At 38.1% G+C, this 288,358-nt stretch overlaps 10 protein-coding genes across 17 annotated transcripts in view; 7 read left to right on the forward strand and 3 right to left on the reverse strand.

Annotated features, from left to right (window-relative positions):
* Positions 1–2,013: 2,013 nt before the first annotated feature.
* Positions 2,014–70,451, reverse strand: LOC144667102 (protein polybromo-1-like). Its single transcript, XM_078528480.1, is given in 53 exon segments — positions 2,014–2,825; positions 4,042–4,117; positions 4,119–4,302; positions 4,822–4,950; positions 5,645–5,877; positions 6,407–6,499; positions 7,763–7,820; positions 8,651–8,795; positions 9,370–9,447; positions 9,749–9,871; positions 10,086–10,187; positions 10,642–10,713; positions 10,936–11,030; positions 11,571–11,743; positions 11,958–12,033; positions 13,965–14,052; positions 15,401–15,559; positions 15,751–15,825; positions 20,176–20,277; positions 20,728–20,799; positions 24,484–24,550; positions 25,382–25,470; positions 27,590–27,808; positions 28,512–28,598; positions 29,351–29,390; positions 30,047–30,111; positions 31,324–31,406; positions 31,553–31,604; positions 31,770–31,937; positions 33,596–33,649; positions 33,907–34,009; positions 38,948–39,032; positions 39,988–40,051; positions 41,007–41,096; positions 42,027–42,104; positions 43,052–43,105; positions 43,739–43,930; positions 44,192–44,242; positions 46,411–46,506; positions 46,933–47,031; positions 48,211–48,280; positions 48,569–48,701; positions 54,333–54,463; positions 54,927–55,015; positions 55,961–56,059; positions 57,250–57,318; positions 58,061–58,224; positions 59,494–59,638; positions 61,937–61,968; positions 64,346–64,523; positions 65,914–65,971; positions 66,089–66,186; positions 70,168–70,451. Coding segments are annotated over 53 exon segments (5,658 nt in total). The 5' UTR covers positions 70,300–70,451; the 3' UTR covers positions 2,014–2,534.
* Positions 70,452–70,526: 75 nt separating this feature from the next.
* LOC144667408 (peroxisome assembly protein 26-like) lies at positions 70,527–78,832 on the forward strand. 2 transcript variants are annotated; one of them, XR_013573312.1, is made up of 8 exons: positions 70,527–70,768; positions 72,027–72,179; positions 72,808–73,018; positions 75,182–75,220; positions 76,333–76,402; positions 77,091–77,249; positions 77,647–78,236; positions 78,272–78,832. XR_013573312.1 is itself a non-coding variant. In XM_078528804.1 (7 exons), the coding sequence occupies exons 1-7, from the start codon at positions 70,608–70,610 to the stop codon at positions 77,739–77,741; spliced, it is 888 nt and encodes a 295-aa protein (XP_078384930.1). In that variant the 5' UTR covers positions 70,527–70,607; the 3' UTR covers positions 77,742–78,832. The 2 variants fall into 2 exon arrangements, 1 of the variants encoding a protein (XP_078384930.1); XM_078528804.1 differs by having other exon boundaries at positions 77,647–78,832.
* Positions 78,833–84,065: 5,233 nt separating this feature from the next.
* Positions 84,066–113,425, reverse strand: LOC144628036 (F-actin-capping protein subunit alpha-2-like). Its single transcript, XM_078486090.1, has 11 exons — positions 113,301–113,425; positions 113,161–113,224; positions 113,011–113,062; positions 111,032–111,095; positions 110,429–110,518; positions 102,845–102,961; positions 95,572–95,651; positions 87,217–87,301; positions 86,497–86,568; positions 85,314–85,376; positions 84,066–85,072 (listed from the first exon to the last, which is right to left on the reverse strand). The coding sequence occupies exons 1-11, from the start codon at positions 113,337–113,339 to the stop codon at positions 84,932–84,934; spliced, it is 867 nt and encodes a 288-aa protein (XP_078342216.1). The 5' UTR covers positions 113,340–113,425; the 3' UTR covers positions 84,066–84,931.
* Positions 113,426–113,571: 146 nt separating this feature from the next.
* Positions 113,572–121,123, forward strand: LOC144667106 (TBC1 domain family member 25-like). Of its 2 annotated transcripts, XM_078528486.1 has the most exons (4): positions 113,572–113,676; positions 113,819–113,934; positions 117,499–117,656; positions 118,195–121,123. In XM_078528486.1, the coding sequence occupies exons 1-4, from the start codon at positions 113,617–113,619 to the stop codon at positions 119,613–119,615; spliced, it is 1,755 nt and encodes a 584-aa protein (XP_078384612.1). In that variant the 5' UTR covers positions 113,572–113,616; the 3' UTR covers positions 119,616–121,123. The 2 variants fall into 2 exon arrangements, with proteins under 2 accessions (XP_078384612.1, XP_078384613.1); XM_078528487.1 differs by lacking the exons at positions 113,572–113,676; positions 113,819–113,934 and adding an exon at positions 113,952–114,213.
* Positions 121,124–124,979: 3,856 nt separating this feature from the next.
* LOC144667110 (uncharacterized) lies at positions 124,980–126,680 on the forward strand. Its single transcript, XM_078528493.1, has one exon. It carries the CDS (start codon positions 125,023–125,025, stop codon positions 126,076–126,078), a length of 1,056 nt encoding a protein of 351 aa, XP_078384619.1. The 5' UTR covers positions 124,980–125,022; the 3' UTR covers positions 126,079–126,680.
* Positions 126,681–129,860: 3,180 nt separating this feature from the next.
* LOC144628044 (uncharacterized) lies at positions 129,861–139,156 on the forward strand. Of its 2 annotated transcripts, none has more exons than XM_078486094.1 (7): positions 129,861–129,973; positions 131,416–131,661; positions 133,416–133,655; positions 134,548–134,842; positions 136,909–137,182; positions 138,085–138,295; positions 138,804–139,156. In XM_078486094.1, the coding sequence occupies exons 1-6, from the start codon at positions 129,892–129,894 to the stop codon at positions 138,289–138,291; spliced, it is 1,344 nt and encodes a 447-aa protein (XP_078342220.1). In that variant the 5' UTR covers positions 129,861–129,891; the 3' UTR covers positions 138,292–138,295; positions 138,804–139,156. The 2 variants fall into 2 exon arrangements, with proteins under 2 accessions (XP_078342220.1, XP_078342221.1); XM_078486095.1 differs by having other exon boundaries at positions 133,419–133,655.
* A 76,120-nt stretch (positions 139,157–215,276) lies between these two features.
* LOC144667117 (piercer of microtubule wall 1 protein-like) lies at positions 215,277–229,969 on the forward strand. Of its 4 annotated transcripts, XM_078528503.1 has the most exons (6): positions 215,299–215,435; positions 223,949–224,042; positions 225,779–225,851; positions 225,935–226,021; positions 227,647–227,713; positions 229,688–229,969. In XM_078528503.1, exons 2-6 carry the CDS (start codon positions 223,974–223,976, stop codon positions 229,821–229,823), a joined length of 432 nt encoding a protein of 143 aa, XP_078384629.1. In that variant the 5' UTR covers positions 215,299–215,435; positions 223,949–223,973; the 3' UTR covers positions 229,824–229,969. The 4 variants fall into 4 exon arrangements, with proteins under 4 accessions (XP_078384631.1, XP_078384632.1, XP_078384629.1 ...); XM_078528505.1 differs by lacking the exon at positions 223,949–224,042 and having other exon boundaries at positions 215,277–215,435; XM_078528504.1 differs by lacking the exon at positions 225,935–226,021 and having other exon boundaries at positions 215,308–215,435; positions 225,779–225,911.
* Positions 229,970–236,251: 6,282 nt separating this feature from the next.
* Positions 236,252–251,660, forward strand: LOC144667108 (uncharacterized). The gene is made up of 11 exons (XM_078528490.1): positions 236,252–236,399; positions 237,150–237,283; positions 239,398–239,497; positions 240,600–240,692; positions 244,846–245,100; positions 245,816–246,001; positions 246,339–246,544; positions 246,906–247,008; positions 248,351–248,529; positions 249,106–249,331; positions 250,774–251,660. Coding segments are annotated over exons 1-11 (1,551 nt in total). The 5' UTR covers positions 236,252–236,398; the 3' UTR covers positions 250,842–251,660.
* A 114-nt stretch (positions 251,661–251,774) lies between these two features.
* LOC144667104 (protein NEDD1-like) overlaps positions 251,775–288,358 on the reverse strand; it is a 44,941-nt gene continuing 8,357 nt past the window's right edge. The window contains exons 6-15 of one of the 2 annotated variants that reach the window (XM_078528485.1): positions 285,636–285,724; positions 281,336–281,439; positions 276,738–276,945; positions 269,474–269,572; positions 263,821–264,305; positions 262,494–262,596; positions 260,592–260,781; positions 259,997–260,063; positions 257,650–257,758; positions 251,775–254,145 (exon numbers count right to left, since the gene is read on the reverse strand). In XM_078528485.1, the coding sequence (XP_078384611.1) occupies positions 257,654–257,758; positions 259,997–260,063; positions 260,592–260,781; positions 262,494–262,596; positions 263,821–264,305; positions 269,474–269,572; positions 276,738–276,945; positions 281,336–281,439; positions 285,636–285,724 (1,450 nt within the window). In that variant the 3' untranslated portion in view covers positions 251,775–254,145; positions 257,650–257,653. Of the gene's footprint in view, positions 254,269–257,649; positions 257,759–259,996; positions 260,064–260,591; positions 260,782–262,493; positions 262,597–263,820; positions 264,306–269,473; positions 269,573–276,737; positions 276,946–281,335; positions 281,440–285,635; positions 285,725–288,358 lie in introns of both variants that reach the window. The other variant, XM_078528484.1, reaches the window with a different exon arrangement.
* On the forward strand, positions 270,130–271,519 carry LOC144667111 (uncharacterized). The gene has a single exon (XM_078528494.1). It carries the CDS (start codon positions 270,281–270,283, stop codon positions 271,322–271,324), a length of 1,044 nt encoding a protein of 347 aa, XP_078384620.1. The 5' UTR covers positions 270,130–270,280; the 3' UTR covers positions 271,325–271,519.

The raw sequence follows: 288,358 nt of genomic DNA on the forward strand, positions 1-288,358 counted from the left end.
GGGATTATTAAACATAACAATTAAGAAATAGAAAACATGTTCCGTGTTTCTATCGAGGTATAGAAACACGAGTGGAAGTTTGGGAGAACGAGAAATGCTGTGGGAACACGAGTCGATAGACGAGTGTTTCCACAGCTTTTTCGAGTTCTCCCAAACTTTCACGAGTGTTTCTATAACTCGATAGAAACACGGAAAACATGTTTTCTATTTCTTTTAGAAAACAGCACAAAGAAAATAACGCACATCAAAGTAATATTTAGCGCTTTATTTAACATCAAAACGTAGATTCTCTTCACCTCGCGGTTTTACGTCATGAACAGTAATCAACCAATCATAGTACGGGAGTCGATGAACAGAAATAAATCAACTGTTCAACATTTGCTTCAAGGCTAAAATTCACCGTTGTTTGGCCAAACAAACAAAGAAAACAGGCCCCAAAGTTAACGTAATTATGAGAAATAACTAAGTCGATGGTTTAACTGAAGTCCAGCACTGGAAGGAGTCAAGAATTGTGGTTTTATTTCGCTTCATCGAACTAACCGAATGGTTTGACGACCGACGATCGAGCGACTCGAACCTTGGAGGTGAAAGTGAATTATTTTTCTGTTAAAAGAAGTTTGACTCGGCATTCTGGACGAATATCTTGTCCAGTTGAGGAGCTGTGAATAGTTCTGAAGTGCTGCAAAGCCTAGAATGGAGTGAAGTTGCGCCAATTCATATACTTCTTTGAAAGGTCAGCCGCTTCGATAATTTCTTTCACAGACTATTTTTGAATGTGTGGCTCTGTAAACATCTTACTCGCTTGTTTTAAAATGTGCAAATATTTGTTTAGTCTTAACCTGGTTTTTGTCAGCTGTGACATTAAAATTTGGCACAATTATTAGTTGTTATTTTTGCATTGCTTATTTTAGCGCCGTGAATATTGATTGCCGTGTCTACGACAACTGTCTGTGTCTCCATCGAGTTATAGAAACACAATTTTTAACCAATCAGCGCACGTATTTACTTTGTGCTATTTTCTAATTAACAATTAGACTACGAGCCCAAGTTTTCTATGAGCAAATAGTCAACGAGGCGCAGCCGAGTTGACTATCGCTCATAGAAAACGAGGGCGAGTAGACTAATTGTTTTAGTAGAAACTCTAAAGGATTGCAGTCCAAAACCTACAATATTGTGCACTTTGAAGACAAAAATCAAGAAAATTTACCGCTTAAAGAGCTACGCGAGCGCGCGACTGTTTTCTATCGGCGAATAGAAATCAGTGTGAGAACCAATCAGATTCGCGGATTTCCATTAGAACACAGCTGAGTTTCTACTAATAACCAATAGTATGATGTCACACAAAATCGAGTTTTTTAGTGCAAGGTGAGTATGACACGTAACGGTGCTTTAAACGCGTTGCACACGAAGAAACAGCAAAGTAGCAAGGCTGCGATGCCATGGACAGCAATTGATTTGCTTTGCTGTGTGCAGTAGGTAAATCCACTTTAACTGACACCTGGATAAACACGTCATATTGAAACAGGGACGATACCTTACATCATTAATATGTATAAATAAATACTTGCGGTTCCTTGTAAAAAAATGAGCTCATGTTTGGGCTAAAAATTTCTTTGAGAATTAGACCTATTGTATTACTATTAAGTCAGTGCAGTACAATAACCTGTTGGAAGGAGGTTGTTGAGAGGCTTTTACTGCTAAGGTCGTACAATTTGAGGTTGTCCGGCAAAGTAAAAACTGGTGCAGAGAAAACGTTATTGACATCTCAGTCTAAGTTCATTGCTAATCTTGCTTCGAATAACCACCTCATGATTAAGATTCAATCGAAAACCATTCCAAACAAACGCGTCTTAGAGAAATGTTTTAGTAATGTATGTTTTAGTGCCACGCAGTAACTTTGGAACCTTTGCGTCTTAGAGTATCCAGGTTTCTAAAGTTACAGGCTTTATAAAATCACTCTAATACTCAGGGAATTTGAAAAACAAATTAAAGGAAATAAAAACAGACAACATACAAATGTAAATAAGTCCGAACTCTTTCTCAATATAAAGAAAACGTTCTACATCTTTATCAGCCTGTCCTATCACTTTATAACTACATCCATTCGCTTATAACAACCACATGATGGCAAACTAAAGAACGCGATTACAATCAAGACAGCAAAACTAAAACTGGCAAAGTAAAAAATTGTTCCTTTAAAACCAATATAAAGACACAATAGTACAAACGAAATTATCTTAAATATAACATAACACTTTTTGATACTCAACAATTCGTTAAAATCCTTTTTCAAAATAATAACTGCCAACTCAGCTTCCACTTGGATCAAATGAAATACAATCTTGACTCATGAAACACAAACAACCATACTAATGATGCACGAAATCAACACTCACATAGCCCTGTCAATGTATACGGTATATCAGTTTAACAGAGAATATGCAATAAACCAAAGCAACATTGTGCACCCTCCAACGAACTCAATTTATCCACATGAGAAGCATCTTTGTTAGCGAAGGGTCTATGGCACTAATCTAACGTTCCGTCATTCTGGACAGCGACAGAGCATCCCTGAGCATGTGATCTCTTAAATTCCATAACGCATCCACAGCGTTTTCATAGTCACCATAGCCACAGCCGAGCCAGTGGACTGGTAACTGGGCCAGTTGTTGCGGGGTCATAGTGGTGGCATCAGGTTTGCGAGCCTGGTTCCAGTTGCTCATATGTGGGCTTCCATCACGAAGTCCTTCAATGTACCTCAGGTAGGCATCGGAGTGATGCAGTCTTTGTGGCTTGGGAGGTGGAGCAAGGAATATGGGTGCAGGCTGTGAATGACATCACAAAATGAAATAAGAACAATACGTAGCCATTCAGCGTGCTTTTATCCCCGTTACAGGGACGGAGGCACTAGATACGATGTCAGTAAAGTAAAAATCAAATAAATTCTATTGTCGTTTTTTGCACATTCAGTCTCATATCTGGAAATTTTGATTAGACATTTTGCATTGAGAGGTCTGATTAAGACTATCTTTGTTCAATGTGGGTTTATACATCAATTTTTAATACCACTTTAAAAACCGACTTCACAAGTCAACATTCAAGACGAGTCTCGCCTTGTCAGGTATAATGTGAGGCAGTATACTTGAGAATGAAAAAAAAAAATACAACATAAATTTAAAAAAGTTGCCTGTAATAAGACAAATGTCTGTTTTTTCTATTGTTCCATGGACTGGAAAACTATCTGTTGATCTCATTATCTCCTTGCTCTCTACGTACTAGACGTTATAAATCGGTGATCAGTGAACTGCTCATTGATTATTGTCGATGTAATCGATGTGACAAGTAATCGATGTCAAAAAGTAGGGCCATCCATCGGTCGAGTTTTCTGTCTCACTCTCATAAAGGAGAGGAAAATACACATGTAAACTAAAGACAGAGCTTTATTTACAACATTACACACGTTTTCCGTCTAAGAAGTTTTATTATTATTTATTAAGAAATATTTTATTCCGTGCTCTCCACAAATGCATGTCATGTCGATTCAAAAGTTTCTTTCCAATCAAAATAGGCGAACAATATGTCGATTATATCGATGGGTAATCAGCTCAATCTATGACTAATCAATGACTAAAAATTTAGTGACCTATCCATTAGTCATCGATTACTCACTGATCATTGAAAATAATAAATGACTAATAACTGATTCCCCCATTGATTACTCAGTGATGTCATTGATTTATTTCAAAAGCAATCGCGCGAGCAAACACATGACGGTGCTTAGCAACTTAATTCTGGGGCGTACATCGCGGGCTAAGTCCCGTCTTGGAGGCAGGATTTCGTCATCAACTGTTACTAGTACTATTCCCCCCGACTGCATTACGTCTGGTGCGTAAAATCTAGACATTGTAACAGCAACCTGATAATTTGGCAAAACGGGAGTTTATTGTGACCAAAACTAAACACAGAACACTCCCGCCAAAAACCAACCGCGAGAATTAAAAAAATTATTCCTGTGATAAGCTGCATATGTATATATCTTACCGCTTCCTTAGGAGGTGGTAGAGGTGTGACATGTACTGACGGCATGACTTGCTGTTGTTGTTGTTGCGGCTGCTGTGTTTTGTTGTATCTGCTGGGGGTAGTGTTGTTGCATGCTGTTGATCTGATTTATCTGTTGTTGGAAGTTAAACTGTTGCTGCTGTGGTGCAGGACTGTACTGTTGTTTGACTTGCTGCTGCTGCTGCTGCTGCTGCTGCTGCTGCTGCGGTTGCTGTTGTTGTTGGGGAAAGCTTCCAATTTGACCTGAACAGGGTGAAGCGCAAGTCATGTTCAATCTCTGTCACTGTCTCTGTTTCATACTAAATGCAAGCTTCGGGTGGGTGTGTGTGTGTGTGGGGGAGGGGGGGGAGGGAGGGGGGGAATCTTATATGAAAGGAACGGGGATACTTGTCGTCTCACTTAGGGTGTTCGGCACCGAACGCCAATGTTTTTAGACGTCAAGGACTCGCACATGAAGAAGATTGGTCTCCTTCAGGGTCTCCTTAGAGATTTGTTTTCCATAAGCACGCCTGTATATAAACCTATATGGGAGTTCCTCCGGGCTTTGGGCTAGTTAACCTTGCTAACAGTTTGCCCAAGGAACAAGATCAAAATCTCAATGTTTTCTCAACTTGAAATATACTATCAATTTTTCTAATTTCTTACTAATGTCAATAATATTGGTGGGAGCAGTAATGCTCGACACTGCTTACAGGAACAGAATTTGAAGCAGATATCCAGAATAAAACCTAATGTTGAGGCGGACGGGGAGTAACATGATACCTGTAGCAGGTGCTTGTTGTACTGGCTGCTGTGTCATTCCATTCATACCCATGTTCATATGCATCATGCCTGGTGTTGGTGGATTACTCTGTGTCATGCCACTAACTCCAGTATTACCTTGATAAAGTGCTGCAAACACCACACACATTAGTCTTAGGTGAAGTCCACATCAGGCCAGGTGGCCTATACCACCAGAGCTTATCCCAGTCTCTGTAGCATGAAGCGAAGGAGTTTCTTGTCCTAGACTATTGCAGGGTTGCTCCCCCAGCATTCAATTAATCGAAATGCAATAATTATAACACACTTTGGTGGATTGAGGCACTGTGAGAGCAGTGTCTTGCCTAAGAACACAACACAGTGACCCTGGCCAGAACCTGGACTGTTTGACCGGGGTACTAACAATTAGACCACTGCGCCTCCCATTACTAATGTAGTAGTTAAGCACCAAATATATGCAGTGTTAACCTCCTTCTTTATAATCTGATGCATGCAGTTACAGTTCACACGAAAAAAAAAAGAAACGCTGCTAAGGAAACTCTGTAAAGACGAGTGTTTACTATGTCAACTTTTATAATAATGCGAATTTCACAATAAGGACATTATTTATGCAACTCTCTGCGAGAGGTCTCGTTTCTAAAATTAGACAATTAGAAACCTTCCTTAGCAGCAAATTAGTTGTTAAGTAGTACCCCCTTAAAAACGCTAAACCTTGTTCCCAGGAATTCTCTTTTGGTAAGAAGGGCCGAGAAAATTATACCCTTGCAAATTCCCAAGGCAAAAGCACTGGGAACGAGGTTGCTTAAAGCTGTATTAAAGAACCAACCTTGTTGCATGGCTTGTGGCGTAAGACGTCCTCCCATATAAGGACTGCTTTGAATTTGATTGGCTGTTTGAGCAAACTGATTTGCCCCAGCAGGCATCATGCCCATCATGTGAGCTGAAGCACCACTGGAGCTCACTGAAGGAACATTTACAGGAGTGCCACTCGTGCGTTGAACAGACGTTGGCTCTGGACTGGCTACAATCAGAGCGGCCTGGTGTTTTGGAAAATAGTTCCTACAGAAATACAATTATATCAAACAAATTTGTCAACTAATTTGGTTCATTTAGTTAGGGCGCAATGCCGTTATATTAAAATAGAACAGATGTTGCTTTCCCACGATCAGCAACTTTAAGTACAGATGATTTTGTGTGAAAATCGACCCTAAGTGAAATAGAGTAGTGCAACATTAACTCGATTTCCACATGACAGATGAGTCAAGTGCAATTCACTCTGGCTCTGCTTTTTATAATCAAATTGTAATCAATATAATAAGGTATAACTTATAATCTAGGAAAGGGGCAAATGCAATTGTTGTTTATAGTTGTCAATCAAGCTACTTCTCAGGCAGGCCACTCAAACTGAAACGTAAATATTCAAATAAACAAAGAACTGAAAAGTCCCAACTGGCAGAAGGAAGATCAGTTGGGACTTGAAGAACTGACCTCTTAATAAGGGGCGACTGAATAATATAGGTTGGCTTGATTATACACGTTTGACTGTATCAAGGAGAGCGAATGTAACAGCCTCACTACATAAACTCACTTGCTTCTTTGTTGCTGGGTAATTTGTTTTGGTTGTCCTGCTAAATGTACCTCTTTGCAATGCCTGAACAGCTTAGAGCTGGCATTAAACGGCCTACAGGGAAACAAAGCAAAATTAACACAAAGGCACAAGTTCGCAGCTATTATACTTGGCGAGGGGTGTTGAGACAATTACTGTAAAATTCTAAAAGTGGCCAGAAAATTTCACTGTTAGCAAATCCTGAAAGTAGCCCAAACGTAATTTGACTTGTTATGAGAAGCGATGGAAATGACAGATACGAGCTGCGTTTGTCATAGACGTCTCTTGTTACCAAGCTTATATACTACCCCCTATTGATGTTATACCAATTCCTTTCCACGAAATTTATCCCTCCCCTCTTTTTATAAATTATATTGAGAATACTTTATTGTAATATTATAGGTCACCCGGAAGTAGCGACTTCCCGAAATTCTCGAACCTCCGAAAAAAGCGATTCGAAAAGGCTGTTACACTGACCGGTAAAAAAACGAGAGCCTTTCATGCGAGGCTTAATTAAACGGGGCTTTGTCATGGAATTTTAACGGATTTTTGAAGAGCCAAAATATATATCTGCACAGTAAGTAATCTAAAAATAGTGGTCCATTTTTATTGCTATATTAGAGCACTGAAAATGTTAACAAGCATCTTTGGCTGTGGATGGATCACAAAAAAAACCAAAAAATTGAGCTAAACTTTGTTTCCGCATGTCTCCAAAAAAAAATCGATATTTGTAGCCGTGGTTTGATTTCTCTGCGCAAATTAAGGTTATATATTTCTTTAGATGTTTACAGATAATGTTTTCATAGGTTGAGTTAGCTATTACTAATTTCAGAACAGTTTAGACCAAAAATCCGCGAAATCTCTGTGACGCAGCTCCTTTGATTTCGCTAAGTAAGGAAAACAACAGCGCTTGACAAAAAAGAGATGGGATTGACAAGAAATATGGAAGCATGAGACGCCGAATAAGAGAAAGAAAGTAATCGGAATGAAGACATTAATATTGACATGATGGAAAAATTGTAATAAAGGCACTTGATGACTGCGTAAATAGAACGCCAGTTATAATGAAGCATCCCAAGCAGTCGTTCTTGAGGTCGATGGTGGGGAGGAGTGTACGGAACGACTGCATGGGAGGCTAGTTATGATGCTGCATGTATTTTATCATTTTATTTTGTTTGTAAAGATGTGCATGCCAAACACTGAAATAGTTGATGTGTGTATTTACAACGACAAGCAAGGACAGAACTATTCCTGGTAAAATACACAAAAACAGACACTGGGGACCAGTGACCATGGTAAGTTGATAAGCGTGTAAAGCAGCACCAATAGTAGTATCACCTCAGTCCACGCCTCGCTCTCGTGCATGTGCTCCACAGGCAATGGAACAATCCATCCTCTACAATACAGAAACAGTATTGAAGTATCAGTTCTGTTCTTTCTTAATTTTTTGGTACAGTGCATATATTTAAGGGGTGAAAGCTCTGTTCCTAAATCTTTGCACTCTGATAAAGAAATAGCCGAGAGTACCCTTGCTTAGGTTCTCTGTACATCTCCTGATTAACATGACCTGGCTGTGATCATGACCAGAGTACAAAGATATAGTAATGGAGGTTTTTTCATATTTCGGGGTGTTTTATTCAATGTATGTTCTCCTTAATGACTGTTGAAATAAATTCCATTTAGCCCCCCATACCCTCTAGAAATAGAGTTACACGTCCTCAGCACACTGATTAAGGATGCTCGACAGTCTTGAATAAAGCTAAACAAACAAGTTTAACGTGTTAGTTAAGGGCAAAGTAGGAAGCAAATTAAAGGGCGTGGCAAGCAAGATTATTAATTAAACCATTCAGTGAATGCAAAACCAAGTTTGAGCTCCAATATGGGGTCTTATACTACCAATTGACGCAAGTGCCGAAAACAAGATTAATTATAGAACCAAACATAAAAGATGTTTGGAAATGCGTTGCTCTATTAAAATATGATTAGCTATGAGTCTTTGCTAATGTGAGTGCAATAATTACTGTAGTTATTTGGTTTGAGTTATAGGCACTTTTTACAGCTAAACCTCGTAAATACGAACAGGAAAGACACAGGGAAAAGTGTCCACATTACAGCTGAAGTAGAGTTGATATGAATTTTGGTCTATTTCAGACCAAGTGAACTGTCGTAATAAGCAGGTGTCCGTATGGAGAGGTTCAACTTTACTCAATAATTATACAAATCTACCTGATTTGCGGAGATGGCATGTGCTGTCTAACACATGTATTTTCAAGTCTTGTAGATCCTCGTACTGGTAATCACATCCTCTCCACAAACACTCATAAACAAGAACTGGACCAGTAGGTAACACCTGACTGCTGTCTGCAACAGCCTACAGAACAAAGCCATTAATATCACACAGTCAGCGGTCAGAACAATCAATGGTTAGTTATGATACGTTGGGGATAATATATACCATATTTTCTTGATTGAACACCCCCGGCGTTAATTTCAAACTTGGTCTGATGGACCCGACGTTTATTTGATTCATACTGAATGTAGTCCATCTGAGCTAAGAAAACTAAGGCTACCTCCGATCATTCAAAATGAGCAAAACTCAAGTGCTCAATAATGTTGATCACAGTCTGATCTATCACAACTGATTATTTGGATTTCATATCTTGGCAGTGTAGACTTGAATGGAATCCTAAAAAAAACTTCCAATACTGGACTTGCGGGATTTCATGTTTCTGGATTCGTGCGAAAAAAAGTTACAATGCTCAAGTTATGTTGCTCAAATGTTAATTTCCATGTGTTATGGGCAAGCTCCTTTCAATCTGCAGTTTGTAACAGTTCCCGTTAATTTAACAATTGGTCAATAAGATTAGGGATACAGCACCTTAACTTGACACAGATTTGACAACTGTTATTTTGTGAAAATCAATTTCTTCTATTTGTATTCATACCTCAGAATCACTTTGTGAAAGCTGCATTTGAGCCCTAGCTTCATAATCTGCTTTCTTCTGTGCACTGATGTTACGCCACTAAACAGGAACCAATAGATACAAAGTAAGATGAGACACATGCAGCAACAAAACATGAAAATTAAAATAAATAAATAAACATGTAATTTAAGAATGGAAAAAGGTATGTGGGTTTTTATGGTTTTTTTTTTTTTTTGGGGGGGGAAAAAAAAGGGAAAAGGAAAAAAAAAAAAAGAAAACCTGGCCACATGTGATCTCAAACCAGTGCCATCCCTGCATCCCCTATTAAATTCCTATCTCAATCGATATTACCGGTAATCATGTTTCAGTTGATGTAACACATTACATAGTAAGTAATTACCTCAACACCTATGATGCGACTTATTTCCCCAAATGCATACTCTGGATGATCCTTTCTGATGGATGCTCTCATCTCATGAGAAAACAATAGGTACCCTGACTGACCTCTCTGCTTTTTAGGCTTCTAAAGATGGAACAAACAGGTATATCATCTATGGCTATTAAGAAGGGGTTGTATGGGTTTATGTAGATAAAATATGTGCCAAATCTTTCTCTGGACTTCCTCTTTGTAACTGTAAGTTAGGTATTTCACAACAATGGATGTTTTGCAGTGTTCACCTACACTTCACCAACATATTTATTTTGTTAAAGCAGCCACCATTTAAGACTGTTCTTACCTTGCCTCCATCGCCTGATGAATCAGCTGCACTCAAAGCATATGAATGACTACATTCCTCTTCTAACAGATCCAAGTCTTCAATCAGAAGAGGAGAGGGGACCTAGAAACAGTGCAACAGATTACAATGTGGTTTTGTTGAAATACAACAAGGAACAAAACGATTAATTTCAACTCTTAATGTAACCATTCTGTTGGATAATGGAAATTCAGAGGATTTTTCAGTGCAGAACACCGTTCAAGCATCAAAACTAGTCATTCAACACTGCCTTATCAATGTTAGACTGAGACGCATCATTCCACAACCACCTTTGTGGTTGACTGGTGTGCGGAAGCAGATTCGTCTCCTGTTGGGACAAGGTAGAATTATTTTTTTCCCAAAAGCTTGTATGACCAACTGACTGATATCTTTGTTATTCACGACCAAGCATAACACATCCCATCATTTCTTTCCATTCGACTACAGAAAAATGCATCCGTTTCAACAGCCACTTATACGCTGTACAGAAATGTAAAGGTTGAGTCACATGCATGCACTGTTCATCAATATCACAAACCTTTCCTGGGACAATTGGTTTTTCAAAGAAATAGTATTCATCTTCTTGGACGCTGACAGTCAAAGTATAGCGCTGTGAAACAAAGCAGTCAAGTTAGAAACCTAAACCAATGAATATAATTAGAAGTACACTAAGCATTTTTTTTTCCCTAATCCAATTAGAATCTGCGAATCCGATTGGTTTTCTCATCCCTTAGTGCCTCCTTAACAATGATCACTTTGACTGCACTCTGTTAATTATTCGCTCATTGAAAACTCAGGCTCAGAAAACACAAAAATCACTCTAGCAATGTACCTTGAGTCCTTTCAGCTTTCTGAACTGTCCCTCCTCATCATCATATCGAGCCTCATTCAGGTAAATGTCTTTCTCTGGTATTTCGGTAGGCCGGCCTGCAGCAAGAACATCAAATGTAAATGTCAAAACAACAACCTTTACTTTTGGGCTCTTGCCCTTGCAAACAGTAACAAATAATAACAAAAGCTAATCAAACAAAGGAGAGCACTGGCGCCTGGAATAGCCAGAGCTAAAACAAAAAATGTGTAACTAATTCACATCTAAATGAGCAACATATACAATTACTAGTAACAGGTGTTTGTGGTTAGGGTTGTTGTTGGTTTTCATCTCACCTCAGAGGGTTTTCTCCAGAATAAAAACCAACGTGTCTAAATTTAAATATAATCAGAAATCCGAGGACTAACTCAGTGACAGTCCCAGGACTGTTAAGTCCTACTCTTGTCAAACAAAGTGGATTTGCTTATATATATTTTATATTAGGGTGACAGGCAAAAGCCAAAAATCAGTTAATTAATTACACCATTGTGAAGGCAAAGCAGGTACATGTAAATGCGCTTAATTTTTCTGAGAGTCGTTTTAATGAGGACACAGACATGGGTATTAATTTTACTTTAAAAAATGCAATATTTTCTTACATCTATTATATTCCCTGAATGGCAGTACACAACATTTTCCTGCAATGTGTTCAGCTAGGCTGGTTTCTTCTAAAGAGCTTAGGAACACTTCTTTTTCATAAAACATCCTTGTTGGTAGATGCTGAGTACATCCAGGACTAATAAACCACGGACCGTGAAACCATGTGTGTCCGCTGAAACAAATACAACAATATGTTGAGCACTGGTTTTTGTCAAATACCACATTCAACATGCTTAAATTAAAACAATTAGTCTGTATTTGTCACACATTTTATTGGTTTCACTTTGTGTCGCACATTTTTATGCATTGGTGCCAAAGACATACCACAACAGCTCAAGGTTGTGCACTCAAATGCTGCACTCAGAGCGTGTTCAAGAGCTGCTTACCTTCTGTCTGTCCACATTTTATCAATCCTGGCCATGCACAAGTATCCCTCATCAGACTTCACATAGACACAGTCACCTTAACAAATTGGTACAGGATTGAAAAAAACATGGGTTAACATTTACTAGCATAAAAAATATTTGTCTGCATATAGTTCATGATTAGCTTCAAGCTGATGAGAAGCTGTCAGAATCATTTTCAGTATCATTATTTTATTGAAGAAAACAATAGTTTCTGTTACAGTGTAATAACACAAGAAAATAGGATCAAAAGATTTTCCTGTATGCATTTAATCAACATAAAAAAGATATTTGCAGAAACCCTTAATAAAAAAAAATAATATCTGCAACAGAGAGAATCTCAGGCCCGGGCCAAAAGGCAAACTTCACATGAGTCAAAACTAATGCAAATGAGCCAAACCTATTGTTTTTGATCATTTGCATTAGGTTCGACTCATGTGAAGTTCGACGTTTGACCCGGGCCTTAATGACCACAAGTTTGTAAATTAATGTAACAGTACTTACAAAACTTTTGAAAATACCATAATTGTAGTCAGGGGATGACATAGTTTGTTAAAGGTTTGTAGCTGACTGTCCGAGACGTTTTGGCTATTGCTTGAGCCTTCATCAGTTAAAAATCAAAGCTTTCACATGCGGCAACACGTTAGCGCACGCTTTAAAAATAATGTGTAAAAGTTTGAAACAAAAGAACGTGGCGCGAAACTCATGCGCGTGACAAGGACTTGTAAACCTCTGGGATAACAGCATGGTCGTTCCCAAAGTGCGGATCCTTAATGGACAACCAGGCTTCCAAAAATAGTCGCTTGTGGTAATTATTTTCATGTACATGACAGGAGATCTTTGAGTCATGGTCGAACATGGCAACTGCCCGTTTGTGTTCTGCAATCCGGGTCTTTAATGGTCGCTCCGTTTGACCGTAGTATACAAAATTACAGTTGGTGCAATTGATTTTGTAAACTATGCCAGATCTTGGCCGGTCAACATCATTTTGAGCCTTTGGGCGTGGAAACAAACTGTTCACAGTTTTTAGCGGTTTGTAGGCGACTTTGATCTCTTGTTGTCTTAAAATGCGGCCAATTTTTTGGGAAATGCCTTGAACATAAGGGAGTACCACGAAGCCATTAGTTGGTAAATCTGCTGGTGGTTTTGACAGTGATCTCTCGCACTTGTTAATAAAAGATAGTGGATAGTTTGTTCTCGCGCAACACCGACTTCACTTGTTTTGTCTCTTTTCGTTTCCCTTTTTGTGTTAAAGGAATGTTCTTTGCCCTTCGTAGCAGCGTGCAAACTACAGATCTCTTGTGACACACAGGGTGATGAGAATTGAAGTTAAGGTATAGGCCTGTATGTGTTGACTTCCTGTAGACATTCACTTCAATTCGTGTGCCACTCCTTGTTGTGATAGTATCCACAAAGGGTAGTCCCTGCTCCGTGGTGTCCTGGGATTCATGGAGTTTAGATGTTGATGGAACTTGTTTACAATGTTCCTTTCTGAGGCATGCATGACTATCATCCACATAGCAGAACCACCACTTAGGAGGGTGACGAGCTGTGGTGAATGCAACTTCTTCAATCTCCTTCATTACAAGGTCAGCTATAACCATGACTCAAAGATCTCCTGTCATGTACATGAAAATAATCACTACATGGATTTTAATGCCGCCAATGTAGTTGGACATGAGCCAAATTACCACAAGCGACTCTTTTTGGAAGCCTGGTTGTCCATTAAGGATCCGCACTCTGGGAACGACCATGCTGTTATCCCAGAGGTTTACAAGTCCTTGTCACGCGCATGAGTTTCGCCCTACGCTCTTTTGTTTCAAACTTTTACACGTTATTTTTAAAACGCACACTAACGTGTTGCCTTTTTTAAAATCGCATGTGAAAGCTTTGATTTTAAACTGATGAAGTCTTAAGCAATAGCCGAAACGTCTTGGAAAAATAACATCAAAAACACAGTCAGCGACAAACCTTTAACAAACTACTTACCAAGCTTATAAGGGGCATCTCTGACACAAAACTGTTCGTAATATACACATCCCTCCTCAGCATTTTGGGGAGACTCCAAAACCACATTCTAAGAAAGAAAACAGATTACATACCGGTATTTCTATCAAGCTATTAAAAAGGCATTGTCTTCAATGACAATACATAAAGGTTCCACTGAAGAATAAAACACAAGAAGGACGGTGTTTAGAATGAACAGTGTGAACTGTGAAGAAATTATTCTACATGACACGAGCGTGGGACAAAGAAAAAAATCTGAGTCCCCGACGGGAATCGAACCCATGGCCTCCCAGATACCGGTTGGGCGCTCACACCAACTGAGCTAAGTGAGACTCTCTGTGAGCTAGGCCATTTACTAGGTTGATAAGTGACACGCGTCCTGCATACTGCTAGGATCAGCAATGTCGAAATCATCAAATTTTGTAGTAAATAATTATTTACAACAGTGTGAACTGTACCACATGACATGTATTGGTTCCAGGGAAGAGACTCTAAGTTCTTTCTTTTCTCTTCTGCAGCCACATGTTTACAAATGACAACTTACATGTCAGGTCGATTTACACAGTTCAACTCTGCCATACACAGTACAACAAATATACAACATGGATCAGGGTTGTAAATTTTTTTTTCACTTAGAAGGACATATATCCTACTGAGACATCTTGGTAGGACAAAACAAAAATGTCGTCGGACAGATTTTTATTCATTGTTGCCGTAAAAATTAATGATTTATGATCAAAAAATTGTTTGAACATTACACTGTATTTCCAACCAACCACACTGGGGATTTCGTCGGACATGAGCAAATTTTGGTCGGCCAATGTCTGATGAGCGACTGTTATTTGCAGCCCTGTGGATTGTTTTATTTGAATCGGACATAAAGCTTAGTTAGGGTTTACATAACAAACAATGCAGCAAGGCTGATAGTGCGTGACAATAGGCTTTGTGAGACAACAACACGACTAGAACCGATAAAGTAGGGTTGTAACTGTGATGTTAGCTCAAGAGTTGACACAGATGTGTTGGTGTCTCGCACAGTCTACTTTCACATAGTATCAGCTTTGCTGTATCATTAGGTTGCCAAGATTCATCCAAAAACAAAGAAAGCGCTGCATAACCACAGTAAAATATTTTGTTGTTATTGAAATGTTGGCCAACTATCAGGCGATATTCCGTGCAAGGATATATAATTGCAGGCCAAAGACTGATTAAATCAATAAAGTTCTGATCAAAACATCTATAATTATTTATTACAGTGAATTGGTCCACATATGGCACACATTTTAATTACCAAAAGTAGTGACCTACCCAATGCCATACCCTTCTGCAAATAGCAAAAGGAAAGGCTCCTAAATCCAAATGTAAAAGGGGTCATTACTTTTGGAACATAACAGTATTACAGGATATGATTTTCTTGCCTTCTTTACTTCTTCATGAACTGAACCTTGCACTTCACTAATCTGCATTGGTTGAGCCCTGTTGTCTGTATTGTTAATAAAAACAGATGGAACACGTCTGGGCTGGAACAGTTCCTCTCTTGTCACATGACTGACATTTGATGGAGGTACAGACCACACCTTAGACATAAAAATGTAATTTATTATCTTCCTTACTTCTATAGTCAAACATGACACTTATGAATGTACAAAATCTAAGAGAAAGGTGAAAAAAGCTACACCCAAACATAGGAAGGATGTTGTTGTTTTCTAAAGGAAAGCTTTATTACTGATTCATTCTAACGAAACACTACCGTGACAGAAAAATTTACCTTTATCTTCTTGAATGACTTTGTTTTGACATTGTACCTCGATTCACATACAAACACATCTTCATCTTTAAAGTTCTGGATAGGATACAACAAAGATAAGAATAAAACAATTCACAGTCACCTTACAGTTGAAACTCTCTAGCTAGGACAAGCAGAAGAGGCAGACCAGAATGCTCATATCAGAGAAGTGCCGGCTATATTAGACACTTGCAGGCATGGTGTCATTTCAAAGGGATTCAGTGACTGTAATATATAGGCTTGTTCATGCAGCAAATTTAAGTTCCCACACATAAATTCTGGTATATATTAATCATTGAAGCAATGTCAATACAATATCTGTTTAGCAGTTGGTTAATGCTTTAGTGTGCACTACCATAACTCGATAGTGCACAGCAAAAGCATGAAACAATTGTTTTATAACATTGTTAGTGAACATTAAACACTCACAGAGAAAAGAATTTCTGGGCAGAGCGATTTGCTCACACTACCAACCTGCACTATTGGATTATGGCGCATGCATGCATGCTTACATTTTCTGAATTTGAATGCGCGACTCTACATTACCGGTATTTAAATATAATCACAGTATTTAAAAATAGGGCCCCAATGGGTCCATGTGTTTTGCTGCTAGAGCAAAGTCTTAGGGAACATGTTGATGAAAGACAAGTGAGTCGAGATTGAAATCCAACGTCTTTTATTGTCTGTCACTTGTGTGCAGGTTAATAATTGCACTATATTGTAGTCACTTTGTGTTAATTCAATCCTGATAATTTTACTGATCAAAATTCAGAAATTATAAATAATCGCACGCGCACCGGCGTACAACAACAGAAAGACGGCTTTGAACGTAACGCAAAGTTCATTTTGAAAGCGAAAGTTTACAAATAATTATTATCATTCGTCAGTCATCCCTTCACGCATGAACACTCGTCGAATTTCAGTGTCTTCACAACAAGATCGGAAGATCGATAAGGACCAATTTTTGATTCTGCGAAAGTTCGTTTTCTTAAAGTTTTAGAAATTTGTGAAGTTGGAGGATTCACTGAGGACTGCGTAGCCGAAGATGCAGTGGCTCGCTGGACATCAAATTCTATTTTTCACGGCGTTTAATTAATCTTCACAAAATAAACATGTGGCGCCAGCGCGTCTGGCAGTCAAAAATTCATTTTTCAAAAAACTTTCCCTTTCCAGCTATTTTAGCGGGGCTTATACTATAGTACCTACCTGTCAGTCGTAGAAAAGCTGAAATTTAAGGATGAACTGTTTATTAAATGAAGACCGTATTATTTTTTAATAACTAGTAAACAAACTGGTCGCCACGCATTTAAACACGAACTGACGAATGTTGCATCTGATGCAGTGAATCTGGTGAATGAGAACTTCCTTTAATATTTCTTTGTTTTCGACGGTGTGAACCACTGAATAAGTTTCTTTCCCATTGTGATGTTACTAGTATTAATTCGTTTCTAGCTGTCTTTTATATAGCTCGAATACAGCTACAATTAGCGGTGCAGCCTACCAGCATGGTATATTCCTTTCCAGCTGTCTTTGTGTGACAAGTTACACGTTCATACATTTTATTTTAAAATATGAAGTTCAGAGTTAATACAGTACTAGTATGCTGTAGACAGTGTAGACAAGGTGAGGGTAAGTTTATTTTCAAAGCGAAAGTTTACAAACTGTGCACTAACCGGTCCTTTGGAGAAAATATTTATGACCTTCGGCGAGGTTCCAAGTCTTCGCTCTTTTCGTAAATGATGAAAACTGCAGAATAATTTTCTCATAAAACTGGAGTGGTCGCGCCACAGTTTGTTTTCTTTCCCAATGCGATATACTTTTAAATCGGTTTTCTGTTTTCCAACGTGTCCAACGTGGTTTGCGTTCGAATACTTTGGCCCGTAACTTCGAATGCGATCAGCGCTACGGTTCATTGGTTTCGATTTTGTTTGTTCATGGATTTGATTGACATCGGTAGTTCAGATTTCTCCTCTGTTACGGCACTTACACCTTACGGCACTTACGGCACAAACTTCAGCTCTCAATGTGTTTTGCTTGCAGCCATTGCGGCTGCAGCAAAACACAAAAATTACAGATGCATGGTCTAGGTAGAGTAATTAATAGTATTCTTTGCCCATTTTGATGTCATTGAAGAAGAAAATGTGTGGATTTCGGTGGAAGTAGAGACCTGCCTGTAATAGGAATGTTCTTATTACAGAGAAGTTTGACTGTCTCTCAGTCCACTGCTAACTGCTTTAGACAAATGGAAAGCTGAAGTTAGGCTTCTCCACTGAGTGTCTTTATGTTGTGAAGTTGGCAATTACAAATACAGCCGCCCCTTTCATATGGGAGTCCCCCCAGGACTATTTGCTGTTGGCAATAATAGACTGATTTAGCAACAGAACGGGGACGTCATTTCACGACGGTGCGCGCATTAAAAAATGCCCGCGTGAAACTGGGTCGAGGACGCCGGCGCGTTGAGTTTCACACGTTTCGTGATCAATGTCGCAACTATTTTAGTTGTCAGAAATTTTTTTTCTCAAGTTATGGCTGGCCGTGGCTTAAGTGCGGTACGCAATGCTTTAGTGACGGCTAACGCATACGATATAACTGATGATGATGAATTTGTTCTTCTCTATGCGTCAAAGCCTATTTTTCCATACTGGAACTTCAGAAAATTTGACTTGGATTTATGGTCTGATGTCGAGTGCAGTGATGAGCTTTGTTTCGAAAAACAAGATTTGGAAGAGTTGCTTACATGTCTTGGCATACCCGAAAAAAAAAGTTTGTGAACAGTGAACAGTTTGTGGTGGCATGGAGGGACTGTGCATTTTGTTATAGAGATTGGCTTATCCTTGTCGCTATACGGACATGGTGCCCCGGTTTGGGAGAAATCCAACAGAGCTCTGTTTAATTTTTAACAGTGTTGTAGATCACATTTACAGCAATCATCATCAATGTTTACGTAGCTAGGATCAGTTTTTCTTGCAACCTGACCAGCTTCACAGATATGCAGTTGCTGTACACCAGCAGGGTGCTCCTTTAAATAACTGCTTCGGTTTTATTGACGGTACTGTGAGTGGCATTGCAAGGCCACAGGAAAACCAAAGGGTTATGTACAATGGACATAAGCGGATGCAAGGCATCAAATTTCAAAGTGTTGTCATTCCAAATGGTTTGATTGCCAATCTGCATGGCCCCTTTGAGGGGAAGCGACATGATAGCACAATGCTGCAGCAAACTGGAGTTCTCAATGAATTGCGTAGAGTTGCATTTTATAATGGTGAGCCTCTCTGCCTTTATGGGGATCCTGCGTATCCTCTTGGTGTCCACCTTTCAGGCCCCATTCAGGAACCTCCATCTCACCCCACAAATGGAACAATACAACCATGCCATGAGTGAAGTCAGAGTGGCAGTCAAGTGGTTGTTGGGTAACATTACTATTTATTTCAAGTTTATGGATTTTAAAAGCCAGCTTAAAGTAAATGCAAGTGCAGTTGGAAAATTTTACATTGTTTGTACCCTGCTAGAGAATGCCAAATCCTGCCTTTATGGCAATATTGCTTCTGAAAAGTTTGACATTCAGCCACCTTCTCTAGCGGATTACTTTAGGTAATTCTATAAGTTGGATTTTTTTTATGTTTGTAGCTATGTCACAGCATTTCTTTGTGTTGTTTTGAGCATGGATAAAAAGTATGACCTATTCCGCATGTGGCCAGCAAACAGAATTCATAACAATAATAATTATTGTTAATGGAAGTAATAGCGTGAACACATTTCAGGGCAAACATGAAGTGCTAGGATATTAACTTTTTGCATTGGTATGCCAATGACAAATCACTGTTTTAATTTTTATTTAGAATGACCAAGATTGAGTTGTAATTCCATAAAGAAACATTTGCCAGTTGTTATGGTATTAATTTTCAGGCATCATATTTTTAATGCATTGTGAAATACCAGATCTGTTTAAAATTTTGTTTGAAATGGCTACTAAATGTACATCAGGAATTGATAAAAGTTACTACTGCCATGTTTTTTTCCAGAATTCTTTAAGATTGTGCCTTTTTATAACATTCTCTTAATGGATGCAACGTGACATGTATATTAATTAATTTACCAAAGGCTAGCAACTACCAAGGGCCTGTTTTCATGGAGGGAGAGTGGCCAAGTTACCCAACCAACCGAGCTACCCTGCTGGGTGACCAACTTTTCATACATTCCCCGCGCTCTCCCGTCGTGAAAGGACGTCCCCGGTCTGTTGCTAAATCAGTCTTATAATTACCGGTACTTTCATTTGTGCAAGTATTGATTATGTCTTTTAAGTTTTTGAAGTGTTACTGGTGACACAAGTTGTTAGAAGAGACTACATTATGAGCATCACAAAGAGAATGTCTACACGTGACCTGAACAGCAAAGAAGATCTCATACCTCAGGTTTCTGCTTGAAGTAGTCCTTAACAAACATGACATAGCATTTTCCTAAAACTTGCTTCAGATTTGAAGAACAGCAGTAATCACTTTTAAACACTTCCTATAAGAAAGAAGTTACAGGTATACACTGGTTAACACACTGCACAGTGTTACCAAAGAATTTGGCCTGGGAATAAACATATATTTATCAGAAATCAAAATCAATTTGACATTAATTTTTTGTAAACACAATTGACAAATACCAAGTGTACAGAAGAATCCAAATTTTCTCAAACCTCTCCATTTTTTTTTCGAAGCAATTTTTGTTTCCCCTGGAGATGCCAGAAATCAAGATGGTACTGTACGTCTCCCAGAGCTGTACAAGCCAGCTTTGAAAATTAATACATGTTTCATGCAAATGTTATCTCCCACCGACTTAACAATTCTAAATTTCAAATAAGCATTTAAAATTCTGGCAAGGATTTACAGTATTTACATGTTTTCCAGTGTCCACATTTCAAATGACAATCATAGAAGTGTTGCCAAGACAGACACCAGGCAGTGTTATTACCTTTTCCAAGAACTTCCGTGTGGCGGTATGAAAAGTTTCCTCAGGCCGATAAAACCAACTCCCAAAGAGCCACTGACGACAAGAGAATAAATGTAAAATGTGAAGCAGCTGACTGCTTAGTAAGATTAAAACTAGTAATAACGATACGTTAAGTAGTGCGATCATGTGTATATGAAACTACAGGAATGTGAATTCTAGAAATGAGTTATGTTTTATGTGAATTATTGTTTTTCAATCCGGTCAGTGTAAAATGCAGACTGCAGACCAGGGGTAAAATACAGACAGATGGGTAAAGTAACGAAATATGAGTCACAACGCCATTTTTCCCTGCCGGCTAGCTGCTCCAAATTTCGAAGAAATGTACACCAGACAACGCTTCTCATGAGCTATCATGAAAATGAACTGGTGATAAATGTCATACAAAATAGATAATTTGATCAAAAGCTATCAAATTAACCTTTTTTGATACGTTTGAAAACCCGATTTAACTCATTTAAAAGGATAATTTAGAAAAATAATTCTCTTTTATACCATGCCGACACAGCAAGGTCACGTTCAGCGATCAAATTACTCCACCGCAACAGCTCTTTCTAGTGTTTTTAACTGGCGCAGATTAAACGCTTCCGCAGTAAAGTTATAAATAATGGCTTTGCTTCGCTAACCGTTGTAATAAAACACTATATATATAAACGGCATGCAGTGCATGCAGAAGCGATGACGTTTAACAAAGGGTCTAACATAATTTTGAATTTGTCAAAAACTCAACATCAATAAAAGTAGCCGACACCTTGTGCGTGATAGACTGTTATCAGTCTATCTATCTAATTGTAGTGTACATTTTTTAAACCTAAGAACCAATGTTGGTGATTGCCTAAATAGCATAGTTAGGATCTGATGGAATTCAAATAAATACAGTAGTTATGAATGCACAGGCCAAGGATGCAAAGTTAATAATACATTTTCTTCGCAGATTTGCTCAATTGAACAACAGTAGATTGCGTTATATTGTAGTGTGTCAAATGGTCTCTTGCTCACAGCGGCCCTGTATTTTATAGAATTAGAAATTTCTGTCTACTGAATCTTGTAGATGCCATCATATAAAATTTAGTCTCTTTCGTTTATACATTGTGGTGTTCCATTCTGACTGCATGGGAGTATTTTGCTTTTGAGTTCTACGCGGCAATTTGTTGTTTAGTTAACTTGTTTATTGTTTGATTGCGCGAAAAGGACAAAAAGACAAAAATATCCTGCCGGTCGGCTGCCTGCATAAAGCGATAATAATACATTTTCTTCGTAGATTTGCTCAATTGAACAACAGTAGATTGCATTATATTGTAGCGTGTGACTTCCGATAAATGACACACGATACGCGGGAGCTAGCTTTTCAGCTGCGAGAAAGGTCAAACGGTCTCTTGCTCACAGTGGCCCTGTATTTTATAAGAATTTGAAATTTCTGTCTACTAAATCTAATAGATGCCATCATATAAAATTTAGTCTCTTTCGTTTATACATTGTGGTGTTCCATTCTGACTGCACGGGAGTATTTTGATTTTCAGTTCTACGCGGCGATTTCTTGTTAAGTTAAACTTGATTTCTGTTCGGTCGCGCAAAAACGACAAAAAGACAAAAGGACAAAAAGATCCTGCTGGTCGGCTCCCTGCATAAAGCGATGATGTCATCAGCTACCCGTCTTCGCTTAAAAAATAAAAAGGTACAACACTTTTATGTTTATAGCGAGCGGTTAACTTGCTTGCTTGCATTGCGAATTGCAGACGATCGAGGATTTCTTGACACAAACGGCTGCAACACAAGGAGCGATAAACAAATGACTTGAGTTTCAATGAGTTCGTGTGCGTAAAAAAATAATTTCCGAAAGGGCACAGCCTGAAACAGCTGAAAGGACTGTTTACCGTTCAGTTTCATCCAGTTTACTGGTGACGAAGACTTGAAGTCTCACAAGGTCAAGTCCGTAATAAAAGTAAAAAATTGAACACATTTTGTGTTGGCATATAAACATTTTAATACTGCCAGTCCATTCACGTGTTCGCTCATGCGAAACGTAATCTGACATACATTTCTTCGAACTTTGGAGTCGGTGGAAGGCTTTGTGACTCGTATTTCGTTACTTTACCCTATGTCTGCATTTTTCTCCCGGTCTGCAGTCTTCATTTTACCCTCAATCTGCATTTTAGTCTTCGTTTCACACTAACCGCTCAGAAAATTCATGAGCGATGTGAAAACATGTTGACATTGTGAAAACACGGGCACGTACGAGCACGCCAAATAAGGAAAATGGAATTATTGAACGCATGTTTCGATGCACCAAATATGGATTAATTTAATTAAAACCATATGAGCAGGAACATTTGTTCATGTGCTAAATGCCAAATATAGCTCGAGAACAATACAAGCGCCCGCAAATTTTAGGAGTATATAATGGAATCGCTAGTCAGCGTCAAAGAAATCTTTCCTCACTAACATTAGAGTTGCTCCCAGCGAACTGCGCTGGTGCTTGTTTGCTGGTCACAACAATTTGCAAACTCAGTCCCAGTATTCTTTGAACTAAGAAAGGGTAAGGATCTTCTGTGTTGTCAAAATAATATAATTGGTATAGTGTCAACATACAGTGTAAGCTCCTAAAATCAGCATTTATGGCTGTCAATGCACAAGGATAAAATGAAGTGAAGTGGGCTAATACAAAATGTATACAAAATATAAACAATAATTATTTATATTTATATTATTGGTGATTTCTCCTGGTGTTAAAGAACAAAATATTGATGATGTTTGTAACATTTCTCACAACAACAGTCAATAAGCAAAAAAGCAGTTAGTCTATTTTATTTTAGCAAAAAGGCAGTCAAAGTTTAAGCTTTTCCGAGCTTCTGGTTTTAAATGGCAAGTAACATTCCTTTCTAGTTTGGGGCATAAATTTTAATACTGGAGAAAATTTTGACAAGAACTTTTCTGTCCTCGATGAAGCTCAAGGCTCATTGCCGGGGGGGTACTCCATATAACGGCCTATACGGGGAGGCTCCGCCCGAAAGGGGTACCTTTTTCAGGCTTCAGGTATATAAAAGGGTAGGTATTTCATGAGTTTAAGTATATGAAAGGGTATGGAAATCTGTCATTTGGCTATTTAAAAGGGCCTTAAATTAAAATATTTCGAACAGACGCAATTTATGGCTGTATTATTTTAATTTATTAAGCGTTACATAAAAATGACAAGAAAACATGCTATTTTAAGTCCACGCCATGTCTCTTAGGTATATGAAAGGGAAACCTTTTTTCAGTTAAAGGTATACAAAAGGGGTACAATTTCTGTCAAAAATGGTATATAAAAGGGTAAGGGGTTAGAACTTGGGGCGTAGCCTCCCCGTATAAAACTTTTGGAGTACCCCCCCCGGGGGGGGGGCTCATTCTTTCTAAAACCTTTTTTTCCCAACATTTAAGCTTCTACACTTGGAGGGCTAATCACAAAAAAAAATTTCTAAATCTCACATGAAACTATAAACACCCATTTTGTGTACATACCACTTCCTTAAATTAATTTGTTTGCTAGTCATGTGACAGGGCCATGCACGACACCTGTGAGAGGACTGAGGAGGCATAAGTGCCAGAGGTTGTTCCTGGGAAATTTCACTAACAGTATACACTTTGAAACAACATTTGCTCACACCATCCAGGTTTCTTTTTTCAGGTGCACACACTTCTAAATTTGGTTTGTTGTGCAAATGTCTTTTATTCATATCTCACCTGTTCTCCATTGCTATCCTTGTAAAGTTTTTCAACAGATACAATATGTGGCTGGAGTTTTTCTTCCCTTAAAGGTGAACAAAAAATTATATCATAAAATATAGTAACAGAAACCCATAAGGGTTGAAATGTGTAACACACGCGCACAGCGTTTGAATATTCATTTTGCTAAGTACCATATTTGGAAACATGAAGAATTGTACGCGAATGCTTTATACACGTGATGACACACGCAACATAATTTTTGGTTTTGCAGTAAGTTGTTGAATTTTGACCTAAACGTCGTAAATTTCTTACAGAGACTAAAGAAATTCATTAAGTGAATCTAAGCGAAGTTCTCCAGACTACTTCATGAAGATGAAACAGGAAAATTTAACTCAATTTAACTCTATTCAACCAAGCTTGTTCAAAAACAAGATTACGCCATCGAGCGCGAGCTAGCGCGCGCTGTGAATTTAATCCAAATATGGTACTTCGAGTAAACGAATGTGCAAACGCTTTGTACAATGCGAATCATAGGGAGTTACACGTTTCAACCCTTATGGGTTTCTGATAGTAATTAATTGTGTTACAGGTAAGAAGGTGTTGTGGCCTTGTGGTCAGTGTGCTGTGTTGTGTTCTTTAATTTAAAAAGATTGCATTCTGGATGTTTAAGATTTAATATACTTCTTACCCATTATCATAATTTGTTAAGGCAATAAGAAGTAAAGGACTTCTAATAAAATTTCAATAGACAGCATCACAAAATGCACCTTTGCAAACTAAACCAATGCAATTTGGAGCTACTTAACAAAACATACCACTCAACATATTCTTTTTTTTTTTACAATGTAAAAGTAAGCTGTTCATATGACATACAAATCAAACAGGACTTTTACATGCTTAGAAGTTAAATCACCTTGGTTCTATAAACACAAAATCTCCAACATGTATTTGAATATCTTTGTAAGACAGCTCTAGTTCACATGCGTCATCACTCACTGGCACCTATAACATGTAACAATGCAAAATTAATGTAATTTTTTTTTAGGCAGTATAACATGTATCTGAGCTTGTAAATCATCTGACTTGGTTTGTAATAATTGTACTGACAAGTTTTTAACAGTGCTACCAACTCTCCAAGTGGTTTACTGTGTTGATGAACAACTGAAGAAATAATGATGTTCAGTGTGCATAAAGCCACTTTAATAATTTACCCATAGTAAACTACAATCCTAGACAAAAATCCATGGGACACTTAAAAAAATAGTGCTCAGTGACCATTCCCTTTGCATTAAGAACTCATTGTTTAATTTTACGAGCCCCCCTTCCCCCCAAAACAATGTTGAGATATTGTCCCATGGTATGATGGATAGAAACCAACATTGAATTGGGGGTGAGGAGGGGGAGGTCAATACAATGTCAATTTTTCGTCAAATTGGTTGTGTCCCAAGACTTTTGTCTAGGATTGTAGTTCTTATTGCATTCGACGAAGGAGAACGAATACTAATCGTGTAGTTTTTCCGAACTCAGTCACGTGGGTATCGTTGAGTTTGAATGCCATCTTGGGTCAACTGGCTGGCTGGCTGACCATAGCCTCGATCCCATGCAGAACAATATGGCGTCGATTTTGGAATCGTGAACTTGTTTTGCTTCAAAAAATGGCGAAACATGAAGCCGAAGTAAAAATAATACGAAAAATAACATGGAAAGCACAACAGGGTTTAATCCAGGGCGGTAGAGTTTTAGTCCGCCACTGAACATCGATAAAAATAATGTTAATAGTGGCCGTTCATGGAAGTTCCCGAAAGCTTTATGATGAGTATTTTTGCTTCTCGCTAACGCAACAACAGCGGTGAGAAGATAACAGGCTCAGAGCTAATAATCCATCAATACTTTTGACTGTGCTTTAATTTCGTGTGTGCTTTCTTTGTTCCTTTGCCTTCGCTTATTTCAAATATTTTTTGCAGTTTTCTCCAAGGTAAGTGAAGTTGTAACTATTTACATTCGAAGAATCAGTATCAAAATATATGACTAAAGCTACTTATCAGAAAATTAGAAAGCTGAGTAGTGATTTGTTTTCTAGGAAACAGACACTGCAATTCGCCTCGGTGATGACACCAACTTGTGATGTATTCAAATTAATCAGCTGCTTTGCTTAACAGATTCAACTTCTCTCTGCATACAGACTTGTGAGACTCTATAATATACCAAAATTAATTCCCTTTGGCCACTAGGCATTGACAAGATGAATGCAGACTATTTCAAGTTGTCGAGTCATTTTAAATTAATGTGGAGTTACTTTACAACCCCCAAAATTTCTTTCAACACATCTATTGTATTTTATGATTGTAAGGAGATAAAAAGTTTTCCTAATGGACTGGTATCAAAATGTTTGAAACGGCTACATTTCAGTTTAAAAGTTGTTTGTTACTGTTAGTAAATGTTACAAATAACTATACAAACATTTTCCAGAGTATCTTCTTGATATACATTGTACTCTATTTGGATTCATTTAAGACCTTTAGCCACTTCGCTTGGAACAATCAAAAGGCTTTATTCTTATCATATGCTTTAGAAAGATGGGTTGATACAAGCAGATCAGGTTTCATCAGCTTGAGCAATGTCATACATTTTCTGCATGAACAGACCTCAAATATCAATAGAATATGAAAACATTACGGAAACATAATATCATACTTCCCACTCATGGCATCCCACTTTCCCTGCCCCCCCCCCCCCATATCACCCCACCCTACCGAACGCACTCCCCTAATTTCCAATTACTACTAGTTGTTATTCCTATTGGTCAATCAGGTAGGGGGGCAAGGGGGGTGATTATGGTGTGGTGATATGGTGTGGGCATGATTTCTTTCCAAACTGGCCACTGTACATGGCTGAATTTTTTTGCGACAACTGCCTTGTGCGTGAATTTTCTTCTCGCACACATGTGCTTGCAGGATATTTTTATTCAAAATCACCCAACTTCCACCCCACCCCCCTCAGAAGTAAAATGGTTGGCCCCTGAGTAGATTATCTTCAGTTACTGTATAAGTAAACAAAAATTAATACTGAGTACAATACAATATTATTGAAAGTGCTACGTACAAAACTCATTGCAACTTGCCTGAGCCTGTTGTTTTCCCTCTCTTCTTTCCAGTTCTTCCTGCTTTTCATCTTCCTTGCCCTCAGCTTCAGCTTTTGTTTTTCTCTCCTCGTCCAGCTCTTGTAAAAGGTGCCTTTTGATGACAACAAGGGCTGGAGAAACAAACCTCTCTCCATCCTTACACAGCTTGTCTCTTTGGCTGACAAAGTACTGCTGCAACTCTACTGCATCATCATACATCTGCCGCCAATCACACAAAAATCTTTATTATAACTTCATATTTTATGTATGGTAAAGTGAAGAAATGTTCCTCGCGCAGTGAATGAAAATTCAACCAATGTCAATCATAAAGTACTGAAATGCATGGGACTAAAATTAATGGGTATACTTTACCATATGTCATATAGTGTAGATAAGAGCAGTTTCACTTGAGTGTCAAAAAGTAATACATATTCTGCTCTCAATTGCTTTACGACCACTGCACTTTTTGATTGATTTAAAAGACTTGCACCTGACCATGTAACAGCTTTCTTAAACAATCACAATAAAAATCAAAACTAAACATGATTCGCTCACACACATATTACCATGCTTTGCACTGACTACACATGTTTGCTTTAAGATTTGACTGGTTTTACTGGATGGTCTGTGACGTCCTTTGTGATTGGCCAGAGTGATAACTTTGGGTGTTAGTTTTTACAACACTCAATTGAAAACCTCTATAAGACAGTGTGATTGATAAAAAATTCCAAATTGTGTACTACATCACAGTTGCATGCTGGTATTGTAGCCTTTGACAGCTGTCAGTTAATATGTTGAGGTTGGTGGCACAATGTAGTAGAATGCACATGGGGGCAATGACAATGTAGTAGAATGCACATGGGGGATCACATGGGGTATTTATTTCAACTCTATCATAGCTGCAATAGTTGTAATTGCTCACCTCTGAATCTGACCGGCTGATCTCTCTAGCCTTTTCCAAGACTGCAAAAACATCTTCTTGATATCTGTCCAATCTTTGGTATTGTCCCTTGAAAAAAATGCATCAGAATTAGTAAAGGACACTAATGCATCCTGACACATGTCAGTTTTGCTGGGCTGGATTGAAGGGGCGACCTGCACCATTTGCAAGATGACAAGAACAGAAAAAATGCCTGTAACCCTTATAACAATAGAGGTGCGAGTTTTAACGAGAATGAATGAAAACAGAGCTTTTAAAGTGGTGCAGGTTCACGGTGATTGAACCAGTTCTTCTTTCCCTTGAGTGAAATGGTCATCACACCAGCTTTTACTCTCAGTGAGTGACACATCCTGTTTACCTGTGCCTATGAGAAAAGTGTAACAGCACCTTGTGTGCATGCTACCAGCAGGCTCATAACAACCAGTTCACAACATGCTCTATACGCCATTTCCGATATATTAAAATTCTATCTTGGCTCCAAGGCTTGGGGGAATAAAACAAAAGATATCACGTCGGGGTTGATTGCTGAATAAATCGTTTCTTTTGTTTTATTCCCCCAAGCCTTGGAGCCAAGTTAGAATGTTAATATATCGGAAATGGCCTATTGGTTGACCTGTCATGTACTGATACAGTGAGCACAACTATTTTCTTGAAAGATGGCATTCATTAAAACAAGCAACAACTTAAATGCAACAGATAGAAGACATACATGAAAAGTTGTACCGGTAATTTAATTCATTTATTACTAGTTATTAAACTAAATTACTGTTACCTATCAGAGAATTAACTTAACAAGAGGATTACAAACAAAAAATGGTTACCTTTCTGAGGGCTTCTCCAATGCTTGACAAAGATAAACGTCTTGTGCAACAACAACAAAGAAGAAAACAGTTGCATATCATGGGGATTTTAGCAATGACAACAACAACTGCTTTTGTTATCTCAGTCACAAGCTTTGGTGTAATATTGCTCAACAGAAGCAAAAAATGTTTACTGTCTCAAAAGGGAAAATGCCATAAATAGAAACACTGGAAGTAATCCCTATCAAGAACATTATCTACCCTTGACCAGCCAGCCTTTATTCATTGCCTTGAATCAATCATTACAACAGTGCATTCTGCACTAAAAACATTGCAAAAATTCATACCAAATACACATTTTGTTAATTTTGTTGTGCAAAATTGTCAGTTAAAGGATTGAGATGGTAGTAGCATTTTTACATGGTAGTTCATTACAAACCTTCGCATATTAAAACATAGCATTATCATCATCATAATCATCTATATAAGGGATAATAGTTACAAATAGTTGTGGCTAGTCTGACGAGGCATTTCATCCCTGCCAAGGGACTGTTCAAAGAACCTTTTTGTTTTCAATTGGCAACTTGTTGTGCATCGCACTCAAAGTCCCTTGGAACTGTAATTTACTAAAACTGTCAACTTCTATTGTTAATTAATAATAATAATAATAATAATAATAATAATAATAATAATATTTATGAGTCATTAAAAAGTTACCTGTTGTCTGGTTGAAGTACAGAGAATTCAGCCAGTGAATCACTAAAACAACGCCCTTCCTCATCCTAAACAGAAGAAGGGATGTATATAATTTATGTCTGTATATGTGTCTGGTAACTTAGGCAAACTGGTGTGCTTTCATATATCTAAATTCATATTATTTCCCTAAGTTCACTTACAGTGTAATGCATCAAATGAGTATGGTCAAAGCATGATTGCATCTTCCCTCATTTTTATTGTTGTTCATTTTTGATTCATTGGGTAAAAAAGTGCTTTCCTTTCTATTTCAAAATGAGACGTTTCGGGAATAATCCCTTCATCAGTTGCGAATGGTGGTAACAACCTACAATTAGCAATTATTGGATGAGGCTGAGTATGATATGAAGAATTATGCAGATCTCCGAGATCTTATTTATACGAAAGCCAAATTCATTAATAATTGTTTATTATTCATTCAAAATATTTCCAGAGCTTCAAATGCACAAAATGAATTTAATAGGGTTTTGACAGTAGGCAAAGTACACAAATACACAACAACGTTTGCTTTTAAATTTGATTTAAACTTCAAAAACTCGGTTACCTTTATTAAAATTCTTGTCCTTTATAATGTCGATATTTAGCACTTGCTTAAAGTGTCTATTGAAGCTAAATCTGATGACACAAAGCAATATTTCGAGAACAGGTTTCCACCGTTCTTGCTTACTTTGACGTAGAATTTTCGTAAAACCGCTCTGAGTCCTCCGCTGTGGCTGGATCAGGGATCTTTTCCTCTTGAAGATACGCTTTCAAAATCCATCGACTCCCCTTTGTTGCTTTTTCTGTGTTTCAACTTTCCTTGTCTTCTAATAACTTTAAAATTTTACCTCTTCGTAATGCTGAAATCTAGCGGCCATTTTCGCGATTTCAACCTGCTCGGCAGCAAAGCTGTTCAGTCGCGTGACGTCAGCGGTTCTTGGGGACGAGGTTGCGATCGGATAATCATGCTTGGGAACAAGGTTGCGATCCAATAATTTTTGATATTGGACAACTGACGTCCAATAATTGGAATTTCTTCCAGATTTGACGAGCGCTAGCCGAATAGCTGGAATTAGCCGGGGATTGAAAGCCAATCAGAAACACAGAAATATTTTGAATGAATAATAATAATATTTATTATTTACACAGCAACAATTTGTTTATTTTTAAATGTAAAATAGATAAATGTACATGTAGTAGTTAACCTTTTCAGTGTGAAAAGAAGGCCTTTGTGTTAACTCTGCTGCACAACAGACACTTACCACATGACTCATAATGGATTGGTGCAGTGCATTAAGAAGCTTCCGAACTACTTCCTGCATGTTTGGTACTTTACTCTCATCACCTGGTAATACCAAAAGAGTACACATTAAATTATGACTATGCAAATCTATTTGATTGAATCAGAAATTCCATGCAAACAACTAAATAGTTACAGCTATCGGTCATACAATGCACATACATTGTACATGTATTGACTAAAATACTTACCAACCAGTTCAGCTTTCTTTCTCAGAAGTTCTCTTGCAAGGCTTAAAGCATCCTACCAAGAAGCAAACAAAAAAATTTTGTATTCCTAAATTAACTTTCTTGAAAATGTTTAGTGATGAATTACCACATTGGTAAAAGAGTCAATTGAGATTATTTTGGTTACTTTTAAAAATTTATTTATAAAAAAAGAAAGACAGGGAAGAAAAAGAAATTTTACCTTGTAAACCTGGGAGTCAGGCTCATTATAGCGGCAAGCATTGTCAAACATTAGCTGAAAGTCTGACATGAAGTCATCCAGAGTCTGATACTGATCTCCATAAAGTTTGGAGTTGATCTTAGCCATGTCTATCGGCTTTTTTATCAGTGTGTAATAATCTGGATATTCCTGTTACATAGAAAATAAAAGTTATTGACAGCAAAGATAATTCAATGGTACATAGCATCAACGGATGTGTCGATAACGAAGACCCTGAAAAACGAAGACCGAAGACTCACTGGTCTAAAACGAAGACCAACTGGTCTAAAACGAAGACCCAATAGTCTAAAATGAAGACCCACTGGTCTAAAACAAAGACCCACTGGCCTAAAACAAAGACCCACTGGTCTAAAACGAAGACCCACTGTTCTAAAACGAAGACCCACCGGTCTAAAACGAAAACAGAAGATCGCTGTGCTGTTCTTTGCACAAATAAAAATGTCATCTAAATGCGCGAGAAATTTGACAGTTGCTTTATCTCTGAACAGTATTATCCACGTGAAATCGTATCATGCATGTCATGCAACCTAGTTCCAAGATTATCAGTGTATAATGAAATATGAGTGACTGGCCTTTGCGACTTCCCAGTGTGTGCCACAGGTAGCAGTTTTCAAAGTGGCCCTACGATTATATCTTTGATTGACCGCCCTCTTTTGTAAGATATTAGAGGCCGGTCTTTGTAGATTTCCTTGAGCAATGGTTGTTGCTCTAATAAATGCCAGTTTTTCATGAGGAATTGGTATTACATTGTGTGGTGATTCTTTTGTTTTCTTGTGGTTGTTGTAGGAGTGCTAGCTTCCTGTTTTAAAACGGTACTTATGAGAGGACCGTTTGAACAAGGTTCTCTGAGCTGGGTGACCTCTCTCACGCAGGCGTAATAATTATTTGAAGTTTTGAATGTTCTCTTCAAATTTTTTTAGAAGAGTTTGCTCTGAGAAGCCTTAGAGCGTTGTGTTTTTTTTTGTTTTTTTCCCCGTATATTGGAATGTTTCAGTAGGTTTGAAGTGCGTACGGACATCTGGAACTGAATCGTTTTTTAATCTTTCGCCTTTATTAACACTGGTGTCAAGAAATGCTGTTTCTGTTTTACAAATTTCAGTCGTAAATTTAAGCGTGGAGTGGTTATTGTTAGCTTGTTCAATGAACTGTATTACTTCCTCTCTGTTTGAAGTCCAGAGGGAAAATATATCATCTATATTGTGTTTCCAAACGAGTGGTTTCAGTGCGCTTTGCTTTAGAATTCCTGTTTCTACATGTACCTTGGCCATAAAGATATTCGCTATTTCTCACGCATTCGGATAACATTTTAATTTATGCAAAGAGGAGCGCTATGCTTCAGTGTTGTTTTGCAGACGCTACTCTATCTTTTCTTTCCGTTTTAGACCAGGGGGTCTTCGTTTTAGACCAGGGGGTCTTCGTTTAAGACCAGTGGGTGTTCGTTTTAGACCAGTGGGTGTTCGTTTTAGACTAGTGGGTCTTCGTTTTAGACCAGTGGGTCTTCATTTTAGACTATTGGATCTTCGTTTTAGACCAGTGGGTCTTCGTTTTAGACTAGTGGGTCTTCGGTCTTGGGTCTTTGTTTTCGACACAAATGTTTGGTTAAATTTGTTCTTCTTTGCATTTGCAATTAACATGTTTGTAATTTATTGTCAGGGGATTTGAAACTAGGATGAAAATAATGAGGTCGCTCACAACCTGCATTCTAACGTTTTTACATTTACAGACAGCAATGACAAATTATTTGTAGCAAGAAGTTACAAATATTTATAAATGATACATTTACTTACTGCTCTTGATGGTAGCTTTTGGAAGATGAGACAAAGTTGTCTTCCATGGCTATCCTGAAGGAATCAACAGGGAAAAAAACAGATCACAACATGGTTGTATTTAAAGAAGCAACAAAGAAATGATAATGACAATTCCAAATATTAAGTTGTCCTATAAGCAGGTGGCAAGTAATCATCAACACATGAGTGCATGCTCAACACCTTGATTTGTCATTTTTATGCTAGTAGCCTATAAATTTATGAGAAGCGTTTGTGGCCTGACATTACTGTTATGCCTATGGAAAATGCAAATGACAACTAGCATCTCTTACAGTGCAGTCCTTGACAGCATTGAACAGTTCTCGACACAGCTCCTTTAATTCATTAGTAGCTGAAGGCACATGGCTGTACTTCTTGGCTGAGCCTGGTGAAGATCTGCAGAGAACATTGCAGTATTAGTGGACAGTGATAAATTGATTTAGTGACCGAGGGTTCTCATATAAGGACCCCAGTACTAGTACCACTTTACACCAGAGTCGGTACCTGACAGTGCCTACTTACAAATCAGACATAAAGAAATTCACATGATCAAGTGTTCTTTCCTGTCTGCCTACTCTCCCATGGCTGCTCTCCTGCATTTTTTCAAAACTTAATTTCAATGGACTGGCCAGGGCTCCTGGCTAAATTATTTCGTTTCTTTGTTTTTTGACATAAACATGGGAATGTGAAAAAGCACTTTTTTATTAGACAACTTGTAGTTAACAGATACTGCAACTCAAGAACCGTCAGTAACATTAGGGGTTGCTTAAGTCAACACTATTCAATTGTTTGATAGCGGAGCTCCCAGCGCGTGCATCTCGGAGCACCATGGGTAATGCGGGTACGTGAGAATTTTTGTAGGATGCCGAAAAAATTTGGTCGCGTACACCCAACTGTGCCTACAGACTCTCGGGGAGGCAGAGGGGAGTTCCAACACAACCCCACCCGGGAGAGGTGAATGCGATATTTTCTTGGCGGGAAATCGCGCGACGCTGCAGCAACCCGCGTTTACTTGGCGGGAAATTACAAGGCTATCGTCACTTTTCAACGAAAAGTTTCCTTGAAAGTTTTTTTCGGCTAATTTAGCGAACCGATTGTATTACAGAACTGCAATAGTTTTAAACTCGAGAAGATTGTTTTATTGTGCTATTGTCATGGCAACAAACAATAGCAAAGTGAATATAACGTGTACTATACAGGGTTCAAGTGAATAACAAAGGGAGAGTGAACGGCAGAGAGCAAGAATTAACTGGTGAAATGCAAGCCAAGAAGATCGTGAAAGAAAGTGAGCCAGGGATAGAGAAAGAAGACGAAATTTTAGCTAGCAACGCAGCGAGGCAGAACGAGCGAGGGATAGAGAAAGGAGACAAAATATGAGCGAGCAACGCCGCGAGGCAGAACGAGTGGGGGATAGAGAAAGGAGACGAAATAGTAGCGAGCAGTATGACGAAGCAGAACGAACCAGGGCGAGAGAGAACAGGCAAAAGAAATGGAGAGAAGAACGTGAAAAAGAGCTACAGAGGCAAAGAGAACGGCAGCAAAACAACAACATGATAACCGAAGGCAAGTGAGCTAATTAAGTTTCGTTTTATCAGCTAAGGGACTGGTCAATAAGTATCAGGGGGGGGGGGGGTGGGCCGGAGCAAAAAAGGGATACATATCATCATCCTCTCTTGATATCATATATAAAGAAAATAACATGAATAAAAAAATCAGTCTAAAAAATTATAAAGGGGAAATAAAGTGCATGACGGGCTGTGCCCCGACCTATCCGACTTCGCAATTTGTCAAAAGGCAACAAATATCAAGCAGAACCACAAGAAATTCACAACAACTGAATAATTATTCCCCTGTGCAAAACCTCTGCTGGCCAGACAGAATAGTAAAGCTATGGAACTCTTTAGACAAAGACTTAAAACTATGCAAGAGTCATACAATTTTTAAGAAAACTCTGAAGACAAAGCTTCTCAACGAGTTTTTAAATTAATTTTTTTTCTTATTTCTTTCATTTTCTTTCTATTTCTTTTTATTTTTTATAATATATAATTAGTGTATATATTTTAAATTTTATTCAACTTCATGTATTGTTCACTGAAAAACCTCTTTAGGAGTAAAGTGTTCAATAAAATTTTGTCTTATCTTATCTTATCTTATCTTATCTAATAACTGGGGAGCTCCGCTTTTAGGCTTGCCTAAATCTATGTATTATGTTTTATATTACATTCAGATGAGAAAGTAGCCTGCGTTGCGGGCGTTCAAAGAGGAAGGAGAAGGGGAGTTCAAGCTCCTCGCACCTTGCGCTTAGCGCTCTAACCCCCTTCTCCTTCCCCTTTGAACACCGGCCATGCAGGCTAATGAGAAAGCAGATTACATTTGAGCAGTTTACCTGTCTAATGAAACTACAGTAAATCTCTAGCCGGGGGGGGGGGGGGGGTCCTTAGAAAATGACATCCAAAGGGGAGAAGTCAAACAGGGTCTTTAAGGGAAACACGGGTCTAGAAAAATTTTACCTTAAATGAAAGTTCATACAATGAAATTACTGAAAATAGTAATAATTTGCTTTGACATCCAATTTGTTGTCAATAATCGGGACAGCAAAATAGTCATTTTGCTGCCGCGAGCGGCCATCTTTTTTCTCCCATCATGCAAGCGAGGCTATGACGTTGCGTTAGTCAAGGATTTAGTGGGGTTTAGTGAACAGCAAAAGTGAGTCGCGCTGTCCACAGAAATCAAGTCAGATGGAGCCATAAACCTGCCCACAATACGACATGTCCTTCGAGGAAGGATCGCTCATCAAGAAGCTTCAAGATCAACCTGTAATAGTGGAATGCGATGCTGACGGCCCTACACAATCGCATCTTGGTAATCGCGACCGGTGTAGCTGCAACAATTTCCAAGTTTAGCCCACAAAAACAGAAAGTATCAGTGCTCGAAATTAACTTTTAGGTCTGGTGTTCCACAGGACGAGTAGGCTTAGAATTTACTCGTCCCAGGAGCAAAGCTACTGGTCACTCTTTACATTTTTTTCCCACGTGTAATGGCAAATGCAATAAGTAATTTGCACCTGCAGGTAAATACATGCCAAATTATGATCAAATAATTTAACACAACCATATAATATGCATTTTTTTAGTAAGTATTACTACAATTTCTTCTCCGTTACACGTAAGAGCTGCAACGTACATATATGCATCACTGATTTGGCCTCGTGTGCCTTTAAGCAGTTTGAAAGTTATTCGATCCGATCGTCAGGAAATATTGCGTGTTTGTTCCATTTGGAAATTCCCTGCAAAACTTGCAAAAAGTTTTGTTTTCTTTTTCATCAAACTGGACTGTGGAGCCATTTGTACCTAGAGTATCCTACTTCCGCTTTACAAATGACTGGTTGTCTCTTCCAGAATTTTTAAGAAAGCCGATGCCATGCGAGATTTTTAAGAAAACCCTTACAAAGTTCTTACTGGATAAACATTTTAGACTATGAACAAATATTTTTAGTTGCACAATGTTATATAATGTTAATAGATAACTATTTGTAATTAGTTTTTTTAGGACAGTAGGTAGTTATTTTATATTTTAGATCTGTGACATTTGTACTTCCTTTTAGATTTTAATACTTTTTTATTTCCCATTTTTAACCTTAGTTAGTAGTATCTTAATTCTTGTCCTAGTTTTTAATCTTAGTTAGCATACAACATGGGTTTTGTCTTTTTATTGTATTTTAGATTTTAATGTATTTTAATGTTTAACATTTATTTTCTCAGAGGGCCCTCCTGAAAACCACCCCCTAGGTGATTGGAGGCCTCCTCTTAAAATATTATTTATTATTATTATTATTATTATTTCCACGATTCCCAAAACTTCCGTGTCCTTTTGGTCGGAGCTGCAGCAGGCATTGAAGGTGTTGCTTTCCTCCAAAGAAATAACTCAGTGAACTTTAAACTGATTTTCGTTTGGACATTTCGACAAATCAAGTTGTATTTTGGAAGAAAATATATCAAGTTGAGCAAACACGATACATTTCATTTCGAATAGAACCCAGACTTTTACCTGCCAAGAGTTCTAACGCCTGGCATTTTTTCTCGTTGTTTCGAAACATTCGTTTTCGAAAATTCTTTGTTTGCTTCGACACATTTAATTATCGGAGAGCTGTAACTTTACTCGTCCAGAGGACTAGTGGCAAAAAAATCTACTCGTTTTGGGCAATTTTCACTCGTTTTGGACGAGTGGACGACCGTTAAGTTCGAGCACTGAGTATTTGTTACCAGGAGATGGACATTCTGGGTTCAATACCGTTTGGTCCTCAAAGGTTTAAATTGAACCTTTCGAACTTTTTTGAACTTTTACTCAAAGGTAAACATTTTAATACAGAGATACCTTACGGAACCAGCATGTAAGCCACTTGTCAGTTTACAAATGCGACTTTAATGGTGAGTTGTTGTTTTTTATTTGTAGGAGACAACTCGAGAAAAAAGTAAAACATTGCAATTTTTCTTTCAGTGGTAACAGAAAAATACATCCGATTATAAGCCCCCCTCTTCCAGATGACAGTAATGAGTAGGGCTAAATGTTGCTTTATTATGCGTTTTTAACTAAAAAATGTATTTCGATCAACACTCCCGTGGCTTGTTTTGAAACGTTTTTTTTCATTCTGCTTATAAGCCCTCCCCTTACGAAGTTGTATAAGCCCAGGGCTTATAACGGGAATTCTACGGTCGTATTACTTTTGCACCGAAGATCTAGGTCATTGCAAAACCAGCTTTGACTAATGCTACGTCATAGCCTACGTCATTCAAGATGGCGGCCGTCGGTGTTCGAAAGCGGTGATTTCGAACAATTTCAAAGCCCTCTTGCTAAAATATAAGGCGGCGCTTCACCAAACGACAACTATTTTTGAAGTCCTGAACACTTGGGCTTTCATTTAAGGTAAAATTTTTTAGACCCTTGTTTCCCTTTAAAAACTTTACAAAGGATAGCGGTAGAGAATTGAGAGCAGGTAACAATAAATAACGACCCCCCAAATACATAATCAGAACATATATGTTAGACTAAACCAGAGTTTATTAGTACCTAGACTTCACTGGGCCATTTACATAGTGAGCTGGGAATAGTTTTCTATTTATTCATATCAAAATCAAATTTTGTACATATATACACTTAATTTTTACCTTTTTAATTTTTTTAATTTTTACTTTTTTATGTGTGTAATTTTTGAACCTTTTTATTTCACAAGAGCCTTTTAATGAACTATGGCTCCTGAGCTTTTCGTGGTTAAATAAACTATGTCTATGCCTAAAGAAAAATAATGGATTGTGAGGACAAAAGGACTTCACTTACGATATTCTTCCAGACTTAGTGGGTGTAGCCTGTTTAGCTGGTGTTACTTGAGATGTGCTGCCACTCTCGCCAGCCTGAGATGGAGCTGCTGAATAAAGATTATTTACCGGTAGCTAAACTTGGTGAGCCATAAATAAACCCTTTCACTCTTGAGGGTGTCATACTGTGAAATTCCAATAATATTTTCTACAGATTATTTGTGTGCTTTTTCTGTTTTGTTGGGTTTATTATAATTGTTTTTTTTTAGGAGTGGGAGGGCCTTTGGAAAAAAATTACTCATCAAAAGTTGTTGGACTTAGATATGGAAGCAAGTAAGAAGATCAATACTGGATTTTTCAACTCCCTTCCTAACCAGGAATAGTTGACAGCTTCCCTTCCTGTTAATGTGTTTTTGTTTGCCTCTTGACACCTTTTTGTTTAATTTCATCTTCTTTAGGATTAATGGTTGCAAAATTTATTTTCAGTGCTTCCTGTTTGACCTACTTTTGTAAAGGAACTCAAAAAAATAAATACCGTATTTACTCGAATAGCGCCGCGGCGCATTCGCGCCCAAGTGCGGCGCATCGGGGGGCGCAAAAAACGGAGCAACAAACAATCTAAAGACGAACGAACAGACTACGATGTAAGATTTGGAAGAAAAAAATAATGGGAGAGCGGGATATAATTGAGCTGCGGAACATTGCTGACGAAAAGGCATTCCAAGGCTGTTTTAGAGTTGCGTGTGTCAGTTACACGGAACCCGAAAAGCGCCGGACGCGGCCGGGGGCGCTATTAACTTCTGGTCCCAAATGCGGCGCACGAGGGCGGCGCGGGGGGCGATTCGAGTAAATACGGTACACATGTATTTGGTCTATGCTTACTGTGTGATAATTTTACCAATTTTTTATTACAGGAGGCCTTCTTCTTGGAAGAATTTCAGTTAATCTGTATCTAAGATTTTGGGCTTACTATCAAGGAGAGGTGGGGTTAATTAGAAGTATTGCATTAAAAGATTTTAAAAGTCAACAGCTTTGTTTTCCTGAAAATAAAAACAAAAATACCTGGCTGAGATGGACCAAGTGATTTCCTCTTTTTTCTCAACACTTTTTCTAAAGTACAGGCATCCTAAATATTGAACAATCCACACAACAACAAACTTAACACAGATATCACAGACAATGCAAATTGCTAGATTATATTGTGTAGCTTGCTTAGGACTGTATGGTTACTTAAAAGCATTATAAATTGTTTGTTAATTGGCACCCAACATTGACAGGGAGATTTTAAAATGAAACACTTATTAAAATTTTCATTATCAAGAGCTTGAGGAAAGCCATAGCAATAGTAAGATCAGTTTTAAAATAATATATAATGTAGTTAGTAAAATATTTCATTCTCAGCTCTTCTACATATTATCACCACCACTCCTCTTGCCATGCAGTAGGTGGATAAAATCTCACCCAAACAAATTAGAATTTGGAGAAAGAAATCAAGATTGTAGGTTTTAAGTTGGGAGGAAATTTAGAGTACTGTCAGAGCAAGGTGAAAATCAACATTAATATTTGTAACCTCACATAAAGTAATGGCAACACGCTAGAGATCAAAGAATCAACTCTGTAGTTTTTCACAGTACACGAAATAACTTGTGATTCAGAATTTCCTTCTGAGGAAATACTGTATGACCAGTCCTGACTAGTAGAGGGAATGGACCCAACTGCTATCCCTGCCTAGATCTGGGTCCCTGCTGTAAAGATAGCAGTTGAATGATATGGTGATATGATATGAATGATTCTGCTTATTGCCGTAATGATTCATATATTAACTGCTAAATGAACAATTCTTTTTAAAATTAACTGAACTTTAATATTTGTTACTATTAATTACAGTTTCTGTTATTGTTAGTTATTTAATATTTATTAAAGTTTTGTTTTGAACATTTGGTTGTTTCTCAAAAAATTAAATAAGTGCCCTTAAATTGAATAAGCGCCCTGTCTCAAATAAGCACCCTCCCTTGAAGTGCCAAAAGTAAATAAGTGCCCAGGCGCTACATCGAATCATTACGGTATATACATGTCTGTACCTGGTACACTTGAGAATCTTCTTCATTGTAATATCGTGCATTGTCAAACATAACTTCAAAGTCCAGCATCAGTTCATCTTCACCAGAATACTGTTAATAAAAAAAAAACACATTGAAAATTAACAACAATAATTTCAATGTTAAACACTATTTTCAACATTTTTTTTGTGTAAATCTCCCAGCATCTGTGGAATTATTTCTGATGAGCCCATTATAGTCTATAAAACTATTGAAGATCCGATACCAGGATTCATTGTAAGAAGATAAAAGCGTTCTCTGGTAAAATATTTTAAAAATTATTAGCTTTGGCTGGCCAGTCTGGCTGTCGAAAGCTAATAATTTTTAAATTATTTTACCAGAGAACGCTTTTTATCTTCTTACATTAATATAGTCTGTACATACATACAGTGTACAGCCTGTAGTTCTAATTATAAACTTTTTTCTTGAATTCTCCATGATTATTGCAACTACAATACGTGTGGTTGATAAAAAAGTGAACAAGGTACTTTATGCATGGGGTTGGAAAATCCAAAAGAAATTAAAATGAGAAAATTATATTTGATGTATAATTTGTAAATGAAATTTATTCACCCACTTTACACAGAAGTTTACTCAGGAGCTCGTTAAGACGGTGTATGTGTGTCTAAGATCAAATTGGAATTTGGAGTGGTGGCTTTTGTGGTGGGGGGGAAAACGGAAAACTTAGAAAAAACCCTAAGAGCAAGGACAAAAACCAACCACAAACTCGACCCACATACATATATGGCAACATGCGGGAATCGAACCTTTGCCACAATGGTACAAGGCGAGCTCTCTCATTACTTGTCACGGGCCCTGCTCCCCTACTACTGGTCACCACATCATCTGCTTAATTAAAATTATTTCTTAAAGGATGTTATGCTATGCCTTATGCCAACCTTAACCTTGCACATTTGCAGAGTCATAATATCCATCCCTCTAACATGCTTATTATCAAAAGAACAATCTTGTACTAAACAATTGCTTTCATAAAAAACTTACTTTGTTATCTCTGACGTTGTTCTCAATCTGGCTCAAACAGACAGGCTCAGATATCACTTGATAGTAATCTGGATAATCCTAGTTCAAGAATTTAATCACATATGTTTATATCATTGTGACCCAATTTAACCCAATTCAACCCATTGAGTCATTGGATATTGATTGTTTTTAAACATTGAATGCAATTATGCTACCTACATTGTAATTTTAAGAATTATCTACAACCACAGTGAATCACCATTTACCCTGAAAATAGCTAGTTTTGAAAGCCAGAAACCACAAACCCCAAAACTAAAGCTGAAAAGATGTAATTGTGATTTTGTTTTCTCAAATAAACCAAAGTTGCACAACATCATTATTGCAAACAAAATGCTGACGTTGCTTATTATGGTCCATATGACAAAACAAAATCCAAAATTACAACCTTTATTCAATGAGCCAGAAAATTATAATACTTTATGGGGTTACCATTGATGGCCACACACGGAACGAAACGCCAATTTCCTCCGTGATACCTTAAATAAAAAAAAATCTGAGCCTCTTGATTACATAACCATGGTGTAACCACCTTTTGAAGTCAAACATTCACATTCTTTGTAAATTTACATTGTTTACTTTTAATTGAAATGCCTGATCAATGAGGTTAACAAAAATGTTCAACGTATTTTGAGCATTTAAGGTTTTTGTCTACACCTGTATTTTGAATTTGATTAACAATGAAAACATGTAATTGCTTTTAAATATAGGACATACAGAACAAAATATTTGTAAATATTGATATCCCTTGAGATTTCTTTCAAATTGATGGTAGCTTTAAAATAATAGTTCTTTAAGGTAGGAAAGCACCACATTAAAGTAATTATAATAAACCAAATATAAAGCAGGAAGGTTATGACAATGGCACACCAATTTTCAAGTGCTGTCTGAGACATATCTCTTTTACCAATGTTGACTATACTGTAATCCATTTTCTACACTATAAAACACTGTGTGATGAAATGTTACAATGTACTAAATGTACAAACCTGTGCTGAAGGAAGTTCCACAAATATTGCTGAAAGGTATCTTCCATTCTCATCCTAAATGTACAAAGAAGGAACCATCATCATGTGTCTGGCCTTGAAACTTAACTGTATGCTTAGAATCATATGCATCTCTACTACAGATCACGACGGCAAGTTTCAAACCAAACATTCTTCAGCTATTATCAAATCCATGACATTTTATATTATAAAAATAATTGTATAAACGTCTTCACTATTAAATATTTATTGCTGTTTTACAACAAATCCCTAATCCCATAAAAGGAACATTAATGTGATAGGGGGATAACAGCAAAACACTGTTGGTAAGGTGACACAGACAAAAAAAACTCATTTTCCTGCTCAAAAAGTTTCCTTTAACATCTTGAGCACAGGTGGTGGTGGGGGAGGGGGGAGAAGGTGGTAAGAGGGGTAAGGTAATACATGTACTATTAAAAAGTTATCTATTAATCCTAAATTAACATACCGGTAAGTCAAGCATAAACATTAGTAGTTTAATCTCATTATTGGGAGACCATAAAATTATTTGCCCTTTATATAAGCTGATGCCATTATTAATAGTGATTTTCACTGCCTATCATTTATGAAAGGAAGCCTTTCATAATTGCCTATGAATCTACAAGTGTCATCACATTTTAATACTTCAAGAAGCACAGCACGTTCCCTCACCTGATAGTTCACCACAGCCTTGTACAACTGACGCATTCGTTTTCTCAACACAATAGGATCCACCTCTTCAACCTTCTTGCTTTTCTTGGGTTTTCTTATCTCTGTTTTTGGTTTCCTTTGAATGATCTCTCCACTTACTTCCTCTTTAACAGATGGCAACTCAGGATCCAATTTCTTGGGCTTCTTTTTTTTCTACAATTTATGCAAAGTTACAGATATAAAATACATTCTTCATGTTTTTGACCAGCTTAACTTTCAGCTGCACAAGACAATAGAAAATATTTTGTTTGAAAAAATACAGCTGTGCAAATGTTGAAGGATTGTTTAGATTACATCAGTCGAACAAAAATACAATTAGATTAATCAATAGACCACCCACTATTATCAATGGTTAACCATGTGATGTTTGTTGCATACAAGTGTTATACTCTTTGTTAACTTGTTAAAGTTCACCTCTTCAAAAGATCCAGCATGTGACATGCTTAGCGTTATGCATCTATCTGCCTAATTAAACAAAGCAATGTTAAGTCCTGGTCAGATGGTCCCAGTAGTTTTGTTCAGCATCGTTTGGTCTTGTTGGACATGTAGTCAAACAAACACAAACAACAGGCTAGCTAGGGCTCGTGGTTAAATGGTTTTACATGAAATTGTTTATACATTGAGAAAAATATCAATCAGTTAGTCACACAAGCTACTATGAAACACTTTATTAAGATGATGTTGAAACAAAGTGTTGGGACATTTGACCAGGGCTCGAGTTAGAAAGCTAGTTTAAAATTTATATTATCCTAGCTAAGTAAAGCTAAACTAAAACAAAAACCTACTTCTGACTGCATATCTTATCAAATGAAAAAAAATTATATGCACAGGCATTAACACAATAATCAGCATGGCCCGGCAATGCTCCAGATCTTTTCTGGGTCACTACCATAGAAAAATGTCTGTATCTGACTAACTAGGCTAGTATATAAGCTAACAGGGGACACTGACATAGTTAAAAAGTTGTCGACAACAAGCCATAGTAAAAGCAAAAAAGTGGTACAAGGATCATTGTCCCTCACGGCCAGTTTTGGTGGTTTGGGTCAATAGGTTAATGAAATGTTAACATGGTGAGGCGGAGTGAAATGAACAACGTCTTTACTCGAATAAGCGCCGCCCCCGAATAACCGCCGCCCTCGAATAAGCGCCGCATTTGGGACAAAAAAGTTAATAAGCACCACCCCCGAATAAGCGCCGCAGTCCTGTTGCGGCGCTTATTTGAAGAATTTCGTTTAACTTAAAACAGCACTACAAAGCAACTCTAAAACAATCTTGAACATTTTTTTTCTCAACGTTTTTTTTTTATATTTTTTTTTTTTTTCTCTCCCATTTTTTTTTTTCAACGCTCTTACAATACGTAGTTCTGTAGATGTTGTGAAGACCGCAAACTTTGCCATGACAGCTGGCGCCACTTCTGTCTCAACAAGAGACAAATACTGACAATCAAGAGACTCTTTTTTCAATAACCGTAAAAGATAAGATTCTTTGTAGAGTCCAAATTTTAAATAAGCGCCGCCCACAAATAAGCGCCGCCCTTGAATAAGCGACGCACTTGAGGCGCGAAAAATTTAATAAGCGCCACTTATTCGAGTAAAATATCGTATGTTTACAGCACAGTATTAACTAAAGCAAAAGGTTGGAGGCACTTCAGGATGGTCGTGCTAATTGTTTATGCGCATTCCTACTACGCACGTAATTCATGTCGCAACACCATGCCATGCCATACATTGAGCGTGCGCACTAAGTAAAATTTCTAAAAACATATAGGGCGAGTTGCCGTTCTGCTAGCTTCGCTTGCAATTTGCTCTGACAAAACTGGGAATTATTTACGCAACAGATGCACTTCTACAAAATGTGACTAAGATCGTTAGCCTCTGTTTACTCATCTTTGATATTTTTTTTTATAAACCCTGTAAATCATACTGAATAATGTGCACCAATTTTTCAAAATCAGGGTAGTTTTCCACACCCTTTTTCTCTGAAACGAAGTCTGTGACCCCAATTTAAATTTTTTGCATTTCTGACACAAGGTAACTCATTATCTGACCGCAGCAAAAAATTTAAAGACATCTATCGAGCAGAACATTTTGGCACGAACATCCTTAATTTCAAAAACGTATTGTCAACGGTGTCTTTCAAAAGGTTACAAAGCATTTAGTAACAAATTTATTCAAAAGCTAATAATGCATGTAAATCCCTAAACTTGCATTGAAAATGTATTGAATTTGTTTAGGAATTTACCCTCAAAGAAATCTTTAAAGTCATTTTTTGAGGCCCTTGAAACCTGGTTTCAGCTAAACTGCTATTGTTTAGTGACATATGTGTTGGTATTGGCAAAGAAAAGTTCCACTATTACTGAACCCTGACATTTCCTTATATTCTACTTCCTGGAAATATTTTAATGCATGGTTAAAAAGTGACAAGAACTACTATATAAAGAAAATAATTATCAATATTACCGGTAACTTCATACATCAGAGTTAAAGTTTAAATACTTTTTGGAGCAACTAATAATTGCAGCATTGTATAAAGAAATATAACTATTTAAACAAAGTAATCAACCCAAAGTGAAAAAATTCAATCTTGTGACTGAAAGTAAGTCCACTTTCAAGTTTACAATACCTTTACAATACCTTATAATATTCTTGCAAAGTTATTCCCTTCTCTTCCATATATTTTACTATTTCAACTTTCTTCTTTTTCATATGTTCTTGCATTCTTTGAGCATCCTGTCACAAAAGTAAAACTCTTAAATATTTGTACACTGCACACTTTATGAAATTAGTATTATTTAAACATCATAATTTTCAACAAAGTGCATGATCTGATGGTCGTCCCATAAAAACAAAACAAAAACAAAAACCTTCAAGCCAGTTGAGAACTGTCTTGGCTCCAGCCTGTCTGGTTAATAAAATCTTGACTTACCAGAACTTTGCATTTATTTTATTTTAATACCATTTCAGAACTAGAAATACCTTGTAGTAAATAATAAAGATGGTAAATTTCCAGCTGGGTAATAAATAGTGAAGAAATTATTCAACATGACACGACCGGTATGTGGGAGGCCATGGGTTCAATTCCCGTCAGGGACTCAGATTTTTTTCTTTGTCCCACGCTCGTGTCATGTTGAATAATTTCTTAATAACTAGAAATACCTTGTAGAGCATGGAGTTGGGCTCATTATACATCTGTGCATTTTGAAAACACACGTCCATATCCTTTTCTAGCTCATCAAGACTTTCATATTGACCAGTCTGAGGAAAAATGATAAATAGCTAATAAATCAGTGTCTGGGTTAGGATCAGTATAATCAGTGAAGAAGTGCATTGTGTTGTCATTAGCTTAACATGTCATTTGTTATAACATGTTCACTGTGGTTTGGAGGATTGTTTGAAAATTCAGAATACTGACAGTGTTGTACAGAGATTTGAATAGTGAACATTAAATAAATATTTAACAAGAAACGGAGCTTAACACCAGGAGAACTTTTACCATTTTTTGGCTTGAAAGGCATGACGCAGGGCAGTAAATTAAGAGAAGCAGGCATTACCGATAATTAACCATTGACACAGAAGTCCAAGGTTTGTGCAAGTCACAGTTAGCTGACAGTCATACTGTGCCAGAATCTCCCTCATTTTATGTTGACTTGATATACATGCATGTACCTGGACAAATTCCTGCTTAGACTTGCAAATAATTATTTCTATTTTATCTGTAGTCATGCAAAAAAGAAAGACTGTACAGTAACTCGAACCTTTAATAACTTAAACCTTCCTCTAACTTGAACCTTTTTCGATTCCCCTTCAGGTCATTTTATTACCAATTCTACCCTTGGTAACCTGAACTCCGATAATTAGGACCTTTTTCGATTTCTCTTGAAGGTTCAAGTTATCAGGATTCAACTGTACATGTATTGATCAAGCTTTCTTTGTTGTATTAACACCTGTACCTAAAAGTGGATACAAAAAAAGCCTGATTTTTTTTATTAATGCAAAGTATACCGGTAGTTACAAAAAAGAAAGCCTGATAATTTTTTTTATGACATTGTATCTTCTCATGACTTCCATGACTTAACACCACGGGAAGGGTGCATTGAGAAGCAATATCTGTAAGCATGGATTTGCTGACATTGACATAATTTGTAAAGTTATGACGTCACAAAAACGCTACAGATTTTGCTTCTTAATGCTCTGTACCCGTGGTGTTGATTTAAACAGAGAAAAATTAATGGAAACTGTATGAGTTTTTAAGGTTTTTGTGTTTTGGTCATGACTACGAAAAATGAAAGCAACCTTCAATAGATCAAACGGCCAAAAACTAAAACCAGGATACTAATTGAGCCCAAGATATGATGGTTAGAAGTCATCCATAGTCACCAGTTTGTAGTTAAGTGTCAACCCCCTAAAGTAACTATTAATTTTACTTTTTCTTACCTTTATCTGTGATCGGATTTTAGACAAAGCAATGGGCTGCTTGATGACTTCATAATAATCAGGATAGGCTCTGTGGAAAATAGCAAGTGAATAGTGCGATATTATTAACTCACAATCATCAGGCCCATCAGGCCAGGGCTTATCCCAGTTTCCATAACATCAAGCAACTTGGAGCATTTATACTCCCTCCTGGTTTAAACTCACAATGTAGTGCTGAATTAAGTAACACTGAAAATCAAATTATTTTAATTTTTTATAAAAAATTATTAGTTGTTACATCACAAACACACTTGGAGTGAACAAAATTTTAGATAAAATAATAAGGATTTACCACACATTACATTTTAATAAAACAAACCTTCTGGATGGCAAGCGAAGGAAAGGCTCTGAAAGAGCACGACCCGTAGGATCGGTAAAGTGATAGATCTCAGAAAATAGCATCATAAGAGGGTTGTCTGAATCTTGATCACCTCCACTAACATCTTCATCACCTGATGACAAACAGCTTACTGACTCAATCCATAAACAAACAAACAAACAGCTTGCTGACTCAATCCATAAACAAACAAACAAACAAACAGCTTACTGACTCAATCCATAAACAAACAAACAAACAAACAGCTTACTGACTCAATCCATAAACAAACAAACAAACAAACAGCTTACTGACTCAATCCATAAACAAACAAACAAACAGCTTACTGACTCAATGCATAAACAAACAAACAAACAGCTTGCTGACTCAATCCATAAACAAACAAACAAACAAACAGCTTACTGACTCAATCCATAAACAAACAAACAAACAAACAGCTTACTGACTCAATCCATAAACAAACAAACAAACAGCTTACTGACTCAATGCATAAACAAACAAACAAACAGCTTGCTGACTCAATCCATAAACAAACAAACAAACAAACAGCTTACTGACTCAATCCATAAACAAACAAACAAACAGCTTACTGACTCAATGCATAAACAAACAAACAAACAGCTTACTGACTCAATCCATAAACAAACAAACAAACAGCTTACTGACTCAATCCATAAACAAACAAACAATCAAACAAAGATTTCTTATACTGTCAAATTAAAACATCTTTAAGAATCATGTACTCTGGAACCTAGCTGATTGAGAGCCCTGCATCACTGGCACTCTGGAGCTATTAAAGCCCTGGAGCCCCTGGAGCTCTGAACAGAAGAATGGATATTTTTTCGGGAAAGTCATCCTTCAAAGCTCCCTATACCGTGATTAAAGGTGTCCAGAATACTTTAAGTGGTAAAATAAATTCATCTCCTTGCTTTCTACTTTCTTATGGAGCCGCCATTTTGTTTTCGGGTAAACTGGAGCGAGCACGGAAAGCTTAAGGGAAAACTGCTGCCAAAAAAAATTAACAATGTGTGAAAGTTGATAGTTTCTAAAGAAACACAGCTAGCTGGAACTAATTATGGCGCTGCGTCAGTATGCAAGTAAAACACTAAATTCCTTTCCATTTGATAAAGGTAAAAATTAACTTTCATGTGAGCGTTAGCCGTTTAAACTGTTATTTGTTATTCTAGACAAGTAGTAGTATACACTGGCAAAAGTAAATGTTCGTCGATTTAAATGCCTTTGGAGGTACAAATCAAGGTTAAAAATAAGCAATCAAGAATATTTTCTTTCTGAGTTTCACGCAGTATTGAAAATGATTACCAAGGAGGAAGGGTGCCATCTTCAGGGGTCTTCTCTCATTCTTCATTCTAGTAGTAATTCTACAACATGTTAAAAAAGTGTAACTTTATTTGTATTAAAATATCAATATATTGTCAGAATCACAAGCATTGAGACGCTAACTGTTAACTTCGTGAAAAAGAATGCAGTTCTGAGAAGGGTGTGATCCAAGGTTGTCCTTGGTATCAGGTCTTTTTTACAGCATGGATTAACCAGACGGACCATGGCCATTTTATTCTACATTGCCATACCCCCCCCCCCCCTGCCCCCAAATAAAAAAATTACAACAGGAACTCCATACTTGGCCATTACACAAGCCTAGAAAATAAATATGCTTTTCAGACTAGACAAGATTGAATTTCCCCATGTCTTATCATTAACTACTATTCAAACGCGGTGACTGGCGTAGATTAAACACAAACAACAACTGTAACGAAACTCAACTTAAGCACAGATAGAAACCCTTCTTTAACATTGCACCTATTTTCACCTTAGAACTTCCATCCTTCTGCCAAAGATAAAAAATATAACTAGTGGTAACCACAGGTTAGAAAGTGCGAGCCTCGATGCAGTTAAGAGAAGGTACTGGAAGGGAAGTGTTTTTCAATTACTGGACAAAAGTAGCCTGCGTTGCAGACGAACAAAACCCCGGTATAGTGCGTCTGCGAATTACTGCACAAAATCTTGTTCCGGCCCCCCGCGTGTTACCAGGGATTTCTATAATAACCTCTGATTGGCTTTTGAATAGGGCCGTTCTTTCGTGCGTCGTAATTGGTCGAGTGCATCATGAGAAACCATAGTTACGCTTTCGACGAAGACCAGATACAAAACAAACTTGGCGGCGATCACGGCAGATCGGACCAGATCGGTGAGAATTAGCGTTTGAAGCGGCAAAAAAGCAGCCGGTTCGAACTATCTCATAAAAAAAGAAAACAACAATAACGACAAGAAGCATACACAACTGACAAGCAAAAAGGTCATGGTATAAATGTTGAATAATCTACATTTGTCTTGTGGTGAAAGAATGTCACACAACGAACATCCGTCATCCGTGATGAGAAGCGACACACCTTGCAACACAATAAACAGCCGGACCCGGCATTACAAATGCAGAATGCAAGTAGTCGACATCTTCACAAAAAATTTAGGACCAGAGGGAATATTTCAAAAGCTCAAAAAATATCTTGCAAATATGAATGTTCCAAGACTAACCGCGATTGTAATTACATATGACAAATGTAAAACAGAGGTGTCAAAATATCCGGGAAAAATATACAAACGGAAAGCCGTGCAGACCAATGTCTTATGGCTCTACTCAACTTTAAACGCCTCCAAATAATACAACTGACAGCATATCGTGCCCTTTCTAAACAAGTGAAAAGCGAAATAGATTGGATGACCAATTCCAACACAGAACGGCACAAATATATGACAAGAACGTTTTACTGTATCTGGTATCTGGTATTCATCGAACGCGTAACTATGGTTTCACGAGATCCACTCAACCAATTACGGCGCACGAAAGAACGGCCTTATTCAAAAGCCAATCAGAGGTTATTATAGAAATCCCTGGTAACACGCGGGGGGCCGGAACAAGCTTTTGTGCAGTAATTCGCAGACGCACTATACCGGGGTTTTGTTCGTCTGCAACGCAGGCTAGACAAAAGAAAATTATTCCGAGTAAGGTCGAGTAACGCGTCACGCTTAAGTCACAAATGTTTTTATTGTTTCCTATTGCGGCGAACCAATCAGAGTTGTTTTTTGATTGACAGTTTTGCGAAGTGTAGTCGAACACCTGGTGTGAATTGAGATGTGATTTTCCTCCGTCGGCAAACTCCCTTTGTTGTTAGTGTTATAAGGAATTTCTCGAGAATAACCGTTGTTGGAATCATTCGCTTTGCCGTAGTTTATCTGTGATACAATCACAGCAGATCTTCTCAAAAGCAACACCTATAAAACAACGTCTGCAAAACGTAATGTCTGCAAGACAGAAGCCTCGATCTAATGTGACAAACTGTTGATTTTTCGCATTCTTATCGCTCTTGGAGACAAGATTTTTCTCTTCCGGTGTTACGACAAACTATCGTGATTGACACATCTTTTGGTTCTGCGTCTCCTGACTTCTTATCTAAATGCCCGCACACCAGCTTACAAATTTATATTTTCTTTGGCGACTAATTTCTTAACAATCACGTGCTCTTTCGCCCTGTGCACGCTCCAGTTTACCCGCCAACACGGTCTTTAGCAATAACTAGTTTCCAGCTTCCGCGAAAACAAAATGGTGGCTCCAGAAGAAAGTAGAAAGCAAGGAGATGAATTCATTTTACCACTTAAAGTATTCTGGACACCTTTAATCAAGGTATAGGGAGCTTTGAGCGATGACTTTCCCCCCAAAATATGGTTCTTAGCTTTCTGGGTCTTAGTTTTCCGGGGGTCTTAGCTTTCCGGGTCTTAGTTTTCCGGGGGTCTTAGCTTTCCAGGTCTTAGTTTTCTGGGGGTCTTAGCTTTCTGGGGTGAAATTTTGGGGAACTTAGTACATGTAGAAGGAAACCACTAATAGAAATCTAGTCCAGGAGAGCAGAACTAGCGTGTAACATGTATGACAATGTACCCTGTTGACATAATAATTGGGTTATTCCAGAAAAAATACACACCTCCCCGACGGATGGCAAACTGAAAATTCTCGCGGGAGGGGGGTTAATGGCTCGGGAAATCCGGGCGGGAGGGGGGGTCTGAACCTAAAAATTCTTCCTCGGGGGTCACTTTTAACTTTCACTCGATCGATATGTTTTACTACTTAAAAGAAGAAGTTTGCATTGGAAAATATTGTAGTCTTCCAGTTTATGGTGTTCTTACCACATATTCTTCAAGTTTACCTTCATAGGTCCTTTTATTCATGAAGAACCAGCGCGTTATAACAACAAATTTCGTTACGATCGTTTGACCGCGCACGCAACACCTGGAACATTTTTACGGTACCCAGGCCACCCGAGCCCGTGCTTTGCAACATCCTCAACAAAAATGCGAAGGAAAGGCGATCCGGCCGACTGCAGGTTGTACTTTTCTGTATATTTTAGCCAACCCGAGAACTTGTTTTGCTGGCTAACATGCGTATATACAATTTTGCGTATTATTTGGCTTCTTCCACTTTATTATCCATGCCTTACGATCGTTATGTGAAAAAGTTAATGGAAGCAAGAACGTGGACATTACGCATGAAAGCTTGAATTCTTGAAAGAAAGGCAAAAGATCCAGTTGACCTACAGACCCATATAGGTAATAAAATTTGAAATTATTGTAGTTCGAAAAGCTTTATTGATAAGCTCAAGTAAATGTCACATGAACAGTGCCAATAGCGGGAACTCGATCTTGTAAACACACGCCAATTTAGGCCGCCTTGTCGCCGACAACTGAGATGATAGTTTTTCTTTATTAGCGCATTAAGGACTTTTTTCACAGTGTTTTTCTTACATTTAGATAATTTTAAGACTTACAAATTTCTTATCTTGTACTTTTGTTGTGGTACGGAAAAAGCAAGTGGCATTTTCGAGGAGAGTGTACCGGAGATCACTCAAACGTAACACGCGCGATCAAAATAATCTGACTTGAAATGTTGAAATTTGGCCCGCAAAATTCGCGATATTACCCCAGTTTCGAAAATTATAATAAACAAGGATTTTTTGGATGAAATGTTGTGTCTTTTCTATTGTCTGTTGTTTTCAGTTAGGGCATTTAAAAAAAAAAATGGAAATCCGGGCGGGAGGGGGGGTCCTTGAGCTTGGAAATCCGGGCGGGAGGGGGGATCTAGCGATCTGGGAAATCCGGGCGGAAGGGGGGGGGGGCAAAAAATAATGTTTGCCATCCGTCGGGGGGGTGTGTATTTTTTCTGGAATAACCCATTATATCAAAGAATCTAATGTCTTAAAAAGCAACATGCTGAAAACAACAAAAAGCAAACAAATGCATGATTACCATAACCTTTTTAGGTCTTTTCCATGGTGAAAGCTATGAAAGACAGAAACTGCTGTCTGCCACTTATTAGTTATGTACAAGTTTGACAGTTTTGGCTAGTAATATTAAAGCTGTCACTAGTTAGGCTAGTCATCTAAAAAGTCAGTCTTGAGCCCTGCCACATTTCTATTATAATATTATGTAAGTACCGTACACACTTCATATTATTAAGACCTACACTGTACAAGCTTTTTGATGCAGTAATATATATATTTTAGTGAAGATAAACCTGAAAATATTTGTTGGACAAATCTACTCAGTTGTTCTTTTCACTTATCCCTATTCGTAAATGTACGTTGCAAATTAATTTTGTCATGAAAGGAGTACAGTTTTGTGCAATTATTGAAATTAGTATTTTCACACAGTCAGCTAAAATCGTGAAGAGCAATGCACTAACCATGCAGGCTGTCTTCAAGATACTGTTCTTCTTCCTCTGGCACTTCAGACCCTTCTTCACCAAAATCCGTGTCAGTCTCATCCAGCAATGCTGTCACAGAGGTGCTCATTTTACCTGTACTTCTACGTGCTCTATACATAGTACAGAAAAAAGCAAATATTATCTTTCACCTGACTGAAACATTAAGCTACTATGCCAGATTGAAATTTAAGGTACCAGTAAAACTCAACTGACCATCACACGTTAACATGTGTATAATAATGTAGAATGCAAAAGAAGATCAAACTTGATTGAATTAAAAACTACATGTAGAGCTCTTTCAGTTTCTAAAAGTAATCGTTAGTTTCATTGGTTTTGCTTTTAGTAAGTTAATAATTGATTTATTCAAAACCCAAGCAAATTCCTCGACCAATTAGTCTTCTTTATTCATGTTTTCCCACACTTTGTGTATACGCAGGAATGCATTAATAAATTTGTAAGAGTGTTGATCAGTTCACTGGATTAACTGTATCCTTTGTAATTGGCCAGAATGATTACTTCTGGTTTGACACTCAAAAAATGAAAACTACTAAAATCTATATTGAAGAAGATTACTTTAATCTTTTGCTTGATTTGGCACCCATCAATGTGTGATCTATTTCTGCTTTCTTTGTGTGGATTGTTTTCTTAATGGCTGTGGCATCCTAGAATGAAACAACAAAGAAAGTGATTAAAACAAACTTGACTTAGAAACCCCATAAGAGGTAGCATTTAATTCAAAGATATCAAAAGCAGCAGAATAAAATAGGGTATTCTAAGTTGTGTAGGGATTTCTGTATTAATTAGCATTGCAGACTTGACATTGTATGAAAATCTCTATCAATACATTACTGATAAAGTTAAAAAGAAAGTAATGAAAAATTAATTCTTAAGGGGAGTCCTTCTTAACTACCAATTTGTCGCTAAGAAAAGTTTCTGATCGTCATTCTTTGGAAACCAAACCTCCTACCAATAAGCATTTTGCACAACTTTGTTCCATTGAAGAGTGCTTCAAGTGTTTCAAATCACAGCCATAATTTTCAAAAATAATACGACTTTTTTAATTTTCACAAACATGTTTCGACGGTACATTTCGAAGTTAACACCCATAACTATTTGACAAGTCAAAACCCACAAAACTGACAGATCTGTAAATAAAAATCAGTGCCTTGAACGGATAAAGAACGTCAACATGCTTAATGCGCCATATGGTTTTTATAAAAATTAATTGGCATTATTGTAAAAGTTATAGACTAAGTGTAACAAACACCCGTATTTTCAGACTTTTTTCAGTTGTAGCGTTCCATTCTTATACTTAAACAGTTATTCCATACGTAGGATTACAAAGAAGGCCATGTTATCAAGTTTTAGGGATTTTATATTCTAGCATGTGGTTTGGGACTGGCACTAATTATGTGCACACAATATCAATGTTTTCATTACCAAATGCTACAACTGAAATTGGCTTACCACCAAAAACCACCTTTAGCAATTCCTTAGCAACTGCAAACTTCCCCTTTAATTTTGCTTTCTTTAGAGGGTGACCGGTGTGCAACTTATCTAGAAGTTAGTTACATTAAGTTTCAAGTGTGAGCCATCATTGTACAAACCTTGTAGACTTGGGAGCCTGGCTCATTAAAGGCATGGGCATTTTTCACCATCAGTAACAGATCTTTCTCAGCGTCTTCCAGGGACAAGTACTGGTTATTCTGACAACAACAAGGAGATGGATAAGGAAGGTTTGTTAACTGATAGTCAGATAGAAGGGCCACATTGTTACTCTCCTACATTTTGTAATGATAATGCTCCGAAGTACAATGTAAATAAAGTCCTTGGTTGCATTAATGTAATGTTTTGGTCATTAATGCTTCCATTGTTGTTGTTGAAATTATAAATATATGAAATCATTGCAGATAAAGAATAAATGAAGAAAAGATCCTCGCAGCTATGAACACAACTTAAGCAGTTGCAAATTTAAGAAAGCCTGAAAAAAATCAGGCTTGCCGGGACTCAAACTCTGACCTCTGCGATACCAGTGCAGCGCTCTAACCAACTGAGCTAACAAACAAACTGGGAGCTGGTCATGACCTCTCTGACCTCGCAACTGCTTAAGTTGTGTTTATAGCTGCGAGGATCTTCTCTTCATTTGTTGTTGTTGTTGTTGTTGTTATAACGAATCATCTCTGATTCGCTCACAAAAATGGAGCTGAGTGCTAATAAATGATACCAAACCAGTACAATACCGTATTTACTCGAATAAGCGCCGCCCCCGAATAAGCGCCACCCTCGAATAAGCGCCTCATTTGGGACAAAAAAAGTTAATAAGCGCCGCCCCCAAATAAGCGCCGCAGTCACGATGCAGCGCTTATTCGGTGAATTCCGTTTAACTAAAAACACTCCTACAAAGCCACTCTAAAATATACTTGGACATTTCTTTGCATCAAAAGCGATGTTTTGTAGTTCTAAGTGGTTGTTTTACCGCTCGCCCATTAGTTTCTCTATCCAACATTCTTACAATAGGTAGTTCTGTAAATGTTGCGAACTTTGCCAGGATAGCTATAGGGCCACTTTTCTCTTCAGCAAGAGACGAATACTGACAACCAAAAACGTTATTTTCAATTACTGTAAAAGATTAGATTCTTTGTGACGTCCAAATTTTAAATAAGCGCCGCCCCCGAATAAGCGCCGCACTTGAGGCTCCGAAAGTTTAATAAGCGCCGCGGCGCTTATTCGAGTAAATACGGTAGTGCTTTTTACACATTTCCAAACACCTTGAATTTTGTCAAAAACACTCAGCTGCACATTTTAATTTTGACACTCTTCACAATTATGTTTTGACATGTGATTAAAATACACTGCTTCATCTAATTTGCTTGATATGTTTGAAGAGGTAACTTACCCTTAGCTTGGTGCAAATTGTTTTCAAGTCAATAGGCTCTTTTATGATTTCATAGTACTCTGGATAAAGCTGTGAAGAGAATAGAATTATATGTGTTAGCAATGTCCATCTTACAGTCATAATAACTTTAATTTTTTATTTTTTTATCACTATTTATTACTTATACTAGTTCCCATTGTTTTTATACTCTATTTTAATTATTTTTAAATGTGCTTTTAATAATAATAATAATAATAATAATAATAATAATAATAATAAAGATATTTTTAGCAGGGAGCCCACGTCACAAAAAAGTGGTTTTCAGTGGGGCCCTGCATAAATAAATAACAAATATGATAAAAATGGTTAAAAAGTGAATATTAAAAATAGAAGATGTAAAAAGTTAAGTTTTAAAAAATGAATATAAGAAATTAAAAAACTTATCATTCAAATACTTCTAATATGTCTTTTAAAAGTTAAAATGTCAATTGCGCTTTTTGCTTTGTCGGGTAAAATGTTCCATTCGTGAGCAGCATGATAAATAAAACGGTTCTGGCCCCAGGAGCGACATGACTTGGGCCTACAAATGTCATTACGTCCACGAGTATTATAATTTATTTATTATGAATGTCTTTAAAGCTATAAAATTTAAAATCCCAGTCAATCAAGCCATTTAATGCCTTTTTACATAAGCCTCTGGATCGGATAGAGAGGGCAACCTCATCCTGAGCCATGACATTAATAAATTGTATTGCAGCATTACATTGTACAAAAGTAACAATTTTTTGATACTCTCAATTTATCATTTTACTCATATTATGATGATTCTTACACTTTGGGGTGGTATTTTTTTGAAGAGGTGGCAGATAACGCGTCCATGGCTGTCTTTCATTTCCAACACTGCACTAACAAGTTCCCCACAGTATGAAAAAACATTTGCAGAAGAGTCACCTTCTTCGTCATCACGTGTGGATGTAGATTCATTATCCTCATCATCTAAGAAATACAAAAGTTAAACCACAAATAATTATTGAACAATAAGATCAACAAATGAATTCCTCAATCAATCATTATGCTGTGTTGGTCCAGCTAGTAGTAAGGTGGAGGATTTGAACAAGGGAACTTACAGATTTCAAACCCAGCAGGTGCCCCAAAGCACTGGCCATACATACTCTCTTTAACCACATACTGGGCCATGCTGAGAGTAGGCTGGCGACACAAGTCAAATGCTCTCACACTGCCCCTTTCTGGTCATAATTATAAAATATAAAAATAATGGGTCGCAAGATAATTGAAAAATGCTCAGCTTTGCATGCAGTGCACTAGTGAGTGTAGCAGTAAACCTACATGTTAGTCATGCGATGACACAAACCAGTGAGAATACAATGCTAGCCTCTCAAGCCACAAGGCTTGTAAAAGGTGATATTATAAATCTCTACCTCTTTTATGTCAAAGCTGCCGCCTGTCTGTCTGTCTAATAAATTAAGGATCCATAATTATATCCTATTGCTAACTTAATTACTGTTGCTGTTGCTTGCATCTAAGTGTGAACACATACCACCAAAACAAGATCTAATTGGATATTAAACGTGGCAAACCTGATCTGTGTCGATATGCATTTGCTGTTGATGGTGAGCATTTTGAGTGCGAAAAATTGTGTTACAGTCTGCTAAACTTCAAATGTTTGACAACCAATCATGCCACTTTTAATATCCAATAAGATCCTGCTTCGCCAGCACGTGTTCCATTTAGATTCAAGTGACGTCCGGTATGCAGTTGCCATGTAAGCACAATTTTACTTCTGGTTTTCACATTTCATGCATTTTCGGTTTCTCAACCATATTTTTTTCAGCTTTTAACTTAAGGAGGCTCACAAGTATCATCATAAAAATGACCACAACTTATATCATGATTGTAGCAGCAACTGATAAAAATCTGACTAGTACTGACCAAAGTAAAATGGCTGGAAAGTGCTGGAAACTATAGCTGTTGCTAGCAGCCTAGTTAAGAAACAAGAGTTTTGAAAAAAGAAAAAGAGTTCATGTATGTGTTACAGGTCAAATTTAAATTCAGGTTTAATTTTTTTCTAACCTAGATTAAATGTATGGTTATTATTAGGGATAGGGTTTGAACTGGAGTCATATATTTTTAAAACGAGTGCTTCAATCAGAGAGTGTAGTGTTTGAAATACATGTTGCAACTAAGATTGACACCTATTAAGCCAAAGCGGTTAAGACATCTTTCATATAAGCCATGTACACTAACCTTCAGTGGAGGCAAGTTGTCTTTTGCCAGCATTTCCACTGGACTTGCCCTTGTCTGTTCTGGCCTCTCCCTCACTTTCTACATCATCATCGTCATCATCATCATCATCATCGTCATCTTCCTCCTCTTCATTACCATGCCCCTCCTGACAGCAATGTCAAATTAACTATTAAATAGATTCAGGCAAGACTAAAAGCAGACCTCCCAAGCTTATATACTTTGCCCTTTACTGGCCATGGACAGAAAATATTGGACTTGCCTAAGTCTTTGTTTTCATGTGAAATATCAGCCAGATTTGAGTTCTCTTTCAGCAACATCATTGCACGTAGAGCACTCATGCCTGCAAACCATGTCACTAGTCATGGTTCTATGCATGCATGACTAACCTAAATCCTAGCCTTCTTTTTGGGGAATAAGGCCATGCATGCATGACTGCCCTATTTGGGTTATGGGGCAGTCCGCTCATGCTAGGGAGCTCTGCTATTATTAACTGCGCTGCGCAGTTCTTGCTCTGCATGGGGTTTATTATTTTTCGTTATGTCGGTGACCTGTCCCAAACCTCCACTCGGTCATGCTGCAGGTCATGCTGCAGGTCACGCGATGTTTCTAGAAGCTACAAATCAGTAACAAATGAAAAAAATGTTCTTATATTTGTCTTTACAAAGAATGTTTAGTGTGAAATATTCGATTTTGAAGCGTTTGACTCATGGAAAATACCAAGTTTCCACGCTTTCAAAGAGAAATATAATTCAGCGGGCCAGAATCTGTGAATAAATACCATTACGTTGGTGTAAAAGAATGTCCTGACATGACAAGTTTCAGTTTCGATCGGCTAGACCTCGGGTCACGTAATGTTTTTAAGGTATTATCAGCTACTTTGAAAATCTTTAAAGTCTTTACTAAACAAATTTATTGCGAAGTATTTCTCTTTTAAGGGTAATCAATTTTTTTTTTGCCTGTGTCATTGAAAGGATTTTAGAGATATGAAGAAAAATTCCCTTCACAAACATGCCCTGACTTATACCGCTTACGTCATTCGGTATGCTAGGGAAATACCTTCTGTGCTACAAACAGCTTCAGAGTCCGCGCGTGGGAATTCGGCCAGAATTTGCATATAAGAGAATTAATTAATCGCGGCTGGAACAAGTCAACCATGAAATGTCACACAAAGTTTGTCAGTCGCTGCATTTTTACAATGTACAACCGCCTATTGTAATACGAAAACCCAAAGAGGGGCAAAAATTAGAACTGTATAGAAACTGCGAAACATTGTCATGAGGCCAGTTTTCAGTTTTATGCAAATGGGGAATACTGTCGAAATTGTCACGGATAATTATGTTCCTGGCGTGAAGCCAGGCGTACTTATCAATTGTAAAGTTCATCCTCGGAGATCCAGGGGCAGTTGTAAAATTTCGCCCAAAAAATCCCGTCGTCCCGATAAGCAATTTTTTGGTTTCACGGATCAGGATCGTGGGAATTAAACTTGGCCAGCATTAGCATAAAAGAAAACTAGTCAACCATGAAATGTCATACAAGGTGTTTTCTTACGATTTTGCTTGTCAGTCGCAACATTGTTTGACGCAGATAAAGAGGATATAAGGGGGTGGGGTGCATTTTTTATTCTCCTTGCATGACTACCCCTAGGGTGGTCACGTGACCAGCGCAGTTTTAAGCTCTAAGAGCTTCTTGTTTTTATTATAAAGGATGCATCTAAGAACATGGAAATGTTCAACCCACAAACAGGCCCTCTCTTCCACTTTGAAAGAGGACATAAGAAAAAGAAAAGAAACAAAAGGAAAGTGTGTGTATTCGGTAAGACCTGTACTTCATTAATTTTTATTACAGAGTCACTTTCCAATGACCGCATACATACTAGTTATGCAACGCTTTCGAGTGGTATACTATGGAATATCCCACGAGTCACTTGTATTTTCTCGGTATACACACGAGCCTTTAGGCGAGTGTGTATACGAAGAAAATACAAGTGACAAGTGGGATATTCCATAGTATACCACGAGAAAGTGTTGTCCTATTTTTACTAAATTTCATCGAGAATAAGATCGCAGGGCACGATGGGAAGGTTGGGTTGAATACTGTCGAATATACAACGGCTTTCCTGTATTCTGATTGGCTGTATTTTCTATGGCATGGTATAAATAAATCTGTGATGATGTTTTATGAGATATGATCAGATGCCCATTATATTATTGTTGAAAACTTTGTTATTGCATTACTTTGTAGACTTAATCATGGTTTTTGTCTTTGTGTAGCAAAGTGCTGTTAAGTTATTTACAGAATCAGAAGTATAATTTAATGACATGTCACATGTTTTGGGCATGAAATGTAAATTTGTCTGTCTTGTACATGCAGAGTATGTCGTGGAATCAAGCACCACTTGCTTATGTTTACACTCGAACTTCCTGTTTAAATATGACAAACATACCATTTCTTCTTCAAATGGCATTCCCGGCTCCCCTAAAGAAAAAGGTAGGTCAAAGTAATTTTAGTAATAATTTCACAAAATTAACATTAACATTATGAGCACTACATACAGAATTGGCTGGCTTGATATTGTCTAAAAGAAACTGTTTACAATAACCCAAGCCAATTTAACGCATGTTAAGAATTGAGAATGAGATATTCTCAAGACCATAGCCTGCGAGCAGGCTCACCTTGGGTCACGCGTGAATATACCTTGGGACACGTGTGACTGGCAAGCGAAGCGATACTGTGGGGAGGAGACTGGTGGAGAGGCGCCAATAAAGTGAGTCTACTTTGATCTTTGAAAATTTTATATTTCTGCTTTGCCTGAGCAAAGTGAAATACCATTGGCCGAAAAGTGAGAAAGGTGAGAAAATTGTCAATCTGTTTCATTTGATGAGGTGCGATCAGATCCCCAGGGAGTTGTTCAGTTTGCCACGGGTTGTCGCAAATCAGTTGTCAACAAACAACAATAATTTTATGGAGAGAGAGTTGAGTGCATATATTTCTAATGTTATAGCAAAGTTCCAGTCTGTTTCTGGTATGAATAACAACTTAAAAAAGAAGCAGAATACCGCCGTTAAAAGTTTGTTGATGAACCGAGATGTGCAAGCCGTTTTGCCGACTGGATTGGCAAGAGTTTCATTTTCCAAACGCACGTAATAGCAGCCGAGCAGCAAAACTCTAAGGCTTTTATCTTGGTTATTTGCCCCCTAACCAGCATCATTGAGGACCAGATTGCAAAAGCAAGGTTGCTCAGAATGAAATGTGCTTCCTTACTGGACTTAAGCTTACTAGACACTACTTGTAACAAAGTTAATAAGCGTCTAGGACTTCTTGCACGGATACGATCTTGCCTCACTCTTAAAGCAGCAAAGTGTGTCTACAATACCCTTATTGACCCAATCTTAAGTTATACTGACACTGCTTGGGGTGAACTGTCTGTTGGCTCCAGCAAAAGTCTACAGCGGCTGCAAAACCGTGCTGCCCGTATCATTCTTAAGCGTGACTCTTCTAGAGATACTTTTAATGTTTTAGGGTGGGCTGACTTAGAAACAAACCGTAAAATACACAAATGTGTTTTAGTTTATAAATGTCTCCATAACTCAGTTCCTCAATATTTGAGTAACTATTTCATTAGGAACTACAATTTACATGGCTACAACACTCGAAGGAAGGCTGACCTCCATCTACCTAAACCCAAGCTTAGCCTTGGCAAGCGTACTTTTAGATTTTCTGGCTCAGCCCTTTTTAACTCACTACCTTTAAAAATTCAACAAGCTGTATCTCTCTCCTCTTTTAAAAATCTTGTTAAAGCCCACTTTTTTTCATAGCTCCTAATTTTTGATATTATCTTTTTTTTATATACCAGTTCATGCTTGTAATTCGTTTTAGTTTTTAAACTCTTTTTATATAACTATTTTAATTACTAGACATTAGCTTTTAACTCTATTTTTATAACTTTTTTTAAACAATTAGATATTTTATATTTTTAGAAATTGTATTTAGCAGGGCCCCTCTGGAGACCAGCCACTGTGCTGAATGGGCCACCCTGCATAAATAAAGTTTTACCTACCTACCTACCTACTCGAGCTATTAAAGGGAAGCGAATTTCATATCTTGTCAACGTTCCCTTCAAACTTCTACTTCCGGTGAAATTTAATTGGCTTATCAGTATTCCCGCAGTTTCCGGGGTGGGAGTGAAAAATTAGCAGAGATCCGATAAAAAATCGATAACAATCAATAACAATCGATAAACCAATCAAACTCACAACATTCCTATTGAGTGGTATCGGAAATCAATATCAATCGAAGATTGATTTAGACTGCTACTGTTTGTTATGGATTATCGGTTTATCGATTAACTACGCCTGGTACTCTGCTGTGCATCATATTTACAATGATTTCTCAGTGTTTGGAAAGTGTTTAATATTTACATCCTTTCTCATCATGCTGCACATCCAGTATACTGCCTATAATAATGTACTACCCATTTTGCATTTATCTTTGTTCTTTCTGAGAATGAAAAGTAATGTTCATTCAATTTCAAGTGATTTTGTTCTTTTGCTGAACATTTTATTTTCATCTTTTCTATAATTATGCTCATTTAACTTAAACACGACCACATCAGCTATGCTGTAAATTTATCGTGTACAAATAAAAGATGTTCTTCTTCTTCTTCTTATTATTATTATTATTAAATTATTATTATGTTTAAAACTAGTTTACACAGAAAAAAGTGGCAGCCATTGACAATAGTAACCTTAGGAACAAGGGAAAATATGCACTCTCTCCTTTTGTAGATATACCGGTACAGGTAAAGTACTGTACATGTAGTTTACTCATTAATTTGATGAAAAATATTATTTACCTTTATCTATTTCAGAGCAGAGTCTAGCCTTTGCCTCTTCAAACACCTCCTTAAGTTTAATGGCATCGTTGTGTTCTTGGACATCAGATTTGTAGAACTTGATGGCATTATCAAACAGCAAGTGTACATCAGTACTAAAAGTATCAATGTCCTCATATTCATCTGTCTTGAGGCGTTGCTATATTAAAAATAGAAAGTGTAATGGAACAAGCAGTACTTGATAAACTGCAAAGTTAGTTGAAAACTACATAGGAAAATAATGAAGGTTAAGCTTAGGAGGCAAGCGTGGCCGAGTGGTTTAATGCGCTGGTGTTGTAATCCGGAGGTCACCGGTTCGAGGCCTGCCCTTGCCACTAGCTGGATTTGTTTCTCGGTTGTCCCGAGTTCAAATCCTCGCCCACGCTTTGTATATAGCCAACTGGTCTGCCTCCTGCCAGTTGGGATTTTTAACCTTGTTATGTTCATTTATAAATTATTTGTTTCCTCTGTTTCAGTGGCATGCCTGTAAACTAGCTATCTCGTTGAGATATGAAGCTAAGTGCATGACCACTATAAACACATATTTATTTTATTTATTTATTTATTTTTTTAAGCTCAGTTTCAAAAGCCTTGTTTTCACTAGCCATGCAAGCACAAGCACAAGCACAAGCATATACATGTCAGTAGTTTGCACAAAGTTAAAACAAACATCAGCAATTTTATTGTAGCATAAGCACAAGCATTATAAAACAGAATTTACTAGTTACAAGGCTCAAATGCTCAGATGCGGGGGAATCCGGAAAAAGTGTTTTAATTGGGCAGACACAGCCAGACGTTAAAAAATATCTTGTGTTCAAAAAAGTGTTTAAATTGTTTTTACATGGTATAGCGCGAACATAAGCACAAGTACAAGCTAAGGAAAAATTTTTTATCCTGACTTGTGCTTGTGCCTATGCTTCACAGTCAAATAAGAGCTGTTTTGGTTGCGTCTGTGCTTGTGCTTGCATCACAAGTGAAAAATCAGGCTTTATTGACACAAGCTACTTGGAAATTGAACTTCAAGTCCTCTAAACAGCAGTGCAACTCTTGACCTTCTGCACACCAGTGGTAAAAAAGAAGAAAAAGATATTTAAGGAAATCTTCCAAAGGTAATAATTTTTTGCTAGACTATATTCACAACACATTCATTTGCACTTAACGTGAAAATACTAGTGACAGCAAACCAACTCAATATATTAACATCAATTATCTTCTGCTTCCACTAAACATTACAAAACCCCATAAGCCCTAAGTAAAAAAATAAATTAAAACCCCTTCTTTTTTAAAGATCCCTCTCCTGTAGTAATTTAACACTGTGGTAGAACTAACCATCCAGATAATTTAAAAACACTGCATGCCTTGCACCCCAAATTAAATGGCTGATGGCTAAATGCAGATACTGCAATAGAAAAATGTCTAGCCAAAGAAAGTATAGTGTAACAAAAAGTACAGTGTGTTGCTTGATCTACATGAACAACCCAGTGCACTAACTATTAAGCCTCTGCAACTCATATACAGTGTAATCTTATAATAATAAGCCTTGAACTTACCTGAATTTTTAACAAATCAATTGGATTAGAAACCACTTCGTAATACTCAGGACTGTTTCTGAAAATACATGTAAACCAAATTTAAAATTGAACCATATTTTAATATAAATTTTTGTGTAAGTCATGGAAAGGAAGAAAAGCTCTGTAGCAGAGGACAAGATACACAGGTACAAACCTTCTCTTAGGTGCCCTAATATAAGATTCACATAGAATCCTGCCACTTTCATCTCTGTAGTTTCTGATGATTTCATACAATTCTGCACAAATATCAGCCTACAAAGGAAGCAAACAAACAAAAAATGTACACATAACGTATTTATTCGATTTAATTGCCTTCCTCAAATAAGTTTACGCCACACATTATGGCAAAAATATAAGTAAATGCCACCCTCGAATAAACGCTGCATCAAAAAGCAAATCCAGTAATAATCAAGTTTGAGAAAGCCCCAAAACTATTTTCTTGGATTGTAACAATTATGTTTTAAGATATTGAAAATGACTTTTCAGACAAGCACTTAATTAACATTTTTTCTGTTTTTAAAATTCAAATGTCCAGTTACCAAACTATTGTTGGCAAAGATTTAATTGCTTTTTAAATAAATGCCTCCCTCATAAACACCGCCCCGAATGAGCGCTGCACTCATATCACGAAAAAATTTAATAAACGCTGCGGTGTTTAATCAAATAAGTACGGTATATATGTTGTGGTTCAATGTTAGAAGTTTGCGGTTCGCTGTTTGCGTCTTTCCTTTTCTTTTCAATCTCTGCATTGACTTGACCCTTCCGCCATGTTTTAATGACCAGCAGTACATATTTTCAGCGGCAATTGCTAGAATTTACCACTATATAAGGCTTTACTTTTCTTATAAAGAGAGTCTATTTTCCCGCAAAACCAATCATAAGAGGTATGACGCGTTCACCTGGTAACGCCACCTTTTGGAGTCCAGCAGTGAAGTGTTGACAATCACAACTGCACTCGCACTGTAAATATACACTGCTATTTATCGAAATTGAAGAATATCTTTCACTTTTTAAACAGTTTAGAGCTTCAAAATACATCTTCTGGACATTGGTTGCATTACAAAAATGTATGGATGGCGTTCTGGATGGGAAAGATCACTCGATGCTGAAAGAATTGCGGTGTCATGTATGTTGATTCGCACCGCATCGCAAGATTTGCAATATCTCTTTGTATGGATAAATTGCATGGAATTGGTCAGCCAAATACTTAAGTATTAAAAAACAAGTTTTACTTTCATGTTTCCTTTCCAAAATATTGTTGTGATTTACTTATTTGAACGGAGTTTGCTGCTGTGGAATGTTTCGTAATTGATATTTGAGATCGTTCACATGTCAAATATGCATAAACTGCAGATCTAGAGTGTTTGTAAACTGAAACTCCATTAACAGCGCCTTATTATCGTAGCTTTCACACGAAACTGCGCTTAGAAATGAAAGTTTATTCGCCTATACCGGTATCTAGCTAAAAATTGCTTCCTTGGAACCAAAATCTCACAAGCAAGGTTATTATGCTGTCAGCTTTAAGCTGACGAGAATTCGCCAAATTCTAAAACAGTGACCTTAGCCTCTTGTACCACCTTAAGTGAAAGCATGCTTTTGCAGCATTTAGCTCCTCTCGGTCCTCTGTCAGGCATCTGTGTTCTACAAAATAGCATTTTTATTCTTATTGTTGTCTTACTTTGATTATTTTTAATGCATGGGCGAGAATATTATCTTATAAGTCATGATTTTAAACTTTCAGAACAACATGGCTCCACCATTTTGCTGGCCGGAAACGCTGTGCACACGACCTTGCGCTTGCCCTCGAGGTCGCAAAACACTTCCCAGAGAATGTAATCCTCAAGCACTTGTCACATTCTTGAGTGCTTTATATATTCAATGCTTTTTACATGTTTTATGATAAAGTTTTGCTTACAATGTATAATTATGGAGAAATTTCATTCAAACAAGTTTTGTTTTTAGATACTAGTTTTAAAGAATAAATCTTTGTTCGCTGCGTGGCACTTCTAACTGTCAATATTGCGAAAAAAAGTGTATTGTAAGTGCCAAAAAGTTCATTATAAACCAAACGTTTCGGGCTTGGCCCTTCATCAGTGGTGAATTGGTCGTAAATAAAACGACCGTTAAAAATACGCCACGAGAGTATGTATTTAAAGTCATGTCCCTAGCACGCGCGCGCGCGAGAACCTCAATAGAAACGGAAATCTAAGTTGAGGCCGCGCGGATGGCAGGTGCCCAGTTGGAAAATTAAGCGCATCTCCTGCCGCTTTCTTTGCTTGTTACCGCCGCAGAGCTTGACGCCGCGGACCTGTGCGTCCGCTGAGCTGTGTCCGTTTGAGCTGAAATGCTCTGTGACGGGGAGGCCAGGCGCACTCTTGGTAATGCTTCTTAGATGTTCCCCAAAACGTTCCCTTAGAGTGCGCCCGGTTTCGCCGATGTAAATGGCAGGGCAGCAGCGACAGGAGATGCAGTAAATGAGTCCTGAGGACGAACACGTGAACAAATCCCGAATGTTAATAGAATCCTTTGGGCCCTGAATGTTGGTGTTACTCGAGATGTGGTCACAAGTATGACAGCGGGAGTTTCCACAAGGGTAAGATCCTGAGCGTGCGGTAGCTTGCTTGGAGGCTGTGTGTACCAGCGTTGAACGCAAGTTCCTATCTCGGCGAAACGTGACCATCGGCGGCTGAGGGAAAATGTGAGTAGTCGCGGGGTCTTCAGTGACTACCTTGAAATTGTCTAGCAGGATTTGCTTGATTTTGTTGTTAAAAGGGTGGTATGTGAGAACCAATGGAATCCTGTTCACCTTTTCCTCTGTTGAGATGTTCTTTCGGAGGGCGTCGGTCTGGGATAGATAAAAGATAAAAGATCTATCCCAGACCGACGCCCTCCGAAAGAACATCTCAACAGAGGAAAAGGTGAACAGGATTCCATTGGTTCTCACATACCACCCTTTTAACAACAAAATCAAGCAAATCCTGCTAGACAATTTCAAGGTAGTCACTGAAGACCCCGCGACTACTCACATTTTCCCTCAGCCGCCGATGGTCGCGTTTCGCCGAGATAGGAACTTGCGTTCAACGCTGGTACACACAGCCTCCAAGCAAGCTACCGCACGCTCAGGATCTTACCCTTGTGGAAACTCCCGCTGTCGTACTTGTGACCACATCTCGAGTAACACCAACATTCAGGGCCCAAAGGATTCTATTAACATTCGGGATTTGTTCACGTGTTCGTCCTCAGGACTCATTTACTGCATCTCCTGTCGCCGCTGCCCTGCCATTTACATCGGCGAAACCGGGCGCACTCTAAGGGAGCGTTTTGGGGAACATCTAAGAAGCATTACCAAGAGTGCGCCTGGCCTCCCCGTCGCAGAGCATTTCAGCTCAAACGGACACAGCTCAGCGGACGCACAGGTCCGCGGCGTCAAGCTCTGTGGCGGTAACAAGCAAAGAAAGCGGCAGGAGATGCGCTTAATTTTCCAACTGGGCACCTGCCATCCGCGCGGCCTCAACTTAGATTTCCGTTTCTATTGAGGTTCTCGCGCGCGCGCGTGCTAGGGACATGACTTTAAATACATACTCTCGTGGCGTATTTTTAACGGTCGTTTTATTTACGACCAATTCACCACTGATGAAGGGCCAAGCCCGAAACGTTTGGTTTATAATGAACTTTTTGGCACTTACAATACACTTTGTTTTTAGATCCATGTTTTGTACTCATTCTTAACCAATGGGAGCGCTTGTTAGATCGACACTATTACAAGGTCCACATGGATCAGCTGTTTTTATTATTGCCACTTTTAACCTAATTTCATAAATTAAATCTGTAAGAATGTTTATGTGTCTGTTTATGTGTCTGTTTATGCGAGCTTACATACAATTTAAGTTTATTGTTAGTTTAAATTAGGAGCGCGACGTTCACAAACGAGGAGATTCGACAACCAAATGTCAGTCAGTGATTTACAATGTGTGCTTACCTTGCACTTAAAAGTAACGTTTAGTTGACAAGAATTTGTGCCAGTTTTTGTCATACAATAATTCTAAACTTAAGCTTTTAAAATGGAGAAAATGTTCCTTAGATATCAAACAACGAAACCCAAAGGAATTGACCTACATGTATACATAAACTGTGTACATAAGCCTTAAAGTTTTTATAACCCAAAAACAGAAGTAAGCTAGCTTGTACGTATGATATTCCCTACGGCTCGTTAGGTGCATTATTGCTACTCACTGGGTCAGTATTTGGTGAAGTAGATCGCTTTCTCCGCTTGTTTTCACGTCCTTCCGTTCCTTCAGCCGAGTTATCTTGAGTTTTCGCGCCAGAGCTGGAAGCACGGCCACCAACGCGTTTACGCTTGGCCATTTTCCACAAGCTTTGTACTGTGCGCTTTGCTTCTTTATCTGACTTTTGATGCCTGTATTATAAGCAGACGCTTATAGTGAAAATGGTGAAAAAGTCGACTTTTCTCTCTTTTTTCTTCCTTTGCTGTTGTGCGGTTGTGTGCTTTTTACAATAATGAAATGAGCCCGCAAAATGACAGCGGATTTGTAACCATCTCAGTCAGTACATGGTGTAACTCGTAAGGTTGTGTGCACACTACAGTGTCTTGCCTTCTTTATTTTGTCTTTATTTTTTATTGCAAATAGCTTTCAGGTCAGTGTCGGCTTTCGATGAGTGTTCCGCAGAGAGCTATTTACAGTGTTTCTCAACTACTTTACAGAGCGAAATCTCTTTTGGTTCTCCGTCGTTTTGGGGACGCAATCCAAGTCTGTCGTGAAGCCCTTGAACTGCATTTGGAAGACAGCGGCGACATAAATTTACCTTTATGCAGGTAAAATGTTTAAATATACATATCATACAACATTTACAAAAACACAATTGTGACAGGGATGGTGGATTGTTTGTGTGAAAGCTTCGTTTACGTTAAAGTAACTCTGCACTCATGCAACAGTCAAATCCATCCAGCAGCGCCTACTCCCCCCCCAAACTCAACACCATCCCCCCCCCCTTTGTAACCCCGGCCCAGCTTTTTAAATAAAATGGGCACATTCCTCGGGGTGGAGGTACAAAAGCTCTCCAAAATTCCAGGTTAGAGACAATGGAAGAGGGCAAATATCAGGTGTATGTCAGATGTAGTCCAGTCTGTACTGCACTATCTCGGCCCCAGGGGAGGTTCTCGAAGTATACATGACGGGGGAAGGGGGGGGGCCGACGTATTTTTTAGGTCGAAAATTTACACGCTCGGTATTTTTTTGGGTCAAGAGATCTGTCACATAATTTTGTAGGTCTTAAGAAAATATGTATATTTTTTTGGGTCTTATCCCCAAGCGAACTTTTCATTTCAGGTTTTCATTGTGATCAGTGGATCAGAAAAATATTCATTCAAACTTTTTTTCAGCGACATGTGTTCTGGAAAAGCTGTTAATATGAAGAAGACAATACAATGTACATTTTTTGTAATCTCGTTTACTTCTCCTGTTTTCTCTATGACTCAATTCAATGATGTCCATCAATATCTTTCATGTCATGCAAAATCATGCATTATAGAAAGTTATGCTTACTTGAATAATCAGTATTGTTTTGGGTTGGAAATTTTGATGCCAGGTATTTTTTTGGGTCTAAAATTTCAGGCTTGTGTATTTTTTGGGGTCTGCAATATGAAGCTCCATCGGACCTCCCCCCCCCCCAGCACCTGTATACTTCAAGTACCCCCTGGGATCTCGGCTGCAATGTTTGTATGAGTCTCACATAAAAGATAATAGCTTACTAGCAAAACTAAGAATATTCCATGACAAACACCTAATTTTCTTTATCAGTATTAATGCCAGATATCCTTGCAGAACATAATAATGAGTAGAAGATTTCAAACATTCTATTTCAAACCAACGTTTCAGCTCATCGGGAATACTTGAACGAAACGCCCCATAATGGCGGAGTAAAAAACTTCATGTACGCTATTACCGAAATGTGACATTTTTTCCGATTTGTGAGCATGCGCAGAATACCAGTCCTTGATCTGTAAATTTGCCTGCTTCAGTGAACTAGCGTATCTATATAACTAGGTGACCTGCATGTAATTTTCATCATAGAACATCAGATGAATGGACACGGTCAGCCTGCAGTTTTGCAGTTATTGGGATCCAGGCTTATGCAGAAAGAAATCAGTGTCTGAAAGCTGTTAAATTTGCTAATCAAGTATTTAAAGATATTGAAAAGTTTCCAGCAGAAGTGCTGGAACTATGGTAAGTTTGAATTGTTGTTTTAGTGTGATATTCAGGAGATCTTTACATTGTGGTAATGTCCCTTTTGCACCCTTCAAATTGTCAATCGTATCACTCATTCGCAATCAATCTTACAATCAAATCATCACAAAAAAAATCATTCCAATTTAATTTCTCCCAAATTCCTTTAAATATTTTTTGCATATAAGACAAGCATTCAATAAGGTTCTTACTGTATATGCCAGTCTAAAAGATGTAGAGTCTCATGGACTTACAATTACTGAAACTCTTTCCTGGTCCAAGCATATCAATAATATAATTTCCTAAGAAAATCTCCTCAGCAATAAGTGCCTTGAAGCAATGAGGAGACAGTTCATTAGAACCACACACTAAGCTGCAAAAATTAATCTATCAAGCCTTACTCAAACCTTACTTTATGTACTGCAGCAGCATTTTTCAATCCATAAAATTAATTTTCCTGCAATTTTCTACCCTAGTTTGAAAAAAAATAAAACCTAGTAGGTATAAGAAATATGACAGTAAAGTTAATTTTGAACTGTATTGAACATATACACCTTGCATAAATTATTGTTTTGTTAAAACTAGCAGTGTATTGTAAAAAATTAAGCCACTTTCAATCCTATGACAGCATTTGCCTTCTACTGAAAGAATCCATGTTTGACGAGGCTAGTGACCTTGCAGAGAAATGGCTGAACTATGAGAAGAACTTTTCCTTGGAACTCAAATATTTGGAAATAGCACAATGTTATGTCAAGCATGTTTTGTTTCCTCAAGGGTTGTTTGAAAAAATCCAACAATTTCTGGAGACAAATCAAGTCATAACTCCTGAGCAAAGACAGGTAAGATTATTGTTCATTGTTGTAAATTATAAAAGTAATTTATTTCCCAGGTTGCAGTATACATGACGGGGAGGTCTGACGTATTTGTTTGGGTTGAAAATTTACACCCTTGAAGTATTTTTTTGGGTCAAGAGATCTGTCATCATGTATTTTTTTAGGTCTTAAAGTCTTTTTGATTGAATAAATCAGTATCAAGGTGCTAGGTCTTGTACTTTTTGGCATAGAAAATTTTGATGCCAGGTATTTTTTTGGGAGTAAAATTTCAGGCTCATGTATTTTTTTTGGGTTTGCAATATGAAGCCCCCCCCCCCCCCCCGTCATGTATACTGCAAGTACCCCCCTAAGAGTAATTTGCATGACTATTTTATGAAATTGTTGTTTTGAACGTTAGGGTGCATTTGGTAAATAGTGCTGTAACTTAACCGGCTGAACAAGAGAAGTTATGGGAGGCGGTAGTCTTGTCAAGTCAGGCCCGTAGCCAGGATCTGAGACAGCATTTCCTGTGTTTTGAAGACAGTTTGTTAGGAAACGAGGCAGCGAAAAGTGAAGGAAGCAACAACAATATCTGGCAGTACATTTTTAAATTCAGTTGTATTTCTAGAAACAGGACCTTCAGCCGACAGAAGTTCTTCGCCCACAGAAAAATCACTTTCTTCCGTGCGTGGCATTTTATGGACGAAATTGTCCATGGGTTTACATGACCTGGCTACTGCCTTTCTCTTTTTTCTCATTTTCTTCTCTTTGGCCCATTCTATTACGGATTCGTCAAGAAACTACATTTCAATACTCGTGTTCCGAGCCCAATAAGTACCCAGTAGTCTCCTCTCTTTTTGGTAGCACCAGTGAATATAAGTGCCACTTTAAACGGTTCGACTACAAAGGGCCATATTGAATGTAAATTGTCGAAGTACAGAAATACCATTTCCCTTTATTTAATTATTTTTATACTTTATTCACAATGGGTGAACTTCCAAGGCTCGTGGGGTGGGGGGTGCAGACGCACCCATCACACCCCCTCCCTACGGGCCTGTCAAGTCTTATGGGCCACAAGCTTCTTTATTAACCCATTGCTTCCTGGAGGTTTTTGGTCAGATATGAGCTAAATGATGATGATGAAAATGATAGTAATAATAATTAGCTTAAGATGCTTTCATCAGCACATAATTTATAAATCAAAAATATATAATTAAAGCGTTCAGTGGAACCCTTATTAACATGGAAACCAATTGCATGGAGACATGCCAAAGTGTCCATATTATCAGGGTGTCCCTATTAAAGGGGCTCATAGACAAAGAGTAATGAACACATGTTTATTGACACAAATGAAGACAGACACTTCTATGGCAATAAAACATTGTTTAATTGTACTGTAACTGTAACAAGTGAATACTGTAGAAACCTTGTGCTCATCTACTCATACATGTAGTCTCTGACTAAACATTAATTACTTTTAAACTGCAACTCGACAATGGAATCATCTGAATAAGTATTTCTTCACACAAGGAGTAAAGCAGACACTCAAATTTCCCAGAGTTTCTGCACATAAAATTAGCTCAAGTCATCCCATTGCTCAGCTGCTTTGGGTATCATTGGAGAGATCATTTCCTTCAGGAGCTTGAGAATTTTACATGTAAATAGAACCCTTGCTCTGTTTAGCAGAACAAGGGTGTGTGGGGGAGAATTGTAACAAAGAATGGCATGCTAGTAATTACAATACTTCTATATGGCATGAAACCTGCCATCTGGGGTTCTTACCATTTGTTGAAAGGAACCGGTTGGGATGACCATAGAACAAATAATAGTAAGGGTTTTTCTGAAACAAACATAACTAACCAAGAGATCAGAGATGGCGCTTTCCATTTATAATTTGGTTTCTTGATATTATTGTTTTCTGTTGATAGGAGACTGGAACTTGGGAACCATGCAAATGGTATATAGAAAATTCCAGTCGGTTCATTCCAAGCAGAATCCCAGGACAGCCTTTGGAGGTTGTCCAGTAGTTCCAACCAGCATATTTAGTGGAAAATTACCTAATTAACCGTTTGTATTTCAACCGAAAATTCTAGTTTTCGTGGCCATGGGAAGCACCCCTGTTTCTTGTGGGGAGGTAACCTGAAAATTAAATAATTCTCATCAAAAACTGTTATTTGTTTATTATTTCAGGTATTGCTCAATTTTTCAAGGCCTTTGAGAAAAGAAAAGGTATGTGTTCCCAGATTAGAGTATTCATTCATAAACACCTCTGAATTATTCTGGGCAAGAGATGGCCACAGAAAGTCTAAAAATTATGCCAACGTCAGGAACATTTCTGAACAGGATGGCATCATGGTTCAGAATTCACAAGAAATGGTAGTAGGTTGGGCAATAATTACTGTAAAATTCCGGTTATAAGCCCTGGGCTTATACAACTTCGCAAGGGGTTTTGAGTGGGCTAATATAAGCCAAAGGGTTTGGGGGGGGGTATATATGAGAAAAAAAAAAAAAAAATGGGGAGGGGGAGGGAGAGGTAAAAAAATATAATATATATATTAAATTTAAAAAAAAAAAAAAAAAATGGGGGGGGGGGGGGGGGGGGGGGGGGGGGGGGTTTTGGGGGGGGGGGGGGGGGGGGGGGGGGGGGGGGGGGATATTTGGAAAAGACATGGTTAACATCATGGAAAAAGCTTTGTTCTGAATACAGTATACAAATCCCTGTAGAGGCTGCTGTATACTGTTATTGGAGCTATCATGGGTATGGCTTGCCAAAGATTTCAGCTCTAGATCTGTATTTTTTTCTTCCAGCATATTTTAAGCTGAAAATATGACAAACAATAGCTGCACTATTTCAGCCATACCTTTTCTTCTTTCCATAAAAAAGTTGTCTGAATTGAACAGCTGTACACATTGTAGCTAGACTTGTATAAGTTAAATTTCTATTTTATATTTATCAGCTATCCCTTGTAACTTCCATCAGGTCCCATAGGATATTGGTCTAGTATCGAGCCATATTGAGGCCCTGCCAGCATGTGTAAATTCCGATAAGCCACATGGCCCAAAAAGTAGTGACAGCACATAAAATGAAATTGCGAAAAACAATAACCTTTCTTGCCAAATTCTGACAAGTGACAAAAAGGCCTAGAATGGCCAATAGAACAGCAACAACAAGCGACTCTGGGACCTCCAATCCGCCGCCCTCCCTATTGCTATAGGACCCTGTTTTTGATGCACTGTAACATGGCTTGAAGTATGAAGAATAACATTATTTTTCAAAAAATCTACATCACTTTGCATATCTAATGCCACTTATTATTTTTTTTGTTTATATTATGTTTTAGATGGAAAGCTGTACTAGCTCAGTTGCGAATACCTCAAATGAAGTACAAATTTCTAGCAGACTTAGACATGGTAACTACAGTTTCAGTAATATTAATGAAGGAGATCTGTGGGATTATTGAAGAATTAAACAGTGGTTTAACCCTTATTACACTAGAAAATGCATATGGAGCAGGGGACTTGCAGAAAATAGTCATTTATTACTCAAAAATTACTCATATTTTCTGTCTTAAGTAACAATTTAATCTAATGGAACATTTTTGGTGCATAATATAATATTTAGATATTAGCATTTTGTTTGTTTGAACCCAAATTTTAAATTTCCAGTTCAATGTAAGTATAAACTGCATTTTTTTAATAACGGAACCTACCGGTATGAAGTTCAAAACCCAACTAATAAATCTACTAATCACAATCCACAGGCATGACCATTTGAAACTACTGTCAAAGTGAACTTCTGCAATTCCTGAGAGATTAGACCTTTTTAATTTTGATTTTCTGACAAACCCCTATTAAGTGGCCTGAACCCTTTATAGTAAGCAGGTACTAACCATTTCCCCAAGGGTGGCCACTTAATAATGGATCAACTGTATTGCATTGAACGTGTGTTTTCTTGAAACCCTCATTTACTATGTTGAAATTTGTTTATTGTTCTTGTTCATTGGTTGAATACGAATTTACTGTGGTATATCTTTTGTTTTCCCGCCCTATTCCCCACCCAGCGCCAAGGGACTAAACATATCTTTTGATCACTTTACAGGTACTGTCCATGGAGTTGTTATGCGAGTGACAGCAGTCTTACAAAAGCTTCATAGCCTATGCATCACTGTCACGTGCCATCAGAAAACAAAGACTTTGATCAGAATAGTCATTCTATTCTTTTTCATTTACTCCTTACTAACAGCTAGTGGCTATAAAGGTAACTATGTTTGTTGCATTGTTCTGAATGTCGAGCCTGTACAAAAGAAACCTATAACTGGCCATCGACACTTCATTAATAAACATTAATTTACTTTAAGATCTTGTTGTTATTCGGACACACACTATAGCAACATGAAATTGTGACTATGTTTTAGTACCTCTGAATCCAAAAGATCTAGCCATAGTTCACTCCCTTGCCAGCTTTAAAGTGACTTTGAATAGATTCCATCAGTCAATCAGGTATAGTAAGGTCTCATACATTCATTATTTTTTTATAATATACCCTCAGTTAACAATAGATTAAGGCATGAAGAGGTCCAAAATATTGATGTCTATTGCTTTATGTTTTTTCTGGTAAAATTCTGATTTTAATACTTTTAAATACTTTTAAACAGGTGTGAACAAAAATTCAGGAATATTCATACTCTGGCAAGCTATGTTAAATGCTTGGAGGGCATTATTAAGTCCATATCACCTGATCCAAGACTAAGTAAGCAATTACCATAGAATTGACAGTGTAGAGTGCAGGAGAAATAATCAAACTCGTCAGCCTGTAACGGAGCTTGGGAGAAACAGGATTTGTACCCAGTCCTCATTACCAGTGTGATGTTGTGCCGAGTGAGATAAGAAGTCACAAGTTGGTACCAGGTCATATCTTGCAGTGAAAAGAAAGTAATGGCAGTTGCATATTCGGTGTCGGTAATTGCATATGAACACACAGCTTCAGCTGGAAAATGGGAATTGTTTCTTGTAAAAAGAGATTTCTCAGAAATTTATTTGTATTTTACATACTAATGTAACAGAGGAAAAGAGAAAAAGCCAAGTCTCATGAAGTTGCACAATCGTTAATTGTTAATATCAAAGTGTGCAGGCCTATTACCAGAAACTCGTAAGGCTACGTCTTTGGCTACATGGGCATATGCCGCACATCCAAAACTCTCAGGTGCTCTACATTTGGTTTCTAGATGAATGTATTTATCTAGCAGTTAAGTACGTTAAGGAGGGTAAAGTGATATTAAGTTAAGAACTGATGAGCTTAGAACCCTTTTTCGTTTTGCCACAGCGCAAACGCATTTTTTGTGTAAAGGATCTTTCTATGACCAGGTAGATGAAGTATCTATGGGCTCACCCCCTGCCCCCGTTTTGGCTAACTTTTTCATGGGGGAATGAATGCATGGTTAGAGAACTACAAAGATTCACGTATTTTGTACTATCAACGATATGTCGATGACACTTTTTGTGTGTTTGAGACTGAGCAAGACGCTGCATTTTACAGCTACATCAATACTCCGGCAACACCCGAACATACGTTTCACCATGGAGAAAAAGGTAGATCATAAATAAGCATTCCTAGATGTCTTAGTTCCTAAGATCCTCTGATCTCCAGACTTCAGCTTTCCGTAAGAAAACGTTCACAGGACTCCTTACGAACTATTTTAGCTTCACTACGTTCTGTTACAAAATTGGTCTTGTAAGAACGCTGGTTGACAGGTTATACAAAATCAACACTTCCTGGTTGGGCTTCCATAATGATATTGAGAACCTCACTCGTATCCTACATAAAAACATTTTCCTTGTTCACATTATAGATAAGGTTGTCAACCAATATGTAAGCAGAGCTCAAGTGCGCCCATCAGACAGCTCTCGGGTTCAACAACCCATTTCATCTTATTATTTTAATTTACCTTATGTGGGATCCTTTTCTGCAGAAGCTCAGAAGAGATTGCGTACTTGTCCACGTTATTTACTAAATTAATGTTGTTTTTCTTTTAAAGTGTGAAGGATCCTGTGCCTCTCGATCGCCGTTTGCGCGTTGTCTACAAATTTTCTTGTGCGGGATCAGGAGCCATAATCGATTATGGCTCCTGGCAGGATGTAATGCCTGTTACCGTACATCGGCAAAACTAGCCGTCATCTTTGACATCTTAATTTCAACGCGCATTCGATGAAGCACAGGGAGGCGCAACGATTGAGGTAGGTATTAAAAGTCTGCGTCGAGCCGGCTCCTAGTGGCTCAACCGCCGGAGCTTATCCCGGTACACAAATGGAGCGACTGTTGATGTTCAAAATTATAAAGGAATGTATGAGAAACGTTCGAACGTTCATATTAGCATGAACTATAGCGAGTAAAATTCACATTTATGTTCAAAATAAACGTAAAGTTTATGTAGCTCAGAACCGCCAATTTAAGCGATTCAGTGGGTTTTTGCGATGCTGTTTTCAACATGATGAACGACAGGGCATATTGCAATTATACGTTTTCTGGAGGGCTAGAAATTCTTAGCTTAGAGCGGAGCTAAGCTATAGAAAGATAAATAACGATCGGAAATGGCTATCGTAGAGAGTAAATATACTAAACATCACAATTAAAACTTGTACAAGGTCAAGGCTAAATCAACAGATGACAACACAGGCAGCCCAAGCTCTCTATCAGATTACCTTTGGACGTGACTTTTGCTTATAAGCGGTTCTGTGTTACAAAGATTCGTTTATTAGGGTTTTTGTCAAACCCTTATTTTATGCCCACGGCCTATAACTTCCGTCCAGATTTGGTTTATTTTAACTTTTGCATTCATTGCGTGCTCCGCAGCATGAACGAGCTAAAGGAATCTTTTACCATTTTACGGGCTTAAACAGGGCATGTAGTAATTCCAGGGATACCGGAACACCTGGAACAGTGTCAAAAACCCAGAACACCCCGGAACAACTTAAAAATACCCTGAATGCCCCCGAGAAAACCCGGAACACCCCAAAAATACTCAGCAAGGTTTCTGCACAGGCGACCCAGGCTCTCTCGTTAATTATTTGCAACGGTCGTTGTCGGTTCGAAAAAATATGCTTCATAAATTGACGAATTTGAGATCTTTCGTTCCTACAATAGGTAAGCCGATCTTTATTTATATGGCTTACAGTTTATTGTAATTTAGGAACGAAAGATCTCAAATTCGTCAATTTATGAAGCATATCAATCGCTTGAGTCGAACCGACAACGACCGTTGCAAATAATTAACGAGAGAGCCTGGGCTGCCTGTGGTTTCAGACATTTGTTTAGTGCTTCACGTTATTGTTTTTAATAATTGTTACTTACAACCTCGTTCCCAGGGCTTTTCCCTTGGTAAAATTACCAAGGGAAAAGCCCTGGGAACGAGGTTGTGTTACCGTTTTAATAAACACAACCACAGGTAGCCCAAGCTCCTAAAGGAGCCGTCAACATATAGACCACATATGACATTGCGTAATAACGTTATTATAAGGGTTTGTATAGGAATTTACCGATCGTGAAAAATAATTCAAAATAGAGGAAAAATATCCAATAAAATCGACTTACCTATCCTCTTCTATGCATATGTTGTGTTTCTATGCCGTTTGGGGGCGATTTGAAGCCATTTCAGTGGGTTTTAGGTTCGCTGGTTTCCTCTCTATATTATATATAGAGAGGAAACCAGCGAACCTAAAACCCACTGAAATGGCTTCAAATCGCCCCCAAACGGCATAGAAACACAACATATGCATAGAAGAGGATAGGTAAGTCGATTTTATTGGATATTTTTCCTCTATTTTGAATTATTTTTCACGATCGGTAAATTCCCATACAAACCCTTATAATAACGTTATTACGCAATGTCATATGTGGTCTATATGTTGACGGCTCCTTTAGGAGCTTGGGCTACCTGTGACACAACAATCGCATAGCAATGGAGGTTGCTATGGAGGTTCAGTAGTGTTTTTACACAGGACATTGAACAAATGACACCCAGGTTTTTTATACGCTCTAGAGCCCCCATCAACGATTCCCCCTTCAAAAAATGGAATCCTCCAATATGACAGAAGCTAAGCTGTCAGGTTGTTGAAGTCCACATTTCCTACATTCACCGATAAGGTAGACTTTTGTAGTTAGTTGGGGGATGCGGACGGATTCATTCCCCTGTGCCCCCCCCCCCCCACCACACCCACCCACTGCCTACAGTCCTGCCGTTGAGAATAACAAATAACATCGGATTGAGCTTATTTTATTTTCGTGTTTCCACACGGAAGACCTCCAGGTGCCTTTTGCTTTTTGTATTCTCATTCACGCCAACTGAAAGCCGTGACAGTTTCGTTCTAAAGCAAAGGTCTAGTCACCGGAGGTCCTTTTCTCTATTCAACAATGAATGTGGCTCCTGATGTGGCCTCACTGTGCTAACTGTGCAACGAGGGAGTTGAAACAACAAGCCGGCCATATTGTTTCAAGTTTAATAGGCCGATTTGTGAGTTAATCTCCCCCCTGAGCAGTATTAAATTTAACCCTTTGTTTAATTGTCGGTTAGCGCTAATCGGGCTTTGAGCAACGCAATCTAATCGCAGGTTAAAATTTAATCGCCAATTAGCATATTTAATCGCGGAGTAGCGCTAAGAAACGGACCATTATTTTCTTGGAGGGGGGGGGGATGAAAAATTTTCCTCTGCAAACTTTTTTATAGTTTATGCACCTCTGCAAACAATGTTATACATATCGTGTTTGCAAACGGTTGTTAAATGGGGAAATTAGTCGACGTTTAAAGTACTGATTGTTACTTATTTTCGCGGGAACTTAATTTCGCGAAAATGGAACGGGAATATTTCGCGAGACTTAATTCACGCGATTTGGCCAAAAATACGTTATTAACATAAAACATAAAATAGAAATCGTTTAAATTAATTTTCGCGGGTCTTTACTTTCGCGATTTTTTAACAAATCGCGAAAAATCAGTAACAATTAGGTAAATTATTATAATGTTTTTTTACTCTACAATGCTGAAACTTTCAGTAGCTGTTCATTCATCCTTTGCGGAAATTTTGATATGTCAACCATGTGTCCATGTTATTTAACGTAGCCATGGCAACGTCACAAATACAAGCAAGTCTTGCCAAAAAAGCGTCATTTTTAACATTTTTCTTTATTGTTCCATCTTTTTGAAACAGAAAGGCAAGATTTTTTTATTTTTTACATTCCATAAGCATTCTGGCTTGATTTTGCATCAGTTTCCGTTATTTTGTGACTTTCTTAGAAAATGTTGAAATTCAAGATGGCGGATCCAAGATGGCGGATCCAAGATGGCGGCTCTAATGACGTGACGTGACGTCATATGACTTCACAGCCAATTAAAATTATGTCATCTTGTAGAATAAGCTAAGGGCTTTCTTCGCAGTGCAAACAATTTTTGCTATGCCTAAATTAACTCCGGGGAGGGGTTCCATTCCCCCTCTTTGTACGATGGTGGGGGTATGAGTTTGCTTGTACGTCCGAGGGTAAAGGATTATTAAACTTTAGACAAATAAGAAATATTGGAGATTTAATGTGATTTTAAAATTAGAATTTGAAGTTAAAAATTATTGGTAAACAATAATTATTAGAGAACAGTTGCAGAGTAGCTTACAATCCCAACGCCAATTCTCCAAATTACAGCACGGCACAGCAGCAAAAGTCGATGCAAAAATTTTTGTAGTACCCTGAAGTTTACGTGATTGGAGTTTGAGAGAAAACTGCGGTATAATTTTCGAAAATAAATGCAGAACGCAACCTTGGAGGTCCGCGAGGATTTTCGATCATTTTATAATGTTTACAGAGACCTACAGAACTTGCGAATACTTTTTAACGGTTAGCTCAATCTCGTTCCCAGAGTCCACGTTCCCCTTGACCAGGTCAAGGGGAACGTGTGGTCTTCGCAAAATATTGGGTTTGTGGATTATTTCGTGAAGAAGCGGCAATTGTATAAAATTACAGTAAATTTAAAGAGTTTTATTTAGATGAGTTTAATATTTCCCAGTAGTTCATTTCTACTCCAACGATTTTCTTGAAAATTGGCTATCTCATGTGTTAAGTCAATATTAGCTTATTCCAGAAATTTAGCAAAAATTTATCGGCAAATTTTTTTTTGGATTCAATTTTGTTCAAAAACATGGGTCCAGTTAAACGCCAATAGCATTTGAAATATATTTCTCCATTGCAATCAAACTTTATCATGTTATTGCCAAATGATACAAGAAAAGCCAAGCCATCGCGTTAAAGCCGAAAAAGATATGACGCAAAGTATGTCACTGATGAATACGCCCGGAATAACTACGGAGCCACCTTAATACAGACACCAAAGGGACACGCAAAAGTGTCCATATTATCGGGGTGTCTATTATGCGGGCTCGGAAAAGTATACCTCACGGACACATTGTATAAATGCATACTACAACGTAGCCTTCAACATACAAATTTACAGCAACAGAACGATGGCTTATTCCTTTTGTGTTTTTAGTTCAAACTGAAGAAAGATTGTGCTCATTCAATGAGTCAAATGTGTGTTCACAGCGGTCAAACACCGAAAAAAGAAAGTTGTCAAACTTTCTACGTAATTATGCCACTAGCAGGGTGCATTTATCATGTACGGTGCAAAGATAAGCAGTGATCGAAAAGTGTCCCTAGAGCAAAATTAATTTATGAGAAATTTTCTCTTGGATCACAGAAAAGTGTCCGTTGTCCTTATTAACGTGTGTAAGAGATATTGTATGAGGGATTAATGGAAAACGCGGGGCCGGGGTTCCACGTATTCTTATTCCAAAATTGAATTTGTGTTTTGTTTTGAACGGTTCCTAGCGGCTTGTGCTTTCTGAAAGTTCGTCGTCTCGCTTCGTGTCATCAACAACTTCAGTCGATATTGCTGAACCTCACAACAGTATCTCAACGAATTTGCAGCAGGCCCAGGCTAACCCCGTCGTTTTCGGCCGATAGGGGACTATTGACCACGACGTCCAAAACTGGGTATCTGGCGTTTCTGCGACGCCCGATTACATATTCGCCTCAATGTTAAGAACAATAATCAATTTTTTTATTAAAAGCAAAACCTGTTACAGGATTGAAAAGCGAAATGATAAAAAAAGTCAGCAAATTAGAAAAGATCAGGTGAAAAAGACCATAAAATAATAGGGTGGCTGAAGCAACGGGGTGCTTCATCGGTTTTGACGCGTAATAAACAACTCATAAGTTGCCTCAGTTGACTTGTATTCAGCGTAGCTGGCGGTAAAAGCGTTGTAAAGCGCCCAAACGTTAACGTAACATGTTTCTCGCCATGTAAAAGAGGCCTTCCTGGGGAAAAATGCCACATGCGAACACGGCTCTGCTAAATTGAGACAGCGGCACAATAAACGCTAAAAACGCCAGCTAAGTCAGCAAGTTGAACATTTACCAATAATTGCTCTCAAAATTGACTAGCCTGTTCATTGTTATTCCTCAGAAGATCTCGACCTTCAAATAGTATGAACTGGCCGAAACTCTTCTGTTCATTAATCCACTAACAACTTCACATATATAATAACAACAACAAAAACGAATTTTTTTTGTACAACTTTAATTACCTGCCTTCGCTGTTGTACCTATTTTACAGCTCATATTTTCTTCCTTTTTAAATTATCTTACAAGAATCAGCTAATACTCCTGTGTACGGAGAGAAAATATAGGATTTGTTTTACAAGCGCACAAAAATGAAGTCAAACAAACCAACTGGAATATAAGTCAATCATTAATTCAGACATGCACTGTTAAGCTATTCTACACTTGAGATTCCACAGTGATAATCACTTCATAGGATCTGCATTGTCATAGAAAGCCCTAAACGGCATTTGGTATATATAAAAACTTCTAATGGGCTTTTTTAACTTAAATAACCCTACAAATTAGGAGCTCTTAAGTTCTTGCCCAATCTTGTAGTTGAGAATCTTGTTCCAGTCAATTTTAGTACGTGTAATGGGTAACTGCCTTCGTAAAGCCTTGAATGTTGTGTCTGACATAGTGCTATAGTTTTCTGAAAGAGCCTTCTGTGGAAGAGAAAAGAAACAGTATTGTGTCACTGACCCTCTCATGGCACTGCACTTATTGTAAACTTGTCTTACAATTTGTGTAGCAAGTATCATAAAAAAAAAACTGCTAGGGCTGCATTATTGCAAACTGCCTTCCTTAATCCCTTTCATGAACATACCACGCTAAATACCTCAAATTGTCAGAGTTCTACAATTCGAACGTAAATCATCAATGGCTTTACATGTAAAATAAAAATACCTGATAGTCGCTTTCTGCATTGTCTATGATCTGCAAAAAATGTTTGGCTGTACCAGCTTCACTCTGGAAACATAAGTAAAAAATCGTCTTATTTCATATAATAGTCAACAATAACCAAGTATTGGTTACTCTCCACTGCTGCCAACTGTTTGGTCATCGTACATCCTTTTGTATTCGTATACTTCACACTATCGCTTAGACACATTACATAGAAAGTAACAATACGAACTCACTCTCACCTAAACATTTATTAATACATCACATCCGTATATCTAGAACAACTTACATTATTACATACATGTATAGTAAATATCTCATTCCTATTCAGTAAAACATGATGCATCTTTTTCCGCTAGTTTAACATTAACGAAAAGAACATGTACGGACGAACATTAAACGCTTGGTAAATAGGCATTGGGTTTTAGGGCACGAGAGAAGGAAAACAATGTAGGAGATGTTCAAATTTTGCCTCAGTTTATTAACTTGTCGCTATAACATCTTACAAGGACATAAACAATTTATTCAAGACATTTCCAGCCAACCAGTGAACAAACAACAGGTCTTTTTTTACCACACAAATGAACACGATTCAACAAACAGCAGTTTAAAATTACTTTTTTCAATATTTTGACGGTCAGTCAGAAACAACACATGACCCATCTAAAATCTGTTTGTCCAGTCAACATGACCTGCAACTGTTCGGAAATTATTTTGAGCCCTTTTCCACATAGTAGCTCCCCTTGATCCCACTGATTTCAGGCAGAAAAACCAGAGAACTTAAAGAAAAAGTTGGGAGCATGGACGAAAAACCAACAACATGTGATGCCGGGTCCGGGAATTCAACCAGGCCACATTGGCCACATTGTGCCATCCTGCTCCCTGCTCATTTATTTGATATGCCTGGGGATGGTTCTGAGCTGGATTCCACAAGGATGGCAAATAACAAAAAAAAAAAAAAACGTCCAACTCTCCAGGAAAGAGACAAAAAGTTCTTCCATGCCAGACAACAAGATTCTGCTTAGAAAGATCTCACTTCCTTGAATCCATTCTTGCTGTGGATTATGCTGCCTGACTGATAAGTAAAGGCATATTCGAAAAACCATAATCACTATTCTTGGAGATTCACTATTTTCAGATTTTTACATAGTTAAGAGCCAAGATCTCAACTTGATGTCATACCTACCGTAATTTTCAGGTTTTCTTTAACTTCTTTGGATGTAACCAGTTGAACATTTCCATCTTCATAGTAGTGAACCTGTAAGTAGTTTCCGAAAAAAAAAAAAGTTATAGAGATGTATTTAACTGTTACCAACATCTCATTATTTGATGGTGGCAAACTGAATAAAAATAGATTAGTTGACATTTCAACTCAGGAATAAAGTTTATTTTGGTGTTACCAAAATTGGAACACCCTAGTGTCAAAGAAAACACGATTTTGACAAAAAATATATTTGAAAGGTTACATCACAGGCGGCCCAAGCTAACGATAAGTACCCAAGACTCAATTTATAAGGATTTGTATGGGAATGAAATGCACAAAAAGGCGCCAGGTCGACAAAATTAACCTTAGCGGTGGAGGGGCAGGGAATTATTGTTACTTACTCCAAAATACACTGTGAGACCTGGAGATGTCGATAAAGATCGCTGTTTAAGAAATCACATGCCAGTGTATATTAGAGTTAGTGACAATATGGCCATGCCTCTCCACGACTGAGGTCAATTTTGTCGACCTTACGCCATTTTGTGTGTGGTTTGATGGGCCGCGCATAACACGAAAAGCAAAAATAACACTTTGGAAGAATTTTCTACGCTTCACTAGAGCACTCGGAACCAAGGGACAACGATAGGAAAGAGAAATTACCAGAGATTACGGTAGTGGAAATTCAACACTGGTTTCCTTTACCTGTACTTTTAAGACTCCAGTGACCTCTACACTTCCTCCCGAGGGCTGAAAGGACACAGACCACTCTGAGCGCCACCTACCATTCCTGCAGAATACATGTGTGACAAATCATTGATACCTGTGATAGGTTTTAAGGCAAAAGGAGTTATAATGGAGAAAAATTATTTGGCAGTTGGCAGGTTAAATAATTTTCTTCATTAGGAAACAGAGAAAAAAATAACTGTAAAATGACAATTACATGCACGTTTCCATCTGTTCCACTTCAGTGCACATTTTTTACCCTCCCTTCTGATTGGACAGTTTCTGGTGTCGTCACAACAAGTCATCGCAAAACAAAGATCGATTCCTTCTTCTCTTGAAGAGTGACGTAACTTAGCGGTGATTCTGCAACTTACTAAACTTCAAAAGGCGAAGGAACAGGAAAAGTTTCAGGAAGAAATTGTAGAATAGATTGTGAGGAAATTGTTTAAGACATGCGGGATGACGTTCACTTGCTTAATTTAACCAAATTCCGTTTTAGGAGCCGCCACTTAAATAAAAGGTAATGACCAAGAATAAATTACAAAGTGAAACGCTTGTTAATTTTTGTTTGTTGATGAACGCTCGGCTTATTTCGTTGAGTTTTGACTAGTTTAGTTTGACTTGTTTTGACCAGTAAGAATTGGTGAAAAAATCGCTCGGCTCATAGCCAAATAAATACAGTGTTTATGTTTTCATTGTTTGTTCGATCGATTGCAAGCTAAGTTAGATTACCAGGATGTGTTTTGTCATATAAACAAATCACAATATCTTGGCGGTAGATAAACTGTATTGTTTGCTTGCTTGCCTTTGTGTTCCAATTTCTGCTAAACACAAGTTGAATACACTGATATGTTTGAGATGTGTGTTTATAAAACAACTGGACTAAGAATACAATTTAAAGGATTACAGAGGGATAACCTAACGAGTATTAAGAGGCTGTATCTGTAATAGTGGTCTGCCCAATCTGGCTTGTTAAATAGATTTCGCTCTTTTCTAGTGTGTTGCAAGACTTTCATGTACTTATACTAAAAACACAATTCACTTGACCGGATCATTAATTTTTTTCGAGTTTTTAAGGATTTTCGGTTCACCCGAACGAGCACTCGTAACGACCACTGTCAAGGCTTAAATTTACCACAACTTTGAAAATTAATTAAAAAAGAACTAACAACTTCTGTACCAAACAAACACTACAGCCTGTTAAATTATGTCTTTTTAATTTATCACACCAACTTTCACAAACATTGAGCTCGAATCAAGCTAGCAGCAAAACATTAATGACACCCCTATCACACACCTTGATGAAACACTTGAAAACAGCTCAGATTCAAACTTTATTTTTGAAAAAGTGAGGCGGTCTACTTCAATCAAACCAACGCAACCGAAAAGTAGATGTAATAGAAAATGTTCCTATCGAAAAAAACCTTTTGGTATCGTCTTAATGAAATATTTACAGCTGTGTAAACTTGCCCAATTTCGAAGATCTTCATGTTTGCAGCCATTTTGAGGGACTCGTCAGGACGAGGAGTTTCATCAACTGGCCTCGCAGACATACCTCACACCTTCAGAAATAAACAAAGATTAGATATAAATGCAGTGCAGTTCAACTGAAAGAGAATAAATCGTGTTTAAAAATGGAAGCTCGACTTACATTTTGACTGTCACGAACGTCTACGGACGTACGGTTGTTATTATTGGAATTTCGCTCGATGATTCCATTAGAAATAACAATATTTGACACACAAACTTCGACTTAATACAACCTATGAATCATCTCAAGGCAGTAACTTTGTGGTTTTCCTTCCTTACTGGCGTACAGCAAAGATTTTCCATCGCAAAACGTTGAACGTCGAAGAAACAGCTGAAGAAACGGCCTGTCGGTCACTACTTCATGTATGAGGCACTATACGGTACACATACGGTACACAACGGTACTCCATACATGAAGTATATAACCGATCAATCGATAAACATGTCAGTTTGGTCTTCTTTACCTGATGCTTGCTGTTTTGTCGTGAAAACAACTTCGCTGTACGCCGGTAAAGAAGGGAAAGCACGAGGTTACTACCTTTAACTGATTTAAACGCTACATTCAGTCAAAGTCTGCGTGTCAAATATTGTTATTTGTTGTGGAATCATCAAGCGAAATTCGAACAAGAATGACGGCTTACGCCCGTAGAAGTCGTTGAAATGTAAGTCGAGCTTCCTTTTTTAAACACGATTTATTCTCTTTCAGTTGAACTGCAATGCATTTATATCTAATCTTTGTTTATTTCTGATGGTGTTAGGTATGTCTGCGAGGCCAGTTGACGAAACTCCTCGTCCTGACGAGTCCCTCAAAATGGCTGCAAACATGAAGATCTTCGAAATTGGGCAAGTTTACACAGCTGTAAATATTTCATTAAGACAATACCAAAAGGTTTTTTTCGATAGGAACATTTTCTATTACATCTAGTTTTCGGCTGCGTTGGTTTGATTGAAGTAGACCGCCTCACTTTTTCAAAAATAAAGTTTGAATCTGAGCTGTTTTCAAGTGTTTCATCAAGGTGTGTGATAGGGGTGTCATTAATGTTTTGCTGCTAGCTTGATTCGAGCTCAATGTTCGTGAAAGTTGGTGTGATAAATTAAAAAGACATAATTTAACAGGCTGTAGTGTTTGTTTGGTACAGAAGTTGTTAGTTCTTTTTTAATTAATTTTCAAAGTTGTGGTAAATTTAAGCCTTGAAAGTGGTCGTTACAAGTGCTCGTTCGGGTGAACCGAAAATCCTTAAAAACTCGAAAAAAATTAATGATCTGGTCAAGTGAATTGTGTTTTTAGTATAAGTACATGAAAGTCTTGCAACACACTAGAAAAGAGCGAAATCTATTTAACAAGCCAGATCGGGCAGACCACTATTACAGATACAGCCTCTTAAGAGTGTATCCATAAGAGGACCAGGCAACAGGTGATACAGCTCATATCACCGATTTCGCCCAAACTTAGCATAAATGTTGGGTATGGTGAGCTATTTACTGTGACAAAACATCAGCTCAAAATATTTTATTCCCTTCAAGTTATGGCACCTTTTGCAAAAATGGCCATTTTTCACTAATTTATGCATATTTAATTAGCTGACTTTGATTGACCAGTTCCACAAGAAAAAAAGACTTCTGAAAATAAATTTCACTGCATTATATTCTGTGGTTATTAGGCTTTAAGTACAATAATTCACTTCAACCGTCTGATTTGATTTCTTCTCCTCAAACGGTCTTTTGGAAGGTACACATTTCGTACTGTTGGAAATAGCCTTTAACTAGTGCCCATTATCTCCCATGAGCAACAACTTATATACATTATTCTTACATGGGTAATGAAATCCATCATTAAACTTCACAAAAATGCAACAAAATGTCTGGGGACTTCAATATTCTATTAGTATTGAGGAACTAAACACACGTGACTTAACGATTTCTTGCTATTTCATCAAAATTCACCGAAACACAGAAGCCATTTATTTGCCTCAATTTGGCACAAAATCGGTACGAAATAGCTAATCAAGCATAAATTTATAGATAACAATCAAAATATTGGCGAAGATTGGCAGTTAGGGCATTTTTCGGAGCGTTTTCAGAGCCATATAATTCGGCAATGTTGTGATAGTAAATGTAAAAATAGCAGCGAAAGATTTTCTTCAAAAGCTCGCTCAATTCAACATTTAGGCACATCAAAGTTAAGAAACAAGAAAGTAATACTACATACATGCCACTTATCGACACACAGATGCTTTCTTTTGAAGAATTTGTTCTTCCTCGCTGCACTTCGATCCTTCGATCGATCTCAATTGACATGTACTGTTGCTTTGAGGCGCGATGAACTTAGCCAATACATCGTGGTTCATCCTTCGTGAAAGGTGTAAACAGGTTGTCAATAAAGTCATTCAAAGAGCTGTTTAAAGTTCACGGAAGGGCACTTGTCTCAGCCAGTTTGAATGAAATAAATTTAACTGGAAAATAAACAGCCGCCATGTTGTATTTGTACCTTTGAGCCTGCCGTTTCAGTCAGCGGTAAAGCCGTACACTTGGGCAAGTACGTAGTGTAGTCATCATATAGTTGTTTGACTAAATCCTATATAGGGATGTTCATAGAGGGGATACATAGCCTAGCCCTACACAGCTATACACGCCTATACATAGCCCAACACAGCTATACACAGCTATACACACGCGTGTTCATTTGCTTTTCCTTCGCAAATGTTTGTTTTCGTCGGAATAAGTAGCGGATGGTGTTATCTACCCTCTGAACAACCGGGGCTTGATCTTAGCCTTATAAGTAGTGTGCGTTTCTTGTAAAAGTGAGAATTTTTTTCAACTTCTCCATTGAATTTTTTTGATAAATAGTTGAAGAGAAATACACTGGATGCAGTGTAATGTATGCGATGCAATCGGTTTTGATGCTCTGAAATTGAGCTCTGAAATGTCGGAAACCATTAAATAATCAGAGCAAGTTTTTCCATCTTATATCAGGTTAAAACTAGTATGTTTATTGTTTTTTGTTGTTGTTGTTTCTGTCTTTTTTGGGAGGTGGGGGAGGGGGTGAATATGGACATTCGAAGAAATGGCGGTCAGGTTGTCAGCCTGGCCTGTGTACATCTATTCCTTCTGTTCAAATCGTCTATATTATATTACACTTTGGCAGCTAGGAGACTGAATTTGTACCCACTCTCTTTTTCGGGATCCCACAAAGTTCTCCATCTGTCCATTTACCGATAAACGTCATTACTGCAGTTTTATTAATTTGTTTTAGAAAAGGGCTTTTATGGGGACAAATTTTTCCTCCTGAATGCCCACATTGCAAGTGACGAATTGCGGCTTCAAATGATAATTTTCTTCATCACCGACTCAATTTAAGTGGCTATGTGAGTTACAAAGACGCGAATGCAGACTTTTTTAGAGAGCTTAAACCCCGCATTAAAACTAAACAAATTTATTGTAAGACTAGGACTACGCAAGACGGCAAAACTTATTAGCTAATGTTTCAACCAGCACAGGTAGCCTTCTCCAAGCTTGCTCGGGACCGTACTGGGCGAATATTGGCCCTCGGTCTTTTTTGTACGGACCTCGCTGCGCTCGATCCGTACTGTTAAGACCTCGGGCCAATATTCGCCCAGTACGGCCCTCGCGCGTGGTTAATAAGAGATTTATTTCACGACTGGAAACTTTGTGTATTAAGAATTGCTACCCGGTAGATGTCGTGGAAAACAATATGCGGCAAAACTTTTACGCGCGCCAAAGGAGTTAAAATTATTTCTGTGTTGAAGGTCATTTCATTTTCAAAGCAATAAAAACTCCGAAAAATTTTTACAAAAAAAAATCTTGCAAAAAATCTTGCGCTAAATCGCGCGGGAATTAGTGCGGGATCATCTGGGACAAAACCCGGTCCGATACTTGGAAAATATCGGCCCTCGCGGGACCGGAAATAAAGTAATCTGATTGGCTGATTTAGTTATTGGCCCTCGGACCGCCTTAGTCGTGTAATAAATGTATATATTTGCTGCGCCATATAGACTGCGTCCCTAAAGGCATTTCGTACGTGAATTCTTTGTTCAGTTCAGCACAGACGCTCCCCCAACTAAAGCACTTGCGCAAGAAACGATTACAAAACCTACCTCGCTATCCACCGTATAGTGATTTATCCCGTGGTAAACGTTATTCTCCAATTTTGCTGAGTTATTCATTTTTTCCCATTTATGCCCCGGGGTAGGGGAATTTGGTCAAAAAATGTAATCGTTATGCGCGGTATTAATCACTATTCCCGCCAGGGGAGGGGAATTTGAACAAGCAATAAAAAAATACAAATGTCTGGAAAGTAACTGGGAGACGTTGAAATTTTGATCTATTTAACTGTGTAGCGTCTTTTATGCTAAAAATAATTGTTTATGTTCCAAAATGACGCTAAATGGCGGTATAAAACTGCTCCGACGTTTCGGCAATACTGCCTTCTTCAGGGTGCCACCCCCAAAAAGGCAGTATTGCCGAGACGTCGGAGCAGTTTTATACCGCCATTTAGCGTCATTTTGGAACATAAACAATTATTTTGATTTGGTTGCCGTGCATGCCGACCGTTAGCCTGCGTAGCAGGCGTCTGTGTAGTTTTTAGCGCGCGTAAAAGAGTGCGCGATCGCGAGAAGGCCACGCGAGGTAAAAATCGAGGAGACGCCGTCTTCTCGATTTTTTCCTCGCGTGGCGCTCTCGCGCCTTTCGCGTTTCTCCCATGCGCGCGCTAGAAACTAACGACGCCTGCCACGCAGGCTAGCCGACCGTTGAACAGAAAAATCAAGAACTCTGTCTCGGTGAAAGTCAAATGGAACAGTATTTTTTCTGGAAAATCTCTTCGGAGATTGACGGAACGTCAGAAATTTTCTTACCATTTGTAAGGTTTCCCAGTTCTAGTTTCCCATGCATCAGGTCTCCCATCAACGGAAAGAAATAACAGGAAACTGAGCTACAAATGGTAAGCGACATCTATTTCGGTTAGTTTGCTAATTTTGGAAAGAAGCCTTTCCATTTTTCAGTGGTCATTCCAACCGGTTCTCTCCAACAAATGGTAAGCACCCTAGAGTTCGTTCAGCATCACATTGCGGTAAACACGTCAAGCTGTAGCGGAGGAAATTGTTTTCCCTACGACAATTTGAAAATATTCTCATTTTCATCACAAACGCATCCAACGAACACTCGGGGAGGAAAAGCAAATGATCGCGCGTGTGGTGTGGTCACGCGTGATGGACGCGTGATGCCCAGTGAACAGCCGTACCGCTGACTGAAACGGCAGGCTCAAAGGTAGAAATTCAACATGGCGGCTGTTTATTTTCCAGTTAAATTTATTTCATGCAAACTGGCTGAGACAAGTGTCCTTCCGTAAACTTTGAACAGCTCTTTGAATGACTTTATTGACAACCTGCTTACACCTTTCACGAAGGATGAACCACGATGGATTGACTAAGTTCAGCGCGCCTCAAAGCAACAGTACATGTCAATTGAGATCGATCAAAGAATCGAAGTGCAGCGAGGAAGAACAAATTCTTCAAAAGAAAGCATCTGTGTGTCGATAAGTGGCATGTATGTAGTATTACTTTCTTGTTTCTTTACTCTGATGTGCCTAAATGTTGAATTGAGCGAGCTTGTAAAGAAAATCTTTCGCTGCTGTTTTTACATTTGCTATATCACAACATTGCCGAATTATATGGCTCTGAAAACGCTCCGAAAAATGTCCTAACTGCCTTTTCTTCGCCAATATTTTGATTGTTATCTATAGATTAATGCTTGATTAGCTATTTCGTACCGATTTTATGCCAAATTGAGGCAAATAAATGGCTTCTGTGTTTCGGTGAATTTTGATGAAATAGCAAGAAATCGTTAAGTCACGTGTGTTTAGTTCCTCAATACTAATAAAATATTGTAGTCCCCAGACATTTTGTTGCATTTTTGTAAAGTTTAATGATGGACTTCATTACCCATGTAAGAATAATGTATATAAGTTGTTGCTCATGGGAGATATTGGGCACTAGTTAAAGGCTATTTCCAACAGTACGAAATGTGTACCTTCCAAAAGACCGTTTGAGGAGAAGAAATCAAATTTGACGGTTAAAGTGAATTATTGTACTTAAAGCCTAATAACCACAGAATATAGTGCAGTGAATTTTATTTTCAGAAGTCTTTTTTTCTTGTGGAACTGGTCAATCAAAGTCAGCTAATTAAATATGCATAAATTAGTGAAAAATGGCCATTTTTGCAAAAGGTGCCATAACTTGAAGGGAATAAAATATTTTGAGTTGATGTTTTGCCACAGTAAATAGCTCACCATACCCAACATTTATGCTAAGTTTGGGCGAAATCGGTGATATGAGCTGTATCACCTGTTGCATGGTTCTGCCCTGTTCTCTCACGGGCACACTCTTAATTTCTTTAGCGTTCAAAATGACTATGAAGGTAATTCTAACTGATTGTTAAATGTTTCAAACGACTTGAAAGGACTTTCCCTAACGCAGATTCAAACGAGTTTTCTTGACTCATCTAATGACCTACATAAACATTTTTAACAAATTTTCTAATGCTTCAAACGACAAGGTTAATTTTTCTAACAACTATTCTAATGCTTCTAACGATTTCCTCAGTCATTTTAACCATTATGTAATGAATTACAAACGATTTCAGTCATTAAATGAAAAGCGTTAGGGTACACGTTTTCGCGTGGAAAGTCACATATTTCTGAGATTGGAACCTGGGCCATGTTGGTGGGAGTGCTTTCACCATTGCACCACCCCTGCTCCCCCATGCAGGGATGGTGCTAATTCTTACCAAAAATTCTGTGGTTGAAACTGGTGATCCTCTATGCAAGCAATCACTGTGATTGTTCCACTAGAGCTGCTGCCATACACCTGAAGAACCAAAATAACTAAACATAAATGATCGAAATGGGTGTAATGCCTGCCAAAAAGAAATCTAAACTGGAAACGAAGGGGGTTGTTCTTTTCAAGTAAGAGCGATAAAGTTATGGAACAAGATTCCCCTGGACGTTCGCAAGAAGAGCACCATTGGGTCGTTTAAGTCTGTACTTAAAAAACATTTTTTAAACTCTGTCACCAAAACCTGATCTATTTTAACTCATGTACATATTTTCTTATCCTTTCCCTTTTTTAGCATTTTAAAGATATTTGTTATTAGAAGTACCGTATTTATCTGTGTATAAGTCGACCTTTTTTCACCTAAAAATCGGTCCAAAAAATCGCCCTCGACTTATACATGGGTCAAAATTTTCGACCCAAGCACCAGTTAAATAAATTCAATGTCAACAAATATCAAATAAACAACAGTACAGGTTACGATATCCTTTCACTTTGCTATCTGTGTCGTTAAACTGGCAGTTCAACTCGAAATTCATTACGATTTATCTTCTTAATATAAACCTTAATGCTGAAGAGACTCGCTGCCACAAGGTTTGAATAAAGAACTGACATTTTCCACTAATAAAGTTGTAAATCCACTCGAGAAAAACATCTTTGTGCATGATCTTTCTCGCTTCGAACTTAGCTACTTAGTAACCTGGCATGATGCAAGCACGTGTAGTTATCAGTTCACAGTACCTCACCTATTTTGTAGCTTGGTTACCAAGATCCCCAAGCAAGCTTGACACTTTGTTTATCGAGTGGTTTCAAAGATTTCAATGTTTTTTTGTGTTTTGCTTGTCTTCTAAAGCCTCAACTATCTCTCCGCAATTAGAAGGGTTCATTTGAAACTAGTGTGTTTGATTTTTTAAGCCTGTTTTAAACATTATGGACAAAATGGCTGCATAAACACGTGTTGCAAAAACGCTCGCAAAAGCACGATAATAAACTTCACATTGAAACTTGCTGATGTTTTCATTAAGTATCTCTTCCTGAAAGGAAATTATAAGAAACCCCAGAAATGAAAAAAATCTTAGTTTCTGGCCTCAAAAATAGGGGGTCGAATTATACACGGGTAAATACGGTAGTAGACAAATAATTTGTATTTTAAATTAATTATGTAATGTTTAATAAACAAGCAGGAGTGCTTTATCAAGTTTAAAACACGAGGCGCAGCCGAGTGTTTTAGACTTGATGAAGCACGATCTGCGAGTTTATTGAACGGCTTCAAAGACATTCCTAAATAAGCGTGTCCCAATAGAGTTCATATCATCGGTGCCTGTGTGACGTTGGAAATTAGCATACGAAAAAAATATTACGTAGAAAATAAGTATGCAAGAAAATCAAATCTCACACGTGTTTTGAACTGAACGAAGAGGACATGGCGTCCACTTCCAGGTCTTTTCGGAAGCCTACAAATGCCGAGGAAGAGCGGAAATTGTTAGAAAGTGCTACCCCAAAGTCAACACAGGCAGCGACAAAGTGGTCCTTGAAAATTTTTCGAGAATGGCAGAATGGTAGGAAAAACCGAAGTCCAGCAATCGAGCCTTGCGCCTTCAGAACTGCAACTCTAAAGTGCAATGCTTGGACACTGACATAACCAGTACGATGGCTGAGTCATTGAACTTTTGGCAGATTAAATTTGCCGAAGAAGTGTGCAAAGAGAATGGTGAAAGGTACAGAATTTTTCTGGATCTGTATTTAACAACTGTACTATTAATTTTGTACAAAAGTAAATCTACTGCGTGTGTAAAGAACATTAAATATTCACCACCATTTGTTGTTTCAGTTGATGTATTGTTAATTAATATTCATAGATCACGTGCAGTGACTTTATATCTGATAAAACACCGCATACTAATAAGGAAGAGGTTTTATCAATATAAAGTCGATCCACGTGACGTATTATCGACCAGTTGATAGGTTGATGGGCTTATGAATTATTAATGAGTTTTTGAATGTAATTTTAGAGTTTTTCAAGTGCCTATGAAGTAAAAAACTTTTTTTGCTTTTTTTGGTAGCTTAATATGTCTACTTTCTGAAAAGTTAAAAAAAGAATAATGTCAAAGAGAGAGAAATCGGACTTTTTGCCGCCTAAAGTGCCCTCGGTAAGACAAAACAGTGGGTCTGGAGACTGGACACGAATTTGGCTCGAATGACGTAGCTAGTGGTTCCACGGATCAGTTTACACTTAGATTTTGTTGATACACAGTGAAGTTCACTACTTCAGCTGAGATTGTTGCTGCTTTTTCGTTGATAAATCGAAATCTTGTCCGACAAGAACGATATGTTGCCATCTGCGGACTTGGCAGAGCGGGTTTCTTGCAGAAATGAATCGCACAACGAAATATCGTGACACTAAATGGACTGAAGTAGCTGGTTGGACCTGTCCAACCGCCGCAAGCCGATCAAGCGCTCTTTCACACAAGCGCGGGTCGACAAGCATGATCGAACTTTGGCGAAGCAGATTCAAATGAGAAATTCCCTATAAAAAATGAATAACTAGAATTTTTATTGTTTCCAAAAGCACATACATCGACGGGCTTTGATTTTGTGAGTGGTTTCACAGTGTCGCGATGTGCTTCGGAATTGAAACAAACGCTGCTTGCTGCGCCGAGGTTGCTTGCTTGTCGAATGTGTAAATTCAGGTTACGGTACGCCTATCCCGGTGGTTATTCGGTATTATATAACGATTTGGTGATTTTAATACAAGAAGCGATCAGTTGCTCGATCGCTTTCATTTTGATTTGTTCTTGTGTGGGAAAGTACAGTGGACTGACATATATATAGCAAGATAACACTTCTTCAAACTCAAGATTAGCACTTTTTGACTTCAATAAACAATACCAAAATTTCCTCTTCAAGAATAGACAGAACTGCAGTTTTTGCTCTTTATGGTTCGTTAGCTCTACGATATATTTTCAACCGTCGATAAATCCTGATTACAGTGCGTGTTTATCAGCAAATAAATCCGGCGAAGGCAGCCGTAAAATTTGTCCAAGATTTTGCGAGATCTCAGTGTATTGTTTAAAAGTGCATTCGCCATAGAATACTACCGGAACTGCAGACGTGAGTGACAACATTCGAAGCGCGCTACTTGAAAACAAACAAGCATTTCTAACTCACTCAAGTCGAATTTACATTCCATATTTTTGCTTCTTTCACAGATGCATTCGTTTGCGTCTGGCGATCGATCGTTTCAAGTGTTTGGGAAAGGAAACGACTGCTACCTTACGAATGATAAAACGATCTACTAACCATACAAATTAAATTTTAAGGAACGAAGTCTCATAATAAAAGAATAACACGTATACTGTACCCAGCTGTGTAACATATTGTAAACTCCTGGCGCGACTGCTAAATCTTTCTTCGGTAGTCAGGGCAGAATGATATAGAGAGACCACCATATCCTTTACAGAGATACTGACTCTTTTGATAAATTTCCTCTTCGTTTCATGACTTTATCGTTTCATTTGTGCCGGGACAAGGAAGAGCTTGTGCTGAGAACAGCGATCCTTGAACTGCCGACGGAAGAGAATTTGTTTCTTCTTGCGTTTTCATCAGAACGAATAGCTTTACTATACACATGGAAATTTTGCTTCCATTTACTCTGCGAAGCTTCACCAAAGGAAATAAGTGTATTTGTTGCAGTTTCGTTTGCGCAATTGCCTTTATTTGACTCAAAAGCCGAAATATAGCTTTCGCCAGCCCTCTTTGCTCTCTTTACGCCATAATCCTGGTGTCTTTAGAACCACTAAGTACGTCATTTCCGGTGAAACGTTTGGGCACGCGCGAAAAGGACCCACTTCAAATTGCGAAATCCAAACTTCGAGGCTCAAAAAATACTAGAAAAAAGCGCTTTTGATATCTTAAACACACATATTCGTGCTAAGACATAAACAAGCAAATTGAGCAAAGTTATTTTTTACTTCATAGGCACTTTAAACTTTTGTAATTAGATTACTTAGATTAATTAATTAGTTTTTATATTTCTAGAAATTGTAATTTTTTTTGAAAATAGAGGGCCACAGGTTTTTCAGAATTTGTTACGTGCTACCCTCTTTAAATAAAGTTGTCTATCTATCTATCTCTATCTATTATTCTATAAACGACCAGTGAACGAAACGTGCGGTCAGTATGGACAGTGTAGGGTTTGTTAAAAATGTTTTGCTCTGGAAAATTTTGATACTCCGCCCCACAACACCACTGGAAATTCCAGTTTATCTATATAATTTGTTTTAAATGGGAAATACCCATGTCGTGGGCTTTTTTTATCATTTTCCATCACAAAATCAATAACTTTCTGATCCTTCCATTCAGCTTCATTGACTTTGGCTTGAGCATTTTACTGTCTCGAGCGAGGCAAGAAAGTCGGCATGTGCAGGCAAGGGCGGTCGCTATTCTTTACACCGACGAAATGCTCAATCGAAATACTAATAATGTCAAGAGGTGGTGTAAAATAAATAAGTTTTTAAAAAAAGAGAACATCTTATGATGCCAATTCATGTCATTACACCGTTACCCGAATAAGCATCTTAGTTCAACAACAAGTATCATTCTTCAACCTCGTGCAATCAAGGAATCAAGAGGAAATATCTTTTAATTCTTCTTGTCTACAATCCTTTAAAACTATGCATAATTCCCATCCCTTGAAAATGAGACAGTTTCATTTTTGACTTACAATTGGGAATTTTTAATAATGTTTAATTTTTAAACTTTTAATTATTTTTATTTTTAATTTCCTATTTCAATTTCCATTTCCACGGAATCATTCCATTCCCTGTTTATTAACATTCGTTCCAGTCTGGTGTGAATACCCCGCCTCAGTGAACATCACCCTGACATGTCAAAACAAGTTGTAAATAGAGGCAAGCGTGGCCGAGTGGTTTAGGGCGCTGGTGTTGTAATCCGGAGGTCCTCGGTTCAAGACCTGCCCTTGCCACTAGCTGGATTTGTTTCCCGGTTGTCCCGAGTTCAAATCCTTGACAACGCTTTGTATATAGCCAACTGGTCTGCCTCCTGCCAGTTGGGATTTTTAACCTTGTTTGTTTATTTAAAACTATTTGTTTCTTCTGTTTCAGTGGCATGCCTGTAAACTAGCTATCTCTTAGAGATATGAAACTAAGTGCATGACCACTATAAACAACATTTATTATTTACATTTTTTTTTTAACATTACAGTTGGTTGGTTGCTAACCAACTGATCTCCTATATTAACAAAAACCAATCTGAACGAGTCATTTCAGTCTGCCCAGTGCTCGAAATTAGCGGTTGTCCGGTCGTCCGAGACGACTAAAAGTTTGTTCGGGCAACCAGTTTTTTAGAAATTCTAAGGCCTGGTTGCCCGAGAAAAAACCGCCGGACAACCAAAGAACTTACATTTCCGTGATCACCCAACAGAATAAACCAAAGAAAATGTAAGTTTAAACATGAAAATAGCTCTCTTCTAATCGATGGAATCCATCACAATTCTTAGGAAAAGGAAAAGGTTGAAACAGTTAATTGGACGTTTGTCGAGTGCAATAAGCCGAGATAAGCTTGCCGTGTTGTCTTAAACACGTACAGACCTCGTTGAAATATTTTGACGCGTGTTGAAAGTGACTAGTTAATTACGCATGCAGATTTGCATGACTTCAAAATTCAAAATATCTTGGCGCTTTGGAATGCATTTCTTGCCTTTATCTGAAGTGAAATTTAATTCTGAGCAAAGTTTAATTCAAGTTTCTTTCATATTTCAAACTGAAGTTCAGAATTTTGGGCTTTTTTAAGCGAACAGATTTGTGACCCACGTGTAATTGAGATGCATCTTGTCTGGCTGTTGTCTGGGAATAATTTATATTTTAGCTGTTTTGAGTTTGGTGTGTTTTTGCGTGTGTAGGGATTTGTAAAATGACTATATCGCTTCTGAAAGTACAAAGAAGTATTTTCATTAACGTTAAAAGTGAAAGTGTTACAGTGTTCATTTACTATAAAGGAATTCTGCAGTTTTGTTTAGGATGAGCAGTTTCACACTGTGTGAATTGTAAAATAAATGTCATCGTCTCATGACCTGAGAACAAAAATTGTAACAAAAAAAAATACAACACTTAATACGGACAACCAAACCCTCAGCAGGGCAACCAAACTCAGGGTTTAGGTTGTCCGGCATTTGCCATAAGGACAACCTGGATTTTTTTCTAATTTCGAGCATTGTCTGCCTACAAACAGTATCACAGCACAGAAACGGCTCTCATTCGCGTGCATAATGACATCCTCACAGCCATTGATAATCGTAGAACGGTAATCTTATTACTTCTGGACCTCTCTGCTGCTTTCGATACTGTTGACCACGATATTCTCCTCTTTCGTCTACAACAGCGCTTTGGAGTTACCGGCAAGCCGTTATTATGGTTTAAATCTTATCTGTCCAAACGCATGCAGTATGTGTCTGTGGATGGCAGGGCTTCCTTGAATCATACTTTCAGTGTGGTGTTCCGCAAGGATCAGTGTTGGGACCCATTTTGTACCTGCTTTACACTTCACCCCTTTCTGACATTGTTAAGAAATTCAACTTGAGTTATCATTTTTATGCTGATGATTCACAACTTTATCTGTCCTTTCAGCCAACTATACCTGGTGATAGGGATATAGCTGGGTCCAACATTGAGCGCTGTGTACACGAGATTGATCACTGAATGTTGGTTAATTGTCTTACTAAGATAAGACTGAACTTCTAGTGATCTCCGCTAAACATCTACCGAGACCAATCCTTCAAGAAATCTCTGTCGTCAATGAGACCATCCGCTCCTCGCAGAAAGCAAGAAATATTGGTGTCATTTTTGACCATCATTTTCGTTTCAATGAGCATATTGCAAGTATTTGCAAATCAGCTTTTTATCATCTCCGTTATATCAGCAATATAAGAAGGTACCTGTCATCCACCACTACTGAAATACTTCTTCATGCGTTTCTATCTTCAAAATTGGATCACTGCAATTCTTTACTCTATGGCTTACCGAACTGTCTAATAAAAAAGTTACAGCACTTTGAGAGTTTCAGTATTATATTCTGTGCAGAGCGTATCTAAACAAAAGAGATCACTGAAAAAATGGCAGAGGTTAACTAGGATCCTTTAAAAGTTAACAAACACGGTCAACAATTTGGGTTAACAGTAGCACAACATAGGTACACCAAACACAACTTCATACCGTGCAAACTCCATGAGGGTAGTGATCTCTGACATATCCTGTAACACTGTCTTGAATAGCAGCCCTCCAAGCTTCAGCTGTTGGATTGGTCTCGTGTTCCACAGGGTCACTGGCTTCCTACAGGTCACAGCGTCAACAACAAAAATCAATTTTAATTAATATTAAATGTGACACATATATCTGTTCGATTTTCCAAGAACCTGGCGCCCAAGGTCCAAAACAGCCCGGGGCTAATAAAATTCCCCAGGCCTCCCCCCAGGCTAGAAGGTTGTCACCCCAGGAGCCCAGCTGGCAGCTGCAACACCGGCCGGGTGCCTTCTACACAGGGAAGCCTGCACCGGTGTCATTCAAAATATTCACAGACTACACAGGTGCATTCCACGTTCACACAAAATTTCTCAAAGGGGCCTGAAGCAAGCTAGGCCCAGCGGTCAAAAGTGACACCCTCCCCTCCCCCCAGCTTTTGACGGCTACCCCCCAGCTGGTAACCAGCAGAAAGCCCAAGGCCTGGGCAAGGTCCCCATACCACGGTTGACGTCAAGCCCCCTCAAGTTAAGGTTGCTGGCTAGGCTTGAACTCGGGCTGCGCCCGAGTTCAAGCGAAAACCTGGCAGCCAGGTTTCTGCGAATTCTCTGAGATATAAGCCAATCCAAATTTTAGAACTTTCTGTTCCATAGCGAATTGTTATTCAGACGTGAAACTGTGCACGTAGAATCCTTTAAAGGAGAAGTTCACTCCAGAATGGCCATTTATTTTCTCTACGCCAATAAAAAGTTTACACAAAGAAATGTTATTCGCCAAAATTTCAGCCTCCAACGTGCGCTATAACCCTACAAAATCTTTCCCAAAACTTGACAACTGAACGCCGCCATCTTGGAGCTGGTAATGTATGCGTGACGTCAAAGAGCTCAGTCTGAAGTTTGGCGGGAAAATTTTTAATGGCAGCGTTCAGTGCTCGAGTTTTGGGAAAGATATCATAGGGTTATAGCGAACGTTGGAGGCTAAAATTTTGGAGAATGACATATCTTTGTTTAAACTTTTTATTGGCGTAAAGAAAATAAACGGCCATTCTAGAGTGAACTTCTCCTTTAAGTACGGCTGTAGTCAGTTTTTATGATTGTTTTGCTTTGAGCAGACTGTGATTGACACATTTTTTGCATTCTGATTGTTCTTAGTGGAAGAACAAATTTTCAACTTCCGGTTCTGAGCTGCTACATTATAAACGTGGCTCGCACGATTGGTACGTTAATCCGCTCAGGGCATCAAATTGCGCCTAATACAGGCACCAATGCGACTAAATTTTTCAATTTGGTGACCAAATCCTGAAACTGGAATTCGCACAATCGACCTCAAATCGCATTGGATCGCTTAATTCATCAAAAACTGCATAACTCGTAAAAAAATCGCACAGGGTGACCAAAGTACACAATAACTTCTTGCTGCATGTAAAGATCTTACATCTCAGCTAAATATATTACTTTTGAAGGTTATTTACCTGTCCAAAACTGTAAGAAAACCTCTGATATGGTTTGCAATCGAGCTTTGTTATTTGGGCGGGGAACTTCCTTTTTCAGTTTCGAGTTAGCCACACAAACAGCCACACAATAAATTTCCTTCTATCTTTGCTCTTTGTATTGTATTGAAGTTTACAAGGCAAAATGGTTCAACTCGAAATGTTTAAGGTATCAGTATACAGGGCTGTCACTAAGGGCCGGGGGCCGGGGATTTCCCCCCGGCTACAACGAGTTTGAGCCCCGGCTACTTTGATACAAAACCCACAAAACAAAAGGTGAAAAATACATCAAATAACAGAATTGTGAATAAAAAACAAACCAATAGTTTATAAATTCAAATTATTTTCACCTTTTAAAGAGAGCTATTGACATTTCATGTGACGCTGTGATTGAAAACGCGTAAATATTGAACAATGTCATCTTCCTTTGAAAGCGCGGGATTTTACGTGTTAGTTTCATTCGGATTCTGTCCCACGTGAAAATGTCATTGAAAAAACGAAGGGCAAAAGAGGATAAACAAATAAAACTGGATCCCTTCTTATCTTCTAACTGTGCTTTAAGGTAAGATTATGTTTAACTGAAGAAACATCAGTTTGGGCTTCAGCAGTCTCTTTCGAATCGACAAGTGACCTGGATGATGTATGAAGAAAATTGCACAAGACCCATGTGGCCCAAATATAGTCACACATGGACTTTCCATAGTTGAACTATGAACACTTTCCACACAAATAAAATCTGCGATCAGTTAACTGTAAACTTGCAATATTATGAGTGTTTTCCTCTTGCCTGTTTTAATGCTGTTTAATCAGCTACATGTCAATAAACACAGATCAGTCGTACAGGGCTCGTATGCTTTATTACACGTACTTGCTATGGCAAAAAAATTGGCTTGGCTGAGAATTCTACGTAAGTGAAGAAAGTTTTGTTGTGTCAATTTCTCAAAGCAATGGTTTTGGTTCAAGAAAAACAAACCAGTTTGACGTTCCCAACACGTTTTAGACGCCATTTTTTTTGGTCTTGGTCACGAGTTACTTTCACTCGTTCCCAGTCTTCCTCAACTTCTATTTTCTGTCACGCCATAAGTCACAAGTGAGGCCGTTTCAAATTCCATATTAAATAAACGATAACTTTCGAAAACTTTTCAGATTCTTGTCGAATGGTGTAGAGAAAGAGAAAGTTGTAAGTTACCATGATGTAAAAATTGCATAAAAACAAATTCATATTAGGAACAAATTTTGTTGTTTCGTAACACCCCCCCCCCCCCTCAACAACCTACAACAGAAAAATCTTGTACCCCGGCTACAGTTTTCATTTCCCCACCTACTTGAAAAAATAGTGACAGCCCTGAGTATATCCCAAAATTGACCATTTCAAAGAAAAATATATTTTGGTATTTTCGGATAGATCTCATTAAGACCTTTCATTCAAAAAATATTTTATGGAAAAAGATTCACTCTACACAGAGTTATGAAGAAAAAACATTTCTTGCCATTAATTATAATTTATATTTTGATATTGATAGCTGTCAAAAGGTTGTCTAAAGGAGCGCGGCGATGCTACCGTTGCGTGACTATCAGAGTTCTTGGTTTTCAACGAGTTGCTTTAGGTGTTTTGCGCTGGCAAAATGCATAGTTTTCCAGACGTCAGGAAAGAAACATTTTCCCATTCCTATCTCAAGTTCGAAGAATGTTGCAAAAACGGGAAAGGACAAAAGATTTGGCAGATGCGCTAGTAGATAGCGACAACGGGTTTTTCGCCGCTTGAATGGGTAACAGCATGACCTGGAATCAGGACCTGCAGTTCCTCGGCTTACTTTGACTACTTTAGGATTCTTGTGATTCCATGTTAACTATCGTTGTTTTAGATTTAAAACTGTTGCACTGAGACGAAAATTGTTATAACGCAAGCGGTAGAATGTGAGTATGAAATCATGCAACAGTCTGTTTCCGGCCAGAAGCAACATTTGACACCGCTTTGAACAAGTTATATTGTTAAAGTAAAATGAACCTTCATTCTATCGCTCAACGCCTGGTCATTTTCACACGTCTTGTGTAATTAATCTCATTACACCGGAAGAACGGCCCAAAATACATTTTTGTTCGTATCTCGAAAACAGAGTTTCGAAGAGAGAGGCGCACATTTTAAGTTCGTTTTCAATGGAGTTTCAACAATTTTCGTTGAAATTTGGCAAGAATGTTGCCCGATAATCGAGCAACAAAACTGTGTGGGCAAATTTTTATTTCTTTCTTCTTTCAAAAGTTATGGCTGTTTTAACGCAGAGAATAGTTGTTTCTTACACTCTTGAAGTTTAATTGCGTGTCAAAAACAAACCAGACAAGTAATCAATTTTCCCCGACACAGTTTTTTATAGAAAGGTGTGAAGAACACATAGCGATGTTGATCGCTTCTTTCCGTTCAAAATTGTCCGGAAACGAACCCGATTTATGAGCCTCGGTACTTTTGGAAAAAACACGCTCTTTTTGGACAACATTAATATTTGAACTTAAAATAAATGTATCTTCGCAATCTACAATTCCTAAGCTTTCAGAAAATATAAACTTTGCTGGGGTTTGCTTTAATTAACAGACGGTAAGGCAGCTCCAACGCACACTGGTCATTTGGGGTATACTGATACCTTAAATCCATAGATGAAGTCAAAAACATTGCCAAATGACTGTCAAACATTGTATAGTCTTCGATGGTCCTTCAGGTAATGTCACCAAAAGTCTTTTCAGTTCTTGTGCACAAAAAGCCATTTCGAGATTGAAATAAATGCAAATGTGATGAAAATAATAAAATTAAAGGGTCTATCTAGTAAAAGGACAGAATGAGAAGTGTTTTATTTCTTTTTTTAAATAAATGGCAACCAAATTTTTGGAATTGGCTATCATTTTGGTATATTTAGGAGCCAAGTGGCTATTGGGAAAAAAAGTTAATTTTACGCCCTGCTGGTCACTGTCAAGATGAGGGTTGCGGGCCTCTCTTGGGCCCGCAAATAGTAATTGTTTTTTAAAAGGGACCATTATTTTTAGGTTTCCTACGACACAAATATAAATATGGGCTGTTTAAAAATCTGTTAAATCTGTGACATAGTCCCTTTAACTTGTATCTTAAATTAACATTAATCTCAATTAAAGTTTCTTTTATAAAAAAAAAACTTAACAAGTTTCAAGACTTCATTTGCTTTCCTGCAACTTCCATTTGTCCACTTTCAATTGAAAATTGTAGGGTTTTTTTAAGAGAACATTTCTTTTGGCTAACCCTCAACTGTAAGCCTAAGTTTACAGAAACTGTAAAAAAATATCACAATAATATAACAATAGAGTTGATGTTCGCGGGCGTAAATATGTTTTTGGCCCGACTTATGCTCATTTTAGGTCTAAGCTCTGAGAAGGGCCAAAAACATATTTAAGCCCAAGAACATCAACTCTACTACTATTATAATAATTTCAGAGGGCATTTAGTTAAGGAATCAAAAACAGTACCGTATTTACCCGTGTATTAGTCGACCCCGTGTATAAGTCGACCCCCTATTTTTGAGGCAAGAAACTAAGTTTTTTAATTTCTGGGCTAAATTGTCTTTAAAGTTTACCTTGTGTTTCTTAGATTTTCGTTTCAGGTAGAGATACTTTACGAAAAAATCACAGCAAGTTTCAATGTGATGTTTATTATCGTACTTACTCGAGCGTTTTAACAACACGTGTTTATGCAGGCATTTTGTCTACAATTTTTGAAACAGGCATTTAAAATCAAACACACTTAATATAAACGAACCTTTCTAATTGTGGAGAGATAGTAGCGGCTTTAGAAGACAAGCAAAACACCAAGGAACATTAGAAAACTTTGAAACCCACTCGATAAACAAAGTCAAGCTTGCTTGGGGAACTTGGTAACCAAGCTACAAAGTTGGTGAGGTACTGGTAACTGATAACTACACGTGCTTGCATCATGCCAGGTTACTAAGTAGCGAAGTTCGAAGCGAGAAAGATCATGCAAGAAGATGTTTTCTCGAGTGGATTTACCAGCTTTATTAGTGGAAAATGTCAGCTCTTTATTCAAACCTTGTGCCAGTGAGTCTCTACAACATTCAGGTTTATATTAAGCGGATAAATCGTAATGAATTTCGACTTGAACTGCCAATTTAACGACAAAGATAGCAAAGTGAAAGGACATCGTAACCTGTACTGTTGTTTATTTGATGTTTGTTGACATATAAAACAATTGTTATGCTAATTGTGCAGAATTTATTTAACTGGTGCTTGGGTCGAAAATTTTGACCCGTGTATAAGTCGAGGGCGATTTTTTGGACCGATTTTTAGTTGAAAAAAGGTCGACTTATACACGGGTAAATACGGTAAGCGACATCTTGAACACTGCTGACTTGTCGGCGTTAATTTCTGATTGTAAACGTTAACCAGGTTTTAAAGTTTTCAAAACTCGGCAGAAAACCGCAAAATTACTCAAAACAATCTTTGCTTGAAAAGGAAATTACAAAATTCTATCGGCAGCAAAGAAATAGTCGTCTTTTAGAAGTGTTTAAATTAATTGTGCTGTTAACTAAACTGGCAGTTTTGGAATATGCCTGAAATTCAACTGAGCGAGTTTCGCTCGACAAAGACAAACTTATGTTTACTTCGCCGCCTGGATTCTTCTTTAAGTTTCTGTAATTCCTCTTCATCTAGCGGAAAGACTGAGAATTTGCTTTCCCGTTCAGTCCTTCAACAACTTTGTCGTTATAAAGCTTAAAAACAGTTTTAAGGAGCTTGAAGCGATGCCAGCTTTTGCCAGCCAGCAAAACTCAGAGACTCAAAGGACAGTGCAGAATGCAATGGAGTCGACAATTGAAAGTATTGTTTTATGTTCGTGTTTATTTGCCTACTTTTTTTGCAATTAGATGCTGAAACACCACTTGTATTCCTTCCAGGGTTTTTGTTATGCTAATCTTTGCAAACGTAACACGACACTTCTGTTTTTTTGTAACACTATACTTTTGTTGTTTTCCTTGAAAATGCCGTAACGTGACCTTTTGTTCGTTTGTCTCTTTTTTTGTTTCACGGCGACATTGATGGCATTTGTCTTTCTTTCAATAATAAAGCCAATTATTTCACTTTAATTTAATTAAGTTGCGGATAAAACCGCACGAAAGACGTTTCTTAAAAAGTAAAGAGCAAATCTAGACAAAAAACATCTCTTTCGAAAGGTTTTTTAAAACGCAGTAAAGCTAGGATATTTGTTTCCTGGTTATCAGGAGTTTCACGCCAAAAATCCCGGTGCAAGTTTTTGCATTCCTAATTACGAAAGCGCTGTAAAAGTCTAAAAATCTAATTTAATTAATTTGCGGTTTTCACTTGGCGCCACGAAGTCTGCAGGAATCCTACAACAAACACGCAATACAAGCGATGTTCATGAGAGTTCCAGCAAAAAACGTAGACTAAACTGCCCATGCGTTTGGCGTAAAGTACGTTGACCTAGAACGTCGAGTAGTACCACAAGGAGAGCAAAGGGCTTTCTGAAGCAAATATATACCTTTGAGATCGTCATATGAAAGTAACGTAGATGTGCTCCAGGTTTTACCTAGGGGTACGGTCAGGTGCTCCCCACCCCTACCCCCTCCACAAGGAATAATTAATTAATTGATATTAATTAATTAATTGACTATTAAAGTTTACACCATAGCGCTTTAGGGATTTAGCGGACGACAGCCCCAACAAACCATCACAATAGTGCATTCTGCACTAAAAATGGCGCGAATAGTTAAATGGTTTTCAGTTCTGATTGGCTGGCTTTGTTATTTTCTTGTTTCTGATTGGTCCACGACAGCAGGCTAAAATATATTTTAGCCTGCTGAATTCTCCATTTTAGCCCGCAAAATACGCCACAATGCCTGATGAAATGATTATAATAACAGATCACATGTAACAACTGGCACAAAATTTTTTACACACTTTCATACAAAGAAACAAAAACAAAATAATCAATGAATTTTTCATATAACTTTATGCATAAGAAATACAGTAAAGGTCGATAGCTGAAAAATTAGTGGAAATGGACACAATCAGGTTATTCTCACCTTCCTCAAGTGGTCATAATGAAAGCTTTTTCTACTCCTGGGATCATGAAACCTACCATCAGTAAGTTCACCATGTCTTGTCACCAATACCTTTTAGAATGTTTACAACATGAATACAATTTAATTAAAAATTAACATGAAAATATATTCTAAAAATACACTTTAAAATAACTTTACTACGTGCTATGCATGCAACATAGTGTACATGTGTAAAGGTTTTCTTACATACAGTGAATACACAAGCATCTGTATGTTGTGTCCTTCAACTTATAGTCAAAATACTCAGCGTGTGCCGCCTAGAATTCCGATTAATACCAATCAAATTGGTTAATTTTTGACAGGTTCACATGTTCACGTGTTTACGGTTGGATGATTTACTATATTCAAATTGAATTTGAATGTTCGAAACAAATAATGCAATCTGTTCGCCGTTAATCAAAACTATTCTGGAATTTTAGGCGGCACGCGCTGAGTATTTTGACTGTAAATGACAATTTTTTTCAGGGTTTTTTTACTTTCAGAAATTTACAGAAGTTTGAAAGCAAAGTTTGTGAGAATCACATAACACAGTAAAAGGTTGGGATTACTGTACTCTGCACTTACTTGTTCTTCTGCACCTTCTAGTTTTACTGGTGTGAACTGTTCCTTGTTGTATTCAGAAAAAGAACTGTCAATGAGAACAATATTAAAATTACAAATTAGGTTGTTACAATATGTTATGTTATAAAGGTTGTTAATATATGAAGCCAGCCAACTCTTACAACTAAATCTCACATTTGCTGGTCAAAACTGTTTTCTCATAGATATCTATATACCGTAAAAACTCGTGTATAAGCCGCACTTTTTTGCCGAAATTTTGGGCTCAAAATCGTGGGTGCAGCTTATCTCCAAGACCATTGCATGCAATTTTACAGGGCATCTGACAGGATGCAGTGGTGCGGCCGTGCGAGTCCACATAAATCTGCATAAATCGTTCACACTGCATCCTCCGCATCTTCTGCGCATTTTTGCGCATAACAATGAAAAATTGCTCCATATAAGCGACAAAGCAGCTCTTTACTATCCTACCAAACAAAAATAACAAGGAGACTGATCATTTTGAAAAAGTTTTTCCTCTCAAAACAGCGTCGAAAACCACGCTTTTCGTCCGTGAATAATTTTAAACCCCCAGGCGTTCCACGTGTCTTTTGGTGATGGGTCTGGATACTAGTGCCTGGTTACTAAGCTACGAACGCTTTAACGAACACAGCGCAAAATCAGGTGCAAAATTTGATGTAAAAACAGTGATGAACGAAGAAATACCTGTCAACGAATGGCAGAAAAAGATCAAAAATGTTAAAGTTGGCAGAAATGATGTTTATTCTATAAAGTTCAAAAATTCTGGGTAAGACTGAAGTGTTTTCCGTTTATGTGTTTATAGTACATACTGCACATCGATCGGAAAGGCTCAAGGAATCAAATTTAGCTTTATTGATTGTTGAAATTTCCTCATAATCCAGCATTTTTTCACAATCAACTGGGCATTTTTCTGCCAGGTTTTATTTTTTTTCTCAAAATCTTGCTTGAAATTTGGGGGTGTGGCTTATCTACGAGTGTGGCTTATGCAGGAGTTTTTACGGTATTAGCAGTAATCAAAGATAAGTGTATTCAACTCTCTGAAGCAGGGCGTAAAATAAACTTCTTTCCCGGTAGCCACTTGGCTCCTAAATATACCAAAACAGTAGCCAATTCTAAAAAAATAAAACATTATTTCTCTGTCATTTTACAAAATAGACCCGTGGAACGCAGAAACTAATTACTTTAAGTTCAAGTATAAAATAAAATAAACTCAAAATGGGGTCGCGGTGCGCAGAACACAGAGAGAAAAACATGAATTAGCACATGAATATACCTTGTTTCTTAGTGCATGAGCGGAAACAATCTTTGAGTTGAAACAAGAGCACAAAGCCATGACAAACATGATAAAGACCACTGCATTCCGCGTAGCCAGCGACAGAAGCAAATTATGCTCCTGCATTCATTACTCACTGTGTACCGCGTAGCCAGCAAAAAAGGTAACTTCCAGTCTTGCATTTTTTACTCACTGCATACCACGTTGCCAGCGAAAAAGATAACTTCCAGTCTTGCATTTTTACTCGCTGCGCACTGTGTACCACGTACCGCATAGCCACTTATTTTCACTTTAGGGCTCGATCGATGTGGCGGGGTATTCTCTCCAAGAAGCTTAGTAGCCAATATCAAGTCGGTTGGAATGACATCACATATGTGGCCTGGCTACTAAGTTTCATTTTAAAGTGGCCACTCATGATGTCGAATTTTGGGCTTCTTGGAAGACGAAGTTCATTGGGACAACATTCACTTGAGGAGCTGAAACTTCGACGAGTAGCTAAACTAAATGTGAACTTTTTATTCATTTGGTGATAAAAAAATACGATTTCTGGAGTGACCTTCTTCTTTAAAGTTGTGTATCGATTTTATCAAATATTATTGACTATCTACCGGTCATTATAACGTTATCGATTCTCGTCCCCGGGTTTTGGGAGTTAGATTGCTTATCGGATTTAAGCTTAATGTGCACCAACCTTGCAGCTTTCTCCTTCAGCAAACTGTCATTGTTCAACAAAATTCGAACGTCTGTGAACCAAAACAAAATATTCTCTGTCTAAAAATGAGATCAACGATTTAAATAAAGTGCACCTCCGACTTATAAAGATGACATAGATTAATCCTACCGTTGAACACTTCGTTGAATTCTCCTGGTGGGGCGTGTTTGATGAAATCGGAAGCTATCCGCACCTGAGTTGTGGAATCATAGTGATTTCATTAATATTGATTCTTTGAAGTGCAAATTGCTACTTACAAATTAATTTACCTTCTCTTCATCTGATATGGGTTCGTCGTAATCAGCCATTTCCAACACAACTATTAAGTATTTGTTTCCAGGTATATTGAAAAACACAGTCTGCAAAATCCAAGATGGCCGCAAAAGCAATTCAGTATTGCTAAGCATTATGGGAGGAGATGTTTTTCCGCTGCCCGGAAATGCCCAAATTTGGTCAAAAAAGTATACTTGAGCCAGCACAATTGTTAGTTAGCGGCTTATCCTATGGTCCATATGGTGACGTCATTATTCGAAGTTGAAGAACGTATGGTGATGTGCTGTTGTTTGTTTTTTAGAAAGGCCATAAATGTCCTCCATATCTGCAAACACTCTACAAGATCGCGAGGCCATTCGCGTGAAAGCACTGGTGAGTTCGAACAGGTTAAAATGGCCGTACACATAGCCACAGAAAGTCAGTTGATCTTTTGCCTCTCAGTCCTTTGTAACTAATTATTAATTCATGCCCATTGTTTCCCTTTTGACGGGAGTAATAAATGAATTTCTTTCAGTTATGCGATGGCACATCTGAAGACGAAGGAATTAAAAGGTGCTTTTCCGTCGACCCACATATCACGTCATTTAATAATTTGCATCAACTGTTGATGCGAGCCTTCCAGTTACAAGGGTGAGCCATCTGTATAAAATTGTAAAGTTAAAATTGATTGTAAACGATACTGCTGCAACTTTCGAATCTTTAATACTGCTGTGATGCATATTTTAAGTTAAAATTTTAACTTTGAATCAAGTTTTTGAGCAACTGTAGAGTACCCCCTCCCCTACTATTTATCCCATGGCTTGAAGAATACTTTCAATCAGGAGCCTGGAAAGCCATATTTGCCCCCACAGGTTTCCGGCCCAGAGGCCAGAACCCGAGGAGGCACCTTAGAAGTCCCCGCATAGGCAGGTAAAATGTGTGCATATGCATTCAGTGAACGGTACCGGAAAAATCTTGATTTTGGTCAAAGCGGTTCTTAAAGTGCATATGAAGCGAAATTTTTTAATGCATATTTTTAAAGTTTAACATTTTATAAGAAAACCCTGAAAGTTTGAAAAGAAAAGAAAAGATATTGACGATTTTACAACCCAAAAAAGTTGCAGCATTTGGCTCTAAAATTGTCCGGAAAATCGCGCGGCCAAAATACCACGTGATCTCAGCTCGTGACGTCACGTTGGTTGATTGTTGATTTCACTCCAAAGCATCAGATATGGCGGACAGGACAAAAACTACCCGAAGAGGGGGGAGATGTGACCCGAACAACGAGAGTTGTCGAAACACAACTTTTACTCCGGGTGTCACAATGCACTAGTGGAGCAGTTACAAAATGCGGGGCCATTTTTGAAGCGATATTATTCGGTGGCTCGACGTCTCGACGGCTCGGTAGTCCCGTTAAGTGTTTAAAGAACGAGTAAGGTATATAATTCGGCGGCTCGACGGCTCAGTAGTCGTGTTAAGTGTTTAAAGAAAGAGTAAGGTATATAATTAGGTGGCTCGACGGCTCGGTAGTCGCATTAAGTGTTTAAAGAACGAGTAAGGTATATAATTCGGCCGCTCAACGACTCGGTAGTCATTAAAAGAACGAGTAAGGTATATAATTCGGCCGCTCGACGGCTCGGTAGTAGCGTTAAGTGTTTAAAGAACGAGTAAGGTATATAATTCGGTTGCTCGGCAGCTCGGAAGTCGCGTAAACTGTGTAAAGAACGAATAAGGTATATAATTCGGCGGCTCGGTAGTCGCGTTAAGTGTTTAAAGAACGAGTAAGGTATATAATTCGGCCGCTCGACAGCTCGGTAGTCGCGTTAAGTGTTTAAAGAACGAGTAAGGTATATAATTTGGCCGCTCGACGGCACGGTAGTCGCGTTAACTGTGTAAAGAACAAGTAAGGTATAAAATTGAGTGGCTCGGCGCCTCGGGAGCCGCGTTACGTGTTTTAATCCGTTCTATTTCATCGTCCTCTTCGTCTTGATCGTCATCTTCGTCTTCTCCCGCGAGTGGTTCGTCTTCGTAAGGGCAAACCAGCTAAAAACTATATTGTACTCTTCTTCATCTGTTTCTTCTTTACTCTCTTCGTTACCCGAAGAGTCGTAAGTCACGCTAAATTCCAAATCACTACAGCTGTCACTCGACATATTTCCTTACTTAGCGCTTACTGTAAACAAAGCTTCGCAACCAAGCTACCACCAAGGTGACGTCACAGCCAGGATTTCGCAATATAAACTCGACCCAGTCTCCGGACACTTTTTTGACAGAAAAACAGTATTTTATAGCCACAAAATTCGCTCGAATCTTTGTTCAGTAGAATTTTAATGTTTACAGTGTTTTTATATACATATTGAAGAACTAAAAACGACAGAAAAAAATTTCGCTTCATATGCACTTTAAAGGATTGCCCTAATGCTCGCAAAGGATTGCCAAAACGCTTGCTAAGGAACAACAGAAGTCAGTGCCACAAAGGATAAAAATAGCTTTCGCAACTGTGGTCATAAGAAACATTGGTTGCTTGAAGAATTGCCTGGAATTGTACATGTGGAAATCGTATACATCTTAGGACGAGTAATGAACGTGAACTTTGTGATGCAATACAAGGTAGTTCATTTCGCTGACAAAATGTCAATGTATTAAGACCCAAAAAGTGGTTGAATAAGGATCAAAAATTGTTTTCTCGAATCTTTGAATGCACCACATTTTGTTACTCGCAGAATTGTTAGGCTTTTTGGCCTGGGAATTATTGTAAGTTCATTTTAAATGTTATAAGCCCGGGAATGAGCTTGCACGTTGTTACCACAAATAATGTTCACAGGGAGCTGAGAGGTGCCAAATTTGACCTTTTTAAATATTCAAATGTTCGATCTACTGTATTTCATAGCGCTTGTCATACGTTATCTGAGCAGGTATCCTGTTGCACTTGGCATACCTGCAGGCTCATAAATTTAAAAGTCTGGAAATGATTTCAGATTATATTGTTAGAAAGTGCTCAACTCTCCCATCCCCCATCCCCCATCCCCCATCCCCTTTATGCAACAAACTAAAACCCGCTGTGATTACTCAACAGACTATTCAAGTGTTTCCCGCTCGGATTAAGTATGACAAGCGCTACAACATAGATCGAACATTTTTTAAAATATTTACAAGGGTCGAATATGGCTCCTCTGCTCCCTGTGATAATGTGATAATGTGTTATTTCCACTAGGTAATGTATTCCTCTTGAGCTTGTGAATTTTTTTAGGACGCAACGGTGTCACACAACAATAAATCCTGCAGCAAACAATGTTGTGATGTATATGGCACAGTAAAAAAAAAGTCTAATTGTGTAGTCTATCAGTACCAAAAATAAAGGCGACAAAAAGACTCCACTTATCTTAGATTATTGCTGTAAAACAAATTATAAAAAGGCGGGGGCAGCTTAGTGAGAACAATTACTAATATTTTAACTTTGAACCAAGTTTTTGAGCAACTGAAGAGTACCCCTCTCCACAGTAGAGTACCCCCTGACCCTACAGTGTCCCTTGGGTCATGTTCGACCAAAATTTTGTTTTGTCCGACCATATTGGTGTCTTAGTAGGACATATGTATTTTCAAGTGAAGAAAATTATTTACACCCATGATTGAATGATTAATTGATTGACTGACGGACAGACGGACAGATGGACAGACGGACGGACGCCGCCGCGCCGCCGCCGGCGGCCGGCGGGGGGGATGGATGGATCTAGTAGTTTAATAAGTTGTGTCATGTCCACTTGGTCATGTTATCATATGCAGCTTCATTTAGTACAGATTGGGATCTCATTATTTTAGCATGAATTGCCTGTCATTGTATTGTGTTCTTGGGAAAAACACTTGGGTTTAATAGGTAGCATCTCTTCCAAGGTCTTGTATGAATGACCAATACTGCCCTTCAAGAGAACAATAGAACAAACAACACTAAAGAAACAATGCTCATAGTCCCAAAACCAATAACTGCTACACTAGGGAACCAGAATCTATAAAAAAATCTTACAAGAGCTGCTACCCTTCTTAAAAAATTTCCTCTGGCCCAGCTGGAATACATACACAACTGGAAATTAACATTAACAGACACGTAACTATATGTACACACTGTACTCACTTAACATGGCCTAAAGCACAACATTGACTGCACACCACTGCTTTTCAACCATGTTTTAAACATGTTCTTGTTTTGTTTATTACCAGTGACTTTGAAATATCATATCAGCTCCCGCAGTCAACAGAAAATGGCAAAAGACCCGATGTGTTTATTTCTCTCACATCAGACTTTGATCTTGATGCTGCCTTCATGAGTTCCTCTTTACCATATCTGAGCCTTAAAATAGAACCTGTTATTTGCTCAGGTAATTTTTAAATAGCTGTTATTTGTGTATTCTATAGGTATTATTTAGCTAAATTTTGGCTGCAAGCATTTTGTCATATACAATAATATTATCAGCTAGCATTTAGAAGATGGAAAAGACATGCCAACTTTTAAAGAACCAGTCTGTAAATGTGTAGCATTTCTAAAATTTGCCTGAGTATTTGAATGTCAATTTATTAAACAAACAAAAATGAAAAATTATTAGACTTTAAAAGAGATTCATTTTAAAACTTCGAAGTATAATCCACTGGGAACACTCATTCACATTGTAAATTTCTTATCAGCAGTTGACATTGATTCATTTAATAAAGGAGAAAAGGAATGTCATAGACTAGTATAATTGACTACAATATCAGACAATAATAATTTATATTGCCTGATAAAATAATTTCATGTTAATTCACAAAGTCTGGTGGCAACTGTTGGTGTCTGATAGAGTTATAATACAGTTTTGTTTGTAAATGCTGCATGGTTGTATGTAAATGTATTATGTTATACTACGTTTTTTTCCCTAAAAGACAATCACAATGACTGGACTTTCCTTGAAGCTACTGAAGCACCTCTGACCAACAACGTCCAATCCACTGGAGTGTCCTCCACAGTTCCATTTCACATATCATTAAAACATCAAATGGAAAGAACATTCAGCAAGATTACAAGAGCTTTCAGTGATTCAACCAGACGGGGGCCATTAAGAGAGTTTGAATGGCACTGTCATTTGGACTGTGAAGGTCGTGTTCTTGCTATCGATGAACTGTGGGCTAGAGTGTTTCAAGGGGGTGGTCTTGAGCCTGGCCTACGAAAAGAAGTTTGGCCTCATCTCCTCAATGTATTCCCTCCTGATTTGACCAAAGAGGAGAGGGAAAGACACTTGAAAATGAAATCACAGGTGTACTACCATCTTAAATCAAAATGGAAGGCAAAAAATCCTCAGGAAATAGAATCCATCACTCATTTAATAATGAAGGATGTTTTACGAACAGATCGAACACATCCATACTTTGCTGTCCCTGATGATCATGAGCACATGGATGCTTTATTTAACATCTTGACAACCTATGCCTTGGAAAATCCAGATGTGTCTTATGCACAAGGGATGAGCGACCTAGCAGCACCTGTTGTAGTCATTTTAGATGATGAAGCAGTAGCTTATACTTGTTTCTGTGCTTTGATGGATAGGATAAAAGGACACTTCCTTTTAGATGGCAAAGCCATGACATTAAAATTTGACCATCTTTCCCAGTTGGTTCATCGCATGGAGCCAGAGTTTTTCAAGTATCTTATGAATATTGAAGCAGATGATATGTTTTTCTGTTATCGTTGGCTTCTTCTTGATCTGAAGAGAGAGTTTCCATTTGACGATGCTGTCCAATTAATGGAGGTAATTTGGAGTTCCCTTACATCATCACCAGAATCAGGAAGTCAGACATCAAAGCCCAACAGCACTTGTGGAATACCTCAAGGAAACTCTGCTGCCACCATTCTTATGCAGAATGGCTATGTTGGAGTTGATTACAGTGTTGATATTGATGGTGATTCAGATGGCGATTTGGAGGAGAGTGGATTCTGCCAATTAATGACAAAACCTGTTGATCAAGAAACCAAACTACTGCAGCTGCCAGGACCGTATCAACTTGGTGGCGGTAATCCATTTGTTCTTTTTATGTGTTTGGCAATACTGTCACTTCACAAGGACTACTGTATGCACAAGGAAATGGATTACAATACACTTGCTATGTACTTTGACAAATTGGTTCGAAAGCATGATCTTGCTAAAACATTGGTTAAAGCAAGGGGCTTGTATGCTGACTATCTAAGTTCATTTGGAGTTGCAAAGGATGATGAGACAGCCATTAGTGAAGAGTCTAATGTGCCATGGTGCAGCCAAGAACATCATATTGATATCCCACTCCAAACAAACCATTTTGTTCAGTGTTGAATCAATGGATTTAGATATATTGTTTTCATTATGTACACCTAATGATGTTGTCATACAAAAAAGACAAAAGGCAAATAGGAATTAAAAAGCGTAGTTAAACTGGTAGCATTTTAGAGAAAACTCACAAGTTTTTATCTGTACACTTTGAGTTTTTAACAAGATAAATTGATTTATTCATATCTTGAGGCATTTTGAGGCCATTCGTATGAATAAATTTCATGCATGCACTTAATTAATTCCTATTTGACTTTTTCCTTTTTCCTATGACAACCTTATTGCAATTAGGTGTATTTATTTATTTATCTATTTATTTATTTGACTTTGTTATTTAGTGGATTACAAATTAAAGGATAATTCAAATTTATATCAAGTTACAAAACTAACAACCCTCATTACTATCAGATTTTGTAGCTGTTTCAGTGGATGCTTTATAAAACTATATCAGTAGTGCAGAATAAAAAGTGTATCACTACTGTTATTGTTTAGCCAAGTGTCACAATACCCATGTGTGGTCAGGAAGTCTTTGTTATTGGTCATTTGTGCATAACAGATATCCTGCAATACAGGTTGTTTTCCAAGATTTATTGATCGCTTGCAATACACTGCATAACCACCGTTCATCTAGCTGTAAAATCAATGCATTTCATTGAAGGTTTGTTGAATAGTAAAACAATATTTAGCCTACTTCCAAAAAGTTGAATTGCATTCTAGATTTCTTCTTTTGGAATGGTGCACTTCTGGCAGGGTTGTAAAAGGGACTACATGTAAAACAGTGGCCGATCTAGACATTCTGGTAAGTGGGGGGCCCGATCATCCAGACCCAGAAAAAGAGTTGGGCCCTCTCTCGACCTTTGGCCTAAAATGAGGTGGGGGGCCGGGGGGCCCAGGCTCCCCTCGTAGATCCGCCACCGTCAAAGTGGGGTCCAAATCACGAATTAGGAGCCTATTTTCCTTCAAATCATAAATCAGATATATTTTTATACTATTTCACAAATCACAGTAACAAGACTCGATCTCTCAGGTGATCAGGCACACCCCATTGTTCAAATCATGTCATGCATAACCCCTTTTACAACCTTGTTCTTGAGACTGTTTCTAGTGGGGGGGGAGAGGTTGTTACTTTAGGAACTTTATGGTGATGTACAACTTAAATGATGAATTTTGTTAATTCAAAATATGATTATTTATTTAGACAAATAATCAGTATTGCCTTAAAATTGTAAGAATTTTTCACAACTATTTTCCAACTCACAGCCAAAAATGTCACTTAAAAATATGTAAAAAGATGTTACTAGTTATTTTCCAGAATATTTAAAGTTTTTAGAATATGTGAGTTAACGATATTTCCCAATTGGCCATCGTGTATCACGGGGTGTTATTTTTATAGTTAACAAGAAAAATAAGCTATTTTGGTAGAAATACATGTAGTTTTGAGGGTATTTTTCAAAAATTGTAACAATACATGTAAGGTGCAAATTGAAAGAAAATAAAATCATGTCTTGTTCAAAGTCTTATGTCAAACCAGTATAACCTAGTCACCTTCTCAGTGTTTCACCCCAGTAGGCCGCCAGTATAACCTAGTCTCCATCTCAGTGTTTCACCCCAGTAGGCCGCCAGTATAACCTAGTCACCTTCTCAGTGTTTCACCCCAGTAGGCCGCCAGTATAACCTAGTCTCCATCTCAGTGTTTCACCCCAGTAGGCCGCCAGTATAACCTAGTCTCCATCTCAGTGTTTCACCCCAGTAGGCCGCCAGTATAACCTAGTCTCCTTCTCAGTGTTTCACCCCAGTAGGCCGCCAGTATAACCTAGTCACCTTCTCAGTGTTTCACCCCAGTAGGCCGCCAGTATAACCTAGTCTCCTTCTCAGTGTTTCACCCCAGTAGGCCGCCAGTATAACCTAGTCACCTTCTCAGTGTTTCACCCCAGTAGGCCGCCAGTATAACCTAGTCTCCTTCTCAGTGTTTCACCCCAGTAGGCCGTCAGTATAACCTAGTCTCCATCTCAGTGTTTCACCCCAGTAGGCCGCCAGTATAACCTAGTCACCTTCTCAGTGTTTCACCCCAGTAGGCCGCCAGTATAACCTAGTCACCTTCTCAGTGTTTCACCCCAGTAGGCCGCCAGTATAACCTAGTCACCTTCTCAGTGTTTCACCCCAGTAGGCCGCCAGTATAACCTAGTCTCCTTCTCAGTGTTTCACCCCAGTAGGCCGCCAGTATAACCTAGTCACCTTCTCAGTGTTTCACCCCAGTAGGCCGCTAGTATAACCTAGTCTCCTTCTCAGTGTTTCACCCCAGTAGGCCGCCAGTATAACCTAGTCTCCTTCTCAGTGTTTCACCCCAGTAGGCCGCCAGTATAACCTAGTCTCCTTCTCAGTGTTTCACCCCAGTTGGCCGCCAGTATAACCTAGTCTCCTTCTCAGTGTTTCACCCCAGTAGGCCGCCAGTATAACCTAGTCTCCTTCTCAGTGTTTCACCCCAGTAGGCCGTCAGTATAACCTAGTCTCCTTCTCAGTGTTTCACCCCAGTAGGCCGCCAGTATAACCTAGTCACCTTCTCAGTGTTTCACCCCAGTAGGCCGCCAGTATAACCTAGTCTCCATCTCAGTGTTTCACCCCAGTAGGCCGCCAGTATAACCTAGTCTCCTTCTCAGTGTTTCACCCCAGTAGGCCATGCTGTTTTGCTAGATGAAGAACACCTGATGCTAATACCTTAACGTGATTTAAGTTTACTGAACACTTAGCCTCTATCCCAACGATTCCCACCCCGGGATCAAGTCAGCTTTCTTGCCCAACAACTTGGCTATGTTTGCAAGCAGGCTCTCTGTTATGAAAATGGCGTAGCACCGTTCACCAGAACTTCACGGGCTCTATTTTTCATCCAGTTCCTCCAGTTTTTTCCCACATTCAACGATTCTACCCCCAGCCTACATAGGGGCTTGGGAAGTTATCCTGGACTTTTTAAGAGGGCGCGCGAAAGAGAGAGTTGTGTGGTAGAAGTAGAGCGGAGAAAGGATCTATAAAAGGGGGGGGGGGTAAAAAAAAAAACTGCAGATGTATATGAAAGTGATAAATGATCATCGCAGTGAATTTTCAATTTTAACAAATTGAAAATTGCCTGAAAAAAATCAGGGCTTCAACGGGATTCGAACCCGTGACCTCGCGATACCCGTACGATGGTCTACCCACTGAGTTTTGGAAACAATTGACTCTAACACCAAAAAATCGAAATGTTTGAAACAAACATTTTTATTCTCTTTTGAAACAGATTGAGTTTGTTCTAATTTGATGCCAAGTATCCCAGGGTAAGGAATTATCATTTTTGGGGAAGCCGCGGAGATGGACAATTATAGGAAAAAATTGCAAATTCCAGGAGTGTGCGCTGGGGGACAAAATGAATAGAAGCGGGTCTCAATAGAGTTAGTCGTTAGCCGTAAAAGGGCAAAATTATGTGTTAACCGTAAAAAAAGACTAGCCACGAAAGTGAAAGTCTCAAGATCTTTTGTCAAGAATTTTGATGTGTTTTAGAAATGTCTGCCTGAATCATGTGTTCTTATGATTTGACAGAAGTTTTTGACAGTTCTAAAGTTCTGTTGCTCTGACTTCTTTTTATACCTTCTGCTGTTTCTCCATGCAGGAGTACGCATATCCCCATATCCTTTTTCTTAAGTCGCGTTTCTAAACTGGGTCAAAAGTATGTTTTGGTGCGGATAAAAGGCTCGTCATTTTTGGCCAGTGTACGCGCTTCTGTGGTCAGTGTGCACGCCGCTTTTACATACAAGACGCGCATCTTAATATATTTTTTTTAATACAAGACTCAAAACGGCGAAGGTGCAGGGTTTACACTATAATGGAAGCAATGATAGTTCATAACTCTTCTAAAAACGATTATTGTATTGTTTTGTTTGTTTTTTAACGACGATTAAAATTGTATTATTGTCAGTCTTCCACGAATGTTCACAAGGTTTTCTTCGCGACTTTCATTTACAGTGAGAACACGAAAACCGTGAACACTTTCATTATACTTTGAAAAAGGAAGTAGTTGACAAACTATTCACGAAAAACAACCTGCTGGCTCCATCTCTGTCCTTTGTTTATATTTCGGCGTTGGTCGGGATTTTCATGTGCAAGATAGAGTAAAGTGTTCACCGTTTTCTGGTTCACGCTTTTATTATAAAATAGACGTTTTCCTGACCGTCCGCCCGTGTGGACGCATACGCATTAATGAAGGTTCATCTAAAACAAGAATGGCTTAACTCTGCTAATCGTCTACACTGCTCAGTTTCCGACATTTGAGCCGAGTTAGGTTTTCAGGAACGCGGACCAATCAGTAGCCGTGCGCGGACTACCTCTTGAGTAGGCCAGAACACGAGCCAATTTTGTATTTTCTTTCCCAGAAAGACAGGTATATCCATGATTATTCATGGCCACAATTATTAACACACATGAAATTCAATACCAGAATGTAAAATTAATGATTTCCTCGTCAAAACATCTAATTCAAGGAAGCGATAAAGCAATTTTGATTTTTATTTTGCATGAAATGCTGACAATTCGTAATTTTGTAAACCGTATGGCATACAATATAAACATATAAACATAATATTTTTTTTGTTAGAACAACACCGGATATTTTACTTTCGGTACGACCAGTACATGTCACCATGGCTACCAGACATTTTAGAAAGGAATGCCAGCCCAGTCCACTAGCAAACACGCAGGTGTCTTCATAACATATTGAATATCACAATGACCACTAAAACATTAACCATTCAGTATTGACCGCAGATAGGCTAGATTGGATCAAAATTGCCGCGTTTGTCCGTGAAGATCAGTTTTAACTATACGCGTTATCGATGTGCTTTGAAGAAAAACAGTTGAAAGTTCTGCAAGTTTTTAGGAATTTTGGCATCTTATAAAAATGCAAATATTGAACAAAGTCAATATTCTGTTACGACAAGTGGATTTGCCTGTTTTGACAATCTGTCAGAAGCGAGGTTCAATTACCATAGGAAGTGTTTTAAGCGTTAGGAGACCAAAACATCACGGTTTTGCATAAGAATAGCAACCTTTGTCTTGAGCGAAACAAAAGCTTTTTCCTGTGCTTTTGAGTTGATAAATTTCAAAGGAGTTTTTTCTTTTCGCAGCGATTCAGAAAACGTTCTTTGTTCTGTGTTTAGCAATGACTGAATACGTTAAAATTGAAAACGAGAAGATTTTGGAAACATTATAGTACCAGCATTGAATAACAATTTGTTTAATAACAACCCCACAAATAAAAATTCTGTCGAGAAAATGACGTCGCCAAGACAACAGGTTGGCCAGCTGCTTGGGGCTTTCATTTTAGTTCTGTTTTATTCTGGGCTGTCAAATTGTTCAGTATTGTAATGAGCTCGCTCTCGCCATCACCATGTCTTGTGGTTTATTCAGGCGCTATTCGCGAGGTCGTAGGTTTTTATACGAAGAAGAAGTCCAGAAGCTTCTTGAAAGTGATGAAAACGTAAAAAGGAAGATAATTTCAACCATTCCAGTCGATGACAACTATCGAGGATCCCTCGCTAAGGCCGCCAACCTAAAAGAAACGGTCTCCAAACTTAAGCAGTTTGGTTCGGGTGTATGTCGAATCGAAGTCGTTCAAGAAAATGGCCTGAGTTATGCAGGAACAGGTTTTCATTTCGGCGATGGATGGATTCTCACTGCTGCTCACGTTCTTCGAAATCGCGATAAAGTTAACATGGCAAGATTCGTTTTCTTCCCGCCAGAAATGGAAATTTCGTTTGAAGCAAGACCTCGGAGAGCTCTAATTCATCGCTTACTTCCCGCAGGTAGAAGGCCGGATTATCATAACCGAGACATTGCTTTGGTCAAACTTGGTATTCAGTACACTTATAGGAGGAAAAGAGATGATCTGGAGGAATGGGAAATAGACGAACAGCAACTTCTCGAGCAATCCAATTTCTTCGACTTCACTTCGCTTGTGAAGAATGCATTTACTCCCTCCGGTGAAGAGCAGTTCAGCTTGAGACGCACGGATCCACTCACTCTTATTCATTTTGGCATCGGCGAGCAGAATAACCACAAGAAATTTGAATTCGATATCGCAATGTACGAGATCTACAAGTACATGCAGTACAAAGTGATTAACTTTGCTTTTTCTGTCGATAGTGGAGCATCAGGCTGCCCTATGATCCAGCGTGTAGGCGAGCAGTGGATTCTGATGGGAGTGTTATTTGGCGGAGCCACACATGAAGATGAAGCTAGTTCAATCATTACAGGTCAAGCACTGGTCTGGAACCAAGAGGTTCTTCAACACATTGAAGCTGGTCGGGAGGCAGTCGGAAAGATGTCCAGTTTCAAGTCATACAATGTTCTTATCCCATTCTCTGAGAGAGGTCAGCTAGTATCGGATAGCAACGTCAAAGAAGCCGCTGACCTCGCCATAAAGCATCGTATCTTGATTTTGTAATTCTCCTAACTTTAATTTGAGATCAACCAAACTGGAGAATTTTACATTATATGCTGTGCAAGGTTGTTAACATTATTAACAGGCAGTACTGTGGCCATGTTCTGAACGGTTCAGTACACAAATTCCATAATATGCTTTTCTTTGCATTCATTGCAAGCTTTAAGTATAAGTTATTATGTTATTATAGAAAAGGTAAAGTAAGTAAATACCTTTATTCAAGTTACAGAGATAAAAATCCATTATAGAACAAAGCTTGCTGGTACTACAGTTGGGGCACTAAATATGGTTGTAAAAATACAATCATAAAGAAAGAAAAAACGTTAAAAAAGATTTCGGTGCGGGAAACAAGTATGCTAACGGAGTTACTGTATCGGTATGACGCGCAGCGGAACATTTTGACGAAATGCGAGGTGTTTGGATAGCATATGAAACACTTTCTCGAGTTTTTGATACATTTTGTCAATAGAGACAAAAACTACGGAGTAAACAGTAATGGTAAAAATCTATGCTAATTGAGACCGGGTATCCAATCGTCCTTCACGATTTTGATTTTCTTTGTTTTATCTTGATAAATTATTAATGAGTTTGAGAAGTATATTTCACCCCTGCTGTATTTTTTCTAATGCGCTGCTTCGATAATGTTTCGTTTGAAATGGCCAAGCCACTGATTTAATCGTTTGCACTGCCACATGTTTGTTTCTCTCCTCGGAAAAAAATCCGTCTGTGTTCACAGGCCAGGGAATTCGAACCTTTCATCTCAGTAAGCTCTCGGCCACACGTGGGCGGAAATCTTTGTACTGTTCCCAACCTTCGACTTCTTGCTGACTTGCTGACCACTTGAAATGACACCATTAGATACAAACTGATTAAACCTCTAACTCCCTCTTGTAAGTTTCTCCAAATGTCACCGTATGAGCACTCGCCGCGTGGTGCAGTTAACTCTCACAGCGAAGACCCACACTGATAAGTACGTCGTCATTTTGTTCAGCTTAAGTGCCCACCCTGTATGGCAGACCCGTGTTGACTGGGCATGCGAAATGAGCTGTGTTTTCGTATTGTAACTATTAGCCTGCAGTACAGGCGGTTTATTTAATAAAATAAACCGCCTGTTCTGCAGGCTATGTAACTATCAGAAGTATTATACGCGAGTTGCCCCCTTCATTTTTAACATTTCCCAGCGGCCATACCCGCGCGGGAGCAATTGTCTTTGGAGACTGCAAGCATCTTTCGTATTACTGCTTTCATCATTTTCGTCGCCTCTAGAATACCTTAGCCAGCTGCTGGAACCGAAAAAAATATGCTAAAACTCTCGCCATTTTTTTTACTGGTCTTGTTTAGCTCCGCAATTATCATGGTTTTTGCGGATCTTTCCGTTTAAACTAAATCATCTGTCATAACTTTCCGTGATGTAGAAAATTTTAGATGAGAAAGAGCGGAAAAAATGTACGAAAAAAATCTTTCTCCTGCTCCCCATCTTGACGTGTTTTATTTAGGTTCAATGTAAACATCGCGCCAACAATTTTACGGCCTTTTTATACAAACACTTCGTTTGGTCGTAATAAAATTCTTAGATAAGTTTTAAAACATGAACAAATCTCAAGTAATGATTTTGTTTTACATATTTCTACGACAAGCAGCCCTTAACGAACCGAAAATGTTGTACGTAAATACTTGTGTATCAATTTACCTAACTACTTCTGTGTTCATTGTCTTATTTAGAAACTTTTTTGCCAAAGAGCTGAACCTAACGCTAAACAAACAGTTCGATTCAATCTGCGTAAAATTATTTGTTTAATTAAAACGGTTCTTTTTTTAAATAAGCCTTTTTGCCTTTTTAACTTTAAAAATATATCATCACTTATCTCATTTTTGACCTATTTTCTTACATTCTTACCTGTTTTTTAAAACTGTTAGGGCCTGTTTATATGGAAAAAATGTTGTTCCTGGCAGGAGGGTTAAATACCCTCCGTACCGGGCCACCTTGGGCGAAAGAGCTTTTATTTCATAGGTACTGAGATTTACTCATGGAAATCGATTGTTAGCCAATCAGAAACGCGAACGATGGAATTTACTAGTGAAAAAACATCGTTCGTCCAATCAACAACGCGAACGATGAAATTTCACTTATGATAAATGAATGTACAGGGTTGCACGGCAGCCGTTGCACACAAATCGCGGGCTTTGAAAAATTAAAGAGAAGAAAGATTTGCTTCTAACTTGTGTTCTGTTGAAGAGTTCACTTAAATTAACGTCAAGAAAGCAATAATCGCTCTTTACAAAACTCAACAAGATGTAAACACTTCTCGAGAAGACTGTGGAAGGCGAGAAAAATCGAAGATATCTCCGCTGTGGAACTCAATAATTATTCTTACCTCTGTGAATTTAAAATCTCAAGCTTAAGAGCGATAAAGACGGCAATGAATACGAGCTTACTTTGCTTCAAAGATTCCTAGAATACTGGTAAGTAGGCTATGGCTTTTTTTAACAGTATATTCATTGAAGGGGAAAACTTTTTAACATTTATATGATCACAGGCAGCCCAAGCTCACGTTTGGAGCGGTCGGTAGGTATAAATTGGTGTTGCGTAACACTAGACCGTTGAGAATATTATAAGGCTTTGTATGGGAAATGGGTCGATTTTGCCGTATTTATGCTTAAAATACTGTAAATATACAAAATAAACTTACTTTTGCCATTTGCTGTGTCCTCTTGCCTGTTTTGCGTCTAGAAGTGGTGTTTTAGTCGATTTTTCTCTTACCTGTTCCTTCCTTCCTAAGACGGAGTCAAGGACTGCGTACCGTTTATATGAGAAATCGCAAAGTTGGCTCAGGAGCCCTTTAATGACTGCTTGTATACACTTTGTTTTTTTTTTACTCACCTACCAGGAACAAGTCTAGATATACAGAGCACGTGTAAAACCAAGAGGGCCTACTTTTGGCTCAGTTGACAGGGACAACTTCTCTTATATAAACGCTCGGGTGACTTCGTGTAGCTACTTTTTATCACAAAATACTCGTGTATGACTCCAAAACAAGGGCAACTCGTCCCTAGTCCTTTTTGCTGCATACGGACGAATTGACGGACAATCACGTGACAACCAAAATGGACTAAACTACAGAATACAGGGCCATTTTTGAAGTTGTATAACTGAAGTGGTTGCTCGATGGCTCGTCAGTGAATAAAGTCTAATGTAGTAAGGTATATTTAGTGGCTCGACGGCTTGGTGGCTCGTTAGTGGACTTAACGCTTATAGAACAAAGCATGTTTATTATTAAGTGGCTCGGCGGCTCGTCAGTGGGCTTACGCAAACGCTAATTTCTAAATAAAAGAATAGCTTCCATCCCAGTCTGCTTGCGGTTTGCTGTTGTTTGTTGCTTGGGGCAACACTATTCTCAACTGACGAGCCACCCAGCCGCCGAGCCACTAAAAAATATACCTTCTTCGTTCTAAAAGCGTTAAGTCCACTGACGATCCACCGAGCCGCCGAGCCACTAAATAATATACCTTCCTTTATTCCTCTTATATATTTTTATACATTAAACTTTATTCACTGACGAGCCATCGAGCCACCTCAGTAACAGTTCTTCAAATGTTACAGCTCGATGGGTCTACCAAATTTTCTTAGGTATGGGACTCCGCCTGCGCACGACTTCGGCGCGCGCGAGTTCTCCGCTAAATTTCGATTTTGTGACAATTGGTACGTTCTTATATCTAATTATCCAATTATCATAATAATTATTTCCCATCATGATTATTCTCGTCATAATCACTTCATACTCTAGAGCACTGTTTGCGTTGCTGGGAGGTTTCACTATGAAGCCTTTCCAAGCACTCGGCAGGCTACTGCTTGTGATATTGTTATTAAATGGAAGTGTAGAGTGTCGGCCAATACAAGGTAAGAGTACATTTGTTTACCTTTCAAGGCAACCAGTGGGATTTTTAAGGGCCACACGCAAGCTTTGCGTAATCGTATATCATAATGTCCACTTGGAGATTTTCATCAGTAAGCTGTGCAAAACTGACTCACTTCATTCAAACTTAAAATAGTTGGCATAGCCTCATAAAATCGCACATAGAGTAACGTGGAACAAGTTGCAGCACGTGGAGAAAAGCAAGAAAATTAGTTAATTCAGTTGTGGCATTTGGCTTTGGGTTAAAATGAGCGCGGAATGGCAACCCATTGCTATGACGCGTCGCGCTGGGATGAAAACGAAGGCGTTGCTAAACCGTATGCTTCTTATAGTGGATTTCTACTGACGCGTAAATTTTTACGTGCGTTTACGTGCGTGAGACAATGTATGAACGACTTGCGTACACATTTACGCAAGTCATTCATACATTGTGGAAATCCACCTTGAGACTGTTTTTTTTTAACATAAAAACGCCCAGTTTTATCAAAACTCCAGTAAATTACAATGCGCTTAACTTAGGTGGGCTTAATGGGTCTTTAGTTTACCATGCCTTATGGGAAACCTTTAGTAACGTCACTTTTATACAAAATACTTTTCGGTGTTTGGGCAACGCCTATGCACAGAGAAAAAACAACAAAATCGTTGTACAGTAGTCGATTAGTTTTATAACATGGCAGTTTTCGGGGGGGGGGTAACTCAGTTTAGTCTTTGGACTGTCTGAACACAGCTTTCGTGCGCACTTTTGTTTAATTCTGATGTGAGTCAGCGCGCGACGGGTCAGTAAAATCAAACAAGGAAACGATGTATTGACGATTAGTTTGTTATAAATTGACTATTAAGTGCGACTTGACGTTGTTTCCCCTTTAAGACAGTGGTCTATAACAGATTGTAATCAGTTAATTCAAACCAGCTCGGTCGCAGCTTTTGCCTTCTTCAACATTGATAAAAACTGACGTCCAGCAAGTAAAACTGAACAAATTTATTACAATTTTAATAGAAGATAACAAGGAAGTCGACTACAATTTCCAAGTGAGTAATGACCAATGTCACAGTTATAGCTAAACCTTTCTCCGAGGGTAGGGTAATAGAAAGGCAGAGTTACTGTATGAGAAGTCGCACATTGCTTAGATGGTACTTCAGGACAATTTATGTACACGAAGAAAAGCAATTTAATCCACCTCATCTACTTTCTCTCTTTGGCTACTAATTTGTAATAACGTGTTGTTAAACAGCACTAAAACTTTAGAAATTCTCTTCTCTAATAGGCTACCCTGTTAAGCCTTCTCCCCTCCCCTCAAAAGGTCTCGAAAACAAATAGAAATATAAAACAAATATTGGATAATGTTTATAACACACCAGTATGTGCACCTGGTGGACACAGCACGAGAGTAGGAATAAAGAAGTTTGCTGTTTATCTTCCGAACAGCACCGAACAACATTGGATCATCAGTCATTAACAATAGAAAAACTTCTGCTGGAGAATACTTTGTTCAAGATGGACCTCTCAATGTCCAAGGTTTTAGATCAAAGCCAGGGAGTGAATATAATACACAGAATGGCAATAACAATCTGGAAAGCCATAGGATTACGAGAGATGCATCGCGTTTACAAAGAAGTGTCATCCAACATGTAGACGACGAAAAGCTTGAAGTTCCTAATACCTCAAGTCAAGGCAAGTCGATGTTTCCTTATTAATTTTAAATTAATTAATTAATTTAAATTTGTTTATTATATTTGTAGTAAGAAAATAAAACGGCAAGTACCACACCAACCAGGATTAAAATAATAATAAAAAGAAGAGAAATACACAAGTGAAATAAACGCAGGAAAGAATATTGCCATTCACTGCCGGTATTTTCTTGTTTGCCGGCAATACGCGGTAATTCACAAGTCAGCCATCACACTCACGAAATAAATAACGGTGGACCTCTACTTTTAGATTTGGCTAGATCTATATAGTACAGTTGTATTTGAATAATGCAGTTACAGTGAACAAGAATGGTGTTTGTAGACTGTTCACGGCCTTCTATTTCAGCTTTTTCGTAGAATTTTCGATCGATGAGACGAGAAAACTGAACACCCGCGCAAAACTTCACTCGCCGATTCTCTTGCTTTTTGCGTTGAAAAATAGAGAGGCTGTGGACTGACTATGTTGTTTGAGATTGTCCGTACAACACAAGAGTAAGCCATGTTGAAGGCACAAGTGAAAATAACTGGTGACAAATATAATAAAGTCACAAGTGTAATATCATTCGGTAATATCATAAGGTTTGATTTGGTCACAAAATGAAATGATATAAATGTTTCACACACAGGCACAAATGTGGACAGGAACTGTCATTTAAACTTATGTTGTCAGTCATCATTGCTTTAGAACTACACAATATTTCTATTAGAGAGCTAGTCTAAATGGACAAATCAATCATTAAGGTCGTTTTATTCTGAAAAGATACTTTAAACGTCTAAGGAAGGCCAAAAAACACCACACGAGTCGCTTAACATATCATTTAAATTTATTGAAGTATTCACACCGAGATGCAAGTAATTTTTAGACGTTTATTCATAACACTCATTCATAACACTCAGAGGTTTATTCATAACACACTTAATTTATTTTTTTGGTACGTCTTATCTCAACAACTGTTTTAAACAACGAACATATAGGTTAGTCAGCCTGTGGTTTCATAAGAACAAGTGTCAATAAAAATACTTCATCACCATTCAACGATCTCAAGAAAGTTTAAGAAATCCATTTAATCGATGACAGTCATTTAAGCTTGAAACTTAACTTTAACAGTACAAGTTCAAGTACAATGCACTATAATAACTTTGTTACCGTGATAGCAAATCTTGGCCAGTATAGTGTTATTCATTTCGTCTGTTGGTATATTTACGATGAACTCAAATTAAACTCTAGCCATGTTAAATGAAAGCCAGTCTATGCTGTCTGGCCATTTATAAATAAATACCAGCTATGGCAAATCGACCATTCTCCAATGGATCTAGTTTTTTCCCCGGCTTGGTACCATCTAGGGGACTTAATTGTTGAATGGTGATCAAGTCTTTGCTTTACGAATTAAAATGCCATTTGAATATGTTATTAGTAAACGTGTTTCAGCCGAATAAATGATTAAAATGTTTGTTTAGACAAGCTCTCCAATATAAATGTTGTTTAATAGTGACTGACAACATCAGCTTGAATGACAGGTGCCGTTCACATTTGTGCTTGTGCGTGGAACATTTATTTCATCTGTGACCAAACCTTATCGCACTTGTGACTTTATTACAAACGTGACTGAATGTTATCACTATTGTAACTTATTTACATTTGTGACCAGTAATTAGACTTGTGCCTTCAACAAGCCATCGTTCTAATCTTGCTTTGATATTAACAGCATCAGCATACTGATGTTATTTACCCTTCAGCAGACCAACAGCACATGAAATCAGCGGACGCGCGCCAGCAAAAAGCAAACAAAAATCCCACAGAAGGAGTAAAGATTGAGATAATTGAAAGACCGAAAGAACTTAGGGTCTTTGTAAACAAATCACCAATGCAGAAACAGTCACTTAAGGATAAAGACAAGAAGGAATTGAAGCAACTTCAACGTGAAATTATGAACAAAGCAAAACCAAAAAACACGGATGGAGTTACTTTGAAAAAAGGTGAGGGTTTTGCTTGGTTTGATTAATAAGTATCTTTCACAAATCTTTTAATCCAACCGATAAAGAAACATCGCATAAAAAATAAACTCCCCCAGACAATCCCTGAGGGGACCCCGGAGGCTTTCTCTTGAATTTTTGTCGTGCACTGCACTAATATAGAAGGAACCCAGGAACCGGTGGCACACAAGAACACATCTACATAGTCAACTTGCAAAATTGACAAGTGGCATCTTATAAGCAAATAGAAAGAACGGGGAAAGGAAAAAGACGGCTGTGGCTTGTTCGTTTTTTCAGCCTTGATCATTCTCAAGATTCAGGAGGTATTATTAGCTGACACAAAAAATGCCTTTCTCCAATAAAATGCCCATTTTGTAGAATAATACACTTAAACAGGGTCTGTCAGGGTTTTGGGGTATATGGTATACAGGGGCATTTTAAACTGTGTATACTGTATTTTTACCTTAAATTGAGCCTTTTATCGGTATAAAGTATTACTATACTGTGTTATTGTGTGATTTTAAGGGGAAATTTTGGGTATACTAGTATACTGGGTACATGCTTTTCAGTTACACTGGTTTACCACACGGACGAATAAATAAAAGTGCTTTGCCTCCAATTCTGTTTAAGCCATTCGGTTTTCTTGTAACCTTATACGACAATAAAAAAGCACTTGCTCCAAATAGGTAAAAATATGCAAACAGAAAGAGATTTAAGTAAATGTTTTCTAATTAACCTGTTACGCAAGGCATTTTTTTTTTTTGTCGTTTTCGAGATTTCAATGTTACCAACAAACTTAAAGCCGAGTATAATTGTGAGGGACCTAGACATTACGATTGACAGTCCTCTTCTTGTTCTAATGTCACTTGGATTGATTTCCTTTTGCACTCTTCAGATTGGGATGCAAAATTTACTGCTGAAAATGAAATGTACAGCGATGATGATGACGAGCTTAGTAGCAGTGGAGAAAATGGAAGAGGAGATACCTTGAATTTCCATGACATCTCACACGAGGAAACTTTCTTGTCAAGAGATCAAGCACAGCATAAACTCGCCAAAGACAGACATGCTCATCAGAAAAAGAAAGTTAACTCTTCACAAAGACCTGATTTTGGTGGAAGTGGAATTCTGTGGTCACTGGTGGTTATTGCATTTGTTCTGGCAGTTATTTCAATTGTCTTTCTTCGCAGGTAAATCCAGATAGCTGTTTCTATAGTAACGATAGCTAAATGAAATAAATGAAAATCACCCACTGTAGAGCAAACATATAAAGGACAAATGCTCAATCATCTATGCTAATTTAAACAACTAGGGGTAGTTGACACTAAAAGTGCCCCCGTGGGCCACTTTTTTTTCTTACCACATTTTGACGTTATCTGTGATCTAAACCTTCGTAAAGATTTTGATTTCCTTCGTTTAAACTTGATGAATTATTATTTATTAAGATAAATTTGAAAAAAATATTGTAATGTACGTTTTCAAAGGAAATGAAGAACGTAATCAAATATCACTTTTAACCAGGAACCGCAAAAATACAAACAATAAAATCATTAAGTATCAGTGAAATTATACGGCAAAACGACGTTTAAAACAACTTGTTAGCAGATCTAACTTGCTTTTGTTTGTAGTCCACAGTTACATTTCGTCTAGAGACGGCTCAAGATAAACGTGTTAAGGTGCCTATGAAGTAAAAATTAATTCATGCTTATTTGAAAGACTTTTACAAATAAAGAAGAATGGCGTTTCCGTTTCGAAATATCTTCCTTCGTTTCGGAGATATTCAAGTTTTTGTGGTATGCAAATGAGGAAAGTGATGACGTCCCAAATTGTTCCACTAAAAGATAGATCACAAAATCAAGGATTTCTCTGAAAATATAAGAGTGATATTTTTGAAACTTGGCATCGGTAGTAACCTTCCTCAAAAGTGCAAAACGGCTCATACTATGATGTAACCATGGCAACACTCTTGGTTCCAGTCTCTTTCTGTACCGAACCAAATATTTCCATTTGCAACCCTTTAAAGTTGGACAGAGAGTCCGGCCTGGAACACACATGATGCCCATATTACCCTAACTCTCCTCATTAGCTTGTTGGAAGTGGATCATCTTTGGTTAAGCAAAAATTGGGGATGTCAGTAATAATTAAAATAGGTATTTGCAGAAAATTTGTTGCCATGGCAACGGCGCAACGGAAGTCATTTTTTGTCTTTTGTGATGTACATTAATGGTGCCAATGTTGAAGAACACAGCACAAATATTCCAAGAGATATTCTTGATTCAGTGCTTCATCTTTTTGTGGAACAATTAATGACGTCATCACTTTCCTCATTTGCATAATACAAAAACGTGAATATCTCTAAAACGAAAAAAGATATTGCAAAAAGAAAAAGGCCATTCTTCTTTATTTTGAAAATCCTTTTAAATAAACAGCAATTATTTTTAACTTCATAGGCACTTTAAAATAATTGAAATCGCAGCTAAATCCTGGTTTAGACCACGACTTTCTTAACAGCGGTCTAAACTTGGTTTAAAAAGTCGGCCCTTCAAGACTATCTTGTGTCTGTTTCCTTAGCCTGTCGCTTAAGATCATTATTCAATAACTACCATACTGCCAAGATTATTACAAGAGCTTCATTGGTGGAACAACTAGGATTCGGACACTTCCTTTACCGACTAAGAAAATACCACATAAGAACATAAGCAGCCGCAAAAGTCAGTGTTGGCTGCCCATTGTTTACGGTTTGGCCACTCCGTCTCCTAGGAATCTTCGTAGATCTTACACACAAGTACAAATTGGCGTGATCGACGCCTTTAAGAAATATGGGAGTACCCTGGGTTCCAGAGGGTTTTCTTTTTGCAGGTGTCACCGCAAAAAAAACCCTCTGGAACCCAGGGTAATATGGGAGATGAATATTTGCTAGAATACAGCGTTCAATCATCGCGACAGCATTGATCTGCTGCGCAGATAAGTATTTGAATTATTCTTAATATACGACATTCTTCTTTTTTGGCTATTTCGTCCCTCCTGATGAAGATTGAAGATTTAGCTGATTTTAAACAATTACTTTTTTAAACAAGAGTAACGACTTATTCATTACAGTGATCAATATGTTAGACCCAGCTTTTGGCAAAGTTGAAAACTCTCTTCAGGGGGTTAAAGCTACCTTAGACTTTAAGTGGGTGTTGAAACTATTATGAGCCACCAGCAAGGGATAATTACATTTTAATAAGTGACAGGAAATCACGCAAACTTTTAGATCGTGCTGCCTTGAAAAGGTACCAGAAGTTGAACCTGGATCTGCGAAAAAGAGAAATAGCCGCAAGTCTCTGACCTCAGACCAGTCTGCACTCAAAGAAGCCCGCATCAAAGTAGGCATGCGAAAATCTCAGGAAAATAGAAAAGTTCTCAGACGACTAAGCGCAGACAAGGGAGCAAGTACAGTGAAGGAGGAGCTGGCTATAGCATGTTCTGTCATCTGTCCAGACATTGATACACGCAGAAAGAACTCTGGGGCTTTACACACTAGAGCCGTAAGTATTGTTTTAAAATACACAATACAGTATGTTACAGAGATGTCAAAAGTGGCAAGAGAGATTGATAAAAGCGTCTTGTGTGGGGTAGAATAATGTTCTTTTGGGGGGGATGGAGGGGGGTGGTTAGAGGGCTGTTTTTCTGTCGATCATGACCTGAAGTGGACTTGGAGACGAATGTTGGGGTGTTAATGTTAAGAATGAAAGTCCATCCCGTGTAATGTGAAGGCTCTGGTGTGAGTAGAAGGTTGTTCTATGTGGAGAAACTTGTTTTGAATATTTTTTAGTCAAAAAGGATTTCCAGCGATGGAAACTGGCAGAGTTTCTGTAAGGAGATGGCATTGGATCGGTCAAGTGCTCTACAGAGAAAACACAATCATCTTTAAATTCGCTTTTAGATACACCAGAACGTAAAGGAAATGAGGTTGTCCCAAATCCACATGGAGTTCAGGGACCGCGGAGTGGGTGAGGGGCTTTAGTGACCGTTCTCTTAGAGAGTCTATATTTGTTTCGGAAATATTGGGGGGGGGGGGGGCTAAGACCCCCAGCCCCCACGGCTTCGCGGTACCTGAAGATGGGCTGCAGTGGCCGAACGTCAGGCTCTTAACATTAATCGTTAACTACGTCCCGTGATGGACGACAGGAATGGGGAAATATTGCGTTAAAGGATGATGATGACGATGTCGACGATAATGATGATGATGATGATGAGAATGGTTACTGTGCATATGTTTGAGACGATTATTGTAGCATTAATTAATAAAGATTGGTAGTACCAAGAGAGGATGGTAGTACTGATCAATTACAGTTTGAGTGCTTGAAAATTCTGGAGACCATTACTTAACACATAAACGCTTTTTTAATACTCCAAGCTTATTATTGGACGGTAATTCCATTAACAGTGTATTCGTGCAGCAACATCCCACTCTCGTCGTGACAGTTCCTTCCAAGAGGACCTTCAGAAAGCACGCGGTGAGTTCGTGAATGCTCCGGCCAGATTTGCCAAGCTTGTTAGTTTAGCGGGAGACGAGAAAGAAAATAAGACCGTGCAAGACTCTGACAGCGAGGCTATTAAGTCAAGTGATAGCCCCGTGGATATCAACCCCTAAAAAGGTACGGTAATAAGCTAAGGTAATTAAACCACATTCTATAGTTTAGCCTTAATAGCAGATACCGAAAAGAAATGTCTCTTGACAATGTAACCAGTCCGGCATATGGATGTACCAGCGTAATGGATTTACCAATGCAATTTCTACCTTGCAATTTGGGAGGTTGTGTGTTTAATCCTAATCACAGCGCTAGCCTCTACTTTCCTATTTTTTCTAATCGTTTAACAAGGGAAAAAATCGAGAGAAAACTGGACGCTAGCGCAAAACGGGATACGGGGAGGGAGCGAGAAGGAGCGAGCACTCTGTTTCGCATGCTTTGCTCGACCTACATGCTTCACACTTATACTCACTTCGCATGCTGTTTTTCACGGGTTCTTTTGTTGAGAATAAGCATTTTTTCTAATCTGGCTTCCTGGGTGGTATGGTGGACAGTAAACCGTTAATTGTCGAGGTTCAGTGAGCACCGATGAATACCTGCTGATACATTTTGTACATAACTGTTTTTTTTGTAGGTGGTCTGAACTTACATTCTGGATCATTGGACAAGCAAATGTTTTTTTTTACCTGTACGTATTGTTTCTTATAAAAAAAATTGGAATGAAAAAGGCTAACAAACTATTTGCTGAGACTGACGTCAGGATTTATACTGGATTTATACTGAATTATTCTTTTATCAAAAAAATATTTTCTTCTCCCTTATTTCCCGGGATATATGTCTTTCAGTTGAGGACAGTGAACTTTGTTATTTAAAATTATTCTTTGATTTCCCTGAAACCAAGAAAACATACACAAGAGGTGATAATAAATTATGTATTTTTGGTGAATGAACCAACAGTGAATAAAGGAAACGTTGTTTGCATGACAACTCGTTTTGTCATTTCATTCAACACTGGGATGCTCCAAATTAGGCCAGCCGTCGACCGATTGGCTCAGTTGGTTGAGCGCCGGACTACCGTGCGAGAGGTCTCGGGTTTGAATCCCAGGCCGGACCAACACTCAGGGTCTCAAAATAACTGAGGAGAATAGGCTGCCTTTGCAATGGCATCTGCAAATGGTTATATATTCCTGTCAACTCGGATAAGGACGATAAACCGTAGGTCCCGCCTCACAAACCTTGCACCCACACACTCTTCGTAAAGAGTAGGCGACGTAGTCCCCGGTGTATAAGTCTATCTCAATTTCACACTCACATAGGGGGCATCATTACCCACTCCTTCAAAGTATTGTGAATTATCCCTGAAAACCCCGAGGGGAGTGGAAAATAAGATATACGATATTAAGGTGATTCCTTAGAAATGAAAAAAAATTGTCCAACGATTTTTTGAAACTTCCCCTGAATGTTCTTTACCAAGAACTGTTTCGAAAAATGAAATAAAAAGATTAGTCACCCGCTTGTAAACGAGATATGGGCCAATTTACCCAATTAATGCCTGTTCTTGTATTTATCGCACGTTATTTCATTGATCGTTAATACATTTGCGGTAGCTGGAAGCAAAGTTTTTTAAAACAAAAGCTTGATAGATAGACTAGACTTGGCCTGACTTTGCTATAGCCCGCCATTTGGTGAGCCTAGGTCAAATTAAAAGCTGAAGCTTTTTTGTGAGCAGAAGCCTTGAAAACGGCTGAAAACGGGTTTCCCTCTGTTTACAGGCCTTTCTGTGCTATTTGGCGCGACTTTGCTACAGGCCGCAATTTGGTGAGCCCAGGTCAAATTATGAGCTGAGCCTTTTTTTTATAAGAAAAGCCTTGAAAACGACTGCAGACGGTTTTCCCTATGTTTATAGGCCTTTCTGAGCTATTTGGCGCAATTTTGCTAAAGACCGCCATTTGGTGAGCCCACGTCAAATTATGAGCCGAACCGTTTTTGCGAGCCAAAGCCTTGGAAACGGCTGATAACGGTTTCTCTTTACAGGCCTTTCTGAGCTATTTGGCACGATTTTGCTACAGGCCGCCATTTGATGAGCCCAGGACAAATTATGAGCTGAAATGTTTTGTGAAAAAACGCCTTAAAAACGAGTGCAAACAATTTCCCCGCTGAAAGAGAAACGTTTGCAAGCCTTTCTGAACTTTTTTTGCGCGATTTTCCTACAGACCGGCATTTGGCGAGCCCAGGTCAAATTATGAGCTGAAATATTTTTTGTGAGCAATCGCCTTGAAAACGAGTGCAAACGGGTTTCCCGCTGAGGGAGAAACGTTTGCAAGCCTTTCTGAACTTTTTTACGCGACTTTCCTACAGCCCGCCATTGGGAGAGCCCAAATTATCAGCTGAAATTTTTTGTGAGCAAAGAAAACGCCTTGAAAACGTGTGCAAACGGTTTTCCCGCTAAGGGAGAAACGTTTTCCGGCCTTTGAAAACTTTTTGGTGCTATGTTCCTAAAGAGTGCCATTTGGTGAGCCCAGGTCAACTTATGACCTGAAATTTTTTGTGAGAAAACGCCTTGAAAGCGAGTGCAAACGGTTTTCCCGCTGAGGGAGAAATGTTTTCCGGCCTTTCTGAACTTTATGGTGCTATGTTTCTAAAGAGCGCCATTTGGTGAGCCCAGGTCAAATTATGAGCTTAAATATTTTTTGTGACCAAAACCCTTGAAAACAAGTGCAAACGGTTTTCTCCCTGGGGGAGGAATGTTTGCAGGCCTTTCTCAGTGCACCCTGGGGATTGGAATAAAACCATTTATAACCATTTGAAAAAGTTGAAATGATTTCCCGCCCTATTTTGGGCCCTTTTTTGATGGGTTTTTGGCTTTATTGTCAAAGGTGTGAATTTCGAATCACTTAAAAGGGTGTGGAAATTAATCAGTGCACCCTGGGGATTCGAATAAAACCATTTATAACCATTTGAAAAAGTTGAAATGATTTCCCGCCCTATTTTGGGCCCTTTTTTGATGGGTTTTTGGCTTTATTGTCAAAGGTGAGAATTTCGAATCACCTAAAAGGGTGTGGAAATTAATCAGTGCACCCTGGGGATTCGAATAAAACCATTTATAACCATTTGAAAAAGTTGAAATGATTTCCCGCCCTATTTTGTACCCTTTTTTGATGGGTTTTTGGCTTTATTGTCAAAGGTGTGAGTTTCGAATCACTTAAAAGGGTGTGGAAATTAATCAGTGCACCCTGGGGATTCGAATAAAACCATTCATAACCATTTGGAAAAGTTAAAATGATTTCCCGCCCTATTTTGGGCCCTTTTTTGATGGGTTTTTGGCTTTATTGTCAAAGGTGTGAATTTCGAATCACCTAAAAGGGTGTGGAAATCAATCAGTGCACCCTGGGGATTCTAATAAAACCATTTATAACCATTTGAAAAAGTTGAAATGATTTCCCGCCCTATTTTGTACCCTTCTTTGATGGGTTTTTGGCTTTATTGTCAAAGGTGAGAATTTCGAATCACCTAAAAGGGTGTGGAAATTAATCAGTGCACCCTGGGGATTTAAATAAAACCATTCATAACCATTTGAAAAAGTTGAAATGATTTCCCGCCCTATTTTGGGCCCTTTTTTGATGGGTTTTTGGCTTTATTGTCAAAGGTGAGAATTTCGAATCACCTAAAAGGGTGTGGAAATTAATCAGTGCACCCTGGGGATTCGAATAAAACCATTTATAACCATTTGAAAAAGTTAAAATGATTTCCCGCCCTACTTTGGGCCCTTTTTTGATGGGTTTTTGGCTTTATTGTCAAAGGTGTGCATTTAGAATCACCTAAAAGGGTGTGGAAATTAATCAGTGCACCCTGGGGATTCGAATAAAACCATTCATAACCATTTGAAAAAGTTGAAATGATTTCCCGCCCTATTTTGGGCCCTTTTTTGATGGGTTTTTGGCTTTATTGTCAAAGGTGTGAATTTCGAATCACCTAAAAGGGTGTGGAAATTAATCAGTGCACCCTGGGGTTTCTAATAAAACCATTTATAACCATTTGAAAAAGTTGAAATGATTTCCCGCCCTATTTTGGGCCCTTTTTTGATGGGTTTTTGGCTTTATTGTCAAAGGTGTGAATTTAGAATCACCTAACAGGGTGTGGAAATTAATCAGTGCACCCTGGGGATTCGAATAAAACCATTCATAACCATTTGAAAAAGTTGAAATGATTTCCCGCCCTATTTTGGGCCCTTTTTTGATGGGTTTTTGGCTTTATTGTGAAAGGTGTGAATTTCGAATCACCTAAAAGGGTGTGGAAATTAATCAGTGCACCCTGGGGTTTCTAATAAAACCATTTATAACCATTTGAAAAAGTTGAAATGATTTCCCGCCCTATTTTGGGCCCTTTTTTGATGGGTTTTTGGCTTTATTGTCCATGGTGTGAATTTCGAATCACCTAAAAGGGTGTGGAAATTAATCAGTGCACCCTGGGGTTTCTAATAAAACCATTTATAACCATTTGAAAAAGTTGAAATGATTTCCCGCCCTATTTTGGGCCCTTTTTTGATGGGTTTTTGGCTTTATTGTCAAAGGTGTGAATTTCGAATCACCTAAAAGGGTGTGGAAATTAATCAGTGCACCCTGGGGTTTCTAATAAAACCATTTATAACCATTTGAAAAAGTTGAAATGATTTCCCGCCCTATTTTGGGCCCTTTTTTGATGGGTTTTTGGCTTTATTGTCAAAGGTGTGAATTTCGAATCACCTAAAAGGGTGTGGAAATTAATCAGTGCACCCTGGGGATTCGAATAAAACCATTTATAACCATTTGAAAAAGTTGAAATGATTTCCCGCCCTATTTTGTACCCTTCTTTGATGGGTTTTTGGCTTTATTGTCAAAGGTGTGAATTTCGAATCACCTAAAACGGTGTGGAAATCAATCAGTGCACCGTGGGGTTTCGAATAAAACCATTTATAACCATTTGAAAAAGTTGAAATGATTTCCCGCCCTATTTTGTACCCTTCTTTGATGGGTTTTTGGCTTTATTGTCAAAGGTGAGAATTTCGAATCACCTAAAAGGGTGTGGAAATTAATCAGTGCACCCTGGAGATTTAAATAAAACCATTCATAACCATTTGAAAAAGTTGAAATGATTTCCCGCCCTATTTTGTACCCTTCTTTGATGGGTTTTTGGCTTTATTGTCAAAGGTGAGAATTTCGAATCACCTAAAAGGGTGTGGAAATTAATCAGTGCACCCTGGGGATTCGAATAAAACCATTTATAACCATTTGAAAAAGTTGAAATGATTTCCCGCCCTACTTTGGGCCCTTTTTTGATGGGTTTTTGGCTTTATTGTCAAAGGTGTGAGTTTCGAATCACTTAAAAGGGTGTGGAAATTAATCAGTGCACCCTGGGGATTCGAATAAAACCATTCATAACCATTTGAAAAAGTTAAAATGATTTCCCGCCCTATTTTGGGCCTTTTTTTGATGGGTTTTTGGCTTTATTGTCAAAGGTTAGAATTTCGAATCACCTATAAGGGTGTGGAAATTAATCAGTGCACCCTGGAAATTCGAATAAAACCATTTATAACCATTTGAAAAAGTTGAAATGATTTCCCGCCCTACTTTGGGCCCTTTTTTGATGGGTTTTTGGCTTTATTGTCAAAGGTGTGAATTTAGAATCACCTAAAAGGGTGTGGAAATTAATCAGTGCAACCTGGGGATTTAAATAAAACCATTCATAACCATTTGAAAAAGTTGAAATGATTTCCCGTCCTATTTTGGGCCCTTTTTTGATGGGTTTTTGGCTTTATTGTCAAAGGTTAGAATTTCGAATCACCTAAAAGGGTGTGGAAATTAATCAGTGCACCCTGGAGATTCGAATAAAACCATTTATAACTATTTGAAAAAGTTGAAATGATTTCCCGCCCTATTTTGGGCCCTTTTTTGATGGGTTTTTGGCTTTATTGTCAAAGGTGAGAATTTCGAATCACCTAAAAGGGTGTGGAAATTAATCAGTGCACCCTGGGGATTCGAATAAAACCATTTATAACCATTTGAAAAAGTTGAAATGATTTCCCGCCCTACTTTGGGCCCTTTTTTGATGGGTTTTTGGCTTTATTGTCAAAGGTGTGAATTTAGAATCACCTAAAAGGGTGTGGAAATTAATCAGTGCACCCTGGGGATTCGAATAAAACCATTCATAACCATTTGAAAAAGTTGAAATGATTTCCCGCCCTATTTTGGGCCCTTTTTTCATGGGTTTTTGGCTTTATTGTCAAAGGTGTGAATTTCGAATCACCTAAAAGGGTGTGGAAATTAATCAGTGCACTCTGGGGATTCGAATAAAACCATTTATAACCATTTGAAAAAGTTGAAATGATTTCCCGCCCTATTTTGGGCCCTTTTTTGATGGGTTTTTGGCTTTATTGTCAAAGGTGTGAGTTTCGAATCACTTAAAAGGGTGTGGAAATTAATCAGTGCACCCTGGGGATTCGAATAAAACCATTCATAACCATTTGGAAAAGTTAAAATGATATCCCGCCCTATTTTGGGCCCTTTTTTGATGTGTTTTTGGCTTTATTTTCAAAGGTGTGAATTTCGAATCACCTAAAAGGGTGTGGAAATTAATCAGTGCACCCTGGGGATTCGAATAAAACCATTTATAACCATTTGAAAAAGTTGAAATGATTTCGCGCCCTATTTTGGGCCCTTTTTTGATGGGTTTTTGGCTTTATTGTCAAAGGTGTGAGTTTCGAATCACTTAAAAGGGTGTGGAAATTAATCAGTGCACCCTGGGGATTCGAATAAAACCATTCATAACCATTTGGAAAAGTTAAAATGATCTCCCGCCCTATTTTGGGCCCTTTTTTGATGGGTTTTTGGCTTTATTGTCAAAGGTGTGAATTTCGAATCACCTAAAAGGGTGTGGAAATCAATCAGTGCACCCTGGGGATTCGAACAAAACCATTTATAACCATTTGAAAAAGTTGAAATGATTTCCCGCCCTATTTTGTACCCTTCTTTGATGGGTTTTTGGCTTTATTGTCAAAGGTGAGAATTTCGAATCACCTAAAAGGGTGTGGAAATTAATCAGTGCACCCTGGGGATTTAAATAAAACCATTCATAACCATTTGAAAAAGTTGAAATGATTTCCCGCCCTATTTTGGGCCCTTTTTTGATGGGTTTTTGGCTTTATTTTCAAAGGTGAGAATTTCGAATAACCTAAAAGGGTGTGGAAATTAATCAGTGCACCCTGGGGATTCGAATAAAACCATTTATAACCATTTGAAAAAGTTGAAATGATTTCCCGCCCTATTTTGGGCCCTTTTTTGATGGGTTTTTGGCTTTATTGTCAAAGGTGTGAATTTAGAATCACCTAAAACGGTGTGGAAATTAATCAGTGCACCCTGGGGATTCGAATAAAACCATTCATAACCATTTGAAAAAGTTGAAATGATTTCCCGCCCTATTTTGGGCCCTTTTTTGATGGGTTTTAGGCTTTATTGTCAAAGGTGTGAATTTCGAATCACCTAAAAGGGTGTGGAAATTAATCAGTGCACCCTGGGGATTCGAATAAAACCATTTATAACCATTCGAAAAAGTTGAAATGATTTCCCGCCCTATTTTGGGCCCTTTTTTGATGGGTTTTTGGCTTTATTGTCAAAGGTGTGAATTTCGAATCACTTAAAAGGGTGTGAAAATTAATCAGTGCACCCTGGGGATTCGAATAAAACCATTTATAACCATTTGGAAAAGTTAAAATGATTTCCCGCCCTATTTTGGGCCCTTTTTGGATGGGTTTTTGGCTTTATTGTCAAAGGTGAGAATTTCGAATCACCTAAAAGGGTGTGGAAATTAATCAGTGCAACCTGGGGATTCGAATAAAACCATTTATAACCACTTGAAAAAGTTGAAATGATTTCCCGCCCTATTTTGTACCCTTTTTTGATGGATTTTTGGCTTTATTGTCAAAGGTGTGAATTTCGAATCACCTAAAAGGGTGTGGAAATTAATCAGTGCAACCTGGGGATTTAAATAAAACCATTCATAACCATTTGAAAAAGTTGAAATGATTTCCCGCCCTATTTTCGGCCCTTTTTTGATGGGTTTTTGGCTTTATTGTCAAAGGTGAGAATTTCGAATCACCTAAAAGGGTGTCGAAATTAATCAGTGCACCCTGGAGATTCGAATAAAACCATTTATAACCATTTGAAAAAGTTGAAATGATTTCCCGCCCTATTTTGGGCCCTTTTTTGATGGGTTTTTGGCTTTATTGTCAAAGGTGTGAATTTAGAATCACCTAAAACGGTGTGGAAATTAATCAGTGCACCCTGGGGATTCGAATAAAACCATTCATAACCATTTGAAAAAGTTGAAATGATTTCCCGCCCTATTTTGGGCCCTTTTTTGATGGGTTTTTGGCTTTATTGTCAAAGGTGTGAATTTCGAATCACCTAAAAGGGTGTGGAAATTAATCAGTGCACCCTGGGGATTCGAATAAAACAATTCATAACCATTTGAAAAAGTTGAAATGATTTCCCGCCCTATTTTGGGCCCTTTTTTGATGGGTTTTAGGCTTTATTGACAAAGGTGTGAATTTCGAATCACCTAAAAGGGTGTGGAAATTAATCAGTGCACCCTGAAGATTCGAATAAAACCATTCATAGCCATTTGAAAAAGTTGAAATGATTTCCCGCCCTATTTTGGGCCCTTTTTTGATGGGTTTTTGGCTTTATTGTCAAAGGTGAGAATTTCGAATCACCTAAAAGGGTGTGGAAATTAATCAGTGCAACCTGGGGATTCGAATAAAACCATTTATAACCACTTGAAAAAGTTGAAATGATTTCCCGCCCTATTTTGTACCCTTTTTTGATGGATTTTTGGCTTTATTGTCAAAGGTGTGAATTTCGAATCACCTAAAAGGGTGTGGAAATTAATCAGTGCAACCTGGGGATTTAAATAAAACCATTCATAACCATTTGAAAAAGTTGAAATGATTTCCCGCCCTATTTTCGGCCCTTTTTTGATGGGTTTTTGGCTTTATTGTCAAAGGTGAGAATTTCGAATCACCTAAAAGGGTGTCGAAATTAATCAGTGCACCCTGGAGATTCGAATAAAACCATTTATAACCATTTGAAAAAGTTGAAATGATTTCCCGCCCTATTTTGGGCCCTTTTTTGATGGGTTTTTGGCTTTATTGTCAAAGGTGTGAATTTAGAATCACCTAAAACGGTGTGGAAATTAATCAGTGCACCCTGGGGATTCGAATAAAACCATTCATAACCATTTGAAAAAGTTGAAATGATTTCCCGCCCTATTTTGGGCCCTTTTTTGATGGGTTTTTGGCTTTATTGTCAAAGGTGTGAATTTCGAATCACCTAAAAGGGTGTGGAAATTAATCAGTGCACCCTGGGGATTCGAATAAAACAATTCATAACCATTTGAAAAAGTTAAAATGATTTCCCGCCTTATTTTGGGCCCTTTTTTGATGGGTTTTAGGCTTTATTGACAAAGGTGTGAATTTCGAATCACCTAAAACGGTGTGGAAATTAATCAGTGCACCCTGAAGATTCGAATAAAACCATTCATAGCCATTTGAAAAAGTTGAAATGATTTCCCGCCCTATTTTGGGCCCTTTTTTGATGGGTTTTTGGCTTTATTGTCAAAGGTGAGAATTTCGAATCACCTAAAAGGGTGTGGAAATTAATCAGTGCACCCTGGGGATTCGAATAAAACCATTTATAACCATTTGAAAAAGTTGAAATGATTTCCCGCCCTACTTTGGGTCCTTTTTTGATGGGTTTTTGGCTTTATTGTCAAAGGTGTGAATTTCGAATTACCTAAAAGGGTATGGAAATTAATCAGTGCACCCTGGGGATTCGAATAAAACCATTCATAACCATTTGAAAAAGTTGAAATGATTTCCCGCCCTATTTTGGGCCCTTTTTTGATGGGTTTTTGGCTTTATTGTCAAATGTGTGAATTTCGAATCACCTAAAAGGGTGTGGAAATTAATCAGTGCAACCTGGGGATTTAAATAAAACCATTCATAACCATTTGAAAAAGTTGAAATGATTTCCCGCCCTATCTTGGGCCCTTTTTTGATGGGTTTTTGGCTTTATTGTCAAAGGTGTGAATTTCGAATCACCTAAAAGGGTGTGGAAATCAATCAGTGCACCCTGGGGACTCGAACAAAACCATTTATAACCATTTGAAAAAGTTGAAATGATTTCCCGCCCTATTTTGTACCCTTCTTTGATGGGTTTTTGGCTTTATTGTCAAAGGTGAGAATTTCGAATCACCTAAAAGGGTGTGGAAATTAATCAGTGCACCCTGGGGATTTAAATAAAACCATTCATAACCATTTGAAAAAGTTGAAATGATTTCCCGCCCTATTTTGGGCCCTTTTTTGATGGGTTTTTGGCTTTATTTTTTAAGGTGAGAATTTCGAATCACCTAAAAGGGTGTGGAAATTAATCAGTGCACCCTGGGGATTCGAATAAAACCATTTTTAACCATTTGAAAAAGTTGAAATAATTTCCCGCCCTACTTTGGGCCCTTTTTTGATGGGTTTTTGGCTTTATTGTCAAAGGTGTGAATTTAGAATCACCTAAAAGGGTGTGGAAATTAATCAGTGCACCCTGGGGATTCGAATAAAACCATTCATAACCATTTGAAAAAGTTGAAATGATTTCCCGCCCTATTTTGGGCCCTTTTTTGATGGGTTTTTGGCTTTATTGTCAAAGATGTGAATTTCGAATCACCTAAAAGGGTGTGGAAATTAATCAGTGCACCCTGGGGATTCGAATAAAACCATTTATAACCATTCGAAAAAGTTGAAATGATTTCCCGCCCTATTTTGTACCCTTTTTTGATGGATTTTTGGCTTTATTGTCAAACGTGTGAATTTCGAATCACCTAAAAGGGTGTGAAAATTAATCAGTGCAACCTGGGGATTTAAATAAAACCATTCATAACCATTTGAAAAAGTTGAAATGATTTCCCGCCCTATTTTGGGCCCTTTTTTGATGGGTTTTTGGCTTTATTGTCAAAGGTGAGAATTTCGAATCACCTAAAAGGGTGTCGAAATTAATCAGTGCACCTTGGAGATTCGAATAAAACCATTTATAACCATTTGAAAAAGTTGAAATGATTTCCCGCCCTAATTTGGGCCCTTTTTTGATGGGTTTTTGGCTTTATTGTCAAAGGTGTGAATTTCGAATCACCTAAAACGGTGTGGAAATTAATCAGTGCACCCTGGGGATTCGAATAAAACCATTCATAACCATTTGAAAAAGTTGAAATGATTTCCCGCCCTATTTTGGGCCCTTTTTTGATGGGTTTTTGGCTTTATTGTCAAAGGTGTGAATTTCGAATCACCTAAAAGGGTGTGGAAATTAATCAGTGCACCCTGGGGATTCGAATAAAACCATTTATAACCATTTGAAAAAGTTGAAATGATTTCCCGCCCTATTTTGGGCCCTTTTTTGATGGGTTTTTGGCTTTATTGTCAAAGGTGTGAATTTCGAATCACCTAAAAGGGTATGGAAATTAATCAGTGCACCCTGGGGATTCGAATAAAACCATTCATAACTGTTTGAAAAAGTTGAAATGATTTCCTGCCCTATTTTGTACCCTTTTTTGATGGGTTTTTGGCTTTATTGTCAAAGGTGTGACTTTCGAATCACCTAAAAGGGTGTGGAAATTAATCAGAGCAACCTGGGGAGTTAAATAAAACCATTCATAACCATTTGAAAAAGTTGAAATGATTTCCCGCCCTATTTTGGGCCCTTTTTTTGATGGGTTTTTGGCTTTATTGTCAAAGGTGAGAATTTCGAATCACCTAAAAGGGTGTCGAAATTAATCAGTGCACCCTGGAGATTCGAATAAAACCATTTATAACCATTTGAAACAGTTGAAATGATTTCCCGCCCTATTTTGGGCCCTTTTTTGATGGGTTTTTGGCCTTATTGTCAAAGGTGTGAATTTCGAATCACCTAAAACGGTGTGGAAATTATTCAGTGCACCCTGGGGATTCGAATAAAACCATTCATAACCATTTAAAAAAGTTGAAATGTTTTCCCGCCCTATTTTGGGCCCTTTTTTGATGGGTTTTTGGCTTTATTGTCAAAGGTGTGAATTTCGAATCACCTAAAAGGGTGTAAAAATTAATCAGTGCACCCTGGGGATTCGAATAAAACAATTCATAACCATTTGAAAAAGTTGAAATGATTTCCCGCCCTATTTTGGGCCCTTTTTTGATGGGTTTTAGGCTTTATTGTCAAAGGTGTGAATTTCGAATCACCTAAAAGGGTGTGGAAATTAATCAGTGCACCCTGGGGATTCGAATAAAACAATTCATAACCATTTGAAAAAGTTGAAATGATTTCCCGCCCTATTTTGGGCCCTTTTTTGATGGGTTTTAGGCTTTATTGACAAAGGTGTGAATTTCGAATCACCTAAAAGGGTGTGGAAATTAATCAGTGCACCCTGAAGATTCGAATAAAACCATTCATAGCCATTTGAAAAAGTTGAAATGATTTCCCGCCCTATTTTGGGCCCTTTTTTGATGGGTTTTTGGCTTTATTGTCAAAGGTGAGAATTTCGAATCACCTAAAAGGGTGTGGAAATTAATCAGTGCAACCTGGGGATTCGAATAAAACCATTTATAACCACTTGAAAAAGTTGAAATGATTTCCCGCCCTATTTTGTACCCTTTTTTGATGGATTTTTGGCTTTATTGTCAAAGGTGTGAATTTCGAATCACCTAAAAGGGTGTGGAAATTAATCAGTGCAACCTGGGGATTTAAATAAAACCATTCATAACCATTTGAAAAAGTTGAAATGATTTCCCGCCCTATTTTCGGCCCTTTTTTGATGGGTTTTTGGCTTTATTGTCAAAGGTGAGAATTTCGAATCACCTAAAAGGGTGTCGAAATTAATCAGTGCACCCTGGAGATTCGAATAAAACCATTTATAACCATTTGAAAAAGTTGAAATGATTTCCCGCCCTATTTTGGGCCCTTTTTTGATGGGTTTTTGGCTTTATTGTCAAAGGTGTGAATTTAGAATCACCTAAAACGGTGTGGAAATTAATCAGTGCACCCTGGGGATTCGAATAAAACCATTCATAACCATTTGAAAAAGTTGAAATGATTTCCCGCCCTATTTTGGGCCCTTTTTTGATGGGTTTTTGGCTTTATTGTCAAAGGTGTGAATTTCGAATCACCTAAAAGGGTGTGGAAATTAATCAGTGCACCCTGGGGATTCGAATAAAACAATTCATAACCATTTGAAAAAGTTAAAATGATTTCCCGCCTTATTTTGGGCCCTTTTTTGATGGGTTTTAGGCTTTATTGACAAAGGTGTGAATTTCGAATCACCTAAAACGGTGTGGAAATTAATCAGTGCACCCTGAAGATTCGAATAAAACCATTCATAGCCATTTGAAAAAGTTGAAATGATTTCCCGCCCTATTTTGGGCCCTTTTTTGATGGGTTTTTGGCTTTATTGTCAAAGGTGAGAATTTCGAATCACCTAAAAGGGTGTGGAAATTAATCAGTGCACCCTGGGGATTCGAATAAAACCATTTATAACCATTTGAAAAAGTTGAAATGATTTCCCGCCCTACTTTGGGTCCTTTTTTGATGGGTTTTTGGCTTTATTGTCAAAGGTGTGAATTTCGAATTACCTAAAAGGGTATGGAAATTAATCAGTGCACCCTGGGGATTCGAATAAAACCATTCATAACCATTTGAAAAAGTTGAAATGATTTCCCGCCCTATTTTGGGCCCTTTTTTGATGGGTTTTTGGCTTTATTGTCAAATGTGTGAATTTCGAATCACCTAAAAGGGTGTGGAAATTAATCAGTGCAACCTGGGGATTTAAATAAAACCATTCATAACCATTTGAAAAAGTTGAAATGATTTCCCGCCCTATCTTGGGCCCTTTTTTGATGGGTTTTTGGCTTTATTGTCAAAGGTGTGAATTTCGAATCACCTAAAAGGGTGTGGAAATCAATCAGTGCACCCTGGGGACTCGAACAAAACCATTTATAACCATTTGAAAAAGTTGAAATGATTTCCCGCCCTATTTTGTACCCTTCTTTGATGGGTTTTTGGCTTTATTGTCAAAGGTGAGAATTTCGAATCACCTAAAAGGGTGTGGAAATTAATCAGTGCACCCTGGGGATTTAAATAAAACCATTCATAACCATTTGAAAAAGTTGAAATGATTTCCCGCCCTATTTTGGGCCCTTTTTTGATGGGTTTTTGGCTTTATTTTTTAAGGTGAGAATTTCGAATCACCTAAAAGGGTGTGGAAATTAATCAGTGCACCCTGGGGATTCGAATAAAACCATTTTTAACCATTTGAAAAAGTTGAAATAATTTCCCGCCCTACTTTGGGCCCTTTTTTGATGGGTTTTTGGCTTTATTGTCAAAGGTGTGAATTTAGAATCACCTAAAAGGGTGTGGAAATTAATCAGTGCACCCTGGGGATTCGAATAAAACCATTCATAACCATTTGAAAAAGTTGAAATGATTTCCCGCCCTATTTTGGGCCCTTTTTTGATGGGTTTTTGGCTTTATTGTCAAAGATGTGAATTTCGAATCACCTAAAAGGGTGTGGAAATTAATCAGTGCACTCTGGGGATTCGAATAAAACCATTTATAACCATTCGAAAAAGTTGAAATGATTTCCCGCCCTATTTTGTACCCTTTTTTGATGGATTTTTGGCTTTATTGTCAAACGTGTGAATTTCGAATCACCTAAAAGGGTGTGAAAATTAATCAGTGCAACCTGGGGATTTAAATAAAACCATTCATAACCATTTGAAAAAGTTGAAATGATTTCCCGCCCTATTTTGGGCCCTTTTTTGATGGGTTTTTGGCTTTATTGTCAAAGGTGAGAATTTCGAATCACCTAAAAGGGTGTCGAAATTAATCAGTGCACCTTGGAGATTCGAATAAAACCATTTATAACCATTTGAAAAAGTTGAAATGATTTCCCGCCCTAATTTGGGCCCTTTTTTGATGGGTTTTTGGCTTTATTGTCAAAGGTGTGAATTTCGAATCACCTAAAACGGTGTGGAAATTAATCAGTGCACCCTGGGGATTCGAATAAAACCATTCATAACCATTTGAAAAAGTTGAAATGATTTCCCGCCCTATTTTGGGCCCTTTTTTGATGGGTTTTTGGCTTTATTGTCAAAGGTGTGAATTTCGAATCACCTAAAAGGGTGTGGAAATTAATCAGTGCACCCTGGGGATTCGAATAAAACCATTTATAACCATTTGAAAAAGTTGAAATGATTTCCCGCCCTATTTTGGGCCCTTTTTTGATGGGTTTTTGGCTTTATTGTCAAAGGTGTGAATTTCGAATCACCTAAAAGGGTATGGAAATTAATCAGTGCACCCTGGGGATTCGAATAAAACCATTCATAACTGTTTGAAAAAGTTGAAATGATTTCCTGCCCTATTTTGTACCCTTTTTTGATGGGTTTTTGGCTTTATTGTCAAAGGTGTGACTTTCGAATCACCTAAAAGGGTGTGGAAATTAATCAGAGCAACATGGGGAGTTAAATAAAACCATTCATAACCATTTGAAAAAGTTGAAATGATTTCCCGCCCTATTTTGGGCCCTTTTTTTGATGGGTTTTTGGCTTTATTGTCAAAGGTGAGAATTTCGAATCACCTAAAAGGGTGTCGAAATTAATCAGTGCACCCTGGAGATTCGAATAAAACCATTTATAACCATTTGAAACAGTTGAAATGATTTCCCGCCCTATTTTGGGCCCTTTTTTGATGGGTTTTTGGCCTTATTGTCAAAGGTGTGAATTTCGAATCACCTAAAACGGTGTGGAAATTATTCAGTGCACCCTGGGGATTCGAATAAAACCATTCATAACCATTTAAAAAAGTTGAAATGTTTTCCCGCCCTATTTTGGGCCCTTTTTTGATGGGTTTTTGGCTTTATTGTCAAAGGTGTGAATTTCGAATCACCTAAAAGGGTGTAAAAATTAATCAGTGCACCCTGGGGATTCGAATAAAACAATTCATAACCATTTGAAAAAGTTGAAATGATTTCCCGCCCTATTTTGGGCCCTTTTTTGATGGGTTTTAGGCTTTATTGTCAAAGGTGTGAATTTCGAATCACCTAAAAGGGTGTGGAAATTAATCAGTGCACCCTGGGGATTTGAATAAAACCATTCATAACCATTTGAAAAAGTTGAAATGATTTCCCGCCCTATTTTGGGCCCTTTTTTGATGGGTTTTTGGCTTTATTGTCAAAGGTGAGAATTTCGAATCACCTAAAAGGGTGTGGAAATTAATCAGTGCACCCTGGAGATTCGAATAAAACCATTTATAACCATTTGAAAAAGTTGAAATGATTTCCCGCCCTATTTTGGGCCCTTTTTTGATGGGTTTTTGGCTTTATTGTGAAAGGTGTGAATTTCGAATCACATAAAAGGGTATGGAAATTAATCAGTGCACCCTGGGGATTCGAATAAAACCATTCATAACCATTTGAAAAAGTTGAAATGATTTCCCGCCCTATTTTGGGCCCTTTTTTGATGGGTTTTTGGCTTTATTGTCAAAGGTGTGAATTTCGAATCACCTAAAAGGGTGTGGAAATTAATCAGTGCACCCTGGGGATTCGAATAAAACCATTTATAACCATTTGAAAAAGTTGAAATGATTTCCCGCCCTATTTTGGGCCCTTATTTGATGGGTTTTTGCCTTTATTGTCAAAGGTGTGAATTTCTAATCACCTAAAAGGGTGTGGAAATTAATCAGTGCACCCTGGGGATTCGAATAAAACCATTTATAACCATTTGAAAAAGTTGAAATGATTTCCCGCCCTATTTTGGGCACTTTTTTGATGGGTTTTTGGCTTTATTGTCAAAGGTGTGAATTTCTAATCACCTAAAAGGGTGTGGAAATTAATCAGTGCACCCTGGGGATTCGAATAAAACCATTTATAACCATTTGAAAAAGTTGAAATGATTTCCCGCCCTATTTTGTACCCTTTTTTGGTTTTATTGTCAAAGGTGAGAATTTCGAATCACCTAAAAGGGTGTGGAAATTAATCAGTGCACCCTGGGGATTCGAATAAAACCATTCATAACCATTTGAAAAAGTTGAAATGATTTCCCGCCCTATTTTGGGCCCTTTTTTGATGGGTTTTTGGCTTTATTGTCAAAGGTGTGAATTTCGAATCACCTAAAAGGGTGTGGAAATTAATCAGTGCACCCTGGGGATTCGAATAAAACCATTTATAACCATTTGAAAAAGTTGAAATGATTTCCCGCCCTATTTTGGGCCCTTTTTTGATGGGTTTTTGGCTTTATTGTCAAAGGTGTGAATTTCGAATCACCTAAAAGGGTATGGAAATTAATCAGTGCACCCTGGGGATTCGAATAAAACCATTCATAACTGTTTGAAAAAGTTGAAATGATTTCCTGCCCTATTTTGTACCCTTTTTTGATGGGTTTTTGGCTTTATTGTCAAAGGTGTGACTTTCGAATCACCTAAAAGGGTGTGGAAATTAATCAGAGCAACCTGGGGAGTTAAATAAAACCATTCATAACCATTTGAAAAAGTTGAAATGATTTCCCGCCCTATTTTGGGCCCTTTTTTTGATGGGTTTTTGGCTTTATTGTCAAAGGTGAGAATTTCGAATCACCTAAAAGGGTGTCGAAATTAATCAGTGCACCCTGGAGATTCGAATAAAACCATTTATAACCATTTGAAAAAGTTGAAATGATTTCCCGCCCTATTTTGGGCCCTTTTTTGATGGGTTTTTGGCTTTATTGTCAAAGGTGTGAATTTCGAATCACCTAAAAGGGTATGGAAATTAATCAGTGCACCCTGGGGATTCGAATAAAACCATTCATAACCATTTGAAAAAGTTGAAATGATTTCCCGCCCTATTTTGGGCCCTTTTTTGATGGGTTTTTGGCTTTATTGTCAAATGTGTGAATTTCGAATCACCTAAAAGGGTGTGGAAATTAATCAGTGCAACCTGGGGATTTAAATAAAACCATTCATAACCATTTGAAAAAGTTGAAATGATTTCCCGCCCTATCTTGGGCCCTTTTTTGATGGGTTTTTGGCTTTATTGTCAAAGGTGTGATTTTCGAATCACCTAAAAGGGTGTGGAAATCAATCAGTGCACCCTGGGGATTCGAACAAAACCATTTATAACCATTTGAAAAAGTTGAAATGATTTCCCGCCCTATTTTGTACCCTTCTTTGATGGGTTTTTGGCTTTATTGTCAAAGGTGAGAATTTCGAATCACCTAAAAGGGTGTGGAAATTAATCAGTGCACCCTGGGGATTTAAATAAAACCATTCATAACCATTTGAAAAAGTTGAAATGATTTCCCGCCCTATTTTGGGCCCTTTTTTGATGGGTTTTTGGCTTTATTTTTAAAGGTGAGAATTTCGAATCACCTAAAAGGGTGTGGAAATTAATCAGTGCACCCTGGGGATTCGAATAAAACCATTTTTAACCATTTGAAAAAGTTGAAATGATTTCCCGCCCTACTTTGGGCTCTTTTTTGATGGGTTTTTGGCTTTATTGTCAAAGGTGTGAATTTAGAATCATCTAAAAGGGTGTGGAAATTAATCAGTGCACCCTGGGGATTCGAATAAAACCATTCATAACCATTTGAAAAAGTTGAAATGATTTCCCGCCCTATTTTGGGCCCTTTTTTGATGGGTTTTTGGCTTTATTGTCAAAGGTGTGAATTTCGAATCACCTAAAAGGGTGTGGAAATTAATCAGTGCACCCTGGGGATTCGAATAAAACCATTTATAACCATTCGAAAAAGTTGAAATGATTTCCCGCCCTATTTTGGGCCCTTTTTTGATGGGTTTTTGGCTTTATTGTCAAAGGTGTGAATTTCGAATCACTTAAAAGGGTGTGGAAATTAATCAGTGCACCCTGGGGATTCGAATAAAACCATTCATAACCATTTGGAAAAGTTAAAATGATTTCCCGCCCTATTTTGGGCCCTTTTTTGATGGGTTTTTGGCTTTATTGTCAAAGGTGAGAATTTCGAATCACCTAAAAGGGTGTGGAAATTAATCAGTGCACCCTGGGGATTCGAATAAAACCATTTATAACCACTTGAAAAAGTTGAAATGATTTCCCGCCCTATTTTGTACCCTTTTTTGATGGATTTTTGGCTTTATTGTCAAACGTGTGAATTTCGAATCACCTAAAAGGGTGTGAAAATTAATCAGTGCAACCTGGGGATTTAAATAAAACCATTCATAACCATTTGAAAAAGTTGAAATGATTTCCCGCCCTATTTTGGGCCCTTTTTTGATGGGTTTTTGGCTTTATTGTCAAAGGTGTGAATTTCGAATCACCTAAAAGGGTGTCGAAATTAATCAGTGCACCTTGGAGATTCGAATAAAACCATTTATAACCATTTGAAAAAGTTGAAATGATTTCCCGCCCTAATTTGGGCCCTTTTTTGATGGGTTTTTGGCTTTATTGTCAAAGGTGTGAATTTCGAATCACCTAAAACGGTGTGGAAATTAATCAGTGCACCCTGGGGATTCGAATAAAACCATTCATAACCATTTGAAAAAGTTGAAATGATTTCCCGCCCTATTTTGGGCCCTTTTTTGATGGGTTTTTGGCTTTATTGTCAAAGGTGTGAATTTCGAATCACCTAAAAGGGTGTGGAAATTAATCAGTGCACCCTGGGGATTCGAATAAAACCATTTATAACCATTTGAAAAAGTTGAAATGATTTCCCGCCCTATTTTGGGCCCTTTTTTGATGGGTTTTTGGCTTTATTGTCAAAGGTGTGAATTTCGAATCACCTAAAAGGGTATGGAAATTAATCAGTGCACCCTGGGGATTCGAATAAAACCATTCATAACTGTTTGAAAAAGTTGAAATGATTTCCTGCCCTATTTTGTACCCTTTTTTGATGGGTTTTTGGCTTTATTGTCAAAGGTGTGACTTTCGAATCACCTAAAAGGGTGTGGAAATTAATCAGAGCAACCTGGGGAGTTAAATAAAACCATTCATAACCATTTGAAAAAGTTGAAATGATTTCCCGCCCTATTTTGGGCCCTTTTTTGATGGGTTTTTGGCTTTATTGTCAAATGTGTGAATTTCGAATCACCTAAAAGGGTGTGGAAATTAATCAGTGCAACCTGGGGATTTAAATAAAACCATTCATAACCATTTGAAAAAGTTGAAATGATTTCCCGCCCTATCTTGGGCCCTTTTTTGATGGGTTTTTGGCTTTATTGTCAAAGGTGTGAATTTCGAATCACCTAAAAGGGTGTGGAAATCAATCAGTGCACCCTGGGGATTCGAACAAAACCATTTATAACCATTTGAAAAAGTTGAAATGATTTCCCGCCCTATTTTGTACCCTTCTTTGATGGGTTTTTGGCTTTATTGTCAAAGGTGAGAATTTCGAATCACCTAAAAGGGTGTGGAAATTAATCAGTGCACCCTGGGGATTTAAATAAAACCATTCATAACCATTTGAAAAAGTTGAAATGATTTCCCGCCCTATTTTGGGCCCTTTTTTGATGGGTTTTTGGCTTTATTTTTAAAGGTGAGAATTTCGAATCACCTAAAAGGGTGTGGAAATTAATCAGTGCACCCTGGGGATTCGAATAAAACCATTTTTAACCATTTGAAAAAGTTGAAATGATTTCCCGCCCTACTTTGGGCCCTTTTTTGATGGGTTTTTGGCTTTATTGTCAAAGGTGTGAATTTAGAATCACCTAAAAGGGTGTGGAAATTAATCAGTGCACCCTGGGGATTCGAATAAAACCATTCATAACCATTTGAAAAAGTTGAAATGATTTCCCGCCCTATTTTGGGCCCTTTTTTGATGGGTTTTTGGCTTTATTTTCAAAGGTGTGAATTTCGAATCACCTAAAAGGGTGTGGAAATTAATCAGTGCACCCTGGGGATTCGAATAAAACCATTTATAACCATTCGAAAAAGTTGAAATGATTTCCCGCCCTATTTTGGGCCCTTTTTTGATGGGTTTTTGGCTTTATTGTCAAAGGTGTGAATTTCGAATCACTTAAAAGGGTGTGGAAATTAATCAGTGCACCCTGGGGATTCGAATAAAACCATTCATAACCATTTGGAAAAGTTAAAATGATTTCCCGCCCTATTTTGGGCCCTTTTTGGATGGGTTTTTGGCTTTATTGTCAAAGGTGAGAATTTCGAATCACCTAAAAGGGTGTGGAAATTAATCAGTGCACCCTGGGGATTCGAATAAAACCATTTATAACCACTTGAAAAAGTTGAAATGATTTCCCGCCCTATTTTGTACCCTTTTTTGATGGATTTTTGGCTTTATTGTCAAACGTGTGAATTTCGAATCACCTAAAAGGGTGTGAAAATTAATCAGTGCAACCTGGGGATTTAAATAAAACCATTCATAACCATTTGAAAAAGTTGAAATGATTTCCCGCCCTATTTTGGGCCCTTTTTTGATGGGTTTTTGGCTTTATTGTCAAAGGTGAGAATTTCGAATCACCTAAAAGGGTGTCGAAATTAATCAGTGCACCTTGGAGATTCGATTAAAACCATTTATAACCATTTGAAAAAGTTGAAATGATTTCCCGCCCTAATTTGGGCCCTTTTTTGATGGGTTTTTGGCTTTATTGTCAAAGGTGTGAATTTCGAATCACCTAAAACGGTGTGGAAATTAATCAGTGCACCCTGGGGATTCGAATAAAACCATTCATAACCATTTGAAAAAGTTGAAATGATTTCCCGCCCTATTTTGGGCCCTTTTTTGATGGGTTTTTGGCTTTATTGTCAAAGGTGTGAATTTCGAATCACCTAAAAGGGTGTGGAAATTAATCAGTGCACCCTGGGGATTCGAATAAAACCATTTATAACCATTTGAAAAAGTTGAAATGATTTCCCGCCCTATTTTGGGCCCTTTTTTGATGGGTTTTTGGCTTTATTGTCAAAGGTGTGAATTTCGAATCACCTAAAAGGGTATGGAAATTAATCAGTGCACCCTGGGGATTCGAATAAAACCATTCATAACTGTTTGAAAAAGTTGAAATGATTTCCTGCCCTATTTTGTACCCTTTTTTGATGGGTTTTTGGCTTTATTGTCAAAGGTGTGACTTTCGAATCACCTAAAAGGGTGTGGAAATTAATCAGAGCAACCTGGGGAGTTAAATAAAACCATTCATAACCATTTGAAAAAGTTGAAATGATTTCCCGCCCTATTTTGGGCCCTTTTTTTGATGGGTTTTTGGCTTTATTGTCAAAGGTGAGAATTTCGAATCACCTAAAAGGGTGTCGAAATTAATCAGTGCACCCTGGAGATTCGAATAAAACCATTTATAACCATTTGAAACAGTTGAAATGATTTCCTGCCCTATTTTGGGCCCTTTTTTGATGGGTTTTTGGCTTTATTGTCAAAGGTGTGAATTTCGAATCACCTAAAACGGTGTGGAAATTATTCAGTGCACCCTGGGGATTCGAATAAAACCATTCATAACCATTTAAAAAAGTTGAAATGTTTTCCCGCCCTATTTTGGGCCCTTTTTTGATGGGTTTTTGGCTTTATTGTCAAAGGTGTGAATTTCGAATCACCTAAAAGGGTGTGGAAATTAATCAGTGCACCCTGGGGATTCGAATAAAACAATTCATAACCATTTGAAAAAGTTGAAATGATTTCCCGCCCTATTTTGGGCCCTTTTTTGATGGGTTTTAGGCTTTATTGTCAAAGGTGTGAATTTCGAATCACCTAAAAGGGTGTGGAAATTAATCAGTGCACCCTGGGGATTTGAATAAAACCATTCATAACCATTTGAAAAAGTTGAAATGATTTCCCGCCCTATTTTGGGCCCTTTTTTGATGGGTTTTTGGCTTTATTGTCAAAGGTGAGAATTTCGAATCACCTAAAAGGGTGTGGAAATTAATCAGTGCACCCTGGAGATTCGAATAAAACCATTTATAACCATTTGAAAAAGTTGAAATGATTTCCCGCCCTATTTTGGGCCCTTTTTTGATGGGTTTTTGGCTTTATTGTGAAAGGTGTGAATTTCGAATCACATAAAAGGGTATGGAAATTAATCAGTGCACCCTGGGGATTCGAATAAAACCATTCATAACCATTTGAAAAAGTTGAAATGATTTCCCGCCCTATTTTGGGCCCTTTTTTGATGGGTTTTTGGCTTTATTGTTAAAGGTGTGAATTTCGAATCACCTAAAAGGGTGTGGAAATTAATCAGTGCACCCTGGGGATTCGAATAAAACCATTTTTAACCATTTGAAAAAGTTGAAATGATTTCCCGCCCTATTTTGGGCCCTTTTTTGATGGGTTTTTGGCTTTATTGTCAAAGGTGTGAATTTCGAATCACCTAAAAGGGTGTGGAAATTAATCAGTGCACCCTGGGGATTCGAATAAAACCATTTATAACCATTCGAAAAAGTTGAAATGATTTCCCGCCCTATTTTGGGCCCTTTTTTGATGGGTTTTTGGCTTTATTGTCAAAGGTGTGAATTTCGAATCACTTAAAAGGGTGTGGAAATTAATCAGTGCACCCTGGGGATTCGAATAAAACCATTCATAACCATTTGGAAAAGTTAAAATGATTTCCCGCCCTATTTTGGGCCCTTTTTGGATGGGTTTTTGGCTTTATTGTCAAAGGTGAGAATTTCGAATCACCTAAAAGGGTGTGGAAATTAATCAGTGCACCCTGGGGATTCGAATAAAACCATTTATAACCACTTGAAAAAGTTGAAATGATTTCCCGCCCTATTTTGTACCCTTTTTTGATGGATTTTTGGCTTTATTGTCAAACGTGTGAATTTCGAATCACCTAAAAGGGTGTGAAAATTAATCAGTGCAACCTGGGGATTTAAATAAAACCATTCATAACCATTTGAAAAAGTTGAAATGATTTCCCGCCCTATTTTGGGCCCTTTTTTGATGGGTTTTTGGCTTTATTGTCAAAGGTGAGAATTTCGAATCACCTAAAAGGGTGTCGAAATTAATCAGTGCACCTTGGAGATTCGATTAAAACCATTTATAACCATTTGAAAAAGTTGAAATGATTTCCCGCCCTAATTTGGGCCCTTTTTTGATGGGTTTTTGGCTTTATTGTCAAAGGTGTGAATTTCGAATCACCTAAAACGGTGTGGAAATTAATCAGTGCACCCTGGGGATTCGAATAAAACCATTCATAACCATTTGAAAAAGTTGAAATGATTTCCCGCCCTATTTTGGGCCCTTTTTTGATGGGTTTTTGGCTTTATTGTCAAAGGTGTGAATTTCGAATCACCTAAAAGGGTGTGGAAATTAATCAGTGCACCCTGGGGATTCGAATAAAACCATTTATAACCATTTGAAAAAGTTGAAATGATTTCCCGCCCTATTTTGGGCCCTTTTTTGATGGGTTTTTGGCTTTATTGTCAAAGGTGTGAATTTCGAATCACCTAAAAGGGTATGGAAATTAATCAGTGCACCCTGGGGATTCGAATAAAACCATTCATAACTGTTTGAAAAAGTTGAAATGATTTCCTGCCCTATTTTGTACCCTTTTTTGATGGGTTTTTGGCTTTATTGTCAAAGGTGTGACTTTCGAATCACCTAAAAGGGTGTGGAAATTAATCAGAGCAACCTGGGGAGTTAAATAAAACCATTCATAACCATTTGAAAAAGTTGAAATGATTTCCCGCCCTATTTTGGGCCCTTTTTTTGATGGGTTTTTGGCTTTATTGTCAAAGGTGAGAATTTCGAATCACCTAAAAGGGTGTCGAAATTAATCAGTGCACCCTGGAGATTCGAATAAAACCATTTATAACCATTTGAAACAGTTGAAATGATTTCCTGCCCTATTTTGGGCCCTTTTTTGATGGGTTTTTGGCTTTATTGTCAAAGGTGTGAATTTCGAATCACCTAAAACGGTGTGGAAATTATTCAGTGCACCCTGGGGATTCGAATAAAACCATTCATAACCATTTAAAAAAGTTGAAATGTTTTCCCGCCCTATTTTGGGCCCTTTTTTGATGGGTTTTTGGCTTTATTGTCAAAGGTGTGAATTTCGAATCACCTAAAAGGGTGTGGAAATTAATCAGTGCACCCTGGGGATTCGAATAAAACAATTCATAACCATTTGAAAAAGTTGAAATGATTTCCCGCCCTATTTTGGGCCCTTTTTTGATGGGTTTTAGGCTTTATTGTCAAAGGTGTGAATTTCGAATCACCTAAAAGGGTGTGGAAATTAATCAGTGCACCCTGGGGATTTGAATAAAACCATTCATAACCATTTGAAAAAGTTGAAATGATTTCCCGCCCTATTTTGGGCCCTTTTTTGATGGGTTTTTGGCTTTATTGTCAAAGGTGAGAATTTCGAATCACCTAAAAGGGTGTGGAAATTAATCAGTGCACCCTGGAGATTCGAATAAAACCATTTATAACCATTTGAAAAAGTTGAAATGATTTCCCGCCCTATTTTGGGCCCTTTTTTGATGGGTTTTTGGCTTTATTGTGAAAGGTGTGAATTTCGAATCACATAAAAGGGTATGGAAATTAATCAGTGCACCCTGGGGATTCGAATAAAACCATTCATAACCATTTGAAAAAGTTGAAATGATTTCCCGCCCTATTTTGGGCCCTTTTTTGATGGGTTTTTGGCTTTATTGTTAAAGGTGTGAATTTCGAATCACCTAAAAGGGTGTGGAAATTAATCAGTGCACCCTGGGGATTCGAATAAAACCATTTTTAACCATTTGAAAAAGTTGAAATGATTTCCCGCCCTATTTTGGGCCCTTTTTTGATGGGTTTTTGGCTTTATTGTCAAAGGTGTGAATTTCGAATCACCTAAAAGGGTGTGGAAATTAATCAGTGCACCCTGGGGATTCGAATAAAACCATTTATAACCATTCGAAAAAGTTGAAATGATTTCCCGCCCTATTTTGGGCCCTTTTTTGATGGGTTTTTGGCTTTATTGTCAAAGGTGTGAATTTCGAATCACTTAAAAGGGTGTGGAAATTAATCAGTGCACCCTGGGGATTCGAATAAAACCATTCATAACCATTTGGAAAAGTTAAAATGATTTCCCGCCCTATTTTGGGCCCTTTTTGGATGGGTTTTTGGCTTTATTGTCAAAGGTGAGAATTTCGAATCACCTAAAAGGGTGTGGAAATTAATCAGTGCACCCTGGGGATTCGAATAAAACCATTTATAACCACTTGAAAAAGTTGAAATGATTTCCCGCCCTATTTTGTACCCTTTTTTGATGGATTTTTGGCTTTATTGTCAAACGTGTGAATTTCGAATCACCTAAAAGGGTGTGAAAATTAATCAGTGCAACCTGGGGATTTAAATAAAACCATTCATAACCATTTGAAAAAGTTGAAATGATTTCCCGCCCTATTTTGGGCCCTTTTTTGATGGGTTTTTGGCTTTATTGTCAAAGGTGAGAATTTCGAATCACCTAAAAGGGTGTCGAAATTAATCAGTGCACCTTGGAGATTCGATTAAAACCATTTATAACCATTTGAAAAAGTTGAAATGATTTCCCGCCCTAATTTGGGCCCTTTTTTGATGGGTTTTTGGCTTTATTGTCAAAGGTGTGAATTTCGAATCACCTAAAACGGTGTGGAAATTAATCAGTGCACCCTGGGGATTCGAATAAAACCATTCATAACCATTTGAAAAAGTTGAAATGATTTCCCGCCCTATTTTGGGCCCTTTTTTGATGGGTTTTTGGCTTTATTGTCAAAGGTGTGAATTTCGAATCACCTAAAAGGGTGTGGAAATTAATCAGTGCACCCTGGGGATTCGAATAAAACCATTTATAACCATTTGAAAAAGTTGAAATGATTTCCCGCCCTATTTTGGGCCCTTTTTTGATGGGTTTTTGGCTTTATTGTCAAAGGTGTGAATTTCGAATCACCTAAAAGGGTATGGAAATTAATCAGTGCACCCTGGGGATTCGAATAAAACCATTCATAACTGTTTGAAAAAGTTGAAATGATTTCCTGCCCTATTTTGTACCCTTTTTTGATGGGTTTTTGGCTTTATTGTCAAAGGTGTGACTTTCGAATCACCTAAAAGGGTGTGGAAATTAATCAGAGCAACCTGGGGAGTTAAATAAAACCATTCATAACCATTTGAAAAAGTTGAAATGATTTCCCGCCCTATTTTGGGCCCTTTTTTTGATGGGTTTTTGGCTTTATTGTCAAAGGTGAGAATTTCGAATCACCTAAAAGGGTGTCGAAATTAATCAGTGCACCCTGGAGATTCGAATAAAACCATTTATAACCATTTGAAACAGTTGAAATGATTTCCTGCCCTATTTTGGGCCCTTTTTTGATGGGTTTTTGGCTTTATTGTCAAAGGTGTGAATTTCGAATCACCTAAAACGGTGTGGAAATTATTCAGTGCACCCTGGGGATTCGAATAAAACCATTCATAACCATTTAAAAAAGTTGAAATGTTTTCCCGCCCTATTTTGGGCCCTTTTTTGATGGGTTTTTGGCTTTATTGTCAAAGGTGTGAATTTCGAATCACCTAAAAGGGTGTGGAAATTAATCAGTGCACCCTGGGGATTCGAATAAAACAATTCATAACCATTTGAAAAAGTTGAAATGATTTCCCGCCCTATTTTGGGCCCTTTTTTGATGGGTTTTAGGCTTTATTGTCAAAGGTGTGAATTTCGAATCACCTAAAAGGGTGTGGAAATTAATCAGTGCACCCTGGGGATTTGAATAAAACCATTCATAACCATTTGAAAAAGTTGAAATGATTTCCCGCCCTATTTTGGGCCCTTTTTTGATGGGTTTTTGGCTTTATTGTCAAAGGTGAGAATTTCGAATCACCTAAAAGGGTGTGGAAATTAATCAGTGCACCCTGGAGATTCGAATAAAACCATTTATAACCATTTGAAAAAGTTGAAATGATTTCCCGCCCTATTTTGGGCCCTTTTTTGATGGGTTTTTGGCTTTATTGTGAAAGGTGTGAATTTCGAATCACATAAAAGGGTATGGAAATTAATCAGTGCACCCTGGGGATTCGAATAAAACCATTCAAAACCATTTGAAAAAGTTGAAATGATTTCCCGCCCTATTTTGGGCCCTTTTTTGATGGGTTTTTGGCTTTATTGTTAAAGGTGTGAATTTCGAATCACCTAAAAGGGTGTGGAAATTAATCAGTGCACCCTGGGGATTCGAATAAAACCATTTATAACCATTTGAAAAAGTTGAAATGATTTCCCGCCCTATTTTGGGCCCTTATTTGATGGGTTTTTGCCTTTATTGTCAAAGGTGTGAATTTCTAATCACCTAAAAGGGTGTGGAAATTAATCAGTGCACCCTGGGGATTCGAATAAAACCATTTATAACCATTTGAAAAAGTTGAAATGATTTCCCGCCCTATTTTGGGCACTTTTTTGATGGGTTTTTGGCTTTATTGTCAAAGGTGTGAATTTCTAATCACCTAAAAGGGTGTGGAAATTAATCAGTGCACCCTGGGGATTCGAATAAAACCATTTATAACCATTTGAAAAAGTTTAAATGATTTTCCGCCCTATTTTGTACCCTTTTTTGGCTTTATTGTCAAAGGTGAGAATTTCGAATCACCTAAAAGGGTGTGGAAATTAATCAGTGCACCCTGGGGATTCGAATAAAACCATTCATAACCATTTGAAAAAGTTGAAATGATTTCCCGCCCTATTTTGGGCCCTTTTTTGATGGGTTTTTGGCTTTATTGTCAAAGGTGTGAATTTCGAATCACCTAAAAGGGTGTGGAAATTAATCAGTGCACCCTGGGGATTCGAATAAAACCATTTATAACCATTTGAAAAAGTTGAAATGATTTCCCGCCCTATTTTGGGCCCTTTTTTGATGGGTTTTTGGCTTTATTGTCAAAGGTGTGAATTTCGAATCACCTAAAAGGGTATGGAAATTAATCAGTGCACCCTGGGGATTCGAATAAAACCATTGATAACCATTTGAAAAAGTTGAAATGATTTCCTGCCCTATTTTGTACCCTTTTTTGATGGGTTTTTGGCTTTATTGTCAAAGGTGTGACTTTCGAATCACCTAAAAGGGTGTGGAAATTAATCAGAGCAACCTGGGGAGTTAAATAAAACCATTCATAACCATTTGAAAAAGTTGAAATGATTTCCCGCCCTATTTTGGGCCCTTTTTTTGATGGGTTTTTGGCTTTATTGTCAAAGGTGAGAATTTCGAATCACCTAAAAGGGTGTCGAAATTAATCAGTGCACCCTGGAGATTCGAATAAAACCATTTATAACCATTTGAAACAGTTGAAATGATTTCCCGCCCTATTTTGGGCCCTTTTTTGATGGGTTTTTGGCTTTATTGTCAAAGGTGTGAATTTCGAATCACCTAAAACGGTGTGGAAATTATTCAGTGCACCCTGGGGATTCGAATAAAACCATTCATAACCATTTAAAAAAGTTGAAATGTTTTCCCGCCCTATTTTGGGCCCTTTTTTGATGGGTTTTTGGCTTTATTGTCAAAGGTGTGAATTTCGAATCACCTAAAAGGGTGTGGAAATTAATCAGTGCACCCTGGGGATTCGAATAAAACAATTCATAACCATTTGAAAAAGTTGAAATGATTTCCCGCCCTATTTTGGGCCCTTTTTTGATGGGTTTTAGGCTTTATTGTCAAAGGTGTGAATTTCGAATCACCTAAAAGGGTGTGGAAATTAATCAGTGCACCCTGGGGATTTGAATAAAACCATTCATAACCATTTGAAAAAGTTGAAATGATTTCCCGCCCTATTTTGGGCCCTTTTTTGATGGGTTTTTGGCTTTATTGTCAAAGGTGAGAATTTCGAATCACCTAAAAGGGTGTGGAAATTAATCAGTGCACCCTGGAGATTCGAATAAAACCATTTATAACCATTTGAAAAAGTTGAAATGATTTCCCGCCCTATTTTGGGCCCTTTTTTGATGGGTTTTTGGCTTTATTGTGAAAGGTGTGAATTTCGAATCACATAAAAGGGTATGGAAATTAATCAGTGCACCCTGGGGATTCGAATAAAACCATTCATAACCATTTGAAAAAGTTGAAATGATTTCCCGCCCTATTTTGACCCTTTTTTGATGGGTTTTTGGCTTTATTGTCAAAGGTGTGAATTTCGAATCACCTAAAAGGGTGTGGAAATTAATCAGTGCACCCTGGGGATTCGAATAAAACCATTTATAACCATTTGAAAAAGTTGAAATGATTTCCCGCCCTATTTTGGGCCCTTATTTGATGGGTTTTTGCCTTTATTGTCAAAGGTGTGAATTTCTAATCACCTAAAAGGGTGTGGAAATTAATCAGTGCACCCTGGGGATTCGAATAAAACCATTTATAACCATTTGAAAAAGTTGAAATGATTTCCCGCCCTATTTTGGGCACTTTTTTGATGGGTTTTTGGCTTTATTGTCAAAGGTGTGAATTTCTAATCACCTAAAAGGGTGTGGAAATTAATCAGTGCACCCTGGGGATTCGAATAAAACCATTTATAACCATTTGAAAAAGTTGAAATGATTTCCCGCCCTATTTTGTACCCTTTTTTGGCTTTATTGTCAAAGGTGAGAATTTCGAATCACCTAAAAGGGTGTGGAAATTAATCAGTGCACCCTGGGGATTCGAATAAAACCATTCATAACCATTTGAAAAAGTTGAAATGATTTCCCGCCCTATTTTGGGCCCTTATTTGATGGGTTTTTGGCTTTATTGTCAAAGGTGTGAATTTCGAATCACCTAAAAGGGTGTGGAAATTAATCAGTGCACCCTGGGGATTCGAATAAAACCATTTATAACCATTTAAAAAAGTTGAAATGATTTCCCGCCCTATTTTGGGCCCTTTTTTGATGGGTTTTTGGCTTTATTGTCAAAGGTGAGAATTTCGAATCACCTAAAAGGGTGTGGAAATTAATCAGTGCACCCTGGGGATTCGAATAAAACCTTTTATAACCATTTGAAAAAGTTGAAATGATTTCCCGCCCTATTTTGGGCCCTTTTTTGATGGGATTTAGGCTTTATTGTCAAAGGTGTGAATTTCGAATCACCTAAAAGGGTATGGAAATTAATCAGTGCACCCTGGGGATTCGAATAAAACCATTGATAACCATTTGAAAAAGTTGAAATGATTTCCCGCCCTATTTTGGGCCCTTTTTTGATGGGTTTTTGGCTTTATTGTCAAAGGTGTGAATTTCGAATCACCTAAAAGGGTGTGGAAATTAATCAGTGCAAGCTGGGGATTTAAATAAAACCATTCATAACCATTTGAAAAAGTTGAAATGATTTCCCGCCCTATTTTGGGCCCTTTTTTGATGGGTTTTAGGCTTTATTGTCAAAGGTGTGAATTTCGAATCACCTAAAAGGGTATGGAAATTAATCAGTGCACCCTGGGGATTCGAATAAAACCATTCATAACCATTTGAAAAAGTTGAAATGATTTCCCGCCCTATTTTGGGCCCTTTTTTGATGGGTTTTTGGCTTTATTGTCAAAGGTGTGAATTTCGAATCACCTAAAAGGGTGTGGAAATTAATCAGTGCACCCTGGGGATTCGAATAAAACCATTTATAACCATTTGAAAAAGTTGAAATGATTTCCCGCGCTATTTTGGGCCCTTTTTTGATGGGTTTTTGGCTTTATTGTCAAAGGTGTGAATTTCGAATCACTTAAAAGGGTGTGGAAATTAATCAGTGCACCCTGGGGATTCGAATAAAACCATTCATAACCATTTGGAAAAGTTAAAATGATTTCCCGCCCTATTTTGGGCCCTTTTTGGATGGGTTTTTGGCTTTATTGTCAAAGGTGAGAATTTCGAATCACCTAAAACGGTGTGGAAATTAATCAGTGCACCCTGGGGATTCGAATAAAACCTTTTATAACCATTTGAAAAAGTTGAAATGATTTCCCGCCTTATTTTGGGCCCTTTTTTGATGGGATTTAGGCTTTATTGTCAAAGGTGTGAATTTCGAATCACCTAAAAGGGTATGGAAATTAATCAGTGCACCCTGGGGATTCGAATAAAACCATTGATAACCATTTGAAAAAGTTGAAATGATTTCCCGCCCTATTTTGGGCCCTTTTTTGATGGGTTTTTGGCTTTATTGTCAAAGGTGTGAATTTCGAATCACCTAAAAGGGTGTGGAAATTAATCAGTGCAACCTGGGGATTTAAATAAAACCATTCATAACCATTTGAAAAAGTTGAAATGATTTCCCGCCCTATTTTGGGCCCTTTTTTGATGGGTTTTAGGCTTTATTGTCAAAGGTGTGAATTTCGAATCACCTAAAAGGGTATGGAAATTAATCAGTGCACCCTGGGGATTCGAATAAAACCATTCATAACCATTTGAAAAAGTTGAAATGATTTCCCGCCCTATTTTGGGCCCTTTTTTGATGGGTTTTTGGCTTTATTGTCAAAGGTGTGAATTTCGAATCACCTAAAAGGGTGTGGAAATTAATCAGTGCACCCTGGGGATTCGAATAAAACCATTTATAACCATTTGAAAAAGTTGAAATGATTTCCCGCCCTATTTTGGGCCCTTTTTTGATGGGTTTTTGGCTTTATTGTCTAAGGTGTGAATTTCGAATCACTTAAAAGGGTGTGGAAATTAATCAGTGCACCCTGGGGATTCGAATAAAACCATTCATAACCATTTGGAAAAGTTAAAATGATTTCCCGCCCTATTTTGGGCCCTTTTTGGATGGGTTTTTGGCTTTATTGTCAAAGGTGAGAATTTCGAATCACCTAAAACGGTGTGGAAATTAATCAGTGCACCCTGGGGATTCGAATAAAACCTTTTATAACCATTTGAAAAAGTTGAAATGATTTCCCGCCTTATTTTGGGCCCTTTTTTGATGGGATTTAGGCTTTATTGTCAAAGGTGTGAATTTCGAATCACCTAAAAGGGTATGGAAATTAATCAGTGCACCCTGGGGATTCGAATAAAACCATTGATAACCATTTGAAAAAGTTGAAATGATTTCCCGCCCTATTTTGGGCCCTTTTTTGATGGGTTTTTGGCTTTATTGTCAAAGGTGTGAATTTCGAATCACCTAAAAGGGTGTGGAAATTAATCAGTGCAACCTGGGGATTTAAATAAAACCATTCATAACCATTTGAAAAAGTTGAAATGATTTCCCGCCCTATTTTGGGCCCTTTTTTGATGGGTTTTAGGCTTTATTGTCAAAGGTGTGAATTTCGAATCACCTAAAAGGGTATGGAAATTAATCAGTGCACCCTGGGGATTCGAATAAAACCATTCATAACCATTTGAAAAAGTTGAAATGATTTCCCGCCTTATTTTGGGCCCTTTTTGGATGGGTTTTTGGCTTTATTGTCAAAGGTGTGAATTTCGAATCACCTAAAAGGGTGTGGAAATTAATCAGTGCACCCTGGGGATTCGAATAAAACCATTTATAACCATTTGAAAAAGTTGAAATGATTTCCCGCCCTATTTTGGGCCCTTTTTTGATGGGTTTTTGGCTTTATTGTCAAAGGTGTGAATTTCGAATCACTTAAAAGGGTGTGGAAATTAAACAGTGCACCCTGGGGATTCGAATAAAACCATTCATAACCATTTGGAAAAGTTAAAATGATTTCCCGCCCTATTTTGGGCCCTTTTTGGATGGGTTTTTGGCTTTATTGTCAAAGGTGAGAATTTCGAATCACCTAAAACGGTGTGGAAATTAATCAGTGCACCCTGGGGATTCGAATAAAACCATTTATAACCATTTAAAAAAGTTGAAATGATTTCCCGCCCTATTTTGGGCCCTTTTTGATGGGTTTTTGGCTTTATTGTCAAAGGTGTGAATTTCGAATCACCTAAAAGGGTGTGGAAATTAATCAGTGCACCCTGGGGATTCGAATAAAACCATTTATAACCATTTAAAAAAGTTGAAATGATTTCCCGCCCTATTTTGGGCCCTTTTTGATGGGTTTTTGGCTTTATTGTCAAAGGTGTGAATTTCGAATCACCTAAAAGGGTGTGGAAATTAATCAGTGCACCCTGGGGATTCGAATAAAACCTTTTATAACCATTTGAAAAAGTTGAAATGATTTCCCGCCCTATTTTGGGCCCTTTTTTGATGGGTTTTTGGCTTTATTGTCAAAGGTGTGAATTTCGAATCACCTAAAAGGGTGTGGAAATTAATCAGTGCACCCTGGGGATTCGAATGGGTTTTTGGCTTTATTGTCAAAGGTGTGAATTTCGAATCACCTAAAAGGGTGTGGAAATTAATCAGTGCACCCTGGGGATTCGAATAAAACCATTTATAACCATTTGAAAAAGTTGAAATGATTTCCCGCCCTATTATGGGCCCTTTTTTGATGGGTTTTTGGCTTTATTTTCAAAGGTGTGAATTTCGAATCAATTAAAAGGGTGTGGAAATCAATCAGTGCACCCTGGGGATTCGAATAAAACCATTTATAACCATTTGAAAAAGTTGAAATGATTTCCCGCCCTATTTTGGGCCCTTATTTAATGGGTTTTTGGCTTTATTGTCAAAGGTGTGAATTTCTAATCACCTAAAAGGGTGTGGAAATTAATCAGTGCACCCTGGGGATTCGAATAAAACCATTTATAACCATTTGAAAAAGTTGAAATGATTTCCCGCCCTATTTTGGGCCCTTTTTTGATGGGTTTTTGGCTTTATTGTGAAAGGTGTGAATTTCGTATCACCTTAAAGGGTATGGAAATTAATCAGTGCACCCTGGGGATTCGAATAAAACCATTCATAACCATTTGAAAAAGTTGAAATGATTTCCCGCCCTATTTTGGGCCCTTCTTTGATGGGTTTTTGGCTTTATTGTCAAAGGTGTGAATTTCGAATCACCTAAAAGGGTGTGGAAATTAATCAGTGCACCCTGGGGATTCGAATAAAACCTTTTATAACCATTTGAAAAAGTTGAAATGATTTCCCGCCCTATTTTGGGCCCTTTTTTGATGGGATTTAGGCTTTATTGTCAAAGGTGTGAATTTCGAATCACCTAAAAGGGTATGGAAATTAATCAGTGCACCCTGGGGATTCGAATAAAACCATTGATAACCATTTGAAAAAGTTGAAATGATTTCCCGCCCTATTATGGGCCCTTTTTTGATGGGTTTTTGGCTTTATTTTCAAAGGTGTGAATTTCGAATCACCTAAAAGGGTGTGGAAATCAATCAGTGCACCCTGGGGATTCGAATAAAACCATTTATAACCATTTGAAAAAGTTGAAATGATTTCCCGCCCTATTTTGGGCCCTTATTTAATGGGTTTTTGGCTTTATTGTCAAAGGTGTGAATTTCTAATCACCTAAAAGGGTGTGGAAATTAATCAGTGCACCCTGGGGATTCGAATAAAACCATTTATAACCATTTGAAAAAGTTGAAATGATTTCCCGCCCTATTTTGGGCCCTTTTTTGATGGGTTTTTGGCTTTATTGTGAAAGGTGTGAATTTCGAATCACCTAAAAGGGTATGGAAATTAATCAGTGCACCCTGGGGATTCGAATAAAACCATTCATAACCATTTGAAAAAGTTGAAATGATTTCCCGCCCTATTTTGGGCCCTTCTTTGATGGGTTTTTGGCTTTATTGTCAAAGGTGTGAATTTCGAATCACCTAAAAGGGTGTGGAAATTAATCAGTGCACCCTGGGGATTCGAATAAAACCATTTATAACCATTTGAAAAAGTTGAAATGATTTCCCGCCCTATTTTGGGCCCTTTTTGATGGGTTTTTGGCTTTATTGTCAAAGGTGAGAATTTCGAATCACCTAAAAGGGTGTGGAAATTAATCAGTGCACCCTGGGGATTCGAATAAAACCTTTTATAACCATTTGAAAAAGTTGAAATGATTTCCCGCCCTATTTTGGGCCCTTTTTTGATGGGATTTAGGCTTTATTGTCAAAGGTGTGAATTTCGAATCACCTAAAAGGGTATGGAAATTAATCAGTGCACCCTGGGGATTCGAATAAAACCATTGATAACCATTTGAAAAAGTTGAAATGATTTCCCGCCCTATTTTGGGCCCTTTTTTTGATGGGTTTTTGGCTTTATTGTCAAAGGTGTGAATTTCGAATCACCTAAAAGGGTGTGGAAATTAATCAGTGCAACCTGGGGATTTAAATAAAACCATTCATAACCATTTGAAAAAGTTGAAATGATTTCCCGCCCTATTTTGGGCCCTTTTTTGATGGGTTTTTGGCTTTATTGTCAAAGGTGTGAATTTCGAATCACCTAAAAGGGTGTGGAAATTAATCAGTGCACCCTGGGAATTCGAATAAAACCATTCATAACCATTTGAAAAAGTTGAAATGATTTCCCGCCCTATTTTGGGCCCTTATTTGATGGGTTTTTGGCTTTATTGTCAAAGGTGTGAATTTCGAATCACCTAAAAGGGTGTCCAAATTAATCAGTGCACCCTGGGGATTCGAATAAAACCATTTATAACTATTTAAAAAAGTTGAAATGATTTTCCGCCCTATTTTGGGCCCTTTTTGATGGGTTTTTGGCTTTATTGTCAAAGGTGAGAATTTCGAATCACCTAAAAGGGTATGGAAATTAATCAGTGCACCCTGGGGATTCGAATAAAACCATTGATAACCATTTGAAAAAGTTGAAATAATTTCCCGCCCTATTTTGGGCCCTTTTTTGATGGGTTTTAGGCTTTATTGTCAAAGGTGTGAATTTCGAATCACCTAAAAAAGTGTGGAAATTAATCAGTGCTTCCTGGGGATTTAAATAAAACCATTCATAACCATTTGAAAAAGTTGAAATGATTTCCCGCCCTATTTTGGGCCCTTTTTTGATGGGTTTTAGGCTTTATTGTCAAAGGTTTGAATTTCGAATCACCTAAAAGGGTGTGGAAATTAATCAGTGCACCCTGGGGATTCGAATAAAACCATTCATAACCATTTGAAAAAGTTGAAATGATTTCCCGCCCTATTTTGGGCCCTTTTTTGATGGGTTTTTGGCTTTATTGTCAAAGGTGAGAATTTCGAATCACTTAAAAGGGTGTGGAAATTAATCAGTGCACCCTGGAGATTCGAATAAAACCATTTATAACCATTTGAAAAAGTTGAAATGATTTCCCGCCCTATTTTGGGCCCTTTTTTGATGGGTTTTTGGCTTTATTGTGAAAGGTGTGAATTTCGAATCACCTAAAAGGGTATGGAAATTAATCAGTGCACCCTGGGGATTCGAATAAAACCATTGATAACCATTTGAAAAAGTTGAAATGATTTCCCGCCCTATTTTGGGCCCTTTTTTGATGGGTTTTTGGCTTTATTGTCAAAGGTGTGAATTTCGAATCACCTAAAAGGGTATGGAAATTAATCAGTGCACCCTGGGGATTCGAATAAAACCATTTATAACCATTTGAAAAAGTTGAAATGATTTCCCGCCCTATTTTGGGCCCTTTTTTGATGGGTTTTTGGCTTTATTGTCAAAGGTGTGAATTTCGAATCACTTAAAAGGGTGTGGAAATTAATCAGTGCACCCTGGGGATTCGAATAAAACCATTCATAACCATTTGGAAAAGTTAAAATGATTTCCCGTCCTATTTTGGGCCCTTTTTTGATGGGTTTTAGGCTTTATTGTCAAAGGTGTGAATTTCGAATCACCTAAAAGGGTGTGGAAATTAATCAGTGCACCCTGGGGATTCGAATGGGTTTTTGGCTTTATTGTCAAAGGTGTGAATTTCGAATCACCTAAAAGGGTGTGGAAATTAATCAGTGCACCCTGGGGATTCGAATAAAACCATTTATAACCATTTGAAAAAGTTGAAATGATTTCCCGCCCTATTATGGGCCCTTTTTTGATGGGTTTTTGGCTTTATTTTCAAAGGTGTGAATTTCGAATCACCTAAAAGGGTGTGGAAATCAATCAGTGCACCCTGGGGATTCGAATAAAACCATTCATAACCATTTGAAAAAGTTGAAATGATTTCCCGCCCTATTTTAAGCCCTTATTTGATGGGTTTTTGGCTTTATTGTCAAAGGTGTGAATTTCGAATCACCTAAAAGGGTGTGGAAATTAATCAGTGCACCCTGGGGATTCGAATAAAACCATTTATAACCATTTGAAAAAGTTGAAATGATTTCCCGCCCTATTTTGGGCCCTTTTTTGATGGGTTTTTGGCTTTATTGTCAAAGGTGAGAATTTCGAATCACCTAAAAGGGTGTGGAAATTAATCAGTGCACTCTGGGGATTCGAATAAAACCATTTATAACCATTTGAAAAAGTTGAAATGATTTCCCGCCCTATTTTGGGCCCTTTTTTGATGGGTTTTTGGCTTTATTGTGAAAGGTGTGAATTTCGAATCACCTAAAAGGTATGGAAATTAATCAGTGCACCCTGGGGATTCGAATAAAACCATTCATAACCATTTGGAAAAGTCAAAATGATTTCCCGCCCTATTTTGGGCCCTTTTTGGATGGGTTTTTGGCTTTATTGTCAAAGGTGAGAATTTCGAATCACCTAAAACGGTGTGGAAATTAATCAGTGCACCCTGGGGATTCGAATAAAACCATTTATAACCATTTAAAAAAGTTGAAATGATTTCCCGCCCTATTTTGGGCCCTTTTTTGATGGGTTTTTGGCTTTATTGTCAAAGGTGTGAATTTCGAATCACCTTAAACGGTGTGGAAATTAATCAGTGCACCCTGGGGATTCGAATAAAACCATTCATAACCATTTGAAAAAGTTGAAATGATTTCCCGCCCTATTTTGGGCCCTTTTTTGATGGGTTTTTGGCTTTATTGTCAAATGTGTGAATTTCGAATCACCTAAAAGGGTGTGGAAATTAATCAGTGCACCCTGGGGATTCGAATAAAACCTTTTTTAACCTTTTGAAAAAGTTGAAATGATTTCCCGCCCTATTTTGGGCCCTTTTTTGATGGGTTTTAGGCTTTATTGTCAAAGGTGTGAATTTCGAATCACCTAAAAGGGTGTGGAAATTAATCAGTGCACCCTGGGGATTCGAATGGGTTTTTGGCTTTATTGTCAAAGGTGTGAATTTCGAATCACCTAAAAGGGTGTGGAAATTAATCAGTGCACCCTGGGGATTCGAATAAAACCATTTATAACCATTTGAAAAAGTTGAAATGATTTCCCGCCCTATTATGGGCCCTTTTTTGATGGGTTTTTGGCTTTATTTTCAAAGGTGTGAATTTCGAATCACCTAAAAGGGTGTGGAAATCAATCAGTGCACCCTGGGGATTCGAATAAAACCAATCATAACCATTTGAAAAAGTTGAAATGATTTCCCGCCCTATTTTAAGCCCTTATTTGACGGGTTCTTGGCTTTATTGTCAAAGGTGTGAATTTCGAATCACCTAAAAGGGTGTGGAAATTAATCAGTGCACCCTGGGGATTCGAATAAAACCATTTATAACCATTTGAAAAAGTTGAAATGATTTCCCGCCCTATTTTGGGCCCTTTTTTGATGGGTTTTCGGCTTTATTGTCAAAGGTGTGAATTTCGTATCACCTTAAAGGGTATGGAAATTAATCAGTGCACCCTGGGGATTCGAATAAAACCATTCATAACCATTTGAAAAAGTTGAAATGATTTCCCGCCCTATTTTGGGCCCTTTTTTGATGGGTTTTTGGCTTTATTGTCAAAGGTGTGAATTTCGAATCACCTAAAAGGGTGTGGAAATTAATCAGTGCACCCTGGGAATTCGAATAAAACCATTTATAACCATTTGAAAAAGTTGAAATGATTTCCCGCCCTATTTTGGGCCCTTTTTGATGGGTTTTTGGCTTTATTGTCAAAGGTGAGAATTTCGAATCACCTAAAAGGGTGTGGAAATTAATCAGTGCACCCTGGGGATTCGAATAAAACCTTTTATAACCATTTGAAAAAGTTGAAATGATTTCCCGCCCTATTTTGGGCCCTTTTTTGATGGGATTTAGGCTTTATTGTCAAAGGTGTGAGTTTCGAATCACCTAAAAGGGTATGGAAATTAATCAGTGCACCCTGGGGATTCGAATAAAACCATTCATAACCATTTGAAAAAGTTGAAATGATTTCCCGCCCTATTTTGGGCCCTTTTTTGATGGGTTTTTGGCTTTATTGTCAAAGGTGTGAATTTCGAATCACCTAAAAGGGTGTGGAAATTAATCAGTGCACCCTGGGGATTCCAATAAAACCATTTATAACCATTTGAAAAAGTTGAAATGATTTCCCGCCCTATTTTGGGCCCTTATTTAATGGGTTTTTGGCTTTATTGTCAAAGGTGTGAATTTCGAATCACCTAAAAGGGTGTGGAAATTAATCAGTGCACCCTGGGGATTCGAATAAAACCATTTATAACCATTTGAAAAAGTTGAAATGATTTCCCGCCCTATTTTGGGCCCTTTTTTGATGGGTTTTTGGCTTTATTGTGAAATGTGTGAATTTCGTATCACCTTAAAGGGTATGGAAATTAATCAGTGCACCCTGGGGTTTCGAATAAAACCATTCATAACCATTTGAAAAAGTTGAAATGATTTCCCGCCCTATTTTGGGCCCTTTTTTGATGGGTTTTTGGCTTTATTGTCAAAGGTGTGAATTTCGAATCACCTAAAAGGGTGTGGAAATTAATCAGTGCACCCTGGGGATTCGAATAAAACCATTTATAACCATTTGAAAAAGTTGAAATGATTTCCCGCCCTATTTTGGGCCCTTTTTGATGGGTTTTTGGCTTTATTGTCAAAGGTGAGAATTTCGAATCACCTAAAAGGGTGTGGAAATTAATCAGTGCAACCTGGGGATTCGAATAAAACCTTTTATAACCATTTGAAAAAGTTGAAATGATTTCCCGCCCTATTTTGGGCCCTTTTTTGATGGGTTTTTGGCTTTATTGTCAAAGGTGTGAATTTCGAATCACCTAAAAGGGTGTGGAAATTAATCAGTGCACCCTGGGGATTCGAATAAAACCATTTATAACCATTTGAAAAAGTTGAAATGATTTCCCGCCCTATTTTGGGCCCTTTTTGATGGGTTTTTGGCTTTATTGTCAAAGGTGAGAATTTCGAATCACCTAAAAGGGTGTGGAAATTAATCAGTGCAACCTGGGGATTCGAATAAAACCTTTTATAACCATTTGAAAAAGTTGAAATGATTTCCCGCCCTATTTTGGGCCCTTTTTTGATGGGATTTAGGCTTTATTGTCAAAGGTGTGAATTTCGAATCACCTAAAAGGGTATGGAAATTAATCAGTGCACCCTGGGGATTCGAATAAAACCATTCATAACCATTTGAAAAAGTTGAAATGATTTCCCGCCCTATTTTGGGCCCTTTTTTGATGGGTTTTTGGCTTTATTGTCAAAGGTGTGAATTTCGAATCACCTAAAAGGGTGTGGAAATTAATCAGTGCAACCTGGGGATTTAAATAAAACCATTCATAACCATTTGAAAAAGTTGAAATGATTTTCCGCTTTATTTTGGGCCCTTTTTTGATGGGTTTTAGGCTTTATTGTCAAAGGTGTGAATTTCGAATCACCTAAAAGGGTGTGGAAATTAATCAGTGCACCCTGGGGATTCGAATAAAACCATTCATAACCATTTGAAAAAGTTGAAATGATTTCCCGCCCTATTTTGGGCCCTTATTTGATGGGTTTTTGGCTTTATTGTCAAAGGTTTGAATTTCGAATCACCTAAAAGGGTGTCCAAATTAATCAGTGCACCCTAAGGATTCGAATAAAACCATTTATAACCATTTAAAAAAGTTGAAATGATTTCCCGCCCTATTTTGGGCCCTTTTTTGATGGGATTTAGGCTTTATTGTCAAAGGTGTGAATTTCGAATCACCTAAAAAAGTGTGGAAATTAATCAGTGTTTCCTGGGGATTTAAATAAAACCATTCATAACCATTTGAAAAAGTTGAAATGATTTCCCGCCCTATTTTGGGCCCTTTTTTGATGGGTTTTAGGCTTTATTGTCAAAGGTTTGAATTTCGAATCACCTAAAAGGGTGTGGAAATTAATCAGTGCACCCTGGGGATTCGAATAAAACCATTCATAACCATTTGAAAAAGTTGAAATGATTTCCCGCCCTATTTTGGGCCCTTTTTTGATGGGTTTTTGGCTTTATTGTCAAAGGTGTGAATTTCGAATCACTTAAAAGGGTGTGGAAATTAATCAGTGCACCCTGGGGATTCGAATAAAACCATTCATAACCATTTGGAAAAGTTAAAATGATTTCCCGTCCTATTTTGGGCCCTTTTTTGATGGGTTTTAGGCTTTATTGTCAAAGGTGTGAATTTCGAATCACTTAAAAGGGTGTGGAAATTAATCAGTGCACCCTGGGGATTCGAATAAAACCATTCATAACCATTTGGAAAAGTTAAAATGATTTCCCGTCCTATTTTGGGCCCTTTTTTGATGGGTTTTAGGCTTTATTGTCAAAGGTGTGAATTTCGAATCACCTAAAAGGGTGTGGAAATTAATCAGTGCACCCTGGGGATTCGAATGGGTTTTTGGCTTTATTGTCAAAGGTGTGAATTTCGAATCACCTAAAAGGGTGTGGAAATTAATCAGTGCACCCTGGGGATTCGAATAAAACCATTTATAACCATTTGAAAAAGTTGAAATGATTTCCCGCCCTATTTTGGGCCCTTTTTTGATGGGTTTTTGGCTTTATTGTCAAAGGTGAGAATTTCGAATCACCTAAAAGGGTGTGGAAATTAATCAGTGCACTCTGGGGATTCGAATAAAACCATTTATAACCATTTGAAAAAGTTGAAATGATTTCCCGCCCTATTTTGGGCCCTTTTTTGATGGGTTTTTGGCTTTATTGTGAAAGGTGTGAATTTCGAATCACCTAAAAGGTATGGAAATTAATCAGTGCACCCTGGGGATTCGAATAAAACCATTCATAACCATTTGAAAAAGTTGAAATGATTTCCCGCCCTATTTTGGGCCCTTTTTTGATGGGTTTTTGGCTTTATTGTCAAAGGTGTGAATTTCGAATCACCTAAAAGGGTGTGGAAATTAATCAGTGCACCCTGGGGATTCGAATAAAACCATTTATAACCATTTGAAAAAGTTGAAATGATTTCCCGCCTTATTTTGGGCCCTTTTTTGATGGGTTTTTGGCTTTATTGTCAAAGGTGTGAATTTCGAATCACTTAAAAGGGTGTGGAAATTAATCAGTGCACCCTCGGGATTCGAATAAAACCATTCATAACCATTTGAAAAAGTTGAAATGATTTCCCGCCCTATTTTGGGCCCTTTTTTGATGGGTTTTTGGCTTTATTGTCAAATGTGTGAATTTCGAATCACCTAAAAGGGTGTGGAAATTAATCAGTGCACCCTGGGGATTCGAATAAAACCTTTTTTAACCATTTGAAAAAGTTGAAATGATTTCCCGCCCTATTTTGGGCCCTTTTTTGATGGGTTTTTGGCTTTATTGTCAAAGGTGAGAATTTCGAATCACCTAAAAGGGTGTGGAAATTAATCAGTGCACTCTGGGGATTCGAATAAAACCATTTATAACCATTTGAAAAAGTTGAAATGATTTCCCGCCCTATTTTGGGCCCTTTTTTGATGGGTTTTTGGCTTTATTGTGAAAGGTGTGAATTTCGAATCACCTAAAAGGTATGGAAATTAATCAGTGCACCCTGGGGATTCGAATAAAACCATTCATAACCATTTGAAAAAGTTGAAATGATTTCCCGCCCTATTTTGGGCCCTTTTTTGATGGGTTTTTGGCTTTATTGTCAAAGGTGTGAATTTCGAATCACCTAAAAGGGTGTGGAAATTAATCAGTGCACCCTGGGGATTCGAATAAAACCATTTATAACCATTTGAAAAAGTTGAAATGATTTCCCGCCCTATTTTGGGCCCTTTTTTGATGGGTTTTTGGCTTTATTGTCAAAGGTGTGAATTTCGAATCACCTTAAACGGTGTGGAAATTAATCAGTGCACCCTGGGGATTCGAATAAAACCATTCATAACCATTTGAAAAAGTTGAAATGATTTCCCGCCCTATTTTGGGCCCTTTTTTGATGGGTTTTTGGCTTTATTGTCAAATGTGTGAATTTCGAATCACCTAAAAGGGTGTGGAAATTAATCAGTGCACCCTGGGGATTCGAATAAAACCTTTTTTAACCTTTTGAAAAAGTTGAAATGATTTCCCGCCCTATTTTGGGCCCTTTTTTGATGGGTTTTTGGCTTTATTGTCAAAGGTGTGAATTTCGAATCACTTAAAAGGGTGTGGAAATTAATCAGTAAACCCTGGGGATTCGAATAAAACCATTGATAACCATTTGAAAAAGTTGAAATGATTTCCCGCCCTATTTTGGGCCCTTTTTTGATGGGTTTTTGGCTTTATTGTCAAAGGTGTGAATTTCGAATCACCTAAAAGGGTGTGGAAATTAATCAGTGCACCCTGGGGATTCGAATAAAACCATTTATAACCATTTGAAAAAGTTCAAATGATTTCCCGCCCTATTTTGGGCCCTTTTTGATGGGTTTTTGGCTTTATTGTCAAAGGTATGAATTTCGAATCACCTAAAAGGGTGTGGAAATTAATCAGTGCACCCTGGGGATTCAAATAAAACCATTCATAACCATTTGAAAGAGTTGAAATGATTTCCCGCCCTATTTTGGGCCCTTTTTTGATGGGTTTTTGGCTTTATTGTCAAAGGTGAGAATTTCGAATCACCTAAAAGGGTGTGGAAATTAATCAGTGCACCCTGGGGATTCGAATAAAACCATTTGTAACGATTTGAAAAAGTTGAAATGATTTCCCGCCCTATTTTGGGCCCTTTTTTGATGGGTTTTAGGCTTTATTGACAAAGGTGTGTATTTCGAATCACCTAAAAGGGTGTGGAAATTAATCAGTGCACCCTGGGGATTCGAACAAAACCATTTATAACCATTTGAAAAAGTTGAAATGATTTCCCGCCCTATTTTGTGCCCTTTTTTGATGGGTTTTTGGCTTTATTGTCAAAGGTGTGAATTTCGAATCACTTAAAAGGGTGTGGAAATTAATCAGTGCACCCTGGGTATTCGAATAAAACCATTGATAACCATTTGAAAAAGTTGAAATGATTTCCTGCCCTATTTTGGGCCCTTTTTTGATGGGTTTTTGGCTTTATTGTCAAAGGTGTGAATTTCGAATCACCTAAAAGGGTGTGGAAATTAATCAGTGCACCCTGGGGATTCGAATAAAACCATTCATAACCATTTGAAAAAGTTGAAATGATTTCGCGCCCTCTTTTGGGCCCTTTTTTGATGGGTTTTTGGCTTTATTGTCAAAGGTGAGAATTTCGAATCACCTAAAAGGGTGTGAAAATTAATCAGTGCACCCTGGGAATTCGAATAAAACCATTTATAACCATTTGAAAAAGTTGAAATGATTTTCCGCCCTATTTTGGGCCCTTTTTTTATGGGTTTGTGGCTTTATTGTCAAAGGTGTGAATTTCGAATCACCTAAAAGGGTGTGGAAATTAATCAGTGCACCCTGGGTATTCGAATAAAACCATTGATAACCATTTGAAAAAGTTGAAATGATTTCCCGCCCTATTTTGGGCCCTTTTTTGATGGGTTTTTGGCTTTATTGTCAAAGGTGTGAATTTCGAATCACCTAAAAGGGTGTGGAAATTAATCAGTGCACCCTGGGGATTCGAATAAAACCATTCATAACCATTTGAAAAAGTTGAAATGATTTCCCGCCCTCTTTTGGGCCCTTTTTTGATGGGTTTTTGGCTTTATTGTCAAAGGTGAGAATTTCGAATCACCTAAAAGGGTGTGAAAATTAATCAGTGCACCCTGGGAATTCGAATAAAACCATTTATAACCATTTGAAAAAGTTGAAATGATTTTCCGCCCTATTTTGGGCCCTTTTTTTATGGGTTTGTGGCTTTATTGTTAAAGGTGTGAATTTCGAATCACCTAAAAGGGTGTGGAAATTAATCAGTGCACCCTGGGGATTCGAATAAAACCATTGATAACCATTTGAAAAAGTTGAAATGATTTCCCGCCCTATTTTGGGCCCTTTTTTCATGGGTTTTTGGCTTTATTGTCAAAGGTGAGAATTTTGAATCACCTAAAAGGGTGTGGAAATTAATCAGTGCACCCTGGTAATTCGAATAAAACCATTTATAACCATTTGAAAAAGTTGAAATGATTTCCTGCCCTATTTTGGGCCCTTTTTTTGATGGGTTTTAGGCTTTATTGACAAAGGTGTGAATTTCGAATCACCTAAAAGGGTGTGGAAATTAATCAGTGCACCCTGGGGATTCGAATAAAACCATTCATAACCATTTGAAAAAGTTGAAATGATTTTCCGCCCTCTTTTGGGCCCTTTTTTGATGGGTTTTTGGCTTTATTGTCAAAGGTGAGAATTTCGAATCACCTAAAAGGGTGTGGAAATTAATCAGTGCACCCTGGGGATTCGAATAAAACCATTTATAACCATTTGAAAAAGTTGAAATGATTTTCCGCCCTATTTTGGGCCCTTTTTTGATGGGTTTTTGGCTTTATTGTCAAAGGTGTGAATTTCGAATCACCTAAAAGGGTGTGGAAATTAATCAGTGCACCCTGGGGATTCGAATAAAACCATTCATAACCATATGAAAAAGTTGAAATGATTTCCCGCCCTATTTTGGGCCCTTTTTTGATGGGTTTTTGGCTTTATTGTCAAAGGTGAGTATTTTGAATCACCTAAAAGGGTGTGCAAATTTATCAGTGCACCCTGGGAATTCGAATAAAACCATTCATAACCATTTGAAAAAGTTGAAATGATTTTCCGCCCTATTTTGGGCCCTTTTTTGATGGGTTTTAGGCTTTATTGACAAAGGTGTGAATTTCGAATCACCTAAAAGGGTGTGGAAATTAATCAGTGCACCCTGGGGATTCGAATAAAACCATTCATAACCATTTGAAAAAGTTGAAATGATTTTCCGCCCTATTTTGGGCCCTTTTTTGATGGGTTTTTGGCTTTATTGTCAAAGGTGAGAATTTCGAATCACCTAAAAGGGTGTGGAAATTAATCAGTGAACCCTGGGGATTCGAATAAAACCATTTATAACCATTTGAAAAAGTTGAAATGATTTTCCGCCCTATTTTGGGCCCTTTTTTGATGGGTTTTTGGCTTTATTGTCAAAGGTGTGAATTTCGAATCACCTAAAAGGGTGTGGAAATTAATCAGTGCACCCTGGGGATTCGAATAAAACCATTCATAACCATTTGAAAAAGTTGAAATGATTTCCCGCCCTATTTTGGGCCCCTTTTTTGATGGGTTTTTGGCTTTATTGTCAAAGGTGAGAATTTTGAATCACCTAAAAGGGTGTGCAAATTAATCAGTGCACCCTGGGAATTCGAATAAAACCATTTATAACCATTTGAAAAAGTTGAAATGATTTTCCGCCCTCTTTTGGGCCCTTTTTTGATGGGTTTTTGGCTTTATTGCCAAAGGTGAGAATTTCGAATCACCTAAAAGGGTGTGGAAATTAATCAGTGCACCCTGGGGATTCGAATAAAACCATTTATAACCATTTGAAAAAGTTGAAATGATTTTCCGCCCTATTTTGGGCCCTTTTTTGATGGGTTTTTGGCTTTATTGTCAAAGGTGTGAATTTCGAATCACCTAAAAGGGTGTGGAAATTAATCAGTGCACCCTGGGGATTCGAATAAAACCATTCATAACCATTTGAAAAAGTTGAAATGATTTCCCGCCCTCTTTTGGGCCCTTTTTTGATGGGTTTTTGGCTTTATTGTCAAAGGTGAGAATTTCGAATCACCTAAAAGGGTGTGAAAATTAATCAGTGCACCCTGGGAATTCGAATAAAACCATTTATAACCATTTGAAAAAGTTGAAATGATTTTCCGCCCTATTTTGGGCCCTTTTTTTATGGGTTTGTGGCTTTATTGTTAAAGGTGTGAATTTCGAATCACCTAAAAGGGTGTGGAAATTAATCAGTGCACCCTGGGGATTCGAATAAAACCATTGATAACCATTTGAAAAAGTTGAAATGATTTCCCGCCCTATTTTGGGCCCTTTTTTCATGGGTTTTTGGCTTTATTGTCAAAGGTGAGAATTTTGAATCACCTAAAAGGGTGTGGAAATTAATCAGTGCACCCTGGTAATTCGAATAAAACCATTTATAACCATTTGAAAAAGTTGAAATGATTTCCTGCCCTATTTTGGGCCCTTTTTTTGATGGGTTTTAGGCTTTATTGACAAAGGTGTGAATTTCGAATCACCTAAAAGGGTGTGGAAATTAATCAGTGCACCCTGGGGATTCGAATAAAACCATTCATAACCATTTGAAAAAGTTGAAATGATTTTCCGCCCTCTTTTGGGCCCTTTTTTGATGGGTTTTTGGCTTTATTGTCAAAGGTGAGAATTTCGAATCACCTAAAAGGGTGTGGAAATTAATCAGTGCACCCTGGGGATTCGAATAAAACCATTTATAACCATTTGAAAAAGTTGAAATGATTTTCCGCCCTATTTTGGGCCCTTTTTTGATGGGTTTTTGGCTTTATTGTCAAAGGTGTGAATTTCGAATCACCTAAAAGGGTGTGGAAATTAATCAGTGCACCCTGGGGATTCGAATAAAACCATTCATAACCATATGAAAAAGTTGAAATGATTTCCCGCCCTATTTTGGGCCCTTTTTTGATGGGTTTTTGGCTTTATTGTCAAAGGTGAGTATTTTGAATCACCTAAAAGGGTGTGCAAATTTATCAGTGCACCCTGGGAATTCGAATAAAACCATTCATAACCATTTGAAAAAGTTGAAATGATTTTCCGCCCTATTTTGGGCCCTTTTTTGATGGGTTTTAGGCTTTATTGACAAAGGTGTGAATTTCGAATCACCTAAAAGGGTGTGGAAATTAATCAGTGCACCCTGGGGATTCGAATAAAACCATTCATAACCATTTGAAAAAGTTGAAATGATTTTCCGCCCTATTTTGGGCCCTTTTTTGATGGGTTTTTGGCTTTATTGTCAAAGGTGAGAATTTCGAATCACCTAAAAGGGTGTGGAAATTAATCAGTGCACCCTGGGGATTCGAATAAAACCATTTATAACCATTTGAAAAAGTTGAAATGATTTTCCGCCCTATTTTGGGCCCTTTTTTGATGGGTTTTTGGCTTTATTGTCAAAGGTGTGAATTTCGAATCACCTAAAAGGGTGTGGAAATTAATCAGTGCACCCTGGGGATTCGAATAAAACCATTCATAACCATTTGAAAAAGTTGAAATGATTTCCCGCCCTATTTTGGGCCCCTTTTTTGATGGGTTGTTGGCTTTATTGTCAAAGGTGAGAATTTTGAATCACCTAAAAGGGTGTGCAAATTAATCAGTGCACCCTGGGAATTCGAATAAAACCATTTATAACCATTTGAAAAAGTTGAAATGATTTTCCGCCCTCTTTTGGGCCCTTTTTTGATGGGTTTTTGGCTTTATTGCCAAAGGTGAGAATTTCGAATTACCTAAAAGGGTGTGGAAATTAATCAGTGCACCCTGGGGATTCGAATAAAACCATTTATAACCATTTGAAAAAGTTGAAATGATTTTCCGCCCTATTTTGGGCCCTTTTTTGATGGGTTTTTGGCTTTATTGTCAAAGGTGTGAATTTCGAATCACCTAAAAGGGTGTGGAAATTAATCAGTGCACCCTGGGGATTCGAATAAAACCATTCATAACCATTTGAAAAAGTTGAAATGATTTCCCGCCCTATTTTGGGCCTTTTTTTGATGGGTTTTTGGCTTTATTGTCAAAGGTGAGAATTTTGAATCACCTAAAAGGGTGTGGAAATTAATCAGTGCACCCTGGGAATTCGAATAAAACCATTGATAACCATTTGAAAAAGTTCAAATGATTTCCCGCTCTGTTTTATTGGCCCTTTTTTGATGGGTTTTAGGCTTTATTGACAAAGGTGTGAATTTCGAAACACCTAAAAGGGGGTGGAAATTAATCAGTGCACCGTGGGGATTCCAATAAAACCATTTATAACCATTTGAAAAAGTTGAAATGATTTCCCGCCCTATTTTGGGCCCTTTTTCATGGGTTTTTGGCTTTATTGTCAAAGGTGTGAATTTCGAAACACTTAAAAGGGTGTGGAAATTAATCAGTACACCCTGGGGATTCGAATAAAACCATTGATAACCATTTGAAAAAGTTGAAATGATTTCCCGCCCTATTTTGGGCCCTTTTTTGATGGGTATTTGGCTTTATTGTCAAAGGTGTGAATTTCGAATCACTTAAAAGGGTGTGGAAATTAATCAGTGCACCCTGGGGATTCGAATAAAACCATTTATAACCATTTGAAAAAGTTGAAATGATTTCCCGCCCTCTTTTGGGCCCTTTTTTGATGGGTTTTTGGCTTTATTGTCAAAGGTGTGAATTTCGAATCACTTAAAAGGGTGTGGAAATTAATCAGTGCACCCTGGGGATTCGAATAAAACCATTTATAACCATTTGAAAAAGTTGAAATGATTTCCCGCCCTATTTTGGGTTCTTTTTTGATGGGTTTTTGGCTTTATTGTCAAAGGTGTGAATTTCGAATCACTTAAAAGGGTGTGGAAAATAATCAGTGCACCCTGGGTATTCGAATAAAACCATTTATAACGATTTGAAAAAGTTGAAATGATTTCCCGCCCTATTTTGGGCCCGTCTTTATGGGTTTTTGGCTTTATTGTCAAAGGTGTGAATTTCGAATCACTTAAAAGGGTGTGGAAATTAATCAGTGCACCCTGGGGATTCGAATAAAACCATTTATAACCATTTGAAAAAGTTGAAATGATTTCCCGCCCTATTTTGGGCCCTTTTTTGATGGGTTTTTGGCTTTATTGTCAAAGGTGTGAATTTCGAATCACTTAAAAGGGTGTGGAATTTAATCAGTGCACCCTGGGGATTCAAATAAAACCATTTATAACCATTTGAAAAAGTTGAAATGATTTCCCGCCCTATTTTGGGCCCTTTTTTGATGGGTTTTTGGCTTTATTGTCAAAGGTGTGAATTTGAAATCACTTAAAAGGGTGTGGAAATTTATCAGTGCACCTTGGGGATTCGAATAAAACCATTTATAACCATTTGAAAAAGTTGAAATGATTTCCCGCTCTATTTTGGGCGGGAGAAATCCCAAGTGTTGCACATCTTCCACGCCTTTACAGGCTGTGACTTGACATCAGCATTCTAAGGACGAGGGAAGAGCACAGCATTGGCCACATGGATGTCCTATGGAGAAGCCACTATAGCTTTCATGGTCCTTTGCAAAATGCCTAGTATTCGTGTGCTGGAAAGATTTGTGGTTCTGTTGTATGACCAGACAAGTCCGTGCCAAGGAGCCAATGATGCCAAGAAAGGTTTTTTTTTTGCACAGAAGGGAGGACCCTTGAGAACAACCCTCTACCGCTGATGCATTAGTACAACACAACAAGATAGTGGCCTACCAAGGTGGTCATTGTTGAGGACAGTGCATTGTATCTAATCCTGAACTACCTTCTCTTAGTGAATGGGGATGGGCACAATCCGAGTCAGTTGCATGGTAGCCTGGGTGGAACACATAACCTGAAGCATCAACAGTATGCCAGGGAGCTGGTGAAATGAGGGTGCAAAGTTGAGATAGGTTACAGAGAGTGTTGTAAATATTAGAACACTGGCATGTCTTGGAATGCGCTTTGTTAATGCGGTGGGACATGCAAGGGAGAGGATTAAGTTAGCTTACTTTACAAAGTAAAAAATTGCCATGTTACGTACTACCCCACCCCCCTCCCCTGCGTGCTGGTTGTACATCCCTTTTGTGAAGAACGTCTGGTTGGAGTCAGATGAAATATCTCAAAACATCCTGCCCTGCTAGTATGGCAAATTCAGCTCACCTTTACACCTTTTCGGTAAATTACAGCAACCTTTTTGAATATTGCAACTACCCCACCCCTAAGTACAAAAAATCTTTCCCCTTGCTAGAGACAATACCTAATATTGTTCAGTAACTTGAACAGTACGCAAGTTCTATCACATCTAACAAATTTGGCTTAACTGTACACCTCTTTCTTGAATTACAGTACTTTCTTTGAAAATTGTAACCACACCACCCCCTTAGTACAAAAAATCTCCCCCTTTCTGGGGACGATACCTAATATTGTTCAGTAACTTGAACAGTAAGTAATAGTAAGTGTCCAACCTCCTCTGCAGTACTCCACAATTCCCCCTGAGAAAATCGCGCCGAAGAACGCTATTTTAAGATATTTAATGCAGCTTTTCTTAATTATAAGTTAAGCAGTGAAACTCTAAGCAAGTGAGACGACGCTTTTATCTTGAAGTAACGTTTTTGAGTTATTTTGAACAGTACTCCATTGAAAACTCGAGTTTAAAAGATAATGAGAATGATAACATTTCATTACCTTGTTTTGATGTGCACCTATCTTTTCCCCTTAATAAAGCGACATGTACTTCAAGTTTCATTCCAACAAAACATTTCTTTATAAACATTAACCATGTCCGCGTACATTCCTGTTAAATCAGCTCCGAGCCCTGTAATTTCGGAAACATAAATGGAGTACTGTTTTATTTTTTCGGAGTACTGTTGTCTGAGATACACAACTTGTTAACAAGGTGTTGACAGCTGACAATAGAGATAACACTTATCATTCGATGTTGTCCAAAACAAAGCGAGAAAAGCAGTGTCCATACGGTACCAAGTTTAACTGCTCGCCAAAACAGTATGAATTTCCATCTCACATTTGACATCTCTTAATTCCAATGTTGTGAAATCAGCAATAATGTCAACCCGTCAATCAACTCGTCCAATTCCAATTTTATTTAACGAAAAATTAATTATGTTTATTTTGGAGAAAGTGCTTGGTAATAAAAGCAACATCGTCTGAAAATTTTATCCATTAATATTGCATGTAACACTTTCAACCCGAATTTTTCAACCCGAGACAGAAGTCCTTGGGAAGGTTGGAAATGAACGCTTCAGGATTTCAACAACTTTTAAATAAATCTGATCTATAGGTACGTACACAACGTGTATGGGCCCCCCTGAATGAATGAATGAATTAATGAATGTTTATTTCCCATAAAGTATAATACAAGTAGATTTTACAATGTAAATTACAATAATAACTTGGGAGGAGGAGACTATATAAAGCCTCACAGTCGTTTACAAAGTAGTTCCCCTTTTGTAATAACTACAATAATACATTCTAGTTAAATCAGGCAGATAGTAAGATTAAAAATTTGTAAAAACGAATTAAAAAGTTGACACTGGCTAAAAATATTGTTTTTGGACGTTTCGGCCACTACTGTTGCCCTCTTCAGCAAGATAAATCGTTACACTTGATCTTATATACAATTCCTCTGGTATCCTCTCTCTTGATCCTGTCTTTTGTTTTGTTTTTTTCAGTATGTGCGAGATTGTACGTATGGGTTTTTGGGCGACCTTGATGTTGAAGCCACGAAGAACGTTTGCAACTCTTTCGGAAAAACCTTTGGCGTAAGGGAGGATGACAAAATCCGCGATGGTCGATATCATTTGTTTTTTGTTGTCTACTCGGTTGGCGCAGATTGTGAATAAAATTTGCAGGGTAGTTATTAGTGACGAGGGCTTTCGCTACTCGTTTAGTTTCCCGTGATACTTCCTCCTCGGTGGAAGGAATGTTCCTCGCGCGATCCATTAGAGTGCGAGCGACCGAGTGTTTATGTTGGGGATGGTGGTGTGATTTGAAATCCAGGTAACGATCGGTGTTGATAGCTTTCCTGTAGACAGACGCGGTGATCGAGCCATCTTCTTGTCTGGTTGTTTTGGTGTCAAGAAAAGCAATGGAACCTTCTGATTCTACCTCGATTGTAAATTTGATATGAGGGTTGAAGGAATTTAGATGTGAGTGGAATTCATCTACGCGTTACCTTTGTACACATACTTGGCTGCCATCTACGTATCTAAACCACCATTTGGGAGGGTTAGGGGTCGAAGAGAGAGCTTTGTCTTCGACATGATCCATGGCGAGATTGGCCAAGATGGCGCTCACTGGGGATCCCATCGGACAACCGAAAATTTGTTGGAAATGGTTACCTTGGAATACAAAGAAATTGTTGTCGAGGACGAACTGTAGAAGTGCCATGATATTTTGGATGGACAAGTTGGTTCTCTCCGGTAGTGATTGGTCAGAATCCAGTCTCTCTTTAACGACTTCGGTTGCTAGGTGGGTCGGAATGCAAGTAAACAGTGACACGACTTCAAAAGATACTAGGATCTCGTCGGGATCTACTGACAAGGTGCGGATCTTTTCGACGAAAGATGCACTGTTTTGAACTGTGTATTTATTATACTGAAGAGGTGACAAGATGTTGGCGAGGTATTTGGAAAGTTCAGAAGTGGGAGATCCAATGGCACTCATAATTGGTCTGAGTGGGACGTTTTCCTTATGGATTTTAGAAAGGCCATAAAAAGACGCTGGCTATGAAGTTTGTAATAGAGCTTCAGTTCCAACTGTTTCTTGCTGCTGTCATGCGAGGCTGGCTGATCCTTAATCTGTAGGATAAGTTTATTGAGAGATTTTTCGGTGCTCGATGTTGGGTTCCTTCTTTTATTTATTTTGTCTGTTATCTTGTGGTAGGTTTTTTCGTCATTTAGAAGGTTGTTTATTTTGTCGACGTAGTCGTTGGTATTCATCACGACTACGGCTCGGCCCTTTTCGGCTGGGTGTCTAGAAAACGAAGACCCCCGAAGACCGAAGACCGAAGACCTCGAAAACGAAGACCCCTAAAAAACGAAGACCTCGAAAACGAAGACCCCCTAGACGATTTTTTTAAGAAATTCTAGTGAGCAGCACACAGCAACAGATCTTGTCAACTTGCTTTATTTTCTCCGACCGGTTTCGTCTGATCAAACAGACTCCATCAGGGAGTTTGAACATAAGATTAAATTGGGGAGATTATTGTATCGTAAATCGTTAACTTGTTGTGTAAATGACCCAAATGATTAGGTACACAGGTAGCACTTACCAATCAACTGACTGACCGGTAAGAAATACGTTCGAGACCACGAAGCTAAATCGCCAGTCTGGACGACGTTTGTTTTGGGCTATTCCCGATCAAAAATACTTTTAAGTGATCGTGATTCACATAATCCAGACTGACGAAAGGTGGACGCCTTGCAATGATTGGAGCAATTACGTTCAAAGAGCTAAACAAGTCAACAGTTGAAAATGGGTCTGCTTTCTGACAGTCTTGAGCTTGGGTAAGAAAAAAAGGTTTAAATTTGAGCGGCCTGTTCAATCACAAATGCTGAATTGTTTTCATCTTAAGGAATAGTATAAGCATCGTTAATATGAATAATTTTAATGGTTTGGGCGACGGTCTACCTGCCCTATGTTATTTCTTTTTTTTAATAATTTGTAGCTTATGTTTTCCTGCATGATACCACAGTCACGTTAAGGTTACGTTTTGTTACTTGAAAAGAAATAATTAGTGCAGTAAATTAAATTCAAAAAGTGAATTGTAATGATCTGTTAATTATTCTCAGTTATTATTGATATAACTATTATTATTGTTGTTATTACTACTGCTATTATTGTTGTTTCTATTATTATTAGTAAAAAACGATTTTTTTCCCTTCGATGGGAAAGTAATTTTCTAAAACAGGAAATGACTTAAAATGTAATGAGCCGTTAATTATTCTCAGTGATTAAATGGTTTAAATAAAGATAGGTAAAGTACACTTTGTAATGTTTTATTTTCCTTTATGCTATACACCTTTAGAACAAAAACGAATGCATCACGTAAAAGTACTTTCAACTCGGAACAAAATAGACTTTGGATTTCTAATTTATTTCGACTCGCACACCTTTCGTTTTCCAGGGGTCTTCGTTTTCGTTGAAAGCCGGAAGATAAACAAACGTGAACGAGACGCGCGCACGATTTAGCTATCGGAAGTTCTTTCGCTCTTCTGATCAGCGCTGTTGTTCATTGCAGTAGTATTGTCTCTCCCCCCCCCCCCCCCCTCCCCACTCCCAGATATGAGCTACATAGGTATGTACCGCTGTGTCTGGAAAGTTTTGGTCTAGAAGAGGGTATCATTTGCCGGGAAACTGATCAGTGGTACGAAGAATTAGAAACTCAGAAGAGAAGAGGTTTTCCTGAACGTAAAAAAAATATCATCCCGGCAACATTGTTGAAAGGTGGTTAGTGTTATAGCGTTTATAGTTCTAAAAAATAGCAACACACACACACACACACACACCCTCAACCTGGCCTCTTTAGATGTGGTCATTACGGAAGTGTTACCTTGTGATCTTTGACACGAAGGAACATTTTAATCCAAAATAATACCACTGCGAAGATTGGCGTGTGGTTTGGAACCGACTAAGGCACATACAGAGAGAATAACTTCCGGTTGCTGTATCGTGCGTACGTGTCGCTTATGTATTTTCAACGCATTTCGTTTCTTGTGTTGTTGTTTTCGTGTTATCTTTCGTGGAATCAGATAACATCACCGATGTTTTATTTGTGTTGTGCCCGTTTATCAGGTAAATGTTTCCGCCATCTTGGAAATTTGAAGGTAAGTCAGCCTATGGGGAATTTTTGTTTTAATTTTCATGGTTTTCTAGGGGGTTTTCGTTTTCTAGGGGTCTTCGTTTTCGAGGTCTTCGTTTTCTAGGGGTCTTCGTTTTCGAGGTCTTCGGTCTTCGGTCTTTGGGGGTCATCGTTTTCACCGGCTGGTAAAATTGTGACCGACATGTCTTTGGCAAGGTCTCTGAGTGCTTTTTCCTCTTCATTGGTAATGTTGTTTTGTGAAGGAGGACGCCAATTGTTGATGGCGGAGGTGACCGAAGCTCTGATAAGGTCTTTTTCAGCGTCAGGGAGCTGATCTATGCCGGATTCAATTGAGAAAACAATTTGAGGCACTGGCCAACTCTTAGGAGTGCTAGCAAAATTGAAGTCGAGGCTTAATGCTGATTTCTTGCTTGTAGATAGAGGTCTATCAGAGATGTTTACGACCCAATTCTCCCTGAGGTTGGTTTCGCGCGCATGTGGACGTGGCAAGATGTTGCAATATGTTGCTTAATCAGCATTAAGCTTCAACTTCAATTTTGCTAGAAACTCAAAGAAACTACACAAAACGTATAACAGAACAAATATCGACAAGAAACAAAATAATTGACTTTTGGAACAGAATACCTTTGTTAATCAAACACTCAGCGTCTTTAAAATATTTAAAAAGAAGCTGAAATAATATATTTTAACCTTAGCAGCAATGGCTCAGTAAAAATTTAAAAATAATAAATTAATCAATTAGAATTATATTGATATTGTACTTGTATAAGTTTCTACTACTGTAATCTTGCTACCTAAAAATGTTCGGTTTGTAGCCAGGCATGTTAAAAATTTGTAAAAAACGAATTAAAAAGTTGACACTGGCTAAAAATATTGTTTTTGGACGTTTATTGTCCTTTATTGCTAAGACTGAAACTGAGCATGAAGGAGCCGATTAAGAAATCATTAATTTGGTGTATATTTAAAAGATTTAGCTGAGTAAAGAGCGGAAGTGATGGTTCTGTGTATACTGAACATTATGATAGACAATATGCTGTGGTTTTAGTCTCTAGGTACACTTCAACATTGAATGAGGGGGGAGAGGGCGCAAACTAGGTGACCTTCCCAACAGTATTGTCTGGGGTTGTCTCAATATGGCATCCAACATGAAAATTTCCATAACAAAAAAAACTATGTACGCTATGACGCTGAGGCTTGGTGTGGTCAAGAGATATAGTATATTCTTTCTTTTAGGCAATTTGTATGTTGAAGCAATAAAAACTTCCGATATGAAATGAATATATGAAATTCATATATTTGTACTGCGGATATTCATTTTAAGCAAATGAAGGATCATCGTAGTAATGTACTTAACTTAAGCAGTGAAGAAAAGCAAGCCTGAAAAAAATTCAGGCTTCAACTGTTGAACAGGAATCGAAATAGCCTGTTCCAGGCTCTCGGTAGTTGAAGGGGAAAGCGAAAAACGCGCACCCGCGCGCGTTATTCGCTCTCCCATAACTACCGAGAGCCTGCCTCATTTTTCCTCGCTCACCCGCGCGCGTTATTCGCTCTCCCATAACTACCGAGAGCCTGAAACAGGCTAGAATCGAAACCATGACCTCTGCGATACAAGTGCAACGCTCTAACCATCTGCGCTATCAAGCCAACTGGGAGCTGGTCACTTGTGAGTTCGTAATATACCCGTGGATGGAGAAGAACTCACATTTACATTTTTGTTGAGCCCAGGTTAAAATTATGAGTTGAAGTTTTTTTGGTGAGCAAACGTCTTGAAAATGGCTGCAAACGGTTTTTACTCTGGGCGAAAAACGTTTGCAGGCCTTTCTGAGCGTTTCGGCACGATTTTTCCACAGGCCGCAATTTGGTGAGCTAACGCCTTGAATAAGGCTGCAAACGACTTTGCAGGCCTCTATTAGTCCGGGAGCTAGGAGCACAGAAATGATGCTTAGTTTTGTACTTCAAGAGTACTGAAAAGGTTTGACAACTGATTTTAATGGATTAAAACCTTTTCTTTCACGCAAGGTAGTTTGTGGTTTCAAATTGTGGTATACGTTTTAAGTTATAGCTATGTTTTTGTCAGTCGGTACAGGTCAAAGACGGTCTCACACGACATCGAGGTTGAAATTGCCACTCAATTTATTCATAGAAACTTATTCAATAAGAAAACAAATGTTATCCAGACAACTGATAGGACTCTATGAAAGTCGATTTTATGGAAAGCATCACGGCTTGCAAAGAAATCACATGATATTTGTCCTCGTTTTGTGTGACGTGTCACAGCATTCTCTTTCTCTGTTACATAGGAACAGAAACTTTTCGCTCACGTTCACCTGCAATCCATTTGCTCTTTCAATTTGCTCTTTCCGCACTTAAGGTGGCTCGACCCAGTTTTTTTCTAGCGATACCTAACAACTTTGAAACCCTGATACTTAAAGGGATTGATGTCAATGACAAAACTACTACATCAAATGCATTACACATAGACTGAACTTCAATATGATATAAATTTTTGGCGATCAGAATAAATATCACGTGGAAATGACGTCACAGAGGGTTTTGCTCTGAATCGATTTTTAGGCGGTAACCGCATTTTCTCTCGAGATCCTCCACGCTACGTATACCTTGGGTGTTTGCCTTCATCTTAGTGGAGTTTCATCGAAATCTACAAGAGGAATTTTGAAATATCTTGGAATTTCTTTTTAGATGGTATAATTTATGCGTAAAATAAAGCCAAGACTTCATATAAAGAAATTTGCTTCTTTTTTATGTTAAATGAGAGGATTTAGCCCACATTCCTTTTAGAAATGTCCCATATACTAATCCAAACCTTTAGAAGAAAGTAGACTTGCGCGATTTCGAAATATATGAAATTATCTAAATCGGAGTAGAGCTCAATGTTTAGCTCTATTTACCATTTTTACGGCTTCTTTTGAAAAAAGCGATTACTGTATTTGAAAAACCCGTCGATGAATTTTTTCCAAATTTTTTCAGGGTGACAAATAATCAGTACACCACACAATCCCTAAATTTCATGCTCATTGAAAATATCTAAGGTTGTCTAAACTAAAAGCAAAATTGCGTAAACATTGAAGCGATGTCGAAGTTTTAAATAATTTTGTGCTCTGGGATTTCCTATTGTTTCGATTTAAACACAACATCGAATTCCTGTGCACCACGCGTGTAATGACCACGCTTGGTTACCCTCCGAAAGCTTTCCGAAATGGTTCGGAATATGGTAATATTCTCATCGAGTTCAAGTAAACAATAATGGATGAATGAATACATTTCCAACACCAAACTCAAAGCCGGTTATTTTTTTTATGCCTCCTCAGTCACTTAAAAAAGTAAAACGGACAGAAAATAGACTTCACGTATTATAAGCAAGCTGAATCTGGCGTCCAGTATTTATTAGAAAAGATTGTTTACTTGTTGCATTTCTAAGTTCAACTGAAAGAAGTGGCAGCACTTCAATACGAGAAAAAAACCTAATCTTCTTGTTCTTGGCATTTTTAACTTTTATCTCAACCAAGACGTCGACCCAACAAGAAAAGCTAATGCGTGACAATTTCTTTTCCATTGTTCCATATTTCGGAAAGATTTCGGAAAGCTTTCGGAAGGTAGCCAAGCGTAGTCATTTCACGCGTAGTGCACAGGAATTCGATGTTGTGCTTAACTCGAAACAAAAGGAAATCCCAGAGCACAAAATTATCTCAAACTTCGACATCGCTTCAATGTTTACTCAATTTTCCGTTTAGTTTAGACAACCTTAGACATTTTCAATGAGCATGAAATTTGGGGATTGTGTGGTGTACTGATTATTTTTCACCCTGAAAAATTTTGGAAAAAATTCATCGACGGGTTTTTCAAATACAGTAATCGCTTTTTTCAAAAGAAGCCGTAAAAATGGTAAATAGAGCTAAACATTGAGCTCTACTCCGATTTAGATAATTTCATATATTTCGAAATCGCGCAAGTCTACTTTCTTCTAAAGGTTTGGATTAGTATATGGGACATTTCTAAAAGGAATGTGGGCTAAATCCTCTCATTTAACATAAAAAGAAGCAAATTTCTTTATATGAAGTCTTGACTTTATTTTACGCATAAATTATACCATCTAAAAAGAAATTCCAAGATATTTCAAAATTCCTCTTGTAGATTTCGATGAAACTCCACTGAGAGGAAGGCAAACACCCAAGGAATACGTAGCGTGGAGGATCTCGAGAGAAAATGCGGTTACCGCCTAAAAATCGATTCAGAGCAAAACCCTCTGTGACGTCATTTCCACGTGATATTTATTTTGATCGCCAAAAATTTATATCATATTGAAGTTCAGTCTATGCGTAATGCATGTGATGTAGTAGTTTTGTCATTGACATCAATCCCTTTATTGCGGTTTTCAGTGAAATGCGAACTCTGAAATTCAATCTTCAACCAACGGTTTACGCTTTTTGCTGCCGTCAATCATTGTAGCGGACCTCTCGGGAAACAGACGTTCACTTCAACTGGGTCAAAAGGTCACGTCTGTCAGTTGTGATTGGTACATTTCGATCCATTTTGTTTGTTTCTGTTTTTCATGGTTCGTTAGCTGTCGCCATAATTATGATTGACGGCAGCGAAAACGCAATCGTAAGTTGGATTTCGAATTTCAGAGTTCGCATTTCACTGAAAACCGCAATAAGTATCAGGGTTTCAAAGTTGTTAGGTATCGCTAGAAAAAAACTGGGTCGAGCCACCTTAAGAAAGAAAACATTTTTAAAATTCATCATTTGCTGACGTTAAAAATTTGGTAAAGGCCGTTAAAGTTGGGCCTTTTAACTGAAGCCTCGCTTTGGTGTTAAAAGGAAAACGAACACTGACAATAAACTTGGTTAGGAAAAACAGTATTTCATAAAATTTTCCCTAACAGGAAATCCCCAAAAGATGTGTTGTCGATCGTCTCCATTAGAAAATAAAGTTAGAGATCGCAATTGGTGCTTAAAAATGTTCTTAGATTTTATCATAACTTGTTCTCCGTTTCATTCGTTGATGACATTAAGAATGTTACAAATTCCAAGTAACAAGTAGTAACATTTTGTTCTTTCAAATGTCTCAACTCAAGAGCGCGTTTGAACTGCATTAATCGTTTTTAACGGTTTGTTATTCATTTCGTGTTGTTTTCACAACACGACACCATTAACAACATAAAGCAATGACCAAATGAGGGAGGGTGGCGGAGGGTAAAAAAAAGAACTGTTGTACACTATTACTATTAATTAACTCTTGCAGGGAAGGCCAAAAAACAGTCAAAATTGACCACATTTGGTTTTTATTTATTTTCTCAGGAGATATTTACAACTGAGAAGAAAGACATACCTCTTTTGAAAGGTTATGGAACAGGCTTTCAGGAAAAAATGTTTTTGTCCAAAACAAACCATAATATTTTTGAATATATTAATTTAATTACCTTAAATTACAATAAAATGGCCAAAAATTTTGGACAAAAAGCAACAAGTTTCACAAATGTTTAAGGTTATAAGAAAAAGTTAAAAGCAAAAATGTTCCTTGTTATTTTGGCAACATATTCAGCAATTCTGGCTGAAAAAGAATGAAACAAGAATTTATTACAATTTATCTAAGCAAATTTTTAACCTAATTTGCATAAATTAGCATAAATATTTAGGTCAAGTAGCGTCACAGAATTTCGAATATTTTGTTACTTCTGTTGTCCTAAAAACCCTTTTCCTCAAAATATTACGATCTCCTTATACTCAGAGATAAATTCAGACATCCATTCTAAGCAACAAGCAAGGTTTTGTACGCAGAAAGCAAATATAAATAACATTTCATTGCATTTCAGACCATGTGCCCTCGTACGGTTCGTACCAAGTACTCAACTCTCACCTTGATTTCGATCGATTCATCGCTTGTATTTCGCAGTTGACGATCAAGATCAATAGGCATCCCATTATTACTGCCTTCTTTCTCTAAAAACAAACTCAAAAGCTCTCTCTGCCCTGACAACCGCAATAGACGAAAGCTTCGCGTTTGACGCCATTTTGAATTGATTTTTGTCCGAATCGTGAAATACGTCGTGTAGGCCACATTCAAGTATATTAGCTCAAATTTGCGGGGGGATTGGGTAATTCTCTTGTCACGCATTCTACAAAATTTTGTAGCGATTGGACGAAGAATAAATTTTCAGTGATTTTTTTCGTCATCGTTCCTGAAGGAACGATATTTAAAGGGGGTAACCCAGTTGAGTTAAGTCTCAACAGTGGTGCCTGAGATTGCACGGGCTTGGCAACAAATTTGCGATGCACAAACATACATTTCATAAAGATAACTTTCAAGAAACAACAAAAAAATGATATTCAAGACTGTTACGTTCATTACCAATCTTGCCTGCTTTATTTCCTTAGCCTTCGTATGTTTAAAACTGAAAGATGTATAAGCGACGTATGTACTGTCGTGAATTGTAATAAACGTCGTGAATTGTAATACCTGTCGTAAATTGTAATAACAGTTGTCGTGAATTGTAATAGCTGTCGTAAATTGTAATAACAATTGTCGCGATTTGTAATAACGCACCTATCGCAAATTGTAATAACCCATTGCCGTATTTTGTAATACTCCGAGCTGTCGTAAATTGTGATAACACATTGTCGTGTTTTGTAATAATCCTTTAAAATGAGAATTAGCAATCATTCATAAAGAAATCTGGTTTTCGTTTTCTCATAGTTACTAACTATGATTTTCTATAAGGAAAACAGTTAAAGATTTCGTGGTGTAAATTTATTTTCCTGCTTGGTATCGTCATGAGGTTTATTCAACATTATTGACCAACTACTTACCAGAACTGCGACAAATTTGCAGCAAAGCACGTTGTAAGGAAACGTGAAGTTACATTTGTTATTCCTCTAGTCGGTTTTTAACAAGTCATTGGTCTTCATTTTTGTGAGGGGAACAGTCTAAACATATTTTCATGATATTTAGCTTGTCTTTTAAGTGTTGAGCCACTCCACCTTTTATCTCCCTTGGGTGTCGTCTGACCGACTTATATTTTCACGTTAAAAAAGTAAAACGAGCTATGAGGAAGATAATGACGTAGTCAAACACAACAGATTAACGGCATTTCTTAACACTCAATAGTAGTAATGGCGGTTCTTCTTTCTTTTCTCCGTGTTTTCGTTTGATTTTTGCAACCATACGGGTCTTGTCTTCCTCAATATCCATTGCCGTCATATTGATTTTGTGAGACTGGCACTAGTTACGAGTGCGAAATATTATGTTTTCAATGTAGTTTTTCTCGTTCCAACAAATTCACCATAAAGCATTACCAAACGATCAAAAAATTGCCTGCCAGGCTGCCATTAGAAACTGCTCTAGATATGAAGTTAAGAATAGAGTGTGATAATACTGCTTATTACAAAACACGACAATGTGCTATTACAATTTACGACAGCTCGGAGTATTACAAATTACGGCAACATGTTGTTACAATTTACGACAGGTATTACAATTCACGACGTTATTGCAATTTACAACAGTACAGACGTAGCCTTGAAATTTTTCCGAAACGTTTTTCCGAAACATTGACATTTTTTTTCATAAATGCCTACTTTATGATACAAAAATGTTCATTATAGCAATTTTCCCCTGTGAACAACAACAACAACAACAACAACATTTTTATTTGCACCTATTCATTCAATTATTAGCAAAAGAAGCGGAGCGTTTGCCTGGGACCGTGTTTAGTGACGTGTAGTCTCAGTTTCAGCTTTTTGACATAATTCTTCGTTTCAATCACGACGTTCCTGACTATTTTTAGGCACCAATACAGTGAGTAAATTGTAGCCAGCTATTATCATTCTGGGATGAATGCTACATTATTTTCTGACTTCGTGTCTGAAATAGTGAAATTTATGATGCCTAGTGTTGAGGATATGTAAAAAATAACATAATGCTGTCACCCGTCGTCAAAAACCAACGAAAAAAATCAAGAACAAAAAAACAATGGAAAAGTTGACAAGATATTTCAGAATAAGTCTTAAAAAATATTTTGCAGATAGTGACTGTCAGTTGTAGCTTTCGGTCCTTCATTGGGTTGCCCAAAACACACTCTTATCTTGTAAAACAAAATAAGGGCTACCTGACTAAAGGAAAATAATTTCCATGACTCATCCATAATACAAGTTAGTCAGCTTTGCTTGGGAAGAGATTCAGACAGAAGCTCCTCTCCAGCAAAGTCTGTTCTCGGGTCTACCCTGCTGCTTTCTCCAACCATCCTAACATCACTTGGTAAGCCTGTGTTAATACGTATGAGTTTCCATGTATTTTGCTTTCCATTATGAACATCAAAGTTTGTAGAATCACATCCCAGGAGTGAGAAAGCACGAATAGCTCAGTAGCTACACTCAGTAGCAACGACAAGGTTCTTCTTTTTGGTATATTTTAAGAATCGGATTGCGAGGACACGAGATTAGTCCTGTAATAACCCGCGTGTAAGAACCTAACATTTAAAAACCTGTTAGGTTAACATTTGGAAATTAGACCCCAATTGTATCAGAACCTATTTGGCCTCAAATTTGTAAACAAGTTGTTTTTTCTTAATAAAAGTGCTTTTTGGGAAGTTTTTACAAAGCACAACTGTGCGTATATAAAATGCCATATTCTAAATGGCTAGTGCTTTTTACATAAGCACTTATGTGGTATGCTTTAGAAAATAAGAATTTATTAAGAACCTGAATAGCCTAAAATAATGTATGTTACTACCATTTATACAAGAACCCGTTTCGGCTAACCTGGGAAAATTAGGCTCTTACTCGTAGGTAATTCCCTGTATTTAACCTAAGGAAGTGATGTATGTGGGCCATTATAATATGGATTTCAATGTATTTTCCTCTCTTCTGCATCTTTTCCGGACAGATATTGGCCAATAACAATCAAAGTCAATGTTCTCCCCACACTATTTTACTATTTTAAGTGAGAGGTAACACTATTGAAGTGCTTTAAGGTAAGCGTACCAAATGTTATTACTTCGGACGATTGGGGGCTTTAAGTAAGCCATACGCCCGGCCCCTCCCAACCACCACCCCTTTCCTTCTCAAAAATGTCTTCTTAAGACGAAAGGGAAGTGATAAATTGTGCGATCATTGCATTCTGGCCCCAAGAAAACATACACAAGGTTTCCATTACACACCAAACATGATTCAAAAGATGGTGCGAGAGCTGCAATCTTGCAATACACTGCAGTACGTTAAACACTTATGTGCTACCCAGTTTGGAGCTCGATTCGTAAGAAAACAAAAGTCACTGAGAAAAGCAAAAAAAGATGCCATGGTTTTTCCTGTTGAATTCTGTGAGGCGACTTGAATTGCAAATGAAGGCGCTGACTGGTCAGCACAGAGGTGTTTCATTACTTCTGTATTTAACTGGAAAAGTTGCCATGAGACTGAAAAGCTAAAGTCCACTCTTTGGTGGGCCCAGGTCAAATTATTAGCTGAAATTTGCAAACGGTTTTCACTTTGGGGGAAAAACGCTTGCAGGCGTTTCTGAGCGCTTCGGCACGATTTTTTAACAGGCCGCAAATTGGTGAGCTTACGGCTTGAAAAAGGCTGCAAACGCGTTTGCAGGCCCCTATAAGCGTTTCTGCGTGATTTTACTAAAGTCCGCTTTTTGGTAAGCCCAGGTCAAATTATGAGCTAAAACTTTTTTGTAAGCAAACGTCATGAAAATGGCTGCAAACGGTTTTCACTCTGGGGAAAAAAACATTTGCAGGCCTTTCATAGCGCTTTGGCGCGATTTTTCAACAGGCCGAAATTTGGTGAGCAAACGCCTTGAAAAAGGCTGCAAACGGTTCTGTCGTGAATTGTAATACCTGTCGTAAATTGTAATAACAGTTTTCGTGAATTGTAATACCTGTCGTAAATTGTAATAACAGTTGTCGTAAATTGTAATAATGCACCTATCGCAAATTGTAATAACATGCTGTCGTAATTTGTAATACTCCGAGCTGTCGTAAATTGTAATAGCACATTGTCGTGTTTTGTAATTTTCGTTATCTATTAGGAATAACAGTTAAAGATCGTGTGGCATAAATTTATTTTACTGCTTAATATCGTCATGAGGGCTATACAACATTATTGATCAATTTTCACCAGAACAAATTTGCGGCAAAGCACATAAGGGAAAACGCGAGTTTTCATTGTGATTTCTCTAGCCTGTCCCTAACAAGTCATTGGTTATATTTTTTTAAGGTGAATAATGGGTCTTCTTTCAAATACATCTTCTTTTTTGAATGATTGTCTAGTGTAAAGTCACTCCACTCTTCTTTCAATCCGATTGAAAGACCCAAAATCACGAAAAGCTTTCGACGCTAAACGAAAAAAAAAGTGGAGGATGACCTAAACAACTGACACAAGCGACTGGTATAAACCAGAATTTTTCAATAACAGGTTATCTTTTTATTTAACTATAGTGTATTGGCCTACTTCCAGCAATCGAGAGAATTAAAGCCAATAAATCATTATAATAACAATATTGAAATTCAAACAAACTATAAGTTTTAAAGATCTTTCTTGATAAACAACTCAACAATGTATGAGCGTCAAAAAAAGCCTTACAGGCACTGACGTTGCATTACAGGGGTTATCGGCCGATAATTTATCGTTACCGTTGAACTGCAACTAATAACCGGAGTTAAAAAAAATCAAACACAACTAATGTATCATTCAGTGTCATTAAAAGCAAGATACACTGTTCCGCTTTATTTACGTTGGATCTTTTTTCGCCATATGATATTTACAATGATAAACCACCCATTTCCGTCTGCGAGAAGCTTCAACCATGCGCTGTTCCAACGCGGATGGGAGATAATTCTTTTGATTTCAAGAAGAAGCCCACTGTGCGATCCGTATTGCCGTATCAATTTCGCAACACTGACGTAGCCAATTTCACCTAACGGAAAGTATATCCGCGGGAGCCTGTGGCGCCATTTCTTGACACAGTCCCGGAACAGTCTGTTAACATTGCGGAACTTGTTGTAAATGGAGCACACGTGATTTGGCCACGAGAAACCGGAGGAAATTAGCGCCATTTTAATAATCATATCTATTACCTCCGTTGGAAGAATTTGCCGAATACCTGTCACTTCTTGAGAGTTGTTGCTGTTGTTATCGTTCAGGTTGTTCATTACCAACATGCTATCCGATACAAAACGAACTTGAACATTATTGTCGGTCTTAAAGACGCTCTGTCCCTGTTCTTGTTCCACACTTGCATTACTGGACTCATATTGTCTAGAAAATTCTCTACTTTCTTCGAGGTCTTCTTGTTCCTCTTCTCCTTCAACACATACGTAGTGCTCCCCGTCTCCCTCGGCAAAGTGGCCAAGTTGAATCGTTGCCACTGGGATACTTGATGTTGGAGAAATTACAACCGTTGCGTCTGGACCAAGGGACGAGACAACAACAATTTCAATGTTAAAAATATCAGCTGCAGCCTGCAATGTCAGGTGGTCCCCATATTCGCCGTCCTGTGACATTGCGGTAAGATAGCGATCCCATGGCATGGCAGCAAAATTTTCTAAAGGAATGCCATCTGCATTAAAGGGGTTTTGAGTGAGGTATCGGACTATTTCCTCACGAATAGATTTCTTCCGAGCGGTAAAAACCTAGTCGTTGAAGCCAGAATCGTAACGCCTCAAACTGACAGTTTCCATCACCTCTTGAATTATGAACCACTGAATAACCCATGGCTGAAAATGTCTCAAGATGATCGTCCTGTGTCATTGGAATGTAAAGCTTTTTCCGGAGCTCTTCTAGCTTTCGCTTTTTTTCCTGTTTAACTCTCTTTTTCTTCTCGGTCTCACTTTGTAGATTAGCGATATCTTCGATAGATACCCATTTTTCAATCTCTTTTTCTGATTTAGGTGGTACAATGCGAACCTTGTACATGGCATTCGTTTTACCTTTCTTTACAATTGTTCCTTTCAGGACAACACGTCGTTTAGGAGGAATGTTCCCCCTCCTGTCCGGCCGATAGCGCACTAAAACCTCATCACCGCGTTTGTATGCTGGAGTTTTGCAAAGACGTGCGTAGCGTTTAACCATTCTTTCATTCATTCTTCTGCTGTAACGCAATGCTCTTTTTCTCAATTTCTTCACATTTCCAAAATGGCGGTTATAGTCCTTTCTTTTCGGAGTCTTGACGATGCAGTTGTCCATGTCAACTTCTGCTTCATCTAACGATTCCTTTACTAGAATGTTTGACTTTCGACCAAAGTACACCTCGAAAGGACTTTTCCAACCCAGTTCCTCTTTACTTTCTTCGTTAAGAATACGATTGTACGCATCCAGATTAGAAGCCCAATTCACGCCCTTCTTTCCCAGGTTTATGAAATCGTACATAATTTTTTTTCTTAATCGCCTGTGAGATCTTTCCACCTTGCCTTGTGATTGCGGGTGATAAGGCCTTGATTTTATCATTTTGATCTTAAATTGTTTGCACAGGGACCGTAACTGGCCTTCAAATTCTGGGCCGCGGTCACTCTGAAGGCGGTCAGGTGGACCGTGTTTGTCATAAATTTGTTGAAGCAGTTTAGCAACACGACTGCTTGACTTACTTTCCATGGGAACTAACCACAAGAACCTGCTGAACACGTCAATTACTGATAAGACGTACTTGTATACTTTTCCATTGTGCCTAACAGGATCTTTGCTGAGATCAACTAGGTCAATCTGGTGTTGTGACTGCACATGGTTTGCTGTAACTGGTTTGGGGATCGCCTTGTTCGTAAATCTAGCGTTGTGAACCTGGTACTTCAAATCACTGCTGGTTACTTGGAGAATGTTTTTTTCACTTACACCCGCATAACTACTTGCAGCTCGATTTCGAAGCTTTTTGCACCCACCAGATTTCGCCTTATCGAAGGTTTTTCCAACGACAACTGGTATTAAGGACTTCTTTACAACTTTTTTGCCAGCGAAATACAAAGTAGGCGTACTTTCTGTTCCAAGATGAAACTGATCTCTCCTTCTCCAAAATCGAACTACTGTATTTCTTTGAATCCGCGAGCGCTCGTTCACCGGTACATTGAACTTCCCTTGAACAAGTAGCAATAAGGTGTCATAAACTTCATCATTAACCTGATGAATATACGCTTCCCGTTTCTCTCCATTTCTAGGCCTCGCTGCTTTGCAATTGCAAAAAAGACTAACGAAAACGATTACACAAAATGTCAAAGCTAAACACTTCCATTCGTATGCCATCTTGATACTTTTAAGTGTGTAAACATTTCCTAGTCGTCCTTTTGGTGTCGTGGGAAACGCTTCTTCTCATTGGTCGAAACATTGCCGCTTATCTGATGTAGACATACCAGTATGCATTTAACAGCAAAAGTTTTGGTTGGATTTTTATTTTATTTTATTGTGGCTGCAAGAATTGTCCGATGAACATTTCCTTTTATAATTTTATCAGCGGAGAAAGGTTGAAGGCAAAGACTATTAATTAACGGTCATATTTACCCTTACCACACCATGTTAACCTCCCGAAATCCAGGGGGGTGTACTCAGGTATGTTTTGGGTTAGTATGTGCAGCCCGGGACTCCAAAGTAGCACCCCGTTTTAGAAAGAATTTCCATCCAAAATGATACCCCGTTATAGAAATAGTTTAATTTTTTTAACACCCCCTTTTAATAATAATAATATTTAATATTTATATTGCGCATTTTCTATAAAATAATCAAATGCTGCTGATAAGATCTGGAACTTGCGTGTGTTCAAAATATCATACCCCGTTCTAGAAATTGTCTCTACAATGGATACCCCGTTCTTGATCGGGAACTCAAAACCACGACCTTGTTAGGCAGCACATACCCGTATAGGTATTTTGGGGGAATACCCCCTCCCCGACCTGAGATTGAGTGGCTGGGCAATGCAATAAGAAATAAAGTAATAAAACGAATTCCGTTTTTACCCTGTTAATAAGGAAAAAAACTATGGGTGAACCGGAATTCTGTTTTGTTTTTCCTTCTTTAATTAAAATAGAGTGATTTCACTAAACCCGTGTAATATTTGTTACACTTTTTGATACTATTACTGGTTATTACAAAACACGACAATGTGCTATTACAATTTACGACAGCTCGGAGTATTACAAATTACGACAGCATGTTATTACAATTTGCGATAGGTGCATTATTACAATTTATGACAACTGTTATTACAATTTACGACAGGTATTACAATTCACGACAACTGTTATTACAATTTACGACAGGTATTACAATTCACGACGTTATTACAATTCACGACAGTACAACTGTAACGGTTCTGCATGCCTCTATGAGCGATTCGGCGCGATTTTGCTTTTTGGGAGCAAACGTCTTGAAAATGGCCGCAAACGGTTTTTACTCTGGGGGAAAACATTTGCAGGCCTTTCTGGTCGTTTTGGCGCGATTTTGGTAAAGTCTGCTTGGTAAAGTCTGTGAGCCCAGGTCAGATTATGAGCTGAACCTTTTTTTATAAGCAAACGTCTTGAAAATGGCTGCAAGGCCTTTCTGAGCGTTTCGGCACGATTTTTTAAACAGGCCGCAATTTGGTGAGCAAACGTCTTGAAAATGGCTGTAAACGGTTTTTACTCTGGGGGAAAAACATTTGCAGGCCTTTTTGAGCGTTTTGGCCTGATTTTGCTAAAGTCCGCTTTTTGGTGAGCCCAGGTCGAATTATGAGCTAAATTTTTTTGTGAGCAAACGTCTTGAAATTGGCTGCAAACGGTCTTCACTTTGGGGGAAAAACGTTTGCAGGCCTTTCTGAGCATTTTGGCGCGACAATGCTTAAGTCCGCTTTTTGGTGAGCCCAAGTCAATTTATGAGCTGAAATTGTTTCGTGAGCAAACAAACGTCTTGGAAATAGCTGCAAACGTTTTTCAGTGTGGGTGAAAATATTGGCAGGCCTTTCTGAGCGATTTTGCACGATTTTACTTAAGTCTGCTTTTTGGTGAACACAGGTCAAATTATGAGCTGAAATTTTATTGTGAGCAAACGTCTTGAAAATGGGTGCAAACAGTCTTAACTCTAGGGGAAAATCGTTTGCAGGCCTTTCTGAGCGCTTCGGCACGACTTTTAAACAGGCCGCAATATGGAGAGCTAACGCCTTGAATAAGGCTGCAAACGGTTTTCCAGGCCTCTCTGAGCGTCTCGGCGCGATTTCGCTAAAGTCCGCTTTTTGGTGAGCACAGGTCAAATTATGAGCTGAATATTTTTTGTGAGCAAACGGTTTTCACTTTGGTGGAAAAACGTTTGCAGGCGTTTCTGAGCGTTTCGGCACGATTTTTTAACAGGCCGTAATTTGGTGAGCTAACGGCTTGAAAAAAGGTCTCAAACGGTTTTGCAGGCCTCTATAAGCGTTTCTGCGCGATTTTGCTAAAGTCCGCTGTTTGGTGAGCCTATGTCAAATTATTAGCTGAATTTTTTTTTGTGAGCATTCGTCTTGAAAGTGGCTGCAAACGTTTTTCAGTCTAGGGGAAAATATTTGTAAGCCTTTTTGTGCGTTTTGCGCGATATTGCTAAAGTCTGCTTTTTGGTGAGCCCAGGTAAAATTATGAGCTGAAATGTTTTTGTAAGCAGACGTCTTGAAAATAGCTGCAAACGGTCTTCACGCTGATGGAAAACCGTTTGCAGGCCGTCATTTGGTGAGCTAACGCTAACGGGTTGAAAAAGGCTGCAAACAGTTTTAGCCATTTTAAGCAAAGTGCAAGAGTTGGTGAAAAACAGCGTTTTCTACCCGAGATCAGAAGGTTTTCTCGTTTTCTCACTGGAACACCGCATTCTAGCAATTTTTAGCAAAGTCAACGAGTTTGTGGAAAATAGTGTTTTCTACCAGAGATGAGAAGGTTTTGTCATTTCTGCACTGGGGCACCACATTCTTGCCGTTTCTAGCAAAGTGAGCGAGTTTGTGAAAACAGCGTTTTCAACCTGACATTAGAAGGTTTTGTCATTTCCTCACTAGAGCATCACATTCTAGTAATTTTTAGCAAATTGCAAGAGTTCGAGCAAAACAGTGTTTTCAGTCCGAGGTAAAAAGGTTTTGTCATTTCTGCATTGGGGCACCACATTCTAGCCGTCTTAAGCAAAGTACAAGAGTTGGTGAAAAACAGCGTTTTCTACCCGAGTTCAGAAGGTTTTCTTATTTCCTCACAAGAGCATCACATTCTAGTAATTTTTAGCAAATTGCAAGAGTTCGTGCAAAACAGTGTTTTCAGTCCGAGGTAAAAAGGTTTTGTCATTTCCGCATTGGGGCACCACATTCTAGCCGTTTTAAGAAAAACGCAAGAGTTGGTGAAAAACAGCGTTTTCTACCCGAGATCAGAAGGTTATCTCGTTTTCTCACTGGAACACCGCATTCTAGCAATGTTTAGCAAACTGAACGAGTTTCAACCTAAGATGAGTAGGTTTTGTCATTTCCTCACTAGAGCATCACATTCCAGTAATTTTTAGCAAATTGCAAGAGTCGGTGAAAAACAGCGTTTTCAGTCCGAGGTAAAAAGGTTTTGTCATTTCCGCATTGGGGCACCACATTCTAGCCGTTTTAAGAAAAGCGCAAGAGTTGGTGAAAAACAGCGTTTTCTACCCGAGATCAGAAGGTTTTCTCGTTTTCTCACTGGAACACCGCATTCTAGCAATTTTTAGCAAACTGAACGAGTTTCAACTTCAGATCAGAAGGTTTTGTCATTTCCTCACTGGAGCATCACATTCTAGTAATTTTTATCAAATTGCAAGAGTTCGAGCAAAACAGTGTTTTTAGTCCGAGGTAAAAAGGTTTTGTCATTTCCGCATTGGGGCACCAAATTCTAGCCGTTTTAAGAAAAGCGCAAGAGTTGGTGAAAAACAGCGTTTTCTACCCGAGATCAGGAGGTTTTCTCGTTTTTTCACTTGAACACCGCATTCTAGCAAAGTGAGCGAGTTTGTGAAAAACAGCGTTTTCTACCCGAGATTAGAAGGCTTCTTCGTTTTCTCACTGGAACACCGCATTCTAGCAATATTTAGCAAACTGAACGAGTTTCAACCTGAGATCAGAAGGTTTTGTCATTTCCTCACTGGAGCATCACATTCTAGTAATTTTTAGCATATTGCAAGAGTTCGTGCTAAACAGTGTTTTCAGTCGGAAGTAAGAAGGTTGTCTCATTTTTTCACTGAGGAACCACATTCTAGCCGTTTTAAGCAAAGTGCAAGAGTTGGTGAAAAACAGAGATCAGAGACAGGGCAGGTTTTAAACTGGTCATAATTTAAAATGGGACCACTTTGACATATTAGCAAGGGGACGGTCAGAGTTACATTGCAAAATAAAGAAGACTTTACTGATAAGAGATTTAAAACCTGCCCTGAATGAAAATGTAGGCAGCGAAAAACTTTATCTTTACTAGTTTGCACATTTTGTTATTTGCAAATTGTTATTTCATTGTATTTTATTTTCTATTTTTTCTTTCATCTTCTGTTTTTCGTCATTTGTCAATCCTATTGTTTTTTTAATTTAAATTTAGTTGTAGTTACATTTAACGGTTACTTCTGAAGATGTATGTAGAAGCATACGTAACGTCACGTAAAAGGTCTATTTTCTTCTAACAATGCGTTTGTCCGAAATGTTCATCACCGCAGTTTGCGTGTTATTTTTAGAAGACACAAGCCATGAAAATAACGTTAATTTTTTTGTTGCTAAAACAGGAAAAAAAAACTTTCTCTTATTAAGCACCTGGTTTAGTTATTTTTGTCCGTCAGTTGATTGATCTCCCGGTTTTTACTCGAATCTCCCGGTTTTTTGACGTCGATCTCCAGATTTCCGGTTCTTTGAGGTTGAGAGGTCTGTGTGTTGCGAAGGCAAGGGCGCCATTTTGGAAATCACTTGAAAGCTTCGCTCTCCTTTGTTCGTGACATCACTTTGGCTACGCGCATACACCCAGCGAATCTTACTGAGAATCTGACGAGTTTATCCCTCCCCCTGAGCAGGAGTGAGTTCCGGCTTTAACGTTATGTATGGGGAACTATTATGTCCCCAATATAATAATTAGCACTAACTCTAGTGTCTTGATGTACTCTATGTACTCTACGCCCTTGATGTACTCTAGTTCCTTGCTGTACTCTACTCGCTTGGTGTACTCTAGAATTGCTTGATGTACTATAGGTGCTTCATGTACTCTAGTTGCTTGATGTACTCTACTCGCTTGATGTACTTTAGGTGCTTCATGTACTCTACTTGCTTGATGAATCTAGATGATTGATGTACTCTACTCGCTTGATATAATCTGGTTGCTTGATGTACTCTACGCGCTTGATGTACTCTAGTTGCTTTATATACTCTACTCGCTTGATGTACCCTAGGTGCTTCATGTATTCTACGCGCTTGATGTACTCTAGTTGCTTGATGTACTCTATTCGCTTGATGTACTCTAGTTGCTTTATGTACTCTAGGTGCTTGATGTACTCTACTTGCTTGATGTACTCTAGTTGCTTTATGTACTCTAGGTGCTTGATGTACTCTAGGTGCTTCCTGTACTCTACTTGCCTGATGTACTCTAGTTGCTTTATGTACTCTAGGTGCTTGATGTACTCTAGGTGCTTCATGTACTCTACTTGCCTGATGTACTCTAGGTGCTTGATGTACTCTACTCGCTTGATGTACTCTAGGTGCTTGATGTACTCTAGTTGCTTGATGCACTCTACGCGCTTGATGTACTCTACTCGCTTGATGTACTCTACTCCCTTGATGTACTTCTAAACGATGCCTTAGAAGCTTTTTCTTTGGCTCCATTGCCGAGAATTGTTAACCACTGCTTTTCTCTACCCTTCCCCTATTACTTTCTACTTTTCATATCCTTCTTCCGATTGGCTTTACTCGATCTGATTTGCTCTGTCAGATTGTAAGTGATATTCAAAGTGAACAAAAATCAAATCTTTGTCTTGCTTGCACGTCACATTATGCAGGAAATACTGGCGAAAAAATAAACAAGTCTCCATTTGGCGCTAAAATATGTTCGGATGTCATTGTCATCCCCATAGCCCGTATCGTTTCTCTTAGCCGGCACGAAAAACAAAGGGCTCCTGACAAAAAGGAATTTTTGATTGATTTTGTGATTGACTGTTTGAAACAAAGAATTCAAAAAGAGTTCAAAAAGTACAAAGAATTCAAAAACACATCGTACATTCTTTTGAAACATCGTGACTGCATACATGTATAGAATCTACAGGACTAGAAATCCTGGGTCCCCAGAGCCCTTTGTTTCCTCGTGCAAAGGCCGCTGTCTAAAAAAGAGGGCTATGGCGACTAGAATTGTTTGAGTACCAGTCCGTGACTTGAACAGTTTTCCATGGACATTTTTTACGAAGCTTTTAACAAATTTGCAATCAATAAATGTGTGATCAATTGAATCGTGTTCACCGCAATAAAGGCATTCGTCATCCATTTTGATTCCGTATCGAAAAAGTTCTTTTTTTGTTATTACAATTCTATGAATAACTTTGAATTGGAATTCTTTTAATTTTGTTTCCTCAGAGGATTCTTTTTTAGATGTAGACCAGATGTAGTATCAAAACCATGCAATTTCAATATACACCTGATTGAACGTTGACCAGTGAAAAGCATATGAGACCCAAATTTTTACTGGGAAATCTGAAAAAAAAATGATCCCCGACGTCTGTGACAGAAATAGATGATATTACATGGTTGCACGGAGATATTCGACCAAATGTCGATTTACTTTGGCTCATTCAGCATTGAAACAGGGCAAACTTGTCACAAAATGTTTCGAAAACGATATCTTCACATGTGAAATAACATGTTATTTTCACGTGCGAAGATATGATTTTTTAGCACGAAAGATTTCCTAGCCTCCGTGGCCGGCGTTCAAAGTGGAAGGAGGAGGGGAGTTCGAGCGCGATGCGCGAGGTGCGAGGTGCGAGGTGAGAACGCTTCGCGCTCTCTTCTCGCACCTCGCGCTCGAACTCCCCTCCTCCTTCCACTTTGAACGACGGCCACGGAGGCTAAAGATTTCCTGGTATTTAACTGATGTTTATATAATAATAAACAATATGATATGACAGGTTGCATAAATCTCGCTCTTATGCCCCAAAAGAGTAAAATATCTCAATTAACAATAAACGGAATATTTTTCAGCGCACCAATGCTAACTTCACAGAATGCTATTCATAGTTCATTAGCATCCCCAGTGACGTCATTAGCATCCTCGGAGACCCAGGGGCAGTTAGTGGGGCGAAACGAAGGAAATACCGAGCAGAAATCGTAGCGACGAAAGTTTTCCGTACTTGAAAACTTTCGTCGCTACGATTTCTGCCCGGTATTTCCTTCGTTTCGCCCCACTAACTGCCCCTGGGTCTCCGAGGATGAATTTCCCAAAAATCTTGAAAAGACGTACACAAAAAAGGTCATTCCGGGTTTTAGGATTCCGGGCTTTCTTATCCGGATTTCCGGCATTCCGGTTTTCCGGGTTTCCGGCATTCCGGGTAAGGGGTTTTAGGACAACCAGAGCAAGCACAGTATAGTGCTAATTATTATATTGGGTACATAATAGTTCCACATACATAACGTACTTACCTCTTTGACGGTTATGACCGCTGGTCTGGGTACGCAGGCTTCCAAGTGCGCAGTTGTCTGCTTTGTCTCTGCTTTGTCACGTTGTCATAGCAATAAGGCATTTCAACTCCTCCGTCTTCGATGAGTTTGTTGCTGTCTGTTGTTTGCATTACTTCACGTTGAAAGGATGGAGACTTTGGGAACAGAAAACTCACCAGAACAGAATAAGGTGAGTAAAAACCTTCATAGTAACGAGAGGTTATGAGAAATTAGTAGAGTGCGTTCGACCTAAAGCTGAGATAACCCGAGAAAAAACAAAGTGGCTATTCGGCAACCGTACGTTTGCTATTCGTACCGTCGAGTCAAAATAATTCATTGATTATTTCTTTCTTATCACTGTTTCTTGCCAATCCAAAATATGTACCTGCGATTCTAGTGAGTGCTGATTTTTTGAACCAGACTAATTAGTCCCTGCATACTATGGGAATGACTCTCTCAAACGACAGTGAGTAAGAACCTAGTTCTTCCAGGTTTAATACTACTGTCTGGTTTCGAGACAAAGTCGTTTCGAGACAAGTCGTTTCGAGACAAGTCGAGGTCGATTCGAGACACAAGTAAAGTCGTTTCGAGACAAACTGAGACACATGTAAAATCGATTCGAGAGAAACTGAAATTGCTTAGATTTAGAAGTAAACTCGAGAAAAGATCAGTATATTAGTGTTTCAGTTTGCGAAACACTAATAAAATTTGCCGAAGTGAGCAAATTTGTCGCGATGAACTTATTTTGATGGCAGAACCTCACACTGAGTTCTTGTACGCGTTTTAATTATATCTTCAGTTTTACGTGCTTTAAGTCTGTTATTCGGGGAAAACGACAGAATACGAGTTTATCTATTATTTGGTTACTAAAGGTTGAATAATTTTCTGTAGGTCAAACTTATATTCTGTTTTGTCTTTGCTGAACATGTTTGAGCTGCTTTAAGCTGACTTGCATCTACGTAGAGGCAAATTTTGTGTAAAGTAATGCACCTCAGGAGGGGGAGGCCGGCATAGGCGCTAGGCCAAGCAACCTCAGAGCATTTGTGAATGTTCAAAAGAGTCACTTACTTCATTAAGTAATGATTCGCACAAGACGTAGGCATCCGAAATCCAAAGCTGTCAACAGCTAATCCATTAATTGAATTAAATTCTTGGCTTTTGATTGGCTGAAAAGTCAAAATTGGTGTAAAAATGGCTTTGAAATTAAATTTTGTTCTATTTTTGGCAATAAACTAGGTCCCAGCATCATTTTCATTGTATATACCGAGTTTCGTTACCATGGGATATGGGGAACTGGCTCTAATCGAGAAGAATTGTCTTTTCATATCGGCCGCCATATTGGATCGAGACATCAGCGTGAAGTTCTCACCTTGATATCAGCATTTTTCGCTAAAATTTCAGTATCTTTTTTGAGTTTGAAACTAATAGAAGCTGAATAGACAGATATTATTTAATTTTCGGAATGTAAAACGTAATTTAAAGTGAAGAATGCCTCCAAACGCTTCGTGTTGCTGTCCGCAACATAACACGTGGGGAAATTCCGATAAGAGCATTTGAAGCGCTCACAAACCTCAATATGGCTTCCACACAGCTTGCAAATCGTCATTTCCAGCAAATGATGGAATCTGCGACCGGGCTACAGCACCTGGATATTTCCAACTGCCCAGCGCTGGAACAAATCGCCATTTTCAAGGCCAAAGAAAACATAGGAGAACTGGTGAACATCGCGATCTCCGGGAATACGCAATTCACTATTCTCGCCATCGCGTGTTTGTGCTCCTGTCCTGAACTTGTGACGATAGAAGCACATGGGCTCGAGTTCAGCGCAGAAGAACTCTTTTTTTATCTAAGACATTCTACACAATTGGAAGCGGCGAGTTACGTCTTGAAATGGAGGAAGGATGCAATGCTATGGACGTCGTGAACTCATTTCAACGTGAAATCTTTTATTAAGAACTTTTATTGACATTTTTTCAAGAACATTTGTGAGGCGATGGCAAACAAATTGTGGCTTTTGCTGTCTTTTCTTTTTGTGGATACATATTTAGTCTAGTTTCAGTTTGATGGTGCGCGCAACAACACGCGCGCTTGTTGACAGATCAGTGACGAAGAACAATGAAGGCGGCTACTTGCGCAGTGTCGCATTACTCTAATTGCTATTGTGTTCGAACATTGATTGAAAAAGTTGTCTTCCCCATATTGTAAGGCCTTGTCCTTTGACATGTTTGTAGTTTTTAACATTTAAAATCGATTCGTATAGTTCAAACGATCGAAAATGCCATTGTTGTGAATAATTCAAGAATTGAAATTCAAATTTCGCGCTTCAATTGTAATTAGCCAATCACTGTTAGGGATTTTTATTTAATTAAAGGATTAACACTGTGATGCCAAACGGTTGTTTTTGGATCCGGCCTGTTGATTTTTGCCTACTTCTTGTGAGAATCATTACTTAAAATGTTGTACGAAAGTCTATTTAAGTGCCCCTAACCCCCAAAAATGTTGTAAAACCAAAACAAAAGTTTTTGCTTTTGGTTGAAACCACGATTTTTTTAGGATTTTAAAGTCGTGAAAAGTTGCTACTGTGAAAACCACGTCCTTGACGAAGAACTGGTTGATGCATTCAGCGTTATCTGTTTGAGCTTTCATTTTGTAACAGTGTTCAGTGTGTGGTGAATTTCCAGGATTTATGTTCATATTTCTGTTTTAATTTTTTTAACCTTGTATGGAAAGCACTATTGATAGCGCATATTGTATTTAATGTTGTAAATTCTATATAAATAACAGGGTTTGCATTTTAAAAGGAAAATTTGTGGAGCTGTTCTGTTCTATGACCATTACTCTGACATGACTTTAAAATAGAAGCCAACAAAGTGCTAGAGGCGGCCTATTTATAGGCTCGCTCCGTGTTTAAGGATATGGGTCTAGCAAATTTGTGACGTCATTCCAGGACATCCGGTCTCACAGTATACATGTAGCTCGCTTGCGATGTAAATCGGAGTTAACGGGGTAGTGACCTTATTCTGAGCTCAAAAATATGTGTTAGATTGTGAGAGCCAATCAAGTTCGCGGCGGTGCAAACGCAAGTCTGTAGAATTTTACTGGTTTCAGAATTTTTGAAGCATTATTACCGTAAATTCAAGGTACGTCGTTTGATACTTGCTGATTCAAAATAATATCTTTCTTTAAAGACCCAGTATTGACCATTATGCTTTTCAGGCTTCTGTTATCGTTTGGCCCACATGATAGCGAGGCTACTATTGTTTTTAGAGTTTTGCTTTTCTCATGGCAAACTTTCAACCGTTGCAAAGAAATAGCTTTCAAGAGCGCTTTTGAACAAGTCTATAACACGTACCTTACTTATTTGGTTATAAGGTGCACTCGGCTATAAGAGGCACCCTTAACTTGGCAACTTTGTCATGCTAAGTTTCCAAACTGAAAATATTCCAAAACATTCGGTTATAAGACGCACCATGAGTTGGGGGGTTTAAAAGATGCAGTCGTCAATCAAAGGACAGTTCTTCTTACATAATTTGAATGTTTGAATGTTGCTCATGCTCATTGGCACAATTTTTGAGTAAAGAGGTAAGATTTCTGCTAATATAAGACGTAAATTCGCTCAAGGTAAACATCTTTCCATTGTTCATGCTTCGAACTTGGCTGCTTAGTAACCTGGCAGATGTTTAGTTACCAGTGACCACTGAGTTTGTAGCTTGGTTACCAAGTTCTCAAGCATGCTTTCAGGGATCCATATTCGCAGTCGTCCGTTCGTCCGAGACGACTAAAACATCGTATGGACGACCAAATGATTACATAAACTCGTCCGCTGGACGACTTAAGTTTGACTTAATGAAAAAAAAAACAATTATTAAGTTTTCTTATGAGTTACTTGCGTTCTGACCACTTGTCATCCATTCATAACTTTTCGAAAACAGAACATAATTTGCAACTTTCTGTCGCGATAAAATCATAATTTTGGCCGCCATCTTGGCTGATGCGGTATTTTCCATCAATGAAATCATTGCAGGCTCAATTTTCAAGCTCTCAACCGCTGATATTTTGTACTGCAGCTGCATCCGCGAAAACACGAGGCGATCGCATCAGCTGATGTTTTGATCAAAATTTGCCGTTATCTTGGTCTGGCGCCGCCAGCAAAGAAAAAAAAAGCAATGTTAAGGTGGCTCCATAGGGTTTCTTGACCGCGCGAAGAATGGGTACGAAAGGGCGAGCTTGAAATGCCGGCAAATCAAAACAAACATGGCGGCTTCACGCGAGCGTGAAGTTTTCGGCGAGAAAACGCGAGACTTGCTTCCTGCCAATGAAACAACACCCGTGCTTTCCTGTGTGGATCAGATAAAAGAGTTTACAACACCCTAAAAAGGTGTTTACAACGTCCGCGGTGCTTCTGGCCGCTTTTGTAAAGTTCGTACGATCGAAAGTAAAAGAGAAAATAAAGAATAGTCTCCGCGATTGTGAGATACTTCGAGCAGAATTTCAGCGATTCTGCTACATAAAGGATTAAGGTATGTCTCTAACTAACCTTTGGGTTAACAGATATTCGTACAAAAATCGACATAAACGGGGAACGCTCGTCTTTACACATCAACTCGTATGGTTCGAAAGTTCGCGCATGCTCAAATAGCGATCTTGGACAATTTCTATTCTGATGACGTAATTGTTATTCGGGCGAAAATAGAAAATTTCCCCTGGTATTTACTAGAGTTTCCTTCGGTGAAATTCCTTAAAATTTGGCATAGATGTGATACCTTTTTAACTGCCCTTTTTGCCGTTTTTTTTAAAAAAATTTGTAAGCCAGTTTTTTTGCTTAGTCAAAAAAACACAAAATAATCAAAAACGCAAAAACGACCTGGACAACCCCTACTTTTTTTGTTTTTAAAAGTTACTTCTCATCAGTTTCAATCCATTGGGAGAATATCAAATATTTTCACCGAAGAAAATTAAAGAAATTGAAGATCAAAGCCATAAAAACACCAAAAATAGGACTTTTTGAGTAGATGTAGCTAAAAAACAAAGGCCGTTATTTTAAAAAAGAATAAAGCACAACATATTTTAGTCTTTGCTTTTAATATTTCGGCAGCTTTTATGTATCTAGTTTAAAAAATAACGCGAAAATGATCTCTTGATGGATATCACTTGTGCGCGCGCCGTAATATCTCAAAACCCTATGGAGCCACCTTAACACTTCAGAAAAACAAACCAAATATGAATAAGAAGAGCAAAAGCGTTCTTTTCTTCCGTGGTTGCAGTCGAAGAGGCCCTGGCTTTCATTTGTGCCCGCATCATACGCTTCCGCAACATCACAAGCCGCTTGGGGGCGTGATGTTTTGTGAAATTTGTAAGCCGGCAGCCAAGGTAGACAAGTAAAAAGTCTCATTAACAAATACTTGTGAATCAAACTTTATTAAAACAGATTCGTTGTCTTGAAGATTTCATGTATACACAGTGTTACATACATGTGATAATAACAAAAAAGTCAACTTTTCGTTTACTTGTTGTACGGTCGCCATTCTTCACTTTTCAATGGGCAAGTAAAATTTTGCCAGGGCAAGTATGTCATCTTGCATACTTGCCCGGCTGACGACTTGGAGAAAAAACGAATATGGATCCCTGTGCTTTGTACTTTGTTTATCGAGTGGTTTTCAAAGATTCTCAGGCTTTTTTGGGTGTTTTCCTTGTCTTTTAAAGTCACTTATCAACTTTTCACGATGAGAAAGGTTTATTTAATATGAGTATGCTTGATTTTCTTTGTCTATTTCAACATAATGCTGGCAAAAGCAGGTGTTACTAAAACTTGTCAACTCAACAAATATACACGATAATAAACTTTGTTTACGTAATTGGACTACATGCTGTCCAATTTGGCTGTCAGAGGAATTTTTTGAATCTAATTATTTCCAAAATTGGACAAGCATGTAGTCCGGTTACATATTAATTATATAGCTTGTAGTCAGTCAATCCAGCGTAAACAATAAACTTATGTCCAGAACGGGAAAAGCTTTCAACAATAGTAGGCATAACACAGCACATGCAACTCACTCAGAGCATTGTCTTCACAAATAAAACTTAGACAAAACAGTGCAATTTTATTCACCTGAGTTTGCGAAGCTTGCTACAAAGTGAGTGAAAACACTGCATCAATCAATTAAAGTCGTAAACAAAGTGTCCGAAGAGCTTTACAACTTCTTGAATCTGACATACTCCTTTCCATCGTTCATACTTCATCGCCGTCTTTTCTTTTCGAATTTCAGCAAAAAACGACAAAGAATTGCATCTAGCTCATGGCGATGAATATCTAAAAGATGTCTTGCTTCGCTTCGCTGCACTTACGTTCACCCAAGTTTTGTACTATTGGAGGTGTTTTGCTCTTGGTTTTTGCTTCTTAGTGTAGCTAGCTCCTCTTCTGACAAACGTAGAAAATTTCTCTTTGTTGTTACTATTGCTGAAAACCTCAAAAGGAATAGAAAAACGTAGCAAACTTGTCTTAAAAAATTCCGCCATTGTCGACTAAAACAGGACAAGTTTATAGGGCTGATGCTATGCTTTGTGCTAATTGGCTAATATCCGTCACATGTTGTTTTTTCTTTGATTTGATTGGCTGAGACGAAACTGTCCAAATTTTCTTAAATTGGACAGATTGTGAATTTTACCTGAAAGTCCTAATTGAAACTATCCAAATTTAATCCCAAATTGGACAGTTCCCAGACATTAAGGAAAAATAGCTGCGCTGACAATGTACTGACGGCTATATAATTAACATTGAAACTTTTTAAGAAGAACCTAAAAACTTATCTTTTTAAAGAAGCCTATGACATTTAATTTTTATTTCTTATACATGTTTACTTTAAGTCCAGTTAAATAATCATGATATTTTTAGTTTTTAAATTTTTAACTTTTAAAACTTCACTCTCTGCATGTATAGATATTTTAGCTCAATAGATTAATTTAGTTAGGTATTTTTATATTTTATTTTTATTTTTTAGCATAGTGATTGTAAAGCGCTATGAAAGATTAGCTAAATAGTGCTATAGAAATGATTATTATTATATTATTATTATAAACTTTCTGTGTCTTGCTCTTGAGGTGTAAAATATCATTTTATTATATAAACATCAGTGAAATACCAGGAAATCTTTCGCACGAAAAAATCATATCTTCACACGTGAAAATAACATGTTATTTTCACATGTGTAGATATCGATTTCGAAACATTTTCTGACAAGTTTGCCCTGTTTCAATGCTGAATGAGCCAAAGTAAATCGATATTAAGTCGAAACATCTTCGGATCTTCCTCGGCAGTCTTCGGAATTCTTCGGATATCTTCGGAAATATTCGGAAAAGTTCGTAAAATGTTCGGAAACATTCGTACGATCTTCCGACAACATTTTGCAAATCTTCGGAAATCTTCGGAAAATGGTCGGCAATCTTCGGAAAATCGTCAAAAACATCGTAATTAGTAGGTTTATATAATAAACAGAATATTACATGGTTGCTTGGAGATATGAAATTTATCTTCTTGTGTTCAAATCGATATCCCACTCGTTCGCTGCGCTCACTCGTGAGATATCGATTTGAACACTCGAAGATAAATTTCATATCTCCGCGCAACCATGTAATATCCTCTATAAAGTCAATGACCAACACTAAGTGTTTGATTTTTTGTATTGTAACTGCAAGTTCGGGTAAAATGGCAGCCATAAGATTTTGTTGCACGAAAATTTCGGTTATAAGACACACCCTGAGTTTTGAGCAGATTTTGATTGAACAAGAATATTTTCTCGTAAAAAATGGTGTGCCTTATTCCTCGCGAAGCGAGGCCGAAGGCCAAGCATAGCGGGGTGAATAATTTTGTCCCTCAAAGGGCTCAGGCGGGATGAAATCTCGTGTGGAGTTTACGGTCATATATATATATTTGTGAGCTTGGTGTCTGGCGGAAATGACGTCACACGGCCGCGCGCTGGTGTCAGGCGTCGAACTTGAAATCAGATCTTCGGGACTGAGGGCGGGGGTTCGAATCCGGCTAGGGTTTTTTTTTTCTTTTTTTACTATTATTTTTTTTGTGGGAACGAATCCTGAGCCTTTCATTTTTATTGTTTTTCTTTTCGGATTAAAATAACACTGATTTCCACATAATACTCACTCAACGCCTATTCAGGCTATAAACTGCTGGGTCTGTAATCGTGCAGTTCGTTGTTGTTCAGTTTCTGTTTGTATTCTGTCTGCTGTATTTTGTCGAAGTCTCTGTAATCGTGCAGTTCGTTGTTGTTCAGTTTCTGTTTGTATTCTGTCTGCTGTATTTTGTCGAAGTCTCTGTAATCGTGCAGTTCGTTGTTGTTCAGTTTCTGTTTGTATTCTGTCTGCTGTATATTGTCGAAGTCTCTGTAATCGTGCAGTTCGTTGTTGTTCAGTTTCTGTTTGTATTCTGTCCGCGGTATTTTGTCGAAGTCTCTGTAATCGTGCAGTTTGTTGTTGTTCAGTTTCTGTTTGTATTCTGTTTGCTGTATTTTGTCGAAGTCTCTGTAATCGTGCGGTTCGTTGTTGTTCAGTTTCTGTCTGCTGTATTTTGTCCGTTACTAGGCAACAATAACCCAGAGCTTCTCGAGGCCCTGCGAGTCACGTATTACTAGTAAGTGAATAAATACGGACCTACCTATTGAAAACTCTGAATTGATTTCTTTATTGTCCAAGGGAAATGCCGTGGTAAATACACAACATGTACGTATGGATGGATTACCTTTTTGTATTTGGAAACCTTGAAGCCAGCGGTGGTGGCGCAATTGAAGTATGATGTGACAATGAAAATTAGCTTCTCCATCTCTCTTACAGTACTGTACGAGTTCAAAGTTATGGTTTCGTAAAGCTGACCGTGTTTTTTGGTTGGTTATGTAAAACTTTATTCATTCCTCTAATTTTGGGCTCGAGTTTGCTGCGATTGCAAAGGCCACTGCACCGGAAATAAAGGAAGAGAAATTTATTTAGCATGCAAATGCCACCAAGCGATATTGTGTATGTATAGCGCAGAGCAAGGGAAAGGGTTCTGATTTGAAGAAATTTTGGTGATGTGTTCATCTGTTTCCACAACTCTGTAAGAGAAATAAAAGCTGAAAAACATAGAAATAGCAAGTCTTTAAATTTGCATAAAAATTAGAAATACAAATATTCATACAGTTGCGTAATGATTGGCAATTATAAACGGCAAAACACAAGCTTTCCTCGGAGGCCTGCCAGGTTATTCCTTAATTCCGTTGGTAAATGCAGTAGAAACTCCACAAACACACTATCGGTGGCTCCTTGAAAACCAAGAATACTTCTCGTTCAGTTCCATAAATAAAAAACTGAAGTCCAAAGTCAAATTTGCGGCATTGTTTAATTTAGCTCAGTGTGCATGTGGTTTGAAGGTGATCATTGATCTCTATGACATTGGAACTGGTGTTTATAAGGGCTCGGGGAAACTATATTTTAGATGGTCAGGGATTAGGATGATCAAACAATCTACATGTCAGTTACATCTTTCCCTGCCTCATCAATAATAACATATCTATACCACTGGTTGTAAGAAGTTCTTTAGCCAAATATTAAAGCTACTCTGTTTATATAATTAATAAAGTAAGTCTTTGAACTGGAGGTTTGCTCAGTAAACATGGTAAAAGGGATGCTCAAGCTGAGTGAATTAGACTGAATCAAATCAACAGCACCCATTATGATCTGGGACTTCATCATATTGTTCAAACATTCTCAACTACCCAGCCTGAACAAGTCTTAATTCCTCAGTTTAAAACTGGTGCCAATCCTGGAATGATTTCACTAGCCCCAGTCTCTGTTTGTCTCTGTCGTGTGCTTAATAATCCCAACTTCAAAAATTCTTTAAAAATTCGTGGTTTTAACCCAAAAAAATTTCTTGCAGGATTTTGCTCTATATAATACAATCTGGCCAAAAAAAGTTTTTAAGGTTAAAGGCACTTTAAAACAGTCAAAAGTCCCCACTACAGGCAAACAGTTGCTGTCAAATCCCCTGCCTTAATGCCGGCCTTCCCAGCGGCTTAACATTGATAGGTGGTGCATGAGGTTGATTGAAGTTTTTGAATTTCGAAGGATTCGATTGATTTTGAAGAATGGGAGGAACCCAATTAAATATTGTGCTGTCAATAGATATATTATGCATTGATAACGTCATATGCTCAAAAATTTACCACAAAGCCACATTTACATGAATTATTTTCAGCCCTCTGCCACCTTCACACAGTTTTCATGAGGGTCTTCTTTTCATCTTTGCTTGTAGAACCCTTTGGTGGAAGTCTGACTTTAACATGCATAAGGGCTATTAAAAAGAGAACTCTGCTCATAGAGTACATTTATCAACATCTCTCTCATTAACAAAACTTCAAAGGGTATCATCACATAAATTCAGAATTGAATAAATTTAAGGGCATTAAAAACTAGCTGAGGAACTCCACTTTTATCTGGGTGGTGGGGGCTTTTGCTTGCCTAAATCTATATACATTATTTTATTCTATTCAGAACACCACAAAAAGTGACCCTGGTGCAACAGGAGCTGCAGCATATGACTTTGAGCAAACAAAGCCAGGCAAAGGTGCAGTTACTTCTCGCTATTACCACACTTTCAACATTCCTGAGCGGTTTGATAATCCGGGTATGTTTTATTCTTTCTTACAGATGTAATTAATAACCCAGGCAACCCTGTTTTCTCCTGTCCTACTGAAGTTGAGTTAAATACGCTTACTACAGTAAACCAGGAAGAAGGTACTACAAACTGTTGACTATAATGAGCTGGAGATCAGCAAGAGATTAAAAGTTCTTTCATTAGTTTCACAAAGTTGGAGAGTACATTTGTTCATATTGTCTGACTAGGCGCAAGGGCCATGCATATATTAGGCTGAGGTCTTGGTAGTACAGGTCAAATGCAGCAAGGTCTGCTCAGAAAAGTCAAAGACCAAGGGGCAATATTTTCCCAGAACAGTTTCAAGCAAGCTTGGTTAATAACAGATTTATTAGAAAAAATACATGACTTGATAATAATGAAAATATTTTAAAATTATTGAAAAATATATGTGTACATAAAAGATTTATCAGTTTTCCAACCGCATATATATACACTAAATGTAATTATGCTTGTCCAGCAATACAGTACTCTAATTGGTTGATTTAAGTTACATATTAGCCCTCAATTCTTAATTATTTGTTGTTACTGCTGCCATTTGTAAGAAGTTGTTTGACTTGTATAATTAGTCACCAAAGGCAAAGTGAACATAAGATTATGGGCATTAATCCGCTGCCCAGGATAAACCTTCTACTCGTACTAACTTCATGCAAAAAGTTGATATCTCAAAGAGATCTTTGATTATTGCGGTTTTCAGTGAAATGCGAACTCTGAAATTCAAAATCCAACTAATGATTGCGTTTTTCGCTGCTGTCAATCATAATTATGGCGACAGCCAGCGAACCATGAAAAACAGAAACAAACAAAATGGATCGAAATCTACCAATCACAGTCGAGAGACGTGACCTTTTGACCCAGGTGAAGTGAGCGTCTGTTTCCCGAGAGGTCCGCAAAGATGATTGACGGCAGCGAAAAGCGTAAACCGTTGGTTGAGGATTAAATTTCAGAGTTCGCATTTCACTGAAAAGCGCAATAAGTTTGACTTCTGCTCTGCATAGGGCATGCATGGTTTTACTGTTTACTGTTTAACACATAGTACCTTAGAGACCCCTCTCTTCCTTGGCAAGGTTAAAAGAGAAGTTACTATTTTACGTAATTGAAAAATCTGTTATGGACATTACAACTAAAGCAACCTTCAGTTTTAATTCTGACTTTTAAAGCTAAATTCCTGTGATTTGTGAGAAGTTTTTGTCAACAAGTATTTTGTTATGACTAGTAGGAAGTTAACGTTTTTCAAACATGTCATGAATTTCCACTAGGTATTTTGTACTTTTATTGGTACATGTATGCAAAAGTGTGATGTTACGGACATTATATGAAGCATTACAGACACTACAGTCTCTGAATTTAACACTCAAAATTTCAGATTTAAAACTTTTTTGTACAGTCCTTTTGGTTTATTTGTGCTTGGCAGAAAATGCTTTAAATGTATAAATTTATTCACTAGCACTTGACAAAATCCACAAATGTGTGCTGTTATTTTAGATATATTGTCAGTGATTTCAGATAAAAGGGCAAAGTAAATTACCAAGCAGTTCCACTTTTAGGCTTGGCTCGTTCTACATCCTAAAACAAAATTATTTAATTCCCTTACAAACCCTGATTAACGGAGTGTTCAAAGAATACTGGTTTCTGTGGCTCTTATCGTTAGCTTGGGCTACCTGCGGTTCTTCAGTATGAAATCCACTGATATAAGATTTTCTTTTAGATTGGTTTGAAGGTTACAGTTCAAAGAAGCAAAATCCAATGTATATGACAAGTTCTATGGAGTATGGGTGAGTTTAATTTCCAGATAATTTTAGTAATTAAAGGTGGCTTGAGTGGATTTTTTAGGGGCAACACTGCTCAAGATTGAGAATTAACTAAGTCACATTGATGCATTATTTTGATAAAAATGATAATTAGTTATGACCAGTGTTTAGGAATTAACCTTATTCCGTTATTCGTTTGTCTCAAGATAGAATCGCTTTGAGATGTTGATTGCAACGTTTCGAATGCAATACTGCTAGTCTTCATCAGGCACCGAGGTCGATCGTTTACGCATGGCTATTTATGCACCTTGGTTCACTCCTATTGGTGCATTTCGATCCTCATTATTTTTTCAACTAACTGATGATGTTCCCTCAGAGGTCCACTTTGTAGTTGAACGGTTGTAGTGTTTTCTGATCGTAGGTAACCATGCTTCAGGAATTTTAATTCCCCCGTCTCTATTGATGTTATTAGGATGAAGTCTTATTTGGATAGCCTCTTTGACCCTGTGGTGTATCTTATCATTCGTATATATTTTTAGTATAACACTTTGTTTCAATACTGCTTTCATTTTTTTTTAAAAACTCGCACAATCAGAAAAGTTTTCAGAAAGCAATCATTCCCAAGTGTCCTGTATAATACAATTGATTTTTTTTTTTGCCAAGGTTGTGCACATGGAAATGAAACTTGAAAACAATACCCGTTAATAATTCTGACACTCACTAGTAAACACGAAATCAGTGAGATAAAAATAGTACATTGGAGGCCCTACTTTGTTGCCTTCATGCTTTCAGTGACCTTGAAACTTGCAAGCCATATCAATTGATGACAAATCTCGAGATTGTAAATTTTTTGAAAAAAATAAATAAATTATCGAGCGGTTTTCAATATATGCCTTATTTTAGGAATATAATGAAGCATTTTAACAGCGTGGACAAAATGTATGCATAATAAAATTGATGTGAATTTAGGAAAAGTTCCGGTTAAATGCGTACAGTAAACGTGTTTACATGAATAAAATTAACACAAATTTTTGAAATAGGCGTTAATAACATGTATCGTTAATTTCCTATAATAAGGTAATCACTTTTGTTGGCATAGACCAAATTATATACAAAAAAGTGGAGGGAGGGGGAGTTGGGAAGAGGGAGACAAAAAACAGAGGGGTAGTGGGGACGAGAAGGGGAGGGACGCCTGCTCTAAGAACCCCCTTTTGTTCATTTCTGTGGCCGCTGGCAGCCACAAAATTCTGATTGGCTAGGAAACAAAGGGTATTGTAAAATGCAAGTTTTGCAATTTTATTTCCCCTTCTTTTCCCCTCTCCCTTTCCCTCCCCCTTTTTACGCCTGCCACGCAGGCTATACAATCAAAGGCTCTATGAGCAAAGTCGTGCATGTGGTATTAAAAACTGACAGCCAGAATTAGCCAAAATTTTAAATATTTGCTGAGAAATGACAATTTTTGTAGACGTAAGTGATAGTTGAATTGAAAACACCTTTTGATGGCCTAGCCTCATTCAGAGTTCAGTGCTGTGTTGTATTGCAGGATATTGTTTTGGTGAATCTATAAATGATTTCAAAATACTGTGTGCCTTGTTAAAATAACTTGTAGGACAACGCAAACCATCTAAGTGTAAGCAATTTGTTATTTATCATTATTATTAATAAAAGGGGCCAAATTGCAAACCGCTAGCTACAACCCTTGTTATGCTTTAGTATTCTATGAAATATGAATGAACACATTCCACACGGCTGTACAACTACAACTTTCATTTTATTACATGAAATCGAGGCCATACATAGACTGGCGAACACGTGCTCTAAATGGGGACTGGGACTTGTATTTGTGTCCGAGACACAAAAAATGTTCCGCAACAAATGTTTTCCCATTTTCTCCCCCAAGAAAACATCATGAGCAACAATGTGTCATCGTTTGTTACCGCCTGTAAGGTCTATAGTTAGATAATAAGACTAACTGAATTGTTGTCCATTTCTTTTAAGGAGTCATCGTCCAACAGTTCATACCATGCCTACAAGTTTTCATGCGAAGTCACAAACCTTCACAGAACATTTAGGAACGTGTGGAATGTACAGAAATCAATCTCTGAATACTGCTATGGATAAGAGTATTGTTTGAATAAGAAATGTCCTATTTATTTTTTTGCTGTGACTAACAAACAGTTGATAATGTGTAAATTAAAAATTACGCCGTGGATGTATTGATGCATCTGTGTGCATACCGATGTTGTCTGTTTTTGTTTCTAATAAAGTAACGTTACCGACTTCCATGCTGTTACTGTTATTTATACCTGGCGACTCTAATTATTGTTCCTCAACCCTACCCCTGCTATCACACACAGCTAAGGTGAAGAGAAACAGGCTAAACTAACATTAGCAAAAATATTTAACAGTTATTCTTTGAAATCGAGGTGAATATTCTGCCACTATTTACTAATATTTCAAAAAATAATTGTTTTAGTATATACACACGAAGTAAGCTCAACAACAAGCAATCTTATAGTTTTCCGTGGAAAACGTACATACAAGCGGCACTTACCGGCATGCACGAAACAGTTTACATAATCTTCAAACATCCTCAACATAATCTGGCAAAATGGTCCTTGAAGACAATTCAAACCAGCCATCTGATTCAAAAACCTGCTTGCGAAACATTTTGACCGTTGAATCAAAGCTTTTGAAGTTCATTTGAATTGAAAAAAGACCAGTGAGCGAAGGATCCACCTGAAAGTTTGAGAAGTAGTAAAACCCTACGGTGCTTCCCAGCCAGCAGCTCCAATGCTGGATCCAGCTCGGAAGTCGCCAGGAGGAACCATGGCAGACAGTTCCGGCCCCTACTCCTCGACTGCCTTCTGCCATGGCGGGGCCCCTCCCTAAGGAGACTTCACAAGAGCTGGAGCTGACTGGGACGAAACATTTTGACCGTTGAATCAAAGCTTTTGAAGTTCATTTGAATTAAAAAAATCTCGATGATTTGGTAAGTGCAGAATGCAATATGGAACAATTGAAAGTATGATGTTTTATATATGTTCGTGTTTATTTGCTTTATTTTACATGATTTTACTTTCGGAAAAACTGTTCACAGGCTACTTGTATTCTTTCCCAGGTGTTCCTTACGCTAATCTTTGCAAACGTAACACGACACTTTTGTTCGTTTGTAACAAAATACTTTTGTCTTCCTTGAAAATGCGATAACATGAAACTTTTGTTTTTTGTTTGTTTTCCGGCGGCATCGATGACATTTGTTTAATTTAATTAAGTTACGGTTTAGACTGCACGAAAGACGATTCTCAAAAACTAAAGAAACAAATCTAATCAAAAAACATATTTTTCGACAGGTTTTTTAAAACGCAGTACAAAAAAAAAGAAAAAGAAAATCCCGGTGCAAGTTTTTGCGTACCTAATTACGAAAGCCCTGTAAAAGTCTAAAAATCTAATTTAATTAATTTGCGGTTTTTACTTGGCGCCAAGAAGTCTGCAGGAAGCCTACCGCAAACACGCAATACAAGCGATGTTCATGATAGTTCCAGAAAACAACGTAGACTCATCTGCGCATGCGTTTGGTGTAAATTACGTTGAGTAGTACCCATCCTCTTCCCCAGGGCCACGCGTATTTTTTTAAATGACATGACGTAGTGGCCCTGGTAACGGTAAAAAATATGATTTTTTTGATTGGCTGATAAAAACTGCATGCGTAATTAGGTAAAAAAATGAAACTCTTCTACGCAATTTTCGTTATACTTCCGGTCATCGAAACAATTGAAGATGTAGCGGGCAAGTTTGAAAATGTTACCGGAAAAAGACCGAATAACACTGGGAGTTTGTTGGAATAACGTATTCACGAAGCAGACCTTTGTTTATGAACAAATGACAAGTACATCTTTTGTAAGGTGTAACTCGGTTGTACTTTTTATTGCATTAAAAATATTGCAAACATTAGCACTATCAACTTAGCTTACACAAGATATACACACTAAATGGAGTTCATGAATACATGAAGACTTTGAAATTCAATGTGATATTTCTTACCGCCGCTCAATAGAATGATACCTCATCGCTCAGCCGCTTTTTTAGCTCTGAATTTTCTACAATACCTCCGCATGGCCATAAATAAATTTCACAGTATCATCAACCATCATATCATCAAATGTTATCAGCTGATGATATCCTCGACTCCGTGTTTTTAAAACACTATGACTCCAATTCCTCTGGATTCTAACTTTTCTATCTGCAGACTTCCTGTTCCATTCCTTGTTTCTTGATGTCTTCCGACAATTGTAGCAAGGATTGCTGTACGGCTCTTTCGAACGCCAAACTCAAATGTCGTATCTTCTTTCAAATTCGCTTTCTTCTCGTCTCAGTCAGCCCCAGCCTTCCCCTTTCTTTTACTGAGCAGGCGCAGACGAACATTTATGCAGTGGGCATGCGCTACCGGATGTCGTGGATTTTACGACATCCGGTAGTCAGTGTTACCAGAGCCCTTCGTTTCGCCGACCACGTGACCAAAAGCAACGGAAGGCTCTGGGAACGAGAATGACGTAGTACCACAAGGAGAGCAAAGGGTTTTCTGAAACAAATATATACGTTTGAGATCGTCATATGAAAGTAACGTAGATGTGCTCCAGGTTTTACCTAGGGGTACGGTCAGGTGCTCCCCACCTCCACCCCTCCTCAGGAATAATTAATTAATTGATATTAATTAATTAATTGGTGATTAAAAGTTTACACCGCGTTAGCGGCTTAGTGGTTTAGGGGTTTAGCAGACGCCAACCCACCAAACCATCACAATAGTGCATTCTGTACTAAAAAGAGCAGTGAGCGAAGGATCCACCTGAAAGTTTGGATTTTATAGGAACCTATCTGAAAACAGATTCTTATTTTCTAAAATTGATTTTTAAAATGTTTACAGTATGTGGCCCTAAATCCGGACAGCCCTTGGTCCGGACACTTTCGGTTTATCGTTCATTTTTTCCGTTAGGAAACAAAGTTTTAATAAAACCAAACCTTTCCAAAGTTTTCTCGATCTGTTTGCCGTCTTAACCTCGACGTGAAGGTAGGTGAAGTTTGTATTCGCGATGTTTATTTGCTCATGGCGCCTCAAGTTAACAGGTTTTCTTTATAATTCCTGTATATCCGAACGGAGCTGAGCGCGCTAAAGGAGGTAATTTCTGATGGGATTGATGTATAGGAAATATTCTTTCGTCTAGAGCAAAACATTTGATTGACTGCTTGAGTTTCCGTCCAAAGTAACGAATAAAAATTTCGAAGTAATTGTCCTGACAAGGTTCGTGGTCGGGACACTGACGGCAACCAAATATATAAAGTTAAACACTTCTGAAGGTGGCAAAATAAATAATACTGAAAGCAGAGGAGTCTGCTAAAAGTTACACCTTTCGTTTGAGTTCTAATAAAGGCATAATAAACTTCATTTTGCATGCAAAATAAAACTAAAACGAGGAGTTTTGATTCAAACTTCAAATCACGCTTATCAGGCTAATAAGCGCTATAGTTTACATTCACTGCTGCCTCCTCCTCAGGCGCCTCGATTTTCTTTCTCCGACAAACTAGAGAGAGGCGTCTGAGTACGAGGCAGCATTCACTGTATATTGTTGATGAGACGAAATGAAGCTCTCTTCCCTAAAACGTTTTATTTCATTTTTCTTGATTTTCACCAAAATATAATAAAAATGTACAAGAAGCTTTTTTAGATTGGATTTTGAACAACCGTTGCCTAAATATTGCGTGCTGTCCGGACCAAACAATTTTTTTTTACGCCCACTTCAAGATGGCCGCCACTTACGGTCAGTACCGGTTAGCCTGCTATGCACTCCGGTTAGCCTACTATGCACTCTGGTTAGCCTACTATGCACTCTGGTTAGCCTACTATTCACTTCGGTTAGCCTACTCAGACGACCCGAGTTCGATTCCACCCCGGGGCACATTATATCGAACATTTTCCTTTTTCCTCTTTCATAAAATTCGAAAAAAAAAAAAACTAAGTGTCTAACGTGGGCGTAAAAAAAAAATGCCCGGACCAAGGGCCGTCAAACCGAACCACCGTTTTCGATATTACAGGGTAATCAAGTAAGCACAGAACCTGTTGTCTTTTCACATGTTAGCTGGATGTCACGGTAACTTACAGGACAATCTCAGCTCACTGCTCTTCTTCTAAGCTGAGAAATACACGTTCGCGTCTTTTTCGTCCGGATCAAGGGACAATTAGTTAAGACAAAGGTTTACTGCCTTACGGCTGTACATGCATACAATGTCATGTTCTGAATGATTTTGTGCTTCATTTTTTAATAATAAACACTTGCGTGGTATGCAAATTTCATACAAATTATAGTATTATAGGCCGAATATCACTAAAAGTCCTATTAGCAACACTGTTAATTTTTTTCAGAAAATAAGACCTTGTTAAGAACCTAAATAGTCTACATTTGTGTTAACTACCATTTATGTAAGAACCTGTTTAGGCTAACATGGAAAAAACTAAGTTCTTTTTCGCGGGTTTTTACTGTATTCATTTCTGCAGATGTCGGGCGAAGAGCGACTTGACGGTAAGCAAATGTTTTGTTTCTGTTTGTTTCTGTTTGGATCAATTATAAGAGGGTCTGAATGGGGGTACCTCGCTCGATATAATTACCTAACACTTAATTTTTTGGCTCTGTAACATGAAACAGTTAAATTTTTGGCATTTTAACACCAATAGTAAAAAATTTATTGTTTCAGTAAAATTTTAACAAGAAAGAAACAAAAGCGGCTCAAAAAATGCCAATTTTATTTTGTTTAGTATATCAAGACGTTTTCGGCCATTTTCCGACGATTCCCGATCATTTCGGAAGATTTCTGAATACTACCGAAGATTCCAGGAGACTGACGAAGTTTTCCGAATACTATCGAAGATGACCGAAGATTTCCGAGGAGACGTATAGCACAGGCTCAAAGTTCATGAGTGATTTTATTACCGATTTTCGAAGAGCAGATAATAATTACAATGCCTAAAGACTATGGGTTTTTCACGAAAAACCCTCCAAACACTTAAGAGTGTTTTCTCCGGAAACAGTATTAAAACATTAAAAAAATTGGCCAGTTTAATTAACAGCAAACACTAAAAATTTTGGGCAAATAACCCTATGGCGAACCAATCAGATTGCTTGAAACACCTAGATCACATTTTCTAAAGATCATTGTACAGTCGACTCCCGGTAACTCGAACCTTCAAGGGAAATTGAAAATGGTTCGAGTTATCGGGAGTTTGAATTATCGGGAGTTGAAAACAAATTACTGACCACAAATAAGGGGAAAAAAAGGGTGTTTAGGGAAAGTTCATTTAATATAACAAGGGGGGGGGGGGATGAAGATATTGAGTGGGGCTCCAAAAAGTTTTAGATACCCGAAGGAGGGGGGGGGGGCTCTGGAAAAATTGTTGGACTAGGAGGGGGGGACGGGGGCTCCGGAAATTTGTACACTTCGAAACCAACACATAACATCATCATACAGATCGGTTGGTTTTCAACTGAACAATTGAATGACCTGTGCAACTCAGCTATATCACCTTACCCAGATCCTGACAATGCAGGTCACTACCTTCCTCTTTCCAAGACACCAAGAACGATCAATGGGAAGACTAGAGCCAAAGATGATCTTGCCCCTAGGGCAAATATCAGAAAGTTGTTCAAGGATGGATCCATCTCATCAAGCAACTGTGAGAAACTGAGAACATTTTCTGTTTGTGTTGAAGAGAAGCATGTAAATTAAGCATTTGAAACAGCTAGCAACAGTTGCTAGTATCAGAGAAAGAGAGAGAAGATTAATGATACGATCCATTGACGAGGGCAAGCAGTACCAGGACTATAACTGGTCTTATTTAATTCAATCTGGAAAGCTGAGCAAACTGAAAGTAAAAGAGCTGGACAAATACCTCAAGGAACATCAACTTCCAACTGCTGGCAAGAAACGAGACAAATTGGAGAGGATCACCGCAGATTTCTATCTCAGAAATGACAAGAAGGCCACCTCAGAAGACAAGCCAGGTGACCCTGAAAGTGACTCGGATGACGATGATGTCACCATAGGCGTATGGGCCGGGCTAGCAACTCAGATTTTTGGGCAGCAAGATAAATTTTTTAGGAGTTTTTGTTAAATGCAGAAGGCCAACCCTTTTTCTAAAAAAAAAAATCTCCCAAGACCTTTTAATATAAACATCAGTTCACTTGCTAGCAGAGTACAAGGAGCTTCGCGTGAGCTTTGCTGGTCACTCAAAAGATTGCGTGATGACAATATTGCGTCTCCATTGGTTGCGTCAATTTCATTTTTGAAACAATGCTGTCACTCCTAAATTTGGCTTTCCGAGTATTAACTTATGAGAATTCGGTTTGCGCCTTTCAAGCATGGAAAATGTTTCGTCAGAAAAACTTAATAAAGTGTTTATCAAAAGTAAAAGAAAACTTTTTAGCACAAATGTATAGCGCTTTGTTGTTTTTAAATACTTTAGAGCGAATTTTTCAGGGTCGACGTCTTGATTACTCAAAGGTGTCACTTGGTAAGTTTTTGTTTTCTCCCAACGGTACCATGAAAGCAAGGGACATCCCCGAAATTGTTGACATCGTGTTTATAAACGAAGGCAGAAAAGAAGCGCGTCAGCATTTCAGGGCAAAGGAGTGGAAGGATTAATAATCTGACAACGCCAAAAGTAAGTTTCACTAAAATTTGAGTTGCTGTAGACTATTACTCTTTGCTTCGAGCAAAGTTTGCGGATTGTAAAAACTAAAGCTGCTTCAAAATGGCTTTTCCTTACTTCCGGGATGGGGTTCGAAGCTAGTCTATTTTGTCGCATTAAGAACCGTGTCTTTTGTAAATTGAAACTTGACTGAAATGCTGTACAAAGCAGCACGAAGATCGGTTGCTGAAGACCATGCACTGAATCGAAATGTTTAATAGAAACGGTTTGATCTCAGACACCTCAGCGTCATCAGGCTCAAAGTACACAAGCTTAATTGCTTTGATTTCTTTCTTCGTCTGCCATCTCGACGTTAATGTGCTTTGCTTTAAATCGATGCCAATACTAATTGCGTGATACCGCTCCATGCAACAGCTGCGAAATTGACCCTATCCGGCGGAATGACAGAATAAGGGAACGGAGATACCGCAGCCAAGCAATAAAGACTAACCGCAAGCAAACCATGGTGTGCCTAACTGAAAGAAAACTAGTGACATTCCGTCGAATAGGCGCTGCATACATTTTTATGTCGAACATTCGAGAAAACATGCTTTGCGTTAAAATCAAAGAAATTGCTTGTATGTTTTAGCGAGTCCCAGGAAGTTTATATCTGTATTCAATCCTTTTGCACAAGATTTTATAACTTTAACCTGCATTGCACTGCCACCACCCCTTATTTTGTTATTTTCTAACTTCCCTATCTGTAATATTTACAAATTTCAGTGGAATTTATTGATGAAAACCAAATGGTTTTCATAGATGCCTCAAATGGTGAAGAAAGTATTGAGCTAGTTAATCACTCAATTGAAACAGAATCCAGCAATGAAGCGATATCAGAGAGGAAGGATATTGTAGAGGTACTCTTTAATTCCTTATTAATAATGTACCAGGAAAATTATAAGATTCACTATTGAATATTCAATTGTATGGGATATGATGTATAACATTCAGTGATTCCAGATGTCTGTAATAACTATTCAAAGTGGCTATGAGCCACTAAACTCGGAAACGTTATTATGAAACAAGAATCGAAAACAACAAAGGAGAGATTTGCTAAAACAAATGTTAGTTTAGTTTCATTGTCATCTAGCTGCTCGTCGAGATCAGGCCGAAAGGGAAAGTGATAGGGTTCCCATCGGTTGCAAATTGTTTTCTTTCTTTTTATTTTTCCTTTTTGTTTTTTGAAGGTTAGGCAAAATAATAATATCATTAGAAAAATTAAGTTTTGGTCTATTTCAAGAAAACTGACATTAATACAATATTTCGGCTGGTAGTTAAGCATGCATGTACCGTATTTTTTCGGCTATAAGCCGAGACCCTAGACTTTTAGTTTTTGGAACCAGTTAGACTCTGACAAAAAATAAACCCAAATCACTCGGCTGTAAGCCGAGACCTGATTTTTCCTTCAAACTATAAAACAATCCATGTGCAGCGAATCAACATATTCGTTAAATCACAACTATGTAATTGAAAAACAACAAATCACTGGTAAAGAATGAATTTATTAATAGAACCGTACACAAGCATGACAAAACATTCACCTGAGTTCAGAATCCCATCTCAAACAATCACGCATTCTTCCGAAAAGCAGTTATCGATCATCATGCCAAAAGCTACTGGTTTTCAAAGAACTAAACCTTCAAATTGAAAGTTGTCGCCGAGGTAGAGACAGTTCAGAACAACTGCAAAATCGCCAGAGAATACGGGATGTTTGATGATGATTTAGTGAATCTTCAGATGCTAGCGAAAAGATCAAGCAGATCAAGCGGGTGAACTTAAATGTCATCAAAACGAAACATGTGCTGTTACCAGTATTTGTCGAGTATCCTCAATCCAATCAAACTCTTCTGAAGTGGTTTCTTTTAGCAGAGAACGTGAGAGAAGTCGTGGTATTTTAAGTTCTCGCTTTTGAACAAAAATATTACATGCAGCCGATTTCTGTCAGATCGTGTTACAATGTTTACCAAGCGCGTGGGAACGAACGCTTCTGATTGGCCAGTTTCTGGTGTCGCGACAACAAGCCAAATAGATCGATTCCTTCTTGACCCTCCTTCTCTTGAAAAGTCACGTTAGCAGTGATTCTGCTAGACTACGAGCAGTCCCTATTTTTTCGCAGAGTCCGTCGAGTCTGAAGCGAAAAAATAGGGACTGCTCGTAGTCTATGATTCTGCAAATTAACTAAACTTAAAGAAAGGAACAGAAACAGTCTCAGGCAGAAATAATTATTGTAGAAGAGATTGCAACGAAAAAAATTGGGTCTCCTGGGTCTCGGCTTATTTCTGAGTGTTTCGGTTTTTTTGTCGGAGTCTAACTGTTTCTAAAAACCACACGTTTAGAGTCTCGGCTTAAAGCTGAATAAATACGGTATTTCAAGAAAACTGGCATAAATACAATATTTGGGCTGGTAATTCGGCATGTTAATATTATTCAACTTAACTAGAAATGTAGGTTATCAGAGGACAGGTCTAATTCTCTAGAGGCCGTAAAAGACTTGCACGTATTGCGTGCCTATGTTTACAGGAATCGAGTGAAGGATGGAAGGAGTGAATTCACCTCGCCCACTACAACTCTTTTCCGAGTTAAAAATGGCTTTTTTCACAGGGCATTCTACACACTGCACTGCACTACAAAAAGTCGCAAAATAGGTCTGCAATGCATACATTTGTGGTTTACTTCTGTTCTCACCTCACCTACATACATAAACCTTTATTTATGCACTATAACCTTTATTTACACCTAAAATTAACAAAAAAATGTTTATAACAGTCCTGCTTCTTCAGACTCAGAGCCATTCAGTAAAAATTGACCCAGGGTTTCCATGGTGTTTGTATAAACATTTGAGCTTTTAAAAAAATTGAAATATGTAAAAGTGATTCATATGCATAATTAATTTACATGTTCCTATTAAATTTCAATTGTAAATAAATGGCACTCATGATGATTCCATGATTGTGTAATGTGACTGTTACAGGCACAAGCACTCCCTAAAAAAACTAAGGGACACTTGTACTACAGCAATCAAGAGGGCCTGGATGCTAGTAGGAATAAAGTACAGTCACGGCCAAAGATTGGTAAATAAACTTTGAATTTAATTCTTGAGTGAAAGTGATAGTCCAGCTCTAGCCCTTTCTGTCAGACTGTACACTTTTCAGAGCATGCATTGCATGACAAGTCTTGAGAAAGGGCCAGACCAAGGTTGTTATTGGACTTATCCTGCAATGTCGAACCATACACTTGTATTACATGTAAATAGTAAGAGAATATTAAGTTTACAATCATTTCCGTTACTACAGCGACTTAACCCTACATCAAGGGCACTTCTGAGCCTATTGCGCGGATCCTACAACCCTACAATATCCGTGTAGCTCACAAACCTATAACAACGTTACGACATTTACTGACCAACGTTAAAGACAGGGACGAACCTAAGCGATTTATAAGATCAAATGCTCCGACTGCCAGGCCTCCTACATCGGAGAGACCGGTAGAAACTTGACCACCAGACTGACTGAACACAAACTAGTGAGGAGAAATGGTGATATCAACAATCACATTTCTGAACACCACCGACTTACTAAACACAAAATCGACTAGTACTAACTATTTTTCACGACTGACTCTGGAAAGCTGGTACACAAACTTAGAACAGACGCCTATCAACAGATGTCAACAACTACCGGCACCTTACAAACGACTTATTCACGACGTAAACAGAAGCGACAAACGAACCGCCAACAGAACGACTTAATTAGACTAACAACAGACGGATCGAAACTGACCAATTACTGATGACAAACTTTACACGAGTCTTACAGCCAATAACATCGCGGCTTAACTGACCAATCAGCTTCAACGGACCAGACTTATAACATCATCAACTGACAACAACTTTTCACTTGACTCTGAAGATGACTTCCGCTCAGGTTGTCGAAACGTCAGTCACCAACAACAGTTCTTCTCAGAACTACTCTCACCCGGGCGATCACACTATACGAACTACTGATACTCCTGGGTTCAAACCATTTACTTTATGAAATATTTTATTTGATATGATAAAAAGTTGAGGCTTTTATTTTCTATTTTCTCCCTGTCTTATTTTGTTCCTCCAGCCCCCCTCCCACTTACCCCTATGACTGTTACATGATATGTGTATTTGTGATCACTTACAACCAGATGAACAGATCAAGGGACACATGACAACTCTTGCTGAAATCCTTCAGAATCCAGAGTTTGCAACTTTTCACGCTACTGGAAAGGATGTTAATGGTAGGTTTTAAGTTAATGTTACAGCCAGTCCTTCCCTGAGTATCAGCTGTCTTCTCTGGTTACTCCAGAGAAGGACAATATCTTTCTCAGGAGTAAGTGACCAAAGAAGATGTCTAAAATTCAGGCTAACAGCTGTCTGGATTTGTTAGTCCTTTTCACTCTGTGCTCCCACTCTATCTGCTGACTAGCTCCGCCAGACTTAGAAAAATAGGGCCCTAATGGGTCCGTGTGTTCTGCTGGAATATCGTATCAACATTGATAACTGTTTTCGGTTTTTAATTTTCGGCTTACACCAAGATAATTCGTCACGCAAGTTATTATGACATTTGAAACCTTTAAAAGTCGTAACCCTTGTGCATGCAAAGCAACATGCCAGCTACCGCTGCGTACGTCACAAACCACAATAAGGTCTGTTTCAGCGCGTATAAATAGCAAACGTGCAAACTGAAAACAATCCAATATTTTTTTCTGTCAATAGCTCGTTATGCTTTCACTCGGACGTATACAGGATGGGATCTTTGGTTATTTTTTATTTCACGTTAGCTAACGGGCGGCGAGGGTTTATTTTTTTTCACTCCACGGAAAAAAAGGCTGATCGCGTATTCGACGTCGTTAGCGACCACTGCGTACGTCACGAGCCACAACTCTGAAAGCAGCTGAAACCCGTCGTACACACACATACTAATATAGCGGGACAGAGAGCTCTTAGCAGGAGCCTGGGCTCCCACTTGTTACGCTCTTTTGTTACAAATTTTGTATTTACACGCACTTTTTTTATATCAGAAACCGAGATTTTTTTTGATTTTTGTTTATTTTTATGATGTAGACTAGTTGATTGTTAAGATAGCAAATTTAAATGATAGATATACCTTTTTACTAAGTCTACAAATAGAAAAGTATCTGCTATCTATTGTTACAGACTTCAATTGTTACATCTTTCTATTGTTTTATACATTCCATTCCCTCCTTCGATAGCAATATGTTCTGCTAATTGGCATTATGCCATTTGGCATAATAGCAGCAGAACACAAAAATGCAACTAATTTGCTGTTATATTAATTATTATAACCCACCCAGTAATTTTTGCGCGCGCTCATTGGATTAAATGCATCACGTGGTACAAAATCGTACGACGGGTATCAGCGAATATACCCCGTCCGATTTGATATCCGTCGCCCGAATTTGTAGGCAAGCACAAAACAAACGAATGAAGTCACCTTATTCAATTCTAACTTTTAATGAAATCACAGAGTTAAAAGCTCACGTTAACCAATCAATTACATTTGTTTCAACCACAAAATCACTGTAGGTTTTTCCTATAAATTAACTGTGATAAAGCGCGTTGTGGAACTTAATCGGAGGGTTATAAAATAAATAAACCCCTTCTAGCTCGCTGGTATATTGGAGGATAATGCCCTTGGCTAAAAGATTGTCCTCAAAATTTCACAGCTGCCCTCGAAGCTTTGCTTCTCTGCCAACTGTTTATTTTTCGTACAATCTTTCAGCCTCGGGCATTATCCTCCAATATACCAGCCGCCTGAAGGGGTTTATTTACTAAATAATGTCAGCAACTGTTACATTACTTACTGCTCCCTAAATTTCTTTTTTAAGGTAATTGTTGTTAATGTGGTAAGATACAATAGAAAAAGTACTACAATTGTAGGGTATAGTCACTTAAAATGTACAATGTCAGATTTTGACTGCTTATACAACTGCTAGTCACTTCAATGTCATCTGCCCATCTATGCTGCCCTTAACTACCATTATTGGAGTGTAGTTATATATATAAAGCTTTAATAAACAGTTGAAAAATGGAGAATGTAGTTGATGTTAAAAAAGAGATAGGATAATATGCGAGCCAGCGAGGCATGCAAGCCATGCAAGCCAGAAATCCTAAATCCGAATAAAAGGCTAACCGCAAGCTACCCAAACTAACTGTAGGCTAACCAGAGTACTATTTAGGCTAACCGGAGAGCTATGTAGGCTAATTAACCAATGTGCTATTTAGGCTAACCTGAATGGCTCGCATGACTCGCAAGACATTGCGAGCCAGAAATTCCTAATTCCAATAAAAGGCAAGCTACAATCATTGACAAAAGTGTTGACCCATTGTCAATTTACGCCCTTTTTTATTGTTATATGGACCAATTTCATCCTTTTGCCCCACCTTTCCAGCCCCCCTCCCCCCAATCAATGTTGTAGTTTGTTTCTAAGAGTCATTTGCTACCATTTTACAACATTGGATGGGGGGGACGGGGGTATTTTAGCAGACAGTCAGGAAATTTAAAAACTAGTGGTAAATTTGTCATAAAAACCGCAGAGCGAAGTCAATGTGTCAACTACTTTTGTCAAAGATTGTCTGAGGTCTATTTGAGTGAAAAGAAAGGATACCCGTTACCTATCTTAGCTCTAACAGGATTATTTCTAGAAAGCACGCTAAATGTGTTGCGTTAGAGTAGTTTTGATTATTTGAAGTTAAAAATGAAGTCTTCAGTTGAGAAAATAAAGTCAAACCGGGTTCAGATCCCGTGCATGGTTCTTAGCGCGTGACTATCTAGGGTCGTATTATTCATTTTCTTGTTTAAAAGTGTTAAGCGGGGCCTCCGCAGTGATACTCCAGTTAACTATGTTCGTTTCATTGTTACAAAGCAGCCGGCTAATTTTAAGAAAAGGCAGCAATATACGTTCTCTCTAGCGCGAAACCAAATTCCCGGGCGGTTGAGATTAATGTTTAACAAGATCTACGAAATCGTGAGGCTAGGAAATACTCCCATTTGTCGCTGAAATCTCCTACGAAAACCAGAGGTAAATGATTTTTTGTCAAAATTATCTCGCTAGAATGTTTCTTGGCCACACAATTGGCGAAAATGTGTAAATTTGAACGATTAACCACGGTTAACCACGGTTAACCATCAGTCTAGAAAGGATTAGGAATGTTCTTTGTTTACTGATGGTTAACCGTGGTTAACCGTGGTTAACCGTGAAATTTCAAAAGGTCGACACCTTTTGGCCTAGCTGAAGGCTTTTTATAGTAGAAAAAGAGACAATGAAGACTTTCGTATCTTAAGTTAGCTTTTCATGTTTAAGAAATGCTTAAAACAAGCGTCAATAAAACATGAAGTAACAACAATTGGAGCTGTCACGCGCACTTGTCACGCTTTATCCAACTGCGTTGGATATGTCACAAGGTATATTACATTGCATAAGCGCATTGTTACTTTGACATAACAGTTATTCGCCTAACGGTGAAATTTCTTTCATTATTCCATAAACTGGCATTTGGAAATGCAATGGGCAGTAAACACGGGCTTTATATTTTTTTTGGTCGTCTCGAACGAAGATTTGCGTGCGTGACCTCCTCGCAGTTTAATGTCTTCAGACACCTCTATGCTATATGCTAAAGGCTAGGAAACGTGTCATTAGTTCAACATAATTTCCTTCTTTTTCAACCATTTTCACATCAGAAATAAGCAGGTAAATGCAGGAGTTTCTTCATCAATTTCAGCAGCGGTAAACATTTTGCCTCAATTTATTCTATTTCTGATCCTTTGATTGCGTTATCGTCAAATTCGTTAATGGCCTCTAATTAGAAACCAATTAATACAGCATCAATGCCGAGTGGACAATTGAAAACAACAGATGATATAAATAAATTTATGTTATAACCAATTAATCATTACGCGCTGTTCTTAAGATATATTCCGTTTTGCACCTCAGACAATCATTGACAAAAGTGTTGACCCATTGTCAATTTACGCCCTTTTTTATTGTTATATGGACCAATTTCATCCTTTTGCCCCACCTTTCCAGCCCCCCTCCCCCCAATCAATGTTGTAGTTTGTTTCTAAGAGTCATTTGCTACCATTTTACAACATTGGATGGGGGGGACGGGGGTATTTTAGCAGACAGTCAGGAAATTTAAAAACTAGTGGTAAATTTGTCATAAAAACCGCAGAGCGAAGTCAATGTGTCAACTACTTTTGTCAAAGATTGTAGCTACCTAAGCTAACTGTAGGCTAACCAGAGTGCTATTTAGGCTAACCAATGTGCTATATAGGCTAACCAAAATGGCTCGCATGGCTCGCTGGCTCACAGATTATCCGGACCCTGTTAAAAACATACATAACCTAAGCATTGTTGTTAATATCACCAGAGCAACTCTTGACTGCCATTGACTATGCCACAAAGAATTCAACATCTCTCAATGCTGTAAAAGAGTTGCTTGGCTCCTGTTTCCTTGTACTGCTGGAGGCTTGTCATGGTGTGGCAGATAAATTTGAGCTTTCAGATGAAACTGTGACAGCACTGGCAGACTTCAAAAAATGTGAAAGGGAGAGGTATGATCTGCTGAAGAAAACAGAGATGGACAGTGCTGAGGAGAAGAGAGAAGAAGGAGTTAAATTACTTGGTATGTTATTAATACTGCTAAGTACATCATTTTTTAGGCAACAATGTCAGTCAAGCCATTTGTCAGAGGTAGTGGGAGTAATTTGTATCACTTTCTGTCATGATTGACCAATCAAGATCGAACTGAATGGGACTGAGAACGCACTATAGAAATAAATTAATGTTACGCATGGTCGGAGATCAAGTTAACAAGAAATCGCTGTGAAAAACAGGAAGAAAAACACTTTTGGAAAGTTAGAAAGGCCTGATGCAAAGTATAAACAAAAGAGACAAATTACATATTTGAGGAGTTCTATTTAATTCAGTCGACAGACATGATCACAAGTCTACTTTTATTAATAAAATGGGCCTGTGTTGTCGGTCTGTTAAACAATTACGAAACTGCCCTTCGGACCTCTTGCATGTTGCTTGGGAAAAGTATCATATATCGTTTATTGGCTGTCACGCTACAAGGTAACGCAACATTTGTTGAAGAATCGTTCAACACAGAAGTTGTGACAGCTACTTTTATTTACGTTAATTTTTTGACAAATTTCCTGGACATTTTTAAGAAACACTTAAGTTGATCATATCAATTGTCAATCATACGCCTGGTTGATTGTAAACAGCCAAGCCAAGGCTTACATATATACTCAGCAAAAAATAATGACCATTATAATGTACTCAGGATCAACTGATGGAAAGCAAGATTAATGAATGTAAATGTTGCATTGCAGACTTAGCTATAACAAAGGGAAAGCAAGATGTCAAACGAGTACTGGAGCGACAGAAAATGACTGAAGAAGCACAAACCTTACAAAAGTTTGTCAACAAAAGAGAAGAACTAGATCAAGAAATTAACAGGGAAATTGAGGAGTTGAAACTGATGAGTGACAACTGTGAAGGTGACACAGATGAAATAGGTAAGTAGATATTGAATCAATCACTTGTTGAGCTACACTGGCCAACACTTCCACTAGCTGGTTTCTGTAGCATGATTGAAGCAACTGTGGGATGTATTGCTACTCCAGTTGGATGGGGGAGAAGCCCACTAATCACTCACACCTCAATCAATCAATCAATCAATCAGTAGGTTTGTGAGGCAGTCCAAATGGGTTGGTCAGTCAGTAAATTAGTCCACCAAGTGCTTTAAAGAACGCGATACCAGTTAGTAATGAATCAAGTAAACATCTGCTCCTGCAGATTAGTCCTGCAATTAAATAAAACTTAATAAGCCTGGTTATTTTTTTAATATTGTAGCTAAAAACCTGGAAACCCTTGGCCAGTCAGCAGAGGTGGCATTCAAAAAGTATACAGAGAAGGACAAAAGTCTGTGCCAAAAATTACAAGAGAACAGAACAGAGCAAGAGGAGCTGCAGCAGCGTTTGAATGTGCTCAAGGAACATGAACAACAATTGGAGAGGGAAAGACAAATGCGAAAAGAAACCCAAGAAAAAGCTGACCTGGTGAGATGCAACTCCATGTAGAACACCTTCTATCTGTATATTAAATTGTTACTTGTATTTTGCACATTATTGTTTTCATACCTGTATGGTCTCCTAATGGCAAACATCTTTCCAGAACAAGGAGCTTGACCTTTTAACACCTGCACTGAAGATCTTAGTACAAATACAGTCAGTAATATCACCACAGGTATTGAAAACTGAGAAAATTTAAATTAGTTTCCGGCTACATGCACTGGGTATGTAATTTACATGCTTACAATAATTGTGATATAGATTGTACATTGTTGATAACATAAAAGTTTGGGATTCACAGGGGAATTTCAGGTAAGAACAATTTGATTACTTTATTCATGATCACCAGACAGCAGAAAAAGCCAGGCAAGAGTTGGAGAAGTGGCGGCAACAAATCCAGGAGTTGCATGACAGATGCCAGGCTGCTCTGCATGTTATGGGTGAATTTAGAGGTACTCAAAGCCATATAACAAATATAATTAGGATATGGGGGCTCCCAGAAAATATATTTTGCATTTAAATGGGTTTATTTGGGTTTATAGTACAGGCTAAGCTTAATTTGTATTCTGTATATTTCTGAAAAACTTTTTAGGAAGAAACAGGTTCACAAGCATACAAACCTACACATCAGCAAATGTTTTATGTACACATTCCAACTTAATCAATACTGTAACAAAAAAGGTTAAGTACAATTACATAAATTATGCAGAATATTTTTTTTTGTGGTTTACCCTTGAAAACCACAAAACACCAAAATAATTGTATGTGTAATGCAATGATTTAATGGCCCCCGAGTTTAAAAAGCTTTGCAGACAACTCTGATTTGGACTATGAACTCTGATCGTGCATGCGAGTCACACCACCCCGTGACGTCATCTGTGCAACTGTACCCTAATAGATGACAGACATCAACCAATCACAATGCGCGCAATAGCTCGGTTTTTGTATAAAAATGTTTGTCACAGCAGCAAGTGAAATGATAGCTAAATTCATCCTCAAACATGCTTGGTGTATCAACATTCAGAACTAGAAAGTGGAAATGTTATGCTAATCACTTATGTAATTATAAGAAGGCAAACAAGAGCTTGTACTTTCTGATGTTATTCAAGCATGCTAAGGTCTCTGCTTCTGATATCCTCAACTTTTATTTAATGTGCATAAGACCTGTTCTGAAATTTTGCACCTGTTTTCCGTCACGCCCTACCTGCGTACCTTTGTGACGACCTTGAACATGTACAGAAGTGCAGCGCTTGCCATTTCTTGCCAGAATGTCCCTTTACTGAGAGCCTTGTCATGTAATATCGGTAGTCTTAAAGATCAGCTTTTGAGGCGTGGTACTAACTGACAAAGATCAAAAACTTCATCCATCCATTTATTAAGGCTGACAATTTTACCACTTATTTAAATTAAACTCATCTCGTCTGGCACACAGTGAAAAATGCAATCGTAAGTTGGGTTTTGAACTTCAGAGTTCGCGTGTTACTGAAAAGCGCAATAAAAAAATTCAAGTAAAGCTTGTAAGTTATGTTCTTGACTACTAGCAGTCTCCCTTTTGCTTTGAAAAAGAGAGAGAGTGGGATAAATGAGCAGCAAAGTTGTGAGCTGCAGGGTGGGCTTTGGCACTTGTAAATGTATATCGCTGCTTGCTCTCTATTTTCGCATTTGCCCCAATGGGTTTTAAAACAAAAGAGAGAATGCTCACAGTCTAGTTTTGCTTATATGCATAGAATGGAAGCCTCAGTGGCAGTCAGTTCACACGACACATTTGCACAATTTATTGTTGTCGGTTCTTAGATGGTTCCAGTAAACTGATGGACGTTTCTATTGAAAGTAAAAGAAAAGATGAACAAGATCTCCATGAGCTGGACATTGTGGCTCACAGAAGACTACGAGATGCAATAGCAGCAGCTGCTGTGGAGTGTAAACAGCATGTTGAAAACTGTGACGACAACCTTAAATACCTCAAAAAACAGGTGTGACAGTAGAATGACTGAGTTGTATTCTACGCCAGTCTTGCACTCATCTGGGGATCTCAAACCTTGTCTGCCTTAAGCTTAGGGGTGTAAATTACAGATTTTGGTCTTACTTACTTATGGTGTTAGGACAGAAGCCAGTTTTTTAGCCACCAAGGCCGAATGCTTAGGATTGCAGGTGAAGAAAACAAATGCTATCAACTGCATAATTATAGCAGTCTAGACCAGGCACAAAAATGGTATCTTTTGGGGGTCACTAGAAAAGAGCTTAAACCATGGCCCATATTCCCCTTTGGGGATTTAGTACCTGGTAAGTCACTTTTTCCAGTGAGCATTCTCTTCCCTTTCATATGGTAGTCCCCCTCCCCTCCCCTGATCCCAGACTTTAAAATCACATATTGTACAAGCCATATGGACTTAAAGTTTAAATGATGCCATATTTCATACATGTACATGTAAACAAGTTCCCAGTCGTGAGCTGCAGTGTCATTTATCAAATGAACCAACAAGGACAACCCACACAACTACTTTATTCAGTTGTATGAGTTTTTCAATGCTTTTTTTTTGTTATTGCAGATCACAGGTTTAAAAGAAGAGAAAAAATCCAAAGCTAAAAGTGGTTTGAAAGTTGTTGTTGGTGAAATCATGGAGAAATTGAAGAAGTATGAGGAATCATATGGCCAGCACAAACAAACAAAAGCAGAAAATGAGCAGAAATTTGAAGCTTACAAGAAAGAAATGCAAGACTTAGATACACGGTTGACTGCACTCGGAGAAATAGTGGAGGCATTTGATGATATCTGTAAGTACTTTTACAAGAGGTCAATAGGTGATTTCCTTTTGTTTTAAACTGAAATGGCTGCATTTGTGTGTAAACTTGATTGGCATAAAATAATGGCCATACTGAATTATTTCCTCTGCCTCCCTCCCTGAAAAAATGTTGGGTGTGTGTGTGTTGCTGTACTTCAGAAACCACCAAGAAATGGTACTGCTTCAAACCCCTTCTAGCCTTTTATGAACTTTGTTTTCAAGGAGCCAAGCATGTAACAGTTGTATGATTGACAAACCTCTAGCCCTCAGTGTGCTGGAGACATTTAACAGAAAATTGTAATGATGCCCATATACAGTCATGATATTATATTATTAACAATTAGACTACTCACCCTCGTTTTCTATGAGCAAATAGTCAACAAGGCGCAGCCGAGTTGACTATCGCTCATAGAAAACGAGGGCAAGTAGTCTAATTGTTTTAGTAGAAACTCTAAAAGAATTGCAATCCAAAACCTACAATATTGTGCACTTTGAAGACAAAAATCAAGAAAATTTACCGCTTAAAGAGCTACTCGCACGCGCGACTGTTTTCTATTTAACAATTAGACTACGAGCCCGAGTTTTCTATGAGCAAATAGTCAACGAGGCACAGCCGAGTTGACTATCGCTCATAGAAAACGAGGGCGAGTAGTCTAATTGTTTTAGTAGAAACTCTAAAGGATTGCAGTCCAAAACCTACAATATTGTGCACTTTGAAGACAAAAATCAAGAAAATTTACCGATTAAAGAGCTACTCGCGCGCGCGACCGTTTTCTATCGGCGAATAGAAAAGAGTGGGAGAACCAATCAGATTCCTGGATTTCCAATAGAACACAGCTGAGTTTCTACTAACAACGAATAGAAAACAGTGGGAGAACCAATCAGATTCGCGGATTTCTAATAGAACACAGCTGAGTTTCTACTAATCTCTGTTATATTATTACAGGGATGATATTTAGTTTCAGGATTAATTTATACCAGACTAAAGTTGATATTGTCTTTATTGCACAACTGAGGTAGTCAAAGGGCCAAAAACTAATTAGATCAGAATGTTCCATTGCTGATCTTATGTTCTAACATTGGACCAGATATCCTGAATCAACCCTGTGTGAATTTGTGCATTGCATATACCGGTAGTAGCTTATAAATATGAAAAAGAAGACAAAAACCCTCTTGTTCTTTTTATTGGTTTGTAAAATGTGTGGGTATTTTTTTTCGACAGAAACACCCTGTTGCTCCCCAAACAGAATTCTGTTATTTTTATCCTTTCTGCTTCAATCTAGAAAAATCTTTTTCAGTCACATAATAAACCTATTATCAGCCAAGTTTGCTTGGGACTATACTGGGTATTCTCTGATGGACTTTGCTCAGTCTGATATTCTCTGAGTACGGCCCCAAGCTTGGCTAAAAGGTGTATTTATTTATTGTCAACAGATCACCGTGTGCAAGAAGAAGTTAACATGATCTGGGAGGGTGAGGGACACTCCTCACTGGAAGATTGAATTACACCATGGTCAATGTGACTACTGCTTAATGATAGACTATGTTAGCAGTTATTGGTAGTCAAAATTAGTGCCTTAAATAATAATTTTGAACTCTGAAAAAGATAATGATGACATTTACAGTTTTCTTTGGGTTAGGTAGTAGCTTTCGCATCAACTCACATGTATTGGCTTGCTACCCTTCAAGAGAACAATAGCACAAACCTAGCAGGAACAATATCTCTATCAGCTCTAACTAGTGTAGCAGCAATTGCTACACTAGCTTATGAGAGCTGCTACACTACTGTTTTTGTTTTGTAACATCTTGTACACAATTTTTGCTTTAAATTTACACAAATTCCATGGAAAGTTGTCATAAATAATTGTTTAGCTTTCTAATTTCTATGGGATCACTGTGAGAGACATAATGGTTGGCACATTGGACTCTGGATCAAGTGGTCCAGGTGCAATTGCAGGCTGCGTTCATTGTATTGTGTTCTTGGGCAAGATGTTCACAATGCCTTTCTCCGCCTAGGAGTATAAATGGGTACCAGTGATCTCATAGAGAAACCTGACAAAGTACGAACCAGTGATAGACTAGCATCTCATCCAGGGGAGGGTATTCACAATACAGAAATCAATAAATTAGCTTTGCAGTGATGGTTAGTGTTAAGAGGGCAGCTAAATTGTAAATAGGGACTCACTTCAAGCTGATTAAAATACAGAGCTAAATGTTAGATTAATGGTTTTTGCTAGATATAGTAGAGCAACATAAAATGCTTTGTACATTAAAATAGACTGCACGAAATAAAGTTCTTTTGAGTGCACATTTTGTGATGGCACAGTTGCTGTTGTCTGTTTTTAGTGTAACTGCCAGGGTCAAATAAAGATTTTTGCCATCAAATATTTTATTACTGACCTCTTGTTTACTTACAGTGCAAAAATACAACAGGATGAACTGCAACTTACATTTTATTTACAAGGCATTGTAACCTATGAAAATACTTCACAGCCTTTTTTAAATAGTTAAAATAGCATTGGACTTTTTAAATCACTACTTTCTCATTGAAAACTTTAAACAAGCCTCATTTTTCAATTAGTTGGTCTAACATTTTGGATCTCTAGGACCACAAATTAAACTAATTCCCCTCATATATATAGATTTTCTTTTTTGGGGTGGGGTGTTTTTTTTTTTAATTATTTCTAAAAGGTATCAGTGGTTTATTTGGCTAGGCAACAAACAAATATCTATGACTGAAGAAACAAGTTAATATACAGATTGATAAACTAACTTATACAAATTTCTGCAACTTTAATAAAATATAAACTGCCCTTACGATAACTGATGAGCCACTACTTTTGTCTCTCAAATTATTTAGTAAATGGTTTGAACCCAAGAGTTTTAGTAGTTCATAATTATACCGTATCCACTTGATTGAACACGCAGCATTGTTAAACATTTTAGCGTTTTAGTTGTGGCGCTTTTTTTTAGGGCGGCACTCTCTCATTTTGGTGGCAAAAACAAACAAAAAAGCAAAGGCCTCAATTGTTGAAAAAGATCCTGAAAGACTGGTAGCAAACATAATTGCAGGTGCGTACTTAAGAAGTGCAAAGCCCCTATGATATAATTGCAATGGTTGAAACTCCAGTATGGTGCGATGTGAGATCAGAAACTATCATGATGCAGCTAGTAAGAAGAAGTCCAGTACTCTCACAGCTTTGATAATTGAAGCAAAAGTTCCAAAATTGAGCAATGATTGCAACGTTGGCTGACATGTTGATGTGGCTTGACACTGAATTACCTCACAACAAAAAAGCATGATGATAATGCAAGTGTATATCCTGCTATGAAACAGATGCCCAAGAAGATGCTTGCTGGTCATGTTCTCATACAACTGTCTGCCAGTTGATGATGAACTTTCTAGAAGCAAACACTGAAAAGAAACTATTCACACAAGTCACTGAAGAGCAGAAGAGAAAAGCTGGGCTGGTCGTGCAGGAAAAGTTCTCAGCCTTCATAACTGCACATTGTGTAGTTCCATAAAATATCCATACCTCACCCACGTAAGGGATTTTTTAAAAGAACCTTCCACCCCTCTGGAAATTCCAGTTAAATTTCATACATTTCTTTAAAATTTTGGATCTTTGAGACCCCCACCCTACCCCCCAGGAAATTTCCAATTACTTTTGTGGGGGGGGGATGGATATTTTCTGGAACTATACATTGCAAAATTCTGGAGAGGACGTAATGGGAGAGCAATGATGAATTATAGCCACTTGAACTGAAAATATTGTAATCCAGGAGAATAAATTTCTGTGGATGGTTTAGATTGAGTTGTACTGTACTTGTTTTTTTAGATTGACTCCTCTTACACTAAGATGCAGCATGATGCTTTAATTAAGCACCTCATTGTTGTGAGGAATGTGGCGCTTTTTCAAGATGGTGCTCTGCAATATTTGTGTTCACATATGCAGTGCTTAATCAAGTAAATACGGTAGTGTGATTGTCTGGGTGAAAGAAGTTCTCAAAACACACTGTTGTTGGTGACTGACATTTCAACAACCTGAGCAGAAGTCAGCTTCAGAGTCAAGTGAAAAGTTGTTGTCAGTTACAGTGTGACTACTCGAACCGGGGCACCCTGAACAAAATTAACCAATCACAGTGTTAATTGAAAACAAAGGATAGGAATTTTTTTTTGTAACGGACCAATAATGTCCTAGAACGTAAACAAAAGATTACCTACAAAATTTGAAGTGTCAACAATGTTACAAACAAATGCGGACCTCTCAGGAAACTTGCCTTGTTTTTGATTGGTTGAAAACTGTGTGTGCTGTGGGATAAGTATTCAGCAGAGTCCAAGTCGACTCTGTGGTAAGGTGATAATGTTCAGAATTGGGATGTTGACAACTTAATCCTACTAACTTACAGCCAATAATATCACAGCAATAATGATGACAGGTTAATAACATCATTGACTATATATTAACAACTTTTCTGTTGACTCTGATGATAACTTCTGCCCAGGTTGTTGAGACATCAATCACCAAATGATCACACAATATGAACTTTTCAATTGTTTTTTTTTTACGTCAGTCACACAAGTTCAATATCTGAGTTCCAAATGAAGGATTGCTTTAAAAAATTATAAGATAGGGATTGCAGTCAACTCCCACCTTGCGGACACCACACCATTGAAGTCCTGGCGAATAAGAATTACTGGAAATAACTCCCGCTACTTACGGACCTTCTCTATTGTAGACACCAAACTGTGACCCCAAAGGTGTCCACTATAGTGGGAGTTGACTGTATTATCATAGCAGTAGCCTATCAGTGAACAACAAAAGGAAAAATTGTAAGTAAATGCCAACCAGGAAAGGCAGTCTTGATAGTCTTGAAGGGGTGACCTATCTTCATTAGTGCTTCCTCACCCAAGGCAAGAAGGAAATGCTGTTAAATAAAAAATATAATATAACTTAATAATAGTACTTACATAAAGTACAGGAGGTTGACAGTTCAGGGGAAGGAGTCTAATTCACACAGTTGTGATTCATAAACCAGCAGTTACATGTTAAAATGCCAATTTTGCTAAAACATACCAGGGATGTAGACTACGGGCAAACCACTAATTGAAGAGCTCCGGAGAAGAATGGCCCCTGGAATTTCTGGCTAATTCGAACATTATCGAAACAGCTCCAAATTGCGCATACGGGTTTGTTTACGTGTGCTTAACACTGTCCTGTGCCCAAGGGGGGTACTCCGGCTTGTAAATGACGAGGATGATTGAATAAAGGCAAAACTCAGGACCCAAAAAAATCCCTAAGTCTTCCAACATTACCCAAAAAAATCCCTGGACCAAAAATAACCCCCATAAAAATCCCTTGTCAAATTACCCCTAAATTGCCAGGAGGGGCAACAACGCTCGAGTTTGATTATTCATCATACCATAAATACGCCAAGGCTGCGCCAAGGCACTTACCGTAAAGTTCCGTGTATAAGCCGCACCTTTTTCCTCTAATTTCAAGTCAAAAATCGGGGGTGCGGCTTATCTACGGAAACATCTCTGGTTGAAGTTCTCAAAGGCCTAATTAATATTCATAAAAAACTGCTCAAGACGTCATTGAATAAACATATAACAACCTAAAAACTTTGTTGTTATTCACTACCTTTTAGTTCCTCTGAAAAGCTGTTTGCAGTGAAGCCTGCCAGTCACTTCGAATCATGTCTTTCCGCTACGTGCGAGAAGGCACCAAGATAAACGCAAATACTCACAAGGCAAATGGCCGACCGCTTCGGTTTTTTATTGACCTTCACAGCAAATACATCTGCTGGATTATCAAACTCTTATTCTGCATGAAGTTTTTATCCTGTTGCGGGTAGCAGTTTCCAAGAATCTTGAAATAAAAACGTGGTTTCTTCCGAAGGAAATGCCGCCATGTTTGTTTTTAATGCCCAGACTCCTCTCTACAATTCAGAGCTTGGCTACTAAGCATTCATCATTCGCGAACGATTCGAACGAATTTCAAGTGTTTCAGGAGTGTTTAGAAGTGATAATCTCGAAAAAATGATATCAAGAGAGCCTCCAAGTTTAAGATATTGTGAACTCAAACTAAAAAGAAGGTATGACAAGTGAAATTTAGCTTTCGTAAGACTTAATTCATATTAAACATTGCAACAACCACCGTGTCAGTGTCTCGAAACTGTGCTTGTTTGCCCTTGATAGTTTACCAATAGAACTTCACTTGAACTTCAAACTTTATGGTCTGTATATTTTTTTTCCAAAATTTGAGCTTTCAAATCGGGGGTGCGGCTTATCTACGGGTGCGGCTTATACACGGAACTTTACGGTAAGTTCGTTTTTAATACCCAAAAAATCCCCTATTTGAATCAAGTCACCCAACAAAACACTTGCCAAATTTTCCAACCCAAAAAAATCTCAGAATCGAAAATTTCAAACCCAAAAAAATCCTTTGATCATCCCCGTCATTTACAAGCCGGAGTACACCCCCTGGGGTCCTGTGTTTCATTTCGCTGGTCTTTCGTAAAAATAACACATTGAAAAGACAAGGTTTTTTGCTGGTGGCGTCTTTAGGACTTTTCTTTCACAAACGATAAACAAAGGAAACTTTTTGTTCCTCAAAACAATAAAACTAGCTAAAGTTTTGGGATTACAGGCCTAGCCCTAACGCAAAAGCTTAACCCAGGTTTGACGCTGGGGTTTCATTTCAAATTTAGGGTAAAAAAACCTATACCCATGGATACTTACTTAAACAGACTTAATGATGTCCTTCAACCGCCAGGTGGACGCAAATACAAGGTCTTCCTGCTCCTAAACGTATATGGTGACCCCCCTTTTTATTTCAAAATTTAACTTCCCTTAAGGTAAACAACCAACTGGCAAAGTTTGTTTGGAAATCTATGAGCAGTTCTATTTCAAGGGAATTACCTTAAGACGTCACAATAGAATAGCGAGTCCCAGTCCCTCGCTGCTACTGCCTGGGAGCAAATTAATAGCGGTCAGCAAAGTTGGTTTGTGAAACGCTGTTTTTACATCCCGGACGACTTTAATAAAGTTCCTCGAGGCAAGATTTGCACACGCAATGCGTGGAAAAATGTTTAGTGCTGGATTACTGTGGACAATGTAAGCTACAAAATCTTTTTTTTGCATATGTTATTTTTCGAACACGAACGAAAGACCAGCGAAATGAAACACAGGACAGTGTTTAGCACACGTAAACAAACCTGCATGCACAATTTGGAGCTGTTTTGATGACGTTCGATTTAGCCAGAAATTCCAAGGGCCGTTCTTCTCCGGAGCTCTTCAATTTATTGTGTTAAACCCTATGAGTTTTATTATCATAATCACAACTTTTTTGTATAAGATTAAAGATTAGACAAGATCAAATTGTATTGTACACTCCTAAAAGGGATTTTCAGTGAACAATACAATACTTGAAATAAAATATATATGTACATTAGTTATATATTAATAAAAAATAGAAATGAATAGAAAAAAATATGTAGGAAAAAATGAAAGAAATAAGAATACCGAAATTGCAGTCTCAAAGCTTGCAGAGAGTTATTAGTTTCTAAAGGAACCTGAAGGTTTTAATTTATTAAACCTCAAAGTGTTGACTTGTTGACTGACCAACCTGTTAGTGAGAAAACTTTGCATTCACATTGTTTTGAAAGCTGTTTTTACTCTTTTTCAGGGTGTTCATTGGGCATCAGAGATTGAAGAATTTGTTGTGCATTAAAAGATATTTAGGGGATTTTACATTATTTGTGAATATAGGCCTATTTGAAAAACATTGCCAGCAAAACTGACTTAAACTTTGAGCTCTCATCACATGCACAAGTAACACCACACAGCATCATCTAAATATGTCAGTCCACAGACATTACCTAACAAGTACAGCATCTTGGTTATTGGATAAAACTTCTCACATATCAAGTTAATAAAAACTGTTTGGATGAACCAAGGTGCAACAATGTTATAAGCACAATCATATAACCAAAAATTTTTTAAGGAAATTGGAGTTTTTTTTTTTTAACTTTAGCTGGTTTCATTTTGGGGGGTTGGAATTGGTGGGGGGGGTGTTTTTTTTTGTTTGTTTTGTTTTTTTTTTTTTTTTTGGGGGTGGAAAAAATTTTTTTTTTTTTTTGTTTTAAAAATTTATTTTTTTTTTTTTTTTTTTTTTTTTTTTTTTTTTTTTTTTTTTTTTTTTTTTTTTTTTTTTTTTTCCTCCCCCTTATATCAAAAAAAAATAAAAAAAAAAAAAAAATAATATATATTTTTTTGTTGTAGCAAGCATCAAGCTGTCTACCTACCACTTCAGTATTTGGATTTGAGCCTGTTGTTCTCTTCTTTTAGCCTCTCTATCTCTGTGACCAGTGCTTCATTAACAGAATATTTTTCAAGCATTCCCTTTAACTCATTCTATGAAACAACAATAAAAAAATGAAGGTGTCAGGAGGTTATGTAACTAAAGGTGTTGTTGATGAAACTTTTGAATATAAGCATTGACAGAATTTTACATTTAATTCATTTCCTCAATGTGCCACCTTTCTACAATATATACTTTGAAAAAAAAGTGTGTCTAATGCTTGCAAGTGGTAAGTGTAACTCCCTTTTTGGTGGCAACAGGGTCTTGTGTTTCTAGTCACTGCACAATCCCAAGAATGGACACAGTTACATATTCTGCACATGCGAGGAAAGCATATAGATCTAGATATATACTTATGATACATGTAACACAGGAATATTCTCAATGATGGGTCTTGACAAAGAGTAAGCCAGCCATGCCAGCCTTTCTGGTTATAGCATGTAACACACTGACTAGTCTAAATAGCACTCCAGTTTGCCAGTTAGCTTGTGTAGCTTGTAGTTAGCCTTTATATTTGGATTTGGGATTTCTAGCTTGCATATATACACACTCTTTAACAATAAGACTGTGAGCTTGAGGATTCTATTAGCTGGCAGCTGAATAAAATTTATATTTAATTGTAATTTGATCCTCTTTGACCACACCTGTTTGTCAAACATACGCAAATAGGATGACAACTTTTTGGTGGTTTCAGGGTAGAGTTAGTCTTATTTAAGATAACATTACCTGGTGACTGCACAGCACGGTAAAAAAATTACTTGAGTGTGGAGGACAATTAAGGAAGTTTCATTTTGCGAGAAAACATTAAATTGAAAGCAGTTTACCATGTAGCAAAGTAGAATTGGAGATTCCTCTTATGCAAGGTCAGTACAACAGAGAAACTCAAATCCATTGGTGGAAACTTGAACCTTTGTTTATTATTATTGATTGATTTTACACAGTGCTGAAGAAATCTTTACAACTTAGCCACTTTTCAATGTTGTACAGAAACAAAGCAAGTCTTCCAGATAGCAAATCCAGCATTGTTTCAGGGGGAGGGGGTAATATCAAAGAGGGGAGGGGTGAAATTTGTCCAAGGTACTGATCAAGAAGAGCACAGCGTCTTCAAGCAATACTTTTGTCACCCATTTTAGGTTCAACAAGCTGACGTGAAAGGCAACCTTCTGAGGTTTTGCTGCAAAAGGTTTTGCTATAAATGTTTGACATAATAAATTGTCTTACCGGTAGTATACTTGGAAACTTGCAAAAATGTTGTGTGAAAACACCTGGCAGGGGAGGTGGCTATTCAATTTTTTTTTGTTATATACAGGGAGGCTCTGCTGTTGGATTTTATTTTGACTTGTGGAGCTTCCCTTCCCTTTAACTGTCATCTAATTTGTTTACAATTACAGGTGTTTAGCCTTTGTATCTTATTGTACATCGTCAGAAACCCGTAAGGGTTGAAACATGTAACGTGCAATTCAGAGCATTTGAATATTCAGTTTTGCCAAGTACCATATTTGGAAACACAAAGAGTTCATAAATTATGCTAATGCTTTACACACCTAATGGCACATGCAACAACCTTTTTTGGATTTGAATTGAATTCCAACCTAAATGCCGTACATTTCTTACAGAAATTAAAGAAATTCATTGTGCGTATCCAAGTGATGTTATCAAGACTACTAACGGCAATAAAACAGGAGAAGTTATATATAATTAACCAAATTCAACTTTATTCAACCAAGCTTGTTCAAAAACAAGATCACGCCATGACGAGTGTGAGCTAGCACACGCTGTAAAATTTTATTAATCCAATATTGCAGTTTTGATTGGTTAATTTTTTTGTTGTGATTTTCCAAATATGGAACTTAATGGAAATGAATGTGCTAATGCTTTGTACAATGCGAATCATAGAGAGTTACCGGTACACATTTCAACCCTTATGGGTTTCTGTCATCATTTGTCTGCCATGTTCATTACTTTTTTTGCACAAGAATGCCACACTTTACTACAAAAACGTATGACATCATAATGAAAAGGCCTACAGGGCAATCAATGTATATGGCAATCAAGAACATGTCAAGCCTGGCCCCTTACATACTCAACACTTCTAAGCTACCTGCAGTCACTGTAAAAGCTCTCTTAACCCCCTCCCCCACCTCCCTCAAGACAGTTTTTTTTTTTGGGGGGGGGGTGAATAGAGCTTAAGGGATTGTTAGAAAGGGAAGTAAGCTTATTTAAAACCATAAATCAGTTAGGGGCCATATAAAAGACATAAATAGCTCGTGAGAAAGAATTAAATAACTAACCTGTTGAATTTGAAACTGCCTTAGCATTTCAACCTGTACATTAACAATATCTCTGTGCAAAGCCATCCTGAGGAAAAAAAGGTTTCTTTTAATGTAACTACGACTGTCCATAATTTCTGGACTGCAATATCTGTCACCAGGGAAATTGTTGATGTTGTGCTTTACGTTGTGTTTTATTTTCCTTTGTCTCACATTCACTATCATATCATGAAACAAAGGAAAATTAAAAACCAAACTGGTTTGAAAAAATTTAAACCAAAAATAAAATATTAATTCAAACCATGTTGACATTGACATTATCAAGGAGCATAACTTGGACTTAATAATAGACTTACTTCTAGATAAGCTAGCCTACTGAAACCAGAGTGATTCATGAGTTATCACACTTGGAATTAAATTCTCATTACAGTTAAGAGTAGTTTCATTATAATCGTGTTGTCAGGGTAGGACTGTTACTGTCATGCAGCAGATGGGTCAGACATAATTTACTTGACCAGCTTGATATGGACATCCTGCTTATGGGTCCAACTGTTCAACATGAATATTATAATTATAACTGGTCTATCAGATTACACAGTTTTGTCGCCTTCCCTACCTGAACTCGTCCAACGATTCATCAATCAGATTCTTAATGAACTGTACTTGAAATGGTAATAACCCCGCATTACTGGTAATGCTTGCAGCCCCATCAGCAACTGGAGCTGTTGCCATGCCAACGGCACCACTTGGTAAAGGATCTACACTGTGTTTTGCATGATCAAATATTGAACTTTGGCCTGGAGAAACTAAAAAAGAGAATAAATTATGGTGAAGGTCTTCTCTTAATTGGTGCACAATGTATTACACACTTTCAGTCTTTCATCACACACGACTAGACTGTTCAGCAAACGTATGTTACCAAAAAATGCAAAAAATGACAGAGGCAGAGTTGACAAATGCCGGGCAGTAAACACATTTTTATTGGCAGTTGAAATGAAAGCCATCCAAAAGTTGTCAAAATGTCAAAAAAAAAATAAAATAAAAATAAAAAACTTAGTCAACCTTGAGCAACAAATTATTCCAACAGACCACCTTAAAACCGAAAACGCACTCTTGTCACTCCACCGACAGAGGAGAACACGACCAAAGCTCTACACTCCACTGGCAATCCAACGAAGAGGAAGGACGACGCCGACGGACCGCGAGGCCCGGAGAATGCAGCCCGAGAGGAAAGCCGCGGACGCAACCGCCGAGCAAATCTGGGAGTGAGTGGAAAGTCACAGCACGCGAGAGGAGACGCAAAGAGGAACCCATCCAAAGAAGAAAAAGAGGAGACCCAAACACAGACGCGCGGGAGTGCTACCCAGCCTCACATGGAGACAGACCCGAGGGCGCCGGGAGGAAAGCGAAAGGAGGGAGGACAGGCGACCGGGTGGCGCGAACTGGGACGCTGCGTGACAACGAGCCTGACAGAAGGGGAGGGACGAACCGGGGAAAGCGAAGAAGACAGGAGGAGAAGGGAAGGGAAGACGCAGCCATGAACCTCCTTGTGGCGACACAGAAGGAGAGAAAGGGGGACAAAAGGAAGAAGTGGGGAAGAAAACCACCACAGACCGGAGGGGTGCCCCGAACAGACAGTGGCACGGAACAAAGCCCCACCCCCAGCGCCAGCGAAGCCCCCGGAACCACACGCAGCGAGAGGGGCCACTAATTTCGCTGAAAGCAGGGGGGAAGCCTAACCCCAATGCAGAAGACAATACTTAGTACATCCGAGGTGGCCCTGATGCAACTTGAAAACCTTGCCGATGCCCGACCTACCACTCTTCCGACGTTGTTGGGAAGGGAGTTAGGCCACCAAAAGGGAAAGAAAAGAAAACGAGAATGGATCACAAGGCGGGAAATCTGTCTATAAAGTGACGACGACAGCGGAATGGACGAAAGGAAAGTACAAAAAAAACATGGTGCAAAGAGGAGGAAGGTGCGAAGAAAATGAGGGTCGCAACAGAGATGACTTGCCGCAACTCTCAGCGACACGGGCCGGGAACTCGCTACTTCAGTCACATCCAATAAACCACCCCAGAAAGAGACAAGGAAGACACGCAGATGAGAGCGACCTCACCTCTGGTGGAACTCGACTCACCAAGGTGGACAAAAAGAAAACCAAGTCGAATACATCTACAAGAGCAAGAAAGTGAATCACTACTAGAAGTAATAGAAATAGAAGAATAGAAGAAGATAAGAAAGAAAGTGAAAGTGAAGAAATGTAATAGTAGTAGATTGTAAGTAGTGTATAGAGTGTGGTTGAATAAATAAATTAAAAAAAAAAACAAAAAAACAAAAAAAAAAATGAAGCTGTATCGATATATCATGACAGCCGACATTACTGTTTGAAATTCAGGGAAAATATAATACTGTCAGTATCTAGGCATAGTGGATGGATTATTAGTCCTTTGATATTATCACTCCTTGTTTAAGAATATGCTATAAATTATTATGTATTAAAAAGTCTCTTGTTTACCTGTTTGTCCTGCTGTGACAGCTGTCATAGTCTGACTTACGAGCTGATCAGGCTGTTCAGTGCCACCTGACCTTCTGAGTTGGGATGGGGATCCATGTGGTGACTAAAAAAGAACGTCCTAATGGTTAACGGAGCTCATATTACTTGAAAGGGTTCATATTAATAACTTTAAAAAAATAAATTTCACAAATCACAATTTATCCCATTCCTTGAAGAATACAGCCAATCAGGAGGCTAGAAAGCCATTGCATATTCTGCAGTATTCCACACACCTTATTTCACGGATTAAGTAGTTTTTCGAAAAAAATGAAGAACCAAATATTCTCTCAAATTTGATATAATTATTTTTTATAGACCTGTTAAATCTTCGGAAAAATCTGTTAATTAGAGATGGAAAACCTTAAGCTAACATCAAGGAATTTACCACAAGCAACCAAAAACCCAGGAACGGTGAAGAAAACAGCTTTGGATTACAAGATCTTTGTCACCTTGATGAAAACAAATACAGTAAAACCCGCGAGAAGAACCTAGTTTTTCAGGTTAGCCTAAACAGGTTCTTACATAAATGGTAGTTACGGGTAAACAAATTTTAGTCTATTAATTTTAGGTTCTAAATAGGTTCTTATTTTCTGAGGAAAAATTTACATTGTTGCAAGCTAATAGAACTTTAAGTAATATTCAGCCTATTATCTGTATAAAATTTGCATACCAAACAAGTGTTTATGTAAAAATTAAGCACTTTTTATTTAGAATATGACATTGTATACATATTATTTATTATCATAAATTACCATACACTAGAACAAAGGAAAATACAAATTGAAATTGTAACAAGGGTAAAATTGAACCACAACATACCGAGAATTCCGGTATAAGCCCTGGGCTTATACAACTTTGTAAGGGGTTTTGGGTGGGCATAAACGGAGGGGCTAACCGGGAGGGCAAGCGGAAAAAAAACGTTTCGAAGCGATCACTGGAGTGTTGATCAAAACGTTTTAGTTAAAACGCAAACGCAACATTTACCCTGTAGCGCCATCCAGCAGAGGGGGCAATCCGGAGGGGCTAAATCGGATGATGTCCAGGTGATGGGCCTAACCAGGGGGGCTTATAAGCAGGGGGGCTTATAACCGGAACTTTACGGTATTTATCTTGGTGCAATATCTTGAGTGTGTAAAAAGGAAACACAGTAACTGCTCTGACACATACCACCAATGAGAAAGTCAAACAAAGAGATGGGGGGGGGGGGAGTAGCATCTTAACGCTTGTAGAAAGGTTTGGACACCCACTTTTCAAATCCTGGCTTAAATCCTACAGTAAATACACATACCCCTTGTCCTGTCCTAATGGTGCTTTCAGTAGCTCTGTTGATATTGCTGATAGATTTAGGTGGGGAATCACTGAGTGTTTGTGTTCCATCTGTTTCTACATGTAAGCTCCCTGTAGCACCATGCCCTCCAGTAGCACCTTTTCTTTGATTTCCCTCAAATTGAAACAACTTGGTACTACTTGGTGCCAGACTTCCACCATGTGTAGTATCAGCAAAGGGTTTGGTGCTAGAGTCAGGTGCCAAATCATGTGCATTGTTTGGGTCTGTAAGAGAACTGGCAGCAGATAATCTGGCATTTTGAAGGGCTGATGGTCCTGTGCCAGCCGGTGTGGCAACTCCTAGTGTCCTTGGTGAACTCCTTCCCAATGGTACGCTGCTATTTACTGTGCCTGAGGACACTCCATCACGATAATGCAACTGAGTGCTAGCTGCTGCTGCTGCTGCTGCTGACAAGTTGCTTCCAACTGGAGAGAATATTCCCAATCCTTAAACAGAAACAGAAGTGTTATAATTTGCATGGCAGTGGCAACATTAACTGGGAGATAAACAAATATGTTACAGAGTTATCACAGTATATATGTAAATATGAAAATTGTTAGAATACAGGGTATCTCTTTGAAGAGAAAGTAAAGTTGAGGGACAGCTGCCTGTCAGTTTTCCATTTCAATATTTTTCATGGATTTTCATATAGAAGTACCATTGACATTTTTACCACATAGAGAAAAAAATATTAGAATCAAGGAATAAACTAAGGACTTTCGTATTATGAATTTTAATTTAAGACTTAAAGGCTGGTTTTCATATGTCGGCAAAATCCCAGATGATCGGGGATTTTACTGTTTCCCGACCATCCCAGATTTTGCCGTATATCGGAAAAATCTGGGATCAGAGTCGCCTTGATCGGCAATAACAGACGCCATTTTTAGTTGTGAGGGGCGGTGAGAGACTGGAGCTAAGCAATTAAAAGATTGGTAACGAGCTAAAACTATCGCCGACGTCCTCGACACTAAGAATTGGAGTTTTCATATATCTTGAACGATCGCCGACCATCGCAGAAATCTGGGACCCGTCGGGAAAATAGAAACGCTCCCGATTCTCCAGATTTGTCCCCGTCCATCCCAGACGATCGGGGATATTTACGATTTTGAGTTTTCATTAGTCGGCAAAGTCTGGGACGGTCGGGAAACAGTGAAATCCCCGATCGTCTGGGATTTTCCCGACATATGAAAACCAGGCTTAAGCCTTGAGTCATAATTTAATCATCATCATCATCATTATTATTATAATTAATATCATTTTTTGAGTTATTTTTTCAAAAATAGCTCTTTAGTCGTCGTGTCCTTGTAATCAGTGGGTCAGTGAAGTATGTGTGTTTGTCACACCAATCAGATTTCAGGTACTATCAGAACCAATAAAATTGCAGTTTATAAAGGGGAAGCAATCTGACGTAGTCAGCAATTTCGTTCGAAGTTTTTAGATTAGAAGGAGGCGGAATCGGTGAGTTGTGATTTAACCCTGGATTAAAAACGTTTTTTGTAACGCCCGCCTGCTTACAACGCACACGCCGTGAGCAAAAGGCCCAACACTAACTTGTTATTCGTCTTATTCGAGCGTACGTTTGGAGAGGCTAGCTTTCCATTTGCACAAAGCAGATTTGAAGAATAATGTGTTCATTACTTTTGCCATCCGCTTTGCGAAGTTCGTTGGGAAATTGGAAAGTTTGTTATGAAGTTGCCAAATAGGTTGCGAGTTTTTGAATCAAATTGTGAGCTTCGATACAAAGTTCCCAACTTCGGCCCGAAATTAATAAAACCTTCTATAATTATGTTATCAAAAAGGGCTTTGCTACGCTAAACTGTTGGAAACAAATGTCATAAAAATAAAAAACTTTTCTGTTCAGCGAGCCGTAAACATGTTGTCTCGAACAAATTAGTCTGTCGCGTCGCGTCGGCTTCGATTAAAATCAATAAACCATCCAGTTTCATCCGGTTTACAAACGCAGAAGACTTGAAATTGAAGACAGTGAAGATTATGCCTCTCAGAAATCGTTAAATATGTGTTTTCATACAAAAAAGTTAAAATTTGACCAAATTTATACCTGCATAAAATTTATTTTATCGCCAAATCACTTGCGTGATCGCTGATGCGAAACGTTGTCTTGCACTTCAAGCCATTCAACTTTCCTTGACAAGCTCTAAAATCTTCGAGTTCAGAAATCGCCATGACTTTCGAGCAACATGTCTTGTTTCTCCTCAACAACCAAAACTTCGAAAGTTCAGTCGGGCCGAAGTTGGGAACTTATCGAAGTTCGCAATTTGATTCGCAAACTTGCAACGTAATTGGCAACTTCATAACAAAGTTTCCAATTTCCCAACAAACTTCGCAAAGCGGGCGGCCAAAATAAACTGAAATCAACTGTAAATCATCTCGTTCAAACATTTAATGAACCGGTACAAGTATTAACTTTGCTGTTAAAAGCAACTACGATCGAGAGTAAAAACAGAATAAGAGCATGCCATTCTGTGACAATTCGATAACTCAATTAGTTCTTGTTTGTTGAATAGAATTTAGGTTGCGAATGAACGAAAATCTTTGTCGAACAGTTCTGACAGAAAACAAATACTCCAGGTGTACTGCGCTTTAAATAACTTTCCCGAAGAAAGTGGTTTTTGATTTGATGCGTTTATTACTTCGTTTATTATAGTACTTTTCGTTCAATGTCTATATGGAATCGTGGCTTTTTCGAGAAAAACAAGGGTATCGTGTTACGTTCGTTTTTAAAAAACAGAGGTCTCTTGTTACAAAAGTGAGAAAAACAACAATATCATGTTTCAGTGTTTGGCAAAAAGCCAAAAGTATTCCGTAACAAACAAAAGTAACACGTTACGGTTGCAACAAAGCTAGCAACAAAATAACCGCTTAAACAGAATAAGAATGTGCCATTTTGTGACATTTTGATAATTGAATTAGTTTTTGTTTTTCAATTAAATGATGAAAATTTACATATTGAATAAAACAGTTCTGATGTATCAAAATGCACGTAAAAGTTATTTTGTTTGCAAGCAAATTTTGTGCAAAAAGTGACTTCGTGGGCCGCCATACACAAATAGCTCAACCCATGGCATAAACCATCCCAACAGGACAATCACCCAGTTTCACCCCAAGCCACCCCATAAATTGAAAAAATAACTCCTGCACGCTTAGCGTGCCTATGTTATTAATTTACTTTTCATGAAATGTCAAGGCTGGATCTGAATTTGGTTTTAAGGTGCGTACATATGTCTATGGAAGTGTATGTGGCAATTCCAAGTTCATAACCAGAGCAGATATACCAACAGGAATCATAATGTGAACGCAGCCTTTTATTTGACCATGAGCTCATATGATGACAGTTATAAGCATCACATCAGGGTTCAAAATAGCAGCCAGCTGTCGGTGGTAGCCGGCACTTTGACGACACTTGCCGGCTACTACCGAAGAAATAGAATATCATGCCTTGATCGGCCAACTGAAATCAAAGTTGCTGGAATGTTGAAGTAAACATTTCATATCAGACAATAAAGCAGCTACAGGGCTAGAGAGTGCACTGTGTTAATGCGACCAAAATTTCATCTTTGGCAACTAAAACTTTTGGTTTTACAGTTTTACATGTACGACTTCATTTTTGTGTTAAGATGAATAACGGGCTGCGCCACCTTCTCAGGTATTTTGTCCCTCCAGAAAAATATATTGGAAGATCTTATTTACTTCTCAAACACTCAAAATAAGAAAAAGAAGTCACATTGCTCCAATCCATTCTCTCGAAATGCCGTAAAACATCCCATCACTTCGGACAGCTTGCAAAGGGCTGACTGTGTTTGAAATCGCCCCAGAATACATTGCAAACCTATGGGTACGTCCTATGGGTACGTCATGTTTGAAAATGGATTGTTCCTTTGAAAATGCATGGCTCTTTTAACAGCCGGGAAAAAATGAGCCTTGACAAAAAAAGCCGACAAGTTCAGGCTAAAAACGAAATTTTATTTTGAACCCTGCACATGCAATAAAAAAAATAAAATTAAGCTTCTGTGCAGTTGTTTTCTCCACCTTTGGCTTAGATTTTCTTCTTTTCACATCTTCCAGGCATTAATTCTGAATAATCAATGTGACTAATTTGTGTATTGACACATCGATGGTAGAGATGATTGACATCAGGTATAAAATCATAACACTTAAATACTTCTGAGTCTCCCCAAAAAAATTAGTGATCAGCCACCTTAATTGTTTACCTATACTGATGGCAAGACAGGCACGACAGCAATTACCTTTTTATGGCCAAGTTAATTAAGGTTGCAAAGTGAAACTCAAAGCTAATTATTAAAGACTGAGTCACTGAATTATTTTAAAAAAGCACTACACTGCTTAACTTAGTGTTAAACTTTCCACACCATAGAAACAAATAGTGACAAAAAAGGAAAAATGGAAATTAACCTGATTTGTGCCTGAAGTAAACATTGATTGATCTGTCTTTATTCATCTTCTTTGGTTAATACCACCTTCAATTTTACTATGTTAAATGTTTGGAATAAGACACACCTTTCCAAAGCTTATCTCCACATGACATGACAACTGCTGAGTCAAGCCAACATAATATAAGCAACACCAAATAACTAATTCCAAACTAATGCTCATTTCTTTTCTCAAAGAACAAAACAAATTTTATTAACTAGACTTTTCAATTTAATTAGTGTCTGTAATTTTTGCCACAGGTTTTAATTGTTTGTTTTTTAACAACAATATGGATTTCAATCATTGTACTTTCTTGTATTGAATTTAATAACACCCACTGTTTTGATATAATTTATTATTCATTATGATTATTTTACCACCATAAATTGAAACAGCCACAAACAATTAAACTTGTAACTCAATTTCAGAATTCATGGCAAAAACGTCGTGAACAGCTTTCGTACAAGTTTACATTATCATATGAGTTACCCCTATTTCATATGTTATTGTCTCAAACAACTGCAGTCATTCTACAGAGCAACATTTTCACTGTTTGTTTAATCGCATAATGTCAATCAAGATAAACTGGTCAAAGTCAGCAGTGAATTTTAAAATCCTTAAAATATAATGACCACCTGTGAAAATAGAAGTAACATCAAGCCAAGGCCACCTGTGACCAATGAAATAACATCTTGAAAGTGAACAAAACATTACCTCTATTCCAAGGTCAGTTAAATTAGGTGTTTGATTCTCATTACCTCATACCTCCTTAAAGCTGTTATCTGTTAATTGGGAACTAAATGCAAATTTTATGGCAATTGGTTGTGACAAAATTGGTCAATTTGCTTGATATCTGAATATTTCATAATAAAATCTCACAACTTGTCATCAATACCAACAAGCACTGAAATTATTTTCTTTCAAAACAATTGGGATAAAGGTATTAACATCCACATGCACATTCTAATTCAAGAAAATGCACATCACAGTATTTACTTAGTTTTGATTTTAAGTCTTTGATGGCTAACAGCTGAGAGTCGGGAGAGTGAGAGCTTACATGTGATCTAAAATAGTTGACAACCATTTTTCAGATTTTGTTCTTACAATAAATTTATAATGAATTAATGGTAATAATCAAACAAATGGAATGCTATAATTGTCTTACCATCTGGTGGGTTGTTTTCCTTAAAGTTACTAGATAGAGAAACTTCTTCTGAGCCAGGTACAGTAGTTTGCTTGTTACTAATCTCTGCAGAAGTTTTGTCTGGAGAAATGTACATCAATAAGTCTTTGATGATTATATATTACCTGAGTGACAATACATCATAACTGCAGACAAAAGACACAAGCTACCAGAACTAGCAAGCAAGAGATTTTTGCAATGCAGTATTTTGGTCACATAATGACATTACTTCTGTGACCAGGTTCACAAAAACGTGACATTGCATTTTTAGTATAAATTTAGAATTACAGTTTAGTAGAAACTATTTCCTTTCTTTACTGAATCAACCCACATATTCTAACCACACAGGATTTACATCATGAATTTCCTATATGTCACACCACCACACCTTGTATTAGAATCATAAGAATTTCCTTCTATTGTTTGTTTCCTTATAAAAGAAGTGCAGTTAGTTAGTTTAATTCAGTAGTTCAAAGTGTTCAAGACCTGCACTTACAAGCTGAGGACCCCTTGGTCAAGTACAGTACTATTCCTTGTGACCTAAGTCAGTGATTCATTTCACTCAGGATTTTGTTTGCAATCACCCTTTTTTTCTTTTTGTAATCTGTATTCCTGCATAAATAAATTTTATTGTGGCTATAAGTCTGATTCGTTGTTCACTAACAACACCAGAACCTGCCTCGGTCACATTTGGCGCTGCGAGCAGGGTACAAAAAGAAACCAATTTAAAAAAATCAGCAATTTTTTAAAAAAGGGTGGTTGCAATAACAGGACAAGGATCAAATCACCATGACTACAGAGGAATTATCAACTAAAGTGGATGAGTTGACCAAGATGTACAAAGAGGCAATGGAAGAACTAAAGGCCCTGAAGGAATCTACCAGCCCGACTCAAGTGTCATCCTCAGAACCAGCAACAGGAAGTGGCACAAAGCAGAAACAAATTGTTGTCTTTCCCCGGGACAAGAAGATTAAGAACTTCACTGGGAAAAAGACAGAAGGCGACCAACCAGTTGAAGACTTTATAGAAGAACTCAGGACAACCTTCGAAGCAAGAGAAATGACCTCACCCGAGAAAGTGGACTTCATAATGTCTCACCTGGATGGACCAGCTAAAGAAGAGATACGAATGTACAGCAAGAAGGAGCGAAGCAACCCAGACTTTCTTCTAGATGTTCTGGCACAAGCATTTGGAGAGAAAAGGTCCAGCTCCCAACTCCTGAAGATGTTCTATGAGCGCAAGCAGAAAGAAAACGAAACACTTCGAGGGTACACGTACAGCTTGAATGAACTACTCAAGCGCGCCACTAAAGCAGATCCGAAGGCAGTCCCCGACCCAGAGAAGACTCTACGGGACCAATTTGCAGACAATGTGAGGGATCCCTTTCTTAGGAAGGAACTGAAGAAGTTCATCAGAGAGCGTCAACCCCCATTCTTAGATTTGAGGGAGGAAGCATTACGTTGGTCAGAAGAGGAGGAAAGACCACAGCGTATCATGCCCAGGCCCCAATCATCACAGGAAGTAGCGGCTGACATCCCAGATGAGAGTTCTCAGTGTAGTGCTAGCTCCACCGCCACCCCCATGGATAAGGTATTGGAGGTCCGGCTCAAGCAGCAGAAGTCCCTAGAAGAACTGACGAGTTCGATTAGAGATATCAAGCAGCCAAGGACCCATATCCCGCCCAAGGAATGGAGTGGACGGCGCCCTGATATTGTTTGTTTCAATTGCAACAAGAAGGGACACATTGCCAGAAACTGCCAGGTGAATAATGACCGTTTTGTCAGGAGAGGACCACCACAAGGTAGACAGCGCCCTGACAAGTCGTCAAACTAACTCCCTCTGCCACAAAGAGCCAAGTGACAGCAGGGGACAACAATGGCTCAAATATGGATATGTCAAGAATGTACGAGAAAGCAGTTGGAGAGTGCCCAGTGACCTCAGTACGACTGGGTGGAGTAGACGTACCTTGCCTCTTGGACTCAGGATCTGAAGTATCCACAATCACAGAAGAGTTTTTCAATGAACACTTTCGCCCTCAAGGAAAAACACTTTTACCTAGCGGCGATTGGTTAAGATTGACAGCAGCGAATGGACTGGAGATTCCATATGTCGGATACGTAGAACTGGATGTTGAAGCCTTGCGAGTCATGATCCCACAAAGAGGAATTTTAGTTGTTAAGAGTCCAGCGAGTGAAGAGGCCAGGCAACGTAAGAAGATAACCCCTGGATTAATTGGAATGAACATTATTTCCCAATTGCAAGAAACTTACAAAAATGGAAAAACGGAAATTTCCCCCGAATGGAGTAAAGTACTGAAGATTGTTTCCTGTGCCAAACCTATTTCAGTATGTGGTTTTGCGAAAGTAGCCGGCAAATCCCAGGTTAGAATTCCAGCCGGATCTGTTTCTGTAGTCCGAATAACTGGATGGCATGGACCCCAAACGAGCAACACAGCTGCGCTTGTGGAGCCATTAAGTGGACAAACTCCGGGAAACTTGATTGTCATAAATACAGTTACCTGTGTAGTTAATGGACAACTTCATGTAAGAGTCGCAAACATTTCTGGTGAAGATGTCTGGCTTCAACCCCATACAAGAATAGGAGTACTACATGAGATTAATGATGTTATGGATACTAAAAACACTGTTGACTTCAAGAGAGTTTCAATCAATGAAGAGATGGTGTTTGTCAGAGAATCCACAACAGAACAAGAGCGAACACAGCCCTCAGTATGTCCAATTGATCTGTCAGCTATAGAGTGTACACCTGAGCAAAGAGAGAAGCTTGAGACTCTGTTCCAGAAACATGCAAGTGTCTTTACAGAGAATGAGAATGACCTTGGATACACAGAAACAGTCAAGCACAAGATCCCGACTATTGACCAAGTACCAGTTGCACAGCCGTACAGAAGAATCCCACCAAACCAGTTTCAAGAGGCAAAGGACCATATACGAAAGCTCCTGGATGGTGGCATTATTCGAGAAAGCCATAGTCCTTACGCCGCACCTATTGTGCTTGTCAGAAAAAAGGATGGATCCCTGAGGCTATGCGTTGATTACAGACGTCTTAACACCAAGACAGTAAGAGACCAGTTCCCTTTACCAAGAATTGAAGAGTCTATTGATGCTATTGGAGGTGCAAGGTGGTTTTCAACGATGGACCTCGCGAGTGGGTTCAACCAGGTTGCCATGGATGAGGAAGACAGGCACAAGACCGCCTTCACTACGCCATTCGGAATCTTCGAGTACAACAGAATGCCAATGGGCTTAACCAACAGTCCCGGGACCTTTCAGAGGCTTATGCAAACCTGTTTGAACGATTACATCTTTCAAATACTGCTCGTGTACCTTGACGACATCATTGTGTATTCCAATACCTATGATGAGCACATTGAGAGACTTGACAGAGTCTTTACACCACTCCGAGAACATGGTTTAAAACTCAAACCAGGGAAGTGTCACTTCCTTCAACGTAAAGTCACGTACGTTGGTCATCAGATCTCTTCTGATGGTATCACGACAGACCCTGAGAAGACTCAAGCTGTGTCAGAATGGAAACTACCAACAACTGTTAAAGAACTGAGATCATTTCTTGGGTTCTGCAGTTACTATCGCAGATTCGTCAAAGACTTTGCAAGGATTGCCGGACCATTACACCAACTAGTTAACAACTGCCTGCATGAGCTGAAAGTGGAAAAGAAGCTTAAAGTCCCATTTGTGAAGAGGTGGAATTCAGAATGTCAAACCGCATTTGATGCATTGAAGATGAAATTGACCCATCCCCCAGTACTTGGATTTGCAGACTACAGCAAGCCATTTATCGTAGAAACAGATGCCAGTCATGTAGGACTTGGAGCAGTCTTATCACAAGATCAGGATGGCCAGCGCAAAGTCATTGCTTATGCCAGTAGAAGATTGAGACCAAGTGAAAAGAACCCAAGAAATTACAGCTCCATGAAGCTTGAACTGTTAGCATTGAAGTGGGCAGTAACTGAGAAATTCAGAACCTATCTCCTTGGTTCTAAATTTGAAGTTTTCACCGACAACAACCCGTTGAAGTACTTACAGACCACTGCCAAGCTTGGTGCCTTGGAACAGCGATGGGCAGCTCAGTTGGCCTTATTTGACTTCTCAATCAGCTACAGAAGTGGACGATCTAATGCAAATGCTGATGCTTTATCACGCCAGCCTCATGAATCAGTGACACCTGAAGTAGAAGATTCAAAGGAAGATGAATTATTACACATCGAGTCTATAGTTACCCTAGCAACTCCTGTACCACCTGACCTGAGCCATGCTATTGTGAAGACGCCTATTCCAATTGAAGTAAGACGAATGGCAACACATGAATCAGACCGTGATTTACCAGCAACTGACCAGTCAACTAACGATGCCAATAAGAAACCAACAACAGACGAGCCAGTAATTGCCACTACATCATTCCCCACTCACACGAAAGAAGAACTTATCAACATGCAGAAGGCTGATCCTATAATTAAAGAATTTCTTAAGTTCTGGGAGAGAGATAAGAAACCTACCTTTGCAGAGAGAAAGCAGCTTTCCCACCAGTGTGTCACCCTGTTACGACAGTGGGATAGAATCACCAGAGAACAAGGCCTAATGTACAGAATTGTTCAGGATCCCAAACTTGGAGAACTGAAACAGCTTCTGTTACCAGCCACTCTGAAGAACAAAGTTATCACTAGCCTGCATGATGATATGGGACATCAAGGATTAGAAAGAAGCCTTCAGCTGATCCGTGAACGATGTTATTGGCCTAGAATGTACTCAGATGTAGAGAGTTGGATCAAGAACTGTGAAAGGTGTACCTTATCAAAGATGCCAAACCCCAGGATCCGACCACCCATGGGTAATCTATTGGCAACTAAACCACTTGAAATACTAGCAATAGATTTCACAGTCCTTGAGCCAGCAACGGATGGGAGAGAGAATGTTCTTGTAATGACGGATGTCTTCACAAAATTTACTTGTGCAGTCCCAACAAGAGACCAGAAAGCTACTACAACAGCTAAAGTCTTAGTGAAAGAATGATTCTTCAGGTACGGAATTCCTGTTAGAATTCACTCGGATCAAGGAAGAAATTTTGAAGGTGAAGTCATTGCAGAACTTTGCAGACTCTACGGGATCAAGAAATCTCGCACTACACCTTATCACCCCCAAGGTAATGCACAATGTGAGAGGTTTAACAGAACGATGCATGATCTGCTAAGAACCCTACCTCCATCTAAGAAGCGCAAGTGGCCAGAACACCTACCAGAGTTATTGTATGTTTACAATGCCACGCCACATTCATCGACAACGTACAGCCCCCATTATCTAATGTTTGGAAGAGAAGCTCGACTTCCAATTGATTTACTCCTTGGAGAGGATGAAGATGTTGACGACAGTCCAATTGATTGGTTAGCAGCTCATCAGACGAGGTTGAGAGATGCTTACCAAAGAGCAGGGGAGCATCTTCAGCTCCAAGCTGAGAAGCGACGAGAACACCACAATGAGAAAGAGTATGATATCCCGATCCAGAAAGGTCAGATAGTATACCTAAGAAACCATGTACGTGGACGTAACAAGATACAAGATGCTTGGGATGCTACCCCATATAAAGTTGTTGATGTTCCAGCAGACCTTTACGGTTCAGTTTACACAGTGGAACCTGTCAGTGTCCCTGGCCAGATCAAGAAGGTGCACAGAAGTAATCTAAGATTGAGTACGAACAATCCACACATGGAACAGAAGGACCCAGTACCCAAACCTGTGAGTAAATCTAAATCCCTATATCCTAGCAATGCAGCTGTTGAGGAGGATGATTCAGATGAGGAGCTTGTGTTAATTCTACCCAAAGAATGCATAGAGACATCCCCAATACCTCCTAATGGACCAGAGCCTACAGTCCAAACCAATGCAGACCCAGCCTCCCCAGAGGAGAGAGTACCTACCGTCCAAAATGATACAGAGCCGTTACCTTCAGCAGAAGTCCCCGTTCCAGAAACTATACCTATACCACCGAGACGAACAAAGAGGAAAACAGCTGGAAAACACAAGAACAAGTTTAAGGAACCAAAAACTGCAGTAACAAGTTCCATAACTATTACAGTCAATGAACTTTCAATATATTTAGTAATATCGACTTTATTAATTCTGTATGGACTATATATTTAGAATTTAGTAATTATTAACCATTAGTACACATGTCGTGGACGACAGTGTTAAGCAGGGGAGTGTGTGACCAGGTTCACAAAAACGTGACATTGCATTTTTAGTATAAATTTAGAATTACAGTTTAGTAGAAACTATTTCCTTTCTTTACTGAATCAACCCACATAATCTAACCACACAGGATTTACATCATGAATTTCCTATATGTCACACCACCACACCTTGTATTAGAATCATAAGAATTTCCTTCTATTGTTTGTTTCCTAATAAAAGAAGTGCAGTTAGTTAGTTTAATTCAGTAGTTCAAAGTGTTCAAGACCTGCACTTACAAGCTGAGGACCCCTTGGTCAAGTACAGTACTATTCCTTGTGACCTAAGTCAGTGATTCATTTCACTCAGGATTTTGTTTGCAATCACCCTTTTTTTCTTTTTGTAATCTGTATTCCTGCATAAATAAATTTTATTGTGGCTATAAGTCTGATTCGTTGTTCACTAACAACACCAGAACCTGCCTCGGTCACACTTCAGTGACCATCTTTCGACAGTATACCTTATTATAGGAAATTAACGCTCCATGAAATAAACACAAATTTTAAAAAGTCTTGATTGCATAAGTTTTAGTTGGCGTTAATTTCTGCCAAATTAATTAAGTGAAGCAGTAACTTTCATGACGTCAATTACAATTAATATTACCCCAAATTCTGGATCCTGTCCAGGCATAGTTGACTTTCTCTTTTCTGCAAACTGTATTTTGATCTTTACATTATAAAATCCCACCGTGTATATTGATAACTAATACAATATTTCCAGTTCATGCCTGCTTTCAGAAGGACAGTTCAACTTTTTAACATGATTTTGGCCAAAACAATTTAATGTTGAGAGCCTGTGGAACATACCCTGCCACAGTGGCACACATAACAGCACTTTATAGTTTTTATTGTACAGTAGAGTAACTTACAACTAACCAATTTCGAAGTCATAATGGCATGAACAACAATTTTAGCACTTTCTTCATTAATAAATGAGCTTTCAAATGTTCACAATAATTTGATAATTTGATGTGTTCAACATACTTTCCCTCAAAGGTGAGAAAATGTCCTCCTGATCATTTCCATTCTGTTGTGTTACAGCTGTGTGTACAGTTTGTTCTTTTGGCCTGGCAGGTGGCGTGGAAGGCGTGTCAGTTGCTACTGCTGCCTGTTCTGTTGGCAGCTGATGTGTTGTTGATTTAATGTTTGACGATGGAGGCTTTGAAGACTTATTGTTGGCCAAGCTATTCACCTGCAGGGAAACAACATTCAAGCTTCTAGTGAAAAGACTGTTTGTGGGGTGTCTAATGCCTACTTGAAAATGCATTTCTGACAGTTTCAAATGCATACACAAACCATGCTTTGGTTAGCCTGAATTTCAGACATCCCTCTGTGCTTGCCTACTCGCCAGAAGTGACGTCTGTTCAAACACATCTGGGCCTAATGCCGTCCGGTGATGTCACTACCCGAAAACCAGGTAGTGATTTTGATTGGTTGATTTAAAAATTATTTGCATAATTATGTGAAATTATGACTGAATTTTACCGCGCGAGGATTGTAATCTGAAAACGTTTGAAAAGAGTTTGAAAGAGTTCACCTTCCCAGAAATGAATTTATTAGTCATTTACCTTGAGTTTATTACTTTATTAGTTTACCTACGGATGAAGAATAGTAATGGAAATCGGTAGGTTTTAAGTTGGCGGCATTCGTCACTTCGACATGCAGTGTTTTGCCAAATTTATATGTATTCTTGTTTTGTCAACAAAGCCGCTCAACGCTTATGTCCTGCAGCCTTGATGAGCCAGTGATTTCTGAACTCAGTGCCCACGGTCAAGTAGGATATTTTTGTACAGAATTCCATTTCTTGATGCCTCAGTCTGTAACCATCTAAATTGATGCATTTAAGTACTCACGAGTGTGTCGTATTTGTCTGCTGCGTAACATATTATATTTTGATTGCTAGATAAAGCAAATCAGTTCAGATTAAATTGGTTCCTTAAAAAAATATAGCTTGCAGTCGATTAAAATCTCATTCATTTGTCTCAAGTTTTCAATAGTTTACTTTTAAAACGATTTTATACCCTGTAATGATCCTTTATTGAAGCGATTTTTCTTTCAAAGTTTCATGGCCTTGACAGAAACTTTTCCGCATGAATTAAAACAAAAGTGTAGTGACGTCACCGGACGGCATTAGGCCCAGATGTGTTCAGATGTTTCTTCTGGCAAGTTATCGAGCACAAAGGGAAGTCTGAAATTCAGGCTATGCTTTGGTTACCTGTGCTGTATAAGCCTTGAAAATTGGAATGCAAAGTGTGCTTATGAAAATTTGAGGTAGCCTGTGAGATATCATGTAGGTTTGGCTGGACCCTTGTTTTTACCTCCATTAAGTAGAACCAAGAATTTAATACACATAGTTTGGCCTTATTTTTAACAACCTAATGACACAATGCATAAGAGTCCAAAATTTGAAGTGACAACCTGATAAAAACATTTTTTAAATGCTTAAAATCACGGTTTTGATGTGATTCCGTTGTCACTAAGCTAAGTGATGACCTTTTGATTTCCTGCCTACAGGGAGGCATGGCGTTCTAATGGTTAGTATTGGTAATCAAATGGTGATGAGTGAAATTAGGAAATAATTTCACGCGCATTTTGTCAAAATGCTAATAATTTCCCGAGCCTTTAGGTGAGGGTAATTATTAGCATTTTGACAAAATGCAAGTGAAATTATTTCCTAATTTCACGAGTATACCATTTGAATACATTTTAATATCAAAGGTGACAAATTACGCTTGCAATCGTAGGTTTTTGACTGGTATATTGCATCGCGAACTCCGAGCTCAGTGAAAAGTTGAAAGCATAAATTCTGCTCAAGTTCGCAAGTTTTTTTAGTCTTTGAAGAAAACCTTTTAGAGATTGCTTTTTGCTGTTGACAAAAAAAAAAGTTAAAAAGTTATTTCTCACATTATGACCATACTTGGTCTTGAATGAACTGAAAACGGTGCTCGTGTAAAATGCTCAAAATCCACTCCATGCCATTTGAGTGAGTGTTTATCTTTCAACGATCTTTCAACGATCACATAAGCTATGTAAGGTCAAAGGTTTCCAGCAGACTTGGCCTCCTGTCACGACTAAGAGGTTGTTTAACCACGGAAGCAGCAAATAAGATCTATTTGTCCACAGTCTTACCTATAATAAGCTATTGTGATACGTGCTTTTGCCCTTTGGGCAGCACTAACAAAAAGTCTCTTGAACGCCTACAACGACGAGCTGCGAAAATAGTATACGGGTTTAAACCTGACATAGCCACGGAAACAATACTCGAGAACCTACGTTGGCCGCCTCTTACAAAAACTATGGAAAAGCACTGTGCACTGTTAGTTAACAAGTGCTTGGTCGGAGACGTTCCCTCATATTTTAAAGACTATTTCCTGTTACGTAGCCAGGGCGACAAGCAACATGTTTTAAATCAGAGATGCACTAGATCGTCTTTTACTGACATTATACTTCCAAACATTCATTTAGATGTCGCTAAAAAGTCTTTTTATTATCATGGTGCATCCATTTTTAATTGTCTTCCGACGAACATTAAGACTATGCAGCCAAAGGAACGTTTCCAAGCTATCTCTGCTTTTTATTCTTAGGTTATTTTTAGAACATTTTTAATTCGTAATTTATTTATTTTTATGAGAACACTAGTACTTCTTTTAAACTTTTTAACTTTTTTTTTTAGCATTTTAGTGGTATCTCTTTAAAGTAGTTTTTATAGATAGATAGATATTTTATACATACTCTTTTTTACTTTAATTTGTTTTATTTTACACAGGGCCCCCGTTGATACCAGTCCTGCGACTGAAGGGGTCACCCTGTTAAAATATCGATTATTATTATTATTATTATTATTATTATTATTTATGTAATTGGCTTAAGTTTAGAAGTCGTTTTGACGTTTGAAATATAAAATATCATCAAAATTTTTATTACATGGCCTAGGCTAGCTGGCTAAGATGAAATTCAAGCGAAAATGTACAAAGTTTAAGCTTTAAAACATCTTTTATTACGGAAGCCATCTTGCCGCTAACTATGCCATGGCAATTTTATAATTTCACACGTGAAATTATAAATTAGCGTTAAAATTTCGCGCCAAAATTAAGTCACTCGTAATTTGTCACCTATGATATTAGCATAATAATTTATCTGGACTCTGGATAACTGGACCCTGGAAAACTGGACTCTGGATAACTGGGTGCAAGGTCTACCCAGGCCAGGGTACACATTGTTCTCATGGGTACCATGTTTTACTCTCACTGCCTCTCTCCAATGAATTTAAAGCCGGGGTACCCCAGCAATGGACTATCCTCCCATCCTGAGTGGAGTAGAAATACTCCTAGTCCCTTAAGGACGGTGCCTCCTATTGTCACTGCGCACTTGTTTTGCACATCACGCAATGCATCTATCACACTGGGTGCGCGCGCTTTTGATTAATTTGCTCGCTCAAAATGACGAATTCAACTACCGACCAAGTGCGGGACTAAAAAGCAAGAAAGATTTCTCTGTGACGAAATCCAGTTTTTGGACATCTACTAAGCCAGGAACAGCGTAAGAGCAACATATCAGTAACCATTGACTGCTAACCACTGAAAATGTCTCAAGTTAACAGTAAAAAACAAAGCGCTAAGCGCTAAAACGTAACCCGTAAGCTGCTAACTACATATGGCGTAGTGCACGCGCGAGATGCAAATGTTTAACTCGCTAGGGAGGGGATAGGAAAAATTTAACAGACTCCAAAAGTGATTTTATAGTACTTGAAAAAAACTCGTATAACTTTTAAAAACACATGGTGACCCCTACTTTTTATCTTATAAAATGGAAGTAGTAAGACTTTAGAGCACATGTTTAATTTTTCATTAAGCGAAAAAAAAATTTAAGCCGATTTTCTGGCCGTGCAAGTGATGGCTGTTAGAGTCAAAAATAGCTCAAACGCAATTATTTTGTTAATAAAAATGTAGATCACGCAGTTCCGAAGACATTATTTGTAAGTTATTTTTTAAACGATTGTTATATTTAATGTTGATTTTGTTCATGTAAAACCAATTTCTAATTGAATTTGCAAGGAAATTTTATTTAGTTTTACTTTTTTTTAAATGCCACGTCAGCATTTTTTTTCAGTTTTCAAACCAAATTACCGGTATCTTGAAAATTTGCATGGCTACCCCCAATTTTCTTTTTGGATTTTAATAGCCCTTGGTAACATCTACATTTCTTGCATAGTCATCGGCCGGGCAAAAATACCTTGTTATTAGTAGGCACCGTCCTTAATGCTACAAAAAAGTGAAAATAAGCTCCAGCAAGATTGGACACTTTGGCACGATGCAGACTTTACCTTTTCTAATGAAAATGTGTGGAAGGTACATGGGGTGGCCTTTGATCACTCTGTTGGAATCTAAATCACGATGTAATAGTTTTTAAGTCTGGCCAGGGTTCTTGTGCTTTGTATTGGGCAAAGTCAGTGCCTGTCTCTGTCAAGGAGTGTAAGTACTTTAATTTGTGGGTACTGGCAAATTAAGGGATCAACCTGTCAAGGAGAGTGAATCTAAAAATTAAATAAAAGACTTAACTGTATGGTAATATCTTTCTCTCACCTTAGTTGATGATTGGAATGAAAGCGATTGAACAGATGTTTTGTGAGCCAATCTTGTGTTGACTGGGCTAGAACCACTACGGAGATCATAAATGTAGATTTTACCTGTAGGTACCAAAACAAATGTCAAATGCATGGTCCAACTATGCTACAAACTGCAGTAGTTTCTGTGGCAAGAAACAGCCACAAATAAGTTTTAAATTCCAGTGAAGTTCCCTATGAATATTTTAGCATGTACATATATATATATAGAGAATCATAACTAGCTTGAATTGTAAAGCTTTTCTCAACAAAAAATGTTAATATGAATAGTTCTTACGTGAATGCAAATTTTCTTGAATGTTAATGACAATTAAATACAGCAGACCAAAATACCAAAAACTACTTTTAATCATTAAAATTAGCTAGAAGGAAATCAATCTTTGATCAACTTCGTTTATCAAATGCTATTTTTTTTTAAACTTAGAAAGAAGGTTGAAAAAGGGGCTTATAAAATTAATCAACTTTTTTCTTAAAAAAAGCACAGAGAAACCTTTAGAGACATGCACAGTCCAAGGTTGGCCTTTTGCAGCCAGCTGTCAGTAGTAAGGTGCAGGAGAATTCATGATCATAACAAATTTTGTTGATTTAGAGCAGTTTTCAATTGAGTGTCGTAAAACCAAAACCAAAGTAATCACTCTAACCAATCACAAAGAACACAGACAATCCCGTAAACCAATCAAAACTCAAAGCAAATACATGTAGCCGGCCCGAAGCGCTGGAAAACGTGCGCGAGCGCGTCATGATTGTTTTTTGTTTTACTTCTGATTGGATGAGAAAGTGGCGCAAGGGGTTTAAACCAATCAAAAAGCGTAGTAATGCAAAACCAAAGCAAACGCGAATTACTTTCGACACTCACTAATATACCTGCCTAAACAAATTCTTAATTACCCATATCTTGCAAAATATGTTTAACTTTTATTCCAAGATAGAAAGCATTTAATGTGATGCTAATTTTCCTTTTAATGAAATCAAAGTTAAAGTTTTATTCATTTTTGATGCATGAATCTTCTGAGATACACACAGAAACGTTTGCCACTTTGTTAACCCACCAGTGCATACACAGCTGCCTAGATTAAAACTGCAGGTACCAAACACATTAATGATGCACAAAAAACACAAATTTATTAAAGTATTTTGTTTGCATTCGAAGGAAGACATCTAAGACTACAAGGTGTTCATCACATAAGACATTCGTTACTGGGATTTCTTTAAAAATAACACTTTACTAGTGTGGCAGTTTATAGGGTAATCATAGGTGATATGGAGCATGCCTGTGAACACTGTATTTTTAAATCTGATTTTTGAGCTCAAACCTATCAAAGGCAATAATTTAGTATTTTATAGACAACTCTCTTATGTTGTTGGCTTTAAGCCTTGAATTAGACAAGCCATTAACAAAATAAAGACATCTTTTAGTTAGTACTTATATGGCTTTAAGTGCAGTTTTCTTCAATTTCCTTTTGGGAAATCTTCCAAAATTTTTACAGTATGTAGCCAAAAAAGAATTTAAAACAGGAATCAAAGGGCACTTAGAGCCAGCTCATTCTTCTGCCTCTTTCGGGGGTGGGGGGGGGGTGGGTGGGAAGGGTAGGGTTTGGGAGTGGTGGTGGTTAATGGAAATGTACTGGTACAGTTCACTTAAGTCAAGTACAGTCCCGTGTAAAGTCAAAATCAGATACGCATGTGAAAAGAAATGAAATCACAATTTCACAACTTCTAAAAATGGTGCAACGTGAATCAAGTTGCCGAGCTGTTTAGACCTTAGGGACCCACGTCCCTAAGGTCTAAACTTTTAAGGTCTAAACCCACGTCCCTAAGGTCGTATTTTTCACGTATTTTAACACGCGCTGACACAAGCGATCAAATCCATTGAGGCAGCCGGAAGTAATTTTACATGGCCCCATTCCCCGCTACGTAAAAGTCCACAAGCAGTTATTTAAAAAAGAAATAGTATTTCGTTTCCGGATCGCGGTACGATAAGCATAATAAAAATATAAATAATAGGAAGAGAAGATTCTAGGTCGAGAATCAGTATTACGCGGAAAGGAATTGCGAAACAGTCAAGTTTTTTGCATGCATGCATATTCCTTTACCCTTCCGTGCCAGCAAAAACGAGACATCCGAAGACATCCAGTCTTGTTTGCTCTTCTTAGCGCTATTATTGATGGAAAATGTAAAGTCAACAACAACATAGACAGAAAAGCTAGAATGTTTACATAACAATTAAACACGGAAAGGGCTTTCACAATATTTTTCACCAATACATCGCTTCTTGACAAATACAATTTCGATATTTGAAGAACATGTTTTTACTGCTAAAACGTGTGGAGATTGTGGTTACGAGCTTTCTTCTGGTTGGATAGTGTGTAAATAGTTCATATCTTCCACGAAGCTCAGATACACATGTGAAAAGAAATGAAATGAATATTTGTTACCGTTTTAAATTACTGAATTGCGTTTTGAATAACCTTTCTGTCAGCACGCATCTACCGGGCAGTGACAATCATTGTTCATGGATTGAGCAGCGAATGAAATTTGAGAGAAAGATGCGCACGAACACGTCGTATAAAACGGATGACGTGAGTCACGGGAAATGAGATTACTACAAAGAGAGTTGACGTGGCTTTATTTTTGGTTCATTGTACACATAGAGATATGCGTGCAGGTGAACATCAACTGCGTAACGTCATAAGTTAATTTTTGAATGGCTCTTTATCGTTTTACTTGGACGTGTCCAGGGTTCTTAGAAAGAGGAAATTCAATAAAAACTATACATTTGATACATTTTCGTTCTCGGAAATATTAGCTGTCAAGCTACTCTAAATTCGAGTTTAAATAAAGTTTTATTATTATTATTATTTCGGCGACGTGCGCAGATCGTGCATTTCTAAAAAAAGAGAGTTGACGTAACTTTAGGTTTATTTTTGGTTCATTGTGCACGTACAGAAATGCGTGCAGGGACGCGTGCGGGTGAACATCAGCTGCGTCACGTCACGAGCCAAAACCAACTCTACTTCAAACATACCAAAAAAATTCCATTGATTCCATATTTTAGATCGCTCTTTATACTTTCTGTTGGACATAGACAGATTGGGGTCAGGGCCGAGGACATGTTGAGGGGTCTCAGAAAAGAAAAAAAAAATGAAAATATACATTTGATAATTTTTTGTAATAACGACACGTGCGGGTTGTAGTCGTAGTTGACGTAGCTTTAGTTTTGGTTCATTGTAGACCAGTAGTTCCGAAATTGTCATTTGATGTTAATTTATTTATTACACTATACAATGATTTCACTTCTTTTCACATTTGCATCTGAGCTTCACTGAAGTTATTTTTGGCGTTACTAAGGGGGCAGGGGTAGCATATTAAATTACTTCCGTTCTACCAGTAGTTCCGAAATTGTCATTTGATGTTAATTTATTTATTACACTATACAATGATTTCATTTCTTTTCACATTTGCATCTGAGCTTCACTGAAGTTATTTTTTGGCGTTACTAAGGGGGCAGGGGTAGCATATAAAATTACTTCCATTCTACAACTTCCGTCCACACAATTTTTGTACACGCAGACTTCCGTCAACATATGTATCACTTCCGGTCCACACAATTTTTGTACACGCAGACTTCCGTCAACATCTGTATCACTTCCGGTCCACACAATTTTTGTACACGCAGACTTCCGTCGACATCTGTATCACTTCCGGTCCATACAATTTTTGTACACGCAGACTTCCGTCAACATCTGTATCACTTCCGGTCCACACAATTTTTGTACACGCAGACTTCCGTCAACATCTGTATCACTTCCGGTCCACACACTTTTTGTACACGCAGACTTCCGTCAACATTTGTATCACTCTATTACTCATTCTGGAGAATGAGCTAAAAAGTAGGGGTTGTAACTTTTTCAACTGTTTTTTTGTTGTTGCAAAATTGTGTTTTTCCCTCTGCATAAAAACTGGTCTTTTAGTTATGAAAAATGAGCACTATACTTAGGACCCTCTTCCAACTTTTACAAAAAATTTACCAATGAAAGAAAACTCATGAAAACCAAGATGAAAGTTGCTATTTTTGCCTTATACATTTGTACCAATAACATTAATTATCATAAAGGAATTCAGTGCACTTTACATTAGAAAAAAATTAATGTTCTGCCAGCACAATTAAGCACATGACATTTGGCTTGCTACTTAAAAGACAGAAAACACTACTTGTAATCAGCACAATTTACCCGTAGTGACCATTTCTATCAACAAACCTCTGGTTGAACCCACTGCAAGTGTTCCTCCATCAGACATGAAATCAACAGAAGTCAAAGGAGATTCCGCTGTCATTACTTTTACTGACCTTCAAAACAATAACAAAGTCTAAACAATCTAAAACAATAAGAGCAAATTTATTTTTGTGTGTGTGTTTTAATAGGTATCTTAAAAAGGAGTATACCGTTCTAAGTAGTCTGGTCAATAGCAAAAAAGCAGAAAATAATACAAAATGGGAGGCAAAAGTTGGACTTGGCATCAAATGAAAATGGGTAACCTTTACTTGATAACAAGCTAAGCCTTCCCTCTCTACAGAAAAGATCTCTTATCTTCCTTTAAATAATAATTTCAGATTACTTCTCTACAAATTGACCAATTGGTGACCATGCTGGCAGGCTGGCCAAACCTGGCCGTGACGAATGTTGAGAACTGATGTCATCATCTTCGACCAAAAAATGCATCATCTTTCGATTCCAAGGATACCCAGAATTTAGTGATAATATTATAAATGGCTTCATTGAGCTTGAAAAACACACAAAAAGGGTTAAGAAGTTTGAGTGAAAAACTTGGAGGAAAATTTGTCTCAACCACCCTTGGCTACTCAATGGCAAGAACTTCCTGTTTGTGTGATGATTTCTTGGGAATTCTTGTTCTGAAAGCAAGCTTAGTGGAAGGCCTACAACTGCAGCAGAAAGATAAGAAAAGGAGAAATAGAAAAAGCAAGAAAAAATGACATCTCAAAAATAATTTAAATACCGGTAATCTCAAAATTTTGATTTGTGCACATGCCCAAACGAAAATGCTGTAATGCAATGTCAGTACGTAGAAAGAAAGGCATACTTTCAAGTTGCAATTGCCCTTTTGAGTAAATTAGAGCACACCTACTGACTGTGTGATTCAAAAATGTGTTCATGACGCAAGTTCACAATAAACTGATCACTTTAGAGAGGGTAACCTCTGCTGTAAGTGGTCAAATGGCAGTGAGCCTCAGCGGCATCCCAGGGGGGGTACTCCGGCTTGTAAATGACAGGGATGATCGAAGGATTTTTTTGGGGGGTTTGAAATTTTCGATTCCGGGATTTTTTTGGGTTGGAAAATTTGGCAAGTATATATTTTTTGGTGACTTGATTTATATAGGGGATTTTTTGGGTATTAAAAACAACTAAAGTGCCTTGGCGCGGACTTGGCGTATTTATGTTATGATGAATAAACAAACACAAGCGTTCAATTTTTAATGGTTTTCTTTGCGTTATATTATTGCCCCTCATGGCAATTTTGGGGGTAATTTGACAAGGGATTTTTTATGAGGTTATTTTTAGTCTAGGGATTTTTTTGGGTAATGTTGGAAGACTTAGGGATTTTTTTGGGTCCTGAGTTTTGCCTTCATTCGATCATCCCCGTCATTTACAAGCCGAAGTACCCCCCCTGGGAGCAGCATAGCTAGCCAATAGACCATCGGCCTGGGCCCACAATATATTACAAATTAGAGAAGAAAAAAACTTCAAGCTGATGCCCTTTCAAGATGAAATAAAAAGCAATATTTGACATATCTCATTATCAGATATGATGCAACTTCCCTTTCCTGGTAAGATCAAGGCGCATCTAACAAGTGCAAACTGTGCCAGGTCTGCCAGGTGGAGAATAACCAGTGGAAAGTATCACAGTGTGGATGGACAGTATAGTAGCCTTATACTGGATTTTTAATCCTGGGAAGTCCTGGAAGGTGTTTGTCCCAAACAGAGTTAGGGAATTACAAAGGAGGAGACATCAAAAAAAAAAAAAAACAAGAAACAAGCCAGGTCTGCCAGGTGGAGTTGAAAATAGGCCCCTCAGGTATTTGAGGTATTATACATGTGTGTAAGCTGTGGGTATCTTAGCCAGATACATTTTTTCAAAAATAATGAATAAAAAATAAACACTGGGTCCACCAGGCTCAGTTTGAAATAAATGCCGAGGTGTTTAATCAAGAAAATATGGTACAACAAATTACTGCTTGGGTCTTGAGTTTCAGGACAAAGTCCTGCAAAGTTAAAGAAGATAAAGAAGAAGTCAGTCCCACTGTGTAAAAAGGAACTGTCTTATGAAGGCTCAACAACACAGGGTGGAAAGAATACAAAGAGGAATACCTGATGACATGGAAAGACCGAGATGGAAACTAGTCAAAGACAAGGAGGCCAACCTCCTCAAATGCAATGCAAAAATCCAGAGATACAATCCAGTCTATCTAGAGGATGGGTTGTTTACTCAGAAGCTCATTCAGCACATCCACACTCAAATAAAGCACTTGGGTGTGGCCAACACAATAGCGGCCTTGAGGGAAGAATGGTGGATACCTTGACTCTGTACAATAGTGAAGGATATATATATGTAGCTGCAACATCTGTAAGGTGTTGGCCACCAAGCCATGCAGAGTGCCGACTACTTCAATTCTACCAGAGTTTGGTACTGAAGTCAGTTGTCCTTTGGATTTTCACATGTGCCACTTCAAGGGTGGTGCACCTGGAGCTGATCAGAACCCAGACAGCTGAGGAATTTCAAAGGAAGCTAAATGCCTTCATAACAAGAAGGACAAGACCAGAGTGAATTATCGCAGACAACACCACAACGGAAACATAGACTAAAAAGATTTGTAAGAGTGAGAAGTTACAAGGTTTCCTCGCACAAGAGGTAAAGTGGCAGTTTAATCTCTCCAGGTCACCATGTTTGGGTGGAATGAAGAAGA

The sequence above is a fragment of the Oculina patagonica genome, chromosome 10 (genome assembly GCF_052425735.1).
Source record: "Oculina patagonica isolate OP01 chromosome 10, crgOcupat, whole genome shotgun sequence".
NCBI classification, from domain to species: Eukaryota; Metazoa; Cnidaria; class Anthozoa; order Scleractinia; family Oculinidae; genus Oculina; species Oculina patagonica.

Excerpts from the sequence above, each read along its gene's own strand:
- LOC144667408 (XM_078528804.1), top strand. The coding sequence starts at position 70,608 with ATGAGTGTTCCGCAGAGAGCTATTTACAGTGTTTCTCAACTACTTTAC. Across the intron at positions 70,769-72,026 it reads ATAAATTTACCTTTATGCAG|AACATCAGATGAATGGACAC; the intron begins GTAAAATGTTTA and ends TTTTCATCATAG. Across the intron at positions 75,221-76,332 it reads GGCCTTTGAGAAAAGAAAAG|ATGGAAAGCTGTACTAGCTC; the intron begins GTATGTGTTCCC and ends ATTATGTTTTAG.
- LOC144628036 (XM_078486090.1), bottom strand. The coding sequence starts at position 113,339 with ATGGCTGATTACGACGAACCCATATCAGATGAAGAGAAG. Across the intron at positions 113,063-113,160 it reads ATTCAACGAAGTGTTCAACG|ACGTTCGAATTTTGTTGAAC; the intron begins GTAGGATTAATC and ends TTTGGTTCACAG. Across the intron at positions 102,962-110,428 it reads ATTATGACCACTTGAGGAAG|GAAGCCAGTGACCCTGTGGA; the intron begins GTGAGAATAACC and ends TGTGACCTGTAG.
- LOC144667106 (XM_078528486.1), top strand. The coding sequence starts at position 113,617 with ATGTCCTCCATATCTGCAAACACTCTACAAGATCGCGAGGCCATTCGC. Across the intron at positions 113,677-113,818 it reads CCATTCGCGTGAAAGCACTG|TTATGCGATGGCACATCTGA; the intron begins GTGAGTTCGAAC and ends AATTTCTTTCAG. Across the intron at positions 117,657-118,194 it reads AGAACCTGTTATTTGCTCAG|ACAATCACAATGACTGGACT; the intron begins GTAATTTTTAAA and ends TTTCCCTAAAAG.
- LOC144667110 (XM_078528493.1), top strand. The coding sequence starts at position 125,023 with ATGTCTTGTGGTTTATTCAGGCGCTATTCGCGAGGTCGTAGGTTTTTA.
- LOC144628044 (XM_078486094.1), top strand. The coding sequence starts at position 129,892 with ATGAAGCCTTTCCAAGCACTCGGCAGGCTACTGCTTGTGATATTGTTA. Across the intron at positions 133,656-134,547 it reads TGGAGTTACTTTGAAAAAAG|ATTGGGATGCAAAATTTACT; the intron begins GTGAGGGTTTTG and ends TGCACTCTTCAG. Across the intron at positions 137,183-138,084 it reads GGGCTTTACACACTAGAGCC|TGTATTCGTGCAGCAACATC; the intron begins GTAAGTATTGTT and ends TTCCATTAACAG.
- LOC144667117 (XM_078528503.1), top strand. The coding sequence starts at position 223,974 with ATGTACGTATGGATGGATTACCTTTTTGTATTTGGAAACCTTGAAGCC. Across the intron at positions 225,852-225,934 it reads GCAAACAAAGCCAGGCAAAG|ATGTAATTAATAACCCAGGC; the intron begins GTGCAGTTACTT and ends TCTTTCTTACAG. Across the intron at positions 226,022-227,646 it reads TACAGTAAACCAGGAAGAAG|ATTGGTTTGAAGGTTACAGT; the intron begins GTACTACAAACT and ends ATTTTCTTTTAG.
- LOC144667108 (XM_078528490.1), top strand. Across the intron at positions 247,009-248,350 it reads TGTTATGGGTGAATTTAGAG|ATGGTTCCAGTAAACTGATG; the intron begins GTACTCAAAGCC and ends GTCGGTTCTTAG. Across the intron at positions 248,530-249,105 it reads TTAAATACCTCAAAAAACAG|ATCACAGGTTTAAAAGAAGA; the intron begins GTGTGACAGTAG and ends TTGTTATTGCAG.
- LOC144667111 (XM_078528494.1), top strand. The coding sequence starts at position 270,281 with ATGACTACAGAGGAATTATCAACTAAAGTGGATGAGTTGACCAAGATG.